Below are 212,744 nucleotides of genomic sequence, written 5' to 3' on the forward strand. Positions count from 1 at the left end.
TATTTTAAGTAGAAGGTAATTAAGAAGCAACAAATGCAGAAAAAAAAGCTCCCTCCATCCTAGCCCCACTTTTTGCCTACAGGTATAAATTCTCCTTTTCTGGAGACAGATTCTTATCAGCCCAGACAAGCTCCAGGGGAATCTGCAAACAAACCTACTCAGTTTGCTGCTTCCTCATATTTACACCACCCTGCTCACCCAACAGCGTGCCATCCCTGGAAGCCCGAAACTGGTTTCCTTTATTCTGTCATTTCTCTACATATTCACTGCTCTTTGTTGAAGATGCTATATAAGCCAGAGTTCTAACTGCTGCTTTGAGTTGCTTTTCATTGAGGTTTCTCCCACACGATGTGTGCTACATGCATTAATCAGTTTTACTCTTCTTAATCTGTCTTTTCCTTGAGGTGCCCCAGCTGAAAACCAAAAATGGGTAAAGTTTTGCCTCCCCTACAGTATTTACCTCTACCTTTGGGATTATTTGCATTTTTATAAAGAGCATGCATCACTGTTACTCTTATATAATCTTTTTAAGTTTATTATTTTTTAAAGTAATCTCTACACCCAACGTGGGGCTCAAATTCACAACCCTGAGTTCAAGAGCCACATGCTCCTCCTCCAACTGAGCCAGCTGGGCACCCCTCTTGCGTAGTCTTAATAATACAGTTAGAATGGATTTCCAAGTCTGGTGCGGGACGGGGATGCACAGGCATTGTGGAATGCACCAGCCATCACTGGGCACAGGCTACCAGCTCCTCCAGGGCTTGCTCACTGCGATTGCCGTGGACCAGCAGCACTTCCTTGATCCGGTCCTGCTGGAAGCCCATGTCGCTGAACTGTTCCCAGAGGCGCAGGAACTCCCCTGCCTGAGGAAGGGGAAGCAGAGAATGCTGGGGACTCTGCCAGGATAGCCACCTCCCTGGGGAGCCACTTCCCTGGTACCCACTGTATCTATTCCCAGGAAGCTAGGGACTCCCCAGGCCAGGTAAGCCTGATCCTGATCCTGGGCAGCACTTGCATTTTTCCTACACCTCAGGGTGACATGGGCCTACACATCCCTTCCTGTGCCAAGGAGAGAGGCCTGGCCACTGGCTCCATCCTGGCTTTACTCCCTCACTCCAGCTCATTGCTGGCTGACCGCCTGTGCTTGGGCACTGGGGCAGAAAGAAGGAGGCTGCATCCTGGTGCCCAGAGGATGTACAGCCTGGGGTCTCTGCCCAAGCCCCAAACCCTGCTGAAGTTTCACACAGCACAGCCTCTGCCTTCCTTTCTCCTCTTGCCCCAGTGCTTGAAGAGTCCCTGCTTCTCCTCCCTTCCTCCTCCTTGGCACCTCTCCCAGCCCTCTGTCCTTGCCTCAGCCTCTGTGGAGAGGTGCTCGGCAGAGCCTGGGCCAGCAGCCCATTGGGGCCAGGCCATGCACACTGGGCACTCAGAATGTTCCACTGGGCCCACATTTGCCTGCATTCTGGGTTTCCAGGCAGCAAACTCCCCGAGCTGAGTTTATGTCTTCGTGCTGTGCACAGGTCCCCTCTGTCTGTCTGACAGAGTGGGCATTTGATAATACTTGTTGTGTTGATTCAGCTAAATAACAAGAAAGCTCTGCCTCCCGTTTCCCTCCTCTCCCCCATGCTTCACCTCCTTGGGCTGTCTCCTCCCCAGGGCTGAGCAAGCAGGCTATCTCCTGATGAGCCCCAGGCTCCGGCTCTGGCACTGGTGTGCCCCCGCACACTAGGCTTGTGTGTGCAACCCCATCCCTGCCGCCCCTTCCCCGAGGCCCAGGCAGGTGGCCCTGCTGACCTGGCTCTCAGAGAACTGGAACATTTCCATGGCCTCCTCCACCAGCCCCTCCTCATAGCCTTGCCGCAGCAGCCGGTCGCAGGCACTAAGGTAGCTGAGAAACTGGGCCAGAAGAAGGTACAAGGGGGTGGTAAGAGCAGTGGCAGGGGCAACAGAGGGGGTAGAGGAGGCACCCTGGGGACCTCAGGGAGGCCTGAGCTCACACCGGGCTGGTAAGTCAACCTACCACACACAAAATGGCCTCAGGACCCTGTGAGCCAACAGAGGAGGGACAGAGGCCCCGTCCGTAGACCTGGGGATGGGTGGGCAGCAGGTTCTTACCAACAGTCCCCAATGGGGGGCTGTAATCCAGGAAAAGTGCTGTCAGGGTGAGCTAAGGTATTCCCAGAACCTAACTGGGGAGTGTGACTGACCGGAGGTATAGGTGCCTCACCTACCACCCACTGCACTATGTTCCCCCTCCCTAGTGAGCACCCACCTGTGCAAAGCATCCTCTTCAGCATCCGTACCTGTGCCACCCACCCTGTTCCAGACACATACATCTCTGCCATCCAGGACCACAGGAGCCCCAGTGCTGGCAAGGGGAGCAGGACAGAGGAAGAGACCACAGGGCTGAGGACCTGTTCAAGTCACTCCCTGCTTAGTCACCAGGAGCTGCTTTTGCCCTCAGGATGAAGTATGGGCTCCTACCAGGGCCCAAAATCCTGCCCCCACCCTCCCCCCGGGGGGGGGGGGGCTTCTGCTCGCTCCTCCCTCGGCATCCCCAGGCCTCTGCATCCCTCCGCTTAGCCAAGGCCAGCCTTGCTCCTCTTCCCTGGGGGGCCTCTGCCCTCAGTCTCCACTGAGTGCCTTGCCTGCTGCTCCCACAGGACCTGTGCTTCCCTCATCACAGCGCATACAGCTCTAGTTGTTCTACTATCTTTCTCAGCATTCTCATTTAACTTTTTGCTCCACGAGGGAAGAGTTCTATCAGTTGTTCACTACTGTGGCAGCACCCAGCGTGGCAGGCAGAAGGAGTTCAATAAAGTTATGCTGTGTTTATAAAATGAATTAAGAACTACTTTCGAGCTCAAAACTTAGTGAGGGAGATGAACCAAATACGGGAAATCCTGAGCGCCAGGCAAATCAAAGCAAGGTTTATAAAGAGTCAATGTCAAATGAAGGCTCCAGGCCATAAAAATTATGGGGATAAGTGGAGAAGAAACAGGTAGGGTTTCTGCAGACCTTCAGAGCTGGGCAGAAAGCATGGATCATACAGATAAATGGTTTAAAAACTGTTTTGGCCTCTGAGCTGTCCAAGCATCAAGAGCCTGCAACCATAATGGGAGAGTTGAGCTGCTCTGGGAGAACTGGGAGTAGGAGCAGGGGAGCCAGGAGTCCAGTGCTCCGACCTCAGGATATCTATACCTTGCTCAGAGCATGTTTTGTAAACCACCGAGCCAAGCCCTCCCTGTGCAGTTGAAGAAACAGGTCCAAGCAGGGTGGGTAGCTTGCCCAGGGATCCAGGACTAGGGCCTAGATCACCTGACCTTTCAGCTTTGTCCATCAGCAGCCCAGTGCTAGAGGAGGGGCTCTGGGCTGCCTGGAAAGTAGACAGGATTTCCAAAGGTTAAAAACATGAGCAAGTCAAGAGCAGATGCTGGATGCTCCCTTGGCCTCTTGGTTCATCCACAACAAGGTTCTTGGCCTTGGTGCTAACTGCAGCTACCTGGGAGGAGCTTTAACACAACTACCCATAAACCACTGATGCTTGCCTCCAGAGGCTCTGATATAATTGGTCTGGGAGGCAGTCTGGGCACTGGGATTTTTCTAGCTCTCCAGATAATTCTGTAGTCAAGTCTTCTGTGTAGTCAAGGCTGAGAACCACTGACTCAAGGGATAGCTGACCTCAATTCATACCAGTACACCCCATGGCAGGCTGTGTATCAGAACCACCTTCAGATCCTTAACATGATAGGCCCTTGGGCACACTCCAGATCCACTGATTGGGATCCTCCAGAGTAGGTCCTGCGGATCTACAGATTCTGCTGCTTAGCCAACTTTTGGGCCTTGGAGACTGTAGAAGCCAACAGGTCTGTCTCAGGCCCCAGGGTGGGTAAGGATGACTTTCACTCCCCAAATGGGCCCTTGGCAATCATTGGTTATAAACACATATTCTTGCTCCATTCTGTAAAGAGGGAAAGTGAGGTTCAAGAGGGACCCCGAGGTGCCTGGAATCCCATACCAAGTCTGGGCCTGGCCTGTGGATGCTCATACATGCCACCCATGCTGTCCTGTAGGCAGCCAGTGGGCATATCAATTCTTGTGGAAGGAAAGAAGGAATGATGGACAAAGCTTGTATTTTGTATCTCCTCCTTTCTCCCTGGCTCTTCTAAATGCTCTGTCTCTGTCACCTGATGCTCGCCTTCCTGGACCATCTGCCATTAATTCCTGGCCAGAAAGGTTTACTATAGCGTATATTCTTTTTTTTTTTTTTTTTTTAAGATTTTATTTTTATTTTATCCATTCATGAGAAAGAGAGAGAGAGAGAGAGGCGCAGAGGGAGAAGCAGGCTCTGTGGGACCAAATCCTGGGTCTCCAGGGTCATGCCCTGGGCTGAAGGTGGCGCTAAACCGCTGAGCCACCCAGGCTGCCCTATAGCATATATTCTTTAATGGGGAAGGAATCTCTGAACCCAAAGGAGTTGCTCAGTTAATGGTGGAACTTCATAGAATACAGAGAAATAGTAACTTGGTGGGGGAAGACAGATGAAGTCATCCAATGGCCCTTCAGGCCCGCGCCTCAGAGCTTGGCTCCGACTGACCACCATGGAAGAAGGCCACCCAGAGATCCGGCTAGCCAGGCAGGTGGTCAGTGCATATCTGGAAACACCACGTTCCTGATGCAGTGGGATTCTTCCAATCACCCACAGAGAGCCAGGGCTCCGTGCTGGTTCCAACCTTCAGATCCCCCCTCCCCCCTCAGTGATAGCCTGAGGCCTTGGCCTTGTCATACGAGCTCATGGGACTGCGGGGCATGTCAGAGCCCTCACAGTGGGCGTGGCCCTTCACAATCCTCCTGGCCAGCTTCTTGGCCAGGGTCCTGGCTTTCAGCAGCAGCTGAAGGTGAGGACAACTTTAGACCTACTCTTAAATCTCAGATCGGCCTGAGATTTTGTTTCCCTGTAAGGTTCTCACACAGAAAATGAGGAAAAGTACCACGCCACAAAGATTGAGAGTCAAACCAGTCTGGCCTCAACCCTGACTCTTCCACTGATTGGTTAGATGTACCTCCCTGGCCTCAGTTTCCTCATGTGCAAAGTGGGCACAGTGGTGACAACCTTGCAGAATGGAGAAGACCTAATTGGATACTCTCAGACTGAGGGACTGGCACAAAGGTGTTCAGTAAATGTCAGCAGCCCCATGTTAGCCACACAGGGGTCATCATGTTGGAAGTTCTCCTCCAGGACTGAGCAGAAGCAGGTACATTTGCCCACCTCCTCAATCTGGCAGCAGCACATCCTGCCTCAGCTCCAGTGTGAAAGTCCCTCTTTTGTCACTGCCTTATCCAGGAAGAGGCAGCTCTGGACCTCAGGGACCCAACATATGGCAGTGACCAGCGATTATAGAGTATCCAAGGCCTCTGATGGTGATGGGGCAGAGACAGAAGAAAGGATAGTGCTAACTGCCCTGGGACCTTTTGATACCTGCAGCTCAGCTTCCAACCAAAAGAGCCCACATGTTCAGAAAACAATGTGAAGCAGGATGTAATCTTCAGGCACGGGAAGGGAGGTTTAGGTAATGGCATGCAGTGTGACCTCCTGCTGCTATTCATAATCCTTCCATTCCTTCCTTTTGTTAGTGGGTTATTTATAAACGTCTCAGCCCAGCCCTCAAAATACCCTCAATCTGCTCTTGATTTCCCTTCCCTGTCTTACTTCCTACCAGTTCTGCATCATGTACCCTCTACTCCAGCAAGACAGGTTGGATCAGGGCCTCCCAAACCCTTCCTTGCTATTTCCACTCCTTTGCTCACACTGTTCCTCCTGCTTGGAATATCATCCCTTCTCCTTCCTTAAAATCCAGAGTTTATTCATCCTTGAAGCCCAGCCCAAGATGTGGCACCTCCACGAAGCCTTTGGTGATCACTGGACCTTCCTTGTGCTCGATTAAGAATGGCCATAAATTCTTTGTAGCCCCTTCCACTAAGAAGAGGTTCCCCCATAGCTCCTAGCTGCATCTAAACACCTAGGAAGTGCCCAGTGAGTACTGATGACTAGACTGGATGGATGGGTAGGTCAAAAGAGGAAAAGATGGATATGAATATGGATAAACTGTTCATTGAGGGAAGTGCTTAGAGCTGTGCCATCCCACATAGTAGCTAGCAGCCAGCCACAGTGGCTATTATAATTTCAATTAAGTAAAATAAAAAATTCAGTTTCTTGGTCATATTAGCCATATTTCAAGTAGCCACATAAGGCTAGTGCACAACCCAGATATAAAACAGCTCTTTCATTACAGAAAGTTCTATTTGGTGTCTCTGGAGAGATTACTGGCTGCTCAAAGTTCCAGCTCCCTGTGCTTTGGGGAGAGACTAGGACAGGAGTAGAATATTAAAACTTTCCAAGTGAGCATGGGGATTCCTGATAAGCCTTTATGGAGAAAATAGCATTAGGATCTAGAAACTTGCTCACAACTCTCAGCAACTAATGCCAGGCTTAGGTTCTGCTTCTAAAAGAAGGAAACAAAACTGTTTCAAGTTAAAGACAAAAACTACTTGCCTACTTGCCTGACTCCAGCCCCCCAGCCCCCCAGTCTAGGGCCCCTCATTCACCTACCTGGCTCAGGCTCTGCCGCCCTGTCTTCTGCAGAGCCCCAATGGCCCTATGCAGAGGATACCCTAGGGCAACCACTGGCCCAATGAGGTCCTGCTCCTCCTGGCTCAGGGCAGACAGCAGGTCAGCAGAAGCAGGGTGTGATCTGCAGGCACTAGGACGCTGAGGCACCCCACCAAGAGGTGGCAGGCAGGTGTACGGGCTGAGGGACTGAAATACAGACAGGCTGGATGTGTCAGTTACCACTGGAAGTGACATCTGGCTGGGCAGGACATTTTTCCACAAGAGAAATATGATAGGTTCATCCTATTATCCCATTTTACAGACATGGAAATTGAGCTTCAGAGAAGTTAATGACTGGGGAAGCAACACACATTGGGGACCTGAGCCCTACTCAGAATCTAATTCAGCGTTCTTTACCCTACGCCTTAGTGAGTGGGGCAGGGATAGATCTTCCTCCTTCAGTTTGGCTGGGCTAGGGCTTGGCAGGGCACAGAGCAGGGTAGGGACTGGGCACAGCTATGTGCTGGGGAGACCCACACAGACACTAGAGCAAGGAGGGTGGCTCGAAGGCATTTCAATCAGTTTGCCTGGCATCATCCATATAAAGAAGTACCTACCTGCCAACCCTGAATAGACCAGCCCTGTCCTCTTTTCCCCGAGGAAAGCCCAGCTGCTGTCCTGGCTCCTGGGGCAGAGTGCATATGTGTGACGTGAACTGTCCACCCCTCCTTATCTTCTCAGGGGTTTTTCTGCCATGACCTTACCCCAGGGTCTGCTTTTGACCCCCAATATCTTAGGATCTGAATCTACCCTTGTGACCCTAAAAATGACTCTTAACTGTCCTCTGCCTCAACTTTCTCCTCTGCATAACATTGGCCCCATTCCCTGCACAGGGTTGTTGCTAGAGTTCAGTTTAATCTGGACCAGGGAAGAGCCATCCTGGCATTAACGTCTGGTCCTTGACATGGTGTGACCTGTCCAGTTCACAGAGCCTCTGCTCTGTGTTTGCACTGAACAGCTGTGTGAGGTGAAGTGGCCCAAGGTACAGATAGAGAGGGGATAGCTCAGATCAGTTCAGTGACTTGCCAAAGGTCACACCCCAGTGAGCAAGAAGAGCCAGACCTCTAGTCTGTCTTTTGGATTTAAATTTTACCTGGGCCTTATTCTGTTGTAACTCCTGGCCTGATTGTAGGGCAGCTAGGGGGTAGAGAGCTGTGCCCGACTGTCACCTTTGGCTATCAGTCTTGACCCACTCCATCTGCTCCAGATCCAGATTTTATGGAGTTCGGTACTTACAGAATTTGAACCTCTTAAAAAAAGGCACACCACCGTGAATATAAAATTAGATAGAAGGCCTCAGGGGTGGCAAAGTGAGGAGTTTTCACTGGTTTCACTTGAAATTCAGCTCTGCTCCTGGTTCTTCCACATGCACATCTCTGTCCTGAAACCTTCCCGGTCTGCAGAAACTGTCACCTCCTCTCTCTCAACACCTGATCCCTCCCACTATACATGCTGTCTGGTGCACACCCCCGGGGCCAACTCTCCTTGTCCCGAGGTTTTGACTTGTCTCTTTCAACTAACTCAGTGCGGAGCAGGAGATAACTGCTCCCTGCGTATCCCCGGATTGAGCCTCCAGGTCACCCATCCTTCAGGAAGCCTTACTCAGTGGGGGACAACCTGGATTGGAGGCACGTTCATTAATTCAACGAGCGGTCACTGAGCACCCCCTAGGGGCCAGTCTGCTGCCGGGTGCCCTGGAAACAAAAAATGAAGGCCATCTAATCCCTTTCCTAAAAGAATTCCTATTGCATGGGAAGACACAGCCAGGTACTGGATAATTACAATTATTGTGACATGTGCCCTAATAGAAGCAAAAACAGAGCGGAAAAGAGGGAATATTCTAGGCCAAGGACCCCAGGAAGGGCAGCGCGTACGGGGCCGGAGGAGAACAGGTAAAGCCCGCCGGAGGGAAGGTGGGCTGGGAAGCCGGACTGCCTGCGGGGGCCTTACCGCGACCGTGGGCTTGTGGCTCCGCAGCGGGGGCATGGCTCCGGCCGTGGAGGGCCGCGGGGGCGGCGCCGGGGCGCTGGGGGGCGCGGGCGCGGGCGCGGGCGGGGGCGCGGGCGCGGGGCAGAGGCTCAGCGCGCGCTGGCGGAGGCGGTGCAGGAGCGCGCGGGGCCGGGCGGCCAACCTGCCCTCGGAGAGCCGCCGCCGCGCCCCGGCCAGCTCCGACCTCACGCCGCGCAGCACGTCCAGCGAGTAGCGGGCGGGGCCGGGGCCGGGGCTCGCGGGGGAGCCGGGCGGGGGGCTGCGGGGCCCCGGCTCCTCCTCCTCGGCAGAGGCGGCTTCCTCCTGGTCGCGGTCCTCGCCCTGCTCCTCCTCCTCGCCCTGGTCCTCTTCGTCCTCGTCCTCGTGCTCGTCCTCGTCCTCCTCCTCCTGGCCGTCGTCCTCCTCGTCCAGCCGCGCCGGGGGCCCGGCCTCGGGGCCTGTGTCTGCGGCAGGTGCGGGCACCAGGTCCGGGCTGACCAGCAAGAGCCAGGCGGGAGGGGCTGACGCCGTTCCCGGGGCGTCGCACTGGACCGGGCAGGGTCCCCGGAGGACAGCCTCCACCCAGAAGAGCGCCTTCCTCTCCAGGCTGAAATCGTGCTGCAGGGAGAGGCGTCGACGTGAGGCTCTGCGGCCCAAACCGGGGCCAGGGGGGCGCAGCCCTGACCCCCCTGCTTCCGGGGAACCTGTTCAGCCAAAAACTTGCCAGGCCTGGGCAGCTTCCCCCGATTCTGCACCCCAGGTAACCATCACCACCCACCCTCTGCCCCAGTTTTAGCTAGCACTGGGGGGAGGGGGATGGATATCGATAACAATCGAATGGTAAACTCTGCCTGAGGGACATAATGAGGAATAGGTTAATAGAATGAGATGTATTGAAATCCAATATCTAAGTCTCTTTGCCATTCAGCATGTAATTGAACAATGGCAGCTTTAAAAAATGCCTCCAATAAAACTTGTTCTTAGCAAAGAAACTTTCTAAGTCTTCTTAAGAGACAGCCCAGCACCATTTATTTGCCAGCGAGCACCCAGCCTTGGATGCCCACCGAGGCACACAAACCTCTCTATGGAGTAATACCTGCCCCTTCCCGTTTGATGCCATCAGAGGTTACTTTGAGGGCCAGGAAATGTAAAAAATCACTCATCTCTGTTAAACTCTACTTAGTACGTTCTGGTGTTATCTCAGATCATGAAAATGAGGCTGGGAAACTTTAATTTGCTGGAGGTCAGATTGGTGTCGAGTGGCTTAAGCTGGGATTTCTCTGTCCGTGTGACAGTAGTGCTTTCTTTACTGTGTATCAGACCACCTAAAAAAAGGCAGCCTGGAGCTCACATAAATAATCTAACTTTAGGGGCGCCTGGGTGGCTCAGTGTTTGAGCGTGTCTGCCTTTAGCTCAGGTCATGATCCCAGGGTCCTGGGATGGAGCCGCTCATTAGGCTCTCTGCTCAGCCAGGAGCCTGCTTCTCCCTCTCTCTCTGTCTGCCGCTCCCCCTGCTTTTGTGCTCTCTCTCTGTGTCAAGTCAATAAATAAAATCTTTTAAAAAATAATCTAATTTGAAAATTTATAAATGAGTCAGAAATAAAGTATTCCTGTTGCCTACCTTTAAAAATAAGAACCAGAAATACAAAACTCCATTAAAAAATGTAAAATAAAAAAAAAAAGAAGCAATCTCTGTGCTTGGTAATGGCCAATGAAAGAAGAGTGAGGCTGGGGGAAGTAGTATTTGTGAGGGGCAGGAGAGGCAGAAAGACAGATACTCAGACACTTAGATCACAGACACTGTTCCCTCCTGTCCTGACACGATCCTCAGTTGGGGAGAGGAACATAATTTGGCGGTTCCAGGGTGTCTCCTTGACTGAGCTGTGTCTTAGTCCCCTCTGCATCCTAAGGGCCCAGGCAGGCCTGGCCCAGAGGGGACATTTGTAAGTATGTGCAGAATAAACGGATGGGTGAAGAGCGGCACCTGGGTAGCTGAGTGGTTGATTGTCTGCCTTCATCTCAGGTCGTGATCCCAAGGTCCTAGGATCAAGTCCTGCATCAGGCTCCCCACAGGGAGCCTAGCCTGCTTCTCCCTCTGCCTATGTCTCTGTCTCTCTCTGTGTGTCTCTCATGAGTAAATAAATTTAAAAAAAATCTAAAATAAAAAATAAACACACAAATAGTTGCTCAACTTCACCTATGATAAGAGAAAGGCAAATCAAAACTGAGATATCATCCGCCTACCCCTCAGCAAAGATCCAAAGTCTGAGGATACTCTATTGGAGAGTGTGGGAGGTACAGGCCTCTTGTAGAGTGCTGGCTGGGATATACATCAGTATGATCCCTACAGAGGGCAATTTGGAAAAATACTTAAAACAAATTCAAGAAGGGATTTGCACATAGTCATTCCCTGCAGCATTGTTTGTCATGGCAAAAAACTGGGAAGGACCCAAGTGTCCATCAAGAGGGCACTCGTTCAATAAAGTATAATATATCCATGTAATGCCATGAATGCTACACAATGAAAAATAAAACCAAAGAAGCTTTCTGTGTACCCATATGGAAAGATTTAAAAATATATTAGGTAAAAAAGTTAAGAAAAACAGTGTATATAAAATGCTACCTTTGGTGTAAAAAAGGAAGAAATGGCTGTACTTGCATGTCTGTATACACATAAGAATCCCCCTGGAAGTATACACAGAATATGAGAAACATATCTCCAGTGCGGGGGTGGAGCTGAGGAACTGGGTAGATAGGAAGGTATCAGGAGGAGGCTGTTCACTCTCCCAAAGCCTTCAAGCTGCCCTTGGGCCACACTGCCCAATCCCCTTGCCTTTGTAGATAAAGTGTTATTGGAACACAAACCTACCTACTCACTTCTTTCCAGAACTATGGCTGCTTTTTCCCTACAGCAACAGAGTTGAGTAATCACCAGTTTTTACTATCTGGCCTTTTACAGAAAATGTTTATCAAACCCTGCTGTATATGATTTCATGGTGGGTTTTGTTTTTTTCATTTTTAAATAATGTGAATGTATTTTTTCTCTAAAAATATTTTTTGTTAGGGCAATTAACGCTAATTAAAGGAAAACTATGGGCAGCCCTGGTGGCTCAGCGGTTTAACGCTGCCTTCAGCCCGGGGTGTGATCCTGGAGACCCGGGATGGAGTCCCAGGTTGGGCTCCCTGCGTGGAGCCTGCTTCTCCCTCTGCACATGTCTCTGCCTCTCTCTCTCTCTCTTTGTGTGCCTCTCATGAATAAATAAATAAAATCTTAAAAAATAAACGAAAACGATGAAACAACACAGACTTGCCAAAGCTTTAAGTACAGAAGAAAGGGTGAAGGCAGTAGGGTGGATGGGGTGGACATGGGCTTTGGAGTCTGACAGACATGTGTTGGAATCCTGGTTGTGTCAATCACAAGTACATCAGTTCGGTAGGAGCTTTGGTTTCCCGTGCCATGGGGTAGGGACACATACCTGCTAAAAGGGTTATCATAAATATGAGAGAGAAGAATGAATGTACAAAAAGCACCTAAGCACAGGCCTAGTGCACAGCAGGTGCTCAATAATGGTAGCTCTGATTATTACTTTTTCCCTTTAGAGAACTGTAGGTTTGCCTGGCAATCTAGCCACTACCTATAACATTGTTGTTATGGTAAAATGTATTCCAAGTTCCAACACTGGGAATATAGCCTGATGAACTCCAGAGGACTTACTGGGAGAGGCTGTAAATCATACTTGAAATCCCATGCTTCTCTGTTTGTTAGACTGGCCCAGCAGTAAAGGAAATGGGAGCCCAGGAATGGAAATAGGCTCAAGAGAGTACAGATACCCTCGCTGGGTAGGGGGCAGAGCTGGGGTCAGCACCTGGGCTAGGATACCAGATGTAGACTTGGCAGAAAGGTGCCCAAATTCTGCTTCTAAGAGAAGTAACTTTCAGGATAGCTTCTTCCCAGCTTGGGCTGAGCTCAGCAGGGAGGGAAAAGCTGTGATAATCCATCTCCATTTGAGTTTAGTAAAATGAATTCCTCTTCCCATGACACAAGTTCTACTGCGAGGGCAAGAGCCCACAACGCAGGCTGCCTGGGAAAAGTGAGAGCTCCTGCCTCAAAGAGGATGGGCCCCCAGACACCATGCTCCAGGTTTTACAAAGCATATTTCCCTTCTGGAGATCTTGGTCCAAAGTTCTACAGATAAAACAAAACTGCACTGAGTCTCCTGCTTATGTGCTCCCAAGTCACCCAAGCTCCTTCCTTCATAGATTGTACTTTGGGCACCTCACTTCCTGCAACCTGCTTTTCTGCCTTGGAGCATTACCTGTACAGTTCTCATGTTCCAAACCTGCTCTCAGCTAATACAAAACAATTTGGAGTTAAGACCTGGGTTTTAATCTTGCCATGACCCCTAACTATGAATGAATCATTTCCCTTTTCTGGACTTCAGGTTTCTCATGTGCAAAATGAGTGAGGGCCACCCTAGATCCTCCTAGAATTTTTTTTACAAAGTACCCTGAAGACTGTAGAGAATGACCACATAAGAGTCTGAGTGGCCCGGCACCAGTTCCATAGTTTTTTTGCAATTCTGTTCTTTCATTTTTAAAAATCCATGTGAATGAGATGCCTGGATGGCCCAGCAGTTGAGCGTCTGTCTGCCTTTGGCTCAGGGCATGATCCCGGGTCCTAGGATCAAGTCCCACATCAGGCTCCCTACATGGAGCCTGCTTCTCCCTCTGCCTATGTCTCTGCCTCTCTCTGTGTGTCTCTCATGAATAAAATAAAATAAAATCTTTAAAATAAATAAATAATCCATGTGAATTTTGCATTCTATCTCATGAAGTATCTGTTAGAATACGAATGCAATAGGTTTCCCTAAAACCTTCAGGTAAGCTGGACTCTCCCAGAAGTTAAATAATTATGTGTATCTTGAAGGTATGTGGTACCAGTGCAGACACTGGGTGCGTATCCCAGTGTGTGAGCTGTGGGGCATGGGGCGTTTCCAGGGTGCCTCCAGGGCAGATGTGCTTTGGGTCAATGGAACAGTAATCCCTTCTAATGGTTCCCATGTAACAGTCTGCATTTTAACAGAGGATTCTGAAGATAGTGTCTTAGTTCCCAAGAATGGTTCTAAATGGTAGAATTTTAGACATGGCAGCAGACTGACAGGGAAGAGAGGAATTGGAGTATCCCTGCAAAGTCTCTCAGTCACTTCCTATAGGCAGCTTCCGGTTATTCTCAGCTTAAAATAAGACCTACTAAATAATCCCCATCACAAGGGCACCAGCCTTCTTCATGAAACAACTTTTCCCCTTGGGTCATGTCTAACTTTCTAGAATATACCAGCAATGGACTTGTTGGCCATTTATATATGTATGTACACATGTATGTATGTAGGCTCCATACTGGGTGTGGAGTGCAACAAGGGTCTTGAACTCATAGCCCTGAGATCAAGACCCTTAGATCAAGACCTGAGCTGAGGTCAAGAGTCAGTTGCTTAACCAACTGAGTTACCCCAGGCGCTCTGGCCTGGCTGCCTTTTAAAATCAAGGAACAAGGCCCATGAGTCTCAGCATCACATCTACAGACCCAGGAACAAGAAATAGATGGACAGAGAGATATACTTACCATAGAGCCCAGCAGAAGCTCCCTGCAAGCTGGGATGCTGAACTCTAGCCCAGGAAGGGGCTCTGTGCCTGTCACAAAGCCATTGGGCACCTTGAAGGGGACGCCATCGAGGGCATTCATTCTATCAGAGGAGTGTGGATGTGGCTGAGCAGGGCTGGGGCAGGCCGCCTGGTGGCAGGGAGAGCGTAGTCCTGAGGACCAGGCTTGGTCTCAAATGGCCTCACCACTCTCCTGTGTGCTGACTTTAGCTGAGCCCCACACAGCAAGGAAAGAAAAGGTAAAGTGGCTGGTGCTGCATAGGGAGGAAATAAAAATGACAGCATTCAAACTGACAGGAATGATTATTTCATGTTTTAAGTTTTGTTCTAGACCATTGTTTCCCAAAATGTGGCCTACAACACTAGTTCTAAAGTGTGTCATCAAGAGTTTTCATTCGAACACATAAGGGGAAAAAATATCAAATTAACACAAACTCTTCCAGAAAAGAAATACTTCCTGACGCATTTTGATTTCATCACCTTGATACCAAATCTGACAAAATTAAATGCCAATCTCTTATGAACATAGCTGCAAAAATCTCACCAAAAATTATGGATAGAAAAATACAATACTGCTAGGTTGAGGGTTGAGTTTATTTCAGGAATGAGAGACTGGCTTAACATTCCGAAATCAATCAGTAGGAATAAAGATAAATGTCAGTAGAATAAAAATGAAAAATTATATGATGATCTATTTTGTAGATGCAGAAAAAGCACTTCATAAAATCAATACCCATTCATGATTTTATGAAAAAACAAGCCCATTTAGCAGCTTAGGAAGAGAAAGGAATTCCATTAACTTAAACAAGAATATCACTAAAATATCTAAAGCAAACATCCCACTTAATAGTGAAATACTGAAAGATATCTCTAAGATTGGAACTGAGACAAGGATGTCCCTATCAGCTCTTCTGTTAAACACTGCACAGGAGATACTAGCCTATGCAAAAAGAGAGGGAAAAATATAAAAGAATAAGGATTGGAAAGAAATAAAACTATCATTACTTGTAGATGACATAATTATACATAGAAAATCCAAAAGAATCTATGAATAAAACTCTCAGTAAGTGTATTTAACAAGGTCATTGGCTACAAGGTCAATATATGAGAATCAACTATATTTCTATATACAAACAACAAGCTATGTAAATGTTGTCTTTTAAAAATGTCGTTAGAGAATGAAATTTTAAACAAGATGCTATTTCATATTATCCATAAATCACCTAGGACTCCACCTAAGATGTGTGAAGCCTCTCTACAGAAAACTATAAAATATGATATTTAATGGAGGAATATGCCATGTTCATGAGTTGTTAAGATTCAATATTGTAAAGATATCAATTTTCCCCTGAATTGATTTATAGATACCATGGATCAAAATTCCATTACATTTTGGGGGATAAATTGGCAAACTAACTCTAAAATTTAAATAAAATGCAAAGGATCAAGAAAAGCCAAGACAATCTTGAAGAAGCAACACAACTGGAAGATTTATACTATCAGATAATTAACACTTACTTTAAAGATACAGGAATTAAGATAGTGTGGTACTAACATGAAAAATATATTCATGGTAAACATTTCTTAGGCAGCTTGCAGGAAAGACTAACCATAAAGGAAAACACGACAAATTGGGTTACATTAAGGAGCTTCCATTCATCAGAAGATATCATTAAGGAGTAAAACAACAATGAAACAAAACAAAACAAACAGGGATCCCTGTGTGGCACAGTGGTTTGGCACCTGCCTTTGGCCCAGGGCACGATCCTGGAGACCCGGGATCGAATCCCACATCAGGCTCCCGGTGCATGGAGCCTGCTTCTCCCTCTGCCTGTGTCTCTGCCTCTCTCTCTCTCTCTCTCTCTCTCTCTCTCTCTCTGTGACTATCATAAATAAATAAATTAAAAAAACAAAAACAAAAACAACAAAACAAAACAAACATACAAAAAACACAAACCAGAGTGGGAGAAGATATTTGCAGCATATATATCTGACAAAGGATCCATACCCAATATATACAAAGAACTACAAAGCAATAAGAAAAAGACCTAGTACAAAAACAGGCAAGAGACCTTAACAGGCACTTCATGAAAAAGGATATCCAAATAAACCTCAAAGTTGTTTAACCTCATTAGCCACTGGGAAAATGCAAAACAAAACAATGAGATTCCAACAGACACACACAAATGGTTAAAATTTTAAAAAGCCTGACGATATCATGTTGATGAGGATGTGGAACATCTGGAACGCTCCTGCACTGTTGGTGAGAATCTATTAGTATTAGTCAACAGCATCTACTACTAAAGCTGAAATCTAAGAATTAAAAATTAATTCACACATAGCTTCTGAGCCTTTTGGCTAAGATCTAAGTATGTATCTGTTAGTTTAATAATAGCCACAACAACCAGGGATTTCATTTGTTAATGTATTTTAAACCAGATTAAATAAAGATTCTGACCACAGTCTAGCATTCTGCAAACAATCAGGGTTTATCAGGGAGCCTGCATTCGGGAGCATCTCTGGGTTAATACAACGTCATCCCTACTGGGATGTTGCAAAGCCCCGAGGGGTCACCGGGGTCATCCCCATGCCCACAGGATAACATCATGAGAAGAGGCAGAGTAAGTAATCTGAGAGCAGAGAGGTCAAATGAGGCCAGATGGCAAATCCTTTAATTCCCTCATCTCCACTGTCTGCCCACTCTTGTCTGGGTCTTACTGTATGTAAGACTCAAAAGGCTTCTCCACCTCATGCCAAGAGACAGCTTCCCAGCATACTGGGAGTAACTCTTTATGCTACAGGATCAGACAAGTCCTAGTGTGATCAGTAAGTTATCTGTCCCATCAACCTGTTCCAAAAAGGGGCCTCTGAGGCATAGGAAGTTACAGGGGACATAGGGAAGTTCACAAGTTTTGGCATTTTCAGATTTCTCATTCACATTTTCAGCTATCATTAGAATTCTCAGCTATGGGGAAGGGCCACAGTTTGAGACTCACATGTGAACTGCTTGTCAGCTGAGCAGGTACAGGGCCATCGTCCTCCTCCCTCACCTCTGATCGAGCATCCATAACCTAATAGATACTCTTTACTCAGCTCTACACTTGTTTCTGGAGTAATTTAAGAGTGAGGATTCTGGAAACACCTCTCTTTAGAATAACAAGAGCTACAGTGCAAGACATGATCTAATTCGAACATACTCTAAAATGACAATTACCTCTGCTATACAGAAAATGAGAAGTACAGATCATCAAGTGCTGAAATTCTTCAAAGGAAAGAAAGTATTCTAGTCCTTATGGGGGGTTGGGGAAGCTTCAGGAAGGATGGGACCCTCACCTGGACCCTGAGGGTAAGGGAACAAATGGCCTGTGAGCAGGAAAAAGGTAGAGCCTGTAACTCCAGGTTGAGCCAGGGAGCAGAGACAGGGCAGAGTGAGGGAGAGACAAGCGGCATGACCCAAGTAGATTATGCTGGGAAGTAGCCTGCCGTAAGACAAGGGGTAGACTGGGGTGGAGCTGGGGAGAGCCCTGAATACTGAATACCAACTCCACTCAGTAGACAGTTAAGAAAGCTCTGAGGGAGTCTGAAGGCTTGGGCTGAGGGTATGGGAGTGGGGATACTGGCAAAGCCAGTCTGTGCCTGCTTCCGCAGGCTGCATTATCCAGGACTTCTCGGTGGGTCTATGGTGGTTTGGCTGCATCAGAGCCTAGGTGAGAGGCAGGGCAAGGGGCAAGGTTGTGGTAACTGGTCTACGTGGAGCCCAGGCACTGACATTAGTATTATTTTTTAAAAAGCTTCACTAGTCTCTAAATGACTTCATCCTTGTCCACAGCATCAATAATCTATGTGCCAATGACTCACACATTGAATTCTCCAGTTCTTCTCTGAGATTAAACTCATAAACACAACTGCCTACAAGGCATCTCCTTCGAGATGTCTCAAGAGTGTCTCAGAGTCTACATATCCCAAGTGAACTCCTGATTTTCCCCTCCCCGAAACTGTTCCTCCTCCCCCTGGATTCCTTGTTTCAAGGAATGTCTAAGGTATACAAAACTGAGGACTCCTGCCCGACACTTTCTTCTTCACCATCACCTATCTCAAATCCCTACCTCGTTTTCTCTCTTAAATCTCTGGAATACAGTCATTTCAAGCTCCCTTCACTGCTAACACGGGAGTCCAAGCCCCCATTATCTCTCACTTGGATGGCTGGTGTCCACATATCCTCTGATGTCCTAATATTACAATTCTGTTTCACACACTGCAACAAAAGTGATCATTTCAAAACAGCAAACCAAGGCAGTCCCCCTGCTTAAAAGCCTCCAATGATTCCCAGCTGCTCTCAGAATAAAAATCAAACTCCTCACTAGGGCTTCCAAAGTCTTGCCCTGTCTGGCCCCTACTCTCTCCTCTCCTGTCTTAACTCTAGCCATGCTAGTCTTCAATTACCTTGGTCTTTTGACCCAACACAGGGCCTTTGTATATGCTATCCCAAGTTCTAGCTACCTTCTTTTTCCTTGTCTCTTCTGCACTAGTTAATAGCGGTTCATTCTTCACAGCTCAGCTGAAACATCATTTCCTCAAAAAAGCTTTTCCTGATCCACCCCTAAACTTGGATAGATCTACCCAGCAAGCTGGCTTTTAAGACATTTTTTTTCATTGTGACTCATAGTATGAAATACATTTGACTTTGTAACCTAGCATAGACATATGTAAACTGAGTAACAATTCTTACCCTTACTATATAATATATAGTTATTTTCTATTTCACCTAAATGCATTGTAGAACTCAATTTGAGTGGTTGAGCATCTGCCTTTGGCTCAGGGCATGATCCCAGGATCCAGATCAAGTCCTGTGTTGGGCTCCTTGCAGGGAGACTGCTTCTCCCTCTGCCTCTCTTTCTGTGTCTCTCATGAATAAATAAATAAAATCTTAAAAAAAAAAACCACCTCAATTTGAAAAAAAAAAGGGGGGGGGGTGCCTAGACCTTTCCTTCAAAGCATTCAGCACATTTTTTTACAATTGTTGGATTAACTGGATATTAATCTATCCCCTTCAAAACCTATATTACGGAGTATTTGGTATTTTGCTCACCATTATAGCCCTTGTACTTAATCTGAGTTAATCTTAATTAATCTGAGCCTTAACAAGCATTTAATAAATATTTGAACAATGGAAAATATAAATCATGACTAACCACTTTTTCTTTGTAGCACATATCACAATTATAACTGACTAGTTATCTGTATAATAAGCTTCTCTACTCTAGATTCTAACTCCAGGAGGGCAGGAGCCCTGTGTTTTTGTGCTTTTTTAGGTCTCTAGCATTTAATATCATTTCCGGCAAATGATAAAACAATTCCCAAGAACACAGTTCAAGTCCTGGTATCCATATTCTGGCAAGCATGAGTTAATAAAGTTGAGAGATGCCTACTGCTCTGCAGAGTTATGCACTCTAGCACCAACTACCTCAGAGACTTCTATTCTTATTTCAGAGACTATGAGAAACTCAAAAGTTGATTCCAAAAGGCAAATGGAACCGAGACTAGAAACAGGTTCTTCATAGATAGCCAGACATGCTAATTCAGGAACTACTGTATGAGCACACTCAAAAGTTAATAGTCAAGGATGCCTGGCTGGCTCAGTCAGAAGAGCATGTGACTCTTGTTGATCTTGGGGTCATGAGTTTGAGCCCCACATTGGTGTAGTGATTACTCAAATAAATAATAAACTTAAATTAAAAAGTTAGTTATACAAGCATAGTTATTGGTTGGAAACAATGAAAAACAAAAATTTAGTTGGAAATGCCTCATGTAATCTCTAGTCTCTATATCACTGCTAATAATTCATAGCACTCATATTCCTTCTATATATTTTGTATTATTATTTGAATGGAACAAGACATACTTTGTACTTACCTTGTGATTCCCAGGATAGCTTCCCTGTGGACAAAACATGTAGAAGTGAATTGCTACAACAGATGGTATAATCCCAGCAAAGCTTCTTGATACACCCTTGCACAAGTCACATGGACACAGGAACATGAATGGGCTTAGAGTGATTAAGTTTGTTGGCTTGTAGCAAATTCTTTGACGTCATCAACTCAGCCACTTGTGCTGAACACTTAGTACTTAACATATAACTAATCTCTTTATTTCCTTTTCTAATCTTCCATGAATATCTTAAATGTTTTTTGTTAGAATATTTTACAAATCCAGGGTCTCTTCTACTGGGAAATAAGACAATATTCTTGCATACAGGACATGATGAATCAACACATTTCTGGTTAATCTTTGTATGAGTTTATTTCTCTATTTCCAATCTATGTTCAACATGAAAAGGACATAGGTATAAAAAAGACATGATTGAGAAAAGGTCTGTTGGCTCAACAGAACCATAGTTCCTAATTCTGACTGAAAAGCATAAAAACCAACTAACAAGAACTGACCACCCATGTTATGCAGAATGTGGCGGATAAATATGTTTACCACTGACCAGGAACCAGGGGTCACTGGAGAAATGACTGCTTCCAGGTTTGGGATAGGAAACGTGCATGACAAACTTGGAATGGAATACTGGAATTGAGTGGGAATTCAGGAACTTAGTTAAAGAGGCTCCCACCGGCCAGAGAAGAGGCAATTGATGAAGAAAATATTAACAATCAGTTGGAAGACAAATATGTTTAGAACTGAGTTCATAATGATACCTAAAATTCATTGGTCACCTTTGGAGAATGCTAGGGGACCAGCTCATTACTTTGAAAACTAGCAAATAAAGGAAATACATATTTGCCTTTCCTGTACAAATTGTACCCTAGGGTAACCAAATGGTTGATGAGAATCCTGACTCCGAAACGGATTCATTGTGTGACTTTGAGCAAGTCATTAACTTCTCTGAGTATCAGTTTTCTTATCCATAAAACAGAAGGAGGTGCATAAAATAAGAATAAAAACTCTAAAAATAAAATAAAGACAACACAGCAGTGCTACCTGCCTTGGATATTTCTCTTTTTACAAATATTCCAGCTAATAACTAAAGAAAGAATGGCAGAATGAAACTATCACCTTTGTGGGATGCCTGGGCGGCACAGTGGTTGAGCATCTGCCTTCGGCTCAGGGAGTGAGTGATTCTGGAACCCCGGATCAAGCCCCACATAGGGCTCCCCACGGGGAGCCTGCCTCTCTCTTGGTTTCTCATGAATAAATAAATTAAATCTTTTTTAAAAAAAGAAACTATCACTTTTGCAACCCCAAATGAATGAATTTAGACCTTGATTATCAATGGCTGTTAAGATCACAAAAAGAGACAACTAGACATTAGTCCTGAATGGAGTACACACCAGGTCTATGAAATACTCGTCAGATAATTCAAATCTGTATGTGGTCAAGAAATGGGTGTGCTCTTGGTCAGAACTGTCCAGTAGAAATGTGATCTGTATATATAATTGTACATCTCAATTGAAACTTTCAATTTCAAGTGCCCCATAGCCATACGTGTCTACCCTACTGGACAGTACAGCTCTAACCACCAGATTATAGGAAATATGAAAACAGAGGAATGAGGAACACGCTATCACGAGGATGCAATTAGTAAAATCCAGACTGGAAACTCTTCAGGAAAAAAATGACCCAATTTCTTCAAGTAATAAACTGCAAGGGAGAGACAGAGTACAAGAGTACACAGAAGTGAGAATGGCCTACAGATTATCAGAAAGTTAAGAGACATACATAAGTAACAATGTATCGATTGCATCTAGATCTTAATTTGAACAAAGTGGAAAACATTTATGAAATAAAGAAATCTTGGGATCCCTGGGTGGCGCAGCGGTTTGGCGCCTGCCTTTGGCCCAGGGCGCGATCCTGGAGACCCAGGATCAAGTCCCACGTCAGGCTCCCGGTGCATGGAGCCTGCTTCTCCCTCTGCCTGTGTCTCTGCCTCTCCCTCTCTCTGTGACTATCATAAATAAATAAAAATTAAAAAAAAAAAAAAAAAAAAAAGAAATAAAGAAATCTTGATATTAAGGAGTCATTCATTTCTTCCAGGGCAATAATGGCACTATTGTTAAATTTTTAAAGTATCTTTTAGGGTAGCTCTGGTGGTGTAGCGGTTTAGCGCCGCCTGCAGCCCGGGGTGTGATACTGGGGACCCGGGATCGAGTCCCACATCGGGCTTCCTGCGTGGAGCCTGCTTCTCCCTCTGCCTGTGTCTCTGCCTCTCTCTCGCTCTCTCTGAATGAATAAATAAATAAATCTTAAAAAAAAAAGTATCTTTTAGAGCTACATACTAAACACTTATGATGTCTTGGATTTGTTTCAAAATAATCCAGAGTGGTGGGGATACAGATGAAACAAGATTGGACATGAATTGACAATTATTTGAAGCCAGGGTACCACCAGGGTACATGGAAAAAATTATGACTATTTACTTTGGGATGTTTGAAATTTTCCACAATAAATTAAAGAGACTGTGGTTAAAGATTACAATGACACCATCCATATTCTCAGCAGTATAATTCATTAAAGACATTAGGTCTGGGTACCTGGGTGGCTCAGTGGTTGAGTATCTGCCTTTGGCTCAGGTTATGATCCTGGGGTCCTGAGATGGAGTCCCCCAGTGGGTTCCCCACAGGGAGACTGCTTTTCCCCCTGCCTATGTCTCTGCCTTTCTGTGTCTCTCACGAATAAATAAAGTCTTAAAAAACAAACAAAAAGACCTTAGGTCTTTCTTTCTAAACCCATAAATCACCAGTGGCTGTTGCCGCCACCCACCACACAAGGCAATAAACTAGGAAAAACAAAACAAAACCAAACAAGAATAATGTCTACTTTACTAAACTTTGCAGAAGCGGATTGAAGAAAGAGGGAATGGTGTTTTCAACCTGAGGTTAAATGCCTTTCCCTTGGGTTCTGCTGAGTTTTCTTGAATCCCTGCTTCACTCATGCTCCCACCAATGCAGATATGTTAGTGACAGGCTGCCTGGACACTAAACACATCACACAATTCATCTTTTATTTCTACTCTTCCTGCCATCTCATCAGAGAGCAAATGCTAGAGATTTATAACAAAAGGACACCCAGGCCTATGGGGTTATGTGAGGCTAATCACATTAGATTTTAAGGTTTATGAGCTTAGATACACTTTGGAGTGCTAGTCCTCATATCCTCTCTGTTAAATTTATATATTATGCATTTAAGGGTTAACAGTACAGATTAAACAGAAAAAGAACAAAGGTGTTAGCATCTTGCTGCCCAGAGCTTCCTGCCACATGAATCATCCCCAAAGCTGGTGTCCTTCCCTGCTTATCTAGAGTTGGATTCCAGAAGAGTGTGGTGCTTGAGGTTCACTCACTTCCCTATACAGCAAATGTCAATTTGACAAATTTGTATTTTTGAAGTGAAAATGTGTTTCATCAATGTGAAAGTGTGTGTAGTGATTTGGTAAGCAACAAATTTGGGGGCAAAGGCTCAAGCTAAAAAATAAAAATGATATTTATTTAGCTTTTTGAAAATATAAATAACACAATAGGTGACAAAAAGCAAAACAAAACAAAACAAACTCCTGACATGTTATATGATCAATCATTTCCAGGCACAACAGCATTTATTAATATAAAAAAATAAATTCAATTTCATTTTTATCTGCTTTCCTCCCAGTTTTAACTACATGGGTGTTTTGGGGAGCTTAAGTTCCTAAGAAAATTCCACAGCTATCCCGGCACCTACCAATGTGACTGAGTGAGGTTAAGGTCCCACACCCATAGGGAAACAGATTTCTATCATTGGTGATTCTGAACAACTGGGCCTCTAGGAACGTAAAAAACAGGTGTTTTTGTTATGATCCTTCTAACATGGGAAGATATAGTCATTATCCATTAAAATACGATCCAATATGGGTACAGCTTTCTCAAGTTAACCACAGGACTACCAGATAGGCCATGAGCTTTTCTGGCAGCTCAGCCTGCAGCTTCTTAAGCTGCACCAAAAGTGGGATTCACAAAACTAAAGATAAGGCATCTCTGACCTTTCCTCCTAGAAGTCAGAGGGTTCTCTAGGTAGTAAGGGTATGGACGTTTTGCATCAAGCCTGCCTTCACACTCAGTACTCGGGGAAGGGCTGCTAAGTCTACCCAGTGCATACTTGTGTTGAGTGTATGGAGTGTACTTACCCATCACCACCAAGGCAGTTAAGAGTAAATTAACAAGTCACTCTGCACCAAGCCTCTTCAAAACAGAGGCAAATTTGGTGAACCACGGCCACTGCCTGTGGTAATAACCCCAGTTCACCTAGGTCCTTTCCTGAAGAACCATATTAATCTCCTGATTCAAGAGGCACCTCTGGCCAGGACAGACCATGCAAGGAAAACATAACTTCTGGGTAGGGCAATGCCACATGGAGTTTAGAGGTTGTGGTTTAGTCTACAGCACAAGAAGATGGTGGCATCACTAGTATTTAGAGCTGGAAAGAGGCTTGGCCGGACCACACTCCTGGAGCATCTTTACTAATGCAGCTTAATGGCCGTTGCCCAGATGTCGTTGCTGGGGAGCGGGGGAAGGACCCATCCTTGGGGAACGGAGTTGCCTTTGGGATGATCAGATGGCACCAGGTACTGATCCCAATCATGCCTTAATAAGAACAATGTAGAACAACTGTTTATTTCTGTTCTATTCCAAGCAAGATGTTCAGCAACTAAATATTCTATTTCAGGACTTAGCTTTCAAATGACTGTATGTACTAGTACACTAAAGAACTTGACTTCTAAGCAGTATGCAAAAGACCATAGTTCTTAAATGTACATATAAAGGACAAAAACTGCCAAGAACTCTTATGGATAACCAAATAATGAATATACAGTTGATCCTCATTATTTGCAGGTTCCATATTTGCAAATTTGCCTATTCACAAAAATTCATTTGTGACCCCACAGTCAGTACTTGTGGCGCTTTCATGTCACTTGCCAACATGCATAGGGCAGTGAAAAGTCTGAGTCCCTGACAGGTACATTCCCAACTGAGGTTAACTGAATAAGATGACACTGTCTTCTTGTTTTCAGCCTCATACTATAAACAAGTGTCCTTTCTGCAGTCTATTTAGTGCCAAGTTTTTCACATATTTGTGCTTTTATATTTAAATGGCCCCCAGGTATACTGTTGTAGTGCTGGCTAGCATGAGAAGGCTGGAGTATGCCTTACAGAGAATACATGTATGTGCGAGAAGCTATGTTGATGCAGGCATTACAATGCTGTTCACTAGGAGTTCAATGTTAATGAATCAATATATATTAAATAAGGTGTTTTTAAAAAGAAATCCACATAAAACAGTATTATGTATTGATCAGTTAATGAAAATGGTATGGGCCCAGGCTCACAGGAACCCAACCCTGTTTTTCCTTGAGGGCTAGCAATCCGATATTCTCTAATTCAGTACCTGCAGCTTTATAGAACATAGCTATCACGAATAATGAGAATCCACTGTACTTATATTTAAAAGCTAAAACTTGCATATTAGCCAGAAATATACTTTTCCCAGAACACAAACTTGGTATACTACAAGCATCCTTACAGTTTTGGAAGGAACCTGAGAGATCACTTAGTTCAGTGATTTTCAAATTAAGCTTTAAAAACCCCTAGGCCTCAAGCAAATGTTCTGGGCAATCTAGAAAACAACAAAGTGCTTCCAGTTAATAAGAGATTTGAACTGCTCACAGAACCCATTCATTCAAACTATTTTCACAAATGGATTTCTCAGAAGACTGCCTTTGGGAAGAGTCCTACTGCTGAAGTTTAAAGGCCACATTCTAGTCCACCATTTGCATTTTATAGGTGAGGAAAGTGAGACCCAGAGAGCTGAAAACTTGACCCAGCTCATTAGTAACTGCATATTGAGGTGAGACTCCTCGTTCCTAGTTCTCCTGGCTTTGACCTGTGAGAACTGACAAGCTGGTATGGGACTTAAACAGTCTCCACAGGCAAGTGGCAGGAAGGGTTTCCTGCCCTTGGTTTATTTAGCAGCAGAAGACAATTAGGAAAAGGAAGTCAGTGCTTTAAGCCAACACAACAGCTATATCATGAGACAATACTTGTTGGGCAAATCACAACCTGAGTTTCAGTTTCTTCACCTGTTAAAACAGAGACATCTTCTCAAGGACTGAGGGCTAAAGGTATGTGTGGCATCCTGAGAACTTAGAAACTTTAAATAAACTCATAAGAAATTAAAAAAAAAAAAAAGATATAGCAATAGGCCTCAACAACACAAGCACCTGGAATGCTTCTTGCTACCTAAGGGGAAGATGACACAGAGAGTCCCACTCTGACCTTATTTGGATGAGTGCTGGCAGGGAGTGCTCAGCTTGGAGGTAATACTGTCGGAAGGGTTGCAAGAGGTGAGCGAGTGGGAACTCATCTGAAAAAGAAAAGGCATGTTACCACATCATCATGCTTCATATCTAGAGTATATTTCTCAATGCAAGCTGACTGAGCCTCCGACTATGACAGTAAAACAATGTGATCAAATATTTCATCTTTACCCGTGATTTCCAGTACACAGTTTAGAATTTCAAGTCTTGAAAATGCCATTTGCTGCCTACCACCTCTTAGTTTAGGTTGAGACCATCCATGAGGAAAAAGAGCTGCCAATCGAGTATTTTCCTTTTCTCCTCTGATTTACAGAGAAACTTACCTGGATCCCCAAATAACTTGGACTCAATTTCACGCTTCTGAAGTAAAATTTTCTCTTTTTCTTTCCTCTGTTTCTTTTCTAATTCTCTTTTCCTCTCTTCCTCTTGTTCTCCTTCCAACATAACTCTGAGGGCTCTCTCTTCAGCTTCATATAATTCAGAACGTTTTTTAATGAGTTTTCTTAGTCGTTGAAGATGATGTTCAAAAGTCTCATCTGCTGAAGCTGGAGGACAGACGCCTAGGCAGAGATCCAAAGGCATTTTATTTTATTTTATTTTATTTTCCAAAGGCATTTTAGATGCAACTTTTTATCTCAAAATCTGTGTTCTAATGAGCAGATTCAAAGTACTACTTCATTATAAATTTGCTTCGAATTTGTACATTCTAACCAATCATCAAGGCTCAGTTTTTTTTTTTTTTTTAAAGATTTTATTTATTTATTCATAGACACAGAGAGAGAGAGAGGCAGAGACACAGGCAGAGGGAGAGGGAGAAGCAGGCTCCATGCAGGGAGCCCGATGTGGGACTCGATCCCAGGTCTCCAGGATCACACCCCAGGCTGCAGGCGGCGCCAAACCGCTGTGCCACTGGGGCTGCCCTCAAGGCTCAATTTGATCTTGGGTCTCCAATTAATCTGACCCCACCCTGACTTCCCTCCCCTCCCTCCCTCCCTCCCTCTCTCTCTCTCTCTCTCTCATACCACTTAACCTAATTTTATTTCTAATGGTTTTGGTTGGGCAGTAAGCTCACTAAAGAGAGGAATTATCTTATATTTCTTCACTGTGATATCCCCACAGCACAGGCTCTCAGAACCAACTAATAAACAATTCTCCCACTGATGGAATCTGAAGTTCTGAGAAAACACACTTGGATAATGAAGAAGAAATATACATAACTAATCACACTGCCCTCACAGTCTGCTGCTTGGTATAAGGTGACCAAGTATTTCAGTTTGCCCAGTTTTAGCATTGAAAACCCAGCATCCTGGGAAGCCTGGGATGGTTAGTCAGCTAATAGGATAGGCAACATAACTAGTTCCACAAATGGGAAAATTTGATTACAGACTAGTTAGTAGGTGATATCAAAGAATTATTACTAATTTTGTTAGTGATAATGGCATCATAGTTGACTATGGGTATTTTATTTAGGTGTTCTATTTTTGTGCACAAGTGAAATGTTACTCTTAGGCATGTTGCTTTTTTCCTTCTATAGATTATTTCTGTAAGATAAATTCTCAAGAGAAGTAATGTTTAGGGGCGCTTCCAGGATTAACTAAATGTAATAGTAAACTGCTTCCTAAAAGAGCTGATCAAGGCCTTTGGAGGTTTGATTCTTTTCTCCTTCAACCATTGCCACTAAGTGGTTGTGGAACCAACTTTCTTATCCTCACCTCCAAAGCTAACATTTCTCTAGGTCATTTTCTCATGACTGCTTTGCTTGAACAGGTTTACAATCACTCATTCCCAACTATGGAAACCCTATGATTCAAATCCCTCTTCTACTAAGTTGCCAGCTACTTTCCAAAAAAACCACAAAATTCTTAAGCACTGAGCTCAAGCTGTCACTACATTGTTTTGTAACAATTCCATGATTGTTTCATTTCTTTACCTAAACCAGGAATTGGCCAACTTCTGTAAAGAGCCAGAGTACTAAAATCTACCAGTATGGTGAAACACAAACACTCCATCAGCTCCAAAGTGCCCACAGACCCCATGAGGAATAGTAGCCTATCTCAGGCTGCTGGACCTGTACCATGAATCCATACCTCCCTCAAACTTTCATCTATCACTTCTGATCATGACACATTCCCTCGGGAACAGCAATCCTCATCCAGTCTTTCTCTTGAGCCCACATACTGATACATGGTTTGGTTCCCTCCACCTCTACCATTCACTCCTCCAGTTCCTGCAGCTTCTACATAACTAATGCCTTCTCCTTTTCCCTTCAGCCAGCCAGCCACCTTTGAGCTCTGTCCAGTCTTTTTTTTTTTTTTTTTAAAGATTCCATCTATTTATTCATGAGCAACACAGAGATAGAGAGAGAGAGAGGCAGAGACACAGGCAGAGGGAGAAGCAGGCTCCATGCAGGGAGCCCAACATGAGACTCGATCCCGGGTCTCCAGGATCATGCCCTGGGCTGCAGGCGGCGCCAAACCGCTGCATCACTGGGGCTGCCCCCTGTCCAGTCCTTGTACCTGGGCATGATAAGAAAAACCCTGCTACCTCTAAAGTCTTAAGCACAATTCTCTTCTCTGACTAGGACTTTCTAGTCTCCCAGTGCACTTATCTCTTCCCTGGAAATGGTTGGCTTCACCAGAACCTCCAACTAAATGTATCCAAATCTATCCCCTCTTTTACTCATCCTCACCAAAACTTAGGGTCACTGATAAAGCAAAAAACCCTAACAGCCCTGTGTTCTGCACTCACCTGCCAGTTGCAGAGCACTCCTGGAAGAAATAATTTGATTATGTGATGTAGTGTCAGTATAGAACTACATCAGCTGAGCCCAGAGCACCTCTCCCTACAACCATACTCCCACAGGTCTCTAGTTGGCTCATACTCATTCTTCACAGCAGTTATTTCAAGCCTTTACTGCTGTCCTAAAGCCTTCCTTCTCTACTGGCTCTGAGCAAACAATCTAACCCATCTCAGAGAAAACAGGCTAGTAGCCAGGAAACCTCTTAACTTTCAACCCCCTGATTTTGCTCATCTGTGTGACTACCCATCCTTGTCTCCTTCATTTTCATTCCAGTGGAAGATGGATCCTTCTACACTTAAGTTAATCCCTCCACCTACAATCAGTCTCTCTACCTCCTGCAGGACCTTGAGCCATCAACTATCCTTCCTGCTTCTCTATGATACTCTCCCTATACTCATTCCTTTGCTTGGCAATGAAACATGTTTAAATTTTTCCCATGACCCTAAGATTACCACTTTGCCCTTCCGCATTGCCAGATACTGATCAGTTCTCTCCTGTCTTCACAGGCAAACTTCTCATAAATTGAACTCACTGTTTGGTTTTCTTATCTCCTATTCCCTCTTTATTGTAGTCTAGTCTGGCTTCTACTCATACCATTCTGCTGTGAATTGCACCTAGCATAGCTCACTGATGATCTATTGGGTACTAATTCCCACAGATATTTCTCAATTTTTAGGTACTATCATTATTCCTGTCTTACAGATGAGGAAACTAAGGCAAAGAGACATTTAGGTAACCTCCCCAAGCAAGATTACACAATCTCTCTGAGCATTTGGGACTTTCCAGAAGGAGGTAGGGGACCTACTTTCTCCTTCTATCTCTCTGACCTCTCTTGTGGCCACCCCTTTATGCATCTGGATTTGGACATTCCCTAGGATTTTGTCATTTTGGCCCTCAACTCACACTATACAACCTCCTTAAAGTCATGTCTATTTATGGCTACATGCCGATGACCTCTTATCCAAGACGTACCACAGGCACCTCAAACTCAACACAACCCAAACTGAACTCGTCAACCCCAAGTCTGTTCCCCAAGTTATTTACTTACACATTCCCCCTCTCCTTTATTTGTATTTCTTAAGTTCATTTACTTTTCTCCAAGTCACCACCTGACCCTTAGTTCACACTCCTATATTATCCGTGCCCAGACTACTGAATAGCCTTCTCAGTGTCTCTCCTTTTCTCCCTCCCTCCTAGAGCTCCCTTCTTTCTCTCCTGGACCAGCACTGATTACTGCTGCCATTTCACTTTTTGCTTAAAATCTTTCAATGGTTCCGCTCAGTTTTAAGCATAGGTAAGAAGTCTAGTCTGGCCCCTAAGGTACTGCAATGTGGCCCTGCTTACATATCTGGCCTCATTCTCTCAGCCCTTAGCTGAAGGTGTACACACCTTGAGAGAAAAGTTTTAAATATATGATGCAACTAGCTGCTAGTTACCAAATCATTTTATATTCAAGACTATTAACTCCAAAGAGGCTGCTTATTTTTATAGATCACAATTCCTCCGAAATTTCCTCCTTCTTTTGGACCAAAATAAAGAAGACAAATAGTGAGAAATTATGCTACGAAATTCACTTGGCAAAAGTTTACTAAATACTCTCCTCACAGAGGACATGGAGTAGAAGAATATTAAATAACAGCCCTCAGGTTTTCATTCCCCAAGGAAGAGATAAGGGTAGACCTAGTAGATGCAAACTCCCCTTTGACTCATGAATGCACTATGGGGTCATATTCTTCTGAAGCCTCAATTTGAACTAGCTATTCTGAAGCCTGGCATGCAGAAGCTAATCACTTAGCTAGTGAGTGAGCTGGGTTGAATACACAATGGTCATATCCCAATGGAACTTTATTAAGGGTCTGATTCACAGGTTTCATTTATATTTTAAACCACACAGGGGAAGTCATTTGCTATCACAGTACTTGCTAATTTGTGTAGTCTCAAATATCCCTGGTTGGTATCAATGACCTATAGTCTACTAAATAAGGCAGCTTGTAGTCCAAACCGGTGCAAGTAAGAAGGAGGTCACCTCAATCCAGATCAGGGAAGGATGGAGGATGGAGGATGTTGCATCTGTATTTAGTTTTGAAGGATAGTGAGAGCTTAAAACGGAAAAGATGGAACTGAGGGCCCTCCACACAAAAAGACTTGCAAGAGCAAAGATCAAGACAGGCAAATGTTGAAAGCACAACTAGGGAGCTTCTCCAAAACTAGTGCTCCCCCTAGAGGCAAGAGGAGAGGACTCAGGTTTTCTGATCCCAAAGTACAGAAGTGGACACCCACCCATGCAGTTTGCAAGGCACTCCCTGCCCTGTCCAACCACTCACACCTTTTTAAATATCAATGTTTCAGGTTTGAAACATATCCGAAGGGCATGCCAAGTTTTCAACATCTTCTGAAGCACCTAGTAAAGAAAGGATAGCCTTTGCCTTTGTACATGGGCAAAAGTGACGAGCCACACCAAACTCACTCACAAAAGCGTGGCCAGAACACTTGCTGTGGGAATGATGAGTCAAGGGAAAGGCAGTATAGTGGGTTCCCACACCTGCCTCTCTTTTCAACCTTGTCAAAAAGGAGTAAACAAAGTCAGGCTTCTGCTTCAAAAGTTCTGAAGTGGTGCTGACAAGCTGTTATTCTACTGGGTAAAAATTAAATATAATCAAACTTTTTTTTCTTCAAAAATTTTGAGGGAGGGTGGACACTAGGGTAAAGCAAGGGAAGGAACAAGGCAATAGAGGAATAAATACAAGTAGAAATGCAAAGCCATGGTTACCTTTCCTTGCTGCTGCCTCTTTCCTGAGTTTCCTCAATTTCTCCAAGGCCCGAAGAATGTCCACCATTCTTTTGGTATCTGCCTGCTTTTTCCTCACTTCAGATAAGACACCATCAGCTGCAGCTTTCAGTTCCTGTTCCTGGAAAAGACCGAGTCCATGAGACAGACCTAGTATTAGGAATACTTTTTTTTTTTTTTTTTTTAAGATTTTATTGATGAGAGAGAGAGAGAGAGAGACACTAGCAGAGGGAGAAGCAGGCTCCATGCAGGGAGCCTGACGTGGGACTCTATCCCGGGTCTCTAGGATCATGTCCTGGGCTGAAGGCGGCGCTAAACTGCTGAGCCACCCGGGCTGCCCTAGGAACAGTCTTAAAGCAGAGAACAGCTGCCCAGCAGTGAGATTTCAGAAGATCAGACTGTCCTGGGGTTGAGTTTCTACTGGATCTCCATTCCAAGTTCCTGGGCTGTACACAACTCCTCTCCCACACTGGTCCAGCCAGGGAGTATCTTCTCTGAAGTTTCCACATGGATGCTGACCTTTGTTCCTTCCTTGGAGTTTCTTCAAGCATAGTCCAATGAACATCTGCATCTAACTTTAAGTTGGGGCTCTCTTATTAAAAATGTAGACTCCTAGACCCAAAGATTGAGATGAGAAGACAAGAAATGGGGTTGGAAGGGCCCAGAACGCTACGAAATTTGTCAGTGACACCCAACACACATAGCTCGGACTCCAGTGTTGTTAGGTGCCTAGATCTTTTGCCATGACAGCCTTTCAAACACTAAGATCCTATCCTGAATGTTCTTCTTAAGTTGGTTCACATGTAGACAAAATGACTCTGGTTCCTTAAACCACCACTCACAGGATCTGGTCTCCAATCCCCTTACTGTGGGTGGTAAGGAAGATCCTTTTACCTAAAGCTCTCTTTCCATCTATCCAATAAGTGCCTATAATCCCACCATTAAGACCACACCATACTCCTTCCTTCTTCTGCCCAGAACTGCACCTGTTGCTTTCACTTGGCTTTGACATGTCCTTCAAGACAGTTCAGATGTCATTATATCATCCACAAAGCCTTCCCTTACACCAACCTGCAATGGACTGGATATTCCTCCTCTGGGTTCCTACAGCACTTGAAACTCTAACACATAACCATGCTGTATAGACATGGTCCCCATGAGGCTCTAAGCCCCTCAAGGAAAGCATTATATCCTATTCATCCCTATCACCAGCATCAGGTCTGGCAAATAATGGGTCCTTATTAAATGAACTGATGCAAACTCCCTTAGATCATGGTGTTGCCTCCAACTATTCTCCTTTAAAGCACGATATTCCTTGCCATCACATTTCAAATGGGGACAGGAATTATATCACATTCTAGGGCTGGGGCACCTGGGTGGCTCAGTCAGTTAAGTGACTGACTGTTGGTTTCTGCTCTGGTCATGATCTCAATGTTGTGAGATCAAGCCCCACGTGTGGCACCATGCTGGGGATGGAGCCTGCTTGAGATTCTCTCTCTCCCTCTGCCCTCCCCCTTGTTTGGGCTTGTGCTCTCTCTTTCCCACAAAAATTAATACATCTTTTTTTTTTTTTTTCCTTTTAAGATTCTAGGGGGATGGCCTGGGTGGCTCAGCGGTTGGGCGTCTGCCTTTGCCTTAGGGCGTGATCCGGAATCCTAGGATCGAGTCCCACATTGGGCTCCCTGCATGGAGCCTGCTTCTCCATCTGCCTGAGTCTCTGCCTCGCTCATGAATAAAAGAATAAAATAAAAAAAGATTTTAGGGCAATAACAGACACAAGGAGGAAGAGGAGGGAGTAAACACAAGCTGGTTGTGAAGCGGGGGGGGGGGGGGGGGGGACTCAGAGGCCCTCAGGAGTAATGAGAACGCCTTAAACAACTGCCTGACCAATTTCCATTTTCACCCTGGCCCCTACTTAAGAGGTTAAGATCAACAGGCTTCGGAATCAGCCAACATGGGCTCAAATCAGGAGTAAAACTACTACAAACCACTTGTGTGATTGTCCGAAACTTAGCTTCTCTGTGCCTCAATTTCCTAATCTGTAAAGTGGTGAGAATACGGTTTAGGGTTGTTACAAGGATTAAAGATCTGGTATATGCAAGGTCTTGAGCACAGCACCTAATATGCAGCAAGTGCCCCCCAAACACCACTGTTAGCCTGGGGATCTGTGGTTTAAATTTTCCAAAAGGGCTTCTGGGTGGCTCAGTTGGTTATGGTTCACCATAATCATGACTTTCACGTCAGGTCATGATTCCAGGGACAGGGATGGAGCCTCCCACCCGCTTTCTGCTCAGCAGAGAGCCTGCTTCTCCCTCTACCTCAGCCTGCCACTCTGCCTACTTGTGCTTTCTCTCTGTCGAATAAATACATTTTTTTAAGTAGTAACAATTAAAAAAATGAGTAAAATTCCTCAACAAAGGAATCCTGGGGAACTCCTCACTAAGGCCCTCATAAACCAACTAGCACAAGGCACTAAGTGCTCTATCGTTTGTATTAAAATCCGCCGAGGTTTAGCGCTGCCTTCCGCCCAGGGCCTGATCCTGGAGACCCGGGATCAAGTCCCCGGCCAGGCTCCCTGCATGGAGCCTGCTTCTCCCTCTGCCTGTGTCTCTGCCTCTCTCATGAATGAATGAATGAATGGATGAACGAACGAATGAATGAATGAATCTTTTAAAATAAATAAATAAATAAAATAAAATCTGCCGGGCCAACAGAAGAAACAAAGACCCAGATTCTTGTTTGCCTTAAATGTTAGTAAGCGGACAGGACGTTGCAGCAGGAGACAGGACGTCTGTCATTCTGCAACGCCACCGTGTAATCCTGGATCTTATGTTTACAAGACTCGCGGTGCACTTAAGAGCATTTGTGTTTTGTACTATTTGCATCATCAACACGCAATCAATATGGAGATATGAGATCGGAAAGACTTTTTATTTTACGGACGAGGAAAAAGAGGCTTAACCCTGGGAAACGACAGCGCAAAACCTCACTACCCCTGGCCCCTGCGCATCTGCTGCTCTTACCCGCTTCTTCTCCTCCACCTCCTGCACGCACTTGACCCTCCAGAGGTCAATCTCCTGCTCGCGCTCCGCGGCTCGCGCGGCCTCGGCCTCCCGCTCGGCATCGCGTTCCCGGGCCCTCTCGCGAAGCCGCAGCCGGCGGCGCCGGACCCTCTCCAGCCTCCGCCGCGCCTCGCCCACATAGGCGGCCTGGGTCAGCAGCTGGAGTCTCTCGGCCAGTTCGGCGCGCAGCGGCGCGGCCTGAGCGTGCAGCAGCACCCAGGCCGCGCCATCCGCCTCGGCCTCGCGCAGAGCCTGGCCCAGGTCGCGCAGCCGCCGCACCAGGCGCAGAGCCCCGCGCAGCCGCGCGCGCACCTCGCCCAGGCTGGGCCCGGCGGGCGCGCGCGGAGGCACCGGGCAGCCCGCCCGCCGCGGGGTCCCGAACACCGCCTCTAGCCACTGCCGGTCGCGCAGGCGCTGCAAGGCCGCGTCCCCGAGCACGTCAGACGGCGGCGGCGCCTCAGGCCAGTGCGGGCTCCAGGGCGGCCCCGGGCCTGGCGGCGGCGGCCGCGGCCGCTCGCCAGCGTCGGTCCCCGGGAAGGGCCGGCACTGGGGCGGCGGCGGCGGCAGCGGCGGCGGCGGCACCGGGTAGAAGACGCCGCCGCCGCCGCCGCTGCCGCCGCCGCCGCCGCCGCCGCCGCGAGAGGCTTCCCCGGGGCCCCGGGGCTGCAGAGCCAGCGGGGGCTGGAGGAAGGGGGCGGAGGCCCCCGGAAAGGGGCCGGGCCGCTGGGGAAGAGGCGGCGGGAAAGCCGGGGAGGGCAGCGGCGGTGGCGGGCAGCCGAAGGGAGCGGGAGGCGGCGGCTGCGGAGGCGGCGGGCCTGGGCGGCCCGGGGCGAAGAAGGGCGGCAGAGCCATATCCGCGACGGAGGGAGTCTGAGAAGTGACAGGAATTGGAGCGGTTCCCCTAGAAAGAGGGTCTTCCGGGGCGGAAGTGACGTAGTACTCGCGCGACGCCAAGGCGCGCCCGGCGCCTTCGTGGGCGTCCGTTCGGTTCCAGTTCCAAGCCCTGCTCCTCCTGAGCGTCCTGGCTGCGGCGCCAGCTGCTTTGCGAACGTTGTGACGGACAGATAGGGTCTCCCTGGTGAAACTACGTGTCTGGGAAAGAAAACACATCAATCACGTAATCGAGCGAACAAATGGCGAGGTGCCGCGGCGAATGGAAGTACTCCCAAAGAGGAAAACCCTGGGCAGGAGGAGCGTATGGGAGATTTTGACGTAGTCAGAGAAGTTAGGGGAGGCTGCCCCAAGGATTGAAGCCTTCGGAGGCCTGAAGGATAAGTGGGGAGTTAACTAGAAGCGAGCGGAGCACAGTTCGGATGGGAACAGCATTTGCAAAAACTCTTGATAGTAGGTCTAGTCCGGGAACTGAAAGATGACCAGTGCGGAGGTGATGGGATGCTGGGGTCCCGCAGCTAACAGCCAAGAAAGAATCCTCGAGACGTTTTCAGCGCATAAAAGGTGGATTCATTGAAGCCTGGGGGCAGGACCTATGGGCAGAAAGAGCTGCACGGGAATTGGTTATATACTTCTATGTCACGGTGGGGGTAGAAACAAAGGAAATTTCCAAAAGGATTTTCCTATGTGAAAGAAGACTTCCATGATCCTGAAGGTCTGGCTGTGGTCAAGCTAAGGTTGCATTTTTGCCTCCAGCAAAGCGTTGACTTTAAGACAATTGGGAGTTCCTGGAGGAATGCCCGACTCTGCTGGCTGTCAGAAGTATTTGTCACTGAGCTGCAAGGTGTAAGGAAATTTAATTTGATCTACGTTTCATTTTGCCTTTTTTTCTACAGGTCAGATGGAGCACAGAAAGCCTGGAGGGAGACTGAGAGAGTATCTCCTAGCATTCCAGGAGCTCGTATCTTAAAAACAATGGGAAACCACTGGAGGGTTTTAAGCTGGAGGGAAAGGAGAGGCCTTGACACATGATTAGATATTTAAAATTAAACTATTTTGAGATAATTGTAGATTCCTGTGCAGTTGTAAGAAATAGGGACGCCTGGGTGGCTCTGGTTGCGATCCTGGAGTCCCGGGATCGAGTCCCACGTCGGGCTCCCTGCATGCCTGCTTCTCCCTCTGCCTCTCTCTGTGTCTCTCTTATGAATAAAGAAATAAAATATTTTTTTAAATCTTTTAAAATATACATATATTAATACATAATCCAGGGAGATTCTGTGTACTCTTCATCCAGTTTCTCCCAATGGAAATAGCTTACAAAAGTGTAGTACAATATTACAATCCAGACATTGACATTAATATAGTCAAGATACAGAATGTTTCCATTTCATTGCTTCCAGGTTACTTTATAGCCACACCCACTTCCTTTCCTTAAGCTCTGGCAACAGCTAACCTGTTCTCCTCTATATAACTTAGTCCTTTCAAGAATGTTATATAAATGCAATCATACAGTACATAGCATTTTGGGATTCTGACCCCAGGATCATGCCCCGGGTCAAAGGCAGGCGCTAAACCGCTGAGCCACCCAGGGATCCCCAAAGTTCTTAATTTTAACGAAGCCCAGCTTATTGGTGTTTCCTTTATGAATCATGCTTTTGGAGTCAGATCAAGAACTCTTAGCTCTACATCCTGAGAATTTTCTCCTGTGCTTTTTCTAAAAATTTTGTAGGTTTACATTTAAGTCTGTGATCCATTTTGAGTTTATTTTTGTGTAAGGTGTGAAACTTAGTTTGAGGTTCTCCTCCCACCCCCACCCCCCTTTGGATGTTCAATTGCTGCAGCATCGCATGACTCGATGCAATAATGGATGACTCCTTGGGTCAGAGTACAGCAGAAAGCAAGCTGAGGACAAAGCACAAGCTGACACCCCACAAACCGCCCTCCGCCCCACTCCCAGGTGGGATATGGGACATTCCTCAGGCACTCCTGACTGCCCTAAAACTAAGGGATTAAGAGAGATCACAGTCCTGCAAGCCTTGAGTTTCCATCAGTTTAAAATGTCTTTTTTTTTTTTTTTTTTTTTTTTTTAGGTTTTATTTATTTGACAGAGTACAAGCAGAGGGAGGAGCAGGCAGGAGAGGGAGAAGCAAGCTCCCCACCGAGCAGGGAGCTCAATGCGTGGCTCATCTCAGAACTTGGGATCATGACCTGAGCAGAAGGCAGACACTTAACCGAACGAGCCACAGAGGCATCCCTCAGTGAACAAATGTCTTAGTGATTTACAAAGAAAAAGTATCTTCTCAATAACCTAACTTTCAAAACCCCATAGACTCAAATGTCCTGGAGCCCTAACATCACTTTCCCCTCCATAGTGAAGTGGGAAACAAAGGTAGAAGGGAATGTAAATAAAATAAAATTTCCTTATAACATGAAGCCCGTTGACAAATAATTTAGGCAAGCGGAATATAACATCCCTCCAGGAAACTCCCGCTGTCTTAATGTTAATGCTTTGCTAGAGGGAAAAACCACCTTAGCTCAACAATAGCCAGGCCTCCAGTATCCGGAGAGTCTTTTTTAGCATAGCAAAGTTTTTGACACTTCCCTTTCTACTTACCTCCCCCAACTCCCAAGTATGATCTGCCATTCCTCACAACCCCAGTGCGGCAGCTCTTTCTGCCCACAGGTCCTGTCCCCATGCTTTTAATAAAATCATCTTTTTGCACCCAGAATGTCTCAGGAATTCTTTCTTGGCCAGTGGGTCTGGAACTTACCAGCATTCCAAAACTACATCATATACCATGAGAACCGATCAATGCCTGACCCCACTTCCCAAGGGACCTGTAATATTTCTTAAATTTTAAATAATATTCCATATTTTACTTGCATCACTTTTTAAAAAAAGATTTGAGACAGCGAGAGAGAGTGCACATGGTGGTGGTGGTGGGGGGGGGGGTGGCAAGGGAGAGGGAGAAGCGGTCTCTCCACTGAGAAGGGAGCCCAGTGCCAGGATGGATCGCAGGACCTGGGATCATGACTTGAGCTGAAGGCAGATGCTTAGCCAACTATGCCACCCAGGCGTCCATGCCTACTTTCAATTTAAAAACTTTTTGGTATCGCAGTGCCTGGCTAATACCAGGTATGGCTCAGCGGTTGAGCGTCTGCCTTCAGCTCAGGTCCTGATCCCAAGGTCTTGATTGAGTCCCCAGTCAGGCTCCGTGCAGGGGAGCCTGCTTCTCCCTCTGCCTAGGTCTCATGAATAAATCTTTGTTAAGTTAAAAAAAAAAAAAAGAAACTTATTGGTATTTTATTGCAATATTAAATTCATAAATTAATATAGTTAATAGACATCTTTATAATACTGAGTTTCCCCATTGAAGGACATGGAATACTTTTTTTTTTCAGATATCCAAAAATACCTACCCATCTGCTCTTCCACTATCACTTTAGTTCAATCCATTATCTTCTTTCAAAAAAATTAAGAAGGGCTGAGGGTATCTGATTCAATCCTTGCTCCTCTGTAGTCTGTTTGCTTAAACTATAACCTGAATAGTCTTTCAAAACTTAAGTCAGATTATGTCATTTCTCTGTGCAAAACTTTCCAATAGCTTCTCACCTGGCCCAAAATCAAACTCTGAACGGGAACCTGAAACAGGACGACCCACTTTTTTAGTTTACTGTGTGCGAGTAGATGTGAATTCCAAGTTTTGTTTATGATGAAAACTGATTTGAAAAACAGGAGGAAGGCAACCAGGTAAGAGACAGAGGGGCAAGTGCTGGAGGAGTGTCCACAATGAGGCCTCTAGTCATGTTTCCCTCCATTTTCCTCAGAGCCTTCCCTTCCCAACAATCTAAAATACACATCTAATGAACAGTTCTCCTGATTAATACCCTTTTAACAATACCCTACTATTTTCTGCATAAAATTACAACTTAACATGGCATACAAGATATTCTATTGTTTACATTTGTCAAGATTTTGATTTAATTTTCATTATTTCTTTCTGGCAAATTCCTACTTGATCTTCCACATCCATCTGGGCCACCTACTTTTTGTGTCACCCCATCTGGTACCTATCTCACTTCCATTATTGTGATGCACAGATATTTGTTTGCTTCTCCTCATAGACTAGTAATACTCTTGAAAAACTTGGTCTTATTTATCTAGTGTGGGGCCCATGCAGGACATTTAAGTGCAGGTTTTCTTTTCTTTTTTTTTTTTTTAATTTTATTTATTTATGATAGTCACACAGAGAGAGAGAGAGAGGCAGAGACACAGGCAGAGGGAGAAGCAGGCTCATGCACCGGGAGCCTGACGTGGGATTCGATCTGGGGTCTCCAGGATCGCGCCCTGGGCCAAAGGCAGGCGCCAAACCGCTGCACCACCCAGGGATCCCTAAGTGCAGGGTTTTTTTTGTTTTTTGTTTTTTTAGTGCAGGTTTTCAATAAATATTTAACATAAATTTTAATAACAGAACTTTGTGGAATCTACAACTAGGAGAATTTATTAGAAGGATATGAAAGTGCCAAGGATTAACCAGTCACTAGAATAAAGCAGCTCGTGATATCTGTGTCCTTTTAAAAATGGTACTGCATATGGACATACTACCACACTGACTTTCATTTAGTACTTCTGTTTTATTCAAATGCCAAAACATAAGTTTCAAGATACAAATCGTAGTTATACTCAGTTTGTTTGATTTAAAAACATCAATTATGCTTTGTTAACAACTTCCAAAACCAAATGTAAGTTGTTGTGACTAAAATGTCTCCCAGTCCATTTCTGGAGGATTAACCTTAATATATTTAGTAGCTACTCCAATTTTCACTCTACAAAAAGGGAAATGATACTATAAAAGAAAGATAATGAACAGTTATAATATGAAAGACTTCCTGAGAAGAACTTTAACCATTAATAAAGACTAAGAAGAATACCTGTTTCTGTTCCATTTTATAGCAACCAAGCTTAAAGACTCTGCAAAAGTGCATTTCTGGTCCTACCCAGCCATAAATACATATGTCACATCTCTTATCATAGAAAGCCCAATTTTTCACCAATAGGATTTAGAATTTGCTAATAGCTTAAAGTTCTTTTCCTAAGAAAAAGGGGGTAACAGGAAAATTCAAGCATCTATAAACCAAATAAGGAAAACAAATACTTAAATGTAACATTTTTTTTTTAAAATATAACAATTTCAAATGAGTTTGAACTGAATGAATAGTATGGAAATTTATATCATCATTAAGCTTAAAAGGTACCCAAATATTTTGATATTTATAGAATCAAATGAAATAACTTTCATTATTAAGCCCCTCCAAATTTCTCCCACTGTTTAGTTTTGTTATATAATGGAGTTAATAACGTATATTTTAGTGTGAACACATTCATTTCTGTTGATAGCAAAGCACAGATTTTCTTCAATGGGAATGAGACACATACCTAGCACCAAAAAAACTAAACAAAACAGAATTAGCTGAGCACTTTAAGCTAAGTGGATAATATTAGAATAGTTTAGCACATGACTATTACTATGATTGATGCTGCATGTTACTTTTAGAATTAGATGGTCTTTTCCTGAAGATTGAAGTCAGATTTCAATTCCATCTGCACATTCATCATACTGAAATGGATTAAAGATGGAAAATAAATCAAGACAAGTCAGCAAGGGGATGGCCTTTTCTATAGTACCAATTGGGATGTTGGTATCATGCATTAGCAGATAAGACTAAGAACATAGCTAAATAAATCAGCAAAATATGGTTCTTCAGGGTACTTTTTCCATGAAATTTTTAAATACTTGGAGACTACCTGTTCCAATTTTTAAGATGAATAAAATTCCAATATTTTCAGGTAACAGAAATGGGTAGAAAAAAGGTTAAACTAAAAAATGGTATCCCAATCTTTAATTTTAAAGAATTTATTTTCCCATTTGTAGAGTAACATTATTGTAAAATCCACAGTTATTGCAACACCTGCATTGCTTAAAGGAACTCCTAAGTATTTTGTTAAAGCATATTTTTAAAAAACTGAACCAAAATAATGTACATTTTATCTCTGAACACTGTATCATTAAAGTCCACATAACGTCCTCTGTATAAATCAATGTGATGTTACATAATATACATGATCTGATTTTTATCCTAAAGGCTTCTGACCATGTATGCTATCCAAGATAGATGCAATGCTTTTAATGTCAGACTGTAGAGACAGTTATGATCCTAAACAAAAGAAGGAAAGTTTTATATACAAGACAGAAGTCTGACAGTTTAGCTGTTTGCTGCATCTGCTTGGCGAGGCCATCCTTCTTCTTCAACTCCAGAGTCATACTCTTCTTCAGATGATTCTTTTGTTGGAGCCCTATAATAAACAGCAGTTGTTTTGTTTTGTTTTTTAATGAAAATTAGGGGTAAACATGATTTCTAGACTCAAAATAATAAATTAATCCACATAATTAGAAAAAACACACAAACAAGGAAATATTGTGAGCGCTTTTATTTTTTTTTATTTTATTTTTTTTTGTGAGCGCTTTTAATAATCAAATTGCTTAGTGGTGAAATATGGGAAACACTGAGACCACATAACCAAGAGTTGTAATTTTCCCAATATATTCCCTAAGAGATTTATTACTGAAATAAATTGACAAGGCTTCAACTGCAAAGTCTTAAAAAATCCATTTCTCAGGATGCCTGGGTGGCTCAGTGGTTGAGCCTCTGCCTTCGGCTCAGGGTGTGATCCTAGAGTCCTAAGATGGAGCCCTGCAGCAGGATCCTTGCATGGAGCCTGCTTCCCAGTCTGCCTATGTCTCTGCCTCTCTCTCTCTCTCTCTCTCTCTCGAATAAATAAAATCTTAAAAAGAAATCCATTTCTCCACCAAAAAAGTATGAATCTATTATTTCAACTCAAAGGCTTGACATTTAGCATGTAACTATGGTAAAGAAGTCAATAGCTTCCAACCAAATCTGATTTGACTCAAATGAGCCAAAATTACAATCAAACCACAATTTCTTTATACATAACCAATAAAAGATTATGTCTCTGAATAGCCAATCAACTACCTCCTAAGTCATCCCAGCCTCTGAATAACTAACCAATCAACTAACTCCTAAGTTATCCCAGAAGATAAGTAAACATAAAACATAAGATACATTGTGACTTAGTTAAAACAGAAATCTAATTTCTGGTATGTAACATTAATGTCAAGTGCTGTGTAACAAATACTCATTGAATAGATCAGGGGTCAGTGAACTACAGCTGCAGCCCAAATAAAGCCCATCCTCTGTTTTCATAACTAAAGATGTAATGGAACACCAACATGCTCACTCATTTACAATTACCTATGGCTGCAATTGTGCTCTGAGGGCAGTGGTGAGTAGCTGCAATACAGACTGTATGGTCCTCAAATATTCATCTAGCTCTTTTTTTTTTTTTTTTTTCATCTAGCTCTTTACAAGAAACTCTGCTGACCCCTGGTATAAATAAACGAAGCAGTGGAAGATATGTCAACCGACATGAAACAAGTCATTCATAAATGACAATTAGCAGCAAAGTTCATTTAAATCTCTTTATTTGACTGACTTTTATGTCTCTTTTGATACTTCTTCCTTAGGGGGAAAAAGTGCAGGCTAATTCTGAAGATCATTTTGAAAGACTCACAAAATGCTGTTATTTTATAAACCAAAATTAGAACATTTTTTCTACAGAAAATTTATGAGATTATTGCTCTCTTATGGATAGAAGAATGTTTATGCAATTTTTGTGACAGACCAATAAACCATAGCAATAAAGAGGTGAATTTAAGTTTTAGATTTGTTCAAGCTTTATAATATACTTTACCGGATATATCCTGGCTCCTTTTTCCCTTCTACTACTTCTTTGTCAACCTCCACACATACAATATCAGAATTAGGAACTTCGAACATTGGTTCTAGTAACAGCTTTTCCTAAAGAGATATAAAGTAATGAATTACAAGGAAAACTCAGATTACATACAAAATACTTAGGTTCTATAGGCCACCAATCAAATTCATTAACTCAACAAGTATTACTGAATCCCTAATTTGTACAGGAATTGAATGTTGAAAAAAATCAATATAAAAAGCTTTCATATTTTTCATATTAAAGCAGCTGTTAACTAAATTCAGAGAGAAAGCTATTTTCTCTGTAGTTCTGCCTTCTTAGATCACCATGCACATATAATAAGACTATCCTTTTGGATTCAGGTGTTACTCAGAATTCTTTACATATTCTATTACCAAAGAGGTCAATTGGTATTCTTTACTTTGATAATGATTTAATCCTAAACCATCTCTACCAAATTCTTTAATTTGAACTATGACTTCAAATAAGTGTGTGTTTCAACGGGGCTACAGTAGATCTTAAGGAAAATACTGGTTGAGTACATAAAATTTCTTCAAAAATGTTAACTATATCACATACTCTTCTAGTTTGCATTCTTATAAATCTGTTCTTAATCAGTAACACCTGAAGTCCAGGACTTCATTAGAGAATATAATTTCAAACTGTCTGTGATAAATGTGTAGTTCCAATCAAAAAGTGTTACTGAGATAAGAGAAGTAATAACTAAAACTGAAATCCTTAAAAGAGAATAGGAACATGTGCTTGCTTTGGGAGTAGACAGGAAAACAGTAACCCACTGTACAGCCAGAGCAGGAAAGTAGGGAAGAGAGCACACTATAAAGAAAAAAGTGGGTGATGGCAGAAAATAGACTGAGTCTCTAGAATTTGTAATGGAGTAAAAAATATTGAGTTCACAGGGTGCCTGGGTGGCTCAGATGATCAAGTGTCTGACTCTTGATTTCAGCTCAGGTCATGATCTCAGGGTGGTGAGATCAAGCCCTGAGTCAGTCAGGCTGTGCGCTGGGCATGGAGCCTGTTTAATTAAGATTCTCTTTCCCTCTCCTTCTGCCTCTCCCCTTCTCTGCTCACGCTCTCTCAGAAAGAAAGAAAGAGAGAGAGAGAGAAAGAGAAAGGAAAAAAGAATAGTTCATTATCATAATGAATTTAAGAGTAAAATATCTTGGTATCTGCCACCTAATTTCAAACAGACAAGAATGAGGATTTCAATGGGTCTCAGCAGGTGCTCTGGGGATGTTAGTTAAAAGGCCTGAGTAAAAATTAAATAAAATAAAAAATAAAATAAAAATAAAAGGCCTGAGTAAAATTTTCTAAATTCTCCTTCCCAGAATCCTGATTTTCTCTATTTCATTAATGGTATTATGACCATTTTTTTAAAAAAAAAAATTAATTTATTTATTCATGAGACACACACACAGAGAGAGAGAGAGGCAGAGACAAAGGAAGAGGGAGAAGCAGGTTCATGCAGGGAGCCCGATGTGGGACTTAATCCTGGGACTCCAGGATCACGCCCTGGGCCAAAGGCAAGGCCCTAAACTGCTGAGCCACCCAGGCATCCAGGAAAGAGAAGATCTTAAGTAGGCAACCTGAGATCATGACCTGAGCTGAAATTAAGTCAGACACTTAACTGAGCCACCCAGATGCCCCTGTTGCAAACACTTTAGAGTTCCTTTTTTATAATAAAAATATAATCTACTGAGACCAAAACAAAAAAAATCACAAGAAACAATATCAGGCCAATTCTCTGGATATATGTCCAAAGAAATAACACGGAGGCTTAATATTTGCAAAATTGAGACCAAGAAAATAATCTAGTTTTTGTATAATAACACCAACTTACCATTATGGACCGAAGACCTCGTGCACCTGTTTTTCGTTCTAGTGCCAATCTGGCTATAGCTTTCAAAGCATCCTCAGTAACATTCAGTTCACACTACAAACATATAAAAAGAAATGAGAACTTAGATAATACTTGATTATATTTTCCTAATATAACCATACAGCCTTTGATGTATTAACTATCTACCATCATCTCTAGTCTTTGTAGAACAAAAAGGGACTAATGCCCTAACTTTACAGACAAATAAATTCAAGCAGATTAAGTACACTGATTCACTAATACTTAGAAACATGGAGTCAGAATCTTTCCATCTTGACTGACCTTATTCCCTTTCAGACTAAAAGCATTTTTTGACCATCACTTTCTTCCTAGAAAACACTCATTATTCATTTTAAAGAGTGTTACTAACCTCTTATCCTAAAGAACAAAGGCAAAACTTTAGACAACTCTCTCTAAATTACCACAAATTTTAAAAAATCACAAGATTTTTAACATACCAAAAAAAAAAGCCACCAAAATACTTTGGAACATCAGACTTCACAAGATCTTGGTATTAAGGTAATTTTGGTTATTAATTTCTACTTCTAGAAAATGTAGAATTTAAGGTAATTATCTCTCATGGTACTTTACAGCCTTGCCTTTAACCACTTGTTTCTGTCAATTAGTCTATGAGAAGATAACAATATTTTTTTAAGGGATAACAGTATTTTGAATCACAAGTTTGTCATTAGTCCTTGAAGAGGTTTTCTAGATTAATATGGACTTTCTAGGACTTTATTCAACATTTATTTGGCCCCTATGTGTATACATACTACTGATGGAATGAGGAATTACCATCTTCGCCCTCAAGGAACTTAAGTCTACTAGGTGGTGACAAATCAGCAAATTAGCATTTACAGCAGTGTATGCATGTGGTGCCCTAAGGGAGCACCAATGTGGGGGCATTAAACAAAGCAAGGGGACCACTGAAGGATTTAAGGAGAGGAGTAAAAGAACTAGCTTTGTGTTTATTCCTTCACTACATATTTATTAAGAACTTACTATCTATTTGCTGGGCACTATGTTTAATAATATAAATGATCCATTCTGGAAGTAAAATGGAATATAATGGTGGTAGTGGTCAGAAAAAGACTTGAGACAGGGAGACCTTTTAGGAGCCAAATGCATGGGCCAAGGTAAAGAATGATAAAGGAGATTGACGTGAGGTAGAGGCAATGGAATGAAGAGAAGGAAACTAATATTTAGAGACACTAAGTTCATAAAACCCAAAACATATGCTATATGATCAGATGTGTGGGCTTGTGGGATTGAATGTCTGGCTACAGAAATATAGATGTGGAAGGTGATAGAACTTTAGACAAAAGTAAATGAAAGTACACACAGTATGTTGCAACAAAAGCATTTAGAATTTTAAGGCTGAAAGAACAATCCTGTGTGTCTGACCCGAGGGGTTGGGACTAGGCTGCTGGCATAATTTCTCTCTCAATATATCCTTGGGCTTCAACCTCAGTGACAATTTATAATTAGGAAAACAACAAAGCCAACTCCTAAATGTCTAATACAACACAATGTGCCTTCCCTGATGCCTAAATCTGGATTTAGTAAGGAATAGGCTGGTATTCCAGATAAGCAGGATTGCTTTTACTTTTTGTTAAAATAATTTATGCAGAGTTTCAATAGCAAAAATCTATAAATTAACTAGGAAAAAAAAATCTAACCTTATCCATGCTGAATAAGGCCTGGTACTGAGGAATAACAGCATTACGTGGCTCAGTTAGTATTTGTACAAGCGTTTTCTCATCTAGGCTATGCAAAGGAACTACCACAGGCAACCGTCCCACAAACTCAGGAATCATGCCAAATTCAATGAGATCTCTTGCTTCTACATGACGTAATAATCGATCTTTTTCTTCAATGTCTTGGTGAGTATTTGATTCTCCACTTCGATTGGCAAGGTCTGCAGCAGCGGCAGCCCTTCTGCCTTTTCCCAGATTAGACGGTGTTCCAAATCCAAGATACTACCAAGAAAAGACAGATGTAAATAAAATGATGTTGCATTGAAGTAGTACTTTAAATATGTATCTCACGTAACCTTTGCAATAGATGAAAGTTCTGTTATCATTCACATTTTACAAATGAAGAAAATGAGCTTTGAAAGGTTAAGTACCTTGACAAAGTTCTCCTTGTAAGCAGTGAAGTCAGGACTCGAACTCAGGCATATCTGCCTTTAGAATGGAGAACTAAATCATCGTTTAGTAACTAACTCTCAAAGAATTAATTCTAGTAAAAGTAGATAGGTAAAAACTATGAAGGGAGGTACCTTAGAACTCAGATAATGATGGTGCAGGGTTTTTCTGAGACTTCTACACTAGTGTGGTTTCTAAAATGTGTTATGAACTGTAAAAATGGAGACAATAATTATTTTGTAACCATAATTAATTTTGTAACATTGTAAATAGTACTAGTGTCTATAGAACAAGGAGCCTTATAAGGAAATTACACACAAATATCTTTTTTCTTTTCTTTTTTTTTTTACACACAAATATCTTAAGTCACTGCTAAGCATTCTATTAAAAATCATGATTTGAGGGATCCCTGGGTGGCGCAGCGGTTTGGCGCCTGCCTTTGGCCCAGGGCGCGATCCTGGAGACCCGGGATCGAATCCCACGTCGGGCTCCCGGTGCATGGAGCCTGCTTCTCCCTCTGCCTGTGTCTCTGCCTCTCTCTCTCTCTCTCTGTGTGACTATCATAAATAAATAAAAATTTAAAAAAAAATCATGATTTGAGGTTGTACACATCAACCTGTAAGTTAGAATAATTCTGATTCTATAAAAAACATATAAGAATGATATCAAATGAGAATGCTAACTTTGTAGAGCATATGACTCTAGATCTTGGGTTTGTGAATAAGAGCCCCTCACTGGATGTAGAGATTACTTAATAAAATAAAATCTTAAAAAAAAAATACAACAAAACCCTGCATCCATTGTTTAAAAAAAAGGGGGGGGGTGCGGAGTATCTAAGGTGTATGGGTCTTGGTTCACTCAATATAAAAGAATTATACTCCAGGCAATTGTCAGAAAGTTTAATTTTGATAAGTCATACAGCTTTTGTCCAAAAGAGAAAGAAGTTCATGGTATTTGAGAAAATAGCCTAAGTTAAAAATTCATTCCTCTGATTCTCTAAGCAGTATACGTGAACAGTATATCAGAAAGAAAAATACTTTCCATTCAGTATTTTAAACATTAGTAAGCATTTATTATACATATAAGCATATATAGTAAAAAATATATATTTATTTAATGTAATTTATATAAATTATATAAATTTATATTTACAAAGCATTATTATAAAACACTGCAAACACAAATCTGAAGATCGCCATTACCCTAAAAGGGTTTATTTAGAGTGAGAACCCACAAAGGAATTAGAGTATCACAGGTACAATGAAAGACAACTATCCAGGAAACCGTAGCAGCAGAAAGGAGAGAAAGAGGCACATACTGGGGAGGGATGGACGGTAGGGGGTCATCAAGAAAGTTTCACTGAGTCTTAAAAGATGAACACAGATTTGCCAACTGGATTGGGTAAGGGAGAGCACCAGGGAAGGCAAGAGTACTTATTAGGAGAACAAGCAGTCTCGTAAGTTACTACACAGGTGTATTATTTAATATTGTACCCCTGGCTTTCCAACAAGGGCTGATAAAAACAATAGCCACATTAATGTATTTAATCTTCTATAAAATTACTACTGAAGACTTTCTTACATCTCTGTCTCTTTTCCATAAAGATGTATATGACAAACTCTTTTTTAACTTGTGTCTCTCCTGAAGACCTCATATACTTCCTCTTTCAGGTAATGAGAACTGGAGCCCTACTTGATTGGAGCCCTGATTTCTCCCTACTTTTCGTTTTTTTTTTTCCCTTTTTTTTTTTCTATTTTTTTTTCTTCTCCCTACTTTTCTTTAAGAAGTTCAAATGACCTAGGACTAAACCTTCTTTCTACATGTTTCTGATCTCTTTTTTTTTAATTTTTATTTTATTTATGATAGTCACACACACACAGAGAGAGAGAGAGAGGCAGAGACATAGGCAGAGGGAGAAGCAGGCTCCATGCACTGGGAGCCCAACGTGGGATTCGATCCCGGGTCTCCAGGATCGCGCCCTGGGCCAAAGGCAGGCGCCAAACCGCTGCACCACCCAGGGATCCCTTCTGATCTCTTTCTTGACATTACTTTTAACTGTCCTTTTCTACTAGCTTCAAATTATTTTTCAAAGTACTAATTATAAGTATCAGAACATGGTCTTTGTCTTTGGTTACAAAACTTAAGTAAACTCTTACTCCCAATGTGGGTCTTAAACTCATGATCCCAAGATCAAAAGTTGCCAGCCAGGTGCTCCCGGAATTTTAAATATAAAGTTATCTCCCTCCCTCCCTCCCTTTCTCTCTCTCTCTCTCTCACACAAAGAAATAATTTCTTCTTTCTAATTTGTTAGGCTAATTTATGCAGAATTTCAAAAGTAAGAATAACAAATTAGCTAATATGAAAAATTAAAATCTAACCTAATCCATGCTGAGTAATGTCGGGTACTAAGGAATAACAGCATTATGTGGCTCATACAAGAGTGTTTTCTCATCTAGGCTATGCAAAGGAACTATCATAGGCAACCATCCCATTAGCAGTATTGTTTTTTTACTGCTAATAAACTATTTAAACTAGTGGGTGCAAAACCAAGGAGACTTAAAGCAAACAATTGTAGCAGAGTTGATTTATGAAATATGCATTTAGGTAGAATATTATGTTATAAATACTGGTATGTTTTGGGCTTCCTGATGCTATGCTGACATTACATTTTATTATAATCAATCAACAAATAGGTACTGGACAAGTACTTTGCAGATATGAAGAAATAAATTCCAGTTAAAATCAAGGCTATTTAAGTTAAAATCAAGAATGTTTAGGAGCGCCTGGATGGCTCAGTGGTTGAGCATCTGCCTTTGACTCAGGTCATGATCCTGGGATCCTGGGATCGAGTCCCACATCAGACTCCCTGCAGGGAAGCCTGCTTCTCCCTCTGCCTACGTCTTTGCCTCTCTGTGTCTCTCATGAATAAAATCTTAAAAAAAAAAAAAAAAAAAATGTTTAAGAAAACATCTATAAAACTAGGTGGGATAACAACCCTTCCCCCAATCCCCAAAGTGGTTCCCTTGTTTTGTGAATGTCGGAGGTAATCTATGATAAGACTCTTGGGTGGAGGCAATGGAGACAAACTATTTATTTATTGGTCTCCAGTGAACTCGACAAAAGGCATAAATGGAAATTTTACTGATGTGATGTAGATACTTCAAATAACAAAAGAACTCCTCAGATAAAAATATAAAATTGAGGGGGATCCCTGGGTGGCTCAGTGGTTTAGTGCCTGCCTTTGGCCCAGGGCGCGATCCTAGAGTCCCGGGATCAAGTCCCACGTCAGGCTCCTGGCATTGAGCCTGCTTCTCCCTCCTCCTATGTCTCTGCCTCTCTCTCTCTGTCTATCATAAATAATAAATAAATATTAAAAAATAAAATAAAATAAAATTGAAATAATCAAGTTACACTTCAAAAATGTCTTTTTAAATGTACTTAAATTTTTTTTAATAATAAAATGCATAAATAGGTACCTTTAGAAATCTTCCAATTTATTACTCTGAAATTAAAAATATAACTAGGGGATCCCTGGGTGGCGCAGCGGTTTGGCGCCTGCCTTTGGCCCAGGGCGCGATCCTGGAGACCCGGGATCGAATCCCACATCGGGCTCCCGGTGCATGGAGCCTGCTGCTCCCTCTGCCTGTGTCTCTGCCTCTCTCTCTCTCTGTGACTATCATAAATAAATAAAAATTTAAAAAAATAAAAAATAAAAAAATAAAAAATAAAAATATAACTAGGAATATATTTCTGGTATGCTCTAAGGAAACCTAACTCTTTAAAAATCCACAACTGGCTGTCAACAGGCATGAAAATAGAAACTGACTAACCCTGGGCAGCCCTGGTGGTGCAGCGGTTTAGCGCTGCCTGCAGCCCAGGGCATGATCCTGGAGACCTGGGATCGAATCCCACGTCAGACTCTCTGCATGGTGCCTGCTTCTCCCTCTGCCTGTGTCTCTGCCTCTCTCTCTCTCTGTCTCTCTCATGAATATATAAATAAAATCTTAAAAAAAAATGACTAACCATCCTCTATAACTTCAAATGTGCTCTACCCTATTACCCTTCAGAAAAACTCACCTTTTCATTTTTCCTCCTGCTGATGATTCTGTCTAAGCCATTGAAAGCACCAGATGCAACAAACAGGATGTTTGTTGTATCAACTTGTACTGTTTCTCCACGTAACTTGCGGGAATTCTTTTCTGGAACATTAACTATCGTGCCTTCTAGTAGTTTTAATAACCCCTAAATAAAGAACAAATGATTTATAGCATCATTGTATAAGTGTATTATTTATTACACTTTAGATAATGGGATTCAAAGGGGAAAATAATATGTGGTTATGGTAAATGAGCATAATTAAAGAAAACTCCCACATTTCTACAACTAACATGAAAATCTAAAGTACTATTACATAAATAATTTGTAAATTTATTTGGAATAGACTCCTGATACACTCAGGAAAGTCAACCTAAAAGGCTGCTTTTGATGGTAAAGACATAATTCTATCAGAATTATGACTCTGTAAGATGGTTGCCAACCACAGTGGGAACATTCAAAATTTGAATATAGTTAATTTGTCTTTCATATAAATTAAAATTCTATTCTATTTCTAGTGTTAAACTTTGAGACTACCTATATTTTGAGATGCTTTTATTTCATTTTATTTTTTTGAGATGCTTTTATAAAAATTATCCAGCACATTTAATAAGTGTGACGTCTCTATGTCTTGGTCAAAATGAAAATGAAAGCAATTTTCCTTACCCTGTAGTTTATATCATAATTAGTTACCAATAAAAAGCTGGCCAATAGATCATTAAGCCTTCAATTATGACTCTACATAGAGGAAACACAATTTTATCTGATTGTCTAAGTGAAAAGAATAAGGTACTTGTACATACTTCATTTATGTCTAGTTAGAACCAGAACTCTCAAGAGTCTTCTAGAAATGTTTAACTGAGCCTCTAAAGAATAAAATCAACAAAAAAATCAAATTTCATTTTTTCTAATCTTTCAACTATTTTTAATTTCGTAAGAAAAGTATTTTGGTACTTAAAATCACCAACAGCTTTTTCTTAGGGTCTGAACTATTTAAAAATGGTATGTGGAGTTTGGGGTGGGAGAAATAAACAAAACAGAATCTAATTGAATGTGAAACCAAACGTACAATATTTGGGAGGTTGATGTATTCCCTTCCTTTTAGTGGGCTTGAACAAAATATTCAACTGCTTACTTGCTGAACGCCTTCTCCACCTACATCCCGTAACTGATGAATGCCTGGCACACTGCCAATCTTATCTACTTCATCCAGAAAGACAATTCCTATAATTTAAGGAGGATTCTATTTATAATATGAAAAAGATATACACAGATAACCTCAGTTTTAAAAGACTAGGTAGCTAGAGAGCAAGGTTATTTAATCTTTCACACTTAACATATACAAGTTTAATTTCATAAAATATACTCTCTCAGTCAACATTTTGTGTAAATGTTTTATAATTCATTTTTTAGAGTAATCATTTGGGTATAATAACGAATTCTGATATTAATTATCTACTCTACTAATGTTTTCAGGTTCTTTACTCTAGGAAGCTAAGACAGAAGTATAGTGGGGAAGTAGGAAATATATGCAGTGCTGGTACTAGCAAATGTTTGCTCTTTCCCATTTATACTCTTATCAAGGATTTGGACAGGCTGTCAAGCTTTTCATAAACAAGAACATATGATAGATGGGGAAAGGTGAAATGCAGAATCTATGACATCTTGTAGGTCAATACGTGAATGTGTTTCTAGATTCATCTTGTTCTCTCCTACCCTTGTCCTTGCCCCCTCTTCCACCCTACCCCAGGGTTAGGAGTCTAGAGGAGAGTCAGAACAGGAAAAACAATGTTAGCATAAGAATCCAATGGAATAGTAATTTGGCCTGTTTTCACCCTAGTTGACATCTTATGACAAGAAGACAAAGCAAACTTTGTGGCCCTTTAGTATGCTGGAAAATGTTTAACATAGCTATCATTATACAATTACAGAATTTTACTCTTTGACTCAAAACAAGAATTATAGTATTTCTTAATATTAGACTGCTTCCCCAATAGACTACATCTGGGGAAAGATAAGCTATACTGAAAACATACCTTGTTGTGCTTTTTCTACATTATAATTGGCATCTTGAAGCAGTTTGGCAATCACAGATTCAATATCTTCACCTACATATCCAGCCTGAGTCAAAGTTGTACAGTCACAGATAGCAAAAGGGACATCAAGGCATTTAGCTAGAGTTTGTGCCAGCAGAGTTTTACCTACAAATATAAACAGCAACTAAAAGTTTACTAAAAAGATGTTGATATACAATTCCTCTACAAAAATGTTAAACTAAATCCGAATAGTAGATAATAAAAAATTACTTGTACATCTTTACTATTATTTAGATGCTATGTTATTTTTATTATTCCCATTAAGATGTTAGGGATTGGTGGCACCTGGGTGGCTCAGTCAGTTGGGCTTCTGACTCTTGATTTTGGCTTGGGTCAGGATCTCAGGGCCCCAGGATCTAGATCAAGACCAAGTCAGGTCCTGCACTCAGTGGGGAGTCTGCTTGAGGAATCTCTCCCTCTCCCTTTGTTCCTTCCCCCACTCATGTGCATACACACATTTTCTCTCTAAAATAAATAAGTAAATAATAAATATTAAATTAAAACAAACAAACAAAAAAGACATAAGGGATTGGCTTAAAGGGCAGTATCAATTCCTCAAATTCAGCTTGAAGTCTATATAGAAATACTAATAATGTATCCCTAAAATTGGCCTTAGATTTTCTTCTCAAGACCCAGAATCCCCTAATTTAAGACACAGGTTACAGAATCACTTATATTCTATTTTTTTAATGAGTATTTTTTTCAGGAAGTTATTTACCTGACCCAGTTGGTCCAAGCAGCAAAATATTACTCTTTTCAAGTTTTATGTCATCATGGGAAGAATCCAATACTTCACCTCCTCGTTTTTCCTGAGGCATTTGTTGGTTTACCTGTTGCTGCATTGATGCTCCTAAAGCATTACCATGTGGACTGATTCCGGCAATCTGAAGCAATTCTGAAAGAATGCCAAAGAAATTATTAGAGTGTCATTTGATTTTACTTGAAAAAATTCCTAATAGAACCCTAAATCTAAGACCAATCACATATTTAGAAAAACTTAAATATTTTGACATTGTCTTACCTAAAAAGGAAAAAAACCTCAAATTGTCTAGTAATAAATGTACAACATACAACGATTATTCAGGGAACCTCAAGCAAAGTAAATGGATTCTTTTCACCCTCCTTATTTATGTAAATCTGCATGAGGAATGCCTATTTCACTTATGAGAAGGCAGTATAAGGAAAAGAAGAGTGCTAGAGGTCACAAAACTTTGGTCTTTTTATTATGTCTAAGTAGCAGTATGATATTGGGCAAGTCATATAAACTTTGTGTTTCTGTTTTTTAACCTATAAATGCAAATAATACCTGTCCTATCAATTTCAAATACATGGTTAGAAGGTATAAGAATAAAATGCAATTGATTTGGAGGCACTTTAAAAGACAGACAAATGTATATAGATTTTTTTCAGTACAAATGAAGCAGGACTATAAAGGGAAAAACATTGAACACACTGAACACAGTGACTAAAACAGAGAAATGAGGAACTTGGGTTCTAGTCTTTCTCTGTCACTGTGTACTTATAGGTCCATGGTGAATCATTTAACTTTACGGGGTCTGCTTCCTTAACTATTAAGTGAAAATATCAATACATATGACTTCTACAGTCTCTTTTCACATCTAAAAATTATTTTGTGAGTCTGAGAAAACAAATATGGTAAGACTCCTTGGCTCTATCTGAATTTTTGATTTTATAGGCTCTCAATATTTAGACACAATACTTAGCTAAATGGGAATGATACTGCTGGTGAACTATCAGATTGTCAACTGGTTGCCTAAAAGCCAAACTTTGTTCTTACCCTCTTAGATGAAGGAAAGAATTCCAACAGTCTTTTTCAATTATCAAGATTTATAAATATCCACATTGCTCTTGGTTCTCAAGAGCAATGTATTTATGTTCATATCCTACTTGTTTAGGCTTTCTAGATTTATTTTTAGGTTGTTTCTAATGAGTGGGTTAAGAATAGCAGTACTTTTGGGGCACCTGAGTAGCTCAATCAGTTAAGCAGCCAACTCTTGATTTCGGATCAGGTCATCATCTTAGGGTCCTGGGATCGCTCCACATCTAGCTCTGCACTCACCCGGGAGTCTGCTTGAGGATTCTCTTTCCCTCTACCCCTCCCCCTATTCACATACATGCATGTGCACACTCTAAATCTTAAAAAAAAAAAAAAAAAAGAATATCACTACTTCCTTTTTTTTTTTTTTTTTTTGAATATCACTACTTCCTAATGTTCTACTATCTTAATCAAACCAATAGATAGATGTTAAGCAGATATAACTATTATTATGGTCTTAGTCCATCTGGCTGGCACTTTCAAAATATCTTAAGGTCATGGTTAAAGTAAATGGTTATTCTAGTCATCAAAAATAGGCATTGTTGGGCAGCCCTGGTGGTGCAGCGGTTTAGCGCCGCCTGCAGCCCGGGGTGTGATCCTGGAGACCCGGGATCGAGTCCCGCATCGGGCTTCCTGCATGGAGCCTGCTTCTCCCTCTGCCTGTGTCTCTGCCTCTCTCTCGCTCTCTCTGAATGAATAAATAAATAAATCTTTAAAAAAAAAAAATAGGCATTGTTAAAAAAAAAAAAAAAAGGCACTGTAGGGGCCTGGGTGGCTCGGTCGATAAGTCGCCTGACTCTTAGTTTCAGCTCATGCCATGATCTCGCAGTTGTGAGATTTAGCCAGTCATGGAGCTTTGTACTCAGCAAGGAGTCTGTTCATATGAACTATAGTGGAGTCACAGAATAAATGTACTTAACACATGATATTTAAGTTAAAAGTTTTTTTTTCAAGATTTTATTTATTTGAGAGAGAAAAGTGTGCACAAGTGGGGGAGGGGAGCAGAGGGAAAGAGAGAAACACTACCTGCTGAGCAGGGAGCCCAACAAGGGGCTCAATCCCAAAACTCTGAGATCTTATGACCCTGAGATGTTGACCTGAGCCAAAGGCAGATACTTAACCAAATGAGCCACTCAGGTGCCCTGATTTAATTTAAATTTTAAAAAGAGGAATAATTTAAATAGTACATGATGTTTGTCACTCCATTTCATAAAAATATGCTCCAAAGTAAACTTGAGATCACTCTCCTGTCCTTTCAGTTAGTTTCTGCATCTCTCTCAATGCATGAGCAGCTCTCTATAATCTCTATAATCTCTCTGAGATTGAGCAGACCTAGTGTATGGTTAGTTGCATGGAGCTCATTCACCATGTGGTCCTGGAAAAATTACTTAAAATTTCTGCACTTCAGTTTTTTTTTTTTAAAGATTTTATTTTATTTTATTTTATTTGTTTGTTTGTTTGACAGAAAGATAGCACAAGCAGGGGGAGTGGCAGGAGAGGGAGAGGAGAAGCAGGCTCCCTGGCCAGATATGGGACCCGATCCCAGGACTCTGCGATCATGACCTAAACCAAAGGCAGGTGCTCAACTGACTAAGCCACCCAGGCACTCCTGCACTTTAGTTATGTTATCTATAAAATGGGGGTGAAAATAATAGTTTCAGTCTCACAAGTTTTAGGAAGATTAAACCAGCTAAAATATATAAAACACTTAGAACTGTGCCTGGCAAAGTTTTATAAATGTTATAAAAGAATTTGCTGTCAGTTTTGCCATTTTCCTAATGTTTAAGTATTTCTACATCATAGCCCAAATGTAATTAAGCCAACTGTTTCATCTCATGCTCAACTGAAGAAAAACATATTCCAGTGATGGGAAAAAAAAACCATCAGTCTTCCTGAGAGTACTATGTTGATCTCTGACATGTGTTTTCCAAAAGCAACTTTAAAGAATATTTTGATTATGTATCATTTTGGCTTAATGCCCTAACTTTAGAAACTAAAACTATAGGTAGGACAAGATGAAACTATACATGAAAATAAATTCTATTTAAGCTTTCAAAATATTACTTTCTAAGTCAATCAATATATATATATAATCACAAATTGCTTTTACCCAAGTTCCTAGTGTTACTTGTTAACATTTAAGTTACATTAAATCACTACATGCATTACTTTCAAAACATTCACTATAGACTTTCCTTTACTAATTCATAGTTTCACTAGCTTTCTGTCCAAATTTATGAATATAGTATTAATAGCATATTTGATTATATCTTTGGATCAGAAAGCAAATTATACATGGACTTAAAGTTTATTATTTAGAGCTCACATTCTTATATATAACCTAATTCTACTGCACTGTATTTAATCTTACCATATGTGATATAATCATTATTTGCATACAATTTAAGTAACTAGAAATAATACAATTTTATTACATGTAATAGATCTCATGTCAGAGTTGATAAACTAATTCTCTTGGCCCATCCTGCATATATAGTATACTTCAAATAGTAGGTATATAATATATCTTGGTTTAGGGGCAGCTGGGTGGCTCAGTCAAGTAAGTGTCCAACTCTTGATTTTGGCTCAGGTCATGATCTCAGAGTCATGAGATCGAGCCCTCCCTTGAGCTCCATGCTAGGTGTGGAGCCTGCTTGAGCTTTTTTCTCCTTCTCCCAGCTACTCTGGTCATTTGTGCTCTCTCTCTAAATAAATAAGTAAATAATTTTTTAAAAAAATATATCTTGGTTCAAAGGCAAATGTAGAAGTACCAAACTTAAAAGTGAAAAGTATTTAGAATGGTTTATTATTTGTTCTTTTGTTATTTTAATTACTGAAACAAAAGGCCATTTGAATCTTTTTATGAACCTTTTACCATCTCTGCAGCAACTACATATCCACCTCCAAAGGAATGGGTGCAAAACATCAGAATGGTCACAGTTCTTGGAATATCAGGTACTTCCACACCCTCCATCAGACCATCTGATGCTTACAGGGGCCATCCAGGGCTGGAAACAGTGAGTTGGGGGCTTATTCATAATTTGCAAGATTATACCAAGTTTCATAAACATCAAAGAAATAAAAAATAAAGTGTGTCTGGCAAAGGGAAGCTGGAAGATAATCTGCCTCCCCCAAAATTTCTGTCACATATAAGCAGTGCAATTCCAATTGTATGGGGAGAAAAGGATATAAAACAGCAAGCTACAAATTTTTAAAAATATAATTCCTGTTAGCATGCACAAGGTCTATATTTATAGAGAAAAACTATATATTTTATTTCTCTATATTGAGCTTTAAGAAATATCACAACAGGGCAGCCCTGGTGGCACAGCAGTTTAGTGCTGCCTGCAGCCTGGGGTGTGATCCTGGAGACCTGGGATCAAGTCCCACGTCAGGCTCCCTGCATGGAGCTTGCTTCTCCCTCTGCCTGTGTCTCTGCCTCTCTCTCTCTGTGTCTCTCATGAATAAATAAATAAATAATCTTAAAAAAAAAAAAAAGAAAGAAAGAAAAGAAATATCACAACAGAGGGCAGCCCGGGTGGCTCAGCAGTTTAGCGTCACCTTCAGCCCAGGGCCTGATCCTGGAGACTCAGGATCGAGTCCCATGTCGGGCTCCCTGCGTGGAGCCTGCTTCTTCCTCCACCTGTGTCTCTGCCTCTCTCTGTGCCTCTCATGAATAAATAAAATCTTAAAAAAAAAAAAAAAAGAAAGAAAGAAAAGAAATATCGCAACAGAAAAATCAAGTATCTGAAGTAACATATACAAACTAAATAAACTAGCTATGAAAAACTGTTCCAAATATATCACGTATCATATACATAAACATGTTCACATACAATATCTTTCTTCGTAATACATAAATAAATACATGTCTACCATTACTACTGCTGACATACTTCAATGAGGTAAATCTCAAAAGGAAGAATGGTTACAGAGGAGATGTGAGGAGAGGTCACTTACTTGTAAATCTGTACTCATCCTCCCGTCTTCTTATTTCTAACTCTAAGAAAAGAGGATAAAATTATGTGAAAAAAATATATTTGTTTAGCTTAGAGCAACAAAGAAGGAATATCTTACTTTTTTGCCCTCTTCCAAATATATGTAAAGCCTGTGTTCATTAACATTTTGTATTGGTTTAAAAACCTCATATTAAAAAAACCCAAACATGTTAATGATGGACATCCAGTTGCTAACATTTATGTTTGTCAAATACTAAGTTGGTACTTTAAAAAAGGTAGTATTAATTTGAGTCTTCAAAAAAGTTTAAACCCCTCATGCCATTAATACCATATAACCATTTGCTTTCCCAATGTCTAGAATGGCTTAACTATTGATTTGCTGACTGAAGAAACCAGAAAAAAATCTATTTTGCTTCATGACTAGACAGTACTACTTGGACTTTATCCCTCAAATTGTAAAATGATGACTAAAAGAATATAAAATGATAGATTACAGGCCTAAGTAAGAAATCAGGGCATCCTAGCCAATTAAAAACAAAAACACCTTTAAAAATTTTATTTTATTCCATTTTTTAAAAATAATATCATTCTATCAATAAAATACACATTATTGTCTACAGTAAATTGATTATATAGTGTTTGGTATATTAGAATCTATCTTTTTTTTTTTTAAGAATCTATCTTTAATAGGAATTATACAAATCTGCCCTTAACCTTACACTCTGTAGCTGGGGCCTAAAAAGGAAAGAATGCTAGATATGTTCTATGACAGTTATCATCTATCTTCACATTATCTCTGATCAAGGCACATGATCCAGTCATAGAGAACTAGCTGTGATCAAGTCTATAATTCAAAGATGATGTCTCAATCTCTACTCCAGTAACTTTCAAACATTTTTCACTAAGACCCTTGATAAGAAATACATTTTACTCTCTGACTCTGAATGCATGCACATATAACTGAAAACAAAAGTTTTATGAAAGGAATACATAACTACAAGTTAATGTACTCTGGTATTTTCTATTTACATCTATTAACTTTGTTTACAAAATGCTGTTGGCAACCTAACCTACCAAAATGATTTCATGATCCACTAATGGGAAGAGGCCTGTACTTTGAAAGACGCTGTACTAAGCTAAAAGCATTTCAGGACAAGAGCAAGGAGTTGCAAATAAAGATTACTTCTAAGCACAGTAACCTCTATTTTGATCAGTTATCAAAACACTAACCTCTAGGTGTTAATGATGTCTGCTTCTCAACCTCTGCTTGCTGTCTCAGATTAGCTGGGATATTGTTATATATTCTCTTATAATGATTGTATACAGCAACCGAAAGCACCTTCTTAGCAAATGACTGGCCAACAACATACTTGTCGAGGTAGTTATAAATCTGAAAAATGATTAGTTATGAAAAATTTACTATGAGCAATCATTAAAAAACACACACATTAAGAAGTTATACACTGAGCATATTTGCTTACAGTTTTAAATTTGAACAAAGACTCATCAAAAACAAAATGCCAATGATATGATACCTATGTAGCAATGATTCAGAGGCTCCAAACCTAAGTGGACAAAACACAACTCACTGGTTCTTTAGCTTAACAAAGTATCACTGTACTCTCCTAATGCTCTGTCATTTTCTATTCTATAAACAATGCCATTAATTCTAATCCTAATTTTTAAAAGTTAATTAACGTCACTTAGAAAACCTATAATATGCCACCATGGGTCTAAAGATATCACCATTAATGTACATCATTAAAATAAATTCTTAAAAAAAAAATAAAATAAATTCTTTCTATACCTCTTTCAATCATAGGAATAATATTCTTTACAAAGATAACATATTATAAAATTACCTTTAAAAAAATAAATTACCTTTTTCTTAAATTACCTTTTTAAAAAGGTATTATATAATCAAAGCCATTACCAGCATCTATATGTTTGAATATTCACAAAGTTTTTTTCTCAGACATTAACTTTAAAGCTACTCATTTATCTAGATGGTGATCAAAAAACTTTACTGTTAGAAACTAAAGCTCTGTTTGAGGCTTGGATATTGCGAACAGCCTAGAACCTGGGGTAAATTCTGGCTTTTACTAAATAGAAATTCACTGTTAATACAAATTCCTAAAAATAAAGTTGCCTATTTTTGAACTCTGATGTCTAAAGTCTACAAAATTAGTGGAGGATAAAAGGTCAATAGTTGTATTTTTCATTACATTATTTGTTTTTACACAACAAATTCTTTAATTGTTGACCATACGCATTTTACCATGGTTTTTAAAGATCTTATTGATTCCTCATGAATTATATCCATGTATTATTAAATCTGTCATAGCACATTTGGAGGTAGAGATAACTGCACTGGTGTCATAACACAGCAGAAAAAAGCTACACTGAGGCAGAGAATGAGAAATAATCTAAGTATGCAAGTACCCAACGGAGCAGGCGATACACTCTGCCATATTTCATATGGCGGAGTACAACCTGAGACTCCTGGTGGGAGCCCACACCAGAAAAGCCATAGTGCTATACAAGATAGCCTTGGCACACTGGCTATGAAAAAAATCATTTGCTTCCATGTTAGACTGAGGCTGCTTTATCATAGAGTAGACTTAATTTATGGGAGAAACTGCAAGCTGGTGTTATTTAGGGGTCCAAACTAAGAAAAATAAATCCATAGCCGCTCAATTTTATGGATATCATTTTAGATTTAGTATTAACACTATTTTAATAATCATCCAACTATATTTCATTGCTATTGAATGCAGTAATCATGACATAGGAAAGGAGCAATAGACCCCATACCTAAATTCCAAGTATCAAATATCAAAAAGAATTTAGCTAGATGTAGTCCATATTAAAATTTTAATACTTGTTTAGGTAATAGTATTAAGATCCAATATAAACTGGAAGAGGGGAACAATGAAGTGTTTTCAAGATAAAGTACTTAAAGAACTAAGCTAAGACCTATACCTTTTTGGGGGGAGGAGGTGGTTTCTGTTGGAATGCCAATTTTACAGCTTCTGCTGCTGATTCAGGTTCTTTAATTATGCTTTTCTTTGAGTCTGCTTCAGATAGCACAACAAAAAAATGATGACATTTTTCACACTTCACAAAACGGGTTGATGCTGTAAAAGAAAAGAAAGGTCAGCAGTGGAAAATAATAATTTAAATAGTGTTTAACCTTAAGGACTCACTGTAAATGAAAACTATGTACTCGACAAAAACGTAGGCTTGTAGTTCACTCCACCAGCCACAACAAACAACTTAAATTTATACCTAAAGATAGGTGAGTTCGGTAAAACACAATTTGTTCATTTCCACTAGGTTCTTTCATTTTGTGATATACTTCATTAAGAGAAAAGACTGATGTTCTTTCAATTTCCCATTCATTAAAAAACAACCACTATGAAAATATTATTCATTTATTTTACTGAAATACTTGAATGACAAAATTGTGGAATAAAAGTAAAGCACAAGTAAATTATTCTATTTTTCCAACATTTTCTTATGAAAAATTCAAATATACACAGAAGCTGAAAGAGAGAAATCAAAATTTCAATCCCTAAAAATGTAAAATACATATACATACATATATGTATGTGTGTGTGTATATATATATATACACACACACACACACACACATACATATATATATACAGAGAAAGAAAAATATGTATTTTTTCTTTAGGCTCTTTTTAAAGCTATGAGCATTTTTAAAACATCACCTTTGGGATGCCTGGGTGGCTCAGCAGTTGAGCATCTGCCTTTGGCTCAGGGTGTGATCCCCGGTCTGGGGATCGAGCTCCACATGGGGCTCCCTGCAAGGAGTCTGCTTCTCCCTTTGCCTATGTCTCTGCTGCTCTCTCTGTGTCCTCATGAATAAATAAATGAAATCTTTTAAAAATAAATAAATAAAAACTCCACTAATTCCTTTTTCTTTGACCTGAAAACCACTAAGAAATTAACAAAATAACACTCAACTCATATTGACTTAAAGATAATCATGTAACTTTTGAGAACACAGGAACAATTAAAAGTGAGGGCAAAAAAATTTTTTTAATTAAAAAATAAAAGTGAGGGTTAAAAGGGTGTCTTGATTCCAATGCATCAACTATGAAATATCCTGTGTTAAACCAAAGGTGATTTCTTTTTTTCTCTCTTCTTCTAAAACCCAGCTAGCTATAGGATGTAGGTATACGGACATACACCTTAATCTTCTCCAAGCCTAACCCTACTAATGGTAACCAGGGACCTTATAAAGCATCACAGAAGACAATCTCACACAGATTACTAAAATACAGAGCAAAAGAGGGATGCCTGGGTGAGTCAGCGGTTGGGCGTCTGCCTTTGGCTCGGGGAGTGGTCCTAAAGTTCTGGGATCAAGTTCCCACATTGGGCTCTCTGCAAGGAGCCTGTTTCTCCCTCTGCCTGTGTCTCTGCCTCTCTGTTGTGTCTCTCATGAATAAATAAATTAAATCTTAAAAAAAAATAAAAAAGATACAGAGCAAAAGATACAAAGGAATTAGTTATATGTTGGTAGGTCTGGATAATACATTTTTGTGTTACCTTTGTGTAATATAACTAGATGGGTAAAATAGCAAAGAAAAATAATCTTTAAAACTATGAGAATCTCCAAAGAGGCACATACACTGCAATGTTTATAGCAGCAATGTCTACAAACATGTAAAGAGCCCAGATGTTTGTCAACAGCTGAATGGATAAAGAAGATGTGGTATACAAACGCACACACAAAGGAATATTACTCAGCCATCAAAAAGAACGAAATCTTGCCATTTGCATGACCTTGACAGATCTAGAGGATATTATGCCAAGCAAAATATGTCGACTAAAGAAAGACAATTATCATATGATCTCACTCATGGGGAATTTAAGAAACAAAACAGAGGATCATGGGGGAAGAGATGAAAAAATAAAACGACCAAATGGAGACAAACCATAAGAAACTTTAAACCATAGGAAACAAATTGGGGGCACTGGAGGGGTAAGGGGTGGAGGATGGGGTAACTGGGTGATGGACATTAAGGAGGACACTTGATGGAATGATCACTGGGTGTTGTATGCAACTGATGAATCACTGAATTCAACCTCTGAAACAAATAATACACTATATGTTAATTAAATTGAATTTAAATTTAAAAAATTTAAAACAAAAGTGAGAATCTCTCTCCTTTGGGAATATTATAACTACCTATCCAAAGATTACCAGAGGGCAGCCCCGGTGGCTCAGCGGTTTAGCACCACCTTCAGCCCAGGGTGTGATCCTGGAGACCCGGGATTGAGTCCCATGTCGGGCTCCCTGCACGGAGCCTGTGTCTCTGCCTCTCTCTCTCTCTCTCTGCCTCTCATGAATAAATAAATAAAATATTAAAAAAAAACAAAGATTACCAGAAAAAACTGTACTAGTAAGCACACCTAAATCTTCATAAAATAATCTAACTTAAAAAAATTCTTTCAAAATAAAAGAAAATTATTTTATTTCAAAAATAAATCTATTAATTCAATCAATTTAATGTTTATGTCTCTATTCTTAAACACAAGATCAATCAAAAATACATTCTGAATAAATTCTAGCAGCAAATTTTAAGCTAGAAGAGAGATCATCCATGTTTTCTATGTCCTGATCACCTGCAAATGCCTACCTAAAGAAAAAGACCAAGCTATTCCAATCACCTTTGATTCACACAAGCCTCAACACATTATCAGCATTCCCCAACTATGGGAAAGACAGTCAATGCCTTAACTTTATAAAGAACCGTCACCTTACGGCTGTTACTGATGGTAAGCAAGGCAAGGATTAAAGGGCAGAGAGAAGCCTCTGATCTAGTTCAAGCTGAATGACAGGATTATCTATCTGGCCTGAGAACACAAGAACAAAATATTTCTCTAAAGAAATTAGGTCAAAGGGAAAGAGGCTCAACACCAACAAATCACATCCCTCTTTGCTTATGTAGAAGAGTTGCTTACATTGTACTGGAATATCACAATACCATTTTCACAATGAAACATATCAACATATACCCAAATTCAATTTTATTTATAAAAATGCTATTTTAGAAAAAAAAAATACTACAAGCACTGCAATACTTATTTTTTTACTCCTAAAGACAAGTGGCAAAATCTAATTTTGTTAAATTATCAGGGGATAATTAAACCACTTTCCTTTAAATGATTATTACAAGTATATTTCTTTATATACAGAATGCTAATCTAATCCCAGTAAACATGCTTGTATAGTATGCCAATGATAGACTACCTCAGTAAAAACCTTCTCAGATTTGATTAAAGTTCTTCAGAGCCCAACATAAAATCTCAAAACCAAACAGAAAGTTTAACTTCTATTGTACAAGACATGTTAAGTACAGTAAGCCTTCAAAAAGTATTATATGCATAAGAAACAGCTACAGGTTCTACCTTAAAAAGTGGGGAGACTATTCATGTTTGAATAAACTATTTAGAAAAGCCAGAGAAAACTAAAGAACAGTATATATTAGTCCCTATAATAAAAAATTTCTTGGGACACCTGGGTGGCTCAGTGGTTTAGTGCCTGCCTTCAGCCTGGGCTGTGATCCTGGAGTCTCGGAATCGGGTCCCACATTGGGCTCTCTGCATGGAGCCTGCTTCTCCCTCTGCCTGTGTTTCTGCCTCTGTGTGTGTGCGTGTCTCATGAATAAATAAATAGAATCTTAAAACAAAAAATCTTAGATAGGAGTGCCTGCGTGGCTCAGTTAGTTAAGCATCCAACTCTTGATTTCACCTCGGGTCATGATCTCAGGGTCATGACATGCTAAGCATGGAGCCTGCTTAAGATTCTCCCTCTCTCTCTCTCTCTCTCTCAGCTCTCTAAAGAGAAAAAAAATTCCTTAGATATTATTTCAATTTCTGAGGATTTCTGATGCATTCATAATGCTACCTATAAAAATGGTATTTTATTTCTTTTCTTTTTTTTCTTTTAATTTTTATTTATTTATGAGAGACAAGGAGAGAGAGAGCGGCAGAGACATAGGCAGAGAGAGGCAGGCTCCATGCAGGAGCCCGATGTGGGACTCAATCCTGGAACTCCAGGATCACACCCTGGGCCAAAGGCAGGCACTCAACCACTGAGCCATCCAGGTGTCCCTGGTATTTTATTTCAAAAAAGTCAAGAGTAAAAGCACTGTAAGAGAACATAAAAATCATGACAAATATACTTGTGAGATGGGAATATATATAGCAAGGTCCATGAGCTTACAGTTTTACACTTCACAACGATCCTCATTCATTTACAAGGTCTCATTTTAACAGCACAGGAGAATAGCTGCAACACAAATCACAAGAGCCCACAAAGCCTAAAATATATACTTGGCCTTTCTAAGTAAGTTTGTTGGCTTCTGCTATACAGTATTTAAAAGGAAAGAACTACCCACAGAATGAGAGAAAATATTTAAGTAATATGTCAAGGACACTTGGGTGGCTCAGAAGTTGAGTGTTTGCCTTCGGCTCAGGGTATTATCCTGAAGTCCTGGGATCAAGTCCCCTGCCTGTGACTCTGCCTCTCTGTGTGTGTGTGTGTCTCTCTCAAGAATAAATAAATAAAATCATTAATAAATAAATAAACTCTGAAATTTAATTAATTAATTAAATCATATGTCTGGATAAAGGTCTAGTATTCAGAATATATAAAGAACTTTTTATAACTCAACAACAACAAAAGACAACCTAATTTAAAAATGGATAAAGGAGTTAAAGTCTTTTCTCAAAAGAAGATATACAAATGGCCAATAAGTCCATGAAAAAATGCTTAACACCTTTAGTCATTGGGAAATGTAAATCAGAATCACAATGAGATACCACTTAACATCCCTATGATGGTTACAACAAAAAAGTGTTAAAGAATGTGTGGGGAAATTAGAACCCTTAAGCATTGCTAGTCAAGTTGTCAAATGGCACAGCCTCTGTGGTAAATAGTTTGGTAGTTCCTTAAAAAGCTAAATAACACCTGGGTGGCTCAGTGGTTGGACACTTGTCTTCGGTTCAGGTCGTGATCCCGGGATCTGGGATCGAATTCCACCCACATTGGGCTCCCTGCATGGAGCCTGCTTCTCCTTCTGCCTATGTCTCTGCCTCTGTGTCTCACTCTGTGTCTTTCATGAACAAATAAATAAAAATCTTAAGGAAAAAAAAAGCTAAATAAACATGAGTTACCATTTCACCCAGCAATTCTATTCCTAAGCATATGCCAGAGAAGTAAAAACATGTACACACACAAACTGGTTTTCATAACAGCAGAAACAATTCAAATGTCCATCAATAATGAATGGATAAACAAGGAATACTATCAGCCATAAAAAGTAATGAAATACTGATATATAATACAACGCAGATGAACCTTGAAAACATGCTAAGTGAAAGAAGCCAGACATAAAATGCTACATATTATACAATTCTCTTTATTTATATGAAGTACTCAGAATAGACAAATCCATAGAGACAGCAAGTAGGTTTATGGTTGCCAGGGACAGGGATGCCAGGGACAAGGGGTGGAAAGGGACTCCTTAAGGGGGATGGGGCTTCTCTTTGAGGTGAAAAAAATGTTCTGGAATGAACAATTTAATGAATATACTAAAAACCCCTGAAGCGTACACATTAAAAGGAAAGGACTAGACTCATATGTCTTAACATACATATCTCCTAAAACATTGCTGAGGTAGAAAAAAAAAATCTGGGATCCCTGGGTGGCGCAGCGGTTTAGCGCCTGCCTTTGGCCCAGGGCGCAATCCTGGAGACCCGGGATCGAATCTCATGTCGGGCTCCCAGTGCATGGAGCCTGCTTCTCCCTCTGCCTATGTCTCTGCCTCTCTCTCTCTCTGTGTGACTATGATAAAAAAAACAAAAACAAACAAAAAAAATCTATAAAAACATGAAAATGATACCAGTTATGCTTCTTAAAAGTTACACGTTTGATGAAGATATATTACAGAAATATATCTTTACAAAGTTCTACCTTTTTTTTTTTTAAGATTTTATTTATTTATTCATGAGAGACCCAGAGAGAGAGGCAGAGACAGGCAGAGCGAGCAGCAGGCTCCATGCAGGGAGCCCGATGTGGGACTCAATCCCCAGGACCCCAGGATTATGCCCCAGGCCGAAGGCAGGCTCTAAACCACTGAGCCACCCAGACGTCCCTCTACCTTTTTTATAAAGGGGGGGGGGTACACACATATATTCATCAGGCAATTAAAAACAATTTAAAATGACAAAAAAGTGGACAATTATCTAAACAGTCTGTTCATAAAAGAACTATAAATGATCAAAAAGTACATAAAAAGATGTTTATGAACAAATAACCAAATAAACAGATTCAAACAAAATGAATAACCCGAGATTCAACAAACTCTTGAATTTCCAGTAAGCAGACACAGAAGATCCTCAGCATTCAAAAGAGATGCATTCTGAAGAGACTTGTATTATGGGTCTGCAAAAATCAAGACTGGAGGGCCTTGTCTCACTGTTGAGGTCCTATCACTCCTATGCAGTAAAATTCCAGAGGACAGGACAATGTCATGTTTATCTGTGTTTATTTTCTAAGCCTAGCAGTGGCTGTCTCACAGATGTTTGCTTACTAAATAATATGTAAGTATCTACTACTCTTTTACTTTTTTTGTCCCCATTCTCTACTCCCATATTCCTCTCCTCAATTAGAATTCCTAAAGGAAACCATCTCAGCCTTGAGTAGATTATATAACATTAGAAATAGTGTTTTCCACACCTCGTCTTATTGTTAAACATACATATATTCTGGAATACCACCCAAAATCTACAGAATCTCATGTCTTGTGAAGAGAATCTATATGTTGAACAACAACCCTCGTGATTAATAGGACCTGGCAAGTTTTGAAAATACTGTGGGGGAAGCCCAGGTGGCTCAGCGGTTTAGTGCCGCCTTCAGCCCAGGGTATGATCCTGGAGACCCGGGATCAAGTCCCACTTTGGGCTCCCTGCATGGAGCCTACTTCTCCCTCTGCCTCTCTCTCTCTTTCTCTCTCTGTGTCTCTCATGAATAAATAAAATCTTAAAAAAAAAAAAAAAAAAGAACGAAAGAAAAAAAATACTGTGTAAAATAAAAAATAAATGTAATCTCAACAAGAGCTACTTTACCCCTAAAGAATTCCAGTTGCTAAAAATGTACGGGATAAGAACTTCCAAAAAGCAAATCTTCATAGCACTGTGTCCATGGATGAGTTATTTAAACTTGATAAATCTTAGCTTATAAATTAAGGATATTCTACATCCTGACAAAAATAAGATTGTGAGAATAAAACTGTATATACTGGCGTTTATTAAATATTAGTTTCTTTCCTTTTCTACTATAAAGGATTATTCTCTAAGTCTACAAAGATTGAAATCTTTCTCGGAGGAAAAGATAAAATTCTTGATTAAAATATGTTTCTACAAAAAAAAAAAATATGTTACTATGACACTGCCATTATGAATTGAGCAATTCTCAGACCTTTTAGCAATTTTATTATTTCACACAAAATTTGTTAATAGCAAATATTATTCAGAAGTTACATTATCTAGTTCTACCATTTTCATTTTATGTTGCAACCAAATTAGTATTCATTCAAAGTGATTCTTCTCTTTGACCTCTTTCCAGGCAACAATGTTAAGAGAATCTCAAACATTCCACCTACAGAATGGAACTGCTTTAAAAGGTCTTTCCAAAAGTGTAAAAACATGCTACAACATAACAATGCTTTTTCATACAGTGGCCAATTAATATCAATGAAAAATGTGAAACTGTAACTGAAATCCCAATGATTTGGATTAGAATAGAGAGAATCTTCTCCAGCTAATCATAAGAAACTGAAACTTCTGCCAAATCTCACCACTGACTTTTTCACAGTTTGACTATATAGTAACTGACATGTAGTAAGTACAATGTAATTTACTCTTGAATCATTACCATTAACTCTAATCATGTAGTAGGGGGTTATCTGATTCATGAAACAAAAGATTTACAGTAGCATCTGTATTCCAGGGAGAGGTACTGACATTAACAGCAAAAACAAGACTACTGATTTCTCCCTGCTCTTAGTGTCTGAATCATTAATAATCATCATACTTTCTAGAATTGAGGGCTTTCCTCCTGTTGTTACTTAGGATAAATACCTTAATATATGAAAGACTGACCTCTCCAGCTGTATGAGATGCTCAACAGTTATTCAAAGAATACAGTGAATGAATACAGAATAAATAAGCCTTCATTCTCCTACAGCTCAACTGTTACATCCAAGAACACTCACAAAATCAAAATTTGAAATAAACACACACAAAATAAAGAAGGAAATAGTCTTCTTATATTATTTTTTATGCCACAGTGCAAAGAATTACCAGTCCAGGGGATGTTTAGTATTTGGTGAACATAAGACTGAATCATGTAAGTTCAGAAAGACCATATATCTTTATATATATATTTCTATGCAGCCTATGATTTATAGAAAAGGTAGAGAAAAAGAACAACAGAAGAAGTAATACTTACACACAAAGGTCTCTACATGAGTGCACAAGTCGCCACACTTAGGACACCTCAGTTGGTTTCCACCTTTCCCTGAATTCCCAGAGCCTGATTTTTTACTGCTTCCCTCACTTGCTGATTTCTAATGTTAGTAAAGGAGAAAAAGAGAGAGTGTCAATTATTACTTTCAGGCAACCATTTTATAATGTAACAAATATAAGCAAGATAGGTTGTAATTAATCGGACAATTTTTCTAATTTCTTTTTTTTTAATTATTTATTTATTTATTCATAGAGAGACAGAGAGAGAGAGAGAGAGGCAGAGACACAGGCAGAGGGAGAAGCAGGCTCCATGCGGGGAGCCCGACGTGGGACTCAATCCCGGGTCTCCAGGATCACGCCCTAGGCTGCAGGCGGCACTAAACCGCTGCACCCCGGGGCTTCCCAATTTCTACAATTTCTAGAATGGAATTATTAGTATAATTTACATCTCTAGTATCACTGGTATCAAAAGATCTATTTACCACAAAAATAAAATCAGTTCTAGTAAACACATATATTTTACATGTATTCCTTCCTCACATAGTATGAGTTTGTGTAATAAAGTGTTCTTTCCATGACTCGATAAACACTAGGAAAAAAAGTTACTACAGGTAAAATACATTTCAATGAAACTGAATCAGGACTTACTATCATGACAAAAAGTGACTCATAACTTCTTGAATCTAACTTTTCTCATCTCTAAAATTTTACCTACTTTAGAGAGTCACTATTAGGATCGAGTGTGAATAGGAAAGCACCTAACATTTTGTCTTGCATACAACATTAACTCAAGTCTTAGTAAAATTCACATATTAAAAGAAACTGGTAATAATTCACTGACCCAATACAATCACCAATCATCTACTTGCTAGCTACAGAGTAGTCCAACATTAAGTCACAGAGATACCAAAAATTTTTAAGTAAAGAATGAAGTGGGGTTTATACTATCATGTATTGTTAAGAGTTTTGTGTTGGGGCACCTGGGTCCTTTGGCCCAGGGCGTGATCCCAGAGTCCCAGGATCAAGTCCCGCATCGGGCTCCCTGCATGAAGCCTCCTTCTACCTCTGCCTGTGTCTCTGCCTCTCTGTGTGTGTGTGTCTCTCATGACTAAATAAATAAACAAAATCTTAAAAAAAAAAAAAAAAAAGGGTTGTGTGAAAGCAGAAATTATGGCTATTCCTAATTCAATCTACAGAGTGCTGACTGCATAGATAATTTAACGAAGCTTCTTTATTACTTTGTGGAGTGTTAGAAATCTTAACTACTGCTGACTAAGTGCAATGCTTATAAAACTATTTTACGGTTGAAACTAAAACAAAGTAAAATTATATAAACTTCTTCCTATCATTTTATATATTTCACATTTCCTACAGAAAACATATAAGCCAGGGATGCCTGGGTGGCTCAGTGGTTGAGCCTCTGCCTTCAGCTCAGGGCTCACATGATCCTGGGGTCCCGGGATTGAGTCCCACATTGGGCTCCCTGCATGGAGCCTACTTCTCCCTCTGCCTGTGTCTCTCTGCCTCTCTCTGTGTCTCTCATGAATAAATAAATAAAATCTTAAAAAAAAAAAAAAAACATATAAACTGATACAGAATACTATTATTACATTTAATTGCCTGAAGGAACTCAAATATGTATATAAATGCCAATAAAGATAAAATACCTTATTTCCATCTCCAGAGCCATCTTTACTTATGCCATCTTTTGATGCAAAGTATGCTGGTGTTTCTGTAAAGGTTCTAAAGGGAGCTCTTCGTAGAATCTGAGTTTCAAAGGTCCCGAGCCTTCCTAAAACGGGTATATGAATGCGGCCACAAGAGATACCTGGAAATATGATGAAATTTATTAGTCTATACATCAAATATTAACATCCTTTCAATAAATTCCCTGAAAACAAAAATTACTTAAGTATAAAGAGACTGAAAAAGCTACAGTTTTCACAGCAGTAGTAACAAAAGGGTAGAGAAAATAGTGACACAATCAGAGGCAAAGTCCCCATAAAAATAGGCCGGACCTGGGCCTCTTACAGATTCCAGGTACATAAAGATGTTTCTTTCTGGGCCTCTTGTTTGGAAGTGAAGAAAGACCACCCAGGTTATAACAATGAGTGGCTCTGAAAGTGTGAGAGATAAGCAGTTCAACATCTGCCTCACCCTTAGGGGAAAAAGGCTATTTACATCCCATTCTTATTCTTACAGTATTTCTACCAATGAAAATAAGCAAACTCTTATCTGTCTCCTTGACTCTTTGGGGGGTAATATCCTAGACAATGGAAACAAACTTCAAATATTCTTTAAAAAGTTAAGCATGTGGGGATCCCTGGGTGGCTCAGCGGTTTAGCGTCTGCCTTTGGCCCAGGGCGCGATCCTGGAGTCCCACATCGGGCTCCCGGCATGGGCCTGCTTCTCCCTCCTCTTGTGTCTCTGCCTCTCTCTCTCTATGTCTATCATAAATAAATAAATCTTTAAAAAAATAAAAAATAAAAAAAAGTTAAGCATGTTCATTAAAACACACGTTTTAATGAAACATTTCAATCCTATAAAAAAACGTAATTCAGTAAATACTATGTAACGGCTATCCTGCCTTCAAACATTTTAACCTTTTACTATATTTGAAGTTAAAATTATTAAAAAGGGTACAGGTTAATCACTGACTTCTGTGGCAAAAACTTTTTCCGTAAAGGACCAGGATAGTAAATATTTTCAGCTTTCTCAGCTATGTAGTTTCAGTTCCAACTACTTTGTAACATGAAAACAATATGCAAACAAATGGGTGTGGCCAGATTTGGTCTATGGGATCACTGTTAGCTAACTGGTTTTTCTCATATAAATACAAAATAAACCCCTAAATAAATTATAGTCAATGGCAAAAAGTCACACTGCATACTATAAGGCAGCATTTCCCAAGTTGGTCTTTAAAAGAGTGTTCCCTACACAAGAAAATCCAGCAGTGGTCTTAGGTTAAATAAAATTCCACGGATTTCAGTATTGAGTATGGTAGAGCTACTCACAACCCTGCATAAGCTAACGCACAACGTACATTAATGAATCCTAATGAATTGCCAAAGGAAGTTTCCCAGCAGTGTATCAGAGTGCTGTTAGCACGTAATAACAAAAAGGGGGTAAAGGGGTTAAAATTAATACTTAAATAAATTTAAGAAATTGATTTTATCTCCCTCATTTTATTCCCTGAAAAATTCTCAACTCAGGCTTAAAATTTTTATTTCTGTACCTGTTAGGGCTTTTCAGAGATCATGCACATATGTACATATTGTACCCAAACACAAAAACTGGTTTAAAGTTACATCCTTCCAGGGGCACCTGGGACTGGCTCAGCTGATTATGAATTCAACTCTGGATTTTGGCTCAGGGCATGATCTCAGGGTTGTAAGATCCAGCCCTGCACTGGGCTCTGCACTGGGCATTGAGTCTGCTTAAAATTTTCTTTCTCTCCCTCTCCTTTCTGCCCTACCCCACCCCCCTTAAAAAAATAAAATAAAATAACATCCTTTGAACAATTCAAAAGCAACTGCTTAGTTATATGTGACTTTTAGTTTTTAAAAAATATTTTATTTATTTCAGAGAGAGAGAGAGAGAGAACACATGTGCAAGCACAAGCATGAGCAGGGGGAAGGGCAGAAGGAGAAGCAGACTCCTGATTGAGCAGCCCAGATGGGGGGGGCTCCATCCCAGAACCCAGTGATCACGACCTTAGACAACGGCAGTTGCTTAACCAACTGAGCCACCCAGGCACCCCTAATTGACTTTATTAACTCCAATTTTCTAACATATTTGTGTACCCTGTTAGAACTAGTTTCTTTAGCTATTTATTGCCCTAGGCCATCTCCAGTTCCACAAAATACAAAAATAAAATGATCAAACTTCAGGAAAGATATAAATAAACATTCTCATCTCTATATAAATTCAAAAACAACACTAAAAAAAGGATTAAGATTTATAACAGGGGATCCCTGGGTGGCGCAGTGGTTTGGCGCCTGCCTTTGGCCCAGGGCGCGATCCTGGAGACCCGGGATCGAATCCCACATCGGGCTCCCAGTGCATGGAGCCTGCTTCTCCCTCTGCCTATGTCTCTGCCTCTCTCTCTCTCTCTCTCTCTGCATCTCTATGAATAAATAAATAAATAAATCTTTAAAAAATTAAATTTTTTAAAAAAATATTTTATTTATTCATTCAAGAGAGACGTGGGACCCCAGAACATATTTCTAATAAACTGCCAGATTATACTAATGTTAGTCTGGGGACCACACATTTTTTATTTTTTTTAAAGATTTATTTTAGAGAGGAAGAGCAAGAGAGAGAAAGTGTGCACACAAGCTGGGTTGGGGGCAGAGGGAGAGACAGAATCTCAAGCTAACTCCCCGCTGAGCATGGAATCCCATGCAGGGTTCCATCTATAACCCTGAGATTGTGACTGGAGCCAAAAGCAAGAGTTGGCTGCTCAACAACTGAGTAAGCCAGGTGCCCTTGGGAACCCCACTTTTTAAAACACAGTACTGGTCAGTTTAAAAGATTAGTCACTTACCAATCTTATAAAATCTTCACAAAAATCACTGTAGTCATCTAATCAGGAGGCTGTTTTTTTTTTAAGATTTATTTATTTATTCATGAGAGAGAGAGGCAGAGACACAGGCAGAGGGAGAAGCAGGCTCCCTGTGGGGAGCTCAATGTGGGACTCCATCCTTGGACCCAGGATCACGCCGCCCCGAGCTAAAGGCAATGCTCAATGGCTGAGCCATCCAGGGGTCCCCTTATCAGGAGTTTTAAGCCTTTTTTGTACCATGAACCCCTGTAGGAGTCTGTGAAGCCTACAGATGGACCCCTTCTTACAATAATCTTTTTAAATGCACAGAACAAAGTACATGACAAAGGAAACCAATTTGAAGTACTTATTAGAATATTTTAAAAATCTGTTTCTTGCCAACATCATACTCAAGGGTGAAAAACTGAGAGCTTTATCTCTAATGTCAGGAAGAAGATAAGGATGTCTAATCTCACCACTTTTATTCAACATAATACTGGAAGTCCTAGCCACTAGCAATTTGACAACATAAAGAAATAGAAGGCATCCAAAATGGTAAAGAAGTAGAACTCTATGTGATACTAAATATAGAAAACTCTGAAGACTGCACCAAAGATATGAATTCAGTAAAGTCACAGGATACAAAAGCAATGTACAGAAATCTGTTTCATTCCTAAATGGTAAAAAATGAAGCAGCAGAAAGTGAAGTCAAGAAACATCCCATTTAGACAGAACATGAGAGACTCCTAATTCTGGGAAACGAACAAGGGGTGGTGGAAAGGGAGGTGGGTGGGGGGTGGGGGTGACTAGGTGATGGGCATTGAGGGGGGGCACTTGATGGGATGAGCACTGGGTGTTATGCTATATGTTGGCAAATTGAACTCCAATAAAAAAATAAAATAAAATAAAAATAAAAATAAAAATAAAATAAAATAAAATAAAATAAAATAAATAAAATAAAATAGAAAGAAACATCCCATTTACAACTGCACCAAAACCAATGAAATATCTAGGAATAAACTTAACCTAAAAGGTGAAAGACCTGTACTCTGAAAATTATAAAACACCGATGAAAGAAATTCAAGATGATGGAAAGACACTCTATGCTCATGTGTTGGAAGAATACTGTCAAAACATCCATACTACCCAAAGCAATCTACAGATTTAAAGCAATCCCTATTAAGACACCAACAGCATTTCTCACAGAGCTAGAACAAACAATCCTAAAAGTTATATGGACCCACAAAAGACCCTGAATACCCAAAGTAATCTTAAAAAAGAAAAAGAAAACTGGAGGTATCACAATTCCAGACTTAAAGTTATATTACAAGCTGCAGTAATTAAAACAGTATGATACTGACACAAAAATAGACACATAGATCAGTATAATGGAAAACCCCAAATAAATCCTCAATTTTATGGTCAATTTACCCTCAACAAAGTAGGAATGAATACACAATGGGAAAAAGACAGTCTCTTCAAAAAAATGGTGTTGAAAAAATTGGACAGCAACATATGAGGGATTGAAACTGGATCACTTTCTTTCACCATACACAAAAATAAATTCAAAATGTAATTCAAAATTCAAATAAATGTGAGACCTGGGGCAGCCGCAGTGGCCTGGCGGTTTAGTGCCGCCTTCAGCCCAGGGCCTGATCCTAGAGACCCGGGATCCAGTCCCACGTCAGGCTCCCTGCATGGAGCCTGCTTCTCCCTCTGCCTGTATCTCTGCCTCTCTCTCTCTCTGTCATGAATAAATAAAAAAATAAAATCTTTAAAAAAAAATAAAATAAAATAAGACCTGAAGCCAGAAAAATCCTTGAAGAGAGCACAAGCAATAATTTCTCTGACATCAGCCATAGCAACATTTCTCTAAATATGTCTCCTGAGGCAAGGGAAATAAAAGCAAAAATAAACTATTGGGATTATATCAAAACAAGAAGTTTCTGCACAGTGAAGGAATCAACAAAACTAAAAGGCAACCCACTAAATAGGAGAAGATATTCACAAATCACATACCAATAAAGGGTCAGTATCCAAAATATATAAAGAACTGATACAACTCAACACCCAAAAAACAAATAATCCAATTTAAAAATGGGCAGAAGACATCAACAAACATTTTCCCAAAGACATCTGGATGCCCAATAGACACATGAAAAGATGCTCAATATAAGTCATCATCAGGGAAATACAAATCAAAACTACAATGAGATATCATCTCACACCTGTCAAAATGGCTAAAATAAAAAAACACAAGAAACAACAAGTGTTGGCATGGATGTGGAGAAAAAAGAACCCTCTTGCATCGTTGGGTGGGAACACAAACTGGTACAACCAGTTGGAAAACAGTATGCAGACTCCTCAAAAAATTAAAAATAGAGCTACCCTATGATCCAGTACCCAATACTACTGGATATTTATGCAAAAAGTGCAAAGACGCTAATTCAAAGGGATACATGCACCCCTATATTTATTGCAGCATTATTTACAATAACCAAACTATGGAAGCAGCCCAAATGTCCAATGACAGATGAATGGACAAAGAAAAGGTAAGATAGATAGATGAACATTATGCAACCATAAAAAAGAATGAAATCTTGCCACTTGCAATGACAAGCATAGACCTAAAGAGTATTAAGCTAAGTGAAATAAGTCAGTCAGATCGTACCATGTGATCTCACTCATATGTGGAATTTAAGAACTAAAACAAAGGAGCAAGGGAAAAAAAAGATAAAGAGACAAATCAAGAAACAGATTCTTAATTATAGAGAACAAACTTTTTTCTTTTTTTAAAGATTTTATTTATTTATTCATGAGAGACAGAGAGAGAGAGGCAGAGACACAGGCAGAGGGAGAAGCAGGCTCCATGCAGGGAGCCCAATGTGGGATTTGATCCTGGGACTCCAGGATCATGCCCTGGGCCGAAGGCAGGCGCTAAACCACTAAGCCACCCAGGGATCCCTATAGAGAACAAACTTGATAGTTACCAGCTGGGAAGTAACTAGGAAGACCAGTGAAATATGTGACAGGAATTATAGAGTTCACTTATTTTGGAAAAAAGAACAAAATAAAATAAAATGGGCTTCTCTATAAACAAAATTAAATAATATTTAACAGCTTTTTATTTATAAAATTTATAAATAAAGGTTTTATTTATTTATTTGAGAGAGAGTGTGCGCATGGTTGGGGAGAGAAGAAGCAGACTCCCCGCTGAGCAGGAAGCCCAAGGCTGGGCTGGATCCCAGGACCTCCAGATCATGACCTGAGGCGAAGGCAGACCTTAACCAACTGAGCCATCCAGAGGCTCCTTTAAGAGCTTTTTAAGTAACTATCATGATCTCAAAGTAGTGGAAAGTATAAAAAATATCTTGAGATATGAACTGTAATGTGTTAAGAAAATATTTCTGATTTTACTTGGTAACAAGTCCACAGATATTTATAATACTACTGTGAGTTGTTGCCTACATTTATAACTGAAGGAAATGCTACATTTCAATTAGTGATCAATGAAGATAAAATTAACAGAACTTCTGAATTCTCTCTGGACACTTTGGAGGCCTGTGAACCTCAAGTGAAGAACCCCTATAAAAGTCAAAAAGGGAAGTATTTCTGTAAAGTGTATTTCGAAATACTTGGCAGCAACAAGAGAAGACAGTTAAACGCTAAACCATTTACAAAACTTTTGTCATACAAATAAAATATTCTGAGTTTTATAGCAGTTATTTTTAAAAAGAAATACTAGAATAAAGTACATTGATTTTAGGGCTATTAAGAACTAGGATAGAGCACCTGGGTGGCTCAATGGTTGAGCATCTGCCTTCGGCTCAGGTCATGATCCCGGGATCAAGTCCCACATTGGGCTCCCTACAGGAAGCCTGCTTCTCCCTCTGCTTATGTTTCTGCCTTTGTGTGTCTCTCATGAATAAATAAATAAAATCTTAAAAAAAAAAAAAAGATCTAGGAGAGTAATTTATTCAACTTTTAAATATTTGACTTCCTATATTTAACCTTAAACAAAACATTCCTTAGATTCAGCTTAAAAAGATAAACTGATCTTTAAATTTTAGAAATAGAATAAAAAATTTTAATTTATTATCTTTTTGTAGTGACAATATTTAAGTGTATAACAATTGATGATATGGCAACTCAAATTAAATGCTTGCTTAACCACCTGGCCTCTAATGTCAAATAAACATTGGGGAAAAAAATTCAACAAAAAAAAAGCCAGCAACTTAGTAGATACTTATTGCTTTTATTGGTCTCAAATTTTCATTTTATGCCCAAGTTATTATTTCCTGAATTCCAAATACTGCTTTAAAAAAATTTTTTTTTAAAGATTTGAGAGCCTGCACATGCACATACGAGCGTGGGGGGGTGGGGTTGGAGGGCAGAGAGAGATAGAAGGAGAATCTCAAGCCGACTCCTTGCTGAGTGGGGAGTCCAATGCAGGCCTCCAACCTCAGGTTGCCGAGTTTATGACCTGAGCCAAAATCAAGAGTCACATACTCAACTGACTAAGCCACCCAGGAACCCCTGAATACATATGAATAAAGAAAAATAACATCAGTCCTATAATAGTTTTCCTCAAATTTAAAAATGTCTGATTAGTTTTCACTAAGGCTAGTCTGCTGGTCTAAAAAGGAATATGCCAGGGATCCCTGGGTGGTTTAGCGGTTTGGCACCTGCCTTCGGCCCAGGGCATGATCCTGGAGTCCCGGGATCGAGTCCCACGTCGGGCTCCCTGCATGGAGGCTGCTTCTCCCTCTGCCTGTGCCTCTGCCTCTCTCTCTCTCTCTCTGTGTGTCTCTCATGAATAAATAAATAAAATCTTTAAAAATAAATAAGTAGGGCAGCCCGGGTGGCTCAGCGGTTTAGCGCCACCTTCAGCCCAGGGCCTGATCCTGGAGACCTGGGATCGAGTCCCATGTCAGGCTCCCTGCATGGAGCCTGCTTCTCCCTCTGCCTGTGTCTCTGCCTCTCTCTCTCTCTGTGTCTCTCATAAATAAATAAATAAAATCTTTTTAAAAAATAAATAAATAAAATAAGTAAATAAGTAATAAAAAGGAATATGCCAAGAAAATGTTTATTAAGAAATAGTTTGCAGAAATAAAGATACTCTATCATTTATTTGCTTTGCCTTATTTAATTTATATTTAACAAAAGAGAGAAACTTAAAATCTAGCTAAAAACTGTTAAGGTAGGCACATTACACAACTATTATGAAAATTATGGGTGCCAACATGTTTGAACATCTTCACATCTTCACTTACACCCTCATGAGGTGACACCCTTTCACTGGACATGGACAGAAAGTAGTGAAAAACCAAGGGAGGTACATGTGGTTCCACAATTCTCACAGCCAAATTCAGATGAAGTACTGTCATTCAGATTTTCAGAATTTTGTAAATGGAGTCAAGCATTTCTAAATGTACATATTTAGAATGCAAATTGTTGTGTGTGTGTGTGTGTGTGTGTATAATGTACTTTGCATATACATGTGTTAGTATACAAATTGAAAAAGTATCAGCAATTTGGGCAGAAAAAATATTTAAAACTTCTACTTTACTATAGGTTTCTTTTTCTTTCTTTTTTTTTCATTTATTTATTCATGAGAGACAGAGAAGAGAGAGAGAGGCAGACACAGGCAGAGGGAGAAGTAGGATCCATGCCAGGAGCCCGACACAGGACTAGATCCCAGGACTCCAGGATCATGCCCTGAGCTGAAAGCAGATGCTTAACGGCTGAACCACCCAGGCGTCCCTAGTACAGGTTTCATATTCAAAGAGAACAGTGAGAAAAAACACATTAAATTGGAGATACATATAGCCAACCAGGAAAAGAAAACAGATCCAGTATCTAGTATGGCAAGTTACCAAATAATTTTCAAACTACTGCTTAAAAATTTTAAAGTCTAACACAACAAATGGAAATAAGAGAATAGTACTATATTTCAAGAGAGCACTGAAATCTCTACTTTTATTTTTACTTCATTCTATAATTTGTTATAAGACTATTTTGATTTTGATTACATTCTTTATTACCTATATTATATTGTTGAGATTCTTAACTCTAGAAGAATGTACTAGAGTTAGTACATTCTAGCTTAAGTACAATTCTGAATTTTCTTTCTCTTTTGCCTCTCCTCCTCTTTCGAAATATCCTAAATAAAAATAACCTTTCTGGGGATCCCTGGGTTGTTCAGCAGTTGAGTGCCTGCCTTTAGCCCAGGGCGTGATCCTGGAATCCCAGGATCAGATCCCACATCCAGCTCCCTGCAAGGAGCCCGCTTCTCTCTCTGCCTACGTCTCTGCACCTGTCTCTCTGTGTCTTTCATGAATAAATAAAATATTTTTAAAAAATTAAGAAAAAAACCCTTTCTGGAGTCTTTTAAAAGTCATTAAAGAAAATATCTCTATATTGCAGACTAGTGTATACTTTTAGAGTTTCTATTACAGACAACACACAGTTTGTTAATGAAGTCTTGAGTAAGTCTTAAATCAATGTGAAAACCATTTGATGTTTCACTGTCATATAAAAATACTAAATTCTACAAGGATATGAGGTAACATCCTATTTTTTAGGATTCATTTACTCCTTCCCAGCGAAGACAATGGTTCAGTATTTCTGAAAACTTCTGGTAAACTTAGAGCAACAAATATGATAATACCTAAAGCTGTTAATTTGTGTTGCTTCACCTAATGATATATTAAATTTTAAAATCACTGTTCCGTAAAGAAGAATTACCACATGCCTCCTATGATTCCATTTAACAATACAACTGACTGGAATGGTTGAGGAGCTTTGTCAAAGACGACTTCTCTGCCCAGAGAGAACACACACACACACGCACACACTTTACCCGCTTCTGGAAATTATATTATTGTCTGCTTTAGTAGATTTAAACTTGCAGATGAGGACTTGTCCACCACTCTATCTCCAGCACCAAAACAGAGCCCAGCACACAGTAGACCCGCAAGAAAAAGATGTCAAATAAACTTAAAGGTCAAACCCAAAGCGTTTTCAACTCAAATTCCTGGAATAAGAACATCTGTTGTTCAGGTTTAACAATGTCTTGGAACAAAATTCACTCCTTTACATTTCTGTATCACTTTACAAACGCTCCTGCCCACCTTACTTCACTTAATCCCGCTTTGTGAACTCAACTGTCGCAAAATAAACCTTCAGTGAACGGTCAAGGCATTCATAAAAACCAGGCAAAGGGGGGCTTTTCAAAACCTATCCAAGGATCGTTGACAAGCCAAAATAAAACGAATTCGTCTAAAAGTGCCTGTAACAGGATCTAGCCTGTCGTCTGATATTCATAGATTTGGGGAAGAGGAAAATGGTTTCTTTTCCGGACTCTATTGGCTGGGATGACACACACACAGCTCCTGATAAACAGAAAGTAAAGGTAAACAAGCGCCAGCCCTGAAGACACTCTCTCGGACCGTCAAGTTGGGAAAACCGGCAAACGACTGCGGAGACATTTAGGGACTTCAGAAACCGTGTCTGCGGGAATCTCCCGCACCACCCCGGCGGCTTCCCTGCGGGCCGCGAGGGCTTCCCGGCGCCAGGAGGGCTGTGAACCCCAGCTCAGGCTCCGGTGCAAGCGGCCGCACAATGACGGTGACAGCGTGGGTGTCGCGCGGCCTGCGTCCGGGACGGCCAGCGCGGCGCCCCGCGGCCCCCGGGGAGCCCCAGCCCTTCCCCGGGCGCCTCGACAGGCCGGAAGGGAAGCCGGCCGGGATCCGGAGAAGCAGCCGCCGCCGGGGCAGGTGGCAGCAGCCGGCGGACCTCCGAGGACACTTCTGAAGGCGAGGAGCATTTCGTGCCTCTTTCGGGGCTCCTGCTAAGCGGCCACATTCCGGCCCCAAAGTCAAGAGGCCAGAATGCGCGCAAGCGGGGGGAGCGCAACGGATTTACTTCAAATTAGAGAAACAGCTGCCCCAGAGGTTGGCAGAGCCCCATCCCACGAGCAAAGCGGGAGGGGGGGGGGTGTCGCACAGGCAGGGTGGGGCAGGCCTCTTGCCCTCCCCAGGATCCCCACCGCCGGCCACTGGCTCAGGTGAGGGACTACTTCGTTACCTCTCTGCGCGGAGGCGAGCGAAGAGGTGATGAGCCGCGCGGCCGCCGCGCCGCAAGTACAGGCGCCGCAGCCGGACATCTCGGCGGGGCCTAGGCCGGGGCTTTGCCCCCCGCTGCCCTCCGGGTCTCGGCGGCCCGACTCCTATTCGCAGGGCGCGCTAAATTGGCTCCGGACCGTCCCGCCGGCCCCAGGCTCAGGGCAGAGTTCACCTGCCTGGCAGCCAGGCCTTCGCGCTCTTCGCACCCGACTGCCGTCTACTCTGTAAAGTAGATACTTAAACCCCCTCCCTCCCTCCCCCTCCTCCTCCTCCTCTTCCCCCCCCACCCCCCTCCGCCTACCGGGCCCGGGGAGCGTGCGCGCGCCTGCGTCCTAGGCCTAGGGAGGGGGCGTGGGCACGCGCTGCGTGTACGTGCGTGAATCACCGACGAGCGGCGAGGGGAAGGGGGCGGTGACCTGGGCGCCAATGAGCGCGCTACGGCAGGCGTCCAGCCCCAGCTGGGACAACTACAGTTCCCGACATGCAATTCTTCCCGAAAGCGCCTTTATCCTAGCCTCGAAAAGGGAGGTGCGGACGCTCGAGTGATGCATGCCGGGAGTTGTAGTCCCAGACGGTCGCAGTAATTCCTGGCCTTTTTCGGTTGGTGGCAGGGAAGGTCAAAGTGTGAGACTGATGGCTTAGCCAGCCCCAGCCCCAACCCCTTGGCTGCTGCTACACGCTTCAGATTCAATACATTCCTAACCCCCAGGGATTCCGCATCTAAGGTACCTCTTCTGAGTCTTTTCACTTGTAACGTGAAAGTGGTATTTTTACCTAGTTCTCCAAGCTACAGCTGTTGGGTGACAGCTCTCTTTCCTTGTTCTTTCAAGCCAAGTGGTAATAACTGTTCCAGCTGTAGCAAGTCCCTGGGTGCTTTATGATTCTTTGTCGGCTCCTTTAAGGGTTTAAGGTGACTACACCCTGGTAAAAAAGTTCTGTTAGCCTTTGAACGTCTGTCTGCATGGCTGGTTCCTCGCCAGACAGCTAAAGCAGGTCAACCTGTTGTACCAGGGGAGGATGGTGACGAATGAACCAGACTCTCTTTCCATCTTGGTTGGCACCAGACTGAGTATTTACTTTATAAGATTTTAATCAACTCCGAAGCCCAGGGAAATGACCAGGTGAATTTGGTTGCCTTTAGCTCTGAGCCTAGGTGAAGGGCAGGAGGTGGGGGGCAAGGAAAAGAAGAGCAAGCTAAAGTCTAGACCAATCACACAAGTTGTTTATTTTTTAAAGATTTTATTTATTTATTCATGACAAACACACAGAGTCAGAGACACAAGCAGAGGAAGAAGCAGGCTCCCTGCCAAAGCCTGATAAGGGACGCAGTCCCAGGATTCTAGGATCTCGCCCTGAGCTAAAGGCAGCAGCTCAACCTCTGAGCCACCCAGGTGGCCCCCCCCCCACACACACACACAAGTTGTTTAGCCCTCATCCATCTTGGATCAGAGGAATGTGGCTTCTATTTCCCTGGGACTGGCCATGAAAAAGGGCCATTGGCCTTGGCCCAGACCACAGTGTTCTGTTTTTCTCTCAGCTGACTCCTGCTGCTACTTTACCTTAAAGTGGCAGGGAACAGAAGGGAGTCTAGGTATTCCTTAAATGCCTGTATTAATAGAATTTTGTGAGAGAAGAGACTCTAAAATTCCCTCAGTCCAGTGTTTTCAAACTGTATTGCTAGAATCCCTCAGAAACGATAGCTCTATGGCAAGAGTGAGGGGATTAAAAGGGTGAACCTCACCTGTCTCTTCCTCCATGCCACTCCTAAGTCAGAGTGGCTCTGCTTTTATCTGTTTCATTTACTGGTGTTTTGTTGGAAAATAGAATTATTCTGCTTTTTAAAAAAAAAAAAAGATTTTATTTATTTACTCATGAGACAGAAGCTCCTCACAGGGAGCCTGATGTGGGACCTGATCCTGGGACTCCAGGATCACGACCTGGGGTGAAGGCAGGCACTAAACCACTGAGCCACCCAGGGATCCTGAATTATTCTGCTTTAAAACAGTGTTAGAAAATCATTGATTCTAGTAGAAAGCTCTTTTAGTAATGAGCTAACTGATCACATGGACTCTAACACCCAATATAAATTACTTTCATCCCACCCCACCTTCTATTTCAATTATATACAATTTCCTTCTTATTATAGAAATAAAGAAGTTGCTCCTTTAAACCTGTAGATTGCAAGCTGAATAAAAGCACAGTAAAGTTTTACCTGAAGGGTTCCTTTTCTCTGACTATTCTAGGAATTTGACTTCTCATTCAACAAATACATATTGAACATCAATTACATGCCAGGCACCACTGAGGAAATAGCATTGAATAAAAAAATGTTTCCTGGGCAGCTGCCGTGGCTCAGCAGTTTAGCACCGCCTTCAGCCCAGGGCATAATCCTGGAGTCCCAGGATCGAGTCCCACATCAGGCTCCCTGCATGGAGCCTGCTTCTCCCTCTGCCTGTGTCTCTGCCTCTCTCTCTCTGTGTCTCTCATGAATAAATAAAATCTTAAAAAAAAAAAAATCTCTCATGGAGCTTCCATTTTTTTTTTAAAGATTTTATTTAAAATCTTAAAAAAAATCTCTCATGGAGCTTCCATTTTTTTTAAGATTTTATTTAAAATCTTAAAAAAAATTCTCTCATGGAGCTTCCTTTTTTTTTTTTTTTTTAAGATTTTATTTATTCATGAGAGACACAGAGAGAGAGAGGGGCAGAGACACAGGCAGAGGGAGAAGCAGGCTCCATGCAGGGAGCCTGACATGGGACTCGATCCCGAGTCTCCAGGATCAGGCCCTGGGCTGAAGGTGGCACTAAACCGCTGAGCCACCTGGGCTGCCCATGGAGCTTCTATTCTAATGGGAAAAGATAAGACAGTAAGCAAGTAAAACAAAGATATATGATGATAGGAATATCCTTATATTGTTGTATAATATATGCTTATATTATTCTCAGGATAATTAAGCATTAACTTTAATTACAGATTGATGTTTTGTGTTTAGCCTGTCTTCCCAACTGGACTTTGAGCTCTTTGAAGGCAAGTATTTCATTATACATATATATTTGGGCTAAATACACAGTAGAAAATCAGTAAGTACTTGACTAAATACTCATTTGCCAACAATGCTTTTGCTTGGCAGAAACCTGGGGTGGTGTCTTTAGAAAATACTACATATGTTCAGGGCAAATTATAATTCACAAAGAGGTTAGTGTTAAGAGACACAAATTCTACAAGTTTATACAATGGTTAATTCAACTGATGAGTGTACCAGAGGAATTCCCAGGAGATGCCTGATTGGCAGACTATAGACTTTGCCCTAGAGAGTACAACACAGAGGGAGCTGTACACAACTCAATGTAACTTTTTCTCTGCGATGTGTACAAGGGTCATGTGGCTTTGGCGTCAGACCGGTGACAGTTTCATCACATGGGCAACATAAATTTGGTAGTTTCAGTGCATCATCCGAAAATTATGCTCCAGGACAGAATATACCTGGATTATTAGGATCAGCACCCTACATAGCTGAACTGGGACAGTAACTTTGTGCTAGGCTCTTTAATGGTGTAAGCCTTAAAGTGGTGTTCAAATTGGGGAACTTGTACCGTGGGGACATGCCAAGACTTCCTATTCAGTATTGGAGCACAGAAGGTTGTCAAGTTTAAATAAAATAACTGCTATTTTGGAAAGAGTTCAAATGTAAAGGGTTATTCTTTAGGAACCACTTGGCTGTTTGACAAAGGAGCATGTTCCATTTTACAAGCGTACCTGAAAGCGTACAAGGTGACTTGAAATTCACAGGTGGGGACAGTGTTCTTGCTCCAAGGTGTGGCCAGATAGCTAAGGGATGTTGCTGTCTGGGCAAAGAGCAACGAGGCTCCGGGGGCATGCTAAGACCTCTTCTCACTTGGCACTGCATGAATAACCTCTAGTCAGGTTGCTCTCAGGCCATTCCTTCAAGTTCTAGATTTGGAAGCACAGAGCCATTTGAGACTTGTTCTATGATAAAATGGATCCTCTATCTGGAGAGTGACATAATCCTATGGTCACATCTTACCAGCATTTGGAACAAAAAGCATCTACATCACACCCACTTTCAATTTTTTCCTGACAGGTTAATGATAGTTAAAAAAAAAGAAAGAAAGAAAGTCAAGTGCAATTTTACAGCTAAAATAGTTTCACTAAAGGAGCTGACTTCTTATCCTGAGTTATTTACCTTTAATGACCTACATAGATGAAAGCATATAGCAATCTATGTCTCCATTTCATGTAAAATTCTTTTTTGTTGTTGTTTTTACTCCTTTTATACTTGATTTTATCTGTCAGGATTTTGGACATTGTGAATTAATAAGTGAAAAAAATATTTTTAAAGATTTATTTGTTTGTTCATGACAGACACAGACTGAGAGAGAGGCAGAGACACAGGCAGACGGAGAAGCAGGCTCTTTGCAGGGAGCCCAATGTGGGATTCGATCCTGGACCCCAGGATCATGACCTGAGCCAAAGGCAGGTGCTCAACCACTGAGCCACCCAGGCATCCCTGTGAAAAATATTTTTATAGGTTAGAGTCAGTGAGTCATCCAATTTAGCACTGGATTTTTCAGATGAGGAAACAGGCCTACACAAAGTCAAGACTTAACAAAGGTCACACAATGAGTCTGAAACAGAGAAATAGCGCCCAAGTCTCCTAATTTTAAAACTGTTTCTCAGTTGTTGCTTTATAAACCTGGACTCCCTTTGATAAATATCAAAATCTCACCCTCTTCACCAGAGATTCTGGTGTAGCCTCTCAGAGAGCCATGATTCTATTGGGAATCACTGTATCTTCTGAATAAAGACATTTCTTTTTCATGGCTGGACACCAATCCTTCAGACTAGCAGACATTGATCCTACCAGGCATAGGACAGGAAATCAACATTTATATTTAAAAAAAAAAAAAAGGTGGGGGCTTATGTTTACAGGTAGTGTGAGACTCAAAATAAAACAACATTGTATAGAATTTTACAAAATGACTTCCCATCTACTTTCTCATCTAATTATCATAGCAACACAGTGAGATACTGTTATTATCTGCATTTTGGTCTTGGCAGCTGAGAAAATAAAGATGTAGAAGGTTTAAGTAACTGGTCCAAGGTCACAGCAGAATCAGGACTCACATCCTAATCTCCATGACTGTTTTCATTCCTTGCCTATATCTTCTCCAAAATCTGGTAAGATTTTAGGGGTCCGTAGAATCTCCATGCCCTACCCAGAAATGTCTCACATCAGGGACTAAAATTCCTTCATTCCATGAAGACAGTGATCCCTCATCCGTCCTTCTCTTAAGAATGACTCAAATGGGATAGCCCGGGTGGCTTAGTTGTTTAGTGCTGCCTCAGCCCAGGGTGTGATCCTGGAGACCCTGGATCCAGTCCCACGTCAGGCTCCCTGCATGGAGCCTGCTTCTCCCTCTGCCTATGTCTCTGCCTCTCTCTCTCCTCTCTGTGTAGTCTAATAAATAAATAAAATCTTAAAAAGAAAAGGAATGACTCGAATGTTTGTTAAAAATATATGTAGGCTCCTTCCCTAAAGGTTTTGAAAAAATAGTCTGGAGTGGGATTCCAGAATCTATTTTTATTGCTAGACTCAGGAGATGCAAAGGCTTATTTGCAGAAATGAATGAGGTGCGTTTGCACTGTGGAGGTAGAAACCTGTGCCTTTATTTCCTAAGGTCTCTTCATTAGGTTGCCTCCAATTGCCAACATATTCTCCCTCAGGAGGTCGCTGCCCAGCCTTGGTATAGTAGGGAGACCAAGGGGTCTGCGTCTGGGTGCCCACCATCGTCCTGGGGCTGTCCTTGGGGGCCGGTGGTGACCTCAGAGAGCACAAGGCCCTCTTTGTCCTTGAGTAGTGGGCAGTCCTCCATCCTGATGTTCAGGAAAATGGTCAGCAGGTGGCAGTAACTCACCACAGTTTCCTTCTTTGAATCTATAAGGTAGATGGGGGTGAGAGTAGGGGAGGAATGTTTTTAAAACTAATCTCTTTGGAACTTCTGGTGTACCAAATCCTGGAGACAGTGCTTGGAGTCAGTGCTTGTTTAGTATTTCGGGATGATGGTAGAAGTAGGAGGACTTGTATGTGGATTCCATCTAGCTGGGTTATTTCTGGCAAATTAACTTTATAAGCCTGTTTTTTCAACTACAAATTGGAGTGCTCTTGACCTCCTAGGGTAAATGTAAGGAATAAATTATTCTTTGACCCATAGCACACCGAGAGTGCTTAATAAGATTTTTTTTTACTATGCAATGTACTATAATTTATGGCTTTCCTTTTATGACTGTTAAAAAATCCTTTTTTAGTTGTGCTTCCTAGCCAGCTTGTTGATGACTTCACTTACTCCGTTATACCTTAGCACTGTAGGGAGCTTGCTTGATTTTAAATGAAAAACTGAAAAGATAATTTAAATAAAAACTTGGGGGGAAAAAAAGAAAAAGAAAAACTGAAAGAGATGAAAGAGAGAGGATCTGGACCCTTGGTTTGTAAGTCCTTTTCAGTTTGCAATAAATTTGCATTAGCTATAATATTAGATAACAAAAGTGATATTTACTTCAGGAATAATTTTAAATTTCTTTTAAAAATATTTTATTTATTTATTCATGACAGACACAGAGAGAGAGAGGCAGAGACAGAGGCCAAGGGAGAAGCAGGCTCCATGCAGGGAGCCCGACGTGGGACTCGATTCCGAGTCTCCAGGATCATAACCTGGGCTGAAGGCGGCACCAAACCGCTGGGCCATCTGGGCCGCCCTACTTCAGAAACAATTGTAATCATTTATTACTTTCAAGCAATATTTATTTACACACAAGCTTGGCTTTGTGTGTAAAGTAGTGAATTAGTAATTGGTAAATTAAGCAATAATGAGGAATTGAGGAGAAAAGCTTTTGAGTCACCAAAATAGATGTTGCAAAGTTGGCACATCAAAGTTCATGTACTTTGTTCATACCTAGGCTTTCAGGATCTCACTTGGAGTCTATTAAACTAATTCTTAAAAACAAAACAAAACAAAAAAAATAAATAAACTAATTCTTATCCCCATCCCACTAGTGAGTACATTGCAAAGGAGAGAGGTCCTTGAAACAGGCAAATATACCACAGCTAAAGGGTTTTCTAAGAGCCTGACAAAAAAGGAGGAAACAGAAAAATGGAAGCAGGAACTCAACAAGAAGAGTATATAGTCTGAGTTTATTTGGTATGCCACATTTCTTATGTATCGTATCAGCCCTGGTTGCCATTTTATTATACTACCATAATAATTGGTGCTCATAATTGCATTCTTTGTTTTTTAAGATTTTATTTATTTATTCATGAGAGATGCACAGGGAGAGGCAGAGATCTAGGCAGAAGGAGAAGCAGGTTCCCTAGGGGGAGCCTGATGCAGGACTCAATCCCAGGACCCTGGGATCACACCAAAGGCAGATAGATGCTCAACCACTAAGCCACCCAGGTGTCCCTGTTAATTGCATTCCTGATACATCAAGGAAAGAAATTCAATTATGTTATTTCTGCTTTTAAAAAGATAGAATAGATACTTTCTTATAAAGATTTCTACTCAGATCAAAATGTTAAATTTTGGAGCTTAAATACAGGTAATAAGATTGAATTTTCTGGAAAACTGCTTTTGTAGAACTATTGAAATTTCCTATGCTGCCACAAAAATGAAGCATTACCTTGTTAAATCTAAACAAGTTTTCAGTCTTTTCCACTTCCTGAAAATTCATATTGTGTGGTACACAGTAATGACAGAAACATTTATATATTGGTTACTATATGCCAGTAACTAATATAGGTGCATGTATATAACTTGACTAATCCTCATAACAGCTCCATAAGGTATTTTTCTCAAGTTTATAGTTGAGGAAACAGAAACATACAGAGATTAAATAACTTTCTAATATTGCACTGCTAATAAGGAAAGGAACCAATATTTGAACCTAGGTAGTCTGGTTCTAGAACCATGCATTTAACCACTGCACTATACTCTTCAGGACTCTGTATTAAGTTCTCTTGAATTAAACACATTTTTTTTTAAGAGAAGGAATGCAAGGAGGGGAAGGGGCAAAGGAAGAGAAAGAGAGAGAATCTTAAGCAGACTCCATGCTGATGTAAGGCTTAATTTCATGACCCTAAGATCATGACCTGAGTTGAAATCCAGAATCAGGTGCTTAAACACCTGAGCCACCCAAGTACCCTGAAAAATATTTTTTGTTGCATTGATGGGCTTATGAAAATAAAATTCTCTAAGAGGGCAGCCCGGATGGCTCAGCGGTTTAGCGCTACCTTCAGCCCAGGGCCTGATCCTGGAGACCCGGGATCGAGTCCCACATCGGGCTCCCTGCATGGAGCCTGCTTCTCCCTCTGCCTGTGTCTCTGCCTCTCTCTCTCTCTTCCTCCCTCTCTCTCATGAATAAATAAATAAAATCTTAAAAAAAATAAATCTGATCATTCTACCAACAATGAACCTTCACTAAAACTATTTATAAAGGTATTCTTGGGGCACCGTGCTCAGTTGGTTAAGTATCTGACTCTTGATCTCAGGTCAGGTCTTGATCTCAGGGTTTGAGTTCAAACCCTGTGTTGGGCTCTGTACTGGGTATAGCGCCCTCAAAAAAACAAAATAAATACATACATACTTCAGGAAGAAGAAAAATGACCTTAAAAGCAAGGTCTGAAGAGACAAACACGTAAATAAATCTAAAGAAACATTGTATAAAATTATAAGTGTTTATTTTGAGGGGCAAAACAACTAAAATAGTTTAAGAGGTGAAATGCAATTAACTTTGATTTTGTTAAAATCAGTATGTATAATAAAAATTCAAGAGAAAGTATTAGAAGAATAGCAAAAGTGTAATACTTCCAAATCAGTATAAGGGGAAAAAGTGAAGTAAGAAAAATATTACTCAATCCAAAAGTTGACAATAAGAGAAAGAGTGATTTAGAAGGAAACCAGCAAGTAAGATAATAAAAACAAATTCAAACATAACTATAATCACCATATGTATTTACTAAACTCACCAGTTAGAAGACAGATTATTAGATATACTAAAATGAACAAAAATCCAGCTATAATGCTGTTTATAAGAAACACATCTTTAAAAGGATACAGAAAGTCAAAAATATTAGACAAAACAGGCTTTGAGGCAAAAAAGCTTTATGGGAACAAAGAACATAATTACATAATGATAAAAGATTCAACTTGCAAGAAGGCACAAAAATTCAATACTTAATATGCACCCATTAAAATAGCTTCAAGGGATCCCTGGGTGGCTCAGCAGTTTAGTGCCTACCTTCGGCCTAGGGCATGATCCTGGAGTCCCGGGATCGAGTCCCACGTCGGGCTCCCTGCATGGAGCCTGCTTCTCCCTCTGCCTGTGTCTCTGCCTCTCTCTCTCTGTGTCTCTCATGAATAAATAAATAAAAATCTTTTAAAAAAATAAAATAGCTTCAAAATAGGGTCACATGGGTGGCTCAGTGGGTTAAGCGTCTGCCTTCCTCTTAGGCCATGATCTCTGGTCCTGGGATAAGCCCCTCCTGGGGTCCCTGCTTAGTGGGGTGTCTGCTTCTCCCTCTCCCTTTCCCCCTCCCCCCACTCATGCTCCCTCTCTCTCTCAAACAAATAAGTAAAATCTTAAAAAAATAAATAACTTCAAAATAAATAAAGCCAAAATTGAGTCACAGAAATTAAGTGTACCACCTAGTGGAAGATTTTAGCACACTCCTTATTTACGGAATTGAGCAATGAACAAGTTTGAGTTGATGGTTCTATGTAGAGCTCGGCACCCAATGATTAGAGAAGACACTCCCCCCCCCACCCCCAAGCGCAATAGAAACCACTAAAACTGACCAAGTACTAGGTCATGAAGAAAGACTCAACAGATTTCAAAGAACAGGTACCACATAGATCTTATGTATATATTTAATTAAAATCCCCAGATGTTTGGAAATGAAAAACCGTAAATTTGAAGTAAACTCACAGTGATCTATCTGCTCACTATCCCCTTGAAGTGTTCACCTTCTGGGGGTATCTTCACAACTCATGAGGATCCCCTTTCTCTAAGAATGTCCCACACCGCCCCAGCAACCACCACCATACAGTAGGACCAGTCCACCTGCCTGGAAAACATCCTTGCTTGGAAGCAGCAGCAGCTTGATGGGCCCCTCTGTCTTTATGCCCCACCCCACCCCCACTAATGGCCACAGTTGGTTGGACCAGAGGTGGAGTCCCAATTCAAAGTGGGCCAATCAGTTGCTCTCTTCAAGGGATCTAGGCTTGAGATGACCACCTCACCTTGGGGGAGCTGAGAAAACTGATCTACCAAGAGAAACTAAGGGTTTCTGAAGAGAGTAGAGACCACCCATGAGAGAGAGAGACAGACAGAGAGACAGAGAGATTGGGAAACAGACTGACCAGAGAGAGGGACCTGGAAAGTGGAGAGAAACAGAAACAAAATCTGAAAGACAGTCTGAGAAAAACAGCATGTAGGGCAAGAGCGAGTTAGAGCTTGAGAGAGCAAAAATCCCTGAGAGGGAATAAGAGAATCAAAGCCAGAGAGGGTGATGGGGTGGATTCTGATGGCTTTGCAGTTCTGGGTTCCGTCCTTCCTGAGCTCTCCTGGCACAGCCGCCCCTGTTACTTGTAACCAAAAGCCTTCAGTGCACAATTCCACCTCAGCTCCTCAGCTCCAGTTGTCCCTTTGCCTGAAACTCCACCTGTCCCTGTACCGCCTCTGACTTGGCTTAAGTCTTTTCAGTCTTTCAAAACTGTTCTTGTCCTGACATCTTGGTGATGTTTTCCTCTATCACCTTCAGCTGCTAACGCTCTCCAAACTCTAGAGACTGTTCTGCCTGGAAAACATGCATGCTTGGAAACAGAAGCAGCCTGATGGGGCCCCTTTATCTGCCTGTGGCCTTTCTGCCTGCCATCTGGGGTCCATCCTTGTACAGCTCACTCTTGGGACCTGGCTGATCCACCACTGTACAGCAGGCTGAGACCAAAACCCCAGGGCTTTTCTAAAATGACTGCTCTGTCCACCCAGTGTGTAGAGTCTCCACAGAGGAAGGGAACACCCGGAACACCCGATGAATCATCAGCAGTTTGGTGAAGCAAAGGCATCCTGGGAATTGTGCTGTTAGCCTCACGAAAAAGACTGTAGAGATGGTTTAGATTCTCATCTACACCAACTCCCTCATTTAAAAAAATATTCATTCATTCATTCATTCATTTTTGAGAGAGAATGGACATATAACATATTAGTTTTAAGTATACGATCAACTCTTTCATTTATAGATCAGGAAAATGAGGTCCAGGAGAAGCAGACCAAAATCACACTGCTAGCAGGGAGCGTGTCTGTCTTTGGAACCAAGATGCTTAGAAATTAGGTCACATGAGTTCAACTCCATAGTGTTTCCTCATCTGAAAGAGAGGTATCTGGCACTCCCTCCAGCCTCTACAAGCTGTTTCTGCTTGTGCCCTTGCGCCCTTACACCTGACAGCCATACCTTCAGCAAACCAGCTCCTAGCTATCATTCATATTAGATGTCACCTCCTTCAGGAAGCCTTCTCTGACCCCAACCCCTCCAAGACTGGTGCCCCCGTGTGTACTAGATTTTATAAACACATAAAGGCCGCTCTGTTGCACACATGGATTGACACAGAGTAGGCAGTCAATAAATATTTGGTGAGTGAAGAAAAACATCAGGTACCAGCTACTGTCTGCTAGAGTCCATTTATTCAGGCCCTCAATGGAGAACAGAAAGGGAAGGGTATGGAGTGAGAGAACCCAATCAGCCGACTTTTTCCAGCACCCTCTCTTTGTGAGTTTGAAGGGAACCGGGTGGTCAGGTTGAAGCACTGGCTCCCTAAGCTGTGAAGCATCTGTGCTGCCGATAGCTGAACACTTGACCCCTCAGCAGGGGCAGTCAAGTTCCCCAAAGAGTCAGTGAGGGCCGCTCCCCAGAAAGTGTTTTTGGAAGTGGGTCAAGGAGTGATCACAAGGCCACTAGGCCCCAGCCCTGCATTCACTCATTTTCTTGGAGGTCATGAGGATAGGGTGCTCAGCCAGAGAAATTTCTAATTGATTATGAACCAAACCCTTGGGAGCTGGGCAGATGCTGATTCAAGAGCACAAAATCTAGTCCAGGCCAGAGGTGGCCAAAAGGAGCCGCAACTGGGCCAGCCAGGAGAGGAAAGCTTTCTATCTTGATTATAAATGATGCCTTCTCCTCCCCGAGTCCCCTTGGCCTCTTCCCTGACAGATTCTGGAAGGATTGGGAAAGGGGCAGTCTGTGTCTCATCCAACCCCATGCTCCACCACCCTGACTCTAGATGCCTCCAAGATTATTCTGGCACCATCCACTGGCCTCTGATTTACTATTTTAAACCAAATACTTTTTCCAAAAGCCCTTTCCATTTGGACTAGTTATTTTACTCAAGGGGCAGGGGCTGTTATGCACAACAGAGATCTGGTATCTGGAAAAGCTAGGCATCTTTAGAAGAGCTTGGAATAAAATTTAAAAAAAGAAAAAGAAAAAAAAGCCCGTCATTTGTGAGTGAGGTCAGCCAGCACAGCTGGAGCAGGCAGCAGGCTGTGGGGGGTTGCCGGAGGAGCACTTGGCCAGCTTGCCCAACCTTGAGCCAAGCCATTGTATAAGCTCCCCAGTATTGGAAAGAAAGAAAGAAAAAAAAAGGGACATGTTTTTAGCTTTGCTCAGGAGCCCAGAACATACTCACAACTCCAGGAATCTCTGCTCTTCTCTGCAAGTGGAAAATATGATCCATGAGAACAAACTTGATCACCCGAGTGTGTGCCTAATTAATTACTCAACCCTGGGGGGAGGGGGGGAGTGATGGGAGGGGTCCTGAAGAGGGGACTGCGCCTCATGCCACTTTGTGACCACTTTCCAGGGTCACCTCTGTCCCTCTGAGCAGCTGGCTCGCTTTATAGGTGAGACAGGACAGGGGCCTCAAAAACAAATACCAAATGTGCATTTATTGACATCTGCTCTGGGGTACACTGGGCCTCCAGCAAGAACAAAAGTAAATATAAAAGGAAATGCACAAATATAGTCAGCAGCCCATCGCAGTGGTAGTCATGAGATGGTCTTTCCAGACTTGGCAGAGGAACTATGATTACCCTGTGTTCAACAGCTTAATGTGGGATGTATACTAGCGTTCCAAATTCATCAAAGAAATAACTTATTTACATTTCAAGTAAGAATATTGTAGATTATTCCTTTATTTCACCACCATTTATATGTGCGGACTGTGATAGAGGCCTTGCTGACATCCCATAGACCAAGGCCAAGAAATATGCTTTCTATTGATTATTTGGTCTTTAACATCAGATTATCATTACGGTAGAGGTGAGCAAAACCCTGCAAAAATAAAGGAAGGACATTTTCGTTGATGGCCACTGACTTTATCAATGGTCAGTTTCTTGTATTTCTTTTAAAGAACAAGACAAAAAAGATTTATTTTGACATCTCTGGGGGCTACGTGCCAATCGGTATCATGGGGTAAAGACAATAAGTAAAGGCATGAAGAAAACAAGCAAATTGCACCAGAACAGATGTGCTTAAATTAACCAAGTGACAGTTTATACATCAGTCTCACAATGGCTGTCACATGAGGTGGGGGAAGAAAAGTACCATATGACTTAGTTGCTCAGAGGCTGAGGAGCAATCCCAGGAAACCTCAGAGAGGCCACGCCTTCTCACCCGCGCTGGCCACCCCTACTAGCCCGTTGCTGTCTCCTTGAGGACACTCTTCCTCTGACAGTGCTTGTGGCAGGGGGCCGGGAGGGGGGGCTCTGGAGGTACTGGAAGGCACTCTGGCGGCCCACCTGTCTCTCTACGCAGTTAAAGGTGAGGGCCACTCCCACGTTGCTCTTCATGACTCTGGAGGAGCCATCGGATGTGCCATCAAAGCACCGGCCAAGTGCAATCTCCTTGGCTGTGCGAGGGTCCTGGTCGGTGACAGTATAGATACCATAGTTGTGGCCCAGTGGATCCAGGGGTGCCAGCATAGTGTACTCACTGGTGTCATTGTTGACTGCTAGTGGTAGGTGGTTGACCAGGTACTCGTGAAGCATGGAATTTACGCTGGCTCGATGGCAGCTGCCCTGAGGGATGACCTTTACCAGTGTGCGATCCACACGGTCCTGGTCATAGAGCATCCCACTGCACTTGAACTCTAAACAGGCAGATGAGACATTGGGCTGGTCCCTGTCCCGTGTGCTCTTCACATCCCGGATCCCATACAACTTGCCCACTGTCCTCCGGTGGGTGCCTCCCATGTTGCGGGATCGCACATTCACCTCCACAGGCCCTACAATCTTCACCTTGATGTAGCAGGCCCTGAACTCCATTGGCTTGGGCCACCATGCTAGGTAGTCTTCAGTCCAGCTCATAGGGTCGTCCTCGTTGAAGGGGACAGTGTTGTAGTCATAATGATCCCCCTCAATCTGATAGAACCGGAAGTGGGCTGCACTGGGTGGTGCCTCCTCACATGCCCGGAGGTCCTCAAAGGCATAGATGGGCCCATTGCTCTCCTCAGCTGAGTTGGGCCTTGGCTTGGCCATGCTGATCTGGAAAGCTGTCTTCTTAACCCGTGGGTCCTCATGATCTGTCCGACGGTATTTGAGCCTATTGAGATAGGGCTGAGGGACACCAATTGCATTTGGGTTGAATTTAGGGAAAGATTGCACTGCTTCCAGTTCTTCCCCAGCCAGGCTTGCCAAGACATAGGCGGAATAGGCATCAGGGGACTGGTCATCACAGAAGGCAGGCAGACAGGCCCCATTGGGGCCTGTGATGACACTGTCAAAGCGGCCCCAGGCCCTGGGGTTGGACGAGAAGCCAGTTCTGGGCTCCAGGTTGATCACAGAGACCACAACCCCCTGGATCTGCTCACTGGGCAAGAACCTCTCACTCCGGTAGGCTCTAACCTTGATAAAGCACCTCCTGTTTTCTGGGACATCCAGATTAAAGAGCCTCCTTTCACGGATCTCCATGTTGCCCACCAGAAAGGTTCTCTCTTCCCTTTTGCCTCGCCTTTGGCTTTCAAATTCAAAGTCACCTTCCTCCTCCCACAACCCTGTATCTGGGTTGAGTGACCAGAGTTTCATTGTGGGCACGTGCTCTGGCATCTTGACCTGGGTTGAGTCAAGGTGGACCTTCACTTTGCCAACATTAAGCGGCTCTGAGGTGGCCTCATCTCTGAAGTCCACAGAGAACATACCATATGTCCGAAGGGGGAAGGTGTCTCCTTCATCGTTGATGAAGTTCAGGTCACTCTGGGCAGCAGTGGCTGTGGAAATATTCCGGGGATCCAGGAAGGTCACACTGGCCTTTACTTTTCCTGTGTAGGGGTCCCCATTCTGCCTGTAGAAACTCTTGGAAGGGATCTCCAGTTCAGCCATAGGGTCTTCTCCAGCCACCTCCCCCAGGGGGATAATGTTGGTGTCCGTGGCCTCCAGTGTGATGGGCTCTTTCTTCCGAAGCATCTTGATCTCATGGAACACTGCACTCCCCTTCTTGTTGAAGGGCAGCACTTTAGTGGTGTTGACAAACTTCTGCATCCTGTCCACAAATGTGAGCACCAACCTCTCTGTGTCCTGGGGAACATGGAGGGTGAAGGTGCCCTTGTAGCCAGTCATGCTCACACGGTTACTTCCCATGTACACGTGGCCAAAGCGCATGGGTTCCCCGTTGTCAGCAGCACTGACGCGGCCACGCACGATGCTCCGGGTCTCTGTGCACCGCTGACAACTGCACCCCACGGCCACCTTGGTGGGTAGTGTGTACCCACTGCACTGGATCTCTTTCTCCTCTGTTTTGGAGATGCCGCAGCAGTACTCCACAGCATCCCGGCACCTGATCCCGTTATCCTGCTGCCCTGCGCAGGTCTTAACCGGGCAATGGCCCACGTCATAGTAGAAGGAGTTGGTGGCGTTCTGGAAGCAGTCATGGGGCAGCCGGATAAGGTAGCTCTCAGGAGTTGGATTGCAAGGAGTCTCATCAGCGGCTATGGAGGGAAATGATGTGAATATTAAAACTAAGTTCATGTCCTACACAGAGGGTATCCTTACCCTCACCTCTCTGTGGGGCTTTATGGTTTTCAAAGTGCTTGCACATCCATGATCCCAAATCTCACAGAACTCTTCTGAGGGAGATGGAGTGAACATTATTAATTTCATTTTATACATTTTATATCATTATAATCATGGTTCTCAATAGAAGGGTCTTGAAAGTTTGTGAGAGTGTTTTAAATTACCACTAAAATGAGGAGTTCTGCTGGCACTGTGGTATGGTATTGGCTGACGTGTAGAAGACTAGATGTGTATGTTTATTATAGTGTCTAAAAATCATCACTTTCCAGGAGCATAGATGAAAGCAAATTGCTAGTGCATCAGAGTTACTTTTCAGTGCACCATGACATCACTAAAATGAATGCTATCATGTTACAGGCTTCAGGTTTGTAAAAACATAACCATAAATTATATTGATGTCATATGTGAGTTCAAGTATCTATAAAATATCACGTGTACCTCCAAATATTGGACTGCTGTTTGATGACTGGATATTGCTGCATAATTTTCTTCTATCGTCCCATATCCTTTTGCAGAGATTTAATGGAATTTGAAACATGCAAGCTGTCTAAATAAGATGCAGTCAAATAAGATTGGTTGTGTTTGAAAAAAAAAAAAGTAGTGGGTGGAGTGGAGGATGGGCATTGCTGCTCTGTGTCCTGCGATGGTCTGGCACTATTCTGCATTAAGAATTTCTCTGCATGAAGTTGACGTATCCCAGCAGACATTCATGTTGGTGGAAAACCTGTTTGAAATGATCAGAGCCTACTATTTTTTATGTGGCTTTAACCATACACTGAATTTTTTTCATACATTGGATTTTTAAAGAGCACAATTACCATATAAATCCAGTGAAGATTGGACTTGGTTTAGCTTGGAATAATACTAAGAATTGCTCCTTGTTTCAGAAAAACCACATACCTGCACAACATTACCCAAGGAATGTGAACCACCAAAATAATAACCCCGTATCCATCAGGATTTGTAGCTGTCACATTCACAGTGACTGGATTTAAGTGCAAGTGTCCAACCTCTTGGTTAGCCTTCTGATGTTGTTATGCCAAAAACATTTACACGTTGAAATACATACTGTTTTGAATTAGAGTTATTTTATTTTTCCTTTATGTTGTAGTTAGGGCCATGTGCACATGTATTTGGAAATTATATATAGCTCTTTTCTATCAATTTAACTTCAGAATGTTTAGGCAGTGTTAAAAATAACACTACAGATGGAAGAACCAGGAATATGGATTGGGAACCACTCTACAGGGGGCTCCACATTTCCTCTGCAGCGGCCCCAGTGCCCCGTGTCCTATTTGCTCTGAGGTTCTTGGAGTCTGTGAAATATTTCAGAATTCTTCCAATAAACTTTCCTCTCTCCCTCCTTTGTTTAGGCCAATTTTTTTTTTTTAATTGGAGAGAGACATAGAAAATGAGTAAGAGGAAGGGGCAGAGGGAGAGGGAGAAGCAAACCCCCCGCTGAGCAGGGAGCCCGATGTGGGGCTAGATCCCAGGACTCTGGGATCATGACCTGAGCCAAAGGCAGAGGCCCATCCACCTGAGCTACCCAGGTGCCCCTATGCCAATTATTAAGATATCCTTCTTCCCTGCCCACTTTGCAGGTACAGGTTCCTGATTGATCTTGGCCTTGAGTCTCTCCTCCTCCAGATTACTTCTTAAAGCCAACTCTAATCGTAAACCTTAGCTCATGTTGGCCTCTCGATCTAGAATGCCTCACTTCCATATACACAGTCCCTGGCTGGTATTCAAGAGGAGGGGTTTTCAACACTGGCTGCAAATTAGAATCCACTGGGAGAGATTTTAATCTGTGCATACCTAGACCGTATCCCAAACCCATGACATCAGACTCTCTGGAGGTAGGACCCAGTCATCAGTATTTTTTAAAATTCATCAGGTGTGGGACGCCTGGGTGGCTCAGTGGTTTAGAGCCTGCCTTCGGCCCAGAGCATGATCCTGGAGTCCCGGGATCAAGTCCTACATCGGGCTCCGTGCATGGAGCCTGCTTCCCCCTCTGCCTGTGTCTCTGCCTCTCTCTCTCTCTCTCTCTCTCTCTCTGTCTCTCATGAACAAATAAATAAGAAATCTTAAAAAAAAAAAAATTCAGCAGGTGATCCCAAGAGTAGCCAAGGCTGTGACCCACTATTTAAGCTTCAGCTGAAAAGCTGCCCCCTCAAGCAATCACCCATGGTCACTCACACTGAGCGGTCTCTTTGTCTCATCTTATTTCCTGTTTCAGTGCATTTTTCTATCTTTACTTATTTGTCTCTTATTTATATCTCTTCACTCCTTCTGGACTGGCAGCTCTGTGAGGGTAGGATTCAGGACCGTGAGATCTTTGTGTCCTAGAGGGCATAGTGCTGTGCTCAGCACAGAAAAGCCCAAGCTTCACTGCCCAGATATGTCCACTGGGGTGCTTACCTGCCCTGTGGCGACTCAGGATGCTGGCTGCTTACCTATGACAGTCAGCTGGGCCACCTGGGACTTCACAGCCCCAGCGTCACTCTGGGCCTTGCAGAAGTACTCGCCAGCCTGGTCCTGTTGCAGGTTCCTCAGCACCAGCTTGCTCTCATGCTTGTACAGGGAGGGATCCAGCAGTGTGCCATTGTGGTACCTGAAGGAATACAGAGGCAGAGCCTGAGAGGATGGTGGGAGGGCAGGTATTCCCAGGGAGAGTGCCAGGAGCAAGTAGCCAGGGAGGCAGATGATGGATGAGGCCTTGCAGATGTCAACACCACCTCTGACTCAGCTCACCCAAGAGTACTGACTGCCCTGGGAGTCAAGGGACTTCACTCTGAGTCCCAGCCTCACTATTAACTGCCTATGGATCCTTGGACAAATCATCTCACCTCTCTGAGCTTTTGTCTCCTGCTCTATAAAATGAGGACGGTTGTTCCCTAGCTGATTTCACAGAATTGTTGGGAGCATCAGACAAGATAATGGCTATAAAATAACTGTGAAGGATAAAGGACTCACAGTGCTCGAGGACTCTGACTTTATGTCAGGGGAAGCAGGGCCGGGCACCTTGTTCTGTGTCCCAAGGATATCCAAATCAGGACCCTGAGACCTGAGCTGCTCTGTGGGGCCCCAGCTTCAAGAGGATAATGACAGGGCTGGCTGGTTGTCTGGGTAGCCTCGACCCCACTGGCTCCCACTTGTAAATGCCAACTTAAGGGCTCTGTGCCAGGGCCTTACTAATAACTTTATTCTGTTGGTTATTGTCATGATTAATAAGTCCAGACCCAATGCAAGAAAGGGCTGATTTCCAAGAAAAGACTTGGCAAGGTAACTGGCAGGACACTCACCAGAAATACTTGTCTGGACCGGGCTTCCCTGTGGCCTTACAGCATAGGGACACACTCTGTCCAGCTCTCCGTGCTTTTGTCTCTGGGTTCATCACAATGTATGGAGTTTCTGGGACAGAACACAAGAAACAATGATTCGGTTTTTCTCTTTGTGCAGATTGTCTAGAGCCTTGCTCCCATGAGTTCTTTTGTCATGTGTTAAAATTGTATGACTTTACCCCTACTCCCACCCCTAGCTCCTCTCTAAGGGAAATGGTCCAGAATGGAGTCCACCCACTCCACACCCTAGGCCTAGAATCAGCTTCTGTGGCCTCTCAAGCAGCATTTGGGTGGGGCAGTAGAGAGCCAAGGGGACCTCATGCAAGCTAAGATTCCCAAGCACTGCCACTGGGACAGAGCTGGCTGTTTTGAATAGTGCAATACTCCCATTCTGCTGCCTTCAGCAGAATATGCTGGCCATTCTGCACCACTTCTGGATTCCCCCAGCCTCTTTCTCTCTATACCCTCCAAATCTCACAATATATTATAATTGACTATTTTAGAAAAGGTGGCCAGGGACGAATTCACACATTTGAGGGAGCAAGCCATGTCAACTCTGTGGGAAGAATACTCCAAGCAGCATATATAGCAAGTGCAAAGGCCCTGGGGCAGGAGGGTGCTTGTATGTTTGAGGAACAGCTAGGAGGCTATTCTGGCTCGAGTAGAATGACTCAGTGAGGGTGAAAGGGAGAGTAATAGAAGAAGAGAACAGGGAAGTAATGGAGGAGCCAGGTGATATGGAGCCTTGTGGGTCATGGTAAAGATTTGGAAGCTGGGAAGCCAGCACTTAGCACTATGATCCCTTTAATTAAAAGTCCAGCATTCCTGTCCAGCCCTATCCTGGAGAACCGTACCTGCCCTCATGAACTCTGCATTGACAGTGGCTGCCTTTAGCCCAGTCTTGGGCATTGTGAGCATGATGGGGGCAAACTTGGCCTTTGTGATCTTCAGAATGCTTTTGCCATCAGGGCACAAGCCAGGGACTCGGAACCTCCCACTGCTGTCTGTCTTGGTCAGTGGCTTAGGCGTCTTGGTCAGCAGGTAGACAGTGGCCCCTGAGGCTGGGGCGCCCCCGGGGAGGGAAACAGCTCCATGTAGCATGAAGTCCTGGCACATGCAGGCATCGCAATCTGCATTCACCTGGCCCATGGGGCAGGTCAGGTCACAGGCTGTGGAAAAAGGGGCCACATCAGGAGGGCTTATATGGACTCTGGCTCTTCTTCAGGCACATCTCAGCCTGCGGACTCACATATGCTTCTCCTCTTTAGGCCTTTGTTACCTTTCCTTAACAGCCTGCATAACTAATTCCCACTCCTCCTTTGAGACTTAGCCCAGGACACTTCCTCCAGGAAGCCTTCTTTGATTCTCCTAAGCTATAAATGACCCTGCTCTGTGCTCCCATATTATCCTCTACATCCCCCATCAGAGCACATAACAGATGCTCATTTAATAGTTGGTGAATGCATGAATAAATGAATCAGTCTGACCCTCTGACCACTCCTGGGCTGCTTCAGCTCAGTTGCATGCCTTCCCAGTACCAGGAACAAGAGTTGTAGTACCTGTACAGGCCTGGTCCATGCACAGTCGGCCCTCCTCAGAGGCCTCATTGCACAGTGACACTGTCTCCGCCAAGCAGGTGCGTGTTCGGGTCTGGACTCCAGTGTGACCACAAGCAGCAGAACACTTGCTCCAGGGAGACCAGGGGCTCCAGATGCGTTCTGTGTCTCGGCGCAGAGACCCTGCAAAGCAGGATCAGTAGATGGTCTAACTTGTATCCCAAACGGACTCTGTCAGAAAATCTGCCCCCGAGGCTGTTTTATCTCAGAGAGATGGGGACTCTGATTACATCTCTTATTTGCACAAAGGTACTATATGGGCCAGGAGTGGCTCTGAGAGGGACTTGTTGGCCAAGCACTGGGACTTGGATATGCTGTCCTGGGATGTGCAGGGGTAGCACCATCTTCCCTCCGCATTCAGGTGGAAACAGTCGTAATGTCCCTGTGGAAAGGCTCTCTCCCAGTCAGGGTCCAGGACCTCAGTGACTCAGACCTCAAGCTCCCCCCTCACCTCTGCTCTGAGGCCTGTGTGCAGGAATGGGGACCTTGGACCTGGCCCAGCCTGAGTTCCCACTCTGAATGACCACCACTACCACCTGGGCCTGCAGGGTCAGGCTGTGGCAACTGGCAGAGTCACAGGAAGGGAGGGTGACCATCTGAGAAGTGGGCAACCCTGCAGCTGGCTCTGTACATGAAGAGAAAGGATGTCGAGCATGAACTCTTGGACTCTGCAGACCCCGACATGCATTCAAATCCTAGCTCTCCAGGTGTCAGCTGCATAATCGTAAGAAGTACCCTAACCTCTCCAAACCTAGAGTAACTTATCAGAATGGAGAATCCTCGCAGGGGGGTTATAGATTTTTTTTAATTTTTATTTATTTATGATAGTCACACACACACACAGAGAGAGAGGCAGAGACACAGGCAGAGGGAGAAGCAGGCTCCATGCACCGGGTGCCGGACGTGGGACTCGATCCTGGGTCTCCAGGATCACGCCCTGGGCCAAAGGCAGGCGCTAAACCGCTGCACCACCCAGGGATCCCTCGCAGGGGGGTTATAAAGACTGAGTGGTGTACATAACTAGCACAGTGTCTGGCACCCAGATGCTATGAATGGAGATTATCTTGTTTAATCCTCATAAAAACTGACATCATATTTACAAATATTTACTAATATTACTAATATTACCCTGTTCTATTGGCGAGAAGCCCGAGGCTCAGAGAGATTCAGGAAATTTGCCTAAGGAACACAGTTCAGACGGTAGACCCAGGATTCAAATGCAAGCAGCCCAACTCCAGGGCCTGTGGTCTTCACCATCTTGCCATGCACTCTCAGTAAGTGAGTTGACTGAGTACTCTTGGGAAGATTATGCTCTCATGACACTAATAGTGTTATTCTGAGGGAGTCGAAGCCTGTGTATGTGTGTGATATCCAGAGTCCCCGTGGCCAGATGCCAATCCTGGCCTCTCCTTGTGTCGAGGCTGGTGGGAGGTAGGGGGTTGGGGACTGTCCAGCTCACCTGGTGGGCAGAGGAAGCGCACGGTATAATTGGAGCAGTTCTGGCCGGGCCGCTGCTCCCTGTTGAGGCACCAGAAGCCCTCATGGGGACTGCCATGGACCACCTGGCCAGTGCTGCCTGCAGGCGTCCAATCGGTGGTCCGAGCCTCTAGCCACAGGGGCCGAGCACACACACGGTCCCCATAGTAGAAGTGAATGGCATCCAGCCTCTCATAGTCACCCTGTCCACCCGGGTGGTCGATGTTGAACCATGTTGTCCACTCGCCAGGACCTGAGAGGTAGAGGCAGGTCAGGGGGGCGCTGGAGCCTCAGGGAAGCTCCATTCCTCTTACCTCCCTTACTCCTGGGACTCACTCCTGATACCTTTCACCCACACCCATTGGTCCCAGCCCTATCAATCACATCTGTCTCTCCAGCATCTCTCCAGCCTTTCCACCTTCTGCTCCTGCCACTCCATTACAGCTCTCAGCAGCCTGGCTGTACCAGGTCATGTAACTCCATGCCTCATCTCTCTACTTCCAAGTTCCCCCTCCACCCACCCTTCTGCCTCCTGGACACTGCAAACAGGGTGGGCTTTTTCTGGGTGGCTTGGATCCCACTGCTCCCCAGCTTCAAATCCCTTAGCCAGGCATTCGAGGTGAGCCGGTGGTGAGCTGGCCCCTGCTGTCTCTCTATCCTCATCTCCCTCTGTCTTCACCAGCCCGAGCTCTGGCCCCAGCAAGCTCCATAGCATTCCTGAGCATATCAGGGAGCTTCACATTCTAAGCTGTCCTATTTCCCAGGTCTATCTGCCTGGATAAAGATGTAGGTTAAATGCCTTGTAAAAGTGGGTTTCCATGGAAACCGTGACATCATGCCCTGGCTTCAAAGATTCTCACACCAAGCTCAATAAAGACGCCCCTCTCCTGACCCCTCTCCTGACCCTCCCTGCTCCAGCCACAACTCACTTTCCAGAGAGTTGACAAGCTTGGCAAAGATGTTGGAGGTCCTCCTCCCAGGCTGGACTCTTCTTACCGACTGGGTGAGCATCATCTGCCTCCCTGAGGGCAAGAAGTGATAAGAATAATAATAGTTCTTGCCTCAAAGGATTGTGGCCATTAAATAAGCTCATTCATGAAATCCACTTAGAACAATGCCTCACATGGTGTTTGCTGAATAAGTGTCAGCAACTCCTTTTTTTTTTTTTAAGATTTTTATTTATTTATCACACACACACACACACAGGCAGAGGGAGAAGCAGGCTCCATGCATGGGACTTGATCCCAGGACTCCAGGATCACGCCCTAAGCTGAAGCCAGGCGCTAAACCACTGAGCCACCCAGGGATCCTCTAGTGTCAGCAACTCTTAAAGATGGGTACAGGATCCTTGGGCCATAAGCAACTTCCAGCCCCACCCCATCTGAGGCTGGATTGGTGGCTCCAGGAGGGGAAGGAGAAGAGTAGAGAACAGACAAGCTTTAAAAGGCAATTAACTCTCCTGCAAGGAGGCAAATCAGAATTCTCTATGCTGCTTAATTGGGGTGATAGGAGCTCTTTTAATCAAACTAATCTGATTTCCCCTCAGATGACTGAATGTTAATCATCTTCATAAACAGCAGCTGTCGGGGTGGAAAGAGCAAGGTGGGAGGTGGGCGCACACAGGATTTGGCAAGACGGTGAGACAGCCTTTGTTCCCCCATGGGCACTCACAAAGACCGCAGTGCATGCAGCTTTACAAGAGGGCTTTGAGCTTGAGTACATACTTGAGTATGTAGTTAGAAGTCAGGAGAGGAAGGGCAGATGGGAGAGAGCATATGGGGCAGTGCTGGGAGTACTGATGCTCAGGCATCTGGTCTCCACCTATCCCTTCAAGAACTCAGTGTCACCAGAGGACATGGTCAGAGGACAGGGAAACCAGAATGGGTTCTGGTATCTGTGAAGTTTGGCTGCACGGTCTAAATGAAACTGAGCTTTAAGCTAGAAGAATTTTTATGAAACTAAAGCCAGACCAAACCTCAAACCTGCTTTTGAGAACCCAGTGATCCCTTGTGATTCCCTTTTGCTTTGACTGCCAGGAATCTCAGAGCTAAATTTAGCACCCAGCGGTGATAACCCTCTTATCTTTTTTCCTCCCTTTGGGTGACAGCTAATCCCTCTCCTCATTTAAAAGATTTTCTCTCCTCTCTGTGTATTCTCATGAATAAATAAATAAATCTTTAAAAAAAGGGGGGGGGGGGCAGCCTGGGTGGCTCAGCAGTTTAGCACTGCTTTCAGCCCAGGGCGTGATCCTGGAGACCTGGGATCAGTCCCAGGTCAGGCTCCCTGCATGGAGCCTGCTTCTCCTTCTGCCTGTGTGTGTTTCTCTCTCTCCTCTCTGTGTATTCTCATGAATAAATAAATAGAATCCAAGAGGGAAAGGAAAGGAAAGGAAAGGAAAGGAAAGGGAAGGGAAGGGAAGGGAAGGGAAGGGAAGGGAAGGGAAGGGAAGGGAAGGGAAGGGAAGGGAAGGGAAGGGAAGGGAAGGGAAGGGAAGGGAAGGGAAGGGAAGGGAAGGGAAGGGAAGGGAAGGGAAGGGAAGGGAAGGGAAGGGAAGGGAAGGGAAGGGAAGGGAAGGGAAGGGAAGGGAAGGGAAGGGAAGGGAAGGGAAGGGAAGGGAAGGGAAGGGAAGGGAAGGGAAGGGAAGGGAAGGGAAGGGAAGGGAAGGGAAGGGAAGGGAAAGGAAAGGAAAGGAAAGGAAAGGAAAGGAAAGGAAAGGAGAAAGGAAAGAGGAAAGGAAAGGGAGAAAGAAAGAAGAAAAGAAAGAAAGAAAGAAAGAAAGAAAGAAAGAAAGAAAGAAAGAAAGAAAGAAAGAGAAAGAAAGAAAGAAAGAAAGAAAGAGAAAGAAAGAAAGAAAAAGAAAGAAAGAAAAGAAAGAAAGAAAAAGAAAAGAAAAGAAAAAAGAAAGAAAGAAATTAAGATAGAAAGGAAGGATTCTGTTCTGGGGCACCTGGGTGGCTCAGTGGTTGAGCGTCTGCCTTTGGCTCAGGGCATGATCCTGGAGTCCTGGGACTGAATCTTGCATCGAGCCCCCTGTGGGGAGCCTGCTTCTCCCTCTGCCTGTGTCTCTGCCTGTGTCTCTGCCTCTCTCTCATGAGTAAATAGATAAAATCTTTAAAAGAAAAAAAAGATTCCATTCTGTGAGTGTTAATATTGGGAGCTATCTCAAATTCTTTGGGAAAACAGGGGATCCCTGGGTGGCTCAGCAGTTTAGCACCTCCCTTTGGCCCAGGGCGCAATCCCGGAGTCCTGGAATCGAGTCCCGCGTCAGGCTCCCGGCATGGAGCCTGCTTCTCCCTCTGCCTGTGTCTCTGCCTCTCTCTCCTCTGTGACTATCATGAATAAATAAATAAATAAATCTTTTTAAAAAATAAAAAATTCTTTGGGAAAACAAAGATAAATGATTAATAAGTCTATAAACCAGCCTGAGGTTTTAAGGACATTGCTGAGGCCCATAGTTGGGTCCCAGACCACATCTGACTTCACTATGGCAAGTAGAGGTTTGGAAGAGAGCAGATACTTAGCCCATACCCAACACAGAGGTGACTTCCAGGACCAGGAAGAAGAACAGCCAGGCCTTGGTCCCCACCATCTTTCCCCCAGGCCCTCTCGGAAACATGGCAGGAGATGGCTGAGGATGCTTCAGAGTTGGGTTCTCCTCGGAATGCAGTCCCCTAGGAAGTTTCTCGGATCCAATAACCTGCAAAGAAACAAAGCTTATCAGCTTCCACATTCCTGTGTCATCTCTCATGGCCTGAACAGAACTATTTCTTGACCTATCAAAGGTAGAAGGATAAAGTCTTGTGGGAGATAACACCTGCCCAAGTTGTGAATCTGGGCAGCTTGCGAGGTGCAGAGGCTCAGGATTTGAGTTCAAATAAGGCAGAGCTGGATTCAGATCCAGGCTCCAGGACCCCATCTCAAGATGGGGCACAAGGGAGACAAGGGGTAAGGAGGTGCCTTGCCAATGAGGAGGGGCCGGGGCTTACTCCCAGCAGCCTCTGAGTGACTCATTTATCACTTCCAAGACCTGGGCTTGGGGGCATGTTTTGCTACCCTTTGGTGAGGCTCACACTCTTGCACAATAGGGCTACACATTAACACCGCGCAGCCCAGCCCTGACTACAGTGGCCCCTCACAGGACAGGCAAGCTGGAGGGCACAGATGCTTCAGACACACAGCCTCCGTGAACACATTCCCAGATGCGCACAGGCTGCAGCTGGAACACATTTCTGGCCTGTTTGTTGGGGCCTGGCTAGGAGTTACACAGCCAGGAGCTCCCTGAAGGAGAGCAGAGGGGATACCTCGTGCAAAGCCAGGGCTCCCCAATAACTGGTTAGGGGCTATAGAGCCTGGAGAGGAGAGTGGGTTTGGTGATAAGGGCAAAGATCTGTGGGGTGTGGCCCAGGCTCCTGCTCATTTTTATCTCTCCCCAGAGCTCTGGCCAACCCAGAATCTGACCAGTTCTGGAGATTCAAAAGTGGCTCCCCTCAACGTCCAAAGTCCAGGGTGTGGTGGGAAAGAGGAGATTCCTCCTTTCCGGGGGAAAAAAAGATCCAAAGCACTTAGCTGTCCAGAGAGAAGAACAAACCAATCCCACATCGCAAATCTTCTAGCTCTAAGCATACTAACTTACCGCCCCCCTTTCCTGCTCTGCCGCCACCTTTTTCTCAGCCAAGGGAACAGAGGCATGGGGGTCCCCATTGTGTGTCTTACCCCAGGCTCCTGGGCTCTGAGCAGGGAGCTGAGTGCTACACAGCATTCAGTCTGAGGCGGCTCTAGAACTGTCTGGGAGGCCAAGGTGGCCTGAGGCACCTTGTGGAAAAACCATTTCCCATCTGGCAGCCCACAGAAGTTTCCTCAGCATATGCTCTGTTAGGCTCCCCGTCCCACGCTCCTCAGAACTCTCGGACAAAGCAGACTGGCGGACCGCAAGAGAAAAGGAGGCACCCAGAGGTACAGACCCTACTGGGACCATCTGAGAGTCCCTGACCTCAGGTGAAGGAGGGGGAGGACTTTGGACCAATGGGGGAAAAGAGAGAACTTCAAAGTAGAAAGGCAGGGGGGAGAGGAGATGCAGGGGAGGGCAGGAGTAGCTGAACAGGGCAGTGAAATGCAGGCAGGGGTTGAGGGAAATGGGAGGGGAGCTCACCGGTGTCCTGAGCGGGACTCCTCAGCTGGGGGTTCAGGTCTCCAGCTCTCCGGTCCAGCCGCAGGGCCTTATATAGCGCGGCTGGTGGCTCAGCCTGTGGCAGTGCGCCAGGGGAAGCGCTGCGAAACCAGATCTGAGCATGGGGAAGCTCAGCCTCCCCATCCCCTCCCCACATCCCCTGGAGCTCCCAGAGGCCCCGATTTCACTTCCAGATCCTTAGGGGGAGATGCCGCAGGACCTAGGGAAAGGCCAGGTGGGCAGCTGCCTGGGGCTCCCCAGGCCAGAGCAGAGAGACATTTGGGGAGGTAGGATGGGCACGGGGAGCAGCCTTGGGAAGGGGCCAGGGGCTATTCTACAGCTGGGCAGCATTTCATGGCTCAGGGGGTAGCGTGCTCTTGCCTAAGCTTTGCGCTGATCCCTACATTCCCCTGGCCCTGGCCTGCCCATGCAGAGAGAGAACTTTGCTGGTGTTAGCACATACTCCAAACTCTCTTAGGCACACAAGTCACCTGGTCTCCCAACTGAGGGTAGGGCCTGGTCTGAGCTGGATGACTACTCAGCTTCTCTGGCCCCTGAGGGAGCAGACAGAGAAACTTAGGGAAAGGAACAAAGGAATTAGAGGACACAGGATATCACCTGGTGAGAACAGTTCTTCCCTGCTCCTACCTACTTCCATCTGGGGGTCTGTGTACGGCCACTGGACCCCAGAGCCCCTGCACCTAGACTCTCTGAGACCTTGCTGGACCGTCATAGGTGTGTATATGTGTCCGACTTCAGGTGTGGGGCCCACTGGCATATGCACAGCCTTACCCATAGGTGGCGTAAGCAGCTGCGTGTGCTTCTAGACTTGAGCAGCCTCCCTGCCAGCAGGAATCTGCCGGCTGGCCTTCGCAGCCGTTCTACAGCTTTCACATGCATTAGAATCCCCTGGAGGGTTGATTGCTGGGCCCCACACGGAGCTTCTGATTCAGTATGTCTGAGGTGAGGCCTGAGGCTGTATTTCTAACAACTGCCAGGTGATATTGATGCTTCATGGACTACATTAGAGTCCCAGCTGGAGGCAGATGGAAAGGGGTGTACTAGGAACCCAGAGCAAGAGCTTCTAGGACCCACCTCATGGGCCAGGCTCCTCAGGCCTGGGCCGGGCTTCCTGCCTCATGCCAGGATGGGGAGATGGAGGCCTGGTCCCAACAGCATCAATACCAAATGTCGGCTCACTCTTTCCATACACCCTCATCAAGCTCCTATTCCATGGCAGGCTTTAGGCTGAGCGCTGGGAGGCCACAAGGGAGGAGACACGTTCTTGCTCTCAGAGAAAGGAGCCTCACATGGTAAGGATCTCACAGTGAGCAGTGACTGTGATCCTCATCCAGAGAGCTGTGTATACGTGCTTGTGTGTGTCTGTGTCTTTGTCTCTGAGTGTGTGTGTGTGTGTAGGCAGGAGTTTAGGAAACTTTGTTTTTCTGAGCATCACCCTAAACATGGGCTGCTGGAGGGAAAGAGTGGGTACGGAGGAAGGATGTTGAGCAGCAACAGTTCGCAAGCGACCTAAAACACAGATCTGGTTTGCTTTGTCTCCTGGAGGCTAGTCTCCCTCCTAGTCCCTACCCCTTGGCCCATAGATTCTGTAGCCAGACCCAGTCTCGTCCAATTTGTTGTTGGAGCCAAACTGTGAAGTAGCTACAGCCGTGGCTTTGAAGGCAAAGTCTGAACTGAGTGAAAACCATAAGAGCTCTACTAGTCTGGGGTACCTGGTTGGTGCAGTTGGTGGCACAGTTGGTTAAGCATCTGACTCTTGGTTCAGCCCAGGGCATAATCACAGGGTGGTCAGATCAAGCCTTGCATAGAGCTCTATGCTCAGCATGGATTCTGCTTAAGATTCTCTCTCTCTCCTTCTGCTCCCTCCCTCCCCCCACACACACATAAATAAATAATTCTTTAAAAAGAGCTCTACTAGTCTGAGGACAAAGACTAGACTGCAACAGCCAGATCAAAGGACAGGAGAAAAATAGGAAGTTGGGAGACAAAAGCCTAGTGCTGGCTTTTTTGCTGATTCTGATGTGTGACATTGGACAAGCAATGATCCAAGTGACCCTGGGCTTCAGGATCCCCAACCGTGCAACAAAAATTTGGACAGAGCGAGTTCTGAGGCCCCCAGTACTGCTGGCAAGGTCGATAAGATGCTAACAACAAACATTGTAGAGAGGAGAGAAAGGAAGGCCTGACAGCTGCAAGAAGTCAGGCCACAGATCAGGAGGGAGGCCAAAGAAGCAATGTGACCACTGAGGCCAGATAAAGAGAGCAAGGTATACAGGAGAGGATGGTGGGGAAGTAAATCAGAGGACTGAGGTCAATGTTAGGGTAATTAGCTGCTTTCCACATCCTCTGCTCTATGGAACCCAAGGGTACATGAAAGAGGCCTCCCCAGCCTCCCTCTCTTCTGCACCCCTCTCTTCTCTGTCTGTAATGGGAGCCAGAGTACCCTGTGTGGTGAGAGTTGGGCAGAGTGGAACCCTTTAGGCCACGAATCCTGCCTGGGTCTCCTTGCTTAGCCCAGACTTCACACTGAGGACCCCACTTCCCTAGCCCCAAATGGCCAGTGGGTGTTGTCATGGTTGGCACAGGGCTGAGGGACTGTGAGCTAGAGTCCCTTGGTTTCAGTTCCAACCCTGCCATTTGTGTTCCTCCAGCTCATGTCCTCCCTCCCTGCCTCACCACCTCCTGTACCCCCGGCCCCCAATCAAAGGACCCTGTCCTGTCCCAAGTGAGATAGAACTGTGAGCTGGGCAGGGCTAGACTGGAGGGAATCTGAGTCTTTCCCCACTTTCCCTCCTGGAATTCTTTTGAGGAAGAAGAGGCCTGCTGTCCTCAGTCAGGACCCTAGGATAGACAGGGCTTGGGAGGTGGCCACAGATCTGGACTGTCAGGGCCTGGCTTGGAGAGGTCAGCCCCAGCCACAAGTGGTCATCTGGGGCTTCTGCAGGCCAGGCTAATCTGCAGCAGCTCCAAGCCCCTGCCTGGAACACACTGGAAACCCATCAATCACTCCCACCCCTGTCCAGAGGATCAAGGGCCTTGGAGCCCAGTTTAGCCAGGCCACCTGTGTCCTGAGGCTATGGCCACAGTCCCCACCCTGCTGAGGAGAAAGGAGCTTGGGAACACTGGGGGTTGGGGGTGGGGGTGAGAGGAGGGTCTGATATGATCCTAGTGGTTCCAGAAGAAGGTGCTCTGCCTCTAGCATGCTCTCTGACCGCCCCCCCTCATAGTCCCCTTATCACCCCCCTGTGGCCTGAGGAGGCTTTGCAGGCCTGGGTAGCGACAGGCTACTGATGATTCCTGAGCACAGGAGGACTTGACTACAGCTCTGAGTGCCCATCAGGGGCTGCTGACCCAGTACACGGAAGCCCAGAAGCCCAGAGTCCAGGGCAGTGGGGGAGCTCACTCTCTGACCTTGTTCTCCTTGTCCTGTGTACAGTCTGTCACTGTTCCGTCTCTGCGCCTTTATAGTTTTACTCCTCGGGTTTCCATCTTGAAATATAGCCCTTCCTCCCCATTGGTGTGAATGTCTCCATCTTTCAGAGCCCTATCTCAGTTTCCTCCCTCTTTCCCTCTCTGACCACCCAGGCCCATCCCTGATTATTCCTTCTAGAACAATGTTCAGTCACATGTGGTTGGTACTCTAATTTACAAAGCACATTCACAGTCATCATCTTCAGCCTCACAGCAGATCTGTGAGGCAGGGATGACCACACCCATTTTATTTTATTTTATTTTATTTTATTTTATTTTATTTTATTTTATTTTATTTTAATTTTTATTTATTTATGATAGTCACAGAGAGAGAGAGAGGCGCAGAGACACAGGCAGAGGGAGAAGCAGGTTCCATGCACCGGGAGCCCGATGTGAGATTCGATCCCGGGTCTCCAGGATCGCGCCCTGGGCCAAAGGCAGGCGCCAAACCGCTGCGCCACCCAGGGATCCCACACACCCATTTTATAGAGGAGAATCTGAGGCTCCGAGAGGTGAAGTCACTCAGACACTGTAGGTTTTAACTCAAAGTTGCCTCTAGAAACCAGAGATCTAGTGTAGATCTTGTCACGGGCCTTCAGCTCAGAGGAGCCACCATCGAAATCAAATTCCAACTATATGCTCCTCAGTGAGAACATGCCTAGAATACCCTGGCTCTACCTTCTTTGCACACACACCCTGCTTCCTCTACTCTAAAGATATTCCCATCTAACATGATCCATCTATCATACCGTGGCCACAAATTCTCTGCAATTCTCCCAGTATGAGATGGAGTCTATTTACTCACTCCTTTGAACTGGGCTGGCTTTGTCACTTGCTTTGAGCAAAGGTATACAACAGAAGTGATGCTGTACAAATTCTGGAATTCAGGCCTTAAGAGACCTGGCTACCTTCACTCTCTTGGAACATTGTCCTGAGACCACCCTGTAAGCAAGTCAATCTATACTACTGGAGGATGAGAGACTACATGGAGGAGAACTTGAGGCTCCCAGCCAGCAGCCAGATATGTGAATAAGACCTTCTTGAACTTTCCACTCCAGCAGTTGCATGAATGAGTTCAAATAAGATCAGCCGAGGAGTGGCCCAGCCAACCCACAGAATCATGAGAAATAATAAACTATTATTAAATGAACTACTGAGTTTGGGGGTAGTTTGTCATAATGCAATAGATAACTGGCACAGTAAGAGCAAAAGCTGTTTCCATTGCAAGCAGCAAAAGCACAAACTCAGATTGGTTTAAGCAGAAAAGGAATCCAATGGCTCTCATAACTGTAGTCCTGGGGAAAATTGGATCCAGGCACTCAGACAGCATTAGGGCTGTTCTCATATCTCAACAGCTTCCTCTGAGATGGTTTTATTCTCAAGGATGGTGTAGCAGTCTGTATTTTCCAAAGACGGCTACAAAAATAGCTTCCATTGCACATGTTCATGTATAATGTGACTGTGCTATTCCACTATCAAGAGATAGAATCTAATTCCCCCCACCCCCTTGAGTCTGAGCTGGCCTATGACTTGCTTGCAACCAGGAATGAGGTGGACTTCTAAGGCCAGTCACAAAAGGTCACATCGTTTCCTCTTGGATCTCTTGGAACATTTGCTCTGGGGAAAGCCAGCTGCCATATGAGAAGTCCAACTACCCTGAGACCACCATCCTGGAGGGGCCTGGTGTAGTTCTGGTCAGTAGTCCCAGCTGAGCCCAGACTTCCATCCCTCACCACCAAGGCACCAAACATGTGAGTGAAGCTACCTGAGACAGACCAGACCAGCCCTTCTACCAGATGAGTACCACTGAATGGCCTCAAATAAACTCACAAAAAGCAGAATTATCCACTAAAGTCCTACATGAAATCCTGACCTATAGGTCATTTAAGCCATTGAGATTTGGGGTAGTATGTTACACAGCAGTAGTACCTAAAGTAGAAGCTATTTCCATGTAGTATCTTCCAGAAGCTCCAGGCTCCCTCTTAGCACATCTCAAATCTCCAGCAGAAGGAAAATGTCTCTTCCCCAATTGTTCCAGCAAAAGTTCTAGGAGAGGTCCTCCTTGACCCATTCCTGACCCAGTCCCTATAACTATGGGATGGAAAGTTCTGATAAGCTCCTTTCTGGAGCCAGGGGTAGATCAGCCCCACTGGAGTCACATGGACTGATTTTTCCCAAAAGAAAATTGTGGTGCTGTCATTGGAAGTAGGAAGAATGGATGTGGGGAGGGAAAAAATGACGTGTATCTACTGAAAACACAAGCACAAACACAAGCACTCTATCCCAGGAGGAGTTGACCCAAAATGTCTAACCACTAACTTTGATATCAGGAGTTGAGTCTTGATACCGAGAGACCACTTTCACAGCTATCAACCCAGAGACTTTACCCTCCATTAGTTCCATTACAAACCTACCCATGTATGACACCTCCCCTCCTTGTAACACACCCCAGAAGAGCTGAGCAAAACCGAACAACCATAATAACTCCAGTTTAGGGCATGGAAGAAAGAGAAACAAACCTGTCAGCACCTTGTCTTATTTTGCGCAGCTCTTGGGTGGGAGCAGATTCCCTCAGAATGGACTATGAATCCAGCAGATACCCCAAAACATGTCCAGTAGAGCACTCCACCTTACCTAATGTGCCTACTGTAGTCACCACAGAATGCTCCCCCAGCTTAAAACAGGGTCACCCCTCTATCCCCATGGTGTATTCACCACTGTCACAGACTCATGTTCACAGGCAGCGTCTCTAGAGTTCACCATATTTACCACAATATGTTCATGTCCCACTATTTGCACCACTGACTAGGAGATTCCCACTATGTCTCCTGATGTTCACCAAGCTTGCCATGGTGTGCTCACAGTCACCACAGCATCTTCACCACACCTCTACAGTTTGCTCGTACCCAGTGACATTGTGGTGTTTATTGAATGAACCTGTGAGTTCATATTCTATACATGGACATCATGGTGCCCCCAGTATTTCTCAGAAACATCTTGAGTCACAGTCTTCGTGTAGGATTAGGGTGATCCTACTAGGGTGATCTCTCAAGAGTGTTCACATACCCCTCCTCTGACTTGTCACACTCACCATGACGTGTTTGCCCTGGTTGTTCATAAAACTAGACCCGAGTATCTACCAGACTCTGTTGCTTGTTTCCTGTGACCCGAGGCCTCTTTTCATGACTCCCTCAAGAAGGCCCAGGTCGCTCTGTGTGTGGTATGGCCTCAGCTCTGACCACGATGTTGGCAGTCTGAAAGAGCCTGCGGCAGTGATGGGGGCGGCCTCGCTCAGGGATGAGGTGAGGTGGATGCTGGGTAGAAGTCCTCTCTGGTCTTCAGTTCCCAGGACACACAGCTGTTTTATGGGCTAGAGCTATGGAAAGTTGACTGTGAGGATCCTCCCTCTTTCCAAGCAGACTCTTTCTCACCCACACAGCACCTGGGCCATAAAGATTTGTGACTCCCAACAGCCAGGGTGAGCAGGAGGGTGCAAGGGGAACGGAGGTTAGGAAGGCTGTAGTGAGTAGGCTTAGCCAGATCGGGTGGGAAAGAGGGAGAGAGACAGACATGTGGGCCCTGACCCCATTCTTAGTGGGCTGACCTTTTGTTCCCAGAAGCCAAGAAGCACTCAGGGAGGCTGGATTGGGGCATTTCCCTCTCCAGCAGAAGAATAAGAGCTTTGAGGACAGAATGTTGGTCAGTGACCGGAAAGGCAAAAAAAAAAAAAAAAAAAAAGGCAAAGAAAGGGAAGAAGACATTTGAATCCCTCTCTGCATTTTAAAAAATTGAAGCATAATTTTCATATGGTAAAATTTGCCATTTTGAATGCATAATTCTGTGAGTTTTGATGAATGCAAGCAACCAGGAATCCACCATCCTGTCAAGACTTGAAATACTTCCAAGCACCTCAGAGGTTCCCTTTGTAGTCAACCCCTCTCTTTCCCTGTAGTTTTGCCTTTTTGAGAATGTCATATGAATGGAATCCTTTAGTATGAGCTTTTTAAGCTTGCTTTCTTTCATTGAGTATAATCATCCGTGTTGTTGAATGTGCCAACCGCTCATTCCTTTTTATTGCCAAGTAGTGTTCCATTGTGTGGCCATATATAGCTTAATCTATCCATTCACCACTTGAAGAACACGTGGGTTGTTTCCACTTGTTAGCAGTTACATTTTAGTTATAAATATTTGTGTACAGATTTTGTGTAAACATGTTTCTTATTTCTTTGGGGTAAATACCTAAGGAGTGAGATTGCTGGGTTAAATGTTAAGCATATGTTTAATCTTAAAAAAAAAAAAAAAAACAACTGCCCAACTGTTTTCCAGAGTGAGTAGATCATTTCCATTCCCACCAGCAATATATGAGAGACTCAGTTGCTCAGCATTCTTGTCCACAGTTTCAGGTTTGTTTTTCATTGCAGTTTTAATTTGCATTTCTATGGTGACCAGTGATGTTGAGCATCCTTTTTAAACTTATTTGTTGTGCATATATCTTCCTGGGTGAAGAGTCTGTCCAAATATTTTCCTATTTTGTAATTGAATTGTTCTCTTATTATAGTATCCCTCCCTTTTCAAAAGTTCACCTTACGCCAGTTCACTTTTACAAAAGGACCTACATTAGTACCTGTTTTTGCTAACCGAATGAAATCCAAAGACAATAGTCAATTTCACAAAAAGTGACAAAAAAGCAAAAATAATGCTCTGTTTTGTAGGGGTTCACTGGAGCAGTGAGAGTTGGCGCCGCCCTGCTGCTTCCCCAGGAACTACACTCAGCATCTCAGCAGCAAACCGCCCTGGCTTCCTAAGATACCAGAAAATCCTAAAAGAGATTACTTTTTGGTTTGGGAAGGCTCAAACTTTTTTCCATATGAATTAATGGTAATTGATTCTTCATTTTACACCATTTTGACTTATGAAAATTTTTATGGGATCCCTCTACCTTCAGATAATGGGGGAAACCTGTATTGAATATATATACTCTGGATAGAAGTCTTTTATCAGATATGTATTTTGAAAAATTTTTTTGCCCGATCTGTAGCTTGCTTTTCATTTTCTTAACAGTGTCGTTCGATGAGCTGAAGTTCTTAATTTTGATAAAGTCCAATTTATCAATTTTTCATTTTGTGGACTGTGCTTTTGGTATTAGATATAAGAAATTTTTGCCTAATCCACAGCCACAAAAATTTCCTCCTATGTTTTCTCCAGGAGTTTTTTAGTTTTTGGTTTTACCTATGGTTCTATTTAATTTTGGCATATAGTACAAAGTGTAGGCCAAGATGATGATGATGATGATGATGATGATGATGATTATTATTATTATTATTATTATTTTGTTGTATGTGAATGTCTAATTGTTCCAGCACTATTTGTTGAAAAGACTCCTTTCTCTTGAACAACCCTTATCTATATATATATTTAACAGTACGGCTCTTTGAGTCATTGAGGCCAGCACCCTGGGCTTTCTTACACAAAAGTCAGTAGCATAGTAGGAATGAATGCTTCTTTTATCTGATCCCAAAACAGGGACTATTTATGCCTGAATAAGACACAGACTTTTCAATGGAACAGCTCTTTTAGGTTTTACTTATAGCCCCTCTGCTCTCCCAGGACTGAGACACGAGTCTGCTGAGAACCGCACCAGGATGCAATGACTGTCAACCACAATCTAGGTCCAGAACTGTCTCTCTTCTCTAATGACTCTCATATATCCCTGGAGGCTCCTTGGTCAAAGAGTTTGAGTCCTCTACACTCAACTAATCAGTCTCCATCAAACAGAGAGAGAAAACCCTGAGAAAGTGTCAGCCACCTTTACCTTTCTGCTGCTTTCACCTGTCAAAGTTGCTATTGATTTTCATTTTAGCCTGATCATAATTGGTGAAGGAAAAAGCACATTGTGCAAGGTATATGACTTCTGCTGGGGTGCCTGGCCGGCTCACTTGGTTGAGCATGTGACTCTTGATCTTGGGGTTGTCAGTTTGAGCCCCATGTTGGGCATAGAGATTACTTTAAGAAAGGAAAAAGACTTCTGCCAAGACCTGGATCTTGGGGAAGCTTATAAATTTGAACCCAGGCTGGGTCTCCTAATTTCCAGTCTTCTGATCTTTCCATTTTTCCACAATGGCCTCTCATACAAGTTGATGGAGAGCGTTATGTTAGTTGCTTTCTGGGATGCCAGGGGAATGAGAGGGCTCCTTAACTGATATGCACTTCTGGGAACAGACCATTCTGAGAAAAGAAAAAAAAAAAAAAGAAAGAAAGAAAAGAAAAAAAAGCAAGCAAGCAAGCAGGAAAGCAAGCTTAAAGAAATAGCCAAAGTCAGGAGCTGGGGCTGGGCCCCTCTCAGGCTGCCTGGTGTTCCTCCTGGATGTGTCTGCTTCTCTCCTTGTGGCAGATCCACTTGCCTCTTACTCCAGATGGGTTCATCTGCATTTTCATAGGTCAAATCTCAGCAGAACCATGCTGCTGAACGCAGCTAGTTCCTATCCTCACTCCTATAGGGTGAAGCCTTTCCCATGAAGGCCTTCACCAGTCACCAGCTAGCCTATGGATGGGCTGTACCTAAGTCAGATGCTCACCCTGAGTCTATCAGTGGTCTCTCCTAGCCAAACCCCATGGTGGTACTGCTTCCTCAAGGAGGAGACTGTGGATGGGTAGTTACAGCTAAAAGGGGATTTGAGGGATCCCTGGGTGGCGCAGCGGTTTGGCGCCTGCCTTTGGCCCAGGGCTCGGATCTCACGTCGGGCTCCCGCTGCATGGAGCCTGCTTCTCCCTCTGCCTGTGTCTCTGCCTCTCTCTCTCTCTCTCTCTGTGTGACTATCATAAATAAAAAAATAAAAAAAAAATGACTGAGTGTTAAACATGTTAAAATTATAAACAAAATAAAAAAAAAAAATAAAAGGGGATTTGAGGTGTGGTGGTACCATGAGGGTTACCAGTGCAGTATGAGGGTTTGTCCTCATTTCTGAAGCATGCACACACATGCCCTAAGCACTCCGTCACATTTCTCTTCTCCCTCTGAGTCTGCTCAGCCTCGCTTAGCTCCACCATGAGTTGAAAGCTCTTTGTTCCACCTGGGAATGCTGTGTCTTCCCTCACTTGAGCTCCTAAAGGGTAAGGGCTGCGTCTTCCTTTTCTCTGTGTCCCTAGTACCTGGCTCAACAACATAAATTCATAGATCTCAAAGAGGAGAGAGGCCTTACCCAAGACCTTTCATGGAGGCAGAGTCAGAACTAGGTGGAACCCAGATCTCCTGTTCCAAATGTCGGCCCCTCTCTACATTCAGTAGGCTCCCTAGCATCTCTCTGAGATGTGAAACTAGGGGACTGCTGTCCCACTTCTGGGTCAAGTGAGGCCTCTGGCTCTGTCCTGAGACACTGGGACATCCTTCCCAACTGTGACTCCTGATGCCTGGGCAGCCCCGAGGCAGTTCTGGGGTGAACCTCCTGTCTGCTTGATGGACTCTCCAGGGAATACTTAGAGCAGCCCCACAGGCAGTGTGATCCCAGGTTCCTGAATGCTCTACTTCCCACTATGGGCTTCGTGATGCATGAGGGCTAGAGTGGGTGGGGAAAGTGGGCAGGCAGGCCTGACCCAACTGCTTCAGCTTAATGAGGGATCAGGGCAGCTTGAAATGTAAATGACAGCAACCCAGGGGACAGTGCCTGTGTCGGTGGAATGGCTGTGTGCATAACTCCCTGTGCCTATAATGCAAGTGGCCATGCGGGAGCATGCAAACCTGACCAGGTGTGTTGTGATGTGTATATATGCCCACACTTAGCTCTGATCCCCAAGCGCAGTGTAATTCTACGCATTTCACTTTCCCTCTCCAGACCTCAGAGAGGATTTGGCTGACTCTAAAGCTCCCTCCTCTTCCTCTCCCATCAATTCTCCTTAAACCAATCCCTCCAGACTCTTCTCTCTGTTTTCAACAGAGCGGCTCTCCCAGCCTCTGAAGCCCCATCCCTGTAGATCCCCAGCCACCAGGGGCCTCATCTTCTTCCCTAAGTTCCTCCTGAAGTCACTATTTTACAGGAACAACTCTCTCACTGAGAAGAATTCTAGAACATTCTCCACTACCTTGTGCATGTGTGTGTTTGTGTGTAAATTGTTACTACAAGTGTGTTTGTGATGGGCAATGGAAAAGGAGAGAGGGTAGGGGGAGAATGAGTTCATTTGCTTATGTCTCAGCAAGTGTCTTTTTTTCCAACCCCCCCCCCCCCCCAGAGATAGACTCCCAAGGGCATGTACCCCCCTCACCAGCTTTGTGCACATTCTCATAGTATCTCTTTATAGCAAGACTTGGCCAGGTGCCACCTCCTCCAGGAACCCCTCTTCATAGCCCCACACTGGGCTAACTGCCCTTCTGTTGTCTTCTACAAGCCCTGTACCCTGAGCACTTTTCCAGAAGAAAGATTATCACATTCTACTGACACTGCTTTCTTGCCTGCCCCATCTCCATGGTGAAGTCTCTAGAGGACAAGAGACCACATCCTGCTCTTTTGGCATCCCAGCATCTGGAATGTTCAGAACCTGTGTGTGGACTGGGTGGACCTTGCCTCATGTGCTCCCAGTAAGACATTCCACCCTCAATGGCCCTAATGACCCTGTGCCTACCACCCTCCTCTGGAGTGTGAGGTAAACCAAACTTAATACACCCATGGGGCTTTCCTCTTGGGGTCACACTCCAGGACCTTCCTCTGGCCCCGAGAGGCTTGCTCTAACCCTGAAAATGGAGACAGCTGGGATATAGGATGTGGGAGCCCGGTGGATCCCGCCAGTCTTAGGGCCCTCACCACGGGGAGCGTTCTTCCTCTTTTCTGGACTTTCTGGCCCTCGAGTGAACCTTGTTGGCGCCAGTGGGCTTTTAATATTTTCCACTCCTGGCCGTCCTACAACGTTTCACCTCAAAAATGCATCCTGCCCTCCCGAAGGGCGCGCCTCTGCAGGGAGGGGACGGGGCTCCGAGAGCGAGGCGGGAGGAGCGAGCTCCCGGCCACGGGGACCGGCCTCCGCCGAGCGGGGCCCCTGCCGTGACCTCCCACGGGCGCGGCCCTCGGGCTGGGGAGGACGCCGCCGGCTGCCGGGGCGCTGCGGGGCCTGGGTGCGCCCGCGGGGGTCCCAGACGCCGCCGGGACCGGGCGCGCGGGGTCCGCCTTTCCGAGCTCCGGGGGCGGCTCCCGGCGCCGCTGCACCTGCTCCCCGCCAGGCCGCCGGGTGCGGGGCCGCGCGCTGAGAAGGCAGGTGCGCCCCGGGCCGGCCCGCCCCGCCCCGCCCTGGGTCCTCCCGGGGGCCCCCCGGCGGCGCATCGGCGGCCTCCCCGGCCCCGACCCCGGCCCCGACCCCGAGGGCGGGCAGCGAGCCGGAGCCCCCCTCCGCGTGTCGGCCAGGGCCGGTGGCCCGGGGCGGAGGGCGCCCCTGCTTCCCTCCCGAGGGCGCAGCGTCCGCGGAAGGCCCCGCGGCCCGGGGAGGGCGCCCCGAGAGCCGGGCGCTGGGCAGGGCGCCCCCTCGCCGCGCCCCCGGGCTCCCCCGCCGCCCAGGCCCCATCGGAGGACCGACCGGTTCCCTCCAGCCCGCAGCGCAGCCCCGCCAGGCCCCCCGCGGAGGCCAGAGCCCTGAGCGCCCCAGGCCGGAGGCTCTGCGCCGGGCCTGGCGGGGGGGGGGGCGGGGGGGGGACCCCGAGTCCCCGGGGAGCAGCGGCGGCCTCGCCTCAGGCACCCCCCGCCCCGAGGAGCGGTACTTCTGGGGGGCACTCGCGGCCCGGTGTGCCCGGCTCCGGCCTGGGGGGGGGGGGAGGAGGGAGATGGGGGGAGATGGGGGGAGTATGGAGGGGCACCGCGCAGCCCCCAGGCAGGTGGGAGGGACGGTCGGCAGGGCTGCCAGACCGGGCCCCACACCGGGGAGTCGGGGAACAGAAGCAGATGTAACCACTTCCCTCAGGGGGCTCCTCAGGGAGGTGGTTGCATCCTGCCCACTTCTGTTTTCCAACCGAGGGCACATAAAGTGTGGGCACCGGGAGGCACCAGGCCCCCCAGGCTGTGCTATGGCCTCCAGAGAAGCATCTACAGCCTCAGCAACGTCTGAGGCAAAAGGGAACTCTTAAAAACTTAAAAACTCTTAAAAACTGCCCCCACCCTGCCTCCTGGGATCTAAGGTAGAAAACACACAGGCTTTGAAGCCAGAAAAACTGGATCAAGCCCTGTCTCCACCACAGATAACCTGTAGTCACGAAAGTGTCCTACAAATGTTTTGTAGCAGGTCCTGAGCTAGATGCTGAGGTTACTAAAAAGAACGAAGCACAGTCCTTACCTTTGAGGAATGTACCCACAGAGGGAGAGATAGACCCATAAACAGATCTCAGGGAAGGCTTCCTGGAGGAGGTGTTGTCAGAGGTAACATTAAATATATATAGCAGTTGGATGAAAAGGAAGAGGAAGGGTACTCCAGGCAGAGAAGAGGGCATGAGCAAAACCAGCATGATGCGTCAGGAGCTGCTGCTGAAGCATGTGGCAGTCAGGGTCCCTGACAAGATTCATGGTCAAGAGCAACAGAAACCAATGCTAGCTAGTTGTGTGTGTGTGTTTTAAGATTTACTTTTTTTTTTTATTTTTATTTTTTTAAGATTTATTTATTTGAGAGAGAAGGAGAGAAAGAAAAAGCATGAATGGGGGGGGGGCTGAGGGAGAAGAGGCCATCTCCTCAGAGCAGGGAGCCAGATGTGGGACTCCACTTGATCCCTGAACTCTGGATGGTGACCTGAGCCTAAGGCAGAGGCTTAACTGACTGAGTCACCCAGGAGCCCCCAGTGCTAACTAGTTTAAACTGATAAGGAATTTATAAAAAGAATATTGGGTCCCACACTCCTGGAAGCCCCAATTTATTTACTAAAGTTTATTTACTTATTTATTTAACTAATCTCTACACCCAGTGTGGGGTTCAGATTTACAGTCCCCAAGATCAAGAGCTGCATGTTCTTCCAACCAAGCCAGCCAGGCACCCTGAAACCCCAATTTAGAAACTCAAAGCTAAACTCCTCAAACACACATGGGGTGGGAGACATGGCAAAGTTAGCTCTGGAGGGACCCCAGAGATCATTTTGTCTATAGTTCTTCATCTTGAGTCCATGGGAACAAAAAGGTATATACAACACTTTGAATGTGTGTGAGTGTATTTTTCTGGGGACAGTGTACATGACTTATCAGATTCTCAAAGGAATCCACACTCTAGGTCAGGTTCTCCCAGAAGCCAATCCTGAAATGAAAATTCATATGTATGTGATTTAGTAAAGAAATGTTAAAAAAGAAAGAAAAAGAAAGAAAGAAAGAAAGAAAGAAAGAAAGAAAGAAAGAAAGAAAGAAAGAAAGAAAGAAAAGAAAAGAAAGAAAAGAAAAAAAGAAAAGAAAAGAAAAGAAAAGAGAGAAAGAAATGTTCCCATTCCTGAGGGAATCCCTGGGTGGCTCAGTGGTTTAGTGCCTGCCTTTGGCCCGGGGTATGATCCTGGAGACCCAGGATCGAGTCCTGCATCAGGCTTCCTGCATGGAGCCTGCTTCTCCCTCTGCCAGTGTCTCTGCCTCTCTCTCTCTCTCTCTCTCTCTCTCTCTCTGTGTGTGTGTGTCTCTGATGAATAAGAAAATAAAATCTAAAAAAAAAAAAAGGAAAGAAAGAAATGCTCCCAGGGGAAACCAATAAGGGAGCAGGAGAAGCAGGATGGTGGGGGAAAGGGAAGAAGCCAGGGAAGAGAGTAATTTTGTGTGAAACCCCATACTCAGTCTGACCCTTGGAGAACTCAAGAGCATTCTTTATATCTCTAGGCTTTTCCCTGCTCAAGACAAAGTAGCTGGGCTTTTGTACTCTCCTGTCAGTTATTGGCCATGGGCCAGGTGCCCTGCAGCTCTCTGTAGGTCCTAAACTACCAGGCACTTGCAGCTCTCCTAAGGGGGAAAAGGCTTCCACTTACCAAGGGTGATCCCTGAACAAAGTTCAGTGAAGGGTTGGGTGCACAAGAATGGTAAAGGGAATCTGAGGAGATTTGGGCATGCACAGTGCATGTTCCCAAAAAGTCAGGTATCACTGATCTAGTACAACATTATTTTATAAACTAAGAAACTGGGAGCACTTCTGATAGTACCCAGCCTGAGATACCCTAACTAACCTTCCTTCTGAAAACAACACCAAATTCTAGATAAAAGAAAAAAAAAAAATCCTCTTAAGTGCACTAATGAGCTGGCAGTGAAATAAGGAACACTCAGGCCAGAGAGAAACAGAAGCTTGAATTCAGAGGGCAATGAATTCAAAGCAATGAAATCAGCTTTTACCTTGAAGACAGTGCACTTCATGAACTTGAGCTTGAGTGTTTCAGCCTCACAGAAATGGGACAAAACTTAATAAGAAGTCTGTGCTTGGGCAGCCTGGGTCGCTCAGCGGTTTAGCGCCGCCTTCAGCCCAGGGCGTGATCCTGGAGACCGGGGATCGAGGCCCACATCGGGCTCCCTGCATGGAGCCTGCTTCTCCCTCTGCCTCTCTCTCTGTGTGTCTCTCATGAATAAATAAATAAAACCTTAAAAAAGAAAAGAAGAAGAAGGAGGAGGAGGAGGAGGAGGAGGAGGAGGAGGAGGAGGAGGAGGTGAAGTCTGTGCTTGAAACAATCACTAACAGGGGGCACTGGGACTCCTCTGATGAAACAAATGGTGACCTTCCTTATGGGGCCAGGCTCTTTATGGAAAGTAGTTCTCAGAGGAGTGTGGATATCTGAACAAGGTCAGAGGTGATTAGGGCCGTACAAGGGGGAATGGCCACTGGGGAGCCAAAAGGCAGGGTCTGCTTCACTGAGGAAAAAACTGAAGGTATTATGAACATGACCCCCCATCCCGGGGGGGTAGGGAATCACCTTAGAGCTTGGGGCAGGCAGGAGGAGTAAGAGGATAAAGAATCTGAGTTCACTTCTTTTTTTTTTTTTTTTTTTTTTTCTGAGTTCACTTCTAAGTCTACATTCATGTCTGAGTCCTTTGGAGGGGGAAAGTGTAATGAAAACAATGTAGGATGTGCAACCCAGACTGATGCCATCTTGGACAAATCCACCATGATGGCCACTCCATGACTTGAAGCCCACAAACATATCCTTTCTTTTTGTTTATCCAAACCCTGAACTGTACCCTCATGTCCTTAATATACTCTGGAGATATGACTAAACAGGCCCTACTTTCAAACATTCTCCTCCTAGTGGTCCCAGAGCATGCACTCCCCAGCTCCTAGCATATAAAAGCAGGTCGTATGAGAGGTGAAGTTGAGGATATATACTTGTCTTTTGGTTTCCCAAGACACATTTCTGTCCATAGGTCCCCTTAATAAAATATTTCTTATCAAACTGGACATGTCAGCCTTTTTCTTCAATCTTATGGTTCCTGTGGCCTTTGGAGGTTGTTTTGCGTATATCTAGCTCCCTTTCTTTTCTTTTTTTTTTTAAATAGATACCTTCCCTTTATTTTTTTTAATTTTTATTTATTTATGATAGTCACAGAGAGAGAGAGAGAGAGAGAGAGAGGCAGAGACACAGGCAGAGGGAGAAGCAGGCTCCACGCACCGGGAGCCCGACGTGGGACTCGATCCTGGGTCTCCAGGATCGCGCCCTGGGCCAAAGGCAGGCACCAAACCACTGCACCACCCAGGGATCCCTCTAGCTCCCTTTCATGGAGTAAGGATTTCTCTTTCTTTCTTCCTTTTTTTTTTTCTTTTTTTTTTTTTTTAGGATTTTATTTATTTAAGGGCACCTTGGTAGCTCAGTCAGTTAAGTGTCTGCTTTCGGCTCAGGTCGTGATCCCAGGATTCTGGGATTAAGCCCCAGGTCAGGCTCCCTGCTCAGCAGAGTATCTGCTTCTTCCTCTGCCCCTCCCCTGCTTATGCTCTCTCTCTCGCTCTCAAATAAGTAAATAAAATCTTAAAAAAAAAAAGATTTTTATTTATTTGAGAGAGAGAGAGCATGAGCAGTGGGAGGGGCAGAGGAAGAGGGAGAGAGAATCTCAAGCAGATTCCATGCTGAATATGGAGCCTGCAGTGGGGCTTAATCTCATAACTCTGAGATCATGACTTGAGCCTAAATCAAGAGTCAGACACTTGACCAACTGAGCCACCCAGGCACCCCAGAATAAGGATTTCAAGCAGCAAGTAGTTCTGCTTTGGGAACTTTTAAAGCAGTGAGAAACATTTACCCTCCACAGTGGTAGTCCTCACAGCTTTGGCCTCTCAAGAGCTCTTTGCCTCAATCGAGGCAGGAAAAGAGAGGCTGATGTCCTACTGGAATAGGCTATTTGTGAGCTCATAGGAGCTATGGTCTAAGGACTCTCAGAAATATGTGGGCAGATTTTTCAGAGATCCCAGTGACTCTTTATCCACCTCACCTCAGCAGGAGACTGCAAAGAACAGATGGAATTTGGATGCTTATTGTTACATTTTATTCATATTATTTTAGCTCCACTTATATTGAGGCCCCAGATTATAAATGGAGGAATCCAGATTATAAAAAGACAGAAAAATATATGTCAGACTTGGTAATTCATAGGTTCTTGGTGGTTTTAGGAAGAGAAGTTTCAGTGGGGTGATGGGGGCTGAAGTCAGCCTGCAAAAGATAAGGAAGAAAGAATGGGAAATGAGGAAGTAGAGACAATGTTACTTTTTGGAGAAATTTGGATGGAGAGAGGAGCAAAGTGAGACCAGAAAATGGGAGAGAAGATCCTTTTTAGAGTGGAAGAAGCTTGCACAAGTTGTTGGGCTGAAGAGATGGAGCCAAGAGAGCATGGGATTATAGATATGGGGTGAGCAGAGATAAGAGAGCAAGATCCCAGAATGAATGGAAGGAATGGGAGCCAGGAACTGGGAGAAGCTGTAGAGATGGCAGCTTTCTCCTGCAAGGCTCAGCAAGCCAGCCAGTCAATATCAGGAGCTGAAAAGGTAGGCTCTAAGTGTGATACGGTGATGAGTTCAAGAGGACAAGGGTAGGGGTGCTTGGGTGGCTCTGTTGGTTGAGGTCTGACTTGTGATTTTGGCTCAGGTCATGATCTCATGGCTCATGGGATCAAGCCCTGCGTCCCCACTCTGACTAAGTGGGAGTCTGCTTGGGATTCCCTCTTTCCCTCTCCCTCTACCCCTCCCCCCAGTTGTGCTCCCTCTCTAAATCTTCAGGGGAACTGAAAGAGGATAGGGATGCAAGGGAATCAGGGGTAGCAGTACTAGGTAGGGAGAGATTCAAATCACCCTCCAGGGATCCAGGATGGGGAAGAGGGAAGTGTGATGGGAGGGGACAAAAAGAGTGGGACCAGAGGTCTCTGGGAAATTAAAGAAGCCAAGGAGGAAGTGTCGAGGGATTAAGGTTGTCCACTAGTAGGAAGGCTATGTTGGGTGCAGGATTTGACATTTAAGGTTTCTAAGGAAGAGTACCTTATCCAAATTATTTAACCCCTCTAAGCCTCAGCCTCCTAATTTATGAAATGGGACTAAAATTCCTAATAAAAGTAGAAACATTTTTTCTCTCTCTGGATTATTGGAAAGAGGTAAGTGTAGTTTCTGGGACATGGTAGGTACTCCATGACCAGAAGGATAAAGGAAAGTTTATTACTTCTCCTTTATGGACCTAAATTTCCTAAGCCTTGCTCATTGTTGACTTAATCTGTCAGTTACAGAGAGAAGGTAACATCTCTGACTGTATTATGAAATTTGTCCATTTTTATATTGCTTTCATTGCTTTTTCCTTTTGCTTTATCTATTTTGAAGTTATTACATGTATATGTGTTTTTAAAAGTTTGTTTATTTATTCGAGTAATCACTACACCCAGTGTGGAGCTTAAATTCACAGCCCCAAGATCAAGAGTCACATGCTCTTCCGACTGAGGCTGCCAGGCCAGGTGCCCCTAGATGTGTATAAATTTAAGATTATTTGTGCAGCCCAGGTGGCTCAGTGGTTTAGCGCCACCTTTAGCCCAGGGCCTGATCCTGGGGTCCCAGGATCGAGTCCCGCATCAGGCTCCCTGCATGGAGCCTGCTTCTCCCTCTGCCTGTGTCTCGACGCCTCTCTCTGTGTCTCATAAATAAATAAATAAAATCCTTTAAAAAAATTAAGACTATTCTTTTTGATGAATTGAACCTTTTATCATTATGAAGTGACCCTTGTGTTTCTCATAATGCCTTTTGTCTTAAAGAAAGTCTACTTTGACTAAAATTAACATAGATGTATAGCTTCCATTGATTAATGTTTGACAAATTTTTACTTTCAAACTTTCTGTGCTCTTATGTTTTAAATATGCCTCTTGTGAATATAAGCTTATGACTAGATTCATTACCTTGTCTAGTTTGGCAATTCTTTCTTTTAATTGAAGCTTAAATTCCATTTATATTTATTAAAACACTGATACATACACACATACATTTATGTATTTATTTATAGGTACGCATGTATGTATTTCTAACCTGTTATTTTTTATTTTCTACGTTTCTTTTTCTATTCTTTCTTGTTTTCTTATTTTTCTTTATTCCACTTTTCTCTTTAATTTGCAAATTATACCTTTTTTGCTGTGTTTAGTGGTTACACTAGAAATTTCTGACATGCATATTTTATTTAAGTCTAAAGTTAATCAACATCTTTAATTTGTTCTTAAATAAAACAGGATGGAAGTGCCTGGGCTCAGTCAGTTAAGCATCTGACTCTTGCTTTCAGCTCAGGTCATGATCTCTGAATCATGGGATGAAGCCCTACCTCAGGCTCTATGCTCAGCGGAGAGTCTGCTTCAGAGTCTCTCTCCCTCTCCCTCTGCCTCCCCCCCCTCTAAAAATTAATTTAAAAAATTAAAAATTTTGTTTTCCCTCATACAGAACTGTTTTCCAAAGGAAGCTCATTGGCCTCGTGGGTGGCTCAGTTAAGTGTTTGCCTAAAGCTTAGGTCATGATCCTGGAGTCTGGGGATTGAGCCCTGAGTTAGGATCCCTGCTAATGGGGAATCTGCTTCTTCCTCTGCCTCTCCCCCCACTAATGTTCTCTCTCTCATTTGCTCATTCTCTTTCTCTCAAATAAATAAATAAATAAGATCTTTACTTTAAAAAAAAAGAAGGAAGCTCATTTAGGGTACCTAGTCCATTTTGTTACTACGAAAGGAAATGTCCTCAGTTTCTTAACCTAGAAATTGAGATAATTGAACTAGATCAGTAGTTCTTAGCACTTTGGGGACACACACCTCTTAAGAATCTGATAAAAATTAGAGCCTGGAAACTCTAACCCCAGGAAAATACACATATACATAGAGAAAAAGTGCTTCTGAAGGAGAAAAAGTGCTCCCCTGAAACCATGCATGGGCCCAAGATTAAGAACCCGCAGTGAAATGAATGTTCTCTGAAGTTCTTGCCAGAACTAACTTGTAATGACCATGCCTCACTCTGTACTCTGAGCAGAGAGTTTCCAGGAGTCTCCCTTTGGGTGGCTATGAGGAGTACAGACCTTTGAGGTTCTGAATTGGGGCTTCAGGGATCTCCAGGGCCTCCTGGGGAAGGAATAACTGAGAGCTGTCACCTGCATAGAGCTAAAGTGCAAGTGAGATTCCTCAACCAGATCTCTCCACCTTTATTCACTCAGGAAGTATCTATTGGACTCCATTCTAGCTATCTGCTGCTACATAGCAAATCATACCAAAACTTAGTATCTTCTGTAATAATAACAATCATTTATTATTATCTCTCATGGCTCTAGGACTAACTGGGTTTGCTAGGTAACTCTCGCTCATGTGTCTTCAGGCGGTTGTAGTCTGAAGGCGGTTAAGGCTGGAATCCTCTCAAAGCCTCCTCAGCACATGTCTCACAGTTGATGCTGGCTGTAGGTTAGATTTTCAGTGGAGTTTTTGGCTGAAGCATCTACATGTGGCCCGGGCATCTTCACAGCATGGAAACTGGGATCTAAAAGGGAACATCTGAAAAGAGTCGGCCAGGAGGAAGCCATATTAACTTTTTTATGGCCTAGCCTTCTATGTCCCAAAGCATCATTTCTGCCACATTCTGTTAATTATATGCAAGTCATTAGACCAGTTCTAATTTAAGGGAAGGTCAGCTAGACTCTATCTCTTGGTGGGAAGCGTGTCAAAAAATTTGCAGATATGTTTTAAAACCATTATATACCTCTTCTGTGTGCCAAGCACTGGACAAGGCACTTGGGATAGTGGTAAGTCACAAACCCTGCCCTAATGGTATTTACAGTCTAGTGGCAGAGATACATACTAATAAAATAGTGTTACAGATATGTATGCAATTGTAGACTTTGACAGTCCTATGAAAGAGGAATACAGGGAACCATGAGAAATTATATCACACATTTGTATGACATGGACCAGGGATCAAGGAAGACTTCCCCAAAGCAAAGACTTCTGAGCTGAGATCTGAAGCATTAGTGGATGCTAACTCTGTGAAGCGGGTTGAAGAAGGGCCTTCCAGGCAGAGAGAACAACAACCATTGGCCCTGGGACAGGAGGAAAGGTGGCCGGAGAGGCAGCTGGAGGCAAGACAGCAGAGGAGAGCAGTGTGAGACAAGCCTGCTGAGGTGGGCTGAGGCCAGGCCCTTGGGCTTTGTAGACTAGGCAAGGATATTAGTGTTTGGCCTTAAAGCTGCAGGAAGCTGTTGGGTAGGGTCACTAACTAGAATGATGTGAACAGACCTGCATCCTAAAAATCACTTTGACAACTGACTCTCTTACTTGACCCTCTTCTCAGGCACAGGAAGTTTTGCCATTTTGCATTATTAATTAGTCACTCCTTTGCATTATTAATTAGTCTGTCAGTTAGTTGGTATAGTTGAATAGTGGCCCCCAAAAGACATATCCACACCCTAATCCCCAGGACCTGTGAATATTACCTTATTTAGAAAAAAGGAGAAAGAAGAAAAAAGAAAAAAAGGTCTTTTTGAATGTAATTAAGCTCAGGATCTTGAGATTAGGAGATGATCCTTGATTATCTGGGTGGACCATAAATCCTATGACAAACGTTCCTTTTAAGGCTGAGGAAGAGGGATATTTGAAATGGACAGAATAGGAGGAAATAATGTGACCGTGGAGACAGAGATTGGAGTGGTATGGCTGCAAGCCCAGAAATGCCAACAGCTGCCAGAAGCTGTAAGAGTCAAGGAACGGATTGTCCCCTGGAGCCTTCAGAAGGAGTGTGGCCCTCCTGACACCTTGATTTCAGCCCAGTGATCTGGTTTTTGAACTTCTGCCTTCCAAAACTGCGGAAGAATAAATTTCTGCCTGTTTTAAGCCACTGTTTGTGGTAATTTGTTAGAGCAGCCAGAGGAAATGAATATAGTTGGGTACTTCTCTACTTGTTCCTTCCTGAGGGGCTTTGCAGGCTCCTTCAGGGGATTTCCGAGTGTTGGAATGCCCCCGTCTCAGTCCTCAGAGCTTTCTTTGTCTAGTCTTTCTCCCTGTGTGATTTCATCCATTCACTTGGCATCAAAGAACCACTTATTTCCTAATATCCTCCAAATTTTATCTCTACCCAGACTCTTCTCATGGAACCCAGCCATCTCTGCAGGTAGATGAAAAGAGACCTCTTGGGAGGCCTGCGTGCTCAGCGATTGAGCTTCTGCCTTTGGCTCAGGGCCTGATCCCGGATTCCCAGGATCGAGTCCCACATCGGGCTCCCTTGCATAGAGCCTGCTTCTCCTCCCTCTGCCTGTGTCTCTGCATGTCTTTCCGTGTCTCTCATGAATGAATAAATAACATCTTAAAAAAAAAAAAAAAGGAAAAGAAAAGAAAAGAGAACTCTTGTCCTCTGCCCTTTCCACTTCCCCACCCACAGATCTTCCTGGCCAGATGTCTTCAGCCACCCAGTGCTCAAGGTTTGGAAATATTGTAGCCATCCTCAATTTCTCCATTTCCCTCATGCCTTGTATATAACAACCGCCAGCAAATCTTGTTAAGTCTCAAAATGTTTCCCAAATCTGTCCACTCCCCCCCATTTCCACTGACATCACAGTGGAAAGACGACTGCCCCAGGCTCCTAAGGACTCCCAGCTTCTACACTTAGGCCGCCACAGTCCCTTCTCACAGCAGCCAGAGTGAGTTCAAAAAACACACACAGGGGCACCTTAGTGGCTCAGTCAGTTAAGCAATGGGCTTCTTGATCTCAACTCAGATCTCGGTCTCAGGGTCATGAGTTCAAACCCCATGCTGGGTATGGAGTCTACTTTTTTTTTTTTAAAGATTCATTTATTTATTCATGAGACACACACACACACACATACACACACACACAGAGGCAGAGACACAGGCAGAGGGAGAAGCAGGCTCCATGCAGGGAGCCTGACGTGGGACTCGATCCCGGGACTCCAGGATCACACCCTGGGCGAAGGCAGGCGCTAAACCTTTGAGCAACCCAGGGATCCCTGGAGCCTACTTTAAAAAAGAAATTACACACACACAAATTAGATCAGACTGCAGTTTTCTTGAACAACTTTATTGAGATATTGTTGACATACAATTTTATTGTACACTTAAAGTATATACACTTGGATAAGTTTTGACATACGTATACACCCATGAACATAAAGAACATATTTATCATCCTAAAAGTTTCCTTGTGCTTCTTAGAAATCCAACCCTCCCTCCCCCACCTCCTATCCCCAGGCAACCACTTATCTGCTTTCTATAACTACAGACTAGTTGGCATTTTCTAGAACTTTACAAAAATGAAATAGTATATTCTCTTTTTTGCATGTGGTTTAATGATTTTGAGTTTCATCCATGTTGTCCACTGTATCAATAGTTTGTTTGCTTTTATTGTTGAATAGCGTTCCATTGTATGGATGTACCACAATTTGTTTAACCGTTCACCTGATGATAGATATTTGGGTTGTTCCCAGTTTCTAGCTGTCATATATAAAGCTGCATAAACATTCATGTGTGGACTTAATGGTAAATTCCTAGGGAAGGAAGGAATGGATCATGGAGGAGGTGTTATATTTAACTTTTTGAGAAATTGCCAAACTGTTCTCTGAAGTGTTTATACAGTTTACATTCCCATAAGCCATGTAGAAGAGTTATAGCTTAAAAAAAAAAAGGCAGCCCCAGTGGCTCAGCAGTTCAGCGCCGCCTGCAGCCCAGGGCATGATCCTGGAGACCAGGGATCGAGTCCCACGTCAGGCTCCCTGCATGGAGCCTGCTTCTCCCTCTGCCTGTGTCTCTGCCTCTCTCTCTTTCTCCTCTGTGTATTCTAATGAATAAATACATAAAATCTTAAAAAAAAAGAAGAGTTATAGCTGTTCCACATGCTTGCCAACATGCTTGTTATAGTCAATTTCTTAATTTTAACTTTTCTAGTGAGTGTGCAGTGCTGTCTCATTGTGTTCTAATTTACATTTCACTGATAACCAAGAAAACATCTTTTCATGTGCTTATTTGCCATCTGTATATCTTCTTTGGAGAAATGTCTGTCCAAAATTTTTGCTGAGCTGCATATACTTTTAAAATATATTTTAGGTATAAATCCTTTGTTCTTTATGTATCCTGGGTATATAAAGAGGTTTTTAAAAAATATATTCTTAGGGACACCTGGATGGCTCAGCGATTGAGCATCTGCCTTCGGCTCAGGGTGTGATCCTGGGGCTCCCTGCATGGAGCCTGCTTCTGCTCCCTCTGCCTATGTCTCTGCCTCTCTCTGTCTCTCATGAATGAATGAATGAATGAATGAATGAATGAATAAATATTTAAAATATATATATATACATATATTCTAGATACAAGTCTTTTGTTGGATATATGTTTTGCAAATATTTTCTCCTACTGATGACTGTCTTTCACTTTTTTTATGGTATCTTCTAGAAATCAAAACTTTGTAATGAATTTAGTTTGTCAGCTTTTTCTTTCATTGCTTTTGTGTCATATCTAAGAATTCTTTGCCCAACCCCAAGTTATAAAGATTTTTCTCCTATGTTTTCTTCTAGAAGTTTTATAAATTTGCTCTTACATTTAGGTTTGTGATCCATTTTGAATTAGTTTTGTGTATGCTGTGAGGTAAGGGTAGAGGTTTATTTTTCTCCCGCACACAGATATCCAGTCGTTCCAGCACCATTTGTTGAAAAGATGATCTTTTCCCCAAAGTATTCAATCTTTTACCATTAACTATGACGTTAGCCTTAGGTTTTTCATAGATAACAGGTTGAGGGACTTCAGATTGAGGGAGTCCCCTGCTTTTCTTACTTTGCTGAGGGTTTTTATCAAGAATAAAATGTTGGATTTTGTCGAATCCTTTTCCTGCATCATTGAAGTGATCATATGTGTTTTTTTATTTTTAAGTTTGTTAATATGGTGAATTACATTAACTGATATTCAAATATTTATCCAACCTGATATTTCTCAATAAATCCCATTTAACTATTGAATTATCCTTTTATGCATTGCTGGATTTACTTGCTAGAATTTTTATTTTTACTTTTTGGCATTTGTGTTCCTAAAGGATATTGGTCTGTAGTTTTCTTTCCTTGGAATTTTTTTTTTTTAAGATTTTATTAATGAGAGACAGAGAGAGAGAGAGAGAGAGGGGGGCAGAGACACAGGCAGAGGGAGAAGCAAGCTCCATGCAGAGAGCTCGACGTGGGACTCAATCTCGGGTCTCCAGGATCACGCCCTGGGCTGAAGGTGGCGCTGAACCTCTGAGCCACCCGGGCTGCCCACTTGGAATGTTTTGTCTGATTTTGCTATCAGACTAATACTGGCCTCATACAATAAGTTGGGAAGTATTCATTCCTCTTCAGTTTTCTGGAAGATTTTATATAAAACTGGTATTTTTTTCCTCCCTTAAATATTTGGTAGAATTCGCCAGTGAAGGCATCTAGGCCTGGAGTTTTCTTCACGGAAAGATTTTTAACTATAAATTTAATTTCTTTATTGGATATAAGGCTATTCATGTTATCTATCTCTTCTTGAGTATGTGTCACACTTTTGCTTAAAGCCCTTAGGGTTTCTCCAAACACTTACCTGAACTCTTGCTGTAGCTTACAAGGCCCTGTCTGGTCTCTTCCTGCCCTCCTTCCCAGCTTCATCTACATAGCACCTTCCCCTCACATACCATGTTTCAACCACATTGGTCTTCTGGTTATTCCAAGATTATGCTAAACTCTTTCCCAACTCAAGGCCTTGGCATCGCTTTTCCCTCTCTCTGGTAAGCTCTTCCACGGGCTCTTTATTCCATCCCTTAGGTCTCAGATTATGTGTCAAAGGGGTCTTCCCTGACTATTACATTCATGGTAGGGCCTGCTGGATACTCTCTCACGCAGAATCCTATTTACTTCCCATCCGTAATATATTTATCACATTCTGTCACCATTTTGTTTGCTTATTGTGAGCTCCCTAAGAGCAAACATCTTGTCTATCTTGTTCATTGCTGTATCCATTGCACCCAACATGAAACCTGGCACAAGTAAGGTGTTCAATGAGTCTTTTTTGACTAAGTGGACTCGCTTAGTGGGTCAGTCAGGCAGTGAGGCAGGCAGTAAGTTTTCGGTGAGCTTGCCTGTCAATCTGAGGTTTTTGGTCAGCCTGGAGTAGGCCAGGCAGGGACCGAGTGTGCTGTTTGCTCAATGGAGTAGATCTGTGTCTGATGAGCCCTGATGTGAAGTCAGGCTAGGATTCTGGGGGGACACAAAGAAGTGAAAGCCTGAGGGCCACCCTAAGAAGCTTCTGGCCCACCTTTCTAGTTGGAGGTTCCCTGCTCCCGATTGCCCAGCCAGGAGGTGAAAGGGGGATGGGACAGGGCAAGTGGGGGAAGGCTGCAGAGTCTGGCCCAGTGGCTGGCAGCTGCTCCTCATCAACTCTGCCGCAGGCCTTTCAAGCCCCATAAAAGCCTCACCTGGCGACTGCAGTGCTCAGGAAAAGCCTATGCAAGAGACACAGAGAGAGCTTTATGGTTTCTTCCACCTCCTCCCCAACCTCCCAACCTCCCCTGACCTGGCCCTCTGCTCATGGAAAGTGCCCCACTGGACCTGGCTGCCTGGCCTAGGAGACACGCTGTGGTGCACGTTGCCCTTGCCTGTTCTCCACAGGGGCAGGACATGAGCCTGTACCTCCAGGAGCCACTTCTTGCAACTGAACCCATCCTAAGTGCCCCTTGTCATAGACCAGAGGAGCCCCAGCTCTCTAGAAGAAGAGACCTCGCATGGAATCTAGAGACTTCACAGTTAATCCAAGTTTCCCAAAGAACATCCCTGGCTATGGGTCCTGGTGTGGCTGGAGTCCCATCATAGATGAGTATGTGCAGGAGGGTGTCAGAGCTGCTTGTGTGGGAAGCAGCTGCTTGCAATAACTAGGCAGCAGCACCCAGGCGGCCAGCGATCCCTGATTCTCACTCCTGCTCACTGACAAACTCCATGACTAGGAGGCCCTGCTCTAGTGACATCATCCTCCTCACACACTGCTGAGGGAAATGAGCTCACGGCTGCCATCAGAGGCAGTCTGTTTACTTACAGGGACCCTGGCTGTCAGCAGCTCTTTGACTAGACATTCCCTATCCTAGCCAGCATGAAGCAGAAATTTCCTTAAACATATTATTTTGGCCTCAACCCACCACTTCCTCCCTTGCTTTCATTTTTTTTTCAAGAGGAAAAATCCCAGTTCTAGCCCCAAATTGAGTGGCTTAGAGGTGGTGGGGGAGCAATCACAAGGACCCCCCCAGAGGACCTTTTGGAGATTACGTTGCTCCCACCTCCCCAGTAATCCCAGGAGCCGGGAGATCTTCAAACCAATTCTCCCACACCCGCTGTGCATGGGATCAGAGGGATGGCCGCCATGACCTCAAGGGCAGACCCTCTCCTTCACCATCTCCCTCATGGCCTCAGCTACCCTGAGCTCATACTCAAAGCATTTCCCGATTCAGCAACCCTGGCCAGGCCCTGGACCCCTCCCTCATTCCCTTCGGGTCAGGGATATTTCAGGAGAGCCCAAGAGCCGCCAGTTTTCACAGGTTCCAGGGGATTCCCAAGATGGTCACCCCCACCAGCCATGGCTGAGAGGCACTGTCACTTGTCCCTCCCCAATTCTCTTCATAGTGTTCCTGCTGGAACTCAGCCATTCTAGGGACCTTGAGAGGACAGGAGTCATTGAGGGGGCTCCGTAGGCACCCCAGTGCTTCGAGATCCCAAGGCTAGCTGTGCCAGCAGCAGAGCGATGCCCTCCCAGGAATATCAATCACAGGAGACAGGTGCCCTCTGCCTAGCTGGATCTGCCCACTATTGGGGCTGGTCAGGCAGGCCCAGACACGTTGGGGAGCCTGAGGCCTTACCTGACCCAGCCCTGCCCGGAAGCTTGATCCTACTTAGCTCAGCATCCTACAGCACCAGGGAGGGGCTCAGGGGCAAAATCAGGTCAGAAGACGCTGGTGAACCTGCGCTTCATAGCACTTGACCTAAGACAGAGAAAATGTCAAGGGTCCACATCGGAGAATGGGATAGAAGGCATGGCTCACACACAGATCTGGAGTGGCAGCTTAGAAGGCAATGGTTTTCTCATCCAACTGTCCTTGCCACCATCCCCCACCCTCAACAAGGCCAGAACTCCCTAAACATATGGTCCCAATCATTGCAATCAATCAAGATGTCTACTGAATCCAGAATTTGTAAGGTATGGAAGCTGGAAAGAGCCTTGACAAGGACAGAAGCCAATATTTATTGAACATCTAATGTGAACCTGACAGTACTCAACACTGTATGCACATTATTTTATTTAATCCTCATAACTCTAAGGGAAATTAAGTAACTCTAAAGGAGACACAGCAGGGCACCTGGGTGGTTCAGTTGGTTAATTCAGCTCAAGTCATGATCTTGGAGCTGTGGGATTAAGCCCAGCTTAGGGCTCCACACTCAGCAGGGAGTCTGCTTCTCTCCCTCTGGCCCTTCCCTGCTCTCTCTCTAAAATAAGTAAATATATCTTTAAAAAAATAATAAAGGAGACACAGCTGGTATACGGCAGAGCTGGGATTCAAACTCAATTCTGTCTGAACCCACAATTCTACAGTTAAGCATTCCTCTATTTGACTTCTGGAGAATAATTAACTCAGGAAATTAATTACACTCCTGTAAACCAAGCAAGGCCTGTAAGTTAAAGACATGGTAACACAGTCCTCCATTCTACAGGTGAGGAAAATGAGGCCAGATCACAGAGTCTTTTTTTTTCTTAAGATTTTATTTATTTAATCACAAGAGACACACAGAGAGAGGCAGAGACACAGGCAGAGGGAGAAGCAGGCTCCATGCAGGGAGCCCGATGTGGGACTCGATCCCAGCTCCAGGATCATGCCCCGGGCCAAAGGCAGACTCACTTAGGCCCTGAGCCACCAGGCGTCCCTCACAGAGTGAGTCTTAAATTGAGCATAGGACAGTGGCTTGAACTCAGATCAGTGCCCCTTGTTCTGTGTTGTTGAATTCCAGCACAGGAGTCAGAGGAGTTGGGAATTCAAAATCAAACCCAGCCCTCTGGCTTATTGGGATTAAGTATCTTATTTAACAGTTTGTTGTTGTGACTTATAATATTTAAATATTTAGACATACGAATGTAAGCCTTCATTTGTACTCTTGCCCTGGTTCTTGCAAATGTTAGGTGCTGCCTTGGAAACCTTTCTAAATTCCCAGTGCCCAGCGCTCATGGAGCAAGCACTTTACAAATGGCTGCTAATAAATGAGAAAATCATTTTGTGAATGAATTGAATGAGTGAATGAAGACTTCTGCACAAATGTAAATAGACAGGCATACACCCTTTTAGGCACTCACCCACACATTATCGACAAATATCTACCCATGCTCCCAGAGACACATATGCCTAATCTTACATCTAGAAAGATGGGTACATGTTTATACCAAAATAACCTAAATGCCACAATGCATACTCCCACGGAAACATGTTGGCAGGCGTAGACCTGACTCATTTGTGCAGAGGCCCCCACATTCCTTTGCACATACCCACATACATAAGCTTACGCAGAGATGTGGGCTCACAGATATCCTGGCAAACACATAAGTACACGCTTTCCCGCCGAGGAACCCAGCTCCAACCAGAAATGCAGCCAGCCAGACATACGGTCACATAAACTCACACTGATACATGCAGCTAGACAAAGCTATAGGGCTGAGACAGACTGGGAGCGAGACACCTGTCCACAGAGACCCCTGGGCTCCCACACTGTCTGCCTCCTTCCCCCTCTGTCTGCGGCCAGAGGGAGCTCCTAGAGGAATTCCTTCTGCAGACTGGCTAGGAAAGGCTGCTGTCTCTCCTCCTCCGCAATCCCAGGCCAGAGTCCTACAGCAGAGAAGCAGATGGTGTGTGCTGGGGGTGCTCCCCCTTGCCAAGGACTCTGGCTTCCACACATGGTGTGTGCTGGGGGTGCTCCCCTTTGCCAAGGACTCTGCCCTCTGTCCCCGGGCACCGCCCATAGCCTGCCAAGCCCAGGCTGGGCACTGGCCTCTGAACAGTAACAGAGCCCCACTCAGGTCTTGCTGCCCCAGCTCTGCTCCCAAAAGCATGATTTAGGAGGGGCTGGTGAACAGTGCTTTTCCAGAGGCCTTACTTCCTCAGGAAATGGCTCGGCCACAAGCCTGATCTCCAAAACAGGCGTAGGATGAAAACACCTCTGCTCCTCTCCAAAAACATGGGCCGCCCCTCTCACTCAGAGCCCCTCTGCCATTCCAGCCACACCATCCACAGCATCCACAGCGGATAGCAGTGAAAGGTCCAGCGTCTGGTCCTGCTTCTGTTGCTGACTCACTGCGTCCTCCTCCATAAAATGAACCATTTGGGTGTGATGCCTTCAGATGTAGCTAGAATGATATAGGAGTCTCAAATTCCCCAGGCAGTCTCTGGGGAAGGGTGAGAGGCTCCAACCCCTGGGGCCAGTGGCCTGGTGTGGGCCTCCTCTTAAGTCACAGGGCCATTATTACAAGCACAGAGCTTGTGCCAGGAGTGGCTTGAAATCGAGGTGCCTCATGCTGAGGCAAAATGAGGACTCAGGCAAGAGAATGTCCCGTGTGGCCTGGAGACAGTGACCTCTCCTCTCTTTTTCCACCCTCTCACCAGGTTCGCCAAGCCTCTGCTGGAGGTGGACGCAGGGCTGCAGCCCCACCCAACTGGGTGGGCCGAGAGACAGGAATGCTGCTCAGCACAGCTGGCCGGACAGGGGAGACTGTTTATTCTCTGCTGTCGGGAACATCCCAGACAATCAGGGGGATTTGGCTGCTGGCAGCCCCTGCATTTGAGGACTCCAAGGAGTCAGCTTAATCAGAGCAGGATGATGGCCCGAGCTCCGAGAAGGCAGCAGGGGTGGAAGAGAGGGCCCACCCCTCCCTGCCCCACATTCTATGCCATGTGCCTCTGAGCTCACCTCCTGGGCCTGCAGCGATGGGCGGGAAGGTGAATGGAGCTGAACCCTGAGCTCTTGCTAATAGTGTGGTTGTCGGGTGAGACCTCCTATGGTCCCCCTCCCAACACCCCAGGTGCCCCCAGCTTATGAGTTGGGAGACATGGCAGGGCCTAGGAAGGGAGCTCATTTCTGCAGCCCCCAGACTTAGTATTGCCCATTCCAACCTCCCTACACCAGCCTGGATCCTTCTTGCTCATACAGCCCGTAGAAGCTGCAGCCTTGTGCTTATCTGCCTTTCTTATTACTCTAGCTCCAGAGTCGGCTTTGGTGTGGCCTCTTTCGGGCCTTTTCACCTTGGGCAAGTCACCTCTCCAGGTCTGGTTCTTCTGTAAAAGAAAGATTATGGTATCTGTCTTACAAGGATCCTGTGAAGATTAAGTAATTCTTTCAATACACCCACCATGCAGGAGGCATTGGAGAAATGGTAGTGCCTTTCTCTCCCATTCTTTGTGTTGAGCAGACCCAACTTCTGGTCTTCCTGAGGGCCAGGCCCCTCCAGTGTAGCTTACATCTGCCCTGGTCGCATTACCTATTGATGCTCCCAGATCTGAGTGCCCTGGGGTTCTTTAGGCTGGAAGCCTTTCTGGAGCAGAGTCCAAGTTGACCCAAGGAGGCCCTTGATGCCAAAGCTACAGAAGACCCCAGAATACAGTACGTTTTTGGTGTGTTTTGCCCATTTCTAATTTTGCACAGGTCTGAGTGCCTTGTCCAAGTGTGTGTGGGGGGGGGCGGGGAGGGTGTCAAGAAAAATTCATCAATCCTGACTCATTGGTTTGGAATTCATCTTTCTATGTATTTAATAAAGGGTTGACACCAAAAATAATGAAGTTCCAGGATGGCAAAGGGTGTTAGTTAAGGACTTCTCCCCACTGTATCCCCACAAGATCCAATTTAAACTCTTAAATAAAAAGAATTTACTGGTTGCACAGTGAGAAGTCCAGCTTTAGGCACAACCCAACTCAGTACTCAACATCATCAAGACTCCGTTTCTCTTCCTCTCTTGGCTCTGCTCTCCATTGAGTAACACCAGGACCAGACTCTCATGGAGGAAGGAGGTAGGGTGGGGGTGGGGGTCAAGGGTAGCGAGTCGCAGGGTGGGGGGTACTGGCCAACGCAAGAGCCTCTTTCCCAGCAGCCCCTGCAAAAAACTTAGTCTCCTATTGGGGCACATGTTGGCATCTGAGCCAGTCACAAAGGCCATAGGAATGCAGCCTGCTGATTGGCTGAGGCCTGTGCTAGTTTTAAATCCCTGTTGGTCTCTGACAGGCAATGTGTTACCAGGCCTTTTTGGGATAGCCAATATTTGCCTAAGAATGGTAAAACTACATCTTTAAGCCGATCTGTAATCCATACTTCCCAGGAATTCAGACTGGCCTTGCCTCCTTCCTGTCCCCACTAGTGGACACCCGGGTCTTCCCTTGGCTACACGGGTATTGAAGTCTGACTCCAGTGGCTCAGGCCTTCCCTCTCTCCCACTGCCCACCTCAGATCTCTTGCCCTTGAACCTCCAGTGGTTGCTTTCTCTTTACCACCACTCTTCCCCGGCTCATTCCTAAATCCTGTTCTTAGAAAAGACTATTACCAGGGATCCCTGGGTGGCGCAGCGGTTTGGCGCCTGCCTTTGGCCCAGGGTGCGATCCTGGAGACCCGGGATCGAATCCCACATCGGGCTCCCGGTGCATGGAGCCTGCTTCTCCCTCTGCCTGTGTCTCTGCCTCTCTCTCTCTCTCTGTGACTATCATAAAAAAAAAAAAAAAAAGACTATTACCAGTCACTTACATGTGTGTATGAATACGCATCAGATCAGTAGCTTAATCTTTCTTTTTTATTTGTTTATTCATGAGAGACACAGAGAGAGAGGCAGAGACATAGGTAGAGGGAGAAGCAGGCTCCCTGAGGGGAGCCTGATGTGGAACTCGATCCCAGGACCGCAGGAACATAACCTGAGCCAAAGGCAGGTGCTCAACCACTGAGCCACCCAGGTGCCCTACAGGACTACTTGCATTTTAACTCTGAGCCTTGGGCAGCCTGGTTGGCTCAGAGGTTTAGCACCTGACTTCAGCCCGGGGTGTGATCCTGGAGACCCGGGATCGAGTCCCGCGTCGGGCTCCCTGCATGGAGCCTGCTTCTCCCTCTGCCTATGTCTCTGCCTCTCTGTGTCTCTCATCAACAAATAAAATCTTTAAAATAAAATTTTAACTTTGAGCCTTTTCTGTAAAATAAAAGGCTCTGTCCTGCCCCCCTTACCCCTCTGCCCGACTACTCCGAAAAGGTAGAGAGAGCAAATGGGAGTCTGAAATCAAGCATCCAAAGTCCACAGCTTTTCCTGAAATGCTTGCCCATCCATATGCATTTCTTCTCAAGTCTAATAACTTCAATCACTTTTGCTGACACTCAATCATTATTCTTTGCTATGGCAGGAAGTTTCTTGCATCTTCTCCTCTATTTATTCTCTCAACAAACTTTTCTTGAGTATCCACCATATTTTAGATACTTGGATATACCAAGACAGCCTGGACCCTGCCCTCAGACAGCTTGCAGTTGAATTTGAATGCAGGAAACATCACCTTCACCACCAGATTTTTAACATGCAAAAATACCAGTGCCTGGTATGCCGTAGGTATTCAGTAAGTGCTGCTTCCCCTCCGCAGGGCTGCATGATGTGGAAAACACTGGAAATTTTCTAAAATCCTTTCCAGGTGGACAGGAGTGCCAACAGGAGTGGGTGGGGATGGTGGTTTCTATCTTGCTTCAGAATGTCATGATTTGTTTTGGATGTTCCAAATGTCAGGTTGGAGATCATACAAAGGAGAGGGGCTTATTCTAACCAGATCAGGGCTAGAGGCAGCCCAGGACACTGTCTCCCTGGTACACAGCCCCAGACAGTTTGGAAACAAACAGAAACCAATCCAAAGGAGGGAGACTGACAAAAGCAAAAACAAACAAAGGCCAAGAGATGGAAAACTCATGAGGTGGGGTAGGGTGGAAAGGAGGGGAGCAAGGAGAGAGATGGGTAGGGGCTGTGGAGGGGGCTGAGGAAGGGCATGGTCCTGGGGTTTTGTGTGTGAGAGAAGCTGAACCCAGCTCCCCACAACCAGCCCAGGAATCACCATGGCAACGGGGAGGGTGAGTGCAGCTGATTTCAAGCCAACACAAACCTCCAGGGCTTAGTGGCAGGAATGGGCTCAGATGCATGGGGTCATGTTCTAAAGAAAAAGATCTGAATTGGTCTTTTTAAGCCACAAACTGCTTACCCACTCCTGGTTTTGTAGGCAGTCGGTGTTTAATGAAATGAATTAATCAGAAACAAGAGTGAACCACATTCCTACTCCATGTCTCTCTCACATACACATGTACACTTATCAAAAGCCCACAGAGTAAAACCTCTTCCCTTTGTGGGGCGGAAACTGACGGCTCATTGATTCTTGGCACTTCCTAGAAGCAGGGACCTAACCTGTGGGAATTCTATTTGCCACCCCTCCCCCAAGCTCCCCCCCTCCCATAGCGGCATTAGTGACAGAGGGTTGATGGGGTTACTTCACAAGACCAAGGCAGCTGGGGCTCCCATGTGAGGTGGCTCCAACTGAACCACCATCTGGTCTCCTCTGCCATCAGTGGCCCAGAAGGGATTTGTCAGCAAGCAGACTGCTTCTTGGGGTGCCGGGGCGGCTCAGTCAGTTAAGCATCTGCCTTCCGCTCAGGTCATGATCCTGGGGTCCTGGGATGGAACCCTGAATCGGACCCCCTGCTCAGTAGGGAGCCTGCTTCTCCTTCTCCCTCTACAGTTCCCCCTCCTTGTGCTTGCTTTCTCTCTCCATCAAATAAATAAAATCTTAAAAAAAAAAAAAAGGAGACTGCTTCTTCCTGCTCCACGAAAATGTGTAACAGAGCCCCCTGAGCTCCCAAACCCCAGCACCCAAACTAGCTCTTTCTTGGAGCTGACTGGCCTATGCGGTCTGCCTTAGATGTCAGGTTGGAGCTAAACAGAACTATAAAACTTTGTCTCCTGACTACTTCTCCATTCCCAGCGACCCAGGGATCTCACGTTGTTACCCATTACCCTAGTCCAGGGTTGACTCATCCATTGGGCATTGTAGGCAAAGGGCCTAGAGTCCGCATTATAAAAAATATTTTAATTTCGTTTAAAATCCAAAGGAAAAAAACAAGCTTGTAAGCAGAAGCAAACATTTTAGTATTTAATAGTAATATATTCATCTTTATACCAACACAATCATAAAACATAATCTTTTTTAAAGATTTTATTCATTCGAGAAAGAGACAGAGGGAGCACAAGCAGAGGGAGAGGGACAAGTAGACTCTCCGTGACCCCAAGACCCTGAGATGATGCCCCAAGCCAAAGTCAGATGCTTAACCGACTGAGCCACCCAGGCACCCCATAAAATATAATTTTAGATACTTTTATTGAGGAAGGAGTCCAGGAAGGCAAAAAAAGGACACTAAGTCATAAAGGAGTTCTGTCCTAATCTTCCTTTCTGCTCATTTCAACCGTCCAGACTCCAGGGATTTCCTTTGCCATATCAAAATGTACCTGTCCAACGGCCCCCACTAGCCTAGGAGGTCCTGGAGGATAGGACCGTTCTTTATTCACCCTCATGTCCCCATCATATGCTCTATGCCTGCTCCACGCTCATTATCAGGTATTGCACTGACCCTGCTCCACACTGAGGGTGTGGGGGGAGAGCAGAAACCTCAGGGGAAAAAAAAAGGCTAGGTTTTAAATAGATATTGCCTGAGAATTGCTGGAAACTGTGCACAACATTTCACATCTATGCAGTCGGACTTTGTCCACATCCCCCGGGGCTGAGCTCTGATGAAACTGTTCCTACCAAATTCACCAACAATCTCCAACTCAGTAAATCCAGTGGATACTCTGAAGTATAATGTTGACTGCTCGGCAGCATTTGATGCTGCTCACCAAGACTTCCCTTTTGGCTTCCATGACACTTTGCTGTTTGGGTTTCCTATTTCCCTGGACATTGCTGCTAGGTCTCCTCTGCATGCTCATTCCCTCCGCGGGGCCATTAAAAACTAATAACAGCAGCTGAAATACACCAGCTATATTTGCTCTGTGATGAGCCCTACTTTGTCAGTTCTTTTAATCCTCAAAATCACACTAAATCTATTCTGCAACCACAAGCCAAAGTGATCTTACCAGGAACCAAACCCAATCCTATTATTTCCTTCCTTAAAACTTAATGGCTCTCCTTGGCCCATAGCGTTGGCAGTTTTTCATATCTAGCCCCTACCCACCTCTCCAGCCCCATTTCTCACCACAGTCTCTTTCTGAGTGACTTTCCTGCCTTTAGCTTCTCCAGTGAGAACTCTAGGTCTTCACATGTGCTGCTCCCACTGCCTGAAACACTCTTCCTCCATCTCTTAGCCTAACACAGATGGCTCTGTCAGGTGTCAGTTGAACATCACCTCTTCTGGTAGGCCAGGGGAGCCGTCGAGGATGATGGTTATGAGAACAGCTCCCAGCTCTATACCACTTCCAATGACCAGGTAGCCTTGGGCAAGCTATGAAACTCTCCGGGACTTCAATATCTCATCTGTTGTCAGGATGAAAGAAATCAGTACCCATAGGTGTTCTGCAGTGCTACATGTTGACTGCTGTATTTCCTGACCCCAGACTATGTTAGGCTCCTTGCCAAGTATTTCCCAAAACTCCTTTATAATACCATATAATCCAGGGATCCCTGGGTGGCTCAGCAATTTAGCACCTGCCTTTGGCTCAAGGTGCGATCCTGGAGTCCCGGGATCGAGTCCCACGTTGGGCTCCCAGCATGGAGCCTGCTTCTCCCTCTGCCTGTGTCTCTACCTCTCTCTCTCTCTATGTCTATCATGAATAAATAAATAAAATCTTTTTTTAAAAAATAATAATACCATATAATCCAACCTCATTCCTGAGAATGCCTGTCTATATTCCCACCTTGCCAGACCTCAACTCCAGGAGGGCAGGGACCTTTTGACCTTGGTCCCGGGAGCTCCTATTTCTAACGCTTGGCACATGGTAGGTGTTCATATGTGTTCAATCAATGATGAGAAATCTAATACCTACCAGATATCCAGGTGATACATGCTGTTCAGCAAACCACTACCTCGAACAAGGAAGGGAAGCGAGGATAAGATTTTTAGTAACAGGGCATACTCGGCAGACTCTCGCTAAGGCTGAAAGCAGTCAGAGACAACCTACTAATTAGGAAAATACCTTTATTATTTTTGAAATGTTGCAATATTTGATGTAAAAACCATGATAGTGGCTTTTTCACAACTTCACAGATTATAGAAAACTGACTTTCTACCTTCTTTACAGAAATCTACCCCCCAAATCAGACAGGGCTCCATGATGGCTGAAACAGGGCAGGAAGGAAGGGCAGAGAGAATCAGCAAGAACTGCAGCTCCCTGGGTAGCCAGAGGTGCTCTTTGTACTTTTAAAGCCCAGGTTGAGTCCCCAAGACCTGTGAGCCCTCCAAGGGAGGCTAAGTCCATGCACAATTGTGGCAGACTGAGGTAGGCCTCTGTCCTGAAGGCCGGCAGCCCACAGAAGGCCTGTGGTGTAGCATTTGTGGCTGGGAGGCCACAATCAAGGCAGCTTCGTGAGAACGAGAACAGGAGGCAGGCCTGTGGCTCAAATCGCTTTCTCTAAAACACAGCCAGGAAAGAGACTACAGGCACTGGCCAAAGAGTGCTCTAGGTTTAGAAATCTCCCCTTTTACTCAGCTCCCAAAGATGAATTTGTCAAATGGCTAATTAAAAACAAAACAACAAAAAAACAACAGAAAAACAAACATGTGTTTCCATTTCAGCTATTATCAGCAGTTGGTGATTTTTAGAAAAAGATGACTTGAGTTGCTCATTGTTAAGATTGTCTTTTTTACCAGGTCTCTGGCTCCTTCCTTTCTCATCCATGTTAGGGCAAGGAGCTGACAGCTACAGCAGAAGGCTGTTTGTGGATCTGAGAAAACTGTGAAAATGTTTTGCACTCACATACAAAGGCTGATGGAATTCAGAAACGATCCCACCGATTTTTATGAGAAACATGACTGTTCCTCTTGGGTGTCTCAAGTCAAAACAAGGCAACCGCCTAGTGATTTACAGTCCCCACTACACATATTCCGCCTTCCAGAAGGCATTAGAGAAAGGGCCAATATCTGCCAGGAGTGATTGTAAACATACCACGGACAGCCCAGACACTTCGTTTTTAAATGCAGCAGGACTTTTTCCTTTGGCCCTGGCAGAAAAGCCAACTCCCTGGGACTGCTTAGGAAGGAGCAGACAGGAGGATTCCCCCAAAACCTCAGAGTGAGGGGCTCGTAGTCCCCGCTGACCAGAGTGTGGCTGGGAGCATCATCAAAGGCAATCAATACATTTATGGCATATGAAAATTGTCCTGTGGTCCCCAACTGGCCCCCAGGCTCCACCTGGTTAGATGTGAGGCACGGGAGGTACAGGACAGCTTATCATAAGGCACATGGTTGAGGTGGCCCCCACACCAAGCCCAGAGAGATTATCTCTTTGCACGGTTCCAAAACTGTTGGAAAGCTGAGGAATTGATGGCACTCACAATAAGCAGCAGCAGCAGATACAGCGATAGCATGACCGTAAACCAATGGCTGGAAAACCAGGACAGCTGGCTTGAAGCCCTGCCGGAGGGAGAAAAAAGTGATGTTGGCAAGAAGTGAAAAACATTTTTTTTAAAGTGTATGTAACAACTTCTGGCTCAAATAAGATGAAATGATGAATTTCATCCTCTGAGTGAGCCATGAAATGAAGCTTCATGCGTGCTCCTTTGCTCAAAAAATCTGGGGCTATTTGCCCTGGCGCCGACACAGCTTTCACCAGAACATTTTCTAAATGTACAAAGGCAGCTATGCAATGAGCTCATCCTCATCTTCTCTTTCATGGCTCCTCCTGTACCTTTTACGACCCGTCTTTTCTCAGGCGAGACTTTGGTATCTAGAAGAATGACCCTGCTCAGGGTGTCTGCCCAGATGGCAGCAGGTGGCCGATTATTTAGCAAAAGTCTTTTCACTTTTAGACACGTAGATGTGAGTCCGAGCTGGGGAAATCCTCTTTGGCCCACTGGGAGATGATCTAAACTGTCCAAGTGTGCACTGAAGAGACACTCCAGGGAGAAGTGGGAAAGGAATGGAATTTTCAAGTAGAAAAAGCCAGATGGTTTTAAACCAAAGGATAATGTTCCTCACTTAGGAACCTCATACAAATTTCCCCAATTTGGGGGATGGGGGGGTATTACTGTTTTATGAAATCTTGAAGCATGGAAACCACAAGCAGGGGTGGGCAGTATTAAAAGTGACCCTCTTTCCTATCCTACCTGTTCATCTGCTGCTCGTCCCCATCAGGAGCTCTGTCATGGACCCCAACAATGGGACAGGATCTCAAAGTGACCCTTGACCCTGGAGAACCCCGCATATACCCCCACTACCACCCTGCTGAGATGGGATGAGGAATCCACCATGGTTCTTAGGAACTGAAAGGTCTCATCTCCTGTTGAGTTCAATGTCCTCATTTTAGAGCTCAAGATGAAGCATCTCAGGTGCAGAGAGGAGCAGGTGGTAGATCAACAGCCACTGCAGCAAGTGACCACACAGGGCAACACACCTTCCTAGTTAGCATCCAGGGACCACCCTGCCTCTCAGCTTCACCCCAATCAGGAGCCCAGGTGGCAGAGGGGCCTCATGGTCTGGGGCAGCCAATTTGGCTTCGTTTAGTCCCACATATCATTTGTGTTTATACAAGTCTCTATCTTCTTCACTAGAACATACAGTCCTCTTAGGGCCAGGACCACATCCCATCAGCCCCATCTTCCTCACCCCTCACTGTGGGTAGCTCAAGTATAAGGTTGGGTGCAAGGGAAGCTGATAACTAAGAACCCAATACTCTGATGCAGCATTTGGTTGTTATCCTGGGCCTCTCGCAGGGATTGTCCTCCTTACCTGCTGGGTTGCTTCTGTGAGTACACCAGCAGGTACCTCACTCGCAGAAGCTGGTTATTGGTGACCACAAAATACTTTGGAGGGACATCTCCCCCTTCACTGTGTTTGATTCTCGCTCTCCTGCGATCTATCTCCTTGGAATCTGAATAAGGAGAATTAAGGACAGCTTCACTGAGGGGGAGTGGAAATTCAATAATAAAAGAAGTAAATTATGAATAGAAACGGGTCGAGCCTCCTGGTAGTGAGGATGGAGAAGCCCCAGCAGGCTGGGGAATGCCCTGTGTATATGACACTAAAAAACAGGAGAATCGGGATCCCTGGGTGGCGCAGCGGTTTGGCGCCTGCCTTTGGCCCAGGGCGCGATCCTGGAGACCCGGGATCGAATCCCACGTCGGGCTCCCGGTGCATGGAGCCTGCTTCTCCCTCTGCCTGTGTCTCTGCCTCTCTCTCTCTCTCTCTCTGTGACTATCATAAATAAATAAAAATTAAAAAAAAAAAAAGAAATACTTAAAAAAAAAAAAAAAAAAAAAAAAAAAAAAAAAAACAGGAGAATCTGACAAACCAGAGGAGGGGGAAAAAAAAGAATAAGAAAATAAAAAAGATACAAAGGGGAAGAAACTGAGTTGGAAAAGCAGAGGGAAGAAGCGGATTGAAGGTCATAACAAAAAAATTATCTGGGCTTAGGCACAGGATTTGACCTAAAACAAGCCTCTTAACAGGCATTTTAAGTTAACCATCCGGATTTTTGAACTTCTTAGAACTCTTACGTTCCGCCCTTTGTACCAAGACTCGTCTAAAAAACAAAACAAGAAACCCAAAACTTTTTTTTTTTTTAAAACATGATGAACTCTGGGAAATGAACTAGGGGTGGTAGAAGGGGAGGAGGGCGGGGGGTGGGAGTGAATGGGTGACGGGCACTGGGGGTTATTCTGTATGTTAGTAAATTGAACACCAATAAAAAATAAATTAAAAAAAAAAAAAAAAAAAAAAGGAAAACTTTGGGGCGCCTGGCTGGCTGAGTCAGTAGAGCATGTAACTCCTGATCTCAGTGGTGTGAGTTTGAGCCCTGCAATGGGGAAAGAGGTCACTTAAAAATAAAAAAAAAAAACTTTTAAATTAAAAAAAAAAAAAAAACACATGATGAAGCTTTACAAAACAACAAACAAACAAAGCCAAAGCTGGGTGACAGCAGACACTGCAAGGTTTTGTTCTGATGTTTAATGTCACAGTTTGCAAACTTCCTAAGAATTATAAATGCAAATATTCATGCTGCCTGGTTTAGAAGGGTGGCGTCAGACCTGGGCCCGGTCCTCAGGATTCCAGTTGTTTTACATTAGAGACCAGGAACAGACAGTTTTCTCAATTCTCCTTTTCTCAGTGGAAGCAACAGGTCAGTTCTGGAGACTAGAATAACAGTTCTGTGACTCTTCTGCCTTGGAGGGCAAAACAGTAAGGTGCACAAGCCAGAGACTCTAAGGAACGTTATCAGAGGAGTGGATGGAGGGGGCTAGCTAGTCCTCTGCTCCCCAGAGAGTGGGGGGCGGGGGAGTCGGGGATTTACTCCCTGTGGTTTCAGTTACCCTTCACATCCTCTGGGGGCTCGGCCATTCACCAGAGTAGCCTGGAGGGACAGGGTCTGGATCCTGGTTTTTAGCTTCAGTTTAGCAAATACCTACTGAATGCCAAGTACGTTCCAGGCTCTATGCAAATACCAGGAGACCAACAGTGACTGAAACCCAGCTTCAGCCTTCAAGGAGCCCACACTCTAGCTTCACACACTCACTTTTAACTATTGAAACACTTCCTCCCTAGAGCTTTCCTTAAGCGCTCAGACCAACAATTGATTGATTGCACCTCTGAGCTGCCCCTGTGGACCCCATCAGCCCTGTCACCTGGCACTCTCTGCCCACCACTTTGTAGTAAATGTATCTTTTCCATCATTTGTCCCTAAGGAGACTGCTCACTCCTTGAAGACAAGCTCCTGTCCCACATTGCTTTGGACCTGGTCCATACCTTAGTAGGCAATGAGTGCTCCACCCAACAGATGGGTCAATGGCAAGAGCCCGTACGCTTAAGAGGCCTGCAGCCCAGGTCCAGGCCAAGTGCTCACTCACCCTTCTTCTTCATTTGGCACTTGACATCTGGATGATCAATGACTTCACACACAGCCACGCAGCTGAGGATGGGGCCAAGGAGGCTACGCTGCCATCCAAGGCCATGAGGGCTATAAATGAGGGCCAGGCTCAAGTCACTGGTGAGGTAGGTCCCTTCCCCAAACAAGGATGTCTGGAATGCCAAGGGTTGACAGAAAAGAAACAAGGCTGGGTGAATGTAAAGTTGGCACAGCAAGATGACGTAGGTCTTTCTTCAACAGAACTATAAACACAAAATTCTCAAGCCTTCCTTTCCCCTGGTAAAAGGCATATGATATCAAGTCATTCTATGACATCATCACAGAGTTATAATTAAACACATTTCTATCTGATAACAGTTTAGCTTTAGATTGTGGATGTGACTGCCTCACCTAGCAAATTAGTGGTCAAGGTTAAGTGAGAAAAACATAGGTATGAGAGTCCCAACAGACCTGAGTTTGAATTCAGACTACACCTCCTACAAGCTGGCAAGTTATATCAACTCTCTGGGTCTCAGTTTCTACATCTGCAAAATGATGATGATAGTATCTCCTTCACAACATCATAGATGAGGATTCAATGAGATATGTACCTGAAGCCTTAAGCAGGACACCTGGCACATGAGAGGAGTAGGCCCTTATGTGGTATTATGTCAATAATTCCTGTTAAATGAATGCATTTAGCATGTTTATACTGACGGCCCTGCAGAAGCAAAGTCACACACTTATGCACAGGGAGGGAGATCACACCTGAGGGTGGAAGTAATATAAGTCATTATGCAGAAAAGAAATGAATCTTAGCCCAGAAACCGTAACAAGTTAGGCCTCTATTAGGAGCAGAGTATGTTTTACTCTTTGTATTGCTGCCAACCAAGAAAATGTCCAAAATCTAGGAGGCAGGTCCCTAGTGACAGGTGCTAACTTCAGGTCCTCCATGAGGAAGCATGCCAGGTGAGAGAGAATGAGCCCATGTGACATACCTGCAAGCTGAGGCTACAGCAGGCATAACAAACACATCTTCTGCCCATGGTAGACCATGGCAAAGGGTCAAATAATCAACCATGATAGCCAACATAAAAATATCAATTGTGGCACTCATTCATATTGACTCAGAATCCTTCACATTTCAGGTAGCTGCTACCAATGGATGGAATTTGAAATTCAAGTTGAAATTCAATGGCTATGTTTGGGCTGCAGTATCAGTATCTGGTTTAGGTTGGTTTTTTTTTTGTGGGGGGGGTTATATGCAAAATTTTATTTACCAGGGTTTAGCTACATAACACCAGTTCACATAGTTTAAATTTCAGTTATAGTATATTAACTTTGGGTAATGGTATAAAGTTTGAACTCTGCTGCTTGCTCTTCAATTTACATACCACTACACAAATAACAGATGCAAATTACTATTTGTAATCAATCATCACTCTTTTCTCCAAGTCTGTCAGTGATTGGTCACCATACATTTCTTCATTTCTCAGGCAGTGAAGCATGTAGTTGTGTTGCTTCGATATCTGTTGAGTGAACTCAAACTGCTCAGTGAACATTTAACCTTGAGAAATGAGAGAGATGTCCTATTCAGTGGCACCAGGCTTCCAAAATTCTAAGCTGTTTCAGTGAAGTTGAGGGATAATGAAAAAAGCCTTTGTTTTACCTTTGGGAAGCCCCTTGTCAAGTTAGGCAATGTCCCCATGTCTCAAAAGCTGACACAGACCTTCTCCAAAAACAGTGAATGTCATCTGATCTGCTTCCACACCCATTGTAAGCTCTGGCTGCCACATATATACAGACCCCCTAGACTCAAGAATCTCAAACCAGATTGCTATGAGCAGAGGTGCACAAGAGTGGGAAAGGTGGGCTATCTGTACCATGAAAACAATCTCACAGCTTCAACTGGCAAGTAAGCTCCCTCAAGCAAGCCCCTCACTAAAAACCCAGAGAGAAGTGGCCAACAGAGCATCCACTTTACCAAAGGACTCTGACAATGTGCCTCTAAGTGGCAACTCCCTGAACAATGAAGTGAAGGTCTGCTGTACGAGATTGTAATCTGAAGGCAGCTTCTTCAGGCCAGCTCTGCTGCGAAGCAGAGGCCTCCTGGATTCCAGTAGCCTGGCCATAATAATAAGCTGAGAGCCAGTATAAACAAGCCCATCATCCTACGTAAAACCCAACTGCACTAATCAGCTACAGCAGTGTTGGAAAAGTTTCTCTAGCCCCAGGGCTGCATCAGCCACAACTGAGCCCATGGTTCACAGAACCAGCCCCTCCGATGAGGCAGATGCTGGCATGACTGGGGGAAGGCCACAGCCCTTCCACTACCCCAGATTCCCTCTCCATCCACCTATAAAAACAACCATTACTTTCTTGGAGTCCAGTATAGGAAGAGGCCTTTGCATATATGAATTGTTTGAATCCTTTCAGCACACCAGAAGGTGGGTGATGACATCCTATTTTACAGATGGGGACACTGAGTCTCAGAGAGGTTAAGTAAACTTGCCCAGGACACAGAGCTGCTAAGGTGGTCTTTATGGCTATCTGAACCTTTCCTCCTATACCTCACTAAGGAGCAAAACACAGCCAGCAGAGATGGGTGCTTGACACTGTTTTGACCTTTAAAAAAGGAAGAAAGAACCTCTCTTTGGAGCATTCCTCAATTTTTCCTAGGACCGGCTCTGTGGGACTGTCTCCTCCTAGACAAGAGCTTCTCAAACTTCAACGTGCATACAAGTCACCTGGTGAGCCTGTTAAAATGATCCCTGACCAGGTGGTCTGGGGTGTGCCTGACATTCCACATGTCCAACATGTTCTCAGGTGAACGTGGATGCTGCTGGGCCAGAGACCATGCTGAGTCGCAAGGACTGGCTACACACTGAAATCACCTGGCTATTAAAGCATACTGTTAACTGGGCCCCACACCCAGAGATCCTCATTAACTGGTCTGGGGATGCAGTCAAGCATTGGGATCTTTAAAAGCTCCCCAAGTGATTCTAAATGGGAGGCTAAGGTTGGGAACCATCTTTAAATCAGTACTTCTCAAACTGTAATCAGTATGGGAATCACCCGGAGATCTTGTTACAATGCAGGTCCTAATTCAGAAGGTTTAGGGTGGGCTCAAGAATCTGCCTTTTCTCGGGCTCCCAGATGCTGGTGCTATTGGTCTACAGATCACACCTGAGTGGCAAGGCCTTTGCGAACCTCTCCCCCCAGCTCCCACCAGCAAATTCCCCAGGGTTCTGACCCCCTTGTCAGCAGGCTTAGGCCCCACCTTGTTCAGGTGGCAATGCAGCCCATTGTGGATGATGGAATGGAAGTTTTCGAGGCGGCTCCCGTGGAAGGCGTAGATTAGGTCCCGTTCTCCTTTGGTCTCATAAAATTTGGCATTCGCTGGGTTGGAGTATTCAATTTCAAACAGGAAGTCCGGCACCGGGACAGGCGTGTGAGGGGCACCAGTCAGCTTTTGGATCTTTTCGAACTTGAAAACATGTAGGAAGTCAATTTTATTTGGGAAGGTAGTTAAGATGTGCTGCCAAAATGGCCTCCTAAAGCTTTGGGCTTACCGCCTACGGGGAAAGCTTCTAGCTCAAGACTGCTTTCCTCAAATACTGTTTCTCCCTACACCAGGCTGCGAAGTATGGACTACTCTCCTCCTCCTAACTAAAGACCATCTCTAATTTTCATAACACTGTCACATCCATTTCCTGCGTTCCATCTTTACAATAATCTCAGGAGGTAAAGGGGTGTGATCAATTGCAAAAATGGGCAAAACCTTATCCCCCACCCCCAATCCTTGTGACTCTGTAGGCAGAATTCCAGGACTCCTATCAAGAAGTGGCATCTACTTCTCCACCCCTTGAATCTGGGCTTGGCCACGTGACTTGCTTTGGCCCTGGCAATTATATACCAAACAGAAACTTGAAAGGGCTTGCCCTTTACCACCTGTTGCTGGGAGCCCTTCCTTGCCATGGGTGCAAGCCTTGCTAGCCCTCAGTAGGATAGAGGAGGAGGGCCCCATCCACAGCAGCCGTCCCAGCTAAAGACCCAGACATGTGAGGTTACCCTAGATCATCCAGCCCCATCCAAAAGAACAACCCAACTAAACCATCGAATCATGGGAGACAATCAATGTTGTTTTAAGCCTCTAGGTTTTGGGGATGGTTTGTTATGCAACAAAACCTAATTGACACAAAAGAGTAAGCTCTTCCTGAAGGGCAGTAATCCTTTTCAGGGCAGAGAACACATCATTTCATTGATTTCTAAATACTAAGTCATAGACCAAAGCCAGTCTGTGATGAAGTTTTCTCTGGGTTGTGATTAAATGAGAAAAATAAGGACCATGCAACAGATCTGTTTATATTGCTGTAAGCTTGCCTTGACCTTTTGTCATTTTTTTGAGGCCATCCTCCTTTTTTGTATTAAAACATCCTTTTATAAAGTGATGATACATGGAAACCCAATAATATCCTTACTTGGGCACAATAAAAAGCTGATAATTCTCACTCCATATGGTGCCAACACTCCATATTTTAATGAAATTTAACTTATTTATAATTAAAAGTCAAAAAGCCACTGCCTTATCTACAACTACTTTACCTATAGTACCCAACATCTAGTAGATACTTGATACCCATATGAGGAATGAATAAATCTCAATTTAGCAGATGACAAAAGTGAAACCCAGAATTAACCTAGGAGTTAGCAACCCAGCCTGGACTTGAATATGGATCTTCTGACTCCCACTGCACGGTTCTCTGTGTTACTGACCCTTTACCAACACAGGTGGACATCCCTAGACACCAGAATCCGAGATACCAAATTCTATGCCAGTTGAGGAGGATTTTTGTGTTTAGCAGGAGCTTGTAAAATGAAATGCTCTTAAATTTAAATTGATAAAGTATGGGGTGCCTGAGTGGCTCAGTCAGGTAAGCATCTGCTTTCATTCAGGTCATGATCCCAAGGTCCTGGTACTGAGGCCTGCATTGGGCTCCCTGCTCAGTGGGAAGCCTGCTTCTCCCTCTTCCTCTGCCTGCTGCTCTGTCTACTTGTGTCAAATAAATAATTAAAATATTTAAAAATAAAACTGATAAAGTAAAGAATACAGATAAACACTGCTGTTCAAAGGAAAGAGCACCAGATCTGGGATCTGCCATCTATGCTCTGGTCCTTGTCATCCCAGCCAATGCCCAGGAGATCCTGCCCAGGCAAGGGAAGCCAGATTATGGAATGCCTGGTCTGCGCCAGAAACTATACTGGGGGTTACATACTTTCTACCATAGCTCCCCTCTCTTGTAACTATTAATATTCTCAATTCACAAATAGGGAAAAGGAGACAATACTGGATGAAAGTGGGATTTGATGTCAGAGCCTGAAGTTTTCCATGAACCAGGTTCTGCCTCTGTTTCCCGACAACTGGATGAGGCCAGTGTTTCTTGCGGTGTGGTCAAGGGCCCACCCTTGTTGAATTTACCTGGGGTGCTTGTGATACCCAACATTTCCCGAGCCCTTAGTACATGCCCTAAGGCATTCTTCTAGATGGGAAAATTCATTCAATTCTCACAGCCAGTAAGTATACTATTACTACCCCATTTTATAGATGAGGAGACCGAGACATGGAAATGCACCCGGTGGCCTGCTCTAGGTTTATGGTAACAAGGAGAACACAGCCTAGCACCACCACATGCAAGTTCCTGAGCCAACTCCAGACACAGAATCAGCATCTCTCAGGGCAAGGTCCAGGAACCTGCATTTTCAGCAAGCTTCCCAGGCCATTCTGGTGAACAAGGGGGTCCCAGAGCCCGTCAGCCCTAGGAGTTGCTGTCAAGTCTCACCTCTGACTTCCCTGCACTGTGGACTGTCAGGACCTTTGAGGATAAAATCCAGCTCACCAGGTCCCTGGCCCGTAGGTCTTTGTCTCCAGAGGACTGGAGAAGTTCGTTCAGGTTGGGTAACTTGCTGGCATCTGCAAGCTGAAGTGAGGAAAAACCTCCATTAGTAAGGACCTAAACAAGATGATAACCCGGCGCCCTCTCATGGTGAGGCCGGCAAACCGCATGTCTTTCGTGTTTCAAGTAATTTCTTAAGAGATAAAGATACAGGGCAGCCCCGGTGGCGCAGCGGTTTAGCGCCGCCTGCAGGCCAGGACCTGATCCTGGAGACCCGGGATCGAGTCCCATGCTGGGCTCCCTACGTGGAGCCTGCTTCTCCCTCTGCCTCTCGCTCGCTCTGTGTCTCTCATGAGTTAATAAAATCTTAAAAAAAAAAAAAAGAGACAGGTACAGGTCTGCGATCCCCTTTCCAAATACCAAACTCCAAAAGCTCTGAATGCTAAAACACTGTTTCATAATTCATTTGGTACAAAACCTGAGCTGATGTGAGGTTAGTTTAATCTACTCATCCCACTTCCTGTTACTACTGATGTGATACCTTTTGCTGCAGTAATATTAATATCTGATGATGGGAAACCACTTCACTGGAGGTGTTAACAAACAGGTGATATACACAAGCATGGGTAAAGAGTTAAGGAAGTCTTTTCCCCTCAACATGAGTTAACACCCTGTTAACCTGTCTCCTGGAGACCAGATGAAAGTAGTGTGGCGGGGATCCCTGGGTGGCTCAGGGGTTGAGCACCTGCCTTTGGCCCAGGGCCTGATTCTGGAGTCTCGGAATCAACTCCCACGTCGGGCTCCCTGCATGGAGCCTGCTTCTCGCTCTGCCTGTGTCTCTGCCTCTCTCTCTCTCTCTCTCTCTCTGTGTCTCCCATGAATAAATAAATAAAATCTTAAAAAAAAAAAAAGTAGTATGGCAACTATATACATAACCAAGCAACATTTGCTTATGGTCAAAATGACCCACAATGGTAAACTGTACCTGGATGGGAAGAAACTATGAGTGGGGAGTTCACGGCTTGGGGTTTCCCTAAGTGTGGTGACTTTTTGTGAGGACCCCAGCAGCTATGTCTATGGTGTTCTCACAAGGGAGCCCAGCCTCTGTGACACATGGGGCTTCATCAAGGCCAGACCAGATCCGGCACCCACGCATTCATCTCCTTACTCCTCAGCCACCACTCTCAGGGGGCAAAGACAAGCTCCTGGACCTCTGTGTGGGCCTTTGCAGGGACTTGTGCAGGAACAGACACCTGAAGCTGCCCTGTTGTGAGCTGTGATGTGTCTGAGAGCCTTCGGTCTCGGCTGTCGCCTTGTGTGAACGGCGTCAACGGATTAGTTGTATGGGTATAGCACATCATTACCTTTGTAAAACAGGACAGAATCTGAATTTTGAAACACATTTGGTGCTGAGAATTCTGATAAGGGACAGAGGACCCCAATTTACAGATAGCTACAAGGTATCTATAGCTTTTGCCCAGAAATTATACCTCGCTAGAAGCCCAATCTGTCCAGTACGGCATTTAAGATACTGCAGACTGGTGCGGTGTGAACATGGCTTGGGTTGTACCACCTCCAAGCTTTCCTCATTCAGTCCCCTGGGATGCGCCTTCCCGCACCTCTCCTAACCCAGGCACCCCTCTCCTACAACACCTACAACTCTCAGTTCCAGTACTCCCTTCTCAGTATGGCCAAGACTCCTAAAGGCCAAGGACTGTCTGGTGTTTTCCTAATTCTCTTTCCTGGATGTAGAGGAAAGAACAGAGAGATCCAAGTTTGAATGCTTGCTCCTTAGGGAAAGCACTGGACTTGGCTACACCTCAGTCTCCTCTAACACAGAATCCCAGCTGCTTCCACGTCGAATTGCTGAGAAGATAAAAGAAGGTCACATTTCTTTCACATTTATGTGTCCATTTCTTTTCTTTTCCATTTTTTCTAGAAAGTTCGTTGTTGCTAACCTTGGGGGTTTTATTTCCTAACTTGGTAGCTGAAATTCAGAAACATCTCAAGACTACTTTATTCCTCTCTATTTTCAAAGATTTGATCACTAGCGTTGAACATCTAATAGAGCTTTCTACATGCCTTGTGGAGCATCAATGAAGATCCAGTTAAAAAACCATGGATGGGGTGCCTGGGTAGCTCAGTTGGTTAAGCAATCAACTCTTGATTTCGGCTCAGGTCATGATCTCAGGGTCCTAGGATCCAGCTCCACACTCAGTGGGCAGTCTGCTGGGGCATTCTCTCCCTTTTCCCCTGCTCTCATGCACACACTCTCTAAAATAAATCTTTAAAGATACACACATACATGCCATGGATGTGTGGATGTGTAAATGCTCCACGAGTATGGAACTACACAGTGGGGAAGGCAGCAAGGTAAAGAATTATAACTGAAACCTATTCATTGCCATTAACAGAAGTGGATACTAACTACTAAGAGGACCAGGAGGGACTTTTGCTTGGCAGGGCCTGGGGGGGATAGGGGATCGGGGCCTGGGGGAATAGGGGATTGTCAGGAAAGCCTCACAGAGGAGGTGCTGTGTGACCTGGGCTTGATATGCAAAGGTGCAGAAGCAGGAAGATGCAGCCTGTAGTCAGGGAAGAAAAAGGCAACATGGTGAAGTATGCATGCTCTTTTCCTAGGCAGCCTGGGTCTTAACCAGGGCTCTTACGTCCCCACTAGTTGTGTGACCTGAGTGAGTTGTCTGACCTTGAATCCTGTGTCTGTTTCCTCAAATACATAATTTGGATAATAGTAGCCACTTCATGAGATCCCTGTAAAGGTTAATCAGGTTAAACAAACATGGTGTTTAGGACAATAGGAGGATCTGAGTACTCTACTGTTAGTGGGATTGCCACAACTGTCATCATTAACCGTAGGAGGTTCCAGGTGGCTGGAGCTTAGAGTGTGAGGGAGGGGTCGCCAGTCTGTGAAAACCCTTGATGTACCTTGGGGACCTTCAGCTTTGTTCTGTAGGCTATAGAGAGCCACGGAGGGCACCCTCTGGTGGCCATCCTGCCTGCTGCCTACACAGTCCAGAGAACACCCCCAGCAGCCTATAGCTTCTGTCTTTCTTTTCTACCCCTGGTCTACGCTTGTTATCCCAGAGCCAGAGCTAAGTCTTCTCTCCCACGATTACTGTCCCCATCACTCTTATTCTCAAATCCCACCTATGAGCCACAGTCCTTGCCAATAGTCCAGACCTGGGCACATGGAGCCCGCAAAAGACCAGTCAGCTAAGCTAGGCTGCCTCTAGGGGTTCAGTCTGGGAAAATGGGAGAAATCCCCCCCGGCTCCAGGCTGGACATAGGCCCCCCGAGCTCCCCTTCCAGAGCTCAGGCCCTCCCACTGCTGCCTGCCCAAACAGGGCCAGTATGTGTCCCTGCTGCTCCCTTTGTCCCCACTCTTTAACCTTTCAAGGGCTACCCTTATGTCCATTTCGCTTTTCAAGCTACTCTAAAAAAGAAATCTGCTCCAAAAAGTTAATAGGATTCTTCCTCTTGACCAAAACCTGCCTGCATTTTGGCAGGACCTTTTGGGAACCAGGCATACAAGTAGGGTTGCCAGATAAAATAACAGTTTGCCCAATTAAATTTGAATTTCAGATAAACAATAAAATCCATTTTTTTAAGTGTAAGTATAACCTATACAATATTTGGGGCAGGGGTGCCTGAGTGGCTCAGCAGGTTAAGCATCTACTTTCAGCTTCGATCATGATCCCAGGGTCCTGGGATGGAGTCCCTTGTTGGGCTCCCTGCTCAGTAGGGAGTCTGCTTCTCCCTCTCCCTCTGCCTGCCCCTCCCCCTGCTTGTGCTCTCTGTCAAATCAATAAATAAAATCTTTTTAAAAAATAAAATATTTGGGGATCCCTGGGTGGCGCAGCGGTTTAGCGCCTGCCTTTGGCCCAGGGCGCGATCCTGGAGATCCGGGATCGAATCCCACGTCGGGCTCCTGGTGCATGGAGCCTGCTTCTCCCTCTGCCTGTGTCTCTGCCTCTCTCTCTCTCTATCATAAATAAATAAAAATTAAAAATAAAATAAAATAAAATAAAATATTTGGGGCATACTTGCACTTTCAAAATTATCTGTTGCTTATCTAAAATCCAAATTTAATTTGGTGGCCTATACTTAGTTTGCTAAATCTAACAATGCTTCCTTTAACACAGCCCATGGATATCTGGTCTGGCTCAGCCTCTCTGCCTGACAGCGCCTCTTACCACAAACTTCCCACCTACTGCCCTCATGCTATTCCTCAACTGCCCTGTGTCTTTCCTTTTTTTTTTTTTTATAAAGATTTTATTTATTTATTCATGAGAGACAGAGAGGCAGAGACATAGGCAGAGGGAGAAGCAGGCTCACACAAGGCGCCCGATGTGGGACTTGATCCCAGGACCCCGGGATCACTCCCTGAGGCAAAGGCAGATACCCAACCACGGAGCCATCCAGGCGTCCCGCCCTGTGTCTTTCCTTTATGCTTCTGCAGCTGCTCAGCGTAACACTTCACAGGGTCTTCAGGGCTAGCCTAAAGTCACCTCCCCTGTCCCTGACCACCCTTGATGTCTGTGCTCTCTTGTGCTCTATGCGGAATCCCACGTTGGTACTTGACTCTCTAGGGCCACCTCAAATGTGGTTGGGACAAATGCTTCCTGAGAACCAACCACACCTCATGTATCCAGAGACTCACCAACTGGCCTAGAACTTGGCACAAGTTCAGAACAGCTACTATTTACTGAGGCCTGATCATGTACCAGGAGCTGGGCTAACTGCTGTGTGTGCATCTCATTTTATCCTCGCACTGGCCTTTGCCAGAAGAGGGGACAGATTTGGAGCTAAGCACCTTGCCCCCCAGGGTCATGCAGCTATTCAGTGGCAGGGCAGAGACACGAAGCTAGGCAGCCTGATTTCAAGTCCATTCTCCATTATCCTCTCCTACCAAATCAATGGAGAAATGTATTTATTTATTGTAAAGATTTTAAGTAATCTCTACACCCAACGTGGGGCTGGAATCCATAACCCCTAGATCAAGAGTTGCATGCTGCACTGACTGAGCCAGCCAGGCACCCTTCAATGGAGAAATTTATTATGGACTAAATATTTTAGCCCAAAGGAGCAATTCTGGCAGAACTTTAAGCGACTGCTTGGGAAGCTTATCAGGTATGTTTCTGGAGACTATGCCCTACCCCCTCTGCCAAATAATACAACCATCATAGCTAATGGCTGAGCCTAAGCCCTGTCAAAGGTACAGAGAAAGATGTACCCTGTAGTATGGAGTCTCCATGTAGACAAGTTACAGTGGAAGACATTTGCCAAAAACTTGACTGAGGAGAGCAAGAGTTCAGGAAAGAGGCAGGTATTTCTGGGGGTTCGGGGAGAAGGCAGAGGGAAAGGTGTATGGAGTGGGTAGGACACAGTGGTGGAGAGGGTCCTGAGAGGTAGAGCAGATGGCATTCCCAGTGGGAGAGAGCATGGCAGATAGGCAAAAGGTGGTCCCAAGCTCAAATTGCCCTGGGAGCCAGACAGGTGATGAAAACGAGCATGGGAGGCATCCAGGAAGGAGTGCTGAGGAACAAAGGGCCCAACCACCAACCCCCAGCTCAGCTGGTTTCTGCCCATGGGTAACTTCTAGCCAGGCTATGGAACCTCAGATGTTTTTCTTTTAAAAAGAAATCTGTAAGATGCTTTTTTTTTTCTTCCCTATTTCTAGTCTAATGGAACAAATAAAGCCTGTCACCCCCACAGACTCCACTTTTGCAACCTCTGCTCTGAGAAATAAAGAACTGTTTAGCTGGAGAAGGGGTCCAGGAGCCTAGACAGGGCCTGACCAGTGGGCAGTACCAGGGGTTTGAGAAAGGAAATCTCTCAGGAAAGGTAGTTCGGGCGACTGAGAGTACAAGGGCAAGGAACCAGAAAGGGAGGAACAGAGCAAAGAGAAGACCAATGACCCTGGAAGGAGACAACTTACGTCATTGCTCTGAATCAGGAAGTGACAGGACAGCCCAGTGGACACTCTGCAAACACCCAGATCATGATCTCCTGATGAGGAAGCCTAGGAACCGGTGTTTACAGCCACTGCCACAGGGGATTCTTATTATCAGGAAAAGGTGGGGATACTCAGGTTTAGATATTAATCAATGTTGTCCTAAAAGGGCAGGCAGCAGGAAAGAAAGAACACCTGAAAAAAAAGCCAGAGGTCTTGATACTAGTTGGGGGTGGCGGTGCTAGAAGGGTATGAGCCAAAGGGTACAACCAAGGTCACCAGCCTCCAGGGCCAAACAGATAAAGTAACACCTGGAACAGTGGAGTGGGCGGGACGGGTGGAAACGAAGCTGGGGAAAGGTGGCCACCCCAGTTATACACACAGGTATACCTTGCTTTGCACAAACCTAAGGTCTGAAAAATCCAGATTCACTAAAACAGACTAGGGGGCAAAGTTTACTTTATAAGAGAACTCTTCACAAAAAGCCTGGGGTCCCTGTAAAGGAGTGGTTCTCTGGCTACATGCCACCATTATCTGGGAGCTGGAGGGTGGTCTACCCACCAGCACAGACTGATTAGCTGATGGTGACAGAGATGATAAGATACCACTGAGGTGTTAAGAAGATTAAACGAGTTCCATGTAGAAACAGTTCAGAAAGTGCCAGGCAGGTAGCAAGTGCTATTAGTATCATATAAGCGTTAGGTACTGTATTATTATTCATCAAATGCCCCCTCTCTCCTGCTCACCAATTCAATAGGGGGAAGCCTGCATTTCTGGGATGTTGAGAAGGAAGGAAGTAGTCTGTACTAGAAGAATGATGTCATCCCTGGGGTCTCCGGATCATCATCCCACAGGCTGAGACATCTTTCTAGCCACATACCCACCCACAGTCATGCCACACATCTACGCCTGATCCAAATCTTTTTTATATCTGTATACTTTTCCCCTCTATTCTTCAGAGACTATTCCTGAGAGAAGGGAACTAAAAAGGTAACCCAAAAGACTGAGAATTTTACCTTGAGATATCACATATGTACCTAAATGGACACTTAACGGGCTGGACTGAATAACTGTAATCATTTCCTCACTACCCAGCACATGAGTGCTCATGAAAATGATCAATAGGAAAATCTTAAAACTACATAGTCTCGGCACATAAACACAATATCCCAATGCCCAAGCTCCACCTCAGAGATTAAATCAGAATCCCTAGAGGGAGGGCCCAGACAGTATTTTTCAAAGCTTTCCAGGAGATTCTAATGTGAGCCAAGGTGGACGGTCTTATAAAGAATGACCTCCCCCAGGCTGCCCGGGTGGCTCTGGGGTTTAGCGCCGCCTTAGGCCCAGGGTGGGATCCTGGAGACCTGGATTCGAGTCCCACGTCGGGCTTCCTGCATGGAGCCTGCTTCTCCCTCTGCCTGTGTCTCTGCCTCTGTGTGTGTGTGTGTGTGTGTGTCTTTCATGAATAAATAAATAAAATCTTTAAAAAAAAAATGACTTCCCCCAACAAATGTCAATATTCAATTTCTAATCTGAAAATTAGCATCAAAAGCCTCACTTCAAAAAGTTTGTTGCCCTTTGACCCAGAAAGTTCACCCTTTGGAGTTTATCTCAAGAGAATAACTAGAGATATAAACCACGACTAATGTAGAAGGTAATTTATCATAGCAATGTTAATAAGAGCAAATTTTTTTAAATTTTGAAAGATCCCAGAGGAAAGACTCCTCTAACTGCTGAGGGTGGAGGCAGAGAATAAGATGAGGTTACAGTTACGTCTTAAAGGATTAAGGAGAGTTTGTCTGGACAAAGAGGGAGATGGCATGGAGAGGACAAGCATTCCCTGAGATTAGGACAGAGAGAAGCTTATTTATGTTTTAACCCAGACATTGGGGAGTCACCTTGGCTAGAGAGCACAAGCCACAGACCAGAACCAGAAGAGTCAATCAGCATAGTTCATCCCCCAAAATAGTAGATGGGAATGGGGGAAGCCGGATACGGGGCCTCTCAGACTTCACACTGCACACAAATGCCAAGGAATCTTGTTAAAATGCAGGTATTGATTGGGTTTTCCAGGGTAGGTCTGCATTTCTAACTAGCTCCCAAGTGCTGCTGCTGCTGCTGCTGGGCCTCAACCACACTTTGGGTGGCAAGGGGCTAGAATTAATACCAAGGAGCCATTCCCCCTGACGTCCTAACCCCCGAAAGGATCTTCAGGCTCATGGTGAACCAGAGCAGGATGTTTTCTAGGGGAAAAACAAAACAGCTGTGACACCAATGACAAGATCCTATGTAAAGCGACTCTGGAATATAAACTGTGCCCAGGATAGCTCAACCTGAAGTTCAGGGGTCAATGGTTGGGGCTATAGGACATCCCAAGTATCTTAGAGATTCTGTGACCTGATAAGACTTTAGCCAACCCTTTTCCTAAGGAATAAGGTTACAGACCTGTCCTCAGAGGCAGAGGCAATCAGCACATACCTCATTTGATTCCTCAAAACATCTGACAAGGACCTCTCAGGCCAGGCCCCGAGAATAAAAAGAACTCCCAGGGCAAAATTAAAGTGCTGACTCAGAATGGAAATGTCCTCCAAACAAGGCACCTGAGAGATGATTTGGGACTTTGCGGCCTGGGACAAACTAAGGCCAGAGCCATACTTAAAGCCAAGAGCTTGGTTCAGCAAGGGGATGTTATCAGGAAAACAGTCAATAAAATAATTCAGCCAAAGATCTGAATTTTGGAAACTGCAACACATGTGTTATAAGTGTGTAATGACACCTCACAGTGGGGAGAAAATTAATTAAAAGGGGTTGAAAATAATACAGTTTCACATTATTTTCTAGTGCTTTTAGCTAACAATGAGGGACTTTTTTTTTTTTAATTTTTTTTTTAATTTTTATTTATTTATGATAGTCACAGAGAGAGAGAGAGAGGCAGAGACACAGGCAGAGGGAGAAGCAGGCTCCATGCACCGGGAGCCTGACGTGGGAATCGATCCCGGGTCTCCAGGATCGCGCCCTGGGCCAAAGGCAGGCGCCAAACCGCTGCGCCACCCAGGGATCCCAATGAGGGACTTTTTAAAAAAGATTTTATTTATTTATTCGTGAGAGACACAGAGAGAGAGGCAGAGATATAGGCAGAGGGAGAAGCAGGCTCCCTGTGGGGAGCCTGATGTGGGACTCGATCCCAGGACCCCAGAATCACAACCTGAGCCAAAGGCAGACGCTCAATCACCGAGCCATCCAGGTGCCCCAACAATGAGGGACTTTTTCAGAGCTACATGCCTTCCTTCTTTAGGTAACCACAAAATAATCCAGAAGGCCAAGTCCAGGCCTGATTCCATTTGTCTAAAAGCTAACCTTTGAGGGGTGCCTGGCCAGCTCAGTCAAGTACAGCACAGGGCTCTTGATCTCAGGGTCATGAGTGCAAGCCCCCCATTGGGGGTAGAGTTTACTTAATAATAATCATCATCATCATAATAAAAAGCTAAACTTTAAGTCAGATACCAAGGTCTAGATACCAAGTCCTCTGCATCTTTTCTATAATTCATGTAACATGTGGCAAAATGGAACCTAAAGTATATTTATTTAAGAATATGTGCATAACCCCCAGCAGTCATCACACCAGGCCCTGCCTGGGGGAGTGGCCTTCTCCTAGGAAACTGCTCACTAAAACCATGCCTACAGAGAGCCAAGAAGCTGCACCGCCTGGGCTAGTTTCTAGCCACTCCTTTATATTCTACGTTATACCCCATATTCCCTATTGGGCACCACTGTGAGGGAAACTAGCCCAGGCCCAACAGCTAGGGAATATGACGGCGGAACAGGATGATGGGAACCTGTCCATGTTTCTCCAGTGGCCCCTGAGAGAAAGGGTGTCCCGGCTACAACTGGCACAATAAGCCCCAGGCCTAGATAGTCGGTCCCTATAAAGGAGCGGCTATTTCAGATTCTCTGAGTTGCCAGTGCTCTCCTAAAGGATTATAGGTATGAGAGGAAGGAAGAAAGTGCCTTAAACTGAGAGCACTGATACCTGGGGGGGGGGGGGGGGGGATGTGGAATAGGGTGAGCAGCTCTGTCAGGGGCACTTTTTACTTTATCGCTATCAGTTGTAATTTTTTATAAGAAAAATATATCCAACCATTGTTTGCATAAGTAAAAATAAATTTTTAAAAAGCATGAACAAATCAAAAACAATTCCAAAGCTCCCTTTGCTTTTATCCCATATTTGTCAAACAAACTTGATTCTGTCTGCCAAGAAGACCTTCTAGCAGGAAAAGCGCACAATGAGCATTCTCGTCCATGTGGATGTTTCTTGGGAAATATTAATATGGTGCATTGCGGGGCACCGTCTCTGGTGAGTTTTGTTCCTCTGACCCTAATCTCTCCCCTCTGTCCACCTCTCCTGAACAGATCCCTCTCTCACCCTGCCACCCCAGGGGTCTTTCAGGAATGCATCCTTGGGCACCTGGGGGGCTCAGTTGGTTAAGCGTCTGGCTTTGGCTCAGGTCATGATCTCAGGGTCCAGGGATGAAGCCCCACTGAGCAGGGAACCTGCTTCTCCCTCTCCCTCTGACCACGCTCCACTTGCACATGCGCGTGTTCTCTCTCAAATAAGTAAATAAAATCTTAAAAAAAAAAAAATGCATCCTGGATCTCACCAATGGCCTCCTCTGTCCAAGGGTAAAATCAATCATCTTGGCAAGACATGCCCAGCTCTGTGTGCTCTGGTCAACCTCATTTCTTCTTGCTCCCCATGACATTGACACTAAAGTACAGACTTGTCCTTCTCCATAAGTTTCTGGCTTTCTGTCCATCCTATTACTTCTCCTGGAATACCCCTTTCTTCCTCTCTGCTCCTCAAAACCCCTCCATGTCTCTAGGGCCTCAGCATGGCATCAGCCATGGCCCTTACTTAGTGCTCCTTGATCCCAGTCTACTGCCAAGGAATGGGATTCCAGCTCCGGGCTTCCATGTTATATATATAGGCTTACCCCATAGTACAGCTGAGTACACTGTTGATCTCTTCTTGGGTCTCTAATTCTATATCCTTAGCACCTGGCCCACAGCAGACGCTCCGTATCTCCTGACAAAACTGAAGAAGTTTCATCCCCAAGGCTCTGATATCATAAACTCACAAAACTGACTATTTATTTGAATTTTCAGAACAAACCATAGGGGATGTCAGTTTGCTTATCTTTCTCCAACCTCCTACTTCCTGTACCCTGAAATGCCTGTGTACTGTGGGCAAGGTGCCCTCAACACATCCCTGGCCTGGGCTGCAATGGACGGGGTAAGGGCCATGAGGCTGGGCTTTGTCCCTAGACCTCCTTTGCTAGTGGTAGCAAAGAGGGAATCCAACCCTGACCACTTCATCAGAGAGAATTCTAAACATCTGTTGATTCTAAACATCTCCCTTAACCTGTTAACATGGTTCATAACATTGATTTTTTTTTTTAATGTTTAACTAATTTTGATTCCTGGAATAAATCCACCCTCTTAATAAGGAATTATTCCTTTTATACAATGCTAGATTCAAGATCCTAATATTTTATGGAGAATTTCTACATTTATACTCATGAGTGACACTGGCCTATAATTTTGCGTTATCCTTATCAGATTTAGATGAAGGTTATATTAGCTTCTTTTTCAATATTCTGGAACAATTTTACACAAAATAAAACGGGAAACACTTATTCCCTCATTGTTTGGTAGAATCCGCCAAGGAAACCAGGTAGGCCTGGTGTTTTGTTGTTGTTGTTGTTGTTGTTGTTGTTGTTGTTGTTTTGGCCTGGTGTTTTGAAGGGAAAAATCTTTGACTACTAATTCAACACCTTTAATGATTATAGTCTATTTTGATTTTCTATTTGTTACAGAATCAGCTTTGGTAAATTATATTTTTTCTAGGCAATTCCAAATATTTGAATTGCAAAGACAACTGATTATCTGGAATGCTGACCCTGACCCAGAAGTGCACTCTGTAAGAAATTAAGTTTGCCTTGTGAATCAATAGAGCATAACAGCTGACATGAGTACTGTTATGTTACAATTTATAAAAGTACTGCCCATATATTACCTCGTTTGAAGATCAAGGTCTGGGAGGCTTTGGGGATTTCTGGTGTCTGATAACTTGCAAAGGGATGGGTGGCTAGCTTCCCAGAAGCATCGGATTCAGATCAGCCCCCTACTGCTGGCCATGCTAGGACGTTCTGTGGAGGCCTATGCAACTACTGAATTCACTCTTGGGAGTCACTTGTCATTAACACGAGGAAGCAGCCACCAAGAGCCTTGGGGCTGTCGATGTTAGGGTACGGGTGAGTGTTCCGAGTTCGCAGAAACCCTCCCCAAGGCCAGGCTGGGAATGCTAGGTCTGGGGGGCTGGCGTGTTTACTAACCGGGTCCCCAGGCCACGTGGCCCGGCCGCCCAGGGCAGCGCGGGTCGGCTGGGAGGGAAGCGCACTCACCAGGGCCTCAAAGTCCTTGCAGTCGTGGCGGGCGTAGGCCGCCGGGAAGGGCCGCAGCGCCGAGTCGCGCTTGTAGCTCTGCAGCGCCGAGGCGAAGAGGCTGCACCGGAGGTCGGCGGCCAGCACGTCGCGGGCCGCCGCCTCCCGGACGGCCGCCCAGCCTGCGGGCTGCATCCCGGGGGGCGGCGCGTCGCCGGGGAGACGGCGGGGGCTAGGGCCGGCCGAGCCCAGGGACGAGGGCCCGAGGGGGCCGGGGTTCCCCGGCCCGAGGTGGAGCGAGGCGGAGGGATGACGGGTTAGGGCGTGCTGGCGGCTGGCTTCGGCGGGGGAGACCGGCCGGTGGAGGAGGGGGGCCCGGCCGGGACCTGGGGCCAGCGCGGGGGGGGCTGGGGATAATGGGCCCCGTGGGGGGGTGTCCCAGGCCTGGGGGAGGGGCTATGACATGGGATGAGACGACAGCGGCGGGAACGCGCTGACACGCGTCCTCTGCAGGGGCGGGGGTCCGGGGGGGCACCCCCAGGGAAGCCGGGAGGAGCCCCTCTCCGCGCCGGGCGAGGCTGCCGCGCGGCCGGTGCCTTCCTGCTCCGCCTCCCGCCCCGCCCCGCCCCGCCGAAGCCCCGGCGCCCCCGGCGCCCCGCCAGCCGCGCGGCCGAGCTCGCGGCGCCCTGCCCCCGGGCCGACTCCCGCCCCGGCCGCGCGCCCCGCCCACCGCCCCCCGCGCCGCTCGGCGCTCCGCCCCGCCGCCCGCCCCGCCCCGCCCCGCCCCGCCCCGCCCCGCCGGGGGCCCCGCGAGCCCGCCCCGCCCGCGCCGCGAGGGAGGGGGGGGGCAGGGCCGCCAGGTGCGCCCCGGGGATTCGCCCACGCGGCCGCGCGCCCTCCTGCCAGAGGCGCGGGGTGGGAGCTGACCCCGGCGCCCTTTGACCTACCCGTGGATTTGCCGTGGCTGAGCTGCTTGGCTCTTCCCGGGGAATTGCTACGACCCGTGGCCTCCCTCCTGAACCGGTTCCCTCCGAAACGGACTGAGCACAAGGAGCCGGTGAACACCCAGGGAACTGCGCCCCGGAGGGCTGCACGGCTGGCCCAAGGTCCCACAGCCAGAGGGCATGGACCCCGGCACTCACACCTGGATCTGAAAACCGAGAGACCTCTCTCCTCTGCTTTTTACAGAATTCACTGCATTGCTCAGGTCTCTGGCCTCTCAGACGAGGTGTTGTTAGCAAGACCCTTCTTTGGGGTCCTCTCCGAAAAAGAGCCTGGAGAGACAATTAACGGGGGAGGCGGGAGGAGAGGTTGACCCAGCCTTGCAGAAGGGAAGGGGCTAGACTCCCATTCTCTCTCCCAATTCACAACCCCACTAGAGAAAACCCCAGTTTGGCCTCATAGTCACATGGAAGTTGAAGCACAGGGAGTTGCCTAATTCCTAGACCAGGAAGTCCCTCAATACCCTGGCCCCCATTGCAACACTCCAGCATCCTCTGAGAGAGGAGCTTCCCCTCCCTCCCCATCCAGGCTACGCTGGGTTCAGAGAAGAGGTGGTCCATGACTTTGGATGGTATGCTCGACTTTGGGAGGAAGAGCAATACTGGGCCTCCAGACACCACAGGGCATCCCAGGCCAGGGAACGAGTGTGGGCTGCGCCCAGGAGTCCACATCAAACCTCTGGTTGCTATGAGGCCCAGACTGGTGCAGACGCAGGAACAAGTGTCGTGGAAACTTATGCCCTCAGACAAGACCACTAAGTGCCTCCAAGACCTCAGGGGACACAGGAACTAGCATGGCTGCTGAAGTTCAGGCCCAGAAAGATCTGGAAACAGTGGGACAGGAGACCTGGGAACCTCTGTCATTCCACTTCTTCTTCGCTGTGGCCCCTTAGGCCGGGCCAACTCCTTGGCCTCAAGGCTTGTTTGTTGGGTGAAAACATGAAATTTGCTTTTCTGAATATGTTTTCTCACACATGAAATGAGAATCATAGCAAAACACCCACATCCCTTGGGATGTGGGAAATGCTCTGAAGATGCAGTGTTCAGTCTCCGGGCGCTCTGCAGAGCAAGCTGAGTTACCATTGTGTTTATTCCCTTTTTTAAAAAGTTTATTTATTTTTTAGCAATCTCTATTCCAACCTGGGGCTTGAGCTCATGACCCTGAGATCAAGAGTCACATGCTCTTTGGACAGAGCCAACCAGGAGCTCCTGTTTATTTCCTTTTTTATTTTTTTAGAAACAACTTTATTGAAATATAATCCACAGCCCATACAAGTGTAAAACTGGGGGTCCCTGAGTGGCTCAGTGGTTTAGCATCTGCTTTCGGCCCAGGGCGTGATCCTGGGGGTCCCAGGATGGAGTCCCACATTGGGTTCCTGGGTGGAGCCTGCTTCTCCCTCTGCCTGCTTCTCCCTCTTGCCTGTGTCTCTGCCTCTCTCTGCGTCTCTCATAGATAAATAAATAAATAAAATATTTTTTAAAATAAAGTGTAAAACTTTATAGTTTTAGTATTTTCACAGATAGGTGTCACTGTCACATTTTCATCACATTCAAAAGAAACTGTAGTAGGTGCTTGCAGTACATGAACATAGGATGTTTTCCCATTTATTCAGATCTTTAAATTTTTTTTCAGCAATGTTTTGTAGTTTTCTGAGTATGTCTTGTGCTTCTTTGGTTTCATGGTTTGCTATCTTATTTAGTAGTTTTATCATTAAGTTCTCCAATCTTCTTCATTTTCCTCTCTCTGCTTTTTCAGATTGAGTTTACTCTTCTTTTTTGAGTGTGTTAAGGTGAAAATGTATTATTTTGAGACCTATTAGTTTATTGTTTTGAGACCTTTCTTTTTTCCTAATCTAGGTACTTTATACATATAAATTTTCCTCTAAGTACTGCAGTACAGCTGCATCCCATGAGCTTTGATATGTTGTATCTTCATTTTCATTCATCTCAAAGTATTTTCTAATCTCTCTTTTTATCTCTTTCTTAACACATTGGTTGTATAGGAGTATGCCACTTAATTTCTGCCTATTTGTGAGTATCTCAAATTTCTTCCTGTTACTGATTTCTGATTGCATTTCATTGTGGTCAGAGAACATATATTGTATTACCTCTATTCTTCTAGTTTATTGACCTTTGTCTTATGGCTCACCATACCTCTATCCTAGAGAATGTTCCATGAGCACTTGAGAAAAATGTATATTCTGCTATTGTTGGATCAACAAATGTAAGTTGTTTTCCAGAGTGGCTGCACCAGCTTGCATTCCCACCAACAGTGTAAGAGGGCTCCCCTTTCTCTCAGAAATATCTGTCATTTCCTGACTTGTTAAGTTTAGCCTTTCTGACCGGTGTGAGGTGGTATCTCGTTATGGTTTTGATTTGTATTTCCCTGATATCAAGTGATATTGAGCATTTTTTTATGTGTCTGTTGGCCGTTTGTATTTCTTCTTTGGAGAAATATCTATTCATGTCTTCTGCCCATTTCTTGACTAAATTATTTGTTCTTTGGGTATTGAGTTTGATAAGTTCTTTATAGATTTTAGATACTAGTCCTTTATCTGATAAGACATTTGCAAATATCATCTCCCATTCTGTGGGTTGTCTCTTGGTTCTGTTGACTTTTTCCTTTGCTGTGCAAAAGCTTTTATCTTAATGAAGTCTCAATAGTTCATTTATGCCTTTGTTTCCCTTGCCTTTGGAGACATGTCCAGCAAGAAGTGGCTGTGGCCAAGGTCATAGAGGTTGCTACCTATGTTCTCCTAGAGGATTTTTTTTGTTTTAAAGATGTTATTTATTTATTCATGAGAGACACAGAGAAAGAGGCAGAGACATAGGCAGGGAGAGGAGAAGTAGGCTCCCTGCATCGAGCCCAATGCGGGACTCAATCCCAGCACCCTGGGATCATGCCCTGAGCTAAAGGCAGACACTCAATCACTGAGCCACCCAGGCATCCCTCCCTCAAGGTTGACGGATTTCTGTCTTAACATTTAGATCCTTAATCAATTTGGAATCTATTTTTGTGTATAGTATAATAAAATGGTCCAGTTTCATTCTTCTGCATGTGGCTGTCCAATTTTCCCAACATCATTTGTTGAAGAGACTATCTTTTTTCCATTGGATATTCTTTCCTGCTTTGTCAAAGATCAGTTGACCATAGAGTTGAGGGTCCGTTTCTGGGCTCTCTATTCTGTTCCATTGATCTATGTGTCGGCTTTTGTGCCAGTATCATAGTGTCTTGATGATCACAGCTTTGTAATAGAGCTTGAAGTCTGGGATTGTGATGCCACCAGTTTTGGTTTTCTTTTTCAACATTCCTTTGGCTATTCGGGGTTTTTTCTGGTTCTGTACAAATCATAGGATTATTTGTTCCAGCTCTGTGAAAAAAGTTGATGGTATTTTAATAGAGATTTCACTGAATGTATAGATTGTTCTAGATAGCATAGATATCTTAACAATATTTGTCCATCCAGTCCATGAGCATGGAATATTTTTCCATTTCTTTGTGTCTTTCTCGATTTTCTTCATGAGTCTTCTTTACTTTTCTGAGTACAGATCCTTTGCCTCTTTGGTTAGGTTTATTCCTAGGGATCCCATGCTATAGGGTACAATTGTAAATGGGATCAACTCCTTAAATTCTCTTTCTTCTGTCTCACTGTTAGTGTATAGGTATGCAACTGATTTCTGTGCATTGATTTTATTTCCTGCCACTTTGCTGAATTCCTGTATGAGTTCTAGCAATTTTAGGGTGGAGTCTTTTGGGTTTTCCTTGTAGAGTATCATGTCATCTGTGAAGAGTGAGAGTTTAACTTCTTTGCCAATTCAGGTGGTTTTATTTCTTTTTGTTGACTGATTGCTGAAGCTAGGACTTCTAGTACTATGTTGAACATCGTGGTGATACTGGACACCCCTGCTGTGTTCCTGACTTTAGGGGAAAAGCTCTCAGTTTTCCCCTGTTAAAGATGATATTTGCTGTGGGCTTTTCATAGATGACTTTTATGATATTGAGGTATGTTCCCTCTATCCCTACACTGTGAAGAGTTTCAATCAAAAAAGGATGTTCACTTTGTCAAATGCTTTTTTGCATCTATCGAGAGGATCATATGGTTCTTATCCTTTCTTTTATTAATGTAGTGTGATTGGTGGATGTTGAACCACCCTTGCAGCCCAGGAATAAATCCCACTTGGTCATAGTGAATAATCTTGTAATGTACTGTTAGATCCTATTGGCTAGTACTTGGTGAGAATTTTTGCATCCATGTTTATCAGGAATATTGGCCTGTGATTCTATTTTTTGGTGAGGGTCTTTGTCTGGTTTTGGGATCAAGGTAATGCTGCTTCATTGAAAGAGTTTGGAAGTTTTCCTTCCATTTCTATTTTTTGAAACAATTTCAGAAGAATAGGTATTAATTCTTCTTTAAATGCTTGGTAGAGGAGCGCCTGGGTGGCTCAGCAGTTAAGCACCAGCCTTTGGCCCAGGGCATGATCCTGGGGTCCCAGGATCTAGTCTCACATTGGGCTCCCTGCGGGGAGCCCGCTTCTCTCTCTGCCTGTGTCTCTACCTCTCTCTCTCTCTCTGTGTCTCTCATGAATGAATAAATAAAATCTTAAAAAAAAAATGTTTGATAGATGGGGCACCTGGGTGGCTCAGTCAGTTGAACATCTGCCTTTGGCTCAGGTTATGATCTTGGAGTCCCACCCACATTAGGCTCCCTGCTCAGTGGGGAGTCTGCTTCTCCCTCTGCGCTCCTTGCCCTGCTCATGCTCTCTCTCATGTGCATATTCTCTCTCTCTCTCTCTCTCAAATGAGTAAATAAAATCTTTTAAAAAGAAGCTTCCCTGGGAAGCCAGCCATTCAGCCCTGGACTCTTGTTTGTTGGGATATTTTTTATTACTGCTTCAGTTTTCTTGCTGGTTATGAGTCTGTTCAGGTGTTCTATTTCTCCCTGTTTCAGGTTTGGTAGTTTATATGTCTCTGGAAATGCATCCATTTCTTCCAGATTGCCTACTGTGGCAATATAGCTGCTCATACTATGTTCTTTTAATTGTTTATATTTCTTTGCTGTTGGTTGTGATCTCTCTTCTTTCATACAGGATTTTATTTATTTGGGTCCTTTCTCTTTTCTTTTATAAGTTGGGCCAGTGGTTTATCAATCTTATTAATTCTTTCAAAGAACCAGCTCCTACTTTCATTGATCTGTTCTACTATTATTTTGGTTTCTATTTCATTGATTTCTGCTCTAATCTTAATTAATTAATTAATTCTCTTCTCCTGGTGGGTTATTTGCTGCTCTTTCTCCAGCTCCTTTAGGTGTAAGGTTAGATTAGGTATTTGAGAACTTTCTCGTTTCTTGGGAAAGGCTTGTATTGCTATATACTTCCCTCTTTAGACTGCCTTTGGTCCCAAAGGTTTTAAACAATTGTGTTTAATTTTCATTTGTTTCCAGGAATTTTTAAAAATTCTTTACTTCCCTGGTTGACCCATTCATTCTTTAGTAGGATGCTCTTTAGCCTCCACATATTTGAGTTCTTTCCAAATTTCCTCTTGTGATTGAGTTCCAATTTCAAAGCATTGTGGTCCAAAAATATGCAGGAAATGATCCCAACCTTTTGGTACCAGTTGAGACCTGATTTGTGACCTGCTATGTGATCTATTCTGGAGCATGTTCCATGTGCACTTGAGAAGAATGTGTATTCTGTTGCTTTATCACTTTTGTTATAGTATTCTTATTTATCATTTGTTTGTCTTTATTTCTTCTTCTGGATTTGAGTTACCATCTGGAGACATTTCTTTAGCCCAATACAGCTTTGCTCCCACACATACTCTATGTGCTTTCATTGTCAATATATATTATATTCCTCTGTTATAAGCCCAACAATACATTGTATACAATATATTGTATACATATTATATGATTGCTTTTTGTTTTTTTTTTGAAGATTGATTTGTTTATTTATTTATTTATTTATTTATTTATTTATTTATTTATTTAAGAGAGAGAATAAGAGAATAAGAAAGAGAGCATGAACAGGGGGAGAGGCAGAGAGAGAAGGACAAACAAACTCCCTGTTGAGGGGGGGTCCCAGATGCAGGGCTCAATCCCAGGACCCTGAGATCATGACCTGAACCAAAGTCAGACATTTAACTGACTGAGCCGCACAAACACCCCTACAATTGCTTTTTAAATCAGTTAAGAGGGGCTCCAACTCTTGTTTTGGCTCAGGTTGTGATCTCAGGGTTATAATCTCAGAGTTGTGAGATTGAGCCCAGTGTTGAGCTCTACACTGAGCATGGAGCCTGCTTAAAATTCTCTCTCTCCCTCTCCCTCTGCCCCTTCTCCCTGCTCTCTCTCTCTCTAAAATGAATAAATAAATAAAATCTTTTTTAAAAAATTAGTTAAGAGGGATGCCTGGGTGACTCAGTGCTTGAGAGTTGGCCTTTGGCTTGGATAGTGATCCCGAGGTCCTGGGACTGAGTCCCACATCAGGCTCCCTGTGGAGAGCCTGCTTCTCCCTCTGCCTATGTCTCTGCCTCTCTCTTTGTCTCTCATGAATAAATAAATTTTTAAAAATAAGTTAAAAATAAGTTAAGAGAAAACAAGGACAACAAAACTGCATTTACTCTATCTTTTGTAATTACATAATTACCTGGTAATTACATAATTACAGGTGCTCTTTGTTTTTTTGTGTGGACTATCATTACTATCTGAGGTCACTTGTTTTCAGCCTGATGAACTTCCTCTATTTCTTGTAAGGCAGGTTTCCTAGTAACAAAGTCTCTCAGTTTTTGTTTATCTGCAAATTTGCCTTCATTTTTATTTTCATTTTTTTAAAGGTTTTATTTATTTATTTAAGAGAGAGAGAACACATGAAAGAGGGCATGTACAGGGGGAGGGGCAGAGGAAGAAGCAGAATCCCCACTGAGCAGGGAGCCCAACTTGAACGCAGGACCCTGAGATCACAACCCAAGCTGAAGGCAGATGCTTAACCAACTGAGCCACCCAGGAGCCCCTGACTTCATTTTTAAAAGATCGCTTTTTTTGGATATAGGATTTTGGTTGGCAGTGTTCTCTTTGAGCACTTTTTTAAAAAAGATTTATTTATTTGAGAAAGAGAGAGAGAAAATGATCAGGAGGGACAGAGGAAGAGGAAAGAGAATCCCAAGCTGACTCCATGCTGAGCACAGAGCTGGATGTGGGGCTCAATCTCACAACCCTGAGATCACCTGAGCCAAAACCAAGAGTTGTACACTTAACCCACTGCACCACCCAGGTACCCCTTCTGTGAGCACTTTGAACATGTTATCTCCCTGCCTTCTGGCTGGCTTTGTTGCTGTTAACTTCATTTGGGTTCTGTTTTAACTGATGATTTATTATTCTCTTGCTGCTTCCAAGGTTCATTCCTTGGGTGCCTGGCTAGCTCAATCAGTAGAGCATGTGACTCTTGATCTCAGGATTGTGAGTTCAAGTCCCATTGTTGGGCATGGAACCTGGTTAAAATAAAAAAAATTTAAAAAGTCCCCTCCTTGTCTTTGACTTTTGGCATTTTTACTATATGTCTGTTTGTGGATCTCTTTGAATGTATTCCACACGGAATTCACTGGGCTTCCTGGATATGTAAATGATTGTTTTTCTATAATTTGGGAAGTTTTCAGCTATCATTTCTTCAAATATTGTTTTCCTCTCCTTTCTCCCTTCTCTCCTTCTAGTACTCCCATTACACGTATGTTGATGTGTTTAATGGTGTTCCACATTTCTCTGAGGCTCTGTTAATTTTCTTCATTGTTTTCCTCTCTATTCTTTGGATTACATAATCTCTATTGATCTATCTTCAAGTTTGCTAGTTCTTTCTTCTGCTTGTTAACATCTATTGTGAATCTTTGTGGTGAATTTTTCATTTCAATTACTGTAGTTTTCAAATCCAGCATTTTCATTTGTTTCTTTTTCAATAATTTTTATCCTTTTATTAATACTCTTTATTTGATGTGACATTGTCCTCATACCATACTTACTTTACTTCCTTAAACATATTTGTAATAGCTACTTTCAAGTCTTTGTTCAAGTCAACATCTGGTTGCCTTCACAGGCAGTTTCTGTTGACTGCTTTATTCAACAATGTATAGGTCATACTTCTTCTGTTTCTTTGCATCTCTCATAAATTTTTGTTGCAATGGCAAGTCCAGGCTATACCTGTACCTCTGACCAGCCAACTATAAATTGAAGGTTTTCATCACCCTCCTCCTCAGATTTGATTAATTTGCTAGAGTAACTCACAGAATTCAGGAAAACAGTTTACTTACTAGATTACTGGTTTATTATAAAAGATATAACTTGAGGCACCTGGATGGCTCAGTCAGTTAAGTATTTGCCTTCAGCTCATGATCCCAGGGTCAAGCTCTGCATCAGGCTCCTTGCTCAGCAGGGAGTATAATTCTTCCCCTGTCCCTCACACCACTCATGTTCTCTCACTCTCGCGCTCTCTCTCTCTCTCTCACTCCCTCTCAAATAAATAAAATATTTTAAAAAGATATAACTCAATAACAGCCATATGGAAGAGATACACAGGCCAACGTATGTGGGAAGAGATGCTTTCCATACTCTCTCTGGGTACACTCCTCTCCCTGCATATCCACATGTTCACCAATCTTGAAGTTCTCTGGACCTCATCCTTTTTTGGGGTTTTATGGAAGTTTCATTACTTAGGCACAATTAATTATATAATTGGCCATTGATTCAACCTTCAGCCCTGTCTCCTCTCTGGAGGTGATTAATATCATCATATCAGGAGGGATAAGTCATGTTGATGTACATACCTTTGAAATGAGGTGATGAAAATGGCAATCTATCTATGAAGTTTTCCTCTCAAAAACACATTACCCCAGTCTGATCATAAGGAAAACATCAGATGAATCCCAGTAGAAGGACATTCTACAAAATATCTTACCAGGATGCCTCAAAACTAGGTCATCAAAGCAAAGAAAGTATAAGAAACTTACAGCTCAGAGGACTCTCAGGAGACATGACAACTAAATATAATATTCTGGAGAGGGTCCTTGAACAGAAAAAAAGACATAACATAAAAAACTCAACAAATCTGTATAAACTATAAACTATTGAGCCATTAATTTTAACAAGTGTACCATACTAACATGTTAGTGATAGAGGCAAATGGGTGTGGGATATACAGAACTCTTTGCACTATCTTCACATCTTTTCTGTATATTTAACACTTTTCTAAACAATAAAGTCTATTTAAAAATACATAATTGCAAAATAGAGTTTAGGCTATGACTGCAGGAATGATTTATGATAGAAAGTCTGTGAGTGTAACTTTCCATATTAATAGATTAAAAGAGAAAACTTATGATTATCTCAATGCTAACCTCTAGTACAATAAAAAAAAAAAAAATCATGGCAACTTGGAATAGAATGGGACTACCTTAATTAGAAGAGTTTCTACCAGAATCCTTTTGAGGCCCAGTACAAAATGAACATGCAGGATCTTTTTTCAAAATGACTAAGAATTTCATGAAGGTGACGCTGAGCTGTGGCCGTATGAGCGAGCACAGGGCAACTGCATAGATTGCCTGCTCATGATGCCTCACCTGTCTACAGCAAATTTCTCACTTAATGGTGGTCCAGTGAAAACTATGAACAGGGCACAGCTGGGTGACTCTGTGGTTAAAAAAATCTGCCGTTGGCTCAGGTGGGGATCCCAGGGTCCTGGGATTGAGTCCCACATTGGGCTCCCCACGGGGAGCCTGCTTCTCCCTCTGCCTGTGTCTCTGCCTCTTTCCCCTGTAGGGAGCCCAATGTCTCTGCCTCTTTCCCCAGTGAGAAATTTGCATATCATGATTCTGATCATAGCTTAAAAAAAAAAAAAAAGCTTAAAGAAAAAAAGCTATGATCAGAATAAGAAAGAGATTTCCACTATCATTGTTTCAGTTCAATGTCTCTACCAGAGTTCCCAACCAGTTAAATCAAACAAGAAAAAGAAATAATAAAAAATATAGATTTATGAGGGAAAAACAAAGTTGTCATTTTCAGATGATATGCTTGTCTACATACAACATCCAATAGAATCTACAATCACTATAACCAGAGTTTAAGATTGCTGAATGCAAGGGAGATAAATAAAAGTCAATTACATTACTATATACCAGAGCACCGTTTTGAACACTATTTCCGGAGTCTGAAGGGTGATTAGTCAGACTCATTTGCATACCCATAATACACTGCAAATAGTATATTGTCATCAAGTAAAAAAAGAATTCTTATTTGACTTTTCTAAGTGTAAGGATGTTATTTTCCCAATTCCTTGGATAAATTTCCGTAGGCACTAACTTTCGTGATAAATAACCACCCTCAGTGTACTAGGAGTTGCATTTACCTGAAAAATAAGTTAGCAAGTACCACAGTCATACTCTGGTTTCTCTTCATATCGCATAAATCTTTCGCCTTTTACTAAAGATTTCCGTGGAGAGGAACAATTCTGAGTCTTAAACCAATTTTTTGAGGTCCTGTTTTTTAAACAGGACTATCTATAAGGTATAAAAATTAGATGTTTGGGACATTTATTCTCCTGTTAAGGCATTAAGTGCTTTTATCACAAGGGGAATAAGATGTTGGTGAGCAAGCTGTTATGTATGTTGCACTTTTAAGTGTTGTGGTCTTTACTCCCCACTAATGTGCTTAGTGCTAAATTTTGTACTAACTTTGTTTTCACTCTGGCTAGTTGCTGAAGTGAAAGTCTCTTTTAAATATTTGTATTTTCTGGGCAGCAGGTGGCTCAGCACTGCTTTCAGCCCAGGGCGTGATCCTGGAGACCTTAGGTTGAGTCCCATGTCCTGCTCCCTGCACGGAGCCTGCTTCTGCCTCTCTCTCTTTCTCTCTCTCTCCCCTGTGCCTCTTGTGAATAAGCAAAATCTTTTTAAAAAATTGGTTCTATAAGCTGGTACTAGGAGGAGTTGGTGTACCTTGCTCTATTTTTGCTTAGTATATCTTTTAGCATTTCATGCTAGTACTGTATTTTGCAAGAAGTTAGTAGCTTTTCTGCACTTAAAGGGGTTCGAAATTTGCAGTGTGCTTACCACATGCCTTGTGGGTAGGGTCCAGGACTCCAGTTTTTCAGCAATTTTCTCAGTACAGTATCTTCTCTAGCCCGCGGAGTCAGACACTAGCCTAACTTTTGGTGGTAATCCAACCCGAACTAATAGAGCATATATAGAAATACAAAGATTTTTAAAAATATAAAGATTTATTAGGAGGAACTGGCTCACACAATTAAGGAGGCTGAGAAGAGATCTTATGCTCTGCTGTCTTCAAGTTGGAGGCCCAGGAAAGCTGGTGGTGTGCAGTTCAAACTGGAAAAACAGAACTAGTGGAGCCAGTGCTGTGACTCTGGGTCCAAGGCCCAAGAACCAGGAGTGCCAAAGACCAAGGACAATAGAAAATGTGTCTTCGAGCTCAAGCACAGAGAATAAATTTGCTCTTCCCCTGCCTTTTGTTTTCTCTTTGGGCCCTCTCTGCGTTGGATAAATGCCCTCTGCAGTGATGAGAGTGATCTTTACTCACTCTACTATTCAAATGCTAATCTCTTCCAGGAGTTACCAGAACCCAGAAATGTTTATCAGCTATCTGCACATCCCTTGGCCCATCAAGCTGACACATAAAATTAGCCATCACAGCCTTCACCTGAGTTATATCCTCATAACTACCCCATGTTGCATAACTACCCAACTACTCTCTGTCCTCTCTTGACCATTCACAGATGCAGAGCACCTGAACTGCTTTTCTCTTGACCTTATAGGCTCAGTTTGCTTGTCTCTCGTTGGGCAATAACTCCTGCCCACTGTTTCCTTCTTGGGATATTTCTGTTCAAAGGCTGACAGCCAGGACAAAAGATTCATTTAAACTCAGAGGAAACGGATACTCAGAATGGTGCAGGTCACAAAGTCAGAAGGGTGGATCTGGGATTACCATCCATCCTGCCTTTCAACCCCACATTAAGATTTTGTTCTCAGGGGCGCCTGGTTAAGCATCTGCCTTTGGCTCAGGTCATAATCCCAGGGTCCTGGGATTGAGCCCCACATAGCATTGGGCTTCTCCCTCTACTTCTGCCTGCTTCCTCTGCTTACTTGTGCTCTCTCTCTCTCTCTCTCTCTGTCAAATAAATAAAATCTTTAAAAAAATTTTTAAGATGTTGCTTTCAAATATCTCAAGATTTCTGTATCGAAGTATGGACCAGAGGAGGTGATGGAGTGGGGGTTATGGATGAGGGAGGCTTTGATCTAACTGCAGAAGAAAAGGGACTGGATTACCATCTCCTCTCCACCATGAGCAAAAACTCAAGAGTTCAGTCCCTTGATCAAGTGGAAAACCAAGCCTAGAACATTGCTGAATCCCTAGCTCTGCACTGTCCAATATGGTACCCCCTTCCCATGTTGGCTATTTACCCTTAATTAATTAAATAAAATTTAAAATTCAGTTCCTCAGACTTACTAGTCACATTTCAAGTGCTCAATAGTCACATGGGAGTAGTGGCTGTCATTTTGGAACATAATGATTTCCATCATTGCTACCCTAAGTTAAGAAGCTCCCAATATCCACACCCTGAGACAGGAGTTACTAAAGCATCTCAACAGGGCAGCTGGGCTGGGCTGGGGCTTAAAAGAGAGGTGGCCAGGTGAGTGACTTTAGGAGATCTATGGAAGACCCCATTCCTGCCTCCTTTAACTAATTGCCCTTCTCCCGCTTCATAAGGTAAACATTTTCCTGAAATCCACCCTGAATCTTACCAAGGTGCAATGCTGATGGATGTAAAAACTTTTGGGCTCCCAACAAATGTCAATGTGAAATTATTTACATCAATTTGGAGGAAATAAATGAATCTGGACAACAAATTCTTTTATAAACTTTTAAGAATTCTTTTGTAAATTAAAAAATTTCCATCTTTTGTTTCAACAAAATTTAAGGACTTAATTTGTTTGCCACTAATAGTTCATTGTATGGTAGTGACTGACGCTGTTGAAACTCCTTCCATCCACTGACTTATGGGAACAAGATTTCTTAGGTTACAGCTATAAAAACAAAAAACAAACAAAGTCATTGGAAAGAAACCCTGTCTTTCCCGGCAATAAGTAACATGTGTCTATTTAATTAAGAAATGTATTTCCAATACAATGACACTTTTATGTTTAATAATTACCAAAACTTGTAGTATGTTTATGTTGTATGGGTCAAGTGTGTCATACTAATAATCGCAATAATAAATTAATCCAGAAAAAAAAATTAATGCATAGTATTTTAAGTTCAAACACTGTGGAAAATGTTTTAAAATTCAATTAATGTACTTATTTTGTCATAGTGAAATACGATTGAGTAATCAATAAAACATTTTCTGGTGAAAAAATATTTGTATTGGGACACCTGAGTGGCTCAGTGGTTGAGCGTCTGCCTTAGGCTCAGGGCGTGATCCTGCAGTCCCGGGATCAAGTCCCACATCAAGTTCTCTGCATGGGGCCTGCTTCTCCCTCTGCCTGTGTCTCTGCCTCTTTCTCTGTGTGTCTCTCATGAATAAATAAATAAAATCTAAAAAAAATTTTTTTTGTATTAAATTCTTGGTGAAATGGAAGTAGAAAAACAACTTTGAGAAGAGAAAGGAAAATTTTAAATTTTTTATAATAAGGGGCCCCCGAGTAGCACACTTGCTTGGGCAATGGACTCTTGTTTTTGGCTCTGGTCAAGATCTTGGGGCTGTGGGATTGAGCCCCATTGTCCTCTCCAATCAGCATGGAATCTGCTTGAGATTCTCTCCTTCTCCCTCTGTCCCTCCTGTTCACACGCTCACTCTCTCTCAAATGAAAAAATAAATCTTTTTTAAAAAGTATGATGGTAGGTATCAAATCTCTCAAGGCATTTATCTTCCATTGACTGCATTTTAAAGTGATATAATAGCTTAGAGTATCAATATTTACAATGCACAAAATGTCCACCTTTGCTTCTATTTAAATGAATGATAGTGTAAGTTATCTTATGGAAACTATACATATGCTCTTTAAAGTGTGCACAAGGAATATATATTTTCAGAATTCTCTCAGGAGCTCTAAGAGCAAAACATTGGACTCCCAGACCTTAGAGGTGGGCCTTGTTGCAGGAACTGAGCACTAAAGAGAAGCAGCGCCTCCTTGTGGCCAGTAGAGAGGCTGCAGCAAAAATGAGCAAGGAGTCCTAGAAAGAAGGTAAATCTGGGGACAGGAGCTGAGACCTAAGGTTTAATCCATCTTTCACAGGAGAGTCTCTCTCCACTGTAAAATCTGTAAGGGTTAGGTGTTGCTCCTAGGCTCAGACCTGCCACTTGTAGCTGTGCTCCCTGGGATCTGATCACAACAAATAGGAACCAGAGAACAACCTACAAGAACACGTAAGGATGATTTTAACAATCTCTTAATGCAGACCTCCACTGGAAGAGATTGGAGCAAAGCCATTTAATAATAATCCCACGAGTGTAGAAAAAGTATTTAATAAACTCGAATACTCATTCACTATACATACATGTATATCAATCTTGACATACTAGAAATAGAAGGGAATCTGCCCAATCTAATGAAGAATGCCCGTTGAAACACCACATGTAAATAAAATGTAATGTTTCTCTTTAGAGTCAAAAAGAAGACAAGAATAAAAATTTCAGTCAAAAATTCCAATTAAAGGATTTTATGGTCTATTTTTTTGTTTTTCAGGTTATATCTTATATTAAATATCAGTATGAATTGTTGCCAGGAATGGAAGAGCCAGCCACATCATAAACAATGAAATTGTTCCAGTCCCTCCCTCGAACTCCACATTTGCAATCAGACATGGGGTCAGGCTTTAGATTGAGAAGCCCTGGGGGAGGAAAAGAAGAAGAAGCCCTGGGAACTCCACGACTCCCTATGGAGCCTGGGATGCTACAATGAATGAATGAATGAATAGCTAACCTTCCTTGTGGTTCTCTAACCAGTGAAAGCTGCCCAGGACCCTTTCATAATGAAGCAGAGCAAAGTCCAGAAGGTGAATATCCCCTAAAACTTAGGAACAGGGAAATACTCTTCAGAGTGCACAGAATTGCTCCTTTCCTGTTCCCTTAGTGCCTTAGCCCCTGGCCAAGGCCTGTGACGGGAGCTATTACCCCGTCACAGGCCTTGGGAAAAGGCTGCAAAGTTCCCACTCTGTGCATGGTCACGGGTCTCTAACTTCCATTACATTATGAAATACAGCAAGCACACAACAAGTATCAAAACAAACGTATGCATGGATGAACCTAACAGATGTTTCTCTAAGAAGCCAGTCACAAGAGGCCACAGATGGTTTACTTCCATTTATATGAAATATCCAGAATAGGCACTTTAGGGACAGGAAGTAGATTAGTGGTTTCCAGAGTCAGGGAACAGGGAGTGTGTGTGTGGCAGGGGAGAGGGAGTAACTGCCAATGGGTAGAGTTTCTCTTTGAAGTGACAAAAAAAGTTCTAAAATTAAATTGTAGTGATGACTGCACAACTCTGAATATACTAAAAACCACTGAATTATACACTTTATTTTTTTTTTGAATTATACACTTTAAATGGATGAATTATATGGCAAGTGAATCCTATATCCAGTAAAGTTGTTTTAAAATTGTATTGGATTTTTTCAAATATGAAATGTAGGGAGCACCTGGGTAGCTCAGTGGTTGAGCATCTGCCTTTGGCTCAGGGCCTGATCCCAGATCGAGTTCCACATCAGGCTCCCTGCTCAGTGGAGAGCTTGCTTCTCCCTCTGCCTATGTCTCTGCCTCGGTCTCTGTGTCTCTCATGAATAAATAAAAAAAATTTTTAAATATACATTTTAAATAAAATAGATGTCACATATGATTGACTTGTTACAAGCCAAGGAACCAGCAAAGTGGGAGGGAAAGTGCCAATTTAAAGAAGGCATCAGGGGATCCCTGGGTGGCTCAGTGGTTTAGCACCTGCCTTCCACCAGGGCATGACCCTGGAGTCCCAAGATCAAGCCCCACATTGGTCCTCCTGAATGGAGCCTGCTTCTCCCTCTACCAGTGTCTCTGCCTCTCTGTGTGTCTCTCATGAATGAGTAAATAAAATCTTTAAAAAATAAAGAAAGAAAGAAGGTGTCAAAGTTGGGAAGGAAAATGTGTATACAATTAGCCAGAAACAACAACAACAACAACAAAAGAGCTGCAATGTCCTTTCTCAAGGTTGTTCAGTTACCACAATAGTTAGGGAACCTGTGCAGGCAGGTCGGATCCAGTAACTGAGCACCACAGAGGAGAGAATAGCACATTTTAAAAGCATACTATAAGGGTGGGATGCCTGGCTGGCTCAATCCAACAAGCACCTGACTCTTGATCTTGGGATCATAAGTTCAAGGCACACACTGGATTTAGAGATTACTTTAAATCATGAATAAATAAACTTAAAAAAAAAAAATTAAGAGCCTGTTAAGGTGTCCTGCTAAGGACACCCGGAATCAGAAACTGGAGCAGTAGACTTCATTTTCTAAAGCAGCACCAGGTGGGGCAGGAAACCCGAAGCCAAAAGCAAGCAGGCTCCAATTTTAAACAGGACACTGTCAAGAATTCTTCTGAAAAATGCAGAATGTTGAAGACTGTATACCCTGAAGGTGCACAGTTAAAACAAGGGCAAACAAACAAACACCCCTGCACCTACCATGCAGCTTAAGACAAATACAACCCTTGTGTGCTCCTCCCAGCCGTGCCTCTCACTCCCCACCGAGGGAAGGACCTGAATTCTGTATCGATCACTCATTTGCTAATTTTTCTCTTTTTCTATTTAATGGCAAAGTCTTTACTCAACAGAAATCAAACTCTTGAATTCTGTATCGATCACTCATTTGCTAATTTTCTCTTTTTCTATTTAATGACAAAGTCTTTACTCAACAGAAATCAAACTCAGGCGTGCACATATATAAAACATAGAACCAAAACAACAACAACAAAAAACCCATAGAACCATTGGCAGCCCCGGTGACTCAGCAGTTTAGCGCCGCCTTCAGCCCAGGGAGTGACCCTGGGGTCCCGAGATCGAGTCCCACGTCGGGCTCCCTGCAAGGAGCCTGCTTCTCTCTCTCTCTGCCTGTGTCTCTGCCTCTCTCTCTCTCTCTCTGTGTGTGACTGTCATAAATAAATTAAAAAATTAAAAAAAAAAAGATAAGTCTCTTATCAATAGGGCGTTTAGATCCCAAGTCAGCCAAACCTCCGCCTCGCCCCCTACTGGTGACGCCGAGGTACAGCGTGGATATTAACCTAGTTTCCTAAGCGGAAGAGCGGGTATTTGCATACCCACAGTGCACTGCACACGGTACAAGTTTAAAACAAGAACATTTTTAAAAATTCTTCTACTTACATATCTTACAGTTAGATCTCTGCTTATAGAATAACCTGGAAATTTTTATTCAGGCACGAAGTCTTGCATGAATTAGACACCATCAGCGTACTAGGGGTACTTTTTACCTGAGGTGGGAGTTAGACCCTCACTGCGCATACTCTGGTTTCTCTTCAGATCGTATAAATCTTTCGCCTTTTACTAAAGATTTCCGTGGAGAGGAACAACTCTGAGTCTTAAACCAATTTTTTGAGGCCTTGTGTCAGCAAGGCTACGTGATGTCTCAAAAAAAAGACAATTATAAGCTGTTTTGAAATGTTTCCTGCGGGGGGCTTAGGATTCAATTGCTAATAGGAAGCAAGTTTTTTTTTTTTATTCATTTTTTTGGCATGGATTTTGAGAACCGGCGTGTTATTTCGCTGTATTTATATTCATTCATGTTGTAATTTTACGTTTAAAGGGTTCTTTTTGCTTGAAGTTATGGGAGTTTAAATAGTTCGAATTTTCTGTGTGTTGATAGCTCTTTTTTTGCTTCTGATTCTGTGGTCAAGTACAAATAAGGGGATTTAAAAGGTTTTTGTTTTTTCTTTTTACATTTATTTTTTTAAGTTTTATTTAAAATTTTATTTAAATTATATTTAAAATTTTAATTTTTTTTAAAGATTTTATTTATTCATGAGAATACACAGAGAGGAGAGAGAGAGAGAGGCAGAGACACAGGCAGAGGGAGAAGCAGGCTCCCTGCGGGGAACCCGATGTGGGACTCGATCCCGGGACCCCGGGATCATGACCTGAGCAGAAGGCAGATAGATGCTCAACCACTGAACCACCCAGGCACCCACATTTATTTTTTTTTAATAATAAAATTTTTTTTATTGGTGTTCAATTTGCCAACATACAGAATAACACCCAGTGCTCATCCTGTCAAGTGCCCCCCTCAGTGCCCGTCACCCAGTCACCCCCACCCCCCAGGTTTTTGTTTTTAAAGATCTTGTTTATTCATGAGACGCAGAGAAACAGGCAGAGGCTCCCCGGAGGGAGCCCGAAGTGGGACTCGATCCCCCCGACTGGGATCTCGCCCTGAGCCAAAAGCTCAACCGCTGAACCACCCAGGTGTCCCTTAAAGGTATTGTTTTTTTAATTTTTTTTTTTTTGAGTTAAAAAATTTAATTTAGTTAGCACATTCTGTATTATTAATTTCAGGGGTAAAGTTTAGTGATCCGCCAGTTGCATATGACACCCAGTGTTCCTTAAATCAAGTGCCCTGCGTGATGCCTGTCCCCCAATTACCCCATCCCCTCCACCTACCCCTCCTCCAGCAACCTTGTTTCCTATAGTTGAGTCTCTTTTTTTTTTTTTTTTAAAGTTAAGAGTCTCTTATGATTTGCCTGTTTTTGTCTTTGTTTTTCCTTCCTTTCCCCTGTTTCGTTTCTTAAATTCCACACAGGTGTGGAATCTCTCTCTCTCTCTTTTTTTTTTTTAAGACTTTATTTATTCATGAGAGACACAGTGAATTAGGCAGAGGCTCCCCACAGGGAGCTGGATGATGTGGGACTGGATCCCAGGGCCCCGAGATCATGACCTTAGCCAAAGGGAGATGCTCAACCGCTGTGTCCCTAGGAGTGAAATCATATGGTATCTGGTTTTGACTGGTTTCTCTTAGCTTAATGCCCTCTAGTTCCACCCACGTGCTTGCAAATGGCAAGATTTCATTCTGGATTTAAAGTGTTTTAAAAGCCAGTTAAGCAAGAAGGAGGAGGGCTTTCTGGCTTGCTTGCCAAGTAGAAGCAGAGGGATTTGAAGGTGGTTTTTTTTTTTTTTTTTTTTTTTGGATTTGAAGGTTTTTAAAAGCCGATTAAATACGAAGCAAAGCATCTGAGGTTGATTTTATTTAATTTAATCCAAGATCTCATTTCAATGTGATACCAGTATAGAAGATTAAAGGTGCTCTTCAATATTATTATTATTATTTTTTTTTTTTGGTGCTAAACCTTCTAAATCTAGTATGTATCTTGCACTTTATATATTTTAATTGGGACTAGCTGCTCTGAGCTTTCAACCAGCACATGAAACTAATGACAGTATTAGGCACCGTCTTCTATTTATTACGTTGCAAGAACAGACCAGTTCTAGATCTTTCTCTCTTCATGGAGGTTTGGTTTCTTTCCCTAGATTTTAGTTATTAGAATGATGTTACAGTGAGTGTGTGCAAGACTTTCTTTTCCTAAAGTGTGGAATGGAACCACTAGGTCAGGGCAAGTAAATGTAATAATTTCCATCAATGGTATTAGTGTTGGTCATCCATCAAGGCTTCTCCTCCTTACTGGCTGTTGGTTTGCTGATTTTAATTTTCGCCCATTTGGGAGTCATGAAATGATATGACAGTGGTTTTATTTTATTTTATTTTATTTTATTTTATTTTATTTTATTTTATTTTATTTTATTTTATTTTTTTTATTTTTTTTATTTTTTTTATTTTTTTTATTTTTTTTATTTTTTTTATTTTTTTTATTTATTTTATTTTATTTTATTTTATTTTATTTTATTTTAAAGATTTTACTTATTTATTCATAGAGACAGAGAGAGAGAGGGGCAGAGGCACAGGCAGAGGGAGAAGCAGGCTCCACACAGGGAGCCTGATGTGGGACTCGATCCAGGGTCCCCAGGATCAAACCCTGGGCTGCAGGCGGCGCTAAACCACCGCACCACTGGGCTGCCCCTGACAGTGGTTTTAATGTACATTTCTCTAATTACTACTTGTATATATTGGTTGTATATATTTTCTTTCTTTTCTTTTCTTTTCTTTTCTTTTCTTTTCTTTTCTTTTCTTTTCTTTTCTCCTTTTCTTTTCTCTTTTCTTTTCTTTTCTTTTTTTCTTTTCTTTCTAGATTTTGTTTATTTATTCATGAGAGACACAGAGAAAGGCAGAGACACAGGCAGAGAGGGAGAAGCAGGCTCCATGCAGGAAGCCTAACATGGGACTCGATCCCAGGACTCCAGGATCATGCCCTGGGCTGAAGGTAGGTGCTAAACCGCTGAGCCACCCAGGGATCCCCCGTTGTATATATTTTCAAACATTTTTTTGGCCATCATGGTTTATCTTCATTGAAATGCCCATACATGTGTTGCTCATTTTCCCCCTTATATTGCGAATCTTTGTGTTAGTTATTTTGGGAGGTTTTTTTTTTTTTTTTTTTTTTAATGCAAACTGTAGACTCTAGAGACTTCTTAAAAAGATGTATTTAGGGCAGCCACGGTGGCGCAGGTGTGATCCTGGAGTGTGATCCTGGAGTGCGATCCTGGGGAGTGATCCTGGAGACCTGGGATTGAGTCCCGCATCGGGCTCCCTGAATGGAGCCTGCTTCTGCCTGTGTCTTTGCCTCTCTCTCTCTCTCTGTGACTCTCATGAATAAATAAATAAAATCTTTAAAAAAATAAAATGTATTGGTAGTTATTCATAATATTCTCTATCATTTGGCTCTGTTATATCTGTAATATCCTTTTCTTCATTCCCAATATTGTTTATTTATGCTTTCTCTTTTTTTGACCTTATAGATCTTGTCAGAAGTTGTCACTTTTATTAGTATTTTTTTTCCCAAAAAACCAAAGTTGGAGTTTGACTATCCTCTCTAGTGGATTTTTACTCCCCCTCCACCTTGCTATTTTCTGGCCATATATCTTCAATATACTCATGTGTACTTTTTGGGTAGTTTTTCTTTTGTTTCAAGAGAAATTCTTTCATTCAACAAGGTGATTTTAAAATTCATTTTGGGGGTACTTGGGTGGCTCAGTTAAGTGTCTGACTCTTGATTTTGGCTCAGGTCATGTCTAGGGGTCGTGAGAGAAAGTCCTATGTCAGGCTCTGTGCTCAGCATGGAGTCTGCTTAAGGTTCTCTCTCCCTCACCCTCTGCCTTGCCCCCTGCTCACTTGTAGTTGCACATGCTCTCAAATAAATAAATAAACCTTTAAAAAATAATAACAATAAAAATTCATTTGGAAAAAAATGGTCTATCACAGTGATAGTTTGTTACTACACCTAGTTTCTCATGTTCCACTGGTATTCTTTATTTTTACGATTTTATTTATTTATTCATGAGGGACACACAGAGAGGCAGAGACTTAGGCAGAGGAGGAAGCAGGGTCCCTGTAGGGAGCCCCACGTGGGACTTGATCCTAGGATTGTGGGATCATGACCTGAGCCAAAGAGAGATGCTCAACTACTGAGCCACCCAAGTGCCCCCCTAGATGTTCTTATTTTGCTTTTCCTACCAGACTAGAAGCTTCTAACAACCTCAGTCTCATCTTTCCTTGTATGCCCTGGACTGGGCCATGGAATAGTATGTGCAAGGAAGCAGCAGGAGGAAGACAGTCTCCCGTTAAGTGGTCTCAAGAAGAGCCAGTCCTCTCTGTGAGAAAATGGAAGTTTCTTCCTGCCTGCCTCACAGAGTGTTATGAGAAGCAGATGAGGGGATGGATACACAACGAAAATATTTTAAAGCGATATGCAAAATAAAGCATTGCTCTAATCTTTTAAAACCAGACAGTAATGCTGAGGCTTCCTGCAGGGCTCCTCCCTGTGACTTCAGGACAGATACAACCTTCTCCAGCAAGGCGGAGGCAGATGAGACGAGCATACACACACCAGCATCTCCAAACTGGAGGCTTGAGGTAACTTGTGCCTTCCACACTGAAGAAACTCCATTGTCCAGCCAGTCCCTGCAACTAGAACTGTGATGCTGCTCTGGCCACACCATGTCACTGTGCAAACAGCACCTCAAGGATGCACCCCCCCCACCCCCGGTTAGTTATGATACCTTACTTTGTTTTGTTTTTGTTTTTTGTTTTTTAAGATTTTATTTATTTATTCATGGGAGACAAAGAGGGAGGGAGCCAGAGAAATAGGCAGAGGGAGAAGCAGGCTCCCTGCAGGGAGCCGGATGTGGGACTTCATCCCAGGACCCCGGGACCACGCCTTGAGCCAAAGGCAGACACTCAACCACTGAGCCACCCAGGCATCCCGATACCTTACTTTGGGTCTTTGAAGAGTGAAGGGAGAGAAAGCAACTCCAGGAACTCACTTCTGTTTCCTCAGTGTCTGAATCAGCACCATTGTGGGGAAAGTGCCCTCACAGTCCAGAACTGCTGCCCCCAGCCCTCCCTGGGGTCCCACACCAGCAAGTGCTGGGTGCCTCTCCTTTCACAGGGCCCCCCACAAGATCCCTTTCCCATCCAGCCTTTCTAAGGGCAGCACTGGAGGGTCTCCAGAACACATAGGAATTCAAATTACACTCCCTTTCCAAGACAGATGGGTTGCTATCTAGGGGAGCCCCTTCACTGTCAATAAAGCAGACTCTTTGTTTCCTCAAGGGTATTTTACCTCCTGTGGTGACACAGGAGACTCTGATCCTTTCTCTCTCTCTCTTTAAAAATATATGTAGTCAGGAATTTATTAGGAGGTATTTATTTATTTGGGGCATTTGTTAAAAGTTCTTAAATTCCAGTTAGTTACGGCACCTGGCTCAATTGGTTCAGCATCTGACTCTTGGTTTTGGCTCAGATCATGATCTCAGGGTCCTGGGATCAAGCCCTGTGTCAAGGCTCCACACTCAGCAAGGAGTCTACTTGAGGATTCTCTCCCTCTCCCTCTTCCTCTGTCCCTCCACTTGTCCATTCTCTCTCTAAAATAATCTTAAAGGAAGCCTGGGTTGCTCAGTGGTTTAGCCTCTGCCTGCAGCTCAGGGCAAGATTCTGGGGTCCTAGGATCAAGTCCCTTGTCTGGGTCCCTGCGGGGAGCCTGCTTCTCCCTCTGCTTGTGTCTCTGCCTCTCTCTCTCTAGGTGTGTGTGTCTCTTATGAATAAATAAAATCTTTAAAAAGCAATCTTTAAAAAATTCCAATTAGCATACAGTGTAATATCAGTTTCAGCTGTACAAATAGTGATTCAACACTTCCATGATACATCACCTGGTGCTCATCAGAAGTGTACCCCTTAATCCCTCCCCATTACCTACTTAACCCATCCTTCCAGCCCTCCTCCCCTCCCCTCCCCTGGTAACCATCAGTACTCTATAGTTAAGAGTCCGTTTCTTGGTTTGCCTTTCTCTCACTTGCCCTCTTTTTTTCCCCCTTTGCTCATTTGTTTTGTTTCTTAAATTCCACATACGGTGGAATTTGTCTTTCTCTGACTTATTTCACTTAGCATAATACAATCTAGGTCCATCCATTTTGTTGCAAATGGCAAGATTTTATTCTTTTTTTTTAATGATTGAAAAATACTCGTGTGTGTACACCACATCTTCTTTATCCATTCATCTGTCCATGGACACAGGCTATTTCCATAATTTGGCTATTGCAAATAATGCTGCAGTAAACATGGGGGTGCATGTGTCCCTTTGAATCAGTATTTTTGGGTTCTTTGGGTATATACCTAGTATTGTGATTGCTGGATCATAGGTAGTTCCATTTTTAACTTTTTGAGGAACCTCCATTCCGTCTTCCACGGTGGCTGCACCAGTTTGCATTCCCACCAATAGTGCACGAGGGTTCTGCTTTCTCCACGTCCTCTGCAGCACCTGTTGTGTTTTGCGTTGCTGATTTTAGTCATTCTGACAGGTGTGAGATGATCTCTCATTGTAGTTTTGATTTTCACTTTCCTATTGATGACTGATGTTGAGCATTTTTTTATGTGTCTGTTGACCATCTGGATGTCTTTGGAGAAATATCTGTTGATTTCTTCTGCCCATTTTATAATTGGATTATTTGTTTTTTGGGTGTTTTTATTTTTTTAAGATCTTATTTATTTCAGAGAGTGAGAGCTCATGAGCAGGGGGAGGGGCAGAGGAAGAAGCAGACTCTCCCCTGAGCAGGGAGCAGGGAGCTCCATGTGGGGCTTGATCCTAGGACCCTGGGATCATGGCCTGAGCTGAAGGCAGCTGCTTAACCGACTGAGGCATGCAAGGTACTCTGGGTGTTGAGTTTTAGATGTCCTTTATGTATTCTGGATACTAAGCCTTTATCAGATATGTCATTTGCAAATATCTACTTCCATTCAGCAGATTGCCTTTAGTTTTGTTTGGGTGTTTCCTTTGCTGTGCAGAAGCTTTTTATTTTTATGTTTCCCAATGGATTATTTTTGCTTTTGTTTCCCTGGCCTCAGGAGACATATCTAGAAAAAAGTTGGTGCAGCTGATGTCAGAGAAATTACTGCCTGTGCTTTCTTCAAGGACCTTTATTTATCATTTCAAGTCTCACATTTAGGTCTTTAATCCATGTTGAGTTTAGTTTTGTGTATGGGGAAAGAGAATAGTCTAGTTTCATTCTTCTGCATGTGGCTGTCCAGTTTTCCCAGCACCATTTGTTGAAGGGACTGTTTTTTTCCCATTGGATATTCTTTCCTACTTTGCCAAAGCTTAATTGACCATATAATTGTGGGTTCATTTCTGGGTTTTCTATTCTGTTCCATGGATTTATGTGTCTATTTTTGTGCCAGTACCATACTGTTTTGATCACTACAGCTTTGTAATATAACTTGAAGTCTGAACCTGTGATGCCTCTGGCTTTGCTTTTCTTTTTCAGGATTGCTTTGGCTATTCAGGGTCATTTGTGGTTCCAAACAAATTTAGGATTGTTCTAGTTTCATGGAACATGCTGTTGGTATTTTGATAGGGATTGAATGAAATGTATAGACTGCTTTGAATAGTATAGGCATTTTATTTTATTTTTTATTTTTATTTTTTTAAGATTTTATTTATTCATGATAGAGAAAGAGGCAAAAAAAAAAAAGAAAGAAAGAAAAAGAAAAAGAAAAAGAGAGAGGCAGAGACACAGGCAGAGGGAGAAGCAGGCTCCCTGCAGGGAGCCCGACGTGGGACTCGATCCTGGGTCTCCAGGATGGCACTCTGGGCCAAAGGCAGGCGCTAAACCAATGCGCCACCCAGGGATCCCAGTATAACCATTTTAATAATATTTATTTTTCCTATCCATGAGCATAGAATGTCTTTCCATTTCTTTGGGTCTTCAGATTCTTTCATCAGTGTTTCATAGTTTTCAGAGTACTGGTCTTTCACCTCTTTGGTTAGGTTTATTTCTAGTTTCATTTATTATTGTTGTTGTTGTTGCCATTTTGCCCAGCTTGCACACTTATTAGCATTAAACACTAGACCTTTCTCTTCCCTGATCCCAGGAAGCCACGCCCACAAAGTCCCAGGTTTCTGAAGCCCTGAAGCAGAGTCCCTCTGCCCAATTTCTGAAACAGGCTCTCAGGCCTTGGGAGTAGCCTGATTTGCTCGCAGTGCTGTGAGCTGCTGAATCTTCTGGCTCATGATCTCCACGACAGCCTGTTTCATGGCTTGCTTCTCCTACAGAGCTGGCTAGATTTTCTCCATTTGCTTGGTGAGGAAATCTGTCTTCCTCTCAAAAAAGTTCTTGGCATCCTCAGATATCTTTTCTACATAGTAGTCTATTCCCACAACAATGAGTACATGTTCCACATCATGTAGCTTCCCAGGGACATACAGAGAACCCGTCAGTGGGATGAGTAATTCTTTCCCCAGCACATTCGGACAGTTTCTGGCTTCCACATGGTCTGTACCCTTGACCTGAGCAATGGACATGGACAAGAACTAAACTTCCTGGCTCAGCTGGTTCTCGAGCATCTATAGCTTTGGCAAGTTCAGCTTCATCTTAACTAACTGCTCCATGTTGGGAAGGAGGACTATCTTATTATTGTAAGTGGGATTGGTTCCTTAATTTCTCTTTCTGCTGCTTCATTAGTAGTGTATAGAAATGCAACAGAGAGGCACCTGGGTGGTACAGTCAGTTGGGTATCTGACTCTTGGTTTCAGGTCAAGTCTAATCTCAGGGTCATGAGATCAAGTCCCATGTTGGGTCCTGCACTCAGCATGGAGTCTGCTTGAGTTTCTCTCTCCCTCTTCCTCTGCCCCTCCCACTGCCTGCTCTCCTTCTCTGAAATAAATATTTTTTAAAAAAGAAATACAGTAGATTTCTGTATAGCGATTTTGTATTCTGTGATTTTATTTTATTTTTAAATATTTTATTTATTTATTCATGAGAGACAGAGAGAGAGAGGCAGAGAGAGAAGCAGGCTCCTCAAAAGGAGTCCGATGTGGGACTCAATTCCGGGTCCTGGGATCACACCCTGAGCCAAAGGCACATGCTCAATCACTGAGCCACCCGGGCATCCCATGCAATTTTATTGAATTTGTTTATCAATTGTAGTGGGGTTTTTTTTGGTGGAGTCCTTCAGGTTTTCTACATGTAGTATCATGTCATATGTAAATAGTGAAAGTTTTACTTCTTCCTGCCAATTTGAATGTCTATTACTGCTTTTTGTTGTCTGATTGCTGTGGCTAGGACTTCTGGTACTCTGTTGAGTAAAAGTGGTGATAATGGACATCCCTGTCTTGTTCCTGACCATGGAGGAAAGCTCTCAGTTTTTCCCCATTTAGAATGATGTCAGCTGTGGCTTTTTCATATATGGCCTTTATTATGTTGAGGTATGTTCACTTCAAACCTACTTTTTTTTTTTTTTTTAATTTTTTTAATTTATTTATGATAGTCACAGAGAGAGAGAGAGGCGCAGAGACACAGGCAGAGGGAGAAGCAGGCTCCATACACCGGGAGCCCGATGTGGGATTCGATCCCGGGTCTCCAGGATCACGCCCTGGGCCAAAGGCAGGCGCCAAACCTCTGCGCCACCCAGGGATCCCTCAAACCTACTTTGTTGAGGGTTTTTACCACAAATGGTTGTTCTACTTGTCAAATGCTTTTTCTGGGTCTTTTAAATGATCATATGGTTCTCTTTTTTTGTTTTTTTAAGATTTATTTATTTGAGAAAGTGCATGCACAAGTGGGGGGATGGGCAGAAGGAGACCAGCAGACTTTCGTGTATTGGGAGTTTTTTGATTTCTGATTCAATTTCTTTGCTGGTTATTGGTCTGTTCAAATTTTCCATTTTAGCCTTGGTAAATTCCTATGTTTTTAGGAATTCATCCATTTCTTCTACATGGTGCAATTTGTTGACATATAGTTTCATGATCTCTTATAATTGTTTGTGTTTCTGTAGTGTTGGCTGTTATTTCTCCTCTCCCATTTATGATTTTACTTATTTGGGTCCTTTCTCTTCTTTTTGATGAGTCTAGCTTAATGTTTATCAATTTTATTAATTTTTTCAAAGAACAGTCTCCTGGTTTCATTGATCTATTTTTTCTTGTTGTGTATGTATGTAATCTCTGCGCCCAACATGGGTCTCAAACTTATGACCCAAGATCAAGAGTTGCCTGCTCTACCAACTAAGCCAGCCAGGCTCCCCTGTTTCTAATGTTTTTGTAGTTTCTATACCATTTATTTCTACTCTAATCTTTATTATTTTGTTCCTTCTTCTGGCTTTAGGCTTTGTTCATTGTTCTTTTCCTAGCTCTTTAGGCGTAAGCTTAAGTTGTTAATGTGAGATTTCTCTTCCCTCACAGAACCACTTTTGTGGGGCACCTGGGTGGCTCAGTCAGTTAAGCATCCAACTCTTTATTTTGGCTCAGGCCATGATCTCGGGCTTATGAGATGGAGCCCCATGTTGGAGTCTTCACTAAACACAGAGCCTGCTTGGGATTCCCTCCCTTTCCCTCTGTCCCTCTTTCCACCCTCCCCCCCACTCGCTCATATGCCCCCCTCTCTCTCTCAAAAAAAGAAAAGAACCACTTTTGCTGCATCACAAGGGTTTATTTGTGTTTTCATTTTCATTTGTCTTCATGTTGTTTTTCTTCTTTTATTTTCTGGTTGACTCATTCATTGTTTAGTAGCATGTTACTTAACCTCTATGTATTTGTAGTCTTTCTAGATTTTTCTTGTATTTGACACCTAGTTTCCTAGCATTGTGGTCAGAAAAGGTGCATGGTAGGACTTGGGTTTTCTTGAATTTGTTGAGGCCTGTCTTGTGGCCTAATATGTGATCTATTCTGGAGAATGTTCCATGTGCACTGAAAAGAATGTATATTCTGCTTTTTAAGGATGAAATGTTCTGAATATAGCTGTTAAATCATCTGGACCATTTAGAGCCATTGTTTCCTTGTTGTTTTACTGTTTAGATAATCTGTCCATTGATGTATGTGGGGTGTTAAAGTCCCCTACTATTATTATATAATTACTGATTAGTTCCTTTATGTTTATTATTAATTATGTTCTGTTTTTGGGTGTTCCCATGTTAGGTGCATAAATATTCACAACTGTGGGGCATCTGGGTGGCTCAGATGGTTAAGTGTCTGCTTTTGGTTCAGGTCATGATTTCAGGGTCCTGGGATTGAGCCCTGCATCGGGCTTCCTGCTCAGAAGGGAGTCTGCTTCTCCCTCTTCCTCTGCCCCTGCTGTCTCTCTCTTGCTCTGTCTCTCAAATAAATAAATAATATCTTTAAATAAATAAACAAATAAATAGATATTTACAATTGTTATATTTTCTTGTTGGATTGTCCTACTTATTATTATATAGTGACCTTCTTTGTTTCTTATTACAGCCTTTGTTTTAAAGTTTATTTTGTCCGATACAAGTATTGCTACTCCAGCTTTCTTTTGACATTTGAATGGTAGACATTTCTCCATCTCCTCACTTTCAACCCATAGGTCTCTTACGTCTAAAATGACTCTTGTAGGCAGCATATAAATGGGTATTGTTGTTTTTTTTTTAATATATTTTTTTATTTTTTATTTATTTATGATAGTCACAGAGAGAGAGAGAGAGAGAGAGAGAGAGAGAGAGGCAGAGACATAGGCAGAGGGAGAAGCAGGCTCCATGCACCGGGAGCCCGACGTGGGATTCGATCCCAGGTCTCCAGGATCGCGCCCTGGGCCAAAGGCAGGCGCCAAACCGCTGCGCCACCCAGGGATCCCAGGTATTGTTGTTGTTTTTTTTTTTTTTTAAATTTTCTTTTTTTTTATTATTATTTTTTTATTTTTATTTATTTATGATAGTCACACACACAGAGAGAGAGGCAGAGACACAGGCAGAGGGAGAAGCAGGCTCCATGCACCAGGAGCCCGACGTGGGATTCGATCCCGGGTCTCCAGGAGCGCGCCCTGGGCCAAAGGCAGGCGCCAAACCGCTGCGCCACCCAGGGATCCCGTATTGTTGTTTTTTAAATCCATTCTGACACTCTGTGTCTTTTGATTGGAGCATTTAGTCTATTTACATTAAAAATAATTATCGATTGGGACACTTGGATGGCTCAGTTGGTTAAGCATCTGCCTTTGGCTCAGGTCATGACCCTGGGGGTCCTGGGATCAAGCCCCAAGTTGGGTTCCCTGCTCAGTGGGAAGTCTGCTTCTCCCTCTCCCTTCCTGCTTGTGCTCTCTCTTGCTTACTCTCTCTCAAATAAATAAAAAAATTTTAAAAAGTAACTATTGATTTTAAAATGGTAATTATTGATAAGGTATGTATTATTGCCATTTTATTGTTTTGTGGTTGTTTCTGGAGATGTTTTTCTTTGTTTCTGATCTTTTTTTCTTTATTTTTTTCATGGTTTGCTGGTTTTCTTTAGTGATATATTTGGATTTCTTTCTCTTTATTCTTTGCATATGTATTTGTAGTTTTTGATTTGTGGTTACCATTAAGTTTGTATATAAAATCTTCTGCATATAGCAGTCTATATTAAGTTGATGGTTGTTTAAGATTGAATCCTTTCTTTACTCCTGTCATCCTCATGTTTTAGGTATATGGTATAATATTTTACATCCTTTTAATTTTTTTGTTTTTAAAGATTTTATTCATTTATTCATGAGAGATACAGAGACAGAGGCAGAAACACAGGCAGCAGGAGAAGCAGGCTCCCCACAGGGAGCCCGATGTGGAACTCAATCCCAGGACCCTGAGATCATGCCCTGAGCCAAAGGTAGACGCCAAACCACTGAGCCACCCAGGCATGGGTGTAGGGACACCCAGGATGTAGGGACATCCTTTTTAAAAGTGAGTTCCGGGATCCCTGGGTGGCGCAGCGGTTTGGCGCCTGCCTTTGGCCCAGGGCGCGATCCTGGAGATCCGGGATCGAATCCCACATCAGGCTCCCGGTGCATGGAGCCTGCTTCTCCCTCTGCCTGTGTCTCTGCCTCTCTCTCTCTCACTGTGTGCCTATCATGAATAAATAAAAAAAATAAATAAATAAAATAAAAATAAAAAAAAAAATTAAAAGTGAGTTCCTTGGGGATCCCTGGGTGGCTCAGTGGTTTGGTGCCTGCCTTTGGCCCAGGGCATGGTCCCAGAGTCCCAGGATCGAGTCCCACATCGGGCTCCTTGCATGGAGCCTGCTTCTCCCTCTGCCTGTGTCTCTACCTCTCTCTCTCTCTCTCTCTCTGTTTCTCTCATGAATAAATGAATAAAATCTTTAAAAAAAAAAAGTGAGTTCCTTGACTGTTTTTCTTATAGAAATATTCATTTTTACTGCTTTTGTGTTTCCTCCCTTCATACTGTCACTTTTGGTCTTTCTTTTCCACTCAGAGTCCCTGTTAGCATTTCTTGCAGGGCTGTTTTCATGGTCATGAAGTCCTTTAATTTTTTATTTATCTGTGAAACTCTTTATTTCTCCTTCTATTTTGAATGTTAAACTTGCTGGATACTGTATTCTTGGCTGCAGGTTTTTCCCACTCAGCACTTTGAATATATTATGCCAGTCCCTTCTGGCTTGAAGAGTTTCTGCTGAAAAAAAAAAAATAATAAATAAATAAATAAATTAATTAAAAAAAAAAAAAAAAGAGTTTCTGCTGAAAAACCTTTTTCCTTATGGGTTTTTCCCTTTTAAGTAACTGTCTTCTTTTATCTTGTTGTTTTAGGATTTTTTCCTTATCACTGTATTTTGCCGGTGTAATGATAATATGTCTTGGTATGGGTTTGATTTTTGTTGATTTTGATGGGAGTTCTCTGTGCCTCCTTGATCTGGGTATCTGTTTCCTTCCTCAGGTTAGGGAATTTTTCAGCTATTATTTTTTCAAATAAATTTTCTGCCTCTTTTTCTCTCTCTCCTTCTTCTTGGGCTCCTATAATACAAATGTTGTTATGTTTGATGGAGTCACTGAGTTCCTTAAGTCTATTCTTGTGTCCCATAATTCTCTCTCTTTTGTTCAGCTTCATTATTTTCCATTATTTTGTCTTTTTTGTCACTAATGCATTCTTCTGTTTCTTCCTGCCTGCTGTTCATTGCATCAAGCCTATTTCCAATCTTGTTAATTACATTTTTCATCTCTGATTGAGTTTTGTTTGTTTGGTTTTTTACCTCTTGTATCTCTGTAGTAAGGATTTCACTGATATCCTCTATTCTTTTCTCAAGCTCAGTGGGTAACCTCATGATTGTTGCTTTAAATCTTCATTAGGCATGTTACTTATATTTGTCTTACTTAGATCTCTGCCTGTGGCCTTATCTTGTCCTTTCACTTGGGATAAGTTCTTCTACTGTGGTGTTTTGTTTAAGTCTCTGCCTTCTTCTGAGTGTTAGAAAAGCTAGTTATGTCTTCTGCTCCTAAAAGTAATGGCTTTATGAAGAAGAGGTCATGTAGTGTCCAGGGCCTAGCACTTCAGGGAGTGTGTCTAGTGTGTGCTGCATTCAATCTGTTGTATTTTGGCTACTCTTTCCTTCAGCCAGTTATATGCTGAGGCTCTACTTGCCTACAGTGAACAGTGTTTGGTCCCTGGCCTGAATGTGGTGGGTTTTAAGTAGGTATGCTCTGATCTGCTTGTGAAATGAGACCCATCACCACCTCCACCAGAACTGAGGCCCTGCAGAATGCTCTTATCTGGAAATGTGGTGTAGGCAGGAGTTTGTGCTGGTCTTCTGGGGAAGGGGCCTGCTGTGCTGGGACTGAGGCAAGCCTGACTGAAAAGGGCAGTCCTGCTAGAGCACAAGGGATGGGACTTGGTGTAAGCAAGTTAGGCAACCAGTGTCTTTGCTGCTTCCTACAGGTGACTCTGAGTTTATGCTGGGGTTGGGGGTGGGTGGGGAGGAAATGGTGCCAGCCAGCCAGCTCCTTGGTTCTTGGTCTTTCTCTGTGAACGCTGCCTTTCAGGGGCATGCTCCAAAAAGAGCAAATAATCTCTCCACTGTGTGCCCCCGCTGCCCGCCACCACCCCCCCCACCCCCCCCCCACCCCCCCCCCGCCTTTCTTCAGATTGCTGTTTCCACAATGCATACTCTCAGGGTTTTGCTGCCCCCACACTGGAGCCCAGCCCAGCCTGCCAATACTTCTAAAAACTTCGAATTTGAGCCCTGCTGTGGTGAGAAATCACAAAATTCAACTCTTTTTGTTTTCCATGCCAATGGCTATGGGTAAACATTCTCCTTGTGTGTTTCCCTGTGTGCTCCTCCCCCCCACCTCCTCAACCATGGTTCCCTCGCCTCCGCAGCACCACGTGTGTGCACTTCTACCTTCTTCAATGTGGCCTCTTCTCTCCCCTTAGTTGTGGGGTTTGTCCTGTCAGTCTTTGGGTTGATTTCTGGGGTATTTATGATGATTTGATAGTTACCTATTTATGTTCATGGGATGAGGCAAGCCTAGGGTCCTCCTCCTCTGCTGCCATCATCCCTCCTGTGTGATCTTTCCTTTTGATGAAGGGGCTAAAAAGCACTCAAGTTCAGTCTCCCATGGCTTCTGTCACACTGTCATCTTTTTTTTAACATTTTATTTATTCATGAGAGACACACAAAGAGAGGTAGAAATATAGACAGAAGGAGAAGCAGGCTCCTCACAGGGAGCCTGATGTGGGACTCGATCCCAGACCCTGGGATCATGCCCTGAGCCAAAGGCGGATGCTCAACCACCAAGCCACCAGGAGTCCCTGTCGTCCTTTATCCATCTATTCCACAAACATTGTCAAGACTTTCATCAAAAACGCAATTAAAAAAATAAATAAATAAATAATAAAAAATTAAAAAACGCAATTTAATATTTTTTCATAAATTCCACATATTAAGAGTTTTGCCCACTGCATTTATCAAATAAGAATTTATTCATTTCCTATTTGTAATTAATTAAAAACATATTTGACCACAAGTCAGAGTTCTGATCAGCACAAGGAGATTAGAGTAATTTCCCAGAGTAGGCCTAATGCTGGTCCAAGTTGGGGAGGGCCACGGGGAAGGGTACAGCCATGGACTTGTGACTAGGGCTCACGCTTGCAAGAGCACCTGGCTCTAGGGGTCTCAAGCAGATTGCCACTGGCAAAATACAAAGTCAGAGAGTCAGGTGGCAAGAAACAAGAAAGAAATTTGTTTGAATGAGGTCAACACTGGGAAGATCCAGACTAGTGTCTCAAAGACTGTCTCCAAAGTACTGAAAATACTTGTAGGTTTATATAAAGAGAATGTGAGACAAAAGTTGGTGGGTCCCTGCAGGTGGGCAGTAAAGGTCAGGTGGATCATTGTCTTGGCATCAGTCACTGGGAAGGCCTTGTTGCCTCAGGGCAGTCCCTATTGCTTGAGGGGGTAGTTTCGGTTCCATCAAGGGATGCTTTGCCTGCTGGGTCTTTTGCCTGAGTTAAAAGATAAACTGGAAAGAAATCAATTAGAAAGTACAGACTAGAGATGCCTGCGTGGCTCCGTGGTTGAGCATCTGCCTTCAGCTCAGGGCGTGATCCCCGGATCGGGTGGGGAGGGAGTCTCACATTGGGCTCCTCCTGGGGAGCCTGCTTCTCCTTCTGCCTGTGTTTCTGCCTCTCTCTGTGTGTCTCTTGTGGATAAATAAATCTTTAAAAAAATTAATTAAAAAAAGAAAGTACAGACTGAGGTCAGAATCGTGTAATTGAAATCCTCTGTCACACGTGAAGCAGCTCCCAGCTCCAAGACTGCCTTCTCTTTGCTGTGTCCTCAGGCCCAGCCTGGAAACCATTGGCCTCTCAGTTGCACACTTAGGGGCAGAAGTCTGGGCAGTGGGGTTGTGGCCAGGGTGTGCAACTGGGTGGGGTGGGGTGGGTTGTCATCCCAGTTGGGAGACCTCCTCCAGTCTTGAGTGCCCTCTCCAGGGCTTGATTTCCCTCCCCATCAGTCAGGGGATGGCCTGAGTGAGATAATCTCCAGACTTCCCTCCAGGCTCTGACCTTTTATGATGTAAATCCTGGGCTCTATCCTGGACTCAGAGACTGGAGGTAAGAATGTGACAGAAATGAATAGCACAGCGGGTGATCAGAACCCGCCCCCACCTTCAGCTGCGCAGCTGGGCCCACTAGGTCTGTCTGAGACACTGCTCCCTGTGGGGATGAAAGACAACGTTGGGCCAAAGCAGGGCTGCCTGGTCACACCAAGGTGGCCAGGTTGGACATGCTGGCATGCCCCATACACATGGGCGCTCATACAGTGCACACGCATGCACGTGAACATGCATGCACAACATGCGTGTGCCCATTCCTCTACATGAGCATGTGTATGCACACATGCACTCATCCCAAGTGCTGTATGCTACACGGCACCCGCAAGTTTGCACACCTGTCCACTTCTCCACCCTAGGTCACCAGCTACCATTTCTGGGGGTCTGTCTGTGAGGCTCGGTATGGGGCATTGCTGGCCCAGATGTGTCAGCGTCTCTGGGTGGGCTGAGCCCACTGCAGCCTGCTTTTCAGGAGCAGACATCAGGCAAGGGGTGCGGGCTTTCCTCTGTAAACGTGCTGCTTGGGGTCTCCACTGCTGCTTCCCATCTGTTAATATCTCACGAATCTTAATTGTGCCCCCGTATCTGCCACAGGATGACGGAGGCCAGCAAAAAAGGGGGCTCGCGTTGCTGACCGGTAGGAAAAGGGGAGCGAGGGAGTGGGAAGGGTGGGTGAATGGACAGCGGGCAGGTGATAGGAGCTGATTCCATATTGGCCCACCAGGGGGAGAACTTGGAACATTCACATCTGCATCCCTTCTTTTACCGGGCATCTCCGGGGCTCTAGAGATGTTTCCTGAAAGGATAAACAGATGCCTAACTAGATGAGGGAGATAAGGAAACAGAGAGGAAGGAAGGAGGGAAGCAGGTGGAGGAGGGGAGATGAATAAGCCTAAACTAGTGGGGACAGGGTGGGGGGAACTTTTCTTTTTCCATGGTAACTAAAAAGAACTGGACCAACAGTGTTGGGCCTGTGAGGACATTAAATTGTGGGCATGGCATTTCTTTTCCTTCCTATTTCCTCTTGAGATGAAATCTGTCCCTGTTATGCTGTGACCCTGGGCGATCTCTCTGAGCCTCAGTTTTCCCATCTTAAAACTGGGCTTTCTTTCCCTCAAAGCGTCACCAAGAGATTCAAATGAAATAATGGGATAAGGATAGTGCTTTGGAAAACAAACTGTCTAATTGGAGGGATGACAAGCCCACGTGAAAGCTGAAAGACAGTGCGGCACAGTGGTTACCATTCAGGCTCTGGAGTCCCACTGCCTGAGTTCCCATCCCAAATTTTCCACTGACCAGCTGTGTGACCTCAAGTAAGTTACTTAACTTCTCTGTGCTGCAGTTGCTCCATCCGTGAAGCAAGTGTGATGATAACATTATCTACCTCATGGGTTTAGTGCTACATGTGTTGGCACAGGTGCTCGGCCCTAGTCCGTGCCACACAAGGGAGACGATTACAGTGTACATTACTACAATCAGCCACTGGCCCACTCTGTTGATCTGACTCAAAACAAAAGAAAAACGAGAATCTCAGTTAAAAGAGCTGTAGGAATGTGAAGAGAGACACTGGTTTATTTTTAATTTAAAAATTTCCCAAATGTGGGACACCTGGGTGGCTCTATGGTTGGGCATCTGCCTTCCGGCTCAGGGCATGATCCTGGAGTACTGGGATCGAGTCCCACGTCGGGCTCCCTGCATGGAGCCTGCTTCTCCCTCTGCCTGTGTCTCTGCCTCTCTCGGTGTCTCTCATGAATAAATAAATAACATCTTAAAAAAAAATTTCCCAAATGCTGAGTATTTGCATGTGTATGTTTTAGTTTCACTATGTGACCATTTCATTGTCATGTCATGGCTTGTTGCTTTGTGACTTTAATTTTTCTTTTTTAAAAAAGATTTTATTTATTTATTTATGAGAGACGGAGAGACATAGGCAGAGGCAGAAGCAGCCTCCCTGCAAAGAGCCTGATGCGGGACTCGATCCCAGGACTTTGGGATCACGCCCTGAGCCAAAGGCAGACACTCAACCACTGAGCTACCCAGGCACCACTGTGACTTTAATTTTTTAAAAGTTTAGTTAATGTTCTTGGGTAGGTAATACACCCACAGAGCACAAAGTTTGCCGGGTTGCCATGACATGCGCTGGCTGGGGCAGGTGGCATTCTAGGGTGCCCCCTGCCTGGCTCATGCATGCATCCTGTGCCCACTGTGGGCAGAAGCAAAGGGTAGGGACTTGAGTGGAGGATTTGTCCCAGAAGCAGCAGGTTCACTCCCAGCCCTGGCTCTAGGGGCACTGGCCAGCCTGCGCGAGGAGGGCTGCAGGGTCAGAGAGGCAGGTGGACAGGGAGCAGGGGACAGGAGAAAGAGGGACAGAGAGAAACAAGAAAGAGTTCAGGTTAGTGTTAAAAAAACGACAGTAAGCCAAAAATGGATTTGTTTATGCTAAGCCTCATGTCACCAAACCAGGACTTAATTTACAGTTTTGACTCTCCTAGAAATGGACTCTTCCTTCAGCCACTCAGGAATTACCTGATCAGCACCAGAGACTAATCTGCCTTATAGACAGACCCCTGCCATTTCCTAAAGGAAAGTGACTTGCCACAACCAATCTACTCATAACTTTGCTCATAAACTTCCTTGTTCCCAGTCCCTTCTGCCTTTAAAAGTCCTTCATTTAAAAAATGAATAAAAAATAAGAATAAAAGTCCTTCATTTTGTACAGCTCCTAAGAGCTCCTTTCTGTTTTCTAGATTGGATGCGGCTCAATTCATGAATCACTGAAGAAAGTCAGTAAGGGGGCACCTGGCTGGCTCAGTCGATGGAGCATGCAATTCTTGATTTTGGGGTCATGAGTTCAAGCCTAGCTTCACATCGGGCTTAAAGATTACTTAAGAAGAAAGAAAGCCAGTAAGAGCTTTAGAATGTTCTCAGTTGGGGGCACCTGGCTGGCTGAGTCAGAAAAGCAAGTGACTCTTGATCTCTTGGAGTTTGATCCCACATTGGGTGTAGAGATTACTTAAAAAAAAAAAAAAATAGAATGTGCTCAGTTGAATTTTGCTCTCATTTGTTTTTTGTTTCTTTATTTTTAAATTTAAATTCAATTTGGCAACACCCAGTGCTCATCACATCATGTGCTCTCCTTAACGCCTGTCACCTAGTTACCCCATCCCCCTGCCCACCTCCCCCGTATTGCTTTTTTTTTTATTTTTTTAAGATTTTATTTATTTGAGAGAGAGAGAACCAGCCAGCACAAAGGGCAGAGGGAGAGGGAGAAGCAGACTCTGCTGTGCAGGGAGCCCGATGCGGGACTCAATCCCAGGACTCTGGGATCATGGCTCAAGCCAAAGGTGGACACCTAACCGACTGAGCCACCCAGGCCCCTGAATTTTGTTTTTTAACAAGAGGTTAATTCCAACCTGGAAACAAGAATATCTAGAGATTACATCACTTCTAAATCAGTTAAAATTGACAGAGGGGCCTTGTTGGGATTGAACTAGGTGTTTGCCAATGGGAAAAGCTCCCGGGATCTCTTTTCTTTTTAAATGAGATAAAATAGTTATATAACTTGTATGTTTCAAGTATAGGACTTTATAATTCAACATGTATATATAATCACCACTTAAAGGTCTACTTACCATTATCAGCATACAATGGAGCCCCTTCACCCATTCTGTTTCCCTCCCCACTCCCTCTCCCTCCTGTCTGGGAACTACTAGTCTGTTTTCTGTATCTAGGAGCTTGTTTTTGTTTTGTTTCTTTAGATCCCATATACAAATGAAATCTTACAGAATTTGACTTTCTCTGCCTGACTTATTTCACTTATCATAATACCTTCAGGGTCCGTCCATGTTGTCACAAATGGCAAGATCGCATTTTTTTTTAGCTGAGTAATATTCC

General features: G+C 43.7%; 6 protein-coding genes, 1 long non-coding RNA gene, 2 other non-coding genes and 1 pseudogene across 25 annotated transcripts; 4 read left to right on the forward strand and 6 right to left on the reverse strand.

Moving 5' to 3' along the window:
• Window positions 1–508: 508 nt before the first annotated feature.
• Window positions 509–20,590, reverse strand: UBAP1L (ubiquitin associated protein 1 like). 3 transcript variants are annotated; one of them, XM_077881496.1, is made up of 6 exons: window positions 20,210–20,540; window positions 14,259–14,550; window positions 8,621–9,256; window positions 6,611–6,817; window positions 1,795–1,896; window positions 509–863 (listed from the first exon to the last, which is right to left on the reverse strand). In XM_077881496.1, exons 2-6 carry the CDS (start codon window positions 14,376–14,378, stop codon window positions 729–731), a joined length of 1,200 nt encoding a protein of 399 aa, XP_077737622.1. In that variant the 5' UTR covers window positions 14,379–14,550; window positions 20,210–20,540; the 3' UTR covers window positions 509–728. The 3 variants fall into 3 exon arrangements, with proteins under 3 accessions (XP_077737622.1, XP_077737624.1, XP_077737623.1); XM_077881498.1 differs by lacking the exon at window positions 6,611–6,817 and having other exon boundaries at window positions 20,210–20,590; XM_077881497.1 differs by lacking the exon at window positions 20,210–20,540 and having other exon boundaries at window positions 14,259–14,712.
• A 3,171-nt stretch (window positions 20,591–23,761) lies between these two features.
• PDCD7 (programmed cell death 7) lies at window positions 23,762–36,217 on the reverse strand. Its single transcript, XM_077881503.1, has 5 exons — window positions 35,254–36,217; window positions 32,213–32,351; window positions 26,966–27,202; window positions 26,602–26,689; window positions 23,762–24,912 (listed from the first exon to the last, which is right to left on the reverse strand). Exons 1-5 carry the CDS (start codon window positions 36,142–36,144, stop codon window positions 24,789–24,791), a joined length of 1,479 nt encoding a protein of 492 aa, XP_077737629.1. The 5' UTR covers window positions 36,145–36,217; the 3' UTR covers window positions 23,762–24,788.
• Window positions 35,935–43,973, forward strand: LOC144303394 (uncharacterized). 2 transcript variants are annotated; one of them, XR_013370461.1, is made up of 3 exons: window positions 35,990–37,029; window positions 38,274–39,934; window positions 43,622–43,973. It is a non-coding gene; the product is annotated as an uncharacterized LOC144303394 (long non-coding RNA). The 2 variants fall into 2 exon arrangements; XR_013370460.1 differs by lacking the exon at window positions 38,274–39,934 and having other exon boundaries at window positions 35,935–37,029.
• Window positions 40,799–84,555, reverse strand: CLPX (caseinolytic mitochondrial matrix peptidase chaperone subunit X). Its single transcript, XM_077881502.1, has 14 exons — window positions 84,269–84,555; window positions 73,305–73,465; window positions 71,621–71,738; window positions 63,052–63,206; window positions 61,300–61,459; window positions 60,071–60,112; window positions 54,992–55,168; window positions 54,214–54,378; window positions 53,313–53,401; window positions 52,160–52,324; window positions 47,615–47,914; window positions 45,897–45,989; window positions 44,015–44,121; window positions 40,799–42,538 (listed from the first exon to the last, which is right to left on the reverse strand). The coding sequence occupies exons 1-14, from the start codon at window positions 84,345–84,347 to the stop codon at window positions 42,448–42,450; spliced, it is 1,902 nt and encodes a 633-aa protein (XP_077737628.1). The 5' UTR covers window positions 84,348–84,555; the 3' UTR covers window positions 40,799–42,447.
• Window positions 83,878–144,871, forward strand: LOC144303392 (uncharacterized). 7 transcript variants are annotated; one of them, XR_013370459.1, is made up of 4 exons: window positions 83,878–84,135; window positions 87,280–87,333; window positions 120,245–120,410; window positions 143,606–144,871. XR_013370459.1 is itself a non-coding variant. In XM_077881511.1 (3 exons), exons 1-3 carry the CDS (start codon window positions 84,073–84,075, stop codon window positions 143,804–143,806), a joined length of 318 nt encoding a protein of 105 aa, XP_077737637.1. In that variant the 5' UTR covers window positions 83,878–84,072; the 3' UTR covers window positions 143,807–144,871. The 7 variants fall into 7 exon arrangements, 1 of the variants encoding a protein (XP_077737637.1); XR_013370454.1 differs by lacking the exon at window positions 83,878–84,135 and adding an exon at window positions 84,663–85,031; XR_013370457.1 differs by lacking the exons at window positions 83,878–84,135; window positions 143,606–144,871 and adding exons at window positions 84,667–85,031; window positions 121,140–122,371.
• Window positions 97,536–112,180, reverse strand: CILP (cartilage intermediate layer protein). 3 transcript variants are annotated; one of them, XM_077881499.1, is made up of 9 exons: window positions 112,023–112,180; window positions 110,402–110,570; window positions 107,803–107,895; window positions 106,857–107,126; window positions 105,341–105,520; window positions 104,636–104,950; window positions 103,743–103,851; window positions 102,894–103,051; window positions 97,536–100,355 (listed from the first exon to the last, which is right to left on the reverse strand). In XM_077881499.1, exons 2-9 carry the CDS (start codon window positions 110,487–110,489, stop codon window positions 98,044–98,046), a joined length of 3,525 nt encoding a protein of 1,174 aa, XP_077737625.1. In that variant the 5' UTR covers window positions 110,490–110,570; window positions 112,023–112,180; the 3' UTR covers window positions 97,536–98,043. The 3 variants fall into 3 exon arrangements, with proteins under 3 accessions (XP_077737625.1, XP_077737627.1, XP_077737626.1); XM_077881501.1 differs by lacking the exons at window positions 106,857–107,126; window positions 107,803–107,895; XM_077881500.1 differs by lacking the exons at window positions 107,803–107,895; window positions 110,402–110,570; window positions 112,023–112,180 and adding an exon at window positions 107,395–107,686.
• PARP16 (poly(ADP-ribose) polymerase family member 16) lies at window positions 133,375–173,953 on the reverse strand. Of its 6 annotated transcripts, none has more exons than XM_077881508.1 (8): window positions 173,370–173,952; window positions 160,881–161,018; window positions 158,321–158,527; window positions 155,042–155,213; window positions 152,928–153,069; window positions 151,535–151,613; window positions 150,028–150,063; window positions 147,195–149,518 (listed from the first exon to the last, which is right to left on the reverse strand). In XM_077881508.1, exons 1-8 carry the CDS (start codon window positions 173,541–173,543, stop codon window positions 149,507–149,509), a joined length of 960 nt encoding a protein of 319 aa, XP_077737634.1. In that variant the 5' UTR covers window positions 173,544–173,952; the 3' UTR covers window positions 147,195–149,506. The 6 variants fall into 6 exon arrangements, with proteins under 6 accessions (XP_077737631.1, XP_077737634.1, XP_077737636.1 ...); XM_077881510.1 differs by having other exon boundaries at window positions 150,028–150,067; XM_077881505.1 differs by lacking the exons at window positions 147,195–149,518; window positions 150,028–150,063 and adding an exon at window positions 133,375–133,470 and having other exon boundaries at window positions 173,370–173,953.
• Window positions 173,954–184,762: 10,809 nt separating this feature from the next.
• On the forward strand, window positions 184,763–184,881 carry LOC144303677 (U5 spliceosomal RNA). The gene has a single exon (XR_013370658.1). It is a non-coding gene; the product is annotated as a U5 spliceosomal RNA (small nuclear RNA).
• Window positions 184,882–191,880: 6,999 nt separating this feature from the next.
• LOC144303676 (U5 spliceosomal RNA) lies at window positions 191,881–191,996 on the forward strand. The gene has a single exon (XR_013370657.1). It is a non-coding gene; the product is annotated as a U5 spliceosomal RNA (small nuclear RNA).
• Window positions 191,997–199,981: 7,985 nt separating this feature from the next.
• Window positions 199,982–200,422, reverse strand: LOC144302882 (prefoldin subunit 5-like; annotated as a pseudogene).
• Window positions 200,423–212,744: the final 12,322 nt, after the last annotated feature.

The sequence above is a fragment of the Canis aureus genome, chromosome 32, assembly GCF_053574225.1.
Source record: "Canis aureus isolate CA01 chromosome 32, VMU_Caureus_v.1.0, whole genome shotgun sequence".
Classification (NCBI taxonomy): Eukaryota; Metazoa; Chordata; class Mammalia; order Carnivora; family Canidae; genus Canis; species Canis aureus.

What these genes read in the sequence shown, in the direction of transcription:
- PARP16 (XM_077881505.1), bottom strand. Translation starts at nt 173,543, where the DNA reads ATGCAGCCCGCAGGCTGGGCGGCCGTCCGGGAGGCGGCGGCCCGCGAC. An exon ending in GCAAGGACTTTGAGGCCCTG is followed by an intron (nt 161,019 to 173,369) that starts GTGAGTGCGCTT and finishes TCCTCACTTCAG; the next exon opens with CTTGCAGATGCCAGCAAGTT. An exon ending in TGCATTGCCACCTGAACAAG is followed by an intron (nt 155,214 to 158,320) that starts GTGGGGCCTAAG and finishes TTGGCATTCCAG; the next exon opens with ACATCCTTGTTTGGGGAAGG.
- CLPX (XM_077881502.1), bottom strand. Translation starts at nt 84,347, where the DNA reads ATGTCCGGCTGCGGCGCCTGTACTTGCGGCGCGGCGGCCGCGCGGCTC. An exon ending in GCTCTGGAGATGGAAATAAG is followed by an intron (nt 71,739 to 73,304) that starts GTATTTTATCTT and finishes TACTAACATTAG; the next exon opens with AAATCAGCAAGTGAGGGAAG. An exon ending in GAGGTCTTCGGTCCATAATG is followed by an intron (nt 44,122 to 45,896) that starts GTAAGTTGGTGT and finishes ATATCTCTTTAG; the next exon opens with GAAAAGCTGTTACTAGAACC.
- LOC144303392 (XM_077881511.1), top strand. Translation starts at nt 84,073, where the DNA reads ATGCGCGCAAGCGGGGGGAGCGCAACGGATTTACTTCAAATTAGAGAA. An exon ending in GAGAAACAGCTGCCCCAGAG is followed by an intron (nt 84,136 to 87,279) that starts GTTGGCAGAGCC and finishes CTTTAATTACAG; the next exon opens with ATTGATGTTTTGTGTTTAGC. An exon ending in GGACTTTGAGCTCTTTGAAG is followed by an intron (nt 87,334 to 143,605) that starts GCAAGTATTTCA and finishes CCCTCTCACCAG; the next exon opens with GTTCGCCAAGCCTCTGCTGG.
- PDCD7 (XM_077881503.1), bottom strand. Translation starts at nt 36,144, where the DNA reads ATGGCTCTGCCGCCCTTCTTCGCCCCGGGCCGCCCAGGCCCGCCGCCT. An exon ending in AGGTGGAGGAGAAGAAGCGG is followed by an intron (nt 32,352 to 35,253) that starts GTAAGAGCAGCA and finishes GGTCTTTTCCAG; the next exon opens with GAACAGGAACTGAAAGCTGC. An exon ending in CAAGTTATTTGGGGATCCAG is followed by an intron (nt 26,690 to 26,965) that starts GTAAGTTTCTCT and finishes TTTCTTTTTCAG; the next exon opens with ATGAGTTCCCACTCGCTCAC.
- CILP (XM_077881499.1), bottom strand. Translation starts at nt 110,489, where the DNA reads ATGTTTCCGAGAGGGCCTGGGGGAAAGATGGTGGGGACCAAGGCCTGG. An exon ending in GGAAGTCACCTCTGTGTTGG is followed by an intron (nt 107,896 to 110,401) that starts GTATGGGCTAAG and finishes TCTTGCCCTCAG; the next exon opens with GGAGGCAGATGATGCTCACC. An exon ending in GGTCCAGACAAGTATTTCTG is followed by an intron (nt 103,052 to 103,742) that starts GTGAGTGTCCTG and finishes GTATTCCTTCAG; the next exon opens with GTACCACAATGGCACACTGC.
- UBAP1L (XM_077881496.1), bottom strand. Translation starts at nt 14,378, where the DNA reads ATGAATGCCCTCGATGGCGTCCCCTTCAAGGTGCCCAATGGCTTTGTG. An exon ending in AGCTTCTGCTGGGCTCTATG is followed by an intron (nt 9,257 to 14,258) that starts GTAAGTATATCT and finishes CTCTCCCTGCAG; the next exon opens with CACGATTTCAGCCTGGAGAG. An exon ending in GGCGGCAGAGCCTGAGCCAG is followed by an intron (nt 1,897 to 6,610) that starts GTAGGTGAATGA and finishes CTTCTGGCCCAG; the next exon opens with TTTCTCAGCTACCTTAGTGC.